This window comes from Phyllobates terribilis, unplaced genomic scaffold, assembly GCF_046119375.1.
Source record: "Phyllobates terribilis strain yellow unplaced genomic scaffold, ASM4611937v1 Scaffold_2__4_contigs__length_985480577, whole genome shotgun sequence".
Classification (NCBI taxonomy): Eukaryota; Metazoa; Chordata; class Amphibia; order Anura; family Dendrobatidae; genus Phyllobates; species Phyllobates terribilis.
Genome location: NW_027362762.1, coordinates 148,185,766 through 148,433,842, shown reverse-complemented (window position 1 = coordinate 148,433,842; position 248,077 = coordinate 148,185,766). Strand labels below are relative to the sequence as shown.

Below are 248,077 nucleotides of genomic sequence, written 5' to 3'. Positions count from 1 at the left end.
AAAATCTCAAATTTTCTTTTCTTTTTTCTTAAATTCAGATTGTGATAGGAAAAAATTAAAAACACCATTACTGCCATTACTGGTGTATGGGGCCCAGTGAGCAGAAGCAAATAGGGGGCCCGGACTGGGTGAGACACACTGCGCAGCCTGCACTGAGGCAGCGCAGCTGAGCTGAGCCCCTGTATAAATAGCCTGACAGATTGCGTGGCACGGGCTAGGGCTAATTACTTTACTTTGCTTTATTAAGCCCCAGGGCTCCAGTCACTCACAGCCGCAGCTATTTACATTGTATGGCCGCAGCAGAGGGGGCCGGCCGCATCTGACATCAGTGACGTCAGACACTGCCGGCTCGCCCTCTGTTCCTAAGTTGCCAGTGCAGACCGGGCCCTTGCAGCACATTATATCCAGGAGTTGAGGGCCCGAAAGTGATGAGGAGCACACACCCATCCACTCGCCTGTCCAACCTCCCATTCCTCCATCCAACCTCCTATTCACCCACCCGCTGGCCCACCCACCCACTACTCTTCTTGTGCCCCCCTCTCTGCTCGTGCAGTGTGAAGTTGGAGGCCGTCTCTGTCTGCTGCCTGCCTGCAAACTACTAAATTCAACCCTACTGCCTGTCTGCCTGCAATAAGGTACAGCTGCCTGTCTTAAATGGGATATTCTAGTAACCTAATACTTATTCCCTATACCCAACATATGGCATAATCATTAGGGCCAGTTCACATGGCATATCTTCAAGTTTTGCGCGGACAGCCACACCGACATTCTGCTGAATATCCACGGCGGCTGCCTCCTTTATGCCTCACATTCATCTCTATGGGAGACAGCGATGAAGATTGTGAAACGGCGGGTTTCAATTAGTTTAAAAAATGTATGTGACACATTCCCTTAAAGAAAAATAAATAAAAATATCCCTAAAAAGAGTATTGCATATTTAAATTTTTTTTAATAGGTTAGAGTAGAGTAGGGCCCTGCCAAAAGAATCTACCTTGTTGTGGTGACGGCTTACAAAATCTTTGGGCCAAAACAAAAGCTGATGGTTATGTATGTGATCTGGTGTTCAATGATTGGTGAGGATGTGGAGTTTTGACAAGAGTGGGTGGTGAGACTGTGGAAGGTTCGGGGGTGGAAAATGTTGCCAGTATGGGGAGATTCCTGGTGGCAGCCCTACATGTATCTCAACTGAGGTACCTCAGTGAGCTGCCAGAGAATTTTCTCCTCAGCTGACCGAGCACAGAGGATTTTTGTTCTCCAGCCTCAGTCTTCCATGCTCAGCCAAGAATTATATTTCATTTATTCTCCTGACACAGCTCTTCTCCGGCGGCAGCGCTGGTGTGTGTGCTTACAGCTCCTCTGTCAGTTGAATTATACATCTAGAACTGTGATTCTTCAGACTACAACCCGTCTTGACACATGACTAAGATGGGCTGCCGCTTATCACATTCTTGGAGAACCCTTTTAACATAAAACCCTGATTTTAAACCGTAGGTCATTTTCTGATGGCACATTCCCTTTAAAGCACAGCGCCAGTTTCTTGTGTTATCCTAAATGGAGGACTATCAGCAATCTCATATTTTACAAAACCTCGTTCCATGGCCCTATGTATATATTTACATCTTATGTTATTGATGTACATGGCGTATGTTAGGTTGGTTATATATTCAGTCAGACTCTTTAGAAATGTAATAACGTGGCTTAGTGATCGTTTTAGTATTTTCGAGACACTTACCCTTTGTAAATTAAATTACTAGCTATGAATTGTGTGTGTTCGGCTGAGAACTTCCTTTAATGACTCACACCGCTAATCAGTGTAATCTCAATAACAATGTTCATTTTTCCCCTATGCGGCTGGAATCTGATTTACCATTCACCCCCTGCAGGTGGTTAAAATACTAATTAAGTTTTCTGTAAACAGATCACACAGATTATAGCGTTACATTGTGATACAAGGGTAGGATCTGAATGTAATATCCATGGGTAAGTTAGGAGCTTTATTACTATTTTGTATCAGCGATCATACTATAAATATCACTAGTATTAGTTCAGGTCACGTTCCTTGAGGTTTCGGCTCATTTCTGATTGACAGACAGAGGACCCACCATCCTTTCTTAATGTTGGGCTCATCTGCCTTCAAATCACTCAGACCATTAACGTAGTTTTCTGCTCCGATCAAATTACAAATAGCTAAAACCTTTGGGGCATTGCAACCTAACCCTTAATTCTAGACTTCTGCTCGCTGAAAATCATCACTTACTAGTGGCTTATCATTCAGCCTTAAAAGGGAATTTGCATTTGTTTTTTTTTCTTCTATAATGCAAAGTTAAATCATTAGTCAATACATTTTCTATATACATTCCTCAATGTTTTCAAGACCTCTGCTTCCTGTTAGTAAAGGGGTTATCTGAAAATTTAGCATTCATGGCCTGTCCTTAGGATAGGTCATCAATGTGTGATTGTGGAGGGGCGACACCCGGCACCCCCACCCATCAGCTGTACCCAACCCGGTGTCGGCGATGGCCAAACTTCTCAATTGCGAAGCTGCACAGTACAGCTCTGTCGATGGAATAGTTGACGCGGCCGGGTACTGCACATCCACCCCCTATTTATTTAAATAGGGAGTGGATGTGCAGTACCCAGCCGCGGCCACTGTACAGTTGATGGAGCTGTGCTGTGCAGTTCTGGATGCCACCGACACCAGGAACAGCTGAATTGCAGGGGTGCCGGGTGTCGCACCCCCACTGAACGGACATTCATGACTTTTGCTATGGATTGGCCATCAATGTTAAAGTCCGGACAACCCCTTTAATAAGAACCATCATTGTTCACCTCCACCAAATAAGGATGTGTCCCAGTCATGTAATGATCACAATTATAGCGTATATGTCCATCTTATAACCAGTCATGTATTCATGCAAATCTCCCCTAGTGTGTCCATCATGTGACCAGCACAGATTTGTATCTACTCTGAGTAAAGAAGAAACGTTTCTACTAAATGACAGCAAGCAGAGAATTTGAAGACTGTGAAAAATTTAATTCATACAGAAAGTTTGTTAGAAAGTTAAAAAACGGCTACTGAGACAAGAAGGAGTAACATTTATTTGCTAAAACTGAAATGCCCCTTTGTTCATGCTTTGTTTTTAAATACATTGCTTCCCTTTAATTTAAAGTTGTCAATGCATCAACATATTTGAGGATACAGTGCAGTGACTGCAGACTTGTACCCTAATGCCAACAACCCCTTTAAAGAATTTAGGCACATCGTACGCGCACAACGCCAATCTTAATGAATTGGTGCCACAATCTTTTTTTTTTTAATGTGTTGGCCAGTTTATCATAAATAGCTCTCACAGGCCATAATCAAAATAGTTACCATACATAGGTTCATAGGCTAAGACTACATGGCAACCTGTGGCCACATGACATAAGATCACTGCTGCCGCAAATCACTTTGTGGCCCTTCATTAAAGGGAATCTGTCACAAGATTTTTTTTCAGCTACTCTGAGAGCAGCATAATGGACTGCTTGCTGTTGGTTTGAGAAAATCAGTGTTTTATCAGCAGGAGATTATCACTAGAGGACTAGTAAATCTGCTGCCTTGTAGTTCTCCATATTCATGAGCTCTGTATAACCCTACCCCCACTACCGATGGCAGCTTTCTGCTTATGCACAGCATACACAGAAAGCTGCCAATCAGTGATGTGGGCAGGGTTTTGCAGAGCTTAGCATTCAGAGAACTGGTAAATCTGCAGCAGAGAAAACAGGGATCTTATCAAAACTGCAGCAAACAGCCCAGTAAGTGACACATCACTAGAATCAAGATCTCTGCCCTTACAACATACTGCTCTCATATGTGGTAGCAAAAGCCTGGTGATTGAAGAGAATCTATCAGGTGTAACCTCACCTACCACTGTAATCAATCATATCACTCTACAGCAAGCAGCCCAGTAAATGATTAATCGCTGGAATAAGGGTCTTTGCATAAACAGAAAGCTGCCAATGTGTGGTGGGGGTGTGCTTGTATTACCTGGCAGCAGGTTTACTAGTCCTCTAGTAATAATCTCCTGCTGATAAAACAATGATCTTTATAAAATCTACGCAGCCCAGTAAGTGATACAGCACTGGAATCGGGGTCTCTGCCCCTACATTATGCTGCTGTCAGCTTAGGCAGCAAAAACCTGGTGACAGATTCCCTTTAAAGGGGTTGTCTCGTTAAAAAAAAAAACTTCTGATACAGAAGGCACAAGCTGCTGAGCTCAGTGATTGTCTGCAGGATTGTCAATATGATGTCAGCGCTGCAGCTAAACAACACAGACCAGGGTAGCTGTGGACACACGGCGCTGGACCCAGGGAGGGTAAGTAAGGTTCATTTTACTTTTTCAAACTAATAGAAGCACATTTAAACAATTCCAGTGGTAGTAATGGAGGCGGCGGTCAATTTAAATAATAGCTCCTATATGTGTAGGTATTCCCAAGCAGGGGGACTTTGTACGCAGCAGTTATAATGCTGCATGTCACCACCTTCTCTATTACCACTGCCTTGATGTTTACACACAAATGATCTGGTTTGTCAAATGAATAAAAAATGTAATAAAATGTCATTAGTTAAGTTCAATAACTGTTCCATGAGTGCGATTTATTACATTTTGCCCATTTACTGAGAATGAATATTGCTCCAGTTCTTTCTTTAGCACGTCCAATAATAAGTTGAAATAATTAATTAACAATTTAGAGAGATACGGTTCATCATGTCAGAATTTAAAGGGATTATCCGGGACTTTGGTTATCTTTCCCTATGGGGCTAAGATCTTACAGGCAGATAGCTGCTAGCTACTTGCCTATTCTGCCTGGTCCCGATTTCTGCCTCCTCAGAACAGTCATGGACCGCTCCTGCTGCTTCATTTGACCTTATGTCATCACAGTAGCTCTTCATAGTCTACTCTGCTGTCTATGTCAACAGAAGCCATAGAATTGTCGGCAGGAGTGGTCCGGACCGCTCTGAGCTGGAGAGATTGGCGCTGGGCTGATCTTAGCTTCATAAATAAAAATGTACAAAAAAGTCCAGGATAAACCCTTTAGTTGAGTGCATAAAAATAAAAACCACAAACTAAGCCACATACACCAGTCTCTATAATGTGCCCCTGACGCGCCCCCTGGGCCGTGGGGTACCCGGTGCCGGGCCGGTGGATGCTGGGGAAATGACACAGTGGCGGTGACCCGGTCCGTGACCCAGGGCTGTCAATAAAAGGGGTTATGTATAGGGGATTTATAGAGTTTTTATAGAGTTTGTGACGCCACCTTTGGAGTGCGGCTAAAGGGAGCCACCGCTGCGGAGCAGTCCTCTGAAGCTGATGTTACTGCAGCAGGCATGGTGTGGCTCTCCACAGGAAGAGCTAGCTCCAGGGCAGTGTGGATATTGCAGGTTGTGCTGGGCGTTGTAGTGCAGGGGTTGATGGCACAGAAAGAAACACAGAGACAAGGAAGTGCAGTCCCAGGGTCTTTACTGGTGCTGTTTAGACAAGCCGGGACTAGGGTACTGGCTAGAAGTGGAAGTCTAGGCAGCCTGGAAGCAAGTAAAGAATCCTCCTTGCCAGGTGAAGTTGGAGGCCTTCCCTTTCCACTAAACTCTTTGGTCCTGCTACTTGTAGCTGTGCGGTGGCCCTCGTCCCTGAGTGCAACGTTTCTGTGCTCACCCGTATGGCAGGCAGCTCGGGCCTTGCTGGTGTGTTGCTCCCTCGTGGCGGTGCTGGACCCTGCGGTGCTGCTGAGCCTCCGGGTGTCTGATGAGGCCGGGAGACCTGCAGTCTCCTGCCCTACGGTTTCTGCGGCTGGGCCTTCAGTGCCCCACAGCCTCGGACTCCGGTGTCCAGTTCTTCTGTGCTGGTTCTTCTGGGGTGAGCTGCCGCACAGCTCCAGTCCCCAGCTCCTCTCTCCTCGACGTCCTCGCTTCAACTCCTCACACTAAGACTAACTAACCCTGCCCCCAGATACCATTTGCCAAGGGGAGGGACTCCCCTTGCTGGTCTGGAGCCAGGAAAGTGTTGCATGTTTAGTATACCTGACTAGGGGACCCCTGCTTGCTTCCAGGCATGGCATTACCTCTTTTGAGGGAGTCAATGCCACTGTGGCAACCGGACCCCTGGGGTGCCACATTCCCCCCCTAGTTAACTTCAGTACTCCCGGACTGAGGATACTTTTCAAAATTAACAAATAACAGTTCACATTAGAAGATTATGAATTTAACATTTCTTGAACGTTACTGGTTATCAAATCATTATAAAACACTGTTAATAACATTCTTCAACAGGTTACAGTACATTCTGTAACCGGGTGTCCTTTCTTCTTTAGTAAGGTGCAATTTTGAGCAACATGAGGGACCCGTCCGAAAACCCTCAACGTAGGCCCTGGGCGTGGCTGCAGGGCATAGATGATCCAGGTGTTGGACCACGTCTTTGGCCACGCCAAACGGGTTTTTGTTCTGAGGTCATTTGTTGTAACCATAAAACCAATAGGGGGCACTCTAATAAGTGCAACTATTTACAATGGAAAGTTCTTTGGTTACTCACCGTCCATAACCTGACAGTTTTTGTACCCTTTCCGGGTAACTGGATAAACACACATCTCAAACTTGCAATGTCTCTATACCCTTCCGGGCAACTATATACAGTCCAAAGTTCCAGCTACTGTGCTTAGTAGTGGTGCTCCCTCCGGGGAAGCTCTTGTCCACTGTAGGCTGGCCCAGCCGGGTCTTCAGCGCTGTAGGGTGAGGAACTGCTCCCTTTCCCCACCCGGTGGACATTCAGGGCATACCAGCCCCTTTCACCTCTGTGTCTGGTGAAAGTGACGTAATCACCCGGGTACAGGCTCCGGTCCGGGTGACCTTCTTTTAGGTGGGACTCCACGTCCCTCCCGTTCACAAAGAGGTTGGTCTCGGACTGCGGGTTCCGGATGAAGCCCCAACCTCCTTCCTGGTTGAACTTTACTATTGTCCCCACGGCACGGGGACCGGATATTGCCCTACTGTTTCTGCGGGCCCGGGCCTTCTCCTCCATGTTGCAGGCTTCCAACTTCTCCCACCGCACCCGCCGGATGTGTCGCTCCCTCTCAAGCTGCTCCAGCTCCCTCCTGCAGTGCTCCTTTCTGCAGGCCGCCTCTGCCTTGGTTTCTTGGGGAAACCCCAAGGTTGTCCCACTCATACTGATCTTCCTCTGTGTGTTTCAACTGTTCAGGACTTATCTTCAAGTGATCTCTTGAGACTGCCGCTGAAGTTTCCCCTCCATCTTTGCTGATGAGGCACACTTTGGTGTTGTCGTAATTCGAGGGTAGGACGGTGTATGGCTCAACCTCCCACTTATCATCCAATTTATGGAGTCGTCTCTTTCTCTTAAGTACCTGCTCTCCAGGTGACAAGGGAACGGCATTTGCGTGCTGATTGTAAGTCTTCTCTTGCTTCTGTCTTGCCTGGGACAAACTTCTTTCAACACACTCTTGCACTTTGCGGTATTGTTGCTGCCGCTCAGTATCCCAATCCGCATCTGGTGAAGTCGTCTCTGGTGTTAGGACTCCCATGTCCAAGTCGATGGGTAGTTTACCAGGTCTTGCTCTCATCAGGTAAGCGGGTGTACAGTTGGTGGAGTTCACCGGGATGTGATTATATAGGTCCACCAAATCTGGTAACTTCTCTGGCCACAGGCTACGCTCTTCAAGGGGCAACGTCTTCAACAGGTCTATTACTACCTGGTTCATCTTTTCACACAACCCGTTGGTCTGGGGATGATACGGCGTCGTCCTGATTTTCTTGCAGCCATACAAGTTACAGAATTCCTGTAACAACTCTGATTCAAAGGCTGGACCTTGGTCGGTAAGCACCCGTTCAGGGTAACCGCGCGGGCGACAAAAGTGCTGTTGGAACGCTTTGGCTGCTGTCTGAGCCGTCTGGTCTTTTACTGGCACTACTACCAGGAACCGGGAGTAGAGGTCTACTATGGTTAGAGCGTAGACATAGCCTGACCTGCTTGGGGCTAGCTTCCCGTGGTCCAAGGCTACCAGTTCTAGTGGCTGTTTGGTGATGATAGGCTACAGGGGAGCCCTCTGGCTGTCACGGTCTTTCCGTCTCAGGTTGCATGGACCACTTTCTCGACACCACCGCTTGATTGCCTTCCTCATGCCAACCTAGTAGAACCGCTCACGTAGCTTTACTTCTAACTTCTTCCACCTGAAGTGTCTTGCTCCATCGTGGTACGCTTCTAAGACCATTGACGCATCCCGCCTCGGGACTACCACCTGCCAGACCAGTTCATGTGTCCGGGAGTTGATGCTTCTTCGACACAGCTTTCCTTCGTAGATAAACAGTTTGCCCTTCTCCTTCCACAACTGTTGGGTCTCCTGTGGAGCATCTGGATCAGGGTACGAGTCAGCTTACATCAGCAACTCCTTGACTAGGCGGACAGCCGGGTCACTATCCTGCATTTTTCTGCCCATCCATGGTAGGGCAATGGGTTGAACGTGGCCTCTCTGTTGGCGGAGCGCTTGTCCCTCACACAGTGGGAGCACTGGGTCATCCCATGACGATGGAAAGCGGGTATCTCTATCTCTTCCAGCTCTTCTCCCCCATCTGGCAAGTTGGGCATTCTGGACAGCGCATCAGCATTTGCATTTTTATGCCCCGCCCGATACTTGATGGTGAACTCGTAGTTAGACAGTCGGGCCATCCATCGTTGCTCTAGGGCACCAAGCTTCGCAGTCTCCAGGTGGTCTTCATATGTCTTCGAGTAGACAATTACGTCGTCCAGGTACAGCGGGACAGTTTCGAAGTTCTTATGTCCTAGGCAGCACTCCATTGACCGCTGGAAGGTTCCTGGGGCGTTGCAGAGCCCAAAGGGCATGCAGTTGAACTCGCTGAGGCCCATTGGTGTTGTAAACGCGGTCTTTTCTTTGTCCGCCTCTGCCACAGGAACCTGCCAATACCCACTGGTGAGATCCAAAGTGGAGAAATAATTAGCAGATCTTAATGCAGCTAGTGACTCCTCAATCCTGGGTAATGGGTAGGCATCCTTATGTGTAATGCGGTTAATCTGCCTGTAGTCAACACACATCCTCATTGTACCATCCTTCTTTCTCACGAGAACTAATGGAGCTGCCCAGGGGCTACAGCTATCTCTGATCACCCCAGCCTCCTTCATCTCCCGTAACATTCCTTTGGCACATTGATAGTGAGCTGGAGGTACAGGCCGATATCTCTCTTTAATGGGTGGATGATCTCCCGTGGGGATATGATGTTGGACCCCTTTTACCTGCCCAAAGTCTAATGGGTGTTTACTGAAGACCCGCTCCTACTCTTGGACCATCCGGTATACTCCATGCTTTTGGTGCAAATGGGTGGAGTCAGTGCCCACTTGTAGCTTCTGACACCAATCCTCCATCTGTCCCTTGGAACCATTATCCTCCGCCGGTTTGGATGGAGGCAAGGGTTCTACTGTCTTTATTGAGTTGTTACTGACAGTGAATAGCTTAGCAAGGGTAGCATACCGGGGTAAATGGACCTCTTTCTCCCGACAATTCAGGATGCGGACCGGCACTCTCCCCTTGCGGACATCGACTACCCCCTGGCTGTCAAGATAGTGGGCCTACTGTCAGAGTATACGGGTTCTACTAGGGCCTGATAATCTTGACCCTTGAGACCAATTGCTGCTCGACACCATATCAACATTTCACTCCTAGGGGGCATTGCAATGGGGAAAGGATCACTTATCCTGACACTGCCGACTTCTCCACCAGACAGCTCTACCTGTCGTCTTTTCATCAGGGCTCTGATCTCCTTCTGCAGAACTCGCTGCTGACTGAAACTGGCAGTCTCTGCGACCTGTTGCAACAAAACAATAATTTCTCCAAGACAATTTTCTATCACATTAGTGCCTAAGGTTATCATAGGATGACTTTCTCGGCGATCAATATCAACAATAATCATTCCTTGTGATGGCAATTCTACTTTGCCAACTTTTATGGTCACCTCTTTATACCCCACCTGAGGCAAGGGCTGACCATTGCTGGCATAGATACTAAGATGTTCATCTGGACGGCGGATAATGTCTGAATCAGTCCAGTATTGCTTATAAAGGACATATGGCATCGTGGTCACCTGGGACCCAGTGCCCATCAAGCACGACAGGTAGGACTGGTCGTCCTCCCACGTACTTGTATCGCCAACTTTTTGGGCCTTTTCGTCTTACTCCTGGGGATTGGCCCTCTGCCCCAGGGGTTGCTCGATTAAATTGCAGAATCTTGCGTAGTGTCCCGCCTTTTTACAGCGGCGGCAGATGGGTTGTCCGTCCTGGTCGTAGCGATCGCTGTTCCTCCCTCTGATCGGTGGAATTCTTCTCTGTCGTCACCACGGGACGTCATCTGGACTGGAAGCCAGCTGGATCTTTTCCTTGGGGGACACTTGAATGGCCTGCACGGTTTTGGTTAACGCAGCCACACTTTTGGTCAGCTCCTGGACCTGAAGGCGCAGGTCTGCAGATGGGTCATTGTCCAGAGTCTGCGCGTCAGCCTCCACAGGTTCTGGGGAAAAAGATGCCACCTCCTGGTGGTAGGTGATACCTAGGCGCCGGTGGGATGCAGCGCCTCCTGGTGTTGATTCCCGCAGCACCCGGATGGCTCTGTCTTTAAATTGCGCAAAGTCCAGATCAGGGTTTTGCAGAGCCATAATGCGCAGCTGTGTCCTGTGAGCGCTGGACAGGAGCCCCTCAATAAACTGCTCAGTTAGCAATCTGTCCTCATCATGCACACTGTCGGGGTCTACCTGTTTGATGGCCCGCAGCGCCTCCTGCAGGTTTAGAGCATAGTCCCTACACTGTCCTGCACCCTTTGTTTGCACCCGTAAAACTTCATTTTAATTTCTGCTGCAGTGCGGGTATCAAAGGTATCCTTCAACTGGGCCAGTATTTCTTTTACAGTGCCTTTGTCTCTGCCTGGCCAGGACTTCACTTCTCTCTGGGCTGCACCGATTAGCTGTCCTATGAGGATCCTGACTTTTTGCTCCTCAGACAGGGGTATACTTTAAACAAACTGCGCAATCTTTCCTCAAAGTCGTTCAGGGTGTGCGACTCCCCTGAGTACTGGGGCAACCACGCCGCCCCCGGTATATATGGCATTGATAACGGCATCACAGTGGCAGCTGTCGCGCCTGCGGCTGAACCCTCCATGTTGGGCATCTTCCTCCCCCCTAGTGAACCTCAGCCAGGTCCTGGGCGTCTCCTCACGCACCAGTATGCTGCTCTGCAGGCGGAAGGATCTCTTACCCGGCGGTTCCGGATCGGGGCTTCTTTCTTCCCCTCGGCGGGCGGCAAACCACGTGATCACACCGTTCAATAAAGTCAATGGCACACAGGACCCGGTTATACTGGGCTTCGTGAATCCTGTTCAGGGACGCCAAGTATGACGCGCCCCCTGGGCCGTGGGGTACCCGGTGCCGGGCCGGTGGATGCTGGGGGAATGTCACAGTGGCAGTGACCCGGTCCGTGACCCAGGGCGGTCAATAAAAGGGGGTATATATATAGGGGATTTATAGAGTCTTTTATAGAGTTCGTGACGCCACCTGTGGAATGCGGCTAAAGGGAGCCGCCGCTGCGGAGCAGTCCCTCTTTTGAGGGAGGCAATGCCACTGTGGCAACCGGACCCCTGGGGTGCCACACCCCCTTAACACACTCCCACCCCAAGCTGTACCCTCCTTGCTGTGCCCTCACACTGTCCCCCCTTGCTACCTCCCTCACTATACCACCCCCCTACACTACCCAGTCTCTGTTCTGTGCCCCTCACACTTTTGTCCATCCATTCTGTCTCCTCACACTTTTGTCCATCCATTCTGTCTCCTCACACCATTCTCCTCGGTAGTCTCCTCACATATGCAACCACCACTCTTCATACTGTCTCCTCATACATCCCACCTTCCCATTCTGTTCCCACACCGATTCCCCTGCTTGCCTCTCTCACCATACTGTTCCTTCACACGTTCTCCCCCTACTGTCTCCTCAAATTTCTCCTCAATTCTAATCTTTGTACAAGCTGTGACGCAGTGAGGGGGATCATATGCAAGGGTCGGTATGTATCTCCTAGGATGCACATAGAGAACTATTGAACCCGCTGGAGTGCATTGCAATCACAGACACACCTGTGGTTTCAGTGCAAAATAAAAGTAAGCTTTGACTTGGTCAAGCTATTTTGACCAAGTCGGATTTAAGAAAACCCGGCGTGGGCTTTTATTTTTGCAGTGAACTACAGGAAGACAGTGGAGCAGTTCACTCTCTCCAGCACTTGTCTTGCATGTGGCTCATGTCCACAGTTTTCATTTAAAAACCTGCAGCAAAGGTTTGGGTGGGTCAGTTTTGTGTTTGCAAGCTGCAGAGCAGCTGTCTCTGCAATACAGGCCTGTGCGACCTGAACACAGTGCCTTAAAAGGCAAAGCTTCTGACGCACCTCAGAGAGATATGGCGGCATAGTCGCCCACAAGAACGGGTTTGGAACCGGACTGTTCTTCGACGACCCGGCTGGAGGATACCGTTTGCCTTTACATTGTGAGTTTTGGAAAAATAAAGACGTTTAAGTTGAACTTTACTTGGGTCACTGCCTCATTACCGCACAGTGTGAACACCTCCGCACTACAATATGGTGGAAAATGCAGGCAGTGTGAAGTGAGGCATACCCCAACGCCAGCTGCATGTTTGTCATTAGGCCTGCCACACTGCAGCCCAGGCCCGCTGACAAGATGGAGGAACTCCTGAGACAGTTGGTCCTCACACAAAAACTGCAACAACAGACGAATAACCTGTTGCTGCAGCAGATTGCGGCCCTGCGTGGGGTACCCTCATCACCGCTCCCGGAACGTCTTGAGGCCCGGGACAAGGTCCGTTCCGCTTTGAGGAAGCTGAGTCCGGAAGATGAAGTCGAAGCCTTCCTCACCGTCTACGAGCTCACTGCGGAGGGGGAGAACCTGCAAGCCGACCAGTGGACTGAAGTGGTGGCTCCTTTTTTGATGGGCGACGCTCAGAAGGCCTACTTTGACCTCATTCGGGAGTTCTCACCCTTTGAGCTACTGTACAGCAGGCATCCTAGGGGTCTGCTGAACGTAGCCAAAGAGACGTGGGAACAAGAGCCTACCCCACATAGGACTGTAATAGAACATGTGGCAAGTATGCAGGGCCAGATCATGGCGGTCATACCCATAGTAAAGAAACACCTCCTGGATGCTCAGGCAGCCGAGCATATAATAGAAAGGCCACAGTTAGGTCCTTTAAAGAGCTATTGGTATTAGTGCCCACTTCAGAGAGTAAGCTCTTGGCCAAGTGGCAAGGGCCATACGAAGTCCGGGAAAAGGTTGGGGAGATGAATTACAAAGTGTACCAACCTGGGAAGGAGAAACCCCAACAGTTATATCACGTAAATCTGCTTGAAGCCTGGAAAGACCGGGGATGTATGATTACAGATACAACTCTGGTTGTTTCGTCTGTGGACCCTCCAATGCTGGCCTGGGAGGAGGCCGCAGGAGATGTAAAGATAAGTGATGCTCTCACTAAGCGGCAGCGGCGGGAGGCTCGGATTAGTGCAACAGAATACGGATGTATTCTCTGAACTACCTGGCCGCACCTCTGTCATCCAACATGATAATGTTACCGAGCCTCGGGTGAGGGTGCGGATGAAACCGTACCGTGTGCCAGAGGCCCGGAGGCAAGCTGAGGTAAAACAAATGCTCCAGTTAGGAGTCATCGAGGAATCCAGGAGTGAGTGGGCTAGCCACATTGTGCTGATTCTGAAGCCAGACTGGTCATTACAATTTTGTAATGACTTCCGTAAATTGAATGAGGTGTCAAAATTTAACCTTTATCCAATGCCTTGGGTAGAGGAGCTGATTGAGAGACTGGGACAGGCTCAATACTTCACGATGCTCGATCTGACCAAGGTTTACTGGCAGGTGCCACTGACAGAATCGGCGAAAGAAAAGACCGCCTTTGTAACAGCAGAGGACCTCTATCACTATGTCGCCTTTTGAATTACATGAGGCTCCGGCCACCTTCCAGAGATTGATGGACATAGTGTTAGAGTCTCATCAGAAGTACACGTTGGCATATTTAGATGACATCATCATCTTTAGTACTAACTGGCATACCCACCTGTCCCAGGTACAAGTGGTGCTGGATTCGCTCAGAGTTGCGGGATAAACAGCGAACCCAAAAAAATGTGCGGTAGGTCTCAAGGAAGCCAGATACTTAGGGTACGTGATTGGCCGTGGGGTTATCAAACCCCAAATAAACAAGATCGAAGCCATTAAAAACTGGCCCCATCTCTTACTACTAAACGGGTAAGAGCGTTCCTCGGCATCGATGGGTACTACCGACGATTTATACCTAGTTTTGCTGGGAGAACTGCGCCCCTGTCCAATATGTTAAAGGGTAAGAAGTCGGTTATGGTTCAGTGGAACCCTCAAGCGGAGGAAGCGTTCCAGTTCATGAAGTCGGCGTTGTGTGGACAGTTGGTCCTCGTCAGCCCCCATTTCAAGAAAAACTTCATCGTGCAAACGAATGCCTCAGAGGTTGACCTAGGAGCGGTACTGTCAAAGGAGGTAAACAGAGAAGAACATCTGGTCACCTACTTGAGTAGGAAACTTACCCCGGCCAAGAAAAATTATATTGTGTAGTGGAGAAGGAGTGCTTGGCTATTAAATGAGCCTTGAAGTCACTATGCTATTTGCTCGGGTGACACTTTCGCTTGGTGATGGACAATTCACCCTTGGTATGGATAAGAAATGCCAAGGAGAGGAATGCTCGAGTCACCAGATGGTTCCTGTCACTGCAAAATTTCAGTTTCTCAATGGAACATCGAGCTGGGAAATCACAGGGAAATGCGGATGCCCTGTCACAGGCACCCTGTATGGTGACAGGTGTTCAACCCCACAAGTTTGAACAGAGGAAGGGGGGGATATGTGAGGCAGTGAGGGGGATTGTCAGGGACGTCAGTGTTGACACCGGGGAGATCACACAATATCCCACAGCTGCCACCAATTTGTCAGGGATGTCAGAGAGACGACACCGGGGAGATCACACAATATCTCGCCGCTGCCGTCACTTTGTCAGGATTGAGCAAGGATTCCTGCGCACATGATCCCGATTACTCACTACATAGCTATCGGCAAGTGAGCAGACAGCGTATGGCATACACACCTCCGGATTCCAACGCATGGAATATGTGTATACACCCCGTACGGTTACTGCCAGCTTCACAATAGCCCAATTAATATTATTCGCTGCCATCACCGACCAAATTTGAAATATAATACAGGCCTGTTCGAATGCTTGCGTTCTGGTAGCGTATATGGTTTCGGGGGAGGGAACAATTACAGAACAAAAGAAACAGGACTATTACATTTTATATTTAATCCAAAAGGAAGGACGTGTTTAGGAAAAATATACAAAAGCTTTTACAAAAGGAAACAATATAATACATATGCTGTTACACAAAATAATAAGGATTAAAGAAGATTTACTATAAGATCTCAGAGACGATTGAGTATAGGTGGAGGGGGGCGCACCACTTTGATTTGACCGTTATCGAACGTGATCCTTTGCTTATAGAATTTATACCCCCTGGCAATGAATACTGACCCCTCCCAACTTCCGCTGTGTTTTTTATGCTGAAGGGTGAGACCTGCCCACACACTCCCTGGGATGACATCACGTGGGCTGGGCTCCAGCCTTCATATTTTTATTAGAATCTCTAACTTCTGGGATAACTTATCGCTGGTTGATCGCAGAAGCTTGCAAGTGATGCCATATTTTCCGTTATAAATTTACCTTTCTTTAGAGACCACACATGGCGTAGCTGCGATCCGTTATTCTGGTAATTTTTGCACCACAGCTCCCCGGAGGGGCTTACAGCTACGGGAAAATAAGCATATTGTTCCTTAACTGACCCTGCCACTAAAAATATGGGTCCCATTATTATCGGACATATGGAACTTCAGATATTCCATATTTTGCAACGGCACCTGCCCGGCTAAAGATTTCTGTTGAATTCCTTTTGAAGCTCTGGGAATACAACCTTCTCACCTACAGTGCTGGCCAAAAGTATTGACACCCCTGCAATTCTGTCAGATAATACTCAGTTTCTTCCTGAAAATGATTGCAATCACAAATTCTTTGGTATTATTCTCTTCATTTAATTTGTCTTCAATGAAAAAAACACAAAAAGAATTGTCCTAAAGCCAAATTGGATATAATTCCACACCAAACCTAAAAAAGGGGTGGACAAAAGTATTGGCACCCTTTAAAAAATCATGTGATGCTTCTCTAATTCGTGTAATTAACAGCACCTGTAACTTACCTGTGCCACCTAAGAGGTGTTGGCAATAACTAAATCACACTTGCAGCCAGTTAACATGGATTAAAGTTGACTCAACCTCTGTCCTGTGTCCTTGTGTGTACCACATTGAGCATGGAGAAAAGAAAGAAGACCAAAGAACTGTCTGAGGACTTGAGAAACCAAATTGTGAGGAAGCATGAGCAATCTCAAGGCTACAAGTCCATCTCCAAAGACCTGAATGTTCCTGTGTCTTCCGTGCGCAGTGTCATCAAGAAGTTTAAAGCCCATGGCACTGTGGCTAACCTCCCTAGATGTGGACGGAAAAGAAAAATTGGCGAGAGATTTCAATGCAAGATTGTGCGGATGGTGGATAAAGAACCTCGACTAACATCCAAACAAGTTCAAGCTGCCCTGCAGTCCGAGGGTACAACAGTGTCAACCCGTACTATCCGTCGACGTCTGAATGAAAAGGGACTGTATGGTAGGATACCCAGGAAGACCCCACTTCTTACCCCAAGACATAAAAAAGCCAGGCTGGAGTTTGCCAAAACTTACCTGAGAAAGCCTAAAACGTTTTGGAAGAATGTTCTCTGGTCAGATGAGACAAAAGTAGAGCTTTTTGGGAAAAAGCATCAACATAGAGTATACAGGAAAAAAAAGAGGCATTCAAAGAAAAGAACACGGTCCCTACAGTCAAACATGGCGGAGGTTCCCTGATGTTTTGGGGTTGCTTTGCTGCCTCTGGCACTGGACTGCTTGACCGTGTGCATGGCATTATGAAGTCTGAAGACTACCAACAAATTTTGCAGCATAATGTAGGGCCCAGTGTGAGAAAGCTGGGTCTCCCTCAGAGGTCATAGGTCTTCCAGCAGGACAATGACCCAAAACACACTTCCAAAAGCACTATAAAATGGTTTTAGAGAAAGCTCTGGAGACTTCTAAGGTGGCCAGCAATGAGTCCAGACCTAAATCCCATAGAACACCTGTGGAGAGATCTCAAAATGGCAGTTTGGAGAAGGCACCCTTCAAATATCAGAGACCTGGAGCAGTTTGCCAAAGAAGAATGGTCTACAATTCCAGCAGAGCATTGTAAGAAACTCATTGATGGTTACCGGAAGCGGTTGTTCGCAGTTATTTTGGCTAAAGGTTGTGCAACCAAGTATTAGGCTGAGGGTGCCAATACTTTTGTCCGGCCCTTTTTTGGAGTTTTGTGTGAAATGATCAATGATTAGATTTTTGCTTCATTCTCTTTTGTGTTTTTTCCTTGCAAGCAAATTAAATGAAGATAATAATACCAAAGAATTTGTGATTGCAATCATTTTCAGGAAGAAACTGAGTATTATCTGACAGAATTGCAGGGGTGCCAATACTTGTGGCCAGCACTGTAGATGTAGATTTATCGCAAGCCTGTGTTAATTGGGTTTGGTAGCACCTTTTGTGCTAGCATTTGTCTACAAGCTATTTCTCCTGTGTTAATTTGCATAGACGCCACTGGCCAAGTGTCAGCTCTTCTCTTTTGACATATATATCATAGGGGAGGATGGAAGAGGGGTTTGGGAGAAATTGTTAATATTTTCTTAATATTTTTCTGACAGGGATCATATGCGAGCGTCGGTATGTATCCCCTAGGATGTGCATAGAGAACTATTGAACCCGCAGGAGTGCATTGCAAAATAAAAGTAAGCTTTGACTTGGTCAAGCTTTCAGTGAAGATTTCCCTTCAATGAAACTAAGGGGTCGAGGCCGTCCCCTGAAAAACACCCCCATAGTATTATTGCTCTTCCACCAAACGTTACACTTGGCACAAAGCAGTCAGGGAGAGAAGGTCCATGATGACTGGGCTCCAGCACCAATGAGAAAATGTGAAAACATAAACGTGAGAAAAAAACAAAAAGATAAAAAAGACTTGATTCATAAGCTTACTCCTTTTAGGTTAACAACCCTTACTCATAGCTGTGAGTAAGGGTTGTTAACCCAAAACACTTAACCTTATGGATGCTTAATATATTTTATCTTGTGTTTTTTTTTTCCTCACTAGGTTTCTAACTGCGCAGTACAAGTTATTTAACATTTTTTCATTGGTGCTGGAGCCCAGTCCTCATGGACCTTTTCTCCCTGACTGCTTTGTGCCACGTGTAATGTTTGGTGGAAGAGGGATAATACTATGGGGGTGTTTTTCAGGAGACAGCCTTGACCCCTTAGTTTCAGTGAAGGGAAATCTTAATGCTTCAGCATACAAGACATTTTGGACAATTGTAGCTTCCAACTTTGTGGGAACAGTTTGAGGATGGCCTTTCTATGTTGCCCATGACTGTGCCCCAGTTCACAAAGCAAGATCTATAAAGGCATGGTTGGGAGAGTTTGGTGAGTAAGAACTTTACTGACTGCACAGATCCCAGATCTGAACCCAATCTAACACTTTTAGAATTAGTTTGGAATTTAAAAAATCCCACAGACACAGTCCAAAATCTTGTAGTCACCGTCTCAGAAGAATGGGAGCTGTTTTAGCTTCAAAATAAGCACCAAGTCCATATTAATGCCTATAGATTTAGAACGGGGTGCCATTTATAGATGCAATGTGTAGGTGTCCCAATACTTTTGTCCATATAGTGAACGTGAACTTCATTTAGGAGAGAAATCCTATAGACTTTGCCAAGCGTAGAGCACGCGGAGCTGCTAGCTATTCGCACTCATCATCCCCTTTCTGTAGTGCTGCTGTCCGTGGTGCTGAGCTCAGGGCGGGACTGACCTCCATGGGGATGCGATGTAAACTAGGAGGATCCTCATCAGTGACCCTCCTCTCTCTCCATCAACGCAAGATTCAGCCTCCTACACTCACCCACCCCCAAAGCATCAGAGCAGTGCACCATTGGGCTCTGTCAGTCTTTTCAAGGGGGAGAATTAAAGGGTCTCTGGGCTCATCATCCCCATCCCCCTTTTACTTTACTCAAGTCCCCTATCTCCCAGAGACTATTAGCCAGATGGGGACTATGCAGAAGCTGTGATAGAAGGCCCTGGGGACAGTAGACTCCTGCACTATTGTGTAAGGCGAGGAGAAGACCAGGAAGACATCGCTGTAGATTGCTGTGATTAAGGTAACACTTAATGATCTAACGATGCATCTTGCAAAATGCAATAGTGTTGCTTGTGCAGGTATAATGTGCATCCATGTATCCAGTGTGTCTGCCTGCTCCTGCCATCATGCCCTCAATTATAGGCAATATGTACCATTTAAAGGCTGCTTGGATGCAGATTTGGCTGTTTTTCATCTCATGTCATATATATATTATGTCTTTACATGCAGAATCCAAGTGCATTGTGCGTTTTCTCTGAGGTTCTGCAAATAGGCCTTTTCCCCAATGATGACTGTGTATGTCTGCTGTAGGAACAGACGGATTGTGCAGCCTCATATTCACTGACATTGGCACACAATGCCAGGATAATCGTGCACTCACATCTGATATTAGTATTGGCAGCGCTTAAGATACATGGGTGGAAAAAAAGAGAAGGCGCTTTATGATCCATTAAACATATGCAGGAATATCCATAGAATAAAGAGCTACATCTATGTGACTAATGTGATTTATGTTCGTGATCTAGATAGTCATCAGAGCCAGGTACATAGAGAGATACAACAAAATGGACTCAAGCTTTGGAGAGATGCACCAAAATGGAAGGACAGCCGCCTTAAAGAGAACAGATGGGCAGGAGGGTTGATGGCAGAAGGATGCATGACAATTTCACAGATATTATACGTAGAAATCTTCCAAAATGAGATTTTCGTGCATGCATCAATGTAAATGAAGACGGAAAGAAAGATGATGGGGAAGTGGTTACAAACAAGGCTCAGATGTTACTGGTTTTAGTCTGTTATAGCAACAGAATACACACAAGAGACGTTAAAGAGTTAAAAAGTAAAACTCATTTAATTATTAACTATTTAATATATGCACAAAATTTCTAGCTGTACATCTTGCCTATATTTTTAGTTCAGGCTGTAATTTTGCATTGAGGCAGGATGGGGCAGTAGAGGCTCAGTCTAGAATAGGGGGGTGTGGTATCCCAGGAGTTATTCCCTCGGCTTATCTATTATTATACTCCTATTTCTATACCTCCCTCTTCTATACTATATTTCTATACCTCCCTGAATTTGTAAAATGGACATACTTCCCACATGCCCTCTTGAAGACGAGCGTATTGCTGTATTGGTTAATATGTACTGTGGCATTATTCGTGATAGATGGTATTTTACCTGACAGTAAGGACTGTTAAGGTTAACGGTTGGCACTAGCTCAGAATGGGAGGGGCTAAGGTGAAGGGACAGAGACCGTTTCCTGTCAGGGAGACAGATAGTGCCCAACCTGCAATAGAAGCAGACCCAAGGTCTGACTGGTCAGCAAGGCCACGTGATGTGGGTGTTCCTGAGGTGAGTGGAGACCGAGGCAGTGAATAGCGAGATCTGGAGTAGAGAAAGGAAAAGAGACAGAAGGACTGAGTGATGCACCGGAGACTGGTCCTGGGACAGGACACATAGCAGTACGGCACTGAGTTCACCAGACAAAGAGTTAACAGGCCAGAACGGAACAGGGAATGTGAGACGAAGAGAGTGACCCGGGCAGTAGTTCCAAGGCGTCAGCAAACGAAGAAGTTTAGTACCGTCCATAGTGGCAAATTAGTTCCCCTACGGGAAAGGAGGATGCGGAACCTTGGGTTGAGGACAGGACTTTCACTTACTGGACTGTAGTACTGTGCTGGGTTGTGGTGAACACAGAGCAAGTAAGCCTGGAAGAGGTAGAGAGATCGTTTGTGAAGATGCTCCATGTTGTAAAATAAACGTTTGTGATGTTATGCACCTGCTACCAATTGTACATTGTTCCTGCCGAGTTACTGTTCAGTAAAAAACTTTATTGTTGACTGGTGGTCTCCCTCATTGAACTTTACACCATCTGATCCTGGCCAGCCGAAGTCACCGGCATCATGCGGCCTGCAAGGGCATAGCGCCCCCGTAGACAAAGTTCACACACCTAGCCACCCATCTTCATGTAGAGTGTCAGGACGAGGAAGATGAGTACCTCGCCCAAAGCTACTGCCCCACGCCACATTACACTTGGCGTAGTCGGCAAGTTCGAGTCTCGCATCAGGAAGAACGAAGGGATGCGGGGAAGAATTGAGTAGCATGGAGGATGGAGACCGTTACACAGTCTAAGATGGCACCGAGTACGAACTTTAAAATGGCTGTTAGTGGCACAGTACAACAAAAAGGTAAAGTCCGGGTGGCCTGGTGGAGGTCACCGGGGCCCCTACAAGAAGGCCAGAAATAGGGCTGGAGCCGATATCGGACTCCTTACCTTGGCTTGGTTCGCGGCTCTTGGAATGGCCAAGCAGCTGGAAGCCTTACAGGCCCAGATGGCAGTGGGTTCCCCACCGACACTCAAAATGTCCCCATCCCCATGAAGGTAGCCAATACCACCAAGGCCCGCTGGATTGCGGTGGTGATTAAAGGAAAGAAAAGGAGCGAAGAATGAGTGAGGGCCCAGCTGGACAGCCCGAAGGGTGAAGACCTGGCCAAATTTTTGACGTGGGAAATGGTGATGTTCTTCGACTGGGAGTGGGGGTATGGCTTTCTGGAGGAGGAACACACCAGGCTTAAGGTTTATGTGAACTCTCGCTCTGTTCCGCGAAGTTCTGTTGCAGAGCTTACGGCCTGGGGAGTGGGTGCAGTTTCTGAAGGAGGATGGCCCACGGAGATAGTATTCCATTGCCATCTCCCGAGTGAAGATGGGGTGTGGTCTAGGATTGAAGCGCAGGAGGCGCCCACCACGAGAGCCTCATCTCCCTTTTGCTCAGGTCTGCACTGAGGACGTAGTTAGGGAGATGACTTCAAGCCTCCACAGTTTAAGAGTGGAAGCAGGAGCCATGGATGGGGTGCCCACAGGACTGTTGATTGCAGTGGCCACCCCAGCTGCTGTGTATGTCACCCACGGCATCCACTTGGCGGTGTAGGTGCGGAATGCTCGGTCAACAAAACCTGGGTTTGACTGAGTGAGGTCAGAGGAAGACCGTTGAAAAAAACTGGGCGGCGAGTCTGAAGCTGGAAGAGCTCGAGTTGTACTAGTTGGACCCCATGTTCAGAACAGTTTAAGGCTTCTGAGAGCCACGATCCAGCCAATCTATGATCCACGTATCTGGAACTCCTCCACACTGCTAGCCACAGATGGCTGAACTTGTTGTTTCTCCTCTGCTTAGTTTTGTTGCTCTCGTTGTACTTCTTGTTGAGTTGAGAGGCATTGTAGTGACTGGAAGGTCCTATACCCTCAGTTAAGGACTGAGCCCAATCCAGAATGTACGTTGCCCCTATTGGACTGTGTTCCTGTCTTGTGGGCAGGTGTGAGTTAATGGACTGTGTGTCCTTGTTGTTTGGGCTACCCTCAAAGGGATGGACTTTGTGGTTTGTTTGTTCCAGGGCCCTTACCAAGAAGTGCCAGATCAACTTGAAGGACTTATATGCAGTAAAAAGGACTTGGATGGTAACGGTTCTGGGGTCCTAACCAAGTAGGACTGGGTCGGTGTTACACTATAAGGAAAAGGGGACTCCATATTGTTTACTATGTTGTGTGTGGTGAGATGCTTGGTGTCTCACAATTTTTGGTTGGTCAAAGACAGCCATCGATATAGAAGGCTGAAATGTAAGGAGATGGACATACTGTCCACTTTCCCCCTTGAAGACACTTGTATATCTGTTTTGTGTAATGTGTATTTTCACATGCATTATTAGTATTTTGCCTGACAGTAGGGACAGTTAGGATTAATGGTTGGGACTAGCCCATGGTGGAAGGGGCTAAGGTGAAGGGACAGAGACAGCTTCCTGTCAGGAAGCCAGATAGGGCCCAGCGTGTAACAGAAGCATACCCAAGGTCCGACTAGTCAGCAGAGCCGTGTGATGTGCGTGTTCATGCATGAGTGGAGACCGAGGCAGTGGATAGCAAGATCCGGAGTAGAGAAAGGAAAAGTGACAGAAGGACAGAATGATGCACTGGAGACTGGTCCTGGGACAGAACACATAGTGGTATGGCCTCGAGCTAGCCAGACAAAAAGGTAACGGGCCAGAAAGGAACAGGAAACGTGAGACGAAGAGAGTGACCTGTGTCAGCAAACAAAGAAGTTTAGTACCAGCCATAGTGGCAAATTAGTTCCCCTAAGGCAGGGTAGTCAAACTCAAATACACAGAGGGCCAAAATTAAAAACTTGGACAAAGTCGCGGGCCGACCTTAATATTTATTTAAAAAAAAAAAAGAAGAATATTCAGTGGGGTCACAGATGAGCATATCTCACAACTATGCAGCCCTTTCAGAGTAATTTTCCTCCTATTGAAACCCTTAGCTTGCCCTTTCATTGCCCTCATAAAGTATGATGCCAACAAAAGTGCCCCCCAAGCACAGTATGATACCCCCACAGTGAATTCATTCACACATATGGTATGATGACCCTACTGTACCCCCCTCAACTCCCCTGGCAAAGTATGGTGACCCCAAAACAGTATGATGCCCCAACTGCGATCCACATACAGCCCTCCACATAGTATAATGGGCCCACATAGCCCTTAATTCAGAATAATGGCCCCACATAGTGCTCCATACAGAATAACGGCCCCACAAAGTCCTCCATATGGCATCGCGGGCCAAATATAAAAACCCTGAGGGCCAGATTTGACCCACAGGCCAGAGTTTGACATATGTGCCCTAAGGGAATGGAGGGCACAGAACCTCGGGTTGAGGACAGGACTTTCATACTTACTGGACTATAGTAATGTGCTGTGTTGTGGTGAACACAGAGCAACTTGGGGGCTGAAGCAAGTAAGCCTGGAAGAGATAGAGAGACCGTGTGTGAAGATGCTCCATGTTGTAAAAGAAATGTTCATGAAGTTATGCACCAGCTATCTATTGTACATAGTTCCTGTTCAGTTTTACTGTTCAGAAAAAAACTTTATTGTTGGCTGGTGGTCTCTTTCATTGAACGTTACACCATCTGGTCCTGGCCAGCCAAAGTCACCGGCATCATACGGCCTACAAGGGCATAGCACCCACGTAGACAAAGTCCTCACACCCAGCCAGGACCCCCATCTTCATTTAGCGTGCTGGGGCATGGAAGACAAGTACCTCAACCATGGCTACCTCCCCGCGCCATGTAACATATTCATAGTTACAACTGAGACTGTCTATGCAAATCTGATGTTTTGTAGCCACAGGCGTAAAATGGTGCATATGTGATAGTCTTATCAGAGAAAGCAAGAATGATAGGACTCCAGCTCGGTGGCCCCATTGTGCCGTGTGGTGGCCAATCTGTAGAAACCATGGTATAGAGTAGAAGTCGAGCAGAACGATATATAGGTTTGTGGATAAAGATTCAGTATAACTTGTATTTTATTCATTGAAATCCCTAGTGTTTGTACATGTAGGAGTCCAGTGGGGGGTCCTGATTAGTGAATGGCAGCTATCTCTGCATGCACAGTCATACAAGGGAGACTGTCAGTCACCAGTAGGACCGCCCACTGGACTTATATGCATACAAATACCAGAGATTTCTATCAATAAAATGCAAGTTGCACTGAAACCTATCCCACAAAATGAATCTGATCAGCTCCTTCTCTATAACATCCTGCCTGCAGATCAGATACCATTTTCAACATGACAGGTTCCCTTTAAGGGTGCGTCCAACTACCTCTCTTGTTACTACAGATGAGTTTGCTACTAGGCTTGTGAGCACCATGAACCTTAAAGGGTTGCACCGGGCAGGTTAATAACGCTATTCTGGTGACAGGTTCCCTTTAATATTATTGTATGGCATTATGTACGCACTGTATGGCAGTATTTATAGTGTGTGGCACCACTATTTCTGTAGTGCATGGTGGCAGCAGCACTGTATAGCATTATCTAACCACTGTACATATATTCAGCCGACATATGGCAATGGTTTTTAGGTACCATTTTGTATGACGCTTCTAATTAGTCATGGTTTCATGAGGCTATTTATACACCGATACTTTGGAAGGGAACGGTATCAGATCCTGGCAATAGTGTCCATGACTTACTATATGTAGCATTAAAGGTTTCTATGGAACGCAACTTAATACGCCAGTGCCGGATCACAGAAAAGTTCTCATAGTCAGTGATGCATGGCAGATACATTGTGCAGCACACTTCATTCATAGCCATAAATTCACATAACCACAGCAGCTTCCATACACTATATTGAGGCAGACAAACCAGTTACACATGTGAAATCATAACTTTCTAGGCATTAATAAACTTAGCATTGGGTAAAAAATGAAACTAGAATTTTTAATCCTTATGCTAATTAAGTCGTAAGCAGGGGTATAACTTGAAGCTCAAGGGCGCCAATACAAAAGCTCCAACGAGGCCCCCAATTATTGCAAGTCTTAAATAGCTTTGGACTTTTTATATAGGGTAAATGGACTTTTTGGGCCTCCTAGGCTCTGGGGCTCAGGTGCGATTTAAACCCCTGCACCTGTTGTAGTGACGCCCGTGGTCGTAAGTGCCCAGTGGCCCAGTGGGCAGTCCCAAGCCAGGCAAAATTTTTTTGTCTGCCATTACTAAACCCTTCCCCAATGATCCCTCAGCGTTGATTTGGATTTCAGGACACGCTGCCTTTGCACTGTACTAATGCTGTCAATCAGCACCAAGTGGGAGGAGTTTACAGCACTTAGCTGGCTTGGGACCACCCACTAGGCACTTACAACTTAATATGAATTAAAAATGTTTTTTTTCCCGCAATGCTAAGTTGTTGTATGTGTTCACAGATCTTTAGGTGTCTACCTGGCAATGTTAGAGGCAGGTTTTCTCCCCTATAAGCAGTGCTTCACTTTGCACCATGTTAGCGCCTATAGGGCCGTAATATGGCATATAGGTACTCTTCTTGCTACCATACCATGTCACGTGCATGGATCCTAAGGTTGATAAGTAAATATACTATGTTATTTTATCATGATTTATTGCATCAGCATGCTGGGCAGATGTACATGTATGTGTTTGCGCACAATGCTGACGGTGTGCCTTTCTTGTTATTTCAACGTGAACTGATGACGGTATGTCTAGCTTTGTATTAATGATTGTAGTAGGATTGGGATATGCGCATCTTTTGCGTTTAGGTCTCTGTGGAGATAATAATTTATGTGTATTTATATGTCCAAAGGCAGAAATGCTGAGCACTCACAGGAGTGGATCAATGTTAATTGATTATTAGTAAGAAAACATTAAGTGACAGATAATATGAAAGCCTAGAAGTGCTTAAAACAGTCAGGAGGGGTAGATTCTCCCTGAGAGATGAGGTTACACCAGTTAGGTTCTCATGTAAGCTCTGTTTCACGGGGGGCACTTAATAAATCGATTACTCTCAGCATGGCTGTGTTCTTTCTCTTTGCAATGCATAGGCTGATCTACACATAGTCACATTGCTGAAACTAAAGCATTCTACATAGATTTAGCAGGGTTAAGTTATCATTAAAGGGGTTTTCCCATGAACAAAAGTTGATTTTAATCAATAGATCTTGGAATAATAATAACTTTCACAATTGAATGTGTTTAAATAAAATGTTCCTGTGCTGAGATAATCTTGTAAATGTGTCCCTGCTGTGTACTGTGTAATGGCTGTGTCTGACCGTACAGGAAAAGCAAAAGAGCATGCAGACATTATAGCAGGGGATCACAGCTGATTCTTTCTGTGAGGTAAAATCATAGGCGGATTATAATGAGGGCAATCCGGGCTACCGCCCGGGGCCCCGAGCCTGCAGGGGGCCCGCGCCTCCGGGCGGGGTGTCTAATGCCGGATTGCCCTCATTATACGTGCGGGCCGCTGCGGCACATACCGGTAGCAGTGGCGGGAGGGGGGGCCCCGGACCGCTCCCCCAGCAGCGGCGCACGGCCGCTACTTCTTCATCGGCCGGGCCAGCACTGCAGCAGTTAACTTCCCTGTGCTGGCCCGGCCGCGTCACTGCTAGGAGACACGGCCCTGTGCGTGGCCTTGTCTCCTAGCTGTGACGTCACGCAGTGCGCGCCCGGCCTGCACTGCTGTAACGGAGAAGTCAGAGCAGGCAGGAGGAATGGAGCCGGGGGATGGTGAGTATGTGTGTGTGTGTGTGTGTGTGTGCAGGCAGATATCATTGTGTGATGTCTGTTTATATGTATTTTTGTGTTTCAAATGTGTTTATGCGTGTATGTATATGTTTGTGTGTGCGTGACTGCGTGCGGCCTCCTGCTGAGTATAGTTGGCGCCATGCAGCCTCCTGATGTCTCTGGGTGGGGGCGCTGTGCGGCCTCCCACTATGTATAGATGGCGCCATGCGGCCTTCCGCTGTGTATAGATGGCGCCGTGCGGCCCCCTGCTGTGTATAGATGGCGCCGTGCGGCCCCCTGCTGTGTATAGATGGCGCCGTGCGGCCCCCTGCTGTGTATAGATAGCGTCGTGAGGCCTCCTGCTGTGTATAGATGGTGCCGTGCGGCCTCCTGCTGTGTATAGATGGCGCCGTGCGGCCTCCTGCTGTGTATAGATGGCTACGTGCGGCCTCCTGCTGAGTATAGATGGCACTGTGTGGCTCCTGCTGTCTCTGGGGGGGGCGCCGTGCAGCCTCCTGCTGTGTATAGATGGTGCCGTGCGGCCTCCTGCTGTGTATAGATGGCTACGTGCGGCCTCCCGTTGTGTATAGATGGCTATGTGCGGCCTCCCGCTGTGTATAGATGGCTACGTGCGGCCTCCCGCTGTGTATAGATGGCACCGTGCAGCCTCCCGCTGTGTATAGATGGCTACGTGTGCTCAATATTGAGTCATACAATTAATGTAAGGCTATGTGCCCACGATACAGAAATGTTCCGGATTTTTTTTTAGCGTTTCTGCATCTCCCTGGCAGAAAAAAACGCATGCGGATTTTACATGCTTATTGTACATGCGTTTTCCTGCCAGGGACATGCGGATATGAAGCGTTCTTCACATGCATTTCCGCATGCGGGTTGACAAGCGCTTTCCAAGCGATTTTAGCATCACTTGGAAAGTGCTTGACAACTTGGTTACACTATATAAATCCATGCAACCAGCATGGATTTATATAGTGTGACCGTAAAAGAATGGTAAAAAATAAAAAATATATACTTACCTTCTGATGGCCTGCCGACGTCAGCGGTCGCGTGACCCGTCACATGACTAAATGACGTCACGGCAGGTCCTTCTCCTCCTCCATCGCGAGCTGCCGGCAAGCCAGGACGCATCGGATAAAGACACTGGGGGCCATCAGAAGGTAAGTATAATATTTATTTTTTATTTTATTCTTTTTTTACAGGTTCTATGGTACCCGGGTCCGGAGGAGAGTCTCCTGTCCTCCACACCCGGGTACCATCCGCACATTGAAACGCATGGATTCCGCATCCATGCGTTCTAATGCAAGTCAATGGCGGCGAAAACGCCGCACTTCCGCAAAATAATTGGTAATGCTGCGGATTTTTCCGCAATGATAATCCGCAGCGAAAATTTCCGCAGCATGTGCACAGCACATGCGGATTATCATTGGGGAACATGGCAGACCTTCTACCATGCGTTTTTTAAGCGTTTCTGCAGCGGAATTGCCGCTGCGGAAACGCTTAAAAAACGCATAGTGGGCACACAGCCTTAAAAAAAATATTATAATTAATATTGTGCCAAATTAATTTCACATGAACTATCACATGATCTATCACAGGGGATCATGTGACATGTCACGTGATAAATCAGGTGTGTGTGTGTGTGTGTGTGTGTGTGTGTGTGTGTGTGTGTGTGTGTGTGTGTGGGGAGGGGGGGGGGGGCGCGCCTTCTAAACTGCCCGGGGCCCTTGCTACTCTTAATCCACCCCTGGGTAAAATATTACTCAGTTTTACTTCAAAGAAAGAATCAGCTGTGATCCCTTGCTGTAATGTCTGTATACTCTTTTGCTTCCCCCCTGCCCAGGAAATGTAGTATGATCAGACCATGTTCCTGTATGGTAAGACACATCCATTACACAGTACACAGCAGGGGCACCTTTATAATATTATCTCAGCACAGGAACATTTTATTTAAATACATCCAATTGTGGAACTTATTATTATTCCAAGATCTATTGATTAAAATCAACTTTTGCTCATGGGAAAACCCCTTTAAAATAATTGTTAGGGCTCCCACAGATGTCCATGAGACTCTGCCCAAGCAAGGACTGCAATGCACAGACTGCCGCGAGTCTCCCAACATAAACTCGACAACCTCGTATATGCCTATAAGGAGGTTGCGTTTGGGTCAGGAGACCCGTGGACAGTCCGTGCATTGTGGTCCACGCTCGAACCGAGTTTCAAGGATGTCTGCAGGAGTCCTTTAAGTGAATTGTGCAGCACTGCCAAAATAAAGTCCATAAACTTACAGTCCAGTGTAATACTTTGTGACATTACACCAATTCTGTGACATGTAACAAACTCCTGAATTCTGGGATCTGTAGTTTGCCAAGGGGCCACAGCCAAGACTTCAATCCTGCATTAAAGGGAACCTGTCATTTGATTCATATCGCCTGATCCATGAGCAGCATGAATCAGACACTGGGTGCGTTATTGCAGCGATGTATGGTTCCCTTTGAAACGCAGCAGTGTTTGAGAGAAAACATACTTTGACAAGCCGGTTAAGGACTATACATCTTGGATGACTAGTCTGAGGCAGGTCCCCAACAGCTTCTCCTTACCCTGATCCCCTTGACTGATAGGTCTCTATGCACACAGGGACCTTTCAGCCAAGGAAATCGGGACGGAGAGAAGTCGTAAGGTACCTGCCTCGGACTTGTCATGCATAATCCCTGGTTAGCTTTTCATAGTATGATATAAAAAAAAAGCCAGTGGCCATTTCATGCTGCCTGTGGTTTGGGTGGCATGAATCAGATGATGGATTCTCTTTGATAAATGGAATTTTTTTCTTGGATTATGTGTTTGAAAAGTTCTGTTTTATTAAATAATTAAATTGCCCATGAAATAAGAATTCTGAAGCATCTTTTCTTAAAATTCTGTGTTGTGCTCTTCCTCTGTTAGTTCTCATAGAAATGTATGTACACATTGACAACTGAGTGTTACTAGTTGAGGGGTGTCCCTCTCACAGTCTGAAATTCTCCAATCAGGGCAGACTGTTTAGTGACACACCCATTAAACAAAGGGAATAGCCTGTCAATTTCCAGGAGGAATAACAGAGGAATGACACAACAAAAAGCCACAAGAAAAGATCCTCCAGGCTGCTATTTTATGGGGAATACAAGCATTTACTAAAAAAGATATGTTAGTAGACCCAACAGGTCCTCTTTAATTTAAAGAAAACCAGTCACCAGAAAAAACGTGTTATTAACCTGCCCGGCGCCTGCACTTTCCCGAACGCTGCGGGAAGAAAATTAACTTTATTCCCCCCAGAATTAAGGATGAAAGATTCCATGTGATGTTTAAGCAGTGTATGACTAGGGTGTTAAGTGCCCACCAGTTACATTGATTCTGGTTGCCCACTCTTTAGCTCTTAAACTGCAATGTCCAGAAGAACCATGGGTCTCTTGCTGAAAATTCTAGCCAGTAGCCTTTGTTTTTACTTCGGTTCAGGAAATCTGCTGTGGGTCTGACAATTGTGGTGTGAACACAGACCTTGAAATATGGTTGTGTGAAGCTTGCCTTAGTCTGAAGCTTTGGACTAGGCCTTGTACTTACCTTGGACTAGTGGCCCTCTTGGCTCTTTGAGCTGCGGATATATGTTCACATAGCATCAGGGCACAGGTAGAAGCAGCAAAATGATTAGTGTTGAAGAGTCATCTCATCCTAAGCTTCTATGTAATAAAATGGTTTGTTTGTTAATAAACTGATGAGAAGCTTCCTTTGTTCGTATATAGTGATGAGCGCGCACGCTCTTTACTCAAAATTTACGAGCATGCTCGGGTGTTTTTCGAGTATCTTCAGCGTGCTCGGGTGTTATGTTTGAGTCACTCTGTGTGCATGATTTGCAATTGTTTGACAGCTTTAATACATGTGAGGAATGCTTGTTTCTTAGGCATTCCTCACATGTATTAAAGCTATCAAACAGTCGCAAATCATGCACACGGAGTGACTCAAACATAACACCCGAGCACGCTGAAGATACTCGGCGAGCACCCGAGCATGCTCGCTGAAAGGGTTAACAGAACATACTTGCTCATCACTATTCGTATATAGTGCATCTAGTGTACTGTGCCAAGCATTGCTCATCTAGGTTTGTGGGGGGCCCACCAGGAGATTCACCTGTTGCCTTGTGGGCCAGTCCGAGCAGTGTATATACATATGTAAATTAGTGTTTATGTATTCTCTTTGTCAATCAGAACTGCCAAGAAACTCAAGTTGTTGGCTATTTTACTTATAGCATTGACATGCACTAGTATAACTGAGAAACTGAGTGCAATCTTTGTTTGTTACTACTCTGTTAGTGTTATACAAACGTGGACAAAAGTGTTGGTACTCCTATGTAAAAGTAAGAAAAACCCACAATGGTCACTGAAATAACTTGAAACTGGTAAAAGTAATTTTCAATTTAAGTTTACTGATTATCAACTAATGAAAATCAGACATTGCTTTTAAATTGTGGTTGAGCAGAAAATTTTAAATAAAAAAAAACAAATCAAAACGGCCTGGACATAAATGGTACTCTTAGAAAAGATTGAAAATAATTTGAGCATAGGGACATGTGAAACTAAGGTGTGTCCTGTAATCAGCTTCACATATGTCTACAAACTTGTAATCAGTAAGTCTGCCTATTTAAGAGTGAAAAGTAGTCACTGAGCTATTTGGTATCATGGTGTGTACGTCACTAAACGTGGATCAAAGAGAGCAAAGGGGAGACTTGTTACAGGAGATTAGAAAGAAAATTTTAGACAGTCATGCTAAAGGTAAAGCTTGATATCTCTGTTACTACAGATACTCAGAGCCCAGAATTTCCAAATAGATTAGAGGTGAAATACAAGGTTAAGGTACATCAGTGTCAGTTCGCACCATCCATCGCTGTCTTGGCCAAAACAGACTTAATTGAAGACGACCGAGCAGGAAACCACTGTTGAAAGCAAATCATAAAAAAGCAAGACTGGAATTTGCCAAAAAGCATATTGATAAGCCACAAAGCTATTGGGAGAATGTCCTTTGGACAGATTAGACCAAACTCGAGCTTTTTGGCAAATCACATCAGCTCTATGTTCACAAACACAAAAATGAAGCATACAAAGAAAATAACATTGTACCTACAGTGAAACATGGGGGAGACTTGGTTATGTTTTGGTGCTGATTTGCTTAATCTGGCATAGGTTGTCTTGAATTTGTGCAGGGTACAATGAAATCTCAAGATCATCAATGCATTCTGGAGCGAAATGTGCTGCCCAGTTTCAGAAAGATTAGTCTTAGTCGCAGATCATGGGTCTTCCAACAGGATAATACCCCAAAAGAGAGCTAAAAACATCCAAGACTGGCAAAGAGCAAAGCATTGGACTATTGTGAAGTGTCTTCTATGAGCCCTGATCTAAATACTATGGAACATCAGTGGAAGGAGCTGAAACCTGCAGTCTGGAGAAGGCACCTTCACACCTCAGACAGAGGGAGCAGTTTGCTTACGAGGAGTGTGCCAAAATACCTGTAGACAGGTGCAGAAGTCTCATTGAGAGTTACAGAAGTCATTTGTAGTGATTGTCTCAAAAGGTTGTGCAACAGAACATTAAGTAACAGCACAATCATTTTTGTCCAAGCCATTTTCATTAGTTTTTTTTTTTTTTTACATTTTTCTGTTGAACAAAAATTCAAAAACAATGTCTGATTACATTGGAGACGAGGCAGGAACAGTCAGTGAACAGTGTAATTCTGTTCAAACACAGTGGTAATTTACAGTAGTTATAAGAAAATTGGTGCTATTAAACAATACAAATCAACAATGAACCATATAACGATACAATTGTAATAACAATGAAAGTTCTTCACTATATAATATTAATGTCCTCTCTCTAAGGACGGTGCTCCCGTTCACGGGAGTAACCACTTAAGTTCTTCCTGCAATTCTGGACCTAGCGACGGTCACTGGGTTTTCCTGCTAGGCCTCAAATCTTTCTGACAAACTCTATTAAACCGCGTTGAGCCTTCCATGTGACGCGCCCCTGGGCCTGTGTCGCGCTGCGTTGCGCACGCGGGAGCTTACCCGGAGCCGGATCTCTTGAGGGTTGTAGTCTCGTGGCGGTGACCCGGTCCGTGCCCAGGGAGTCAAACTGAGCGGCGATGTAACAGCGGTAGATGTAGGACGACTACGCCACCCGTTGAATGCAGCTATGGAGCTGCCGCTGCAGGACAGTCCGCTGAGGCCGGTGGATGGATGGTGCAGCATAGATGGTATAACCCCCAACGGGAGGGGTATGGCCTCAGGGCAGCAGATGTGGATGATGGGGGTAGCAGGAACCACTCAGAGACGGTGCGGTGTAATTCAGGGTCTTTACTGGTAACAACGATAGACCCTCCCGGAGTACTTGCTAGTGAACGGGGCCTGGTCAGTCCTTGAGCAGATGGGATCTCCCCTGGCCAGGCGGAGTTGTAGGCCTCCCAAACTGACTGTACTCTTCTGGCTACCTTGCTAGAAGCGGATATAAGTAGCCCACGTCCCTGAGTGTACCGTGTGGTGCTCACCCGTATGGCCGGTGACTCGGGGCCTTCTAATGGCTTCCGCTCCACGATGGCAGTGCTGGTCCCACGCGTGTGACCGTGCCTTCGGGTTTCTGGGCCTGAGGACCTGAAATCCCCTGCCGGTCGGCTTCTGCTGCTGGGTAAGAGTCAGTCCCCACAGCCTCGGACGCCGGGTCCGGCAAGAAAGCCTCTCAGTCAGGGCGAGCTCTGCAGCTGCCAGCCCCTGACTCGTAGTAGTATTGCTTCTGCTGTTTCTTGTCTCTACTCTCCTTGACTGACTAACCCTGCCTCAGCCCAGGGTTTATACAGGGGAAGTCCTTCCCCTCCCAAGACTGGGCAGGAGGTGTGGCATGCACAGGATCCCTGACCAAAGGACCTCCCACCTGCTCTCAGACATAACATTACATTACTGTGGAAAACCAGACCCCTGGGGTGCCACATTCCCCCCTAGTGAAATTTAGTACTCCGGGACTAAACATATTTTAGAAAAAAAACATAACAAGATATAACAACAATAATAGTACAATAAGAAGAAACACATAAAGGTGGTCACGGCATGTCCGTAACCGGGTGTAGTCTTTGAAGAAAGCAAGGTGTCCATTTCACCAAAACAGGGAGACGTAACCAGGTAGGGGTCTGTCCTACCCCGAGTCCTTTACAGTCTCTAGTCCATCCTGGGTTACGCTCCAACTATGTACAAGGATTCCCGGTAAATCCACCAAGGATTCCTAAAAATAACTGGAAACACAAAATTATACACAAGCAACAATACACAGATAAACATAAATAAAACAATTTATACACTTCAAATCCTCCAGCGTGCGGGTAACTGGCCTCTAGTGGCCCTAGTGGACCTACGGAGCTGACTGTCTGGCCCTGAACTACAGGGTGTAGGAGCTGTCAAGGGTAAACTGGGCAGCTGTCTACCGGCTCTTTGTCTCACTAGGGGTACGGCAGGCTCACTATAAGCAGAGGGTTGATCCTCCTGTTCTGCTTGTGTGGAGTCTTCTGCCTCCTGGACCGGCTGTTCTTCCAGCTCTACCTGTTGCTCCGTAGGTGCTTGGGATGCTGGTTGGAGGAAGGTGAGTACGGGTACCACAACTGCACCATTGACTTGAGTCCAAGACCGAGGGAAGTCCCCGAGCACAGTACTAACCATATCTTCCCTTTCCTCTACGGGTCGATGGTCTTCTTGTTCCTCTTCAGGGTTCCTCAGTTGTTCGGGACACTTCTTCAGGTGGTCCCGGGATACAATGGCTGTGGTTTCCCCTCCGTCTTTACTGATGGTACAAACCTTCGGGTTCTCGTGGCTTGAGGGCAGTACGGTGTACGGGTCCTTCTCCCACTGGTTGTCCAACTTGTGGAGCCGTCTCTTCCTCTTCAAGACCTGCTCTCCGGGTACCAGGGGAACAGCGGGAGCATACTGGTTGTAAGTTTTCTCTTGTCTTTCCCTAGCCTGACAGAGACTTCGCTCCACGCTCTCCTGTACTCTCCGGTACTGCTGCTGCCTCTCTGTGTCCCAGTCTGTTTCTGGTGAAGTGTCCTCGGGTGTCAGGACTCCCATTTCCAGGTCAACAGGTAACTTACCAGGTCTTGCCCTCATTAGGTAAGCCGGGGTACAGTTGGTGGAACCTACCGGGATGTGGTTGTATAGGTCCACCAGATCGGGCAACTTCTCAGGCCACAGACTGCGTTCTTCCAGGGGCAACGTTTTTAGAAGATCCATTACCACCTGGTTCATTTTCTCACAAAGTCCATTAGTTTGCGGATGGTAGGGTGTCGTCCTTATCTTCCGGCAGCCATACAGATTGCAGAATTCCTGGAAGACCTCCGCTTCAAAGGCAGGTCCCTGGTCCGTCAGCACTTGGTCCGGGTACCCGTGTGGACGGCAAAAGTGCTGCTGGAAGGCTCTAGCTGCTGTTTGAGCCGTTAAGTCCTTGACGGGGACGACAACCAGAAACCGGGAGTAATGATCCACGTTGGTTAACGCGTAGACGTAGCCACTTCTGCTTGGGGTCAGTTTTACATGATCCAAGGCTACCAGTTCCAACGGTTGCCGGGTGACGATGGACTGCAGGGGAGTCTTCTGGCTGGCACGGTCCTTCCTTCTCAGGTTGCACGGGCCACAGTCTCTGCACCACTTCTCGATGGTTCCCCTCATGCCTACCCAGTGGAACCGCTCGCGCAGCAGGAACTCCAGCTTCTTCCACCCGAAGTGTCCAGCTCCGTCGTGGTATGCCTCCATCACCATGGCTGCGTCTCTTCGTGGCACCACTACTTGCCAGAGTAATTCATGCGTCCGGGAGTTAACCATTCTGCGGCACAACTTCCCTTTGTAAAGGAACAGTCGACTCTTCTCTGCCCATAGTTGTTTGGCTTCCTCCGGAGCGTCTGGTTCAAGGCGAGCCTCCGGCCGAGTCAGCATCTCCTTCACCAGTCGGACGGCAGGGTCGCTGTCTTGCGTTTCCGCCCAGTTGTAGTGGGGTAAGGGGTTCAACGTAGCAGCCTGCTTACTCCTTACCCGGTGGGAATACTGGATAGTCCCATGACGGTGGAATGCAGGGAGTTCAACTTCTTCCAGTCCCTCCGGATCTTCTCCTCCGTCCGGCAGGTTGGGCATCCTGGACAGGGCGTCCGCGTTGGTATTGGAGCGTCCTGCCCGGTATTTGATTGTGAACTCGTAGTTGGACAGACGGGCCATCCACCTCTGCTCCAAGGCACCGAGTCTTGCCGTGTCCAGGTGTGTCAACGGGTTGTTATCCGTGTACACGGTGAACCGGGAAGAAGCGAGGTAATGCTTAAAGCGCTCGGTGACTGCCCATACTACGGCCAGGAACTCTAACTTAAATGAGCTGTAATTCTCGGGGTTCCTTTCGGTGGGTCGCAGTTTTCGGCTGGCGTAGGCAATTACTCGTTCCTTCCCCTGCTGGATCTGGGACAGTACGGCTCCTAGCCCGATGTTACTGGCGTCGGTGTAGAGGATAAAGGGCTGGCTATAATCCGGGTACGCCAGGATTTCGTCCCCCGTGAGGGCCATCTTCAGCTGGCGGAAGGACTCTTCTTCCAGCTCCTCCCATTTGAAGGGCGGCTTCTGGTTCTTGGCCTTCCGGGACTGGCCTATCAGGAGGTCCTGCATAGGTGCTGCCTTTTTGGTGAAACCGGGAATAAACCTTCGGTAGTAGCCTACCAACCCGAGGAACTGCCGCACTTCTTTTACGCTGGAGGGGCTTGGCCATTCCTTAATTGCGGTGATCTTATCAGGGTCGGGAGCCACTCCGTCAGCGCTCACCACGTGTCCCAGGTACTGCACCTTTGGTTTCAGGAGGTGACACTTGGAGGGTTTCACCTTTAGGCCGTAACTTGCCAGAGCTTCGAACACTTCCGCCAGGTGTTTCAGGTGGTCCTCATACGTCTTGGAATATACGATGACATCGTCCAGGTACAACAGGACCGTCTCGAAGTTTCTGTGGCCCAGACAACACTCCATTAGTCGTTGGAAGGTTCCCGGTGCGTTGCAGAGTCCGAACGGCATGCAGGTGAACTCGCTAAGTCCCATCGGGGTGGTGAATGCGGTCTTCTCCCGGTCCGCCTCTGCTACAGGAACCTGCCAGTACCCGCTAGTGAGATCCAAGGTAGAGAAGAAGTTAGCAGATCTTAAAGCAGCCAATGACTCCTCTATAATTGGTAAGGGGTACGCATCCTTGTGTGTGATACGATTGATTTTCCGGTAATCTACACACATCCTCATGGTGTTGTCTTTCTTTCGGACTAAGACTAGTGGAGCTGCCCAGGGGCTACAGCTATCCCTGATCACCCCAGCCTCCTTCATGTCTCTAAGCATCCCCTTGGCGTGTTGGTAGTGGGCAGGGGGTACGGGTCGATACCTCTCTTTTATAGGAGGATGGTCTCCCGTGGGGATGTGGTGTTCTACCCCCTTGACTCGCCCGAAGTCTAACGGGTGTTTACTGAACACTCTCTCGTACACCTGAACCACCCGATAGACTCCTTGTTTCTGGTGTGCGGGAGTGGAGTCAGTACCCAGATGTAGTTGCTGACACCAGTCCTCCATGTTTTTCTTAGAGCCGTTACCTTCCTCCGGGTGAGATGGAGGCAAGGGTTCCACAGATTGTATAGAATTTTGGTTAATGGTATATAATTTGGCTAGCGTGGCATACCGGGGCAGGTACACTTCCCTCTCCCCGATATTTATTATGCGAACGGGCACCCTCCCATGGCGTACATCAACCACCCCCCGTGCTGTCAAAATGGTGGGCCTACTGTCCGAGTAAACTGGTTCTACCATTGCCTGGTAATCTCTACCTCTCAGACCAATAGCTGCCCGGCACCAAATCATCATTTCACTTTTTGGGGGCATGGCAATAGGAAAAGGGTCACACATTCTTATGCTACCAATCTCACAGCCGGAGAGTTCCACCTGTTGCCGTCGCATCAGTGCCCGGATCTCTTTCTGGAGCACCCGCTGCTCGCCGGAGCTGGCGTTCTTGGCAACCTGCTGTAAAAGGAAAATCACCTCTGCAAGACAATTTTCAATTACATTAGTTCCTAGAGTTATTTTTGGGTGACTCTCATGTTTGTCAATATCTACAATGATCAGTCCCTGTGCTGCCAGTTCGACTCTACCGATTTTGATGGTCACCTCTTTAAATCCGATCTGTGGCACGGGCTGGCCATTGCTGGCGATGATACTCAAGTCGTCGTCAGGGTAGCGGGTAATATCCGAGTCATTCCAGTACTGCTTAAAGAGCACGTACGGGATGGTGGTGACCTGTGACCCGGTGTCCAGTAGGGCACTCATGGGAATGCCATCTAGTACCACAGGCAAGACTGGACGTCCTCCCACATATCTGTCGCGCCAGTTCGATGGGCCTGGTGATCTTTTTCCTGGGGGTTGGCCCTCTACCCCAGGTTGTGCCCGTTTAAAGAACATTACCTTGCCATATGTCCAGGTTGATTGCAGCGGCGGCAGATGGGTCGTCCGTCCTCGCTGTATCGGTCACTGGGTCTTCCTCTGGCCGGTGGGGTCCTCCTTGGTCGACGCCACGGGATGTCCTCCGGTCCGGATGCCAGCTGGATCTTCCCTGGGGTGGAAGCCTGTAAAGACTGCACAGTTCGGGTTAGCGCAGCAACGCTCTTAGCTAGCTCTTGGACCTGATGGTGTAGGTCTGGAGCCGGGTCATTGTCCAAAGCCTGCGCATCAGCTCCCACAGGCCCTGCCGACAAGGGCGCCGCCTCCTGGTGGTAAGTGATAGCAGGGCGCTTGTGGGTCACAACGCCACCCGGTGCCGGTTCTCGGAGCACCCGGATGGCTCTGTCCTTGAACTGTGCAAAGCCCAGATGGGGATCCTGTAAGGCCATTGCCCGCAACTGGGTTCGGTGGGTATTACAATACAGTCCCTCTATAAACTGTTCGGTCAACAGCCTATCCTCGTTTCCCACTCCATCAGGGTCGGTCTGCTTAATGGCCCTCAGGGCCTCTTGTAGGTTTAGTGCATAGTCCCTTATACTCTCATGCGCTTGCTGCTTGCACCCGTAGAATCTAAGCTTAATCTCGGCTGAGGTGCGGGTATCAAAGGTGTCCTTCAGCCGGGTTAGTATCCCTGCGACAGTCTTCCTCCCAGGTGGCCAGGATTTTACTTCCCTTTTGGCTGCCCCGGTTAGTTGGGCCACCAGGATGCTCACTTTTTGCTCTTCTGTGAGGGGGTACACCTGGAAGAGGCTATCCAGCTTTTCTCTAAAGTCATGCAGGGTATGTGGCTCCCCTGAGTACTGGGGTAGCCAAGCTGCTCCCGGGATATAGGGCATGGTGAAGGGCATAACTGCAGCAGCGGTAGCGCTGGCGGGGGTTGAGGCAGTGAAGCTCTCCTCCGTATCCGACATCTTCCTCCCCCCTAGTGGACCGTGGCCTACCTTGCGATGATCCTCTTCCGTAGGCCGCGGCTCCGCAGTGGATCGTCAGGGTTGAGGACCTTCCGTCGCGCTCCTGTGACGTCGGCGTCTGATGGGCTCCTTCCAGGACCTTACGCAACGTCCGGACGTGAGGCGGGGCTTCAGTTCTCGCGCGCTTTCGGAGTCCACGCCCCTCTTCTTCCCGCGCGGCGTCCTCAAGATGGCGTCCAATGGCGGGAAAACTTCGTGGATGGCGGGAAGAAGGTAGAAGATGGCGCCGGATGGCGGGAAACCTCCACGGATAGCGGGAATCTTCACCACTGGTAAGTTTGAACAGTCTTTGCTTTTCAGGCACGCAGTACCCGGTGGTTGCGGGCACGAAATCCTGCCGACTACGCCAAAGTTGACGCGCCCCTGGGCCTGTGTCGCGCTGCGTTGCGCACGCGGGAGCTTACCCGGAGCCGGATCTCTTGAGGGTTGTAGTCTCGTGGCGGTGACCCGGTCCGTGCCCAGGGAGTCAAACTGAGCGGCGATGTAACAGCGGTAGATGTAGGACGACTACGCCACCCGTTGAATGCAGCTATGGAGCTGCCGCTGCAGGACAGTCCGCTGAGGCCGGTGGATGGATGGTGCAGCATAGATGGTATAACCCCCAACGGGAGGGGTATGGCCTCAGGGCAGCAGATGTGGATGATGGGGGTAGCAGGAACCACTCAGAGACGGTGCGGTGTAATTCAGGGTCTTTACTGGTAACAACGATAGACCCTCCCGGAGTACTTGCTAGTGAACGGGGCCTGGTCAGTCCTTGAGCAGATGGGATCTCCCCTGGCCAGGCGGAGTTGTAGGCCTCCCAAACTGACTGTACTCTTCTGGCTACCTTGCTAGAAGCGGATATAAGTAGCCCACGTCCCTGAGTGTACCGTGTGGTGCTCACCCGTATGGCCGGTGACTCGGGGCCTTCTAATGGCTTCCGCTCCACGATGGCGGTGCTGGTCCCACGCGTGTGACCGTGCCTTCGGGTTTCTGGGCCTGAGGACCTGAAATCCCCTGCCGGTCGGCTTCTGCTGCTGGGTAAGAGTCAGTCCCCACAGCCTCGGACGCCGGGTCCGGCAAGAAAGCCTCTCAGTCAGGGCGAGCTCTGCAGCTGCCAGCCCCTGACTCGTAGTAGTATTGCTTCTGCTGTTTCTTGTCTCTACTCTCCTTGACTGACTAACCCTGCCTCAGCCCAGGGTTTATACAGGGGAAGTCCTTCCCCTCCCAAGACTGGGCAGGAGGTGTGGCATGCACAGGATCCCTGACCAAAGGACCTCCCACCTGCTCTCAGACATAACATTACATTACTGTGGAAAACCAGACCCCTGGGGTGCCACACATGCACCAACCGTCTCTCTCTCCATCTGTTGTCCTAACCCAGGCCAGCCCCGGTACCGTATGTTATAGCTGGAAGTGATGGCCCTGCTCCCTCCCTAACCGCAGACGTGCTCCTCTGATTGTCGTCTCCACATGGATCTTCGGTGCTTGACTGTTGGCGAATGTCGGCTGGGCTGGAAAGAACTGGGTCCTGACTCTCAACGGGTGTCGTCTGGCCTCTGGGACTTAGCCGGCATAGGACGTGGGTTCTGGTCTTGACTGGCGCAGTCTGAATTCTGGGTCTTGACCGATGCAGTTCGGGACCCTGGGTTTTGACCGTCGTCGTCAGGTCTATGGGTCCAGACCTTGCCTGGCAATGACCAGCATTTTGGTGGTGTACGCTTTCTTCTGCAGCTTCTCACGCTGGCCTCAGTGCCATCTCAGGTCCTCTTTACTCCGCTTTCTATGTTGGCACCAAATCCTCCTGCGGTTTGGCACTCCAGGCTTTTATATCAAGGAATTCTGTCATGCAAGTCACCCGATCAGGTCCAGCATAATAACTCGCTCTCCCTGCAATTCTTCTGTTACCAATTGATTCCACCTGGTTTCTCCCGGTCAGCAGATGGCAGTCTTTCCTCACTAAATAGAGGGCGCGTCACAACACGCAGGGGCTCTTCAGGGGTATTACAGCTTCCTCTTACAGGACGGCTTTCATTTAGTGCCGATATAATTGGAGACAACATATCACAAGCCAAGAACTGTCATTTCTTCAATTAAAAAGTTTCCTGTCAATGACACCTATATGCGGAAGAAGAAAGTGACAGAGAACTTTAAATTTCCCCCGCCTGGAGGGTCATTATAGTATTGCGGTGCCCTGAATAAGAGCAGATTAAAACTCTGATTCTCTCAGGATGTTTTTTCAATGACAGATAATTTAAATTCAGTTTCTAAGGAGATAATTAAAAAATAACAGCTGAAGTTGCTGTAACTTTTGCAAAAATGGCTACTGCAAAAGACCAGATATGTTATTATCTATGATAGTAACACAGAGATTATTACCAAATTTTGGCTGCAGCTTTGAATGTGAAATATTTTGAGCCTGATAAATTATTCCTTAGTGCATATGTGTTTAAAATTGTATGAAAATGGAAAAAAACAAAGTGTCTGGCAGCAGTAGGGACTAGATTTCAAATATTTAAAGGGTTATTCCACTTTCTGGAAAATGGATCCCAAAAGCTGTAAAATACCTAAAATAACAAACACAGCAGGAGCTCACACTCTTTGGGTGATGTGCACTGATGTTGCTGCAGCCAAAACACTGAGACAGGAGCAATGCTGGACCCTGGGAGGGTGAGTACTTGCTGTGTTTGTTATTTTAGGCATTTTGCAACATTTGGGGTCCATTTTCTTAAAAGTGGATAACCCCTTTAATATTGCTTCTATGTACTATCACATTCAGTATTTGCCAACTCATTGCATTGTGTTGTTTCCATTGTACAGAGGTCATCCCAATGACTATTACCGCCGGTAACTGAAAAGGATTTTCCCTTTACTAAAAGGTGATGACAAAGCTTTAGGATATGCAATCACCAAATGATTGGTGGTGTGGTTCAGCCTTCCGGACCCTCACCGGTCCTGAGGATGGAAGGAGCAGACGGGTCCCTGACGGTGCTATAAACTGCAGCATTCCCCTATTTTAGTGGCTCTATTCCATATCCCAGCTATATGCCATTATTTAATGAGATGGGAAGCCCCTCAAGCAGTGGCGTAACTAGCATCCGATGGGCCCCAGTGTGAAATTTGTATCTACCTGCCCCTTCCCAACCCCCATATGCTGGGCCGATGTATGGGCCCTTGTAGTGTTCTAAATCATATACGAACATTCGAGTTTCACACCCTCCCCCATTATGTAGTAATGTCCCCCATCTTGGGCTCCTTCCTGGTATATGTGTCCCCCATCCTGAGCCCATCCTAGTATAAAAGTCCCCTATCCTGTTATATATGTCCCTCATTTAACACCAAAGTATAATTAAGTCAGTAGGGCCTAATTAAAGATAAACAACTAGAGAAAGATATTAGAACCCTAAAATTTAACTTTTATTAGATACTCTAAAAGCATAAAAGGACTAAACAATTCATAGCACCAATAACAAACAAGATTTCTATAGGTTTGTTAAAACACAATTAGGTAGGGAACACTTGTGCCAGAGAAGGTACGAACCTGTCCAAACCCTAACCGTTCCTTATGTCTCACCCTTCCTGGCTGCGGAGGTTGGCACCCTAATTTGTGCTACGTGGCGCCCCCGCTCAACGTCTGTGTCCCTTATATCCCTATTATCACCCTATCCTAGTAACAAACACAAAATTATCAAGATAGTGACAAAGATAGAAAATAGTGTAAACGCCTAGATCTAGATGCCAGCTAATATAGTGAGCATTAATATCATTCTGTAGGTCAAGGTATATCTGTTCAGCCAAAAAATGCCCAAGATGGTCTCAAGTTTAGTTTATAAAAACTGCAGATGGCAGTGTACCCAGACTGGCCAATTAGTTGTAGTCAACCATCAACGTGTAATAAATCAATGCTAGTCCCAGTTCACTTATTCAAAAAGAATAGCGAAAAAGCATAAATATTACAAAAAGACATCAATGCAGACAGATATCCAAAAAATGACCCAGTAAAATCAGTGTAGTAAAATAGTTATGAACTATATCAGAGTAGTAAATTAGTTATGAACCATATCAGAGTAGTAAATTAGTTATGAGTGATATCCAAGTTCATTTAATCAAAATGCAGGGGCAAAGAACCCTTTCCTGAACACTGCACTATATCTCATCAAAAGTCAGAGAAATGCCTCTAGTCGGCATCCATAAAAAACACATCTCTGAATTATTATTCAGAAAAATAACGAGCTGTAAACAAATAGTGAAAGTTCAGCCCCGTTCACACCAGAGAAATAGTATCAAACAATTTAGGGAAGAAAATTGTTGTCCCTCATGTGGTGTCCCGATGTGTTTCTCCCTGGTGGCACCAGGGTTCATCAGGGGACCTGGAGGAGAACTCGATCCCTCTCCCCAGAAAGCCAGCCAATGCTATGTGCAGAGTTATGGTGTCGGCCAGAGTTGACGTCACCGGAAGTCCAATGGTATTGGACTTTCTCTACTTGGTCCTGTAATTGTCTCAATGCAAAATACCGTCACCCAACCCCCTGCTTCTCTTAATGGTGCAATCTGATACTTAAAGAGGACATGTCACTTGTCATAAATATGTGTTTTTTAACTTGTGCTAAATGCCAATGTTCTCCTTTATTTTTCTTTTGATCCTTTGCCTTTCTGTTTTTGAGATATGACCCTCTATTCCCTGAATATACATTTAGTATTATTAGCCAAATGGGCATGGTCATCAAAATGTATCCATGGAGTCTTCTTGATGACCAAACCCACAAGACTAGATTCATATACAAGGAATATAGGGACATATCTCAAGAACAGAGAGGCGCAGAAACAAAAAAACAAACGATGGCAGATTCAGGACAACAGCAGCATTTATGTCAAGTAAAAAATATATATACGAGGGTCAGTCAATAAGTAATGCCTCCTATTTTTTTTCTCCTTTTAATTGGCAAGAAATTCAAATGCAATTACATAGGTTGAAAACTACAACATTAACGATTAATTTGTCACTTTTCAATATAATCTCCATCCATTTCCACAGTCTTGGTCCACCGTTTAACAAGGGCATGTATTCCAGCATGGTAAAAAGCATTCTTGGGACCCACCGTGCACAAACTTTTCTGTATCCCAGTTGTCCAATAATTTTCATCACACTGCCTTTACTGAGGCAGATAATGCCACACAATTCATCTGCAGTCACCCGGCGGTCACCACGAATGATGTCATCGACTCGCTGAATGTTGCTTGGAGTCACTGCGGTTACTGGCCTGCCACTCCGCATTTTGTCAGCCAACGGTGATGGCCCTTCATCTGTGTTACAGCGACGAACCCATCGTCTAACAGTACTGACATCCACTGTTGCATCACCGGACACATTTTTCAGTCTCTCATGAATTCGAATGGGAGTTTCACCTTCTGCATGCAAGAATTCAATCACAGAACGTTGTCTAATACGAACATCGATGTCAGCCATTTTGCAAACGGATACAGTCCTGCCACCTGTTGGTGCAGGAAGTTGCAATTGCTGTGGATTGGAGAAGAAGGTTTGAGGAATTGTGCCAAATTCGAATATTTAATATAACTACCTTATTTAAGGAGAAAAAAAATAGGAGGCATTACTTATTGACTGACCCTCGTATTTATGGAAAGTGACAGGTTCTGTTTAAAATCCTTCTGACAATCAAATATTTCCAACAAGAACTTGGTTAACTCCCATCTTCTGTGTACATATGAAGTCCATATAAATAACCTCTGGTAATATCAATGCCATCACTGTACCTGTATGTTACAAAATTAAAAACAATGACAAAATATTCTTTTAGTTCCCATCAGACAGATATGGCAGATTGCTTTGTTTTTGATGGTGGCATGTAGCACTTCCCCGTTTGCTTTCGATAAAAGAAAATAATTAATGACATCCCCAGTCTCTTTAAAGTGTTTTGTGCCTTTGCTTCAGACTAAGGTATTGTAAATTTTTTAGGAGCCGGGCTGCTTGTGGTCCCTGGTGAGTTAAATCAAAATGAAGGTTCCATGGTAGCTGTCATCGTGTAAATGACACATGCCGGCAGTAAAACTGCTCATAATGAAATGGCCAATTAAAGTTATCACATGAATTAATGCGGTGTTTTAAGCCTCACATCTGTAGAATCAATGAAAAATCTACCGTTTTGTATATTTGACTCCTAGTTTACTTATGTGCCTATGGAGACCATGGAGGCGTAGGCAAGACATGGGACTGCACAGAAACTGTAGCCATGAGATAGTAGGATATTTCCAGTGAAAAATGTTTGCAAAAAATGCTTCATTTAAATACATTATATGTATAAATAATTGGAGACAAAAGTGGATACAGCTTTAGAGGGGTATACCCATCTCTGTAAGTGGTATATGCCATCACTTAATGATCACTGGTGTGACAAAGTCACTGGCAAAGTACTGGAGGGGAGATATGTATCACTGAGGTTGTTAGCTTCAGTGATATGAACCTAAAAAAAATGCTCCAGGACACTAAGTGTTGAGAGGCGTTAATCGGCCATGTTTAGGGCTAGGTTGATTGAACATCTGTAGAATGGGTGGGAGGCTGTTCACTAGATCTCCACCAGTCCAGAGGATAAAAACACAGCCTTCTGGCTCATTCATGTGTTGGGTGTTTCTGGAGATGCGACCTCCAAAGCTGGATGTTTGTGTTAAGGAAAGCTGAACTTTTATATGTTCGTTCCTGAGCGGGTGGACCCCTGCAGCAACACGGACTATGCCATACGTTATGTTTTTGTTTTCTCATTAGGCCAGAAAAGCTGTGTTTATTTTTCTAACCCTGCACTGGTTTATGCCGTATCTTTAATAAACCAGTGGAAGTTTTAAAAAGACAGCGTTCCCGTGTCGACCTCTATGTGCAGCTGAGTGAGCCGATCTACCACATTAGGTACAGACTCGGACTGGCCCACAGGAAAACAAGAGAATCCTCCGGTAGGCCCCTGTGAAGGACTGCTAATAAGAAGTGCTATTACACTTGATTCGCAATTCTCAGAAAAAGTTATCATCTATTCATTCATTAAAGAAGCTGGGCAAATTAATATTATATAGAAGCAAAAATAAATTTGTGTACTAGGGTCAGGTTATTTTTGCATGTAGCTGAACAGTGGGCCCCCAAAATCAATGTTACTGGTAGTCCTTTTCCAAACCTGTCCGACACTGGGTATATGACCACCCTCCGTTGATGAGAATTAAGGGGCTGCAGAGCTGCTTCAGTACTGCATTTCCCTCCACAATTTTCCCTTTGCACAAAGGTGCACAGCCCGCTACAGCGCAACTCCATTCAAATAAATGGGCAAGCTTCAGGAAAGTAGAGCACTACCCAAAAGTTCTCAAGATTGGAGGGGGTCGGACAATATACTATCACTTGCTAAAATGGGAATATCCCTTAATGTCTCAAATTCCTATACTATTGGATTTTGGCTTCTTCTTCCCTCTTCCACAAGCAGTTTTTTTTCCTAATGGTGCAAAAATGTGATGACTTTTTCTGCTTTTACACCAGGTCCACAATTTGGGGGGAAAATGGGCGAAGTTTAGCTGAGAGAGGAATGGCTAAGTGCAGATGACTAATTTATCATAATTTAGCCAAAATAGTGGGGTAGACTACATCAGAAATGTACCCCAGCCCCTGACTGGACTACATTGCTTATGGTGGCGAACGGCATTTTAATTTTGCGTATCTTACACACTGTACAATGGCCCCCAATCATGGCCATAACATTTTATAGTATAATGGCCTTATTATGTTATTCTTACAAATGGTGATAAATAACGGTAATATTTGGAATGTATGTGATTTTAGATATTCACCAGCAGCACTGTATCCCATCAAAAAGTAGAGTAAAGCCATTGTATGTATGTAATGTAGCTACAGATGTATACATATACACTGTACACGTTCCGAATTATATATTCTGACTTCATTCCACAGGAAAATGTTCTTTCTAGTTGCTCCTACTTTCTATTCCTGAATTATGCAGGGAGAAATTCAGTCCCAGTAAATGGGAAATTTGGATCTCCCCGGCTATTGCCGCTCATGCAAAAATAATCCGTCATGTAATAGAACCACAACTGTCGCATATTTAATCACTTGCTGCCATGTAAAGTGACTTCTAATTTTTATTTTAAAATCATAAACTGTATTTCATGTTTGTTTGATAGAAGAATCTGGAGAAAACTTCTCATCCCCAAAAAAGAAAAATGTAAGAAACACTGATAGTAAAAACTAATACACTGACCAAATACTGATGAAAATCAGTACATTTTCTGCGTACGACAAAAATCACTGACGTGTGAATGAGGCCTAAGTCACCCAAAATGCATGTGACTATGAGAGTCAGGAATAATTGCAGTCTGCTTACAGCTGTCTTTAGACCAGGAGTTTCCAAACTTTTTAACAAATTCTATTTGAACAAGCTCTTGTGTGCCTCTTGAATGTTATAATTCCCCGTGAAGGCCCTTTGTTATGTAATAATGCTACAAATGCCCCATGATAAAGTAATAATGACTTGAGAGTCCTTTAATTAATATTGATCCAAGCCCCCATTAAAAAGTACTTGTGCACTGAGTGCCCCTTTATAAAGTAATAAAATAATAATGGCTTGAGTGCCCTTTTATAAAGTAATAATCGCAGGTTCCTCTCAGCTTCAGCTTCCATCTTACAGGCAGACAGGGCTGCAATACAGCAGAGCTGTGAGAGCTGCAGCTGTTAATGTGTTTGTAAGGAGACAAAGTTCAGCTCTGCTGTTCTGTGTTAGTTACATGTCTCACGCTGGTAATGCCTCCTGTCATTTATAATAATCTCAGGAGGCAGATTCTCATGCAGATCAGTGTCCGACCCATAGCCTGGGACTGCTCATTTGCATATAAGAAAAACGTGGATTTCTCTGGAATAAGTCATCAGATTACAGATATCAAAGTATCACTTTATTCAGCTTCCTATTGCCTACATGCCCATATAAACCGCTTAGAGGGGCTGGTCCTACTGACAGATTTCCTTTAAAAGGTAAAAATGCCAGAGTACTCCCTTAAGTAATAATGCCCACGGTATATGCCAGTACAGTTGACAGTGGCACTCATATGAGCAGACAGTCATGGGCCACATGGGGCTCACAGACCCATCAGCCACTGTTTGGGGACCCCTGCATTATATAATGTGCATATATACAACTAGGAACTGGAAAGTGTAGAAATTCAGAAGTTATTGTCAGAGAATTGGGGATATCAGAGCATAAGGACATCACTGAAAAAGTGGTTCTTCTTTGGGATCACTTTCTTTATGCCAAAGCAGAGAGCCGCTCTAGGTGAGTGGTGGACCCAGCACCACCTCCATGCTTTACACAAGGTCATTCAAATGATACATACTGTATCCTCAGCAGAGGATACTGTAGAGAAAATGAGTGGGTGGCTGTAACGTCCCTCAATGAAAATAGTTTATCATAAGTAACATAATCTGGTTTTGGGGCGATCTTTTTTCTAAAGGAGGTTGCTTTCAAGAGTGAAACAATATTACAGGATAATAGGCTGACCTAAATAAAAGTATATCTTTTTACTTTTACTTGCTATGTTTATACAGTATGTGACTGTCTAGTGGGGTCTGATCCATACGAAGAGGCACACTGCTTGTGTACGTCCATATTATGCCCCGTTATATTACTACAATACCCCTCTTTGTGGTCTGCCATGAAACTCAAAACTCATGATCTTTACCTCTAACCCAGACACTTTGGCCACTTCCACCACTTTTTCAGTCCATTTTCTCCTCTTCACGTACCTACCATATGCCACCCTTCACTCTATATAGGGAATCTGTCATCAGGTTTTTGCCACCTAATCTGAGAGCAATCTGATCCCAATGATGTGTCACTTACTAGGCTGTTAGCTGTAGATTTGATGAAACCAGAGTTTTATCAGCAAGAGATTATCACTAGAGGGCTAGTAAACCTGCTGCCATGTAGTCCTTCATATTAATGAGCTCTGTATAACGCCACCCTTCGCCCCCACCAATGATTGGCAGATTTCTGTCTACAGTATGGAAAGGCAGAAAGTGGTATTCCACCAATCAGTGGTGTGAGCGGGGTTATACAGAGCTCAGCATTCAGAGAACTGCTAGATCTGCAGCAGATAAAACAGTGATTTTATCAAAACTGCAGCGAGCAGCCCAGTAAGTGATACATCACTGGAATCCGGGTCTTTGCCCCTACGTCATGCTGATCTCAGATGAGGTAGCAAATACCTGGTGACAGATTCCCTTTAAGGTCATACATCTCATCTCTCTGATCAAAGCCGAAAACTGCATTACCTCCTCTACTGCAGACTGAGTTCTGAATAGATTATTTACTTAAGCTTTTATTATGTATCGATAAAAGGGGTTCATCAGTATGTTGGTTCATGATTTTATGGCACTTACTAATATATAGGCATTATAGGTTCTCCTCCTGCACATGTTAGTACAGCTTTCACACTTATGTCCATAAGATAACTGCTGGTGGAGGAGGATATGACCTATTATTGTCCAACAATTAAAAAACACCTCTATTTTTCAATTGAAGGCTGATGGACTGGTTGGACATATGTTCATCCACTAGCAGTTATTTTATGGACAGATGTGTGAAAGCTGTACTAACGAGTGCAGGAGGAGAACCTGTAATACCTATATGTTAGTATGTGCCGCATAATCATGTTCCCCACACATTTGTTACAATAAAGATACTTAAAATAAAATGGCCAACCGTTTTAAACCTTATTTATACAAGTCAAAAAGACTCATTTAAAGCTGGTCTGTCACCAAATTTTAAAATACAAAGCAGAGCAATAGATCTCAAAGACCTGATGAGGCCAGAGCACTTACTTTGAAAATCCATATCAGTCTAGTTGTAAAATCCTATGTGACAGTTTTCCCATCTAATAATAAAACACTGAATTTAATATGAGGACTCTACAGCCTTTCTGATATCAATTTTCAAAGTAAGTGCAATAGCCTCACCAGGTCTAAGAGACCTATTTCCCATTTTATGCAGTTAATTTATCTAGTGATAAATTATCTTTAAGGGCTCGCTCACACGAGTGTATACATCGGACGAGTGCTATCCAATGTTTTATCGGATAGCACTCGGACCAATGTTATTTAATGGGTCAGTGCTGATGACAGATTTTTCTCACTGACTGAATCTGTCTGTGAAAAAAATGGCAGCAAGTCTATGGGTATGTGGAAAACATTGGACTACAATCAGATGTCACCTGAGTGCAGTTCAATTTCTGCAGACTCACACGATGGAGAAGATGGAAAAATTATGTTTTCACCTTTGCTACGGTTCTCTCATCCGAGAGAATTGGATCACACTAAACTGACACTTTGATCAAACTCGGATCAGAGTTGATTGGAGTGTCATTAACATAATCGGCCCGATTCTCTTGGAGGAGAGAATATATGCTTGTGTGACCCCAGCCTAAATTGGGATTCAAGCAGTACCCTGGACAGGAGAGTCTGCTCTTCTCAATGGGCTTGCACTACAGGCGCTCTATAGCATATGCTTAATTTGCAAAAATCTATGAATTGCAAACTGAATATACAGTATGCAGAGAATGAGTAAGGCTATGTGCCCACGATGCAGAAATGCTCCGGATTTTTTCCTGAGCGTTTCTGCATCTCCCTGGCAGAAAAAAACGCATGCGGATTGTACATGCGGATTTTACATGCGTTTTTCCTGCCAGGGACATGCGGATGTGAAGCATTTTGCACATGCAATTTCGCATGCGGGTTGTCAAGCGCTTTCCAAGCGATTTTAGCATCACTTGGAAAGTGCTTGACAACATGGTCACACTATATAAATCCATGCAACCGGCATGGATTTTATGTAGTGTGGCCAAGTTAGTTAAAAAAAAGAATGAAAATGGTAAAAAATAAAAAAAAACATTATACTCACCTTCCGATGGCCCCCGGTCTCCCCGGTGGCCCGCGGTGGTGTAAAAGGACCTTCCATGATGTCATTCAGTGATGTGACCGGTCACGCGACCGCCTACGTCACATGACTGAATGACGTCATGGAAGGTCCTTTTAGACCATTGCGAGCCACCGGGGAGACCAGACGTACGGGATAGAAGACCGCGGGCCATCAGAAGGTGGGTATAATGTTATTTTTTATTTTTTACCATTTTTATTCTTTTTTTGCATGGATTTATATAGTGTGACCAAGTTGTCAAGTTGCTATGGTACCCGGGTCTGGAGGAGAGGAGACATTGAATCGCTTAATATCCGCATGTGCATATGTAGTCATGCGGATATTAAGCGATTCAATGCAAGTCAATGGCGGCAAAAACGCCGCGATTACGCAAAATAATTAGTAGTGCTGCGGATTTTTCCGCATTGATAATCCACAGCGGAAATTTCCGCAGCATGTGGACAGCACATGCGGGTTATCATTGGGGAACATTGCAGACCTTCTACCAAGCGTTTTTTAAGCGTTTCTGCAGCAGAATTGCCACTGCGGAAACGCTTAAAAAACGCATAGTGGGCACACAGCCTAAGAGTAATGACTATGTAAGATAGTGAGTTTATGCACCCACGAACCAAGATGTTTTTCACAAAGCATGACAAATGACTGCCCAAAGAATTAACCTGCTGACATCACAAAATTCCTTCCCTTCTGCATATTCCAGCCTGTGTACTGGACCACTATCGCCCTGTAGACATGAATGCAGAGTCATCATTGTTATATTTCTCATGTCCAGCTGACTATACACCGCACCCAAAATATTTCTGCTCTTTAAATCACAGGGGATCATAAAGTTACAGTTCTTTTTTCTAGCCCTGGAACATGAATAGCAATGTGCTACTTAAAACACTAAGCTGTCAATCCAAGACTGCAGCGCCGCAGCAGGTGAGCCCATGTGCTGCCAAGAATAATGTATCGGTTAGAGAAGCGGAGGCTGCGCTGGGATATCTGTTAGTAAAATGCGTCGGTCTACAGGGAGGATGTGATAGAAAGTGCTGCAACAAAATAGTCACTAGAAGGCTATGTTTCCTCCAGAGCTGCATGCTGTCCTCAATGTGTTACCATGTTTCCATAATGAACGCATTGCATGCTGTCAGTTTAACCCATAAGTGGATGTGAGCTCCTTCCACACGATCTGTTTTCGAGCTCTTCTTCATCTTCTGCATTGATCATCCTGATCTACATCAAATCTACCATATAAAGTGAATATGTCAAATCCAGTATGTAAATCACCCTGATTAACTGGGAATGTTGCAAGCTGATTAGATTTATTTGCACTAGAACAAAATAATCCTCCCCCTGAAAAATTAGTGGTCCTCCAATAAATCCAATGGTCACTTCTACATGCCGTTAAAGCCCATATTTCCCATCGTCGTTTTCAGACATAAGATGCAATAAAACAATAAACATTGCAATATATAAAGAACATGCACATATGAGATAGACTTACACATTGTTTTGCATAAGTGTGAACGCGAGCAGAGGCATTTAATGCATAAATAAAGCACGTGAAAGCTTGCTAAGCGCAGAGCATCCTCATGCTGGGAGCCATCCGGAGACCTCAGGCTGCACTGTATATACAATGATGCATTGAGTATATGAGTGCACACAGTATAGATATTCCAAAAATCAGATTACACTCTTAGATTCCCAGCATGGTGTCACATCGGATGTCTCTCCTGCGGAGATGCAGACACAGCGTGCTGCTATTCTTGTCCACGTGTTCCCATACACTCTCGCCTCCCTCTCTAATTTATTACCTCGGACCATTGAATACGTATTTTCTCCCCACCCATCTCCTTCCAGACAGCACCCTGACCAGCCTTCCAGTTATGCTCCACACGTCCTATGATAGGTGAGTGGTACTGCCTGACTGCAAGCCAGGATTGGGCCAGACAAGAGCCATATGGATTGGCCACATAAGACGCCCCTATGTGCTTTCATTGGAGACTGTCCGCACCTCGTGTTATGGAGGGATGTTGAGAGGCAGGGAGTGTCTCTGTCCAGAGTGTTGTCAGAGAGAGGTCAGCCCATGGGGAGGCAGGCGGCAGGCATCTTTTATTTATAATGTTTGGGTGCTCTCTGCTACTCCAAAGAGAAACTCTGCAAAATTCCTCCCTCGATGCGTAGCTCCAATCGTCTGCTACTTTCAGATCTGTCTCACCAATGAAATATCATTTGTATAGTAAACAGCCAATACCTACACTATACGATTGGTGGGTATAAGGGTATTGCTTGCTGATTGGTAGCAAAAAAGATGGGCACAGGTGTTGCTGGGAGATGTTGGGAGGCAGAGCAATGTCTCTCCAGTCAGACGAGAAACCCAACTTTGCAAAGGCGCCAAACTTCACATCCTATTCCCTGATGTACGTCCGTACATACTGCAGAAGTACCATCATCCTGGCCGTGCCACATCCTTTACTTCTCCTTGTCCTCAATGCATACCAAATGTTATGTCACCAACTTCTTCCTGTGTCTGCAGGTTTCCCTCCCCAATTTTTCTGCTTAGACTTCTTACATATTTCTTCCATCAGTATTGGCTTGTAGGAAATTACTAATAATTAGCACTATTTATATTACAATTTTATGCCAACATATTTTATAGTGTTATACATGGTAGACAATTCCAATGGCGCCTACCTCCAGTGGGGTCACAATCTGATCTCAGGTTGGAAGCCAATTAACCCAAGTATGTATGCCTTCTTTTTTATGACTTTTACTTTGAGAAATTGCATAGATATAAATATTCTTCTCGGCAATACGTTCTCCCTAAGTCATGAATCATACATTATAGGTCTGACCTGCTACTTTTGATCTAACAAGAAGGGTCAGAGCATTTCATTTGCTTTCATCTTACGTTCGGGTCTTCAGGTGATGCGATCTGGTTGCCTTTGATACTGAGGCAGGAAGGTGCCGAGAGAAAGCCTTACCATCCATGGGTTCCTTCCTAATCACTATAGCCGTTAATTTCGTAGTATTTATCACTTGTGTTTTAGTTGAAGAGGAATTGTTACTTGCCATAAGTTTGTAATTTTTTACCTGGCCTAAATGCTGCTGTTCTCCTGAATCTGTTTTTTTTTTGTTCCTGTGCCATTCTGGGCCAGAGATATGTTCCACTCCTCCTTTTTTTGCACCCTGCATGAAAATCTTCTCTTGTGAGCAAAGTTGGGTATGATCCTCAGGAAGATGCCCACAGAGAATCGGTGAGGATCATGCCCATTGCCTAGCAAGATTAGTTTTATGTACAAGGAAGACGGGCAATATCTCAAGAACGGTGAGGTGCAGGATGGAAGAAAAAAAAAAGTAAATCCACGCATTTTAACCAAGCAAAAACATTACATATTTATAGCAATAGTACTGGTCCTTTAATTGAAAACCTGTAGAAAAGCTGGCTGCCCTTGTCCCCCAAATCTTCTTTTGATACACATACAGGTGCATCTCACTAAATTAGAATATCACCAAAAAGTTAATTTATTTCAGTTCTTCAATATAAAAAGTGAAACTCATATATTATATAGAGTCATTACAAACAGAGTGATCTATTTCAAGTGTTTATTTCTGTTAATGTTGATAATTATGGCTTACAGCCAATGAAAACATGAAAGTCATTATCTCAGTAAATTAGAGTAATTAACAAAAAATACCTGCAAAGGCTTCCTAAGCATTTAAAAAGGTCCCTTCGTCTGTTTCAGTAGGCTCCACAATCATGGGGAAGACTGCTGACTTGACAGATGTCCAGAAGGCAGTCATTCACACACTCCACAAGGTCCCAGAGTTCCAATTTTCATTTGGAAATCAAGGTCCCAGAGTCTGGAGGAAGAGTGGAGAGGCCACAATCCAAGCTGCTTGAGGTCTAGTGTGAAGTTTCCACAATCAGTGATGGTTTGGTGGGCCATGTCACCTGCTGGTGTAGGTCCACTGTGTTTTATCAAGACCAAAGTCAGCCTAGCCGTCTACCAGGAAATTTTAGAGCACTTCATGCTTCCCTCTGCCGACAAGCTCTTTGAAGATGGAAATTTCATTCTCCAGCAGGACTTGGCACCTGTCCACACTGCCAAAAGTACCAATACCTGGTTTAAAAACAACAGTATCACTGTGCTTGATTGGCCAGAAACTCGCCTGACCTTAACCCCATAGAGAATCTATGGGGTATTGTCAAGAGGCAGATGAGAGACACCAGACCCAACAATGCAGACGAGCTGAAGGCTGCTATTAAAGCAACCTGGGCTTCCATAACACCTCAGCAGTGCCACAGGCTGATCGCCTCCATGCCACGCCGCATTGATGCAGTAATTGATGCAAAAGGAGCCCCGACCTAGTATTGAGTGCATTTACTGAACATACATTTCAGTAGGCCAACATTTTGGATTTGAAAATCATTTTTCAAGCTGGTGTTATAAAGTATTCTAATTTACTGAGATAATGACTTATGTCTTTTCATTGGTTGTAAGCCATAATCATCAATATTAACAGAAATAAACACTTGAAATAGATCACTCTGTTTGTAACGACTCTATATAATATAGGAGTTTCACTTTTTGTATTGAAGAACTGAAATAAATTAACTTTTTGATGATATTCTAATTTAGTGAGATTCACCTGTATAAGTCCAATATTTTTAAGAACTTTTCTAATTTTCATGCTTTGTAACTTGCCTTCCACTTATTTTGACTGGGTGGTTTCACTTCATCAGCATTCTGACAGCATTATAGGTGCTGGAATTTCTTGTCCCTTACAGGAATGCAATGCACCTGCCATTGTCTAAAGGCTCACTAGCCCCGAACTGAAAAAATCTGCCTTAGTATTATGTCTTTATGCAGCTTGGCAAACAAGAGAATAGGGGCAGAGAGACAAAGACCTGCCTCCACTTCCTGACCAATCTTGATGTTTCTGATGCTTAAGACAATTAGTAGTGAAGTAGCTAGAATTAGAAGCAAATTTCTAATTTTGCAGCAAAAAAGTGTAATATGTTATAAGCTTGACAGATTGACATATGTGAGGCAAAGTAAACTCTAATGCAAAAGCCAAAATTGACCTCATTCCTGGAAATCGAGGCTCATTGCTTGTTTACCTGTCATCCCGACCTTTATCTGGTCTCTGTGTTAATGTTTTATTAATCATAGTGGTGCCTGTAGAGAGAAAAACACCCCTACAAACAGACTTGGACTGTCCCACCGGAAAACAAGAGAATCCTCTGGTGGGCCACCCACAATCTTATATGATCAGTACTTAGCACTATATACTTGAATCACTATGTCCAGACCAAGGCAGCATCTTATTCAATTAACAATCCCCCCAGTTCATTGCTATATAAATTTGTGATTGAGGATAATGTCACATTTGCATGTAGTTGAAAAGTGGGGCCCTGGGGTTGGTTACTGGTGGGCCCTTGGCACCCCAGTCCGACACGGCCTATAAATGCCGTAGAAAGAGACATAGACCACAGATCAAAAAATCATATATTGATCTAATTTCGCTAGGCAAAAATGTCCAAAACAGTAGGAAAAAAACCTTGCAATCTACAGTAAGTGTCTATAGTCTACAGGACTCAATAGTATGAAGGTTGTCATATCGGTTTTCTGGTCCCAAATAATAATGTGAAAAACACAGAAAATCCTAAATCCATAATGGATAAGGCAGACGTCAGATATATTGAAATCATTTCAACATTTCTGTAGCCTGCACTTATGTTCCCTGTGTGGTAGATGTCAATGCACTGACATGTTGTAAAATCACTCACAAATTCAGTGACCAGCAAGTTCTACTTCTCATAAGTATGTCTCCATCAATGTGTTACGTGTAGATCCGAGCTCTGGTCTGCAGTAAAGGTGTCAGCAGAGTAATGCTCTGCAGATGTTTGGGTGATGATTTGCTGCTCTGTTTTTTTGCAGTCCCAGCAGCTGCACTAATAACAAAATTAGAGGAACACCGATCTTTATATCCTCCTCTTCCTGGAGAAGTTGAGTGCCTCAGTCAGCACTATGGCTTAGGTGCAGACGAGTACCATACTAAGAATTATTGCTCACACCCCAGTCAGGACCGCACTCCAATATTATTGGATAAGAGAGGGTGTTGTAGGGCAGAATTCAGCACTGCAGTAACATGGGGTGAGACGGGCAGGAATATACCGATCGGTCGTGGGACAGACTGTGAAATACTGGTAAAAGGAGAAGCAGCATACAGCAGCTGCCAGCATGACAGGAGAAGATGTGTCGCAGCAGCTGAGAGCATGCCAGGAGAAGATGTGTCTAGGGCATCAAATCTGTGCTGTCTAAAAAGAACAGGCAGTGTGTGTGTATAGGGGCAATAGAACGCTGCCCGTATATTATCATACCCACCCCACCGCAATGGTCAGATATGTGCAAAATACTTGGTTAATCCTAATCGTGACATCATAGCGGAATTGTGACATCACTTATTCCAGACATGTATAGTTTGTATGTATAATATAAAGTATGGGTGCGTATATATATACACACACCTGTATATGCGAAACTGCAATTCTTAATATGGGTAATACTGTATGGATAGATAGATGTATAGTTATATTTTTTTGTATGTGTATATATATATATATATATATATATATATATATATACACACACACACATAGTTTTGAGATCTATATGGTGTGTATGTGTGTGTGTGTATATATATATATATATATATATATATATATATATATATATATATATATATATATATATATATATATATATATATATATGGCACCCCAGGGGTCTGGTTTTCCACAGTAACAGCAATGTTATGTCTGAGAGCAGGTGGGAGGTCTCTTGGTCAGGGATCCTATGCATGCCACACCTCCTGCCCAGTCCTGGGAGGGGAAGAACTTCCCCTATATAAACCTAGGGCTGAGGCAGGGTGAGTGAGTAGAGAAGAAGCAGAGAAAAGAAGCAAATATAGGAAGAAACAACAGGAGCTCTGTGGGAGCAGTGTTACAAGGAGTCAGGGGCTGGCAGCTGCAGAGCTCGCCCTGACTGAGAAGTTATCACCGGACCCGGAGTCCGAGGCTGTGGGGACTAACTCCTATCCAGCAGCAGAAACCGACCGGCAGGGGATTGCAGGTCCTCTGGCCCAGAAACCCGAAGGCCCCGAGTCACCGGCCATACGGGTGAGCACCACACGGTACACTCAGGGACGTGGGCTACTTATACCCGCCTCTAGCAAGGTAGCCAGAAGAGTATCGTTAGTTTGGGAGGCCTACAACTCCGCCTGGCCAGGGGAGATCCCATCTGCTCAAGGACTGACCAGGCCCCAATCGCTAGCCAGTACTCCGGGAGGGTCTATCTTTGTCACCAGTAAAGACCCTGAACTACACAGTACCGTCTCCGAGTGGTTCCTGCTACCCCCATCATCCACGTCGGCTGCCCTGAGGCCATACCCCTCCCGTTGGGGGTTATACTATCACGCTGCACAATCCTACCACCGGCCTCAGCGGTCTGCCCTGCAGCAGCAGCTCCCTGGCTGCACTCAACGGGTGGCGTAGTCGTCCAACATCTACCGCTAAAACAGCGCCACTTAGTCTGACTCCCTGGGCACGGACCGGATCACCGCCACGAGACTACAACCCTCAACAGATCCGGCTCCGGGTAAGCTCCCGCGTGCGCAACGCAGCGCGACACAGGCCCAGGGGCGCGTCAACTTTTGGCGTAGTCGGCAGGATCTCGTGCCCGCAACCACCGGGTACTGCGTGCCTGAAAAAGACTGTTCAAACTTACCAGTGGTGAAGATTCCCGCCATCCGGCGCCATCTTCTGTCTTCTTCCCGCCATCCGCGAAGTTTTCCCGCCATCCGGCGCCATCTTCTGCCTTCTTCCCGCCATCCGTGGAGTTTTCCCGCCGTTGGACGCCATCTTGAAGACGCCGCGCGGGAAGAAGAGGGGCGTGGACTCCGAAAGCGCGCGAGAACTGAAGCCCCGCCTCACGTCCAGACGTTGCGTAAGGTCCTGGAAGGAGCCCAGCAGACGCCGACGTCACAGGAGCGCGACGGAAGGTCCTCAACCCTGACGATCCACTGCGGAGCCGCGGCCTACGGAAGAGGATTATCGCAAGGTAGGCCACGGTCCACTAGGGGGGAGGAAGATGTCGGATACGGAGGAGAGCTTCACTGCCTCAACCCCCGCCAGCGCCACCGCTGTTGCGGTCATGCCTTTCACCATGCCCTATATCCCGGGGGCAGCCTGGCTACCCCAGTACTCAGGGGAGTCACATACCCTGCAGGACTTTAGAGAAAAACTGGATAGCCTCTTCCAGGTGTACCCCCTCACAGAAGAGCAAAAAGTAAGCATCCTGGTGGCCCAATTAACCGGGGCAGCCCAAAGGGAGGTAAAGTCCTGGCCACCTGGGGGGAGGACTGTCGCAGGGATACTAACCCGGCTGAGGGACACCTTTGATACCCGCACCTCAGCCGAGATCAAGCTTAGATTCTACGGGTGCAAACAGCGGGCACATGAGAGTATAAGGGACTATGCCCTGAACCTACAAGAGGCCCTGAGAGCCATTAAGCAGACCGACCCTGACGGCGTGGGAGACGAGGACAGGCTGTTAACAGAACAATTTATAGAGGGTTTATATTGCAATGCCCACCGAACCCAGTTGCGGGCAATGGCCTTACAGGACCCTCATCTGGGATTTGCACAGTTCAAGGACAGAGCCATCCGGGTGCTCCGAGAACCGGCACCAGGTGGCGTTGTGACCCACAGACGCCCCACTACCACCTACCACCAGGAGGCGGCGCCCTTGTCGGCAGGGCCTGTGGGAGCTGATGCGCAGGCTTTGAACAATGACTCGGCTCCAGACCTGCACCATCAGGTCCAAGAGCTAGCTAAAAGCGTTGCTGCGCTAACCCGAACTGTGCAGTCTTTACAGGTTTCCACTCCAGGGAAGATCCAGCTGGCATCCGGACCGGAGGACATCCCGTGGCGTCGACCAAGGAGGACCCCACCGGCCAGAGGAAGACCCAGCGACCGATACAACGAGGACGGACGACCCATCTGCCGCCGCTGTAATCAACCCGGACATATGGCAAGGTACTGTCCTTTAAACTGGCACAACCTAGGGTAGAGGGCCAACCCCTAGGAAAAAGATCATCAGGCCCATCAAACTGGCGCGACAAATATGTGGGAGGACGTCCAGTCTTGCCTGTGGTACTGGATGGCATTCCTATGAGTGCCCTACTGGACACCGGGTCACAGGTCACCACCATCCCGTACGTGCTCTTCAAGCAGTACTGGAATGACTCGGATATTACCCGCTACCCTGACGACGACTTGAGTATCATCGCCAGCAATGGTCAGCCCGTGCCACAGATCGGATTTAAAGAGGTGACCATTAAAATTGGTAGAGTTGAACTGGCAGCACAGGGACTGATCATTGTAGACATTGACAAACACGAGAGTCACCCAAAGATAACTCTAGGAACTAATGTAATTGAAAATTGTCTTGCAGAGGTGATTTTCCTTTTACAGCAGGTTGCCAAGAACGCCAGCTCCGGCGAGCAGTGAGTGCTCCAAAAAGAGATCCGGGCACTGATGCGACGGCAACAGGTGGAACTCTCCGGCGGTGAGATTGGTAGCGTGAGAATGTGTGACCCTTTCCCTATTGCCATGCCCCCAAAAAGTGAAATGATGATTTGGTGCCGGGCAGCTATTGGTCTGAGAGGTAGAGATTACCAGGCAATGGTAGAACCAGTTTACTCAGACAGTAGGCCCACCATCTTGACAGCACGGGGGGTGGTTAATGTACGCCATGGGAGGGTGCCCGTTCGCATAATCAATATCGGGAAGAGGGAAGTGTACCTGCCCCGGTATGCCACGCTAGCCAAATTATATACCATTAACCAAAATGCTATACAATCTGTGGAACCCTTGCCTCCATCGTCACCCGGCAGCCGTTGGAACTGGTAGCCTTGGATCATGTAAAACTGACCCCAAGCAGAAGTGGCTACGTCTACGCACTAACCATCGTGGATCACTACTCCCGGTTCTTGGTTGTCGTCCCCGTCAAGGACTTAACAGCTCGAACAGCAGCGAGAGCCTTCCAGCAGCATTTCTGCCGTCCACACGGGTACCCGGACCAAGTGTTGACAGACCAGGGACCTGCCTTTGAAGCGGAGGTCTTCCAAGAATTCTGCACTCTGTATGGCTGCCGGAAGATAAGGACAACACCCTATCATCCGCAAACTAATGGACTTTGTGAGAAAATGAACCAGGTGGTAATGGATCTTCTGAAAACGTTGCCCCTGGAAGAACGCAGTCTGTGGCCTGAGAAGCTGCCCGATCTGGTGGACCTATACAACCACATCCCGGTAGGTTCCACCAACTGTACCCCGGCTTACCTAATGAGGGCGAGACCTGGTAAGTTACCTGTTGACCTGGAAATGGGAGTCCTGACACCTGAGGACACTTCACCAGAAGCAGACTGGGACACAGAGAGGCAGCAGCAGTACCGGAGAGTACAGGAGAGCGTGGAGCGAAGTCTCTGTCAGGCTAGGGAAAGACAAGAGAAAACTTACAACCAGTATGCTCCCGCTGTTCCCCTGGTACCCGGAGAGCAGGTCTTGAAGAGAAAAAGACGGCTCCACAAGTTGGACGACCAGTGGGAGAAGGACCCGTACACCGTACTGCCCTCAAGCCACGACAACCCAAAGGTCTGTACCATCAGTAAAGACGGAGGGGAAACCACAACCATTGTATCCCGGGACCACCTGAAGAAGTGTCCCGAACAGCTACGGAACCCTGAAGAGGAACAAGAAGACCCTCGACCCGTAGAGGAAAGGGAAGACATGGTTAATACTGTGCTCGGAGACTTCCCTCGGTCTTGGACTCAAGTCAATGGTGCAGTTGTGGTACCCGTACTCACCTTCCTCCAACCAGCATCCCAAGCACCTACGGAGCAACAGGTAGAGCTGGAAGAACAGCCGGTCCAGGAGGCAGAAGACCCCACACCAGCAGACCAGGAGGATCAACCCTCTGCTTGCAGTGAGCCTGCCATATCCCTAGTGAGCCAAAGGGCCCGTAGACCGCTGCCCAGTTTACCCTTAACAGCTCCTACACCCTGTAGTTCAGGGCCAGACAGTCAGCTCCGTAGGTCCACTAGGGCCACTAGGGGCCAGTTCCCCGCACGTTGGAGGATTTGAAGTGTATAAATTGTTTTATTTGTGGTTACCTGTTTATTGTTGCTTGTGTATAATTATGTGTTTCTAGTTATTTTTAGGAGTCCTTGGTGGATTTACCGGGAATCCTTTGTACATAGTTGGAGCGTAACCCAGGACGGACTAAAGACTGTTAAGGACTCGGGGCAGGACAGACCCCTACCTGGTTACGTCTCCCTGTTTTGGTGAAATGGACACCTTGCTTTCTTCAAAGACTGCACCCGGTTACGGACATGCCGTGACCACCTTTATGTGTTTCTTTATTGTTATTGTTATATCTTGTTATGTTTTTCTAAAATATGTTTAGTCCCGGAGTACTAAATTTCACTAGGGGGGAATGTGGCACCCCAGGGGTCTGGTTTTCCACAGTAACAGCAATGTTATGTCTGAGAGCAGGTGGGAGGTCTCTTGGTCAGGGATCCTATGCATGCCACACCTCCTGCCCAGTCCTGGGAGGGGAAGAACTTCCCCTATATAAACCTAGGGCTGAGGCAGGGTGAGTGAGTAGAGAAGAAGCAGAGAAAAGAAGCAAATATAGGAAGAAACAACAGGAGCTCTGTGGGAGCAGTGTTACAAGGAGTCAGGGGCTGGCAGCTGCAGAGCTCGCCCTGACTGAGAAGTTATCACCGGACCCGGAGTCCGAGGCTGTGGGGACTAACTCCTATCCAGCAGCAGAAACCGACCGGCAGGGGATTGCAGGTCCTCTGGCCCAGAAACCCGAAGGCCCCGAGTCACCGGCCATACGGGTGAGCACCACACGGTACACTCAGGGACGTGGGCTACTTATACCCGCCTCTAGCAAGGTAGCCAGAAGAGTATCGTTAGTTTGGGAGGCCTACAACTCCGCCTGGCCAGGGGAGATCCCATCTGCTCAAGGACTGACCAGGCCCCAATCGCTAGCCAGTACTCCGGGAGGGTCTATCTTTGTCACCAGTAAAGACCCTGAACTACACAGTACCGTCTCCGAGTGGTTCCTGCTACCCCCATCATCCATGTCGGCTGCCCTGAGGCCATACCCCTCCCGTTGGGGGTTATACTATCACGCTGCACAATCCTACCACCGGCCTCAGCGGTCTGCCCTGCAGCAGCAGCTCCCTGGCTGCACTCAACGGGTGGCGTAGTCGTCCAACATCTACCGCTAAAACAGCGCCACTTAGTCTGACTCCCTGGGCACGGACCGGATCACCGCCACGAGACTACAACCCTCAACAGATCCGGCTCCGGGTAAGCTCCCGCGTGCGCAACGCAGCGCGACACAGGCCCAGGGGCGCGTCAACTTTTGGCGTAGTCGGCAGGATCTCGTGCCCGCAACCACCGGGTACTGCGTGCCTGAAAAAGACTGTTCAAACTTACCAGTGGTGAAGATTCCCGCCATCCGGCGCCATCTTCTGTCTTCTTCCCGCCATCCGCGAAGTTTTCCCGCCATCCGGCGCCATCTTCTGCCTTCTTCCCGCCATCCGTGGAGTTTTCCCGCCGTTGGACGCCATCTTGAAGACGCCGCGCGGGAAGAAGAGGGGCGTGGACTCCGAAAGCGCGCGAGAACTGAAGCCCCGCCTCACGTCCGGACGTTGCGTAAGGTCCTGGAAGGAGCCCAGCAGACGCCGACGTCACAGGAGCGCGACGGAAGGTCCTCAACCCTGACGATCCACTGCGGAGCCGCGGCCTACGGAAGAGGATCATCGCAAGGTAGGCCACGGTCCACTAGGGGGGAGGAAGATGTCGGATACGGAGGAGAGCTTCACTGCCTCAACCCCCGCCAGCGCCACCGCTGTTGCGGTCATGCCTTTCACCATGCCCTATATCCCGGGGGCAGCCTGGCTACCCCAGTACTCAGGGGAGTCACATACCCTGCAGGACTTTAGAGAAAAACTGGATAGCCTCTTCCAGGTGTACCCCCTCACAGAAGAGCAAAAAGTAAGCATCCTGGTGGCCCAATTAACCGGGGCAGCCCAAAGGGAGGTAAAGTCCTGGCCACCTGGGGGGAGGACTGTCGCAGGGATACTAACCCGGCTGAGGGACACCTTTGATACCCGCACCTCAGCCGAGATCAAGCTTAGATTCTACGGGTGCAAACAGCGGGCACATGAGAGTATAAGGGACTATGCCCTGAACCTACAAGAGGCCCTGAGAGCCATTAAGCAGACCGACCCTGACGGCGTGGGAGACGAGGACAGGCTGTTAACTGAACAATTTATAGAGGGTTTATATTGCAATGCCCACCGAACCCAGTTGCGGGCAATGGCCTTACAGGACCCTCATCTGGGATTTGCACAGTTCAAGGACAGAGCCATCCGGGTGCTCCGAGAACCGGCACCAGGTGGCGTTGTGACCCACAGACGCCCCACTACCACCTACCACCAGGAGGCGGCGCCCTTGTCGGCAGGGCCTGTGGGAGCTGATGCGCAGGCTTTGAACAATGACTCGGCTCCAGACCTGCACCATCAGGTCCAAGAGCTAGCTAAAAGCGTTGCTGCGCTAACCCGAACTGTGCAGTCTTTACAGGTTTCCACTCCAGGGAAGATCCAGCTGGCATCCGGACCGGAGGACATCCCGTGGCGTCGACCAAGGAGGACCCCACCGGCCAGAGGAAGACCCAGCGACCGATACAACGAGGACGGACGACCCATCTGCCGCCGCTGTAATCAACCCGGACATATGGCAAGGTACTGTCCTTTAAACTGGCACAACCTAGGGTAGAGGGCCAACCCCTAGGAAAAAGATCATCAGGCCCATCAAACTGGCGCGACAAATATGTGGGAGGACGTCCAGTCTTGCCTGTGGTACTGGATGGCATTCCTATGAGTGCCCTACTGGACACCGGGTCACAGGTCACCACCATCCCGTACGTGCTCTTCAAGCAGTACTGGAATGACTCGGATATTACCCGCTACCCTGACGACGACTTGAGTATCATCGCCAGCAATGGTCAGCCCGTGCCACAGATCGGATTTAAAGAGGTGACCATTAAAATTGGTAGAGTTGAACTGGCAGCACAGGGACTGATCATTGTAGACATTGACAAACACGAGAGTCACCCAAAGATAACTCTAGGAACTAATGTAATTGAAAATTGTCTTGCAGAGGTGATTTTCCTTTTACAGCAGGTTGCCAAGAACGCCAGCTCCGGCGAGCAGCGAGTGCTCCAAAAAGAGATCCGGGCACTGATGCGACGGCAACAGGTGGAACTCTCCGGCGGTGAGATTGGTAGCGTGAGAATGTGTGACCCTTTCCCTATTGCCATGCCCCCAAAAAGTGAAATGATGATTTGGTGCCGGGCAGCTATTGGTCTGAGAGGTAGAGATTACCAGGCAATGGTAGAACCAGTTTACTCAGACAGTAGGCCCACCATCTTGACAGCACGGGGGGTGGTTAATGTACGCCATGGGAGGGTGCCCGTTCGCATAATCAATATCGGGAAGAGGGAAGTGTACCTGCCCCGGTATGCCACGCTAGCCAAATTATATACCATTAACCAAAATGCTATACAATCTGTGGGACCCTTGCCTCCATCGTCACCCGGCAGCCGTTGGAACTGGTAGCCTTGGATCATGTAAAACTGACCCCAAGCAGAAGTGGCTACGTCTACGCACTAACCATCGTGGATCACTACTCCCGGTTCTTGGTTGTCGTCCCCGTCAAGGACTTAACAGCTCGAACAGCAGCGAGAGCCTTCCAGCAGCATTTCTGCCGTCCACACGGGTACCCGGACCAAGTGTTGACAGACCAGGGACCTGCCTTTGAAGCGGAGGTCTTCCAAGAATTCTGCACTCTGTATGGCTGCCGGAAGATAAGGACGACACCCTATCATCCGCAAACTAATGGACTTTGTGAGAAAATGAACCAGGTGGTAATGGATCTTCTGAAAACGTTGCCCCTGGAAGAACGCAGTCTGTGGCCTGAGAAGCTGCCCGATCTGGTGGACCTATACAACCACATCCCGGTAGGTTCCACCAACTGTAACCCGGCTTACCTAATGAGGGCGAGACCTGGTAAGTTACCTGTTGACCTGGAAATGGGAGTCCTGACACCTGAGGACACTTCACCAGAAGCAGACTGGGACACAGAGAGGCAGCAGCAGTACCGGAGAGTACAGGAGAGCGTGGAGCGAAGTCTCTGTCAGGCTAGGGAAAGACAAGAGAAAACTTACAACCAGTATGCTCCCGCTGTTCCCCTGGTACCCGGAGAGCAGGTCTTGAAGAGAAAAAGACGGCTCCACAAGTTGGACGACCAGTGGGAGAAGAACCCGTACACCGTACTGCCCTCAAGCCACGACAACCCAAAGGTCTGTACCATCAGTAAAGACGGAGGGGAAACCACAACCATTGTATCCCGGGATCACCTGAAGAAGTGTCCCGAACAGCTACGGAACCCTGAAGAGGAACAAGAAGACCCTCGACCCGTAGAGGAAAGGGAAGACATGGTTAATACTGTGCTCGGAGACTTCCCTCGGTCTTGGACTCAAGTCAATGGTGCAGTTGTGGTACCCGTACTCACCTTCCTCCAACCAGCATCCCAAGCACCTACGGAGCAACAGGTAGAGCTGGAAGAACAGCCGGTCCAGGAAGCAGAAGACCCCACACCAGCAGACCAGGAGGATCAACCCTCTGCTTGCAGTGAGCCTGCCATATCCCTAGTGAGCCAAAGGGCCCGTAGACCGCTGCCCAGTTTACCCTTAACAGCTCCTACACCCTGTAGTTCAGGGCCAGACAGTCAGCTCCGTAGGTCCACTAGGGCCACTAGGGGCCAGTTCCCCGCACGTTGGAGGATTTGAAGTGTATAAATTGTTTTATTTGTGGTTACCTATTTATTGTTGCTTGTGTATAATTATGTGTTTCTAGTTATTTTTAGGAGTCCTTGGTGGATTTACCGGGAATCCTTTGTACATAGTTGGAGCGTAACCCAGGATGGACTAAAGACTGTTAAGGACTCGGGGCAGGACAGACCCCTACCTGGTTACGTCTCCCTGTTTTGGTGAAATGGACACCTTGCTTTCTTCAAAGACTGCACCCGGTTACGGACATGCCGTGACCACCTTTATGTGTTTCTTTATTGTTATTGTTATATCTTGTTATGTTTTTCTAAAATATGTTTAGTCCCGGAGTACTAAATTTCACTAGGGGGGAATGTGGCACCCCAGGGGTCTGGTTTTCCACAGTAACAGCAATGTTATGTCTGAGAGCAGGTGGGAGGTCTCTTGGTCAGGGATCCTATGCATGCCACACCTCCTGCCCAGTCCTGGGAGGGGAAGAACTTCCCCTATATAAACCTAGGGCTGAGGCAGGGTGAGTGAGTAGAGAAGAAGCAGAGAAAAGAAGCAAATATAGGAAGAAACAACAGGAGCTCTGTGGGAGCAGTGTTACAAGGAGTCAGGGGCTGGCAGCTGCAGAGCTCGCCCTGACTGAGAAGTTATCACCGGACCCGGAGTCCGAGGCTGTGGGGACTAACTCCTATCCAGCAGCAGAAACCGACCGGCAGGGGATTGCAGGTCCTCTGGCCCAGAAACCCGAAGGCCCCGAGTCACCGGCCATACGGGTGAGCACCACACGGTACACTCAGGGACGTGGGCTACTTATACCCGCCTCTAGCAAGGTAGCCAGAAGAGTATCGTTAGTTTGGGAGGCCTACAACTCCGCCTGGCCAGGGGAGATCCCATCTGCTCAAGGACTGACCAGGCCCCAATCGCTAGCCAGTACTCCGGGAGGGTCTATCTTTGTCACCAGTAAAGACCCTGAACTACACAGTACCGTCTCCGAGTGGTTCCTGCTACCCCCATCATCCACGTCGGCTGCCCTGAGGCCATACCCCTCCCGTTGGGGGTTATACTATCACGCTGCACAATCCTACCACCGGCCTCAGCGGTCTGCCCTGCAGCAGCAGCTCCCTGGCTGCACTCAACGGGTGGCGTAGTCGTCCAACATCTACCGCTAAAACAGCGCCACTTAGTCTGACTCCCTGGGCACGGACCGGATCACCGCCACGAGACTACAACCCTCAACAGATCCGGCTCCGGGTAAGCTCCCGCGTGCGCAACGCAGCGCGACACAGGCCCAGGGGCGCGTCATATACATGCAAAACTTCTATTCTTAATATGGGTAATACTGTATAGATAGATGTATATTTATATTTTTTATATATATATAGTTTTGAGATCTGTACGGTATGTGTGTATATATGTATATGTACATGCAAGACTTTTATTCTTAATATGGGTAATACTGTATAGATAGATGTATATTTATATTTTTATATATACAGTATGTGTATATATATATGTACATGCAAGACTTTTATTCTTAATATGGGTAATACTGTATAGATAGATGTATATTTATATTTTTTATATATATATAGTTTTGAGATCTGTACGGTATGTGTGTATTTATGTATATGTACATGCAAGACTTTTATTCTTAATAGGGGTAATACTGTATAGATGTATATTTATATTTTTATATATACAGTATGTGTATATATATATATATATATATATGTACATGCAAGACTTTTATTCTTAATAGGGGTAATACTGTATAGATGTATATTTATATTTTTATATATACAGTATGTGTATATATATATATATATATATATATATATATATATATATATATGTACATGCAAGACTTTTATTCTTAATAGGGGTAATACTGTATAGATAGATGTATATTTATATTTTTATATATACAGTATGTGTATATATATATATATGTACATGCAAGACTTTTATTCTTAATAGGGGTAATACTGTATAGATGTGTGTATGTACATATATATATATATGTGTGTGTGTGTAAATATGTACATTATATGTTTATATATATATATATCTGTACGTATACATATATAAACGCACATATATATATATATATATATATACATATTTTATGTACACATCTACAGTAGTACCCACATGAAGAATAGAAGTGTAGTGTGATTGCTGGGCTGCTAGGGCCTACCTGTGGGGTGGCATTAGGTGGTGGTATGAGCAGGATGGGCACACTATAGCAGGAGGGTCGCACTGCAGTATTCATGTTGCAGGAAGGATTTATGTGCCGTACATGAGAATAAGGGCTGGGGGCGTCAAACAATGAAGAAGTTTGTTGCTTCTCCTTTTTTTTTTCTAACTTGCTTTTCATGTCTGACTAGAAACATCGCTCTGCCTCCCAACATCTCCCAGCAACACCTGTGCCAGGCTTGTCCTTGGCCAATCAGCACTGAGATCCACCATGTGCCTACCAATGGCGTTATGGCAGAATTAGCTGTTTTCATGTGTAAAGCCCTCTGATTGGTGGAGGTGGGCTGGAACCGGCAGCTGACTGGCTGCTGTTTGTGCATGGGGGGAAATTTGCAGGGTTTCTGGAAGCCTTAAGAGCTCAGGAGCATTGAACATCTCATATTAACCCTTTCAACCAAGACTGTACAGAAAAGACTGTACTGCTGTTTTGTTTTTTTTCCTGGTCTGACAAAAACGATACAAGGCCAGAGAATTGTGCAGATGGAGCGGAGTACTTCTTATGCAAGGATCTGTCTCCACGTTCTAATCTGACAGATCATGACAGGTCATAGCAATAAATCTGTCCCATCGGTATGAAAATGTATCGGATCCACTTATTATTAGCATTATTGCTAGGTTTGCAATGTGTACAGTGTGGTGTCGGAGGAGAGAACAGATGGCATTCCATTTGTTGATGTTGGCATACACTTTGCAATTTTTGGAAGATTCCATACAATATAGTAAACCATCCCAACGTGCAACAAGTACCGTATGATGGTTATCTCACCTACAAGCATATTTGTAAGAGAATATCCCAATACATTACATGCAGCATCTGATGGAACATAATCCAGAATTGGTGGCATAGGGTGGTACAGTAAGGCGCCCCTTTATGTCTCTTTACACTTTGGAACTGTAATATTTCCACAAAGTCAAATTATAGAATACTAGTCAACAGAGATGAGTGAATCAGTTCACAGGACCCTGATCCATTGACCTTATTGGTAGACTGTGGCCACCAAAAGGGACCCCTGCAAACCATCTTCTACCTGTCGGCATCCCCGGTGCCTCTGCTGAGTTGTAGTTCTGGTGCGGCATCATCATTGGAACATGACGCACTCATGATGTTGTGCCGGGCGACTATGGGGTTGCCAACCGACAGGTAGGAGGCATCTCGCAGAGCCAAGGACTAATGACATGGCCACTGGACCAGAGTCCTGTGAATCAATTCGTTTCTCTCTACTAGTTGATCTAAGTTACAATCTTCATGAAATTGCACTGTTAGTGGCCTGCCTTACATGAATTATCTCTTTAAAGATGTTCTTAGATCACAAAATATTTTCTAGGTAAAAACATTAGTCTAATCTCAGTGACCTACTGTATATGGACTCAGCCCTGTTGTGGATAGTTGTTATCCTTCAGACCTCTGTTCTCAATATATTTTTGCTTTCCCGGATTGGTAACCCAGTTCAATCAAACTTTTTATATTGTAGGGAAGCATTTATCTGCTTGTTACACTCACCACAATGCTAGGCAATTACTCTCCTCTTAGAGGCTGTTGGAAGATGGAGACTATGAAAAATACTATCACTCTAGACAGAGATGTAAGCATCCTTCTAGGACCCTATATTTTGGGACCCTTACTATTCTCTTTTACTGCTTGATATAGAGTCTAGAGTGCAGAGGATGTAAAAAATGTACAGATGACAATATAACGAATATCGTCCATTTTTTTCTGGATGAAAATCTGAGAATCTTTCATACACTTCTCATGCGTCTGTTGCATCGGGTTTAGTTTTTTGAGCCTGATTATAGTTCAACAGATCAGAATTGAAGGTAAAACTGATGCCCTTTAGGGCACAGTCAGACAGCTTTATAAATCGGACTAAGATTGGAAAGCAGTACACAGACTGGCTGGCGGCTCCGTTTTTATAAGCACCTTGCAATTTTACCCATTTAAAAAGTGGAGACAACACCTTTATGGTTGAAAAAAGACCGTCCATCGGGTTCAACCCATAAACCTAATGTATTTCAGAGAAAGACAAAATCCCATGAAGCAGATGCTAATTGCCCCATATTAGGGCGCACTCAGATGAAAGTATAAATTGTAACGAGATCGCAACGCAGTGCACGGACTGGCCGGCGGCTCTCCCGACTCGAGCATGACAGCTGCATAGAAATACATAAGCTGTCACACTCGGGTAGGGAGAGCCGCCGGCCAGTCCGTGCACTGCGTTTCGATCTTGGTCCAATTTATACAGCCGTCTGACTGTGCTAGACTTATTCATCATTCAGTCCCAGGTCCAGGGTGGAATCACAATATTAAGGTTATGTTCACACGTTGCGCTTTTGCTGCTTTTTTTTTAATGCAAATTAAAAGCTGCTTTTTACAGTACCAGCAAAAGCTATGAAATTTCAGAAATCTCATGCACATGCTTGTTTTTTTTTCTGACTGAATTGAAAACTGCTGTTTTTTTTAGAAAACTACAGCATGTCAATTGTTTCAGCATTTTTGCAGCGTTTGTTCACCCATAGAAAGCAATGTGTAAATGCAAAAAAATACAGCAAAAAAAGTTGCCATCAGTTTTTGCAGTATTTTTAGTGAAAAAAAGCAGGTACAGCAGGATGTGAACCCATCTATTTTTATGATTTTCCCAAAGTTTAAACCAAAACATCTTGGTATCGTCACATGAGAATGGCTGTTAGTATTAGTACAGTTTGATTAAAATAGTGATATGTGTAAAAGTAAGCATTGCCTGACAAATGTGTGAAATTGAAGAATACCCAACCAACTCAATGGCAGACCAATGTGTGAAAGTAAACAATGTCGCACAAACTGATAGCACTGCATTGCATTTCCACTAAATTTGATCAAATTGCCCTTTTTCCAAAATGTTTTTATTGTGTCACATATGTCTTGCATTGGTGGTCTAACACCTTGCATTATTCATGGTTGTATCGTGGAAGCAAAGCTGAACTTTGAGGTTCTGAAAAACGCAGCAAGAATAGCAGGAAAAAAAGCCATCAAAACCTGCTTTTTGTCTGCAGATTTTTTTTACTGCCAAGAGATAAGGTTTTGGCTGCAGGAAAAAGCAGTGAAAAAGCAACTTGTGAACATAGCCTAAAAGAAATGTTGTAATCCATCTGAGCCTGGTCGGCACAAGAAATTATTTGCCGGACAGGTGGGAATAATCCAGTTGCAAACAATGGGATCAGTTCCTCCTTCAGTGTTCATCCAACGTTTCAGTTAAACACTGGATGGAAACGACAAGGCAGCATTGGGGTCCAAGTAATATCAGCGGGTGCAGAGTGAGTAGTTTGCACATTTCTAAACTCAACTTTCCTTTGTTACTCCTTTACTAGTAAAGACCTTAAATGTACCTTGACCAAGTGATAATTGTCCAAAATATTAACCTCTGCCACTAGAAATATTTTAAACATATTAATAATTGAAACTAAGGTCATTACAAGGTAACCCATGCCTTATCCATTTCTGCTTTGGCTAGTGTTCCAACAATGGCTAAAAGGGATATTCCAGATTTTATTGAAATCAAGCTTATTCATTTTAGAATGAAAAGTTGGCTATTATTTGTGTTTCAATTCATCATAGTTTTTGTACCTGCCATCATTATTGCAGCCCCATTGAATATTATTATTATTTATTGTTATAGCGACATTTATTCCATGACGCTTTACGTGTGAAAAAGGAGTATACATACAAAAACAATTACAATTACAATAATCTTGAACAAAACGTGACAGCGACTGGTACAGAAGGAGAGAGGACCCTGCCCGCGAGGACTCAGTCTACAAGGGATGGGTGAGGATACAGTAGGTGAGGGTAGAGCTGGTCATGTAGCGGTATGGTGGAGCGAGGGTAACTGCAGGTTGTAGGCTTGTCGGAAGAGGTGGGTCTTCAGGCTCCTTTTGAAGGTTTCCACGATAGGCGATAGTCTAATATGTTGGGGTAGAGAGTTCCAGTGTAGGGGGGAAGCACGGGAGAAATCTTGTATGCGATTGTGGGAAGAGGAGATAAGAGGGGAGTAGAGCAGGAGATCTTGTGAGGATCAGAGGTTGCGTGCAGGTAAGTACCGGGAGACTAGATCACAGCTGTATGGAGGAGACAGGTTGTGGATGGCTTTGTATGCCGTGGTTAGGGTTTTGAACTGGAGTCTCTGGGCAATGGGGAGCCAGTGAAGAGATTGACAGAGGAGAGATGGGGGAATAGTGAGGGGACAGATGGATTAGTCGGGCAGCAGAGTTTAGGATAGATTGGAGGGGTGCGAGAGTGTTGGAAGGGAGGCCACAGAGCAAGAGGTTGCAGTAGTCGAGGCGGGAGATGATGAGGGCGTGCACTAGTGTTTTTGCAGAGTCATTGTTGAGGAATGTGCGGATCCGGGAGATATTTTTGAGTTGGAGTCGGCAGGAAGTGGAAAGGGCTTGGATATGTGGTTAATATCCCATTCATTACCACCAAGTAAAGATCTTGAAATGGTGAAGAATTGAATTTCAATTGCCAGTGACTGAATGTATTTTTGTTGTATAATTTCAATTATATATTTTATTCTCTGAAGATTTTATTTCTAGCCACCTTATATCAACGCACTGATATGCACTGAATAATGTTATAGACATTTTACCAGTTTGGCTTTATGTAAACTATATCATTGTCTGTCATTACATGGGCATTCTTAGTGTTCTGATATCTGCAGGCTTTACTGTTTTATATCTTGCTGTATACTACTATTTTATATATATACAGTACAGACCAAAAGTTTGGACACACCTTCTCATTTTAAGATTTTTCTGTATTTTCATGACTATGAAAATTGTACATTCACACTGAAGGCATCAAAACTATGAATTAACACATGTGGAATTATATACTTAACAAAAAAGTGTGAAACAACTGAAAATATGTCTTATATTCTAGGTTCTTCAAAGTAGCCACCTTTTGCTTTGATGACTGCTTTGCACACTCTTGGCATTCTCTTGATGAGCTTCAAGAGGTAGTCACCGGAAATGGTCTACCAACAATCTTGAAGGAGTTCCCAGAGATGCTTAGCACTTGTTGTCTCTTTTGCCTTCACTCTGCGGTCCAGCTCACCCCAAACCATCTCGATTGGGTTCAGGTCTGGTGACTGTGGAGGCCAGGTCATCTGGCGTAGCACCCCATCACTCTCCTTCTTGGTCAAATAGCCCTTACACAGCCTGGAGGTGTGTTTGGGGTCATTGTCCTGTTGAAAAATAAATGATGGTCCAACTAAACGCAAAACGGATGGAATAGCATGCCGCTGCAAGATGCTGTGGTAGCCATGCTGGCTCAGTATGCCTTCAATTTTGAATAAATCCCCAACAGTGTCACCAGCAAAGCACCCCCACACCATCACACCTCCTCCTCCATGCTTCACGGTGGGAACCAGGCATGTAGAGTCCATTTTTTCACCTTTTCTGCGTCGCACAAAGACACGGTGGTTGGAATCAAAGATCTCAAATTTGGACTCATCAGACCAAAGCACAGATTTCCACTGGTCTAATGTCCATTCCTTGTGTTCTTGAGCCCAAACAAGTCTCTTCTGCTTGTTGCATTTCCTTAGCAGTGTTTTCCTAGCAGCTATTTTACCATGAAGGCCTGCTGCACAAAGTCTCCTCTTAACAGTTGTTGTAGAGATGTGTCTGCTGCTAGAACTCTGTGTGGCATTGACCTGGTCTCTAATCTGAGCTGCTGTTAACCTGTAATTTCTGAGGCTGGTGACTCGGATAAACTTATCCTCAGAAGCAGAGGTGACTCTTGGTCTTCCTTTCCTGGGGCGCTCCTCATGTGAGCCAGTTTCTTTGTAGCGCTTGATGGATTTTGCAACTGCACTTGGGGACACTTTCAAAGTTTGCCCAATTTTTCGGACTGACTGACCTTCATTTCTTAAAGTAATGATGGCCACTCATTTTTCTTTACTTAGCTGCTTTTTTCTTGCCATAATACAAATTCTAACAGTCTATTCAGTAGGACTATCAGCTGTGTATCCACCAGACTTCTGCACAACACAACTGATGGTCCCAACCCCATTTATAAGGCAAGAAATCCCACTTATTAAACCTGACAGGACACACCTGTGAAGTGAAACCATTTCCGGTGACTACCTCTTGAAGCTCATGAAGAGAATGCCAAGAGTGTGCAAAGCAGTCATCAAAGCAAAAGGTGGCTACTTTGAAGAACCTAGAATATAAGACATATTTTCAGTTGTTTCACACTTTTTTGTTAAGTATATAATTCCACATGTGTTAATTCATAGTTTTGATGCTTTCAGTGTGAATGTACAATTTTCAAAGTCATGAAAATACAGAAAAATCTTTAAATTAGGTGTGTCCAAACTTTTGGTCTGTACTGTATATATACAGTGTATATATATATATATATCGTACGACTGTCTATGTTTTTGTAGTACCAGTGACTCTATAATACAATTCATATGGACTGCTTTCCTTAGAAGTTTCACATTTCTAATGAATTATAGCATGTTCTATGCTATCTAAACTCAAATTTACATTGGGAGCCTTGTAAAGTAATTATACTGCATTATACTTCTAAAGAAGCTTTTAGAAGTCAGTTTTGAATTCTGTTCATGTTGCATTTTCTCCTATGGTCAGAGACTCAGTCAGGGTTTACGTCTAACACCCCCTTAAAACGGGATTTGGGTATATGCGCGGATGTGTCCATTGACTATAATGATGCAGACAGAATCACAGTGTGCGCTGTCTTGCATCATTTTATGCCGTATACTCCTATTGGAAGGTGGCAGCAAGACCTAGCCTATTATGTCTTGGTGCTTGCCTCAACTAGGAGCATATTGCCAAAAATTGTGCAAGACAGAGCACTCTGTGACTCTGTCTGCTTTATTATGGTCAATGGCCCCGTTGGCGCATACGCCTGAATCCCGTTTTGAAGGAGGTTCGGACATAAGCGCCAATGGAGCCACTGAACCTCGGAGAAAACACCTTGTGAACTCAGCCTTATAGAAATCTTGAATATGGGAAACATATAATATCCACAAGGTGGGTAATTGTAAAGTTAAGTTACTTGCTAAAGTGCCCCACACGTATTGTATGTCTACATCGACGGCTGGAAGCTTGTAGGCATCAGCTATCAGCTTGTTGGTCTGTATTTTATTAATATACAGATCACATATTTTCTTTGCATGGTTTTAAGTGTTTTAATGCTTTTGTAGTATTATGTGTCATGATTATAGTTTTGTAATTTTTTTTAATACAGTATTTCATTGGATTTTGGATGTATGCCTATTTTTTCCTAATTTTTGTGTATAGCTTCTTTCTTTTTTTCTCAATTTGTTTTTTACTCATAGGCAGCACCCTGTTTTATTATAATGGTGATGACCACTTTTTTATAGCTTCTTTGGCAAACTAATAGCAACATGTCCAACTTATTGTATGACATCTATATTATGCCGTCTCATAGATGATAACTAGGATGTTATAGGATTGATGAAATAATATCTTCTTGCTCATCTCTATTAAATCCATTCATTAATGAGGGCTTTGAATCTTGATGGAAGGCAAAATTGTTAAAGCTTAGAAGATAAAAAAAAATGTCCCACAGCTGAGGCACTTCACAGACACTACTAGAATGAAAGATTTTAAGATCCTTTATGACCACATTCCTTCATCTCTCTGGATGTTTAATCAGATTTCACACTATTTTATATTATGTATATACTTTGCAGTCTGCTGGAAATATTCGGAGGCTGTCATTGCCTTTTGAACTGCTTTGAAATGATCTCTATTTGGAATGTCTCAAAGACTTATGGGATTTCTTATAATAAAATTTATGTTAGCAGACAGATGAGGATGGAAGATGTGTTTAGTAAGACAAATGTTGGGTATTGATGGTGACATAAATGGCACTGACATTGCATCATTTATAAATACAGCTGTGGAGGGTTTATGCGATTTAACGGGAACCTTCCATAACCTGCAGATATGGGGTTAATCTCGAGGTTAATAGTGTTCTGACACCATGCTGCACCTGCACTGAGAGCCCCACTGCCAGGAGGAAATTAACTTTATTCCCCAGGCAGCGTTCAGCTTACAGTCATAGGGGTGGAGCCAACTTGGTTTCAGTCACCGTTCAGTGTATAGAGAGCGGCAGCTCTAAGTTTTTCTTTTAGACAGTTTTATAAATGTCCCCCTATATTTTTTAAAGTCCCTTATGCACATTACACTATTGTCAGACAACCTTGTCTATATTGACACCCTGAAGTGTTTTGGAGGCTCTTGACTCTAACAATGGCTGAGTTGACCATTCATGTGTATGGGGAAGTCGGAAGAGATAACTGCTGGCCAAGTAATCATTCAGACGACTGATATCTTATATGTATGGGAGTCTTACTCCCCAGGCCATAGCCGAAATGCGCATCGGGGTGGACGCCATTCAGCAAGGGGTCCTCAGCTACTTCTTACAGTGCAGTAAATAAAGCCCCCACTATCTTCCATTGATTCTGCACTGACACTTTACCTTGGGCACTTTTGCATGTTGTTACTAGTGATATATGTGATATACAGTACAGACCAAACGTTTGGACACACCTTCTCATTTAAAGATTTTTCTGTATTTTCATGACTATGAAAATTGTACATTCACACTGAAGGCATCAAAACTATGAATTAACACATGTGGAATTATATACTTAACAAAAAAGTGTGAAACAACTGAAAATATGTCTTATATTCCAGGTTCTTCAAAGTAGCCACCTTTTGCTTTGATGACTGCTTTGCACACTCTTGGCATTCTCTTGATGAGCTTCAAGAGGTAGTCACCGGAAATGGTTTTCACTTCACAAGTGTGCCCTGTCAGGTTTAATAAGTGGGATTTCTTGCCTTATAAATGGGGTTGGGACCATCAGTTGTGTTGTGCAGAAGTCTGGTGGATACACAGCTGATAGTCCTACTGAATAGACTGTTAGAATTTGTATTATGGCAAGAAAAAAGCAGCTAAGTAAAGAAAAACGAGTGGCCATCATTACTTTAAGAAATGAAGGTCAATCAGTCCGAAAAATTGGGCAAACTTTGAAAGTGTCCCCAAGTGCAGTTGCAAAAACCATCAAGCGCTACAAAGAAACTGGCTCACATGAGGAGCGCCCCAGGAAAGGAAGACCAAGAGTCTCCTCTGCTTCTGAGGATAAGTTTATCCGAGTCACCAGCCTCAGAAATCGCAGGTTAACAGCAGCTCAGATTAGAGACCAGGTCAATGCCACACAGAGTTCTAGCAGCAGACACATCTCTACAACAACTGTTAAGAGGAGACTTTGTGCAGCAGGCCTTCATGGTAAAATAGCTGCTAGGAAACCACTGCTAAGGACAGGCAACAAGCAGAAGAGACTTGTTTGGGCTAAAGAACACAAGGAATGGACATTAGACCAGTGGAAATCTGTGCTTTGGTCTGATGAGTCCAAATTTGAGATCTTTGGTTCCAACCACCGTGTCTTTGTGCGACGCAGAAAAGGTGAACGGATGGACTCTACATGCCTGGTTCCCGCCGTGAAGCATGGAGGAGGAGGTGTGATGGTGTGGGGGTGCTTTGCTGGTGACATTGTTGGGGATTTATTCAAAATTGAAGGCATACTGAACCAGCATGGCTACCACAGCATCTTGTAGCGGCATGCTATTCCATCCGGTTTGCGTTTAGTTGGACCATCATTTATTTTTCAACAGGACAATGACCCCAAACAAACCTCCAGGCTGTGTAAGGGCTATTTGACCAAGAAGGAGAGTGATGGGGTGCTACGCCAGATGACCTGGCCTCCACAGTCACCAGACCTGAACCCAATCGAGATGGTTTGGGGTGAGCTGGACCGCAGAGTGAAGGCAAAAGGGCCAACAAGTGCTAAGCATCTCTGGGAACTCCTTCAAGATTGTTGGAAGACCATTTCCGGTGACTACCTCTTGAAGCTCATCAAGAGAATGCCAAGAGTGTGCAAAGCAGTCATCAAAGCAAAAGGTGGCTACTTTGAAGAACCTAGAATATAAGACATATTTTCAGTTGTTTCACACTTTTTTGTTAAGTATATAATTCCACATGTGTTAATTCATAGTTTTGATGCCTTCAGTGTGAATGTACAATTTTCATAGTCATGAAAATACAGAAAAATCTTTAAATGACAAGGTGTGTCCAAACTTTTGGTCTGTACTGTATGCTGCATTGATAATTATATGTCACATTATGTATGGATTTGTACAATTACTGGCATTATACCATATTATGTATAATTGACTCCCTGTTCTACAAATTCTGGGTGCGCGCCCATGTATTTATGCATTTTTTTGTCATTTTTATTGTTGCCTTCCTGATCCTTAATAAAGGTTATTTATATTTTAATACATTTTTGTTTACACCGGGCTTCTATGGTCGGTGCATTTTTGTCCTCCTTCCAATTGTCATTATTCCTACTGTCTGTTTTTTACCATCACTGTCTTGGGCATCACTTGTTGTGGAATTATTTACATACATATTTATTTACCACTTTATTTGTACCACACCTACATGCTAATTCTCTTACACCTCCATAAATACCAAAAATGTATAGTTGTTTTTTTTTATTTAAGTGGTGAAAAAAAATTCAGAAATTTGTAAGAAAATGTCGCCATTTTCTAAGACCTGTAACGTTTTCATTTTTCGAGATATGGGGCTTTGAGAGGGGTTATTTTTTTGCCCTGAGTTGACGTTTTTATTGATACCATTTAGGGGTAGATACAATGTTTTTATCTCCTCTTATTGCATTTTATTGCAATGTTGCAACGGCCAATAAATGTAATTCTGGCATTTTAATTTTTTTTTTTTCGTTTACCAGTGAGATTAATTTATTTTATGTAACGGGTCTGGGAGGTGGAACCTCTGAGCAACTATACAAGGGGGCGGTCCTTGTAAGGAAGCGGGTGGCTCCCAGGGAAGACGGGCAGGTAGTCACGGCAAGTGACAGGGACAGTCTCTGGGTAGAAGGGCAGGCAGTCACGGCAAGTGACAGGGACAGTCTCTGGGTAGAAGGGCAGGTAGTCACGGCAAGTGACAGGGACAGTCTCTGGGTAGAGGGACAGCAGGCAGGTGGCTGGTGAGCGCTCCCAGGTGAGCGGGCGAGAGTCTCTGGACAGGCAGGTGGTCACGGCAAGTGACGGCAGAACCTCCAGGTAGACTAGCAGACAGGTAGCAGGTGGACGCTCCCAGGTGAGCGAGCAAGAGTCTCTGGACAGGCAGGTGGTCACGGCAAGTGACGGCAGAGCCTCCAGGTAGGCTAGCAGGCAGGTAGCAGGTGAGCGCTTCCAGGTGAGCGGGCAAGAGTCTCTGGACAAGCAGGTGGTCACGGCAAGTGACGGCAGAGCCTCCAGGTAGGCTAGCAGTCAGGTAGCAGGTGAGCGCTCCCAGGTGAGCGGGCAAGACTCTCTGGACAGGCAGGTGGTCACGGCAAGTGACGGCAGAGCCTCCAGGTAGGCTAGCAGGCAGGTAGCAGGTGAGCGAGCAGGCTGGTCCATAGACAGACTGACAGGTGTCGGAAGACAGACCGTCGGACCGCAGGCTTGCAAGCAGGTAAGCGGATATCAGGCAGGTAACAGGCAGGAATCTGGCAGGTAACAAGCAGGATTCTGGCAGGTGACTGGCAGGTAACTGGTAACGGGACCTGAGGGCTGAAGCAGAGTGAAGGCTTTGAAACAACATTGCTCGGGCACCTCCATTTTGGAGGAGGTGCCTTATATATGGAGAGGTCCTCCGGCCATTGGCCGGGGACTCCTTAGGACGGCGCGTGCGGCCCCTTTAAGAGAGGGGGAGCGTGCGCGCGCACGCCCTAAGCACAGAGGCCGGGAAGCAGCGCGCGCTGCCAGCAGAGCGGGAGGAAGCCGCCGGGCACGGAGCGGAGAGGTGAGGGGAACGGCGTCCCTGCCTAGCAGGGGGCAGGGACGCCGACGCTACATTTTATATTTTGAAAGATCAGACATTTCTGAACACAGCGATTCCAAATATGTGTAATTTTTTTTTTTAAATTGTTTTATTTTCAATGGGGAAAAGGGGGGTGATTTGAACTTTTGTGTTTTTTTTTTTTAAATTTTCTTCATATTTTTAAAAACTTTTTTTTACTTTTTACTATATTTAATAGTCCCCTTAGAGGACTTGAAGTTGTGCTCGTCTGATCGCTTGTGCTATAAATAGCAGGGCATCAGCACTGTTATGTATAGTAGAAATAGTGATCTCCTATGAACAGGAGGATCATAATGACAGGATGGGCGTCATCAACCTACTGTCACGGGTGTGTCAGAAGTGACACAGTCGCCCTGCAGTTGGTTGCAGGAGATCTCTACTTTTGGCATTACAGATACCTTCTTAGAGGTTGTCTCTCTAGGACCCAGTGGCTCCCTTCCTCTGGCTAACTAACACCTTGGCCTGGGTGTATAAATACCTGCTGTCTGGTAGAGGAAGGTGCCGGTGATACTCACATTACCCTTTGTGAAGGCTCGGAGCAGGTGCTTTATTTCATCCTCTCTGGAGCTAAGAGAATGGGTGTTAATCTCTCTGAAGTCGACTAAAGCTAAGCTATCTTCCCTTGTTTGTTCCCCCTTGTTATCTTTAGTGGTCAGTGGGGATGGACTAGCGCTCATCCCCCTCCCTTCCCTAGACAGGGCCCAACGCCAGGGAAAGACAGGGTGAGGTTCGCGTGCGGCGATTGGTGAAGATCTAATACAGGGATGTTAGTGGTGACAGAGTGACGTTAGATCAGCCTTGGAGGTCTCCACTCCACCCTTTCCATAGAATCTGGGTTCCCTTTCCCTCTTCCCTTTGTGCTGCACTAAGTCTTTCCCACACCTTGCGTGACACATACTCCCGGCTGTCATGATAGCCTGTCGATGCCCCGCTATCATGTCACAATGTGCCGATGGGTGTGTGAAATGGCGCACTCCCTGCCGGCGCGTGTTAAATGTCACTCCTGCTCCACTTTCGGCTGTTAAAGACACATGATGACTGATTAAATCAGCTGTCATGTGCCAGAGAAGATGCGGGCTCGGTGTGCAAGCCCGCATCAAAGGCAGGGACACGACACATGACGTAAATGTGCGTCTTATGTCGTGAAGGGATTCATATTTAGGCTCCCATATAGGACAAGGGAGCTGATATCTGACAGCTCCTGTATTCTCTCTACTGTGGCAAAGTCAGGAAAGTACTAGAGTCAGGATTCTGTCCACTGTCTCTGGCGCAGGACATGAATATGGCAGGTGTCAGCTGTCCACATTGTAAGAACTCTACTATTGGAAGGACAGACAGACAACTGTGGGAGCAGGGACACACTGGAGCTGCCTCTTATCGGAGAATGCACATGTTAGATACATATTATGTAACACCGAAGCAGAGAATTATAAAAATTGAGTTTTCAGTCAGAAAAATGCCAAAACCACCATCAATATGTGCCCTGATAACAACATACAGTCAGTTTCCGTGCCAACCATGGATGTGAGAAACATGAGGTAATTGAGAAATTAGTTAAATTAAAGGAGACGATGTTTCAAATAATATTTCTCAAATGTATACATCAGTGTTATGTAGTGCCCACCTTAAAGGGGCTCACTTCCGACCCCTTTTAGATAAGAGCTGCTTCGTAGAGCAGCCGGAAACTGTTCCCCTTTAGCAACGAAAGCGAAACTTTACATGGCAGCTCTGTATATGAATGATGATCCCTAGACTTTTTAGGAGGGGAACACATGGCATTACTATGCACCATGTTGTTCTCTCTCCTGAAAGGGTTAATTGGCGGGAAAATATTTTTCCGGGGAATTTTTTCGGTCTCCATGACCTGTGCTGACTGTATCAGACATCAGGTTACGTTTTTTCTCATGCCCTTGGGGTTAGTCGTCCAGGTAATGGATTGACGGAGGTTATGATGGTGAACGGGCTTAAGCGCATGGGGCTAACCTGCGTGTAAAAGATTTATGATTATATTTATGATTAGATATGTACGGATTATTTAACGAAGAGTAATTTGATATTATTGTTAACGTTACATTTGACATTTTAATAAAGGCCGTAGCCAATATTTATCACCAAGCAATGTGTCGGTTCGTTATTTATATTGAGTTATAGAAGTTTAAGGGGTATTGTATTATATAATGCCATGACCATCCATGAAATACATAGATATCTCCAGTTCGCTAAGGAAGGGGGGTGCCAAGTGGGGAATCCCCCTGTGATATGCCTTAATAGGATAGGGGCTGCCTTAATAACACCGCCCCGTTAAAACCCATAAAGCACAGCTCCACTGTAAACAGTCATACTATGTGCACCACTATGTGGTGTCTCTGCAGTGCATTATCATCGAGTAATGGATCCAAAAAACATTCCACAACACTAAAGTACATGGTCAAGTGCAGATGGATTGGGAGATGCAGCCGGTGGTTCACATCCGTCATTAGCATCGTCAGTATTAGACATTAGGTTATTAGAGTTCATTTAGGAATTATTTGATATTATGAACACATAAGGCGGCATGCCAAACTATTTTAATGAGGTCTCTGAAACACAGAGGGATTTCACTTACTCAGTTATGTCTCAGGAGATACTATTTTCATAGTGTAACGGGTCCGGGAGGCGGAACCTCTGAGCTACTATACAAGGGGGCGGCCCTTGTAAGGGAGCGGGTGGCAGTCTCTGGGTGATCGGACAGGGAGTTACGGCAAGTGATCAGGGCAGTCTCTGGGTAAGGGGTAGGTACGACCTGTGATGGCGGAGCCTCCGGGTAAGCTAGCAGGCAGATGGTAGATGTGTGCTCCCAGGTGAGCAAGCGAGAGTCTCTGGAATAGCAGGTGGTCACGGCACGTGACGGCGGAACCTCCGGGCTGGGAGGCAGGTAGGTAACGGAGAAGCGCTCCCAGGTGAGCGGGCAAGAGTCTCTGGAATAGCTGGTGGTCACCGCACGTGACAACGGGACCTCCGGGCTGGCAAGCAGACAGGTAACGGAGATGCGCTCCCAGGTGAGCGGGCAAGAGTCTCAGAGATAGCTGGTGGTCACAGCACGTGACAACGGAGCCTCCGGACTGGCAAGCAGGCAGGTAGCGGAGAAGCGCTCCCAGGTGAGCGGGCAAGCTGGTCCATAGACAGACTGACCGGAGTTGTAAGGCAGACCGTCGGACCTCAGGCAAGCAGGCAGGTAGCTGATGTGCGCTCCCAGGTGAGCGGAAAAGTTGGTCCTTAGACAGACTGACCGGAGTTGTAAGGCAGACCGTCGGACCTCAGGCAGGCAGGCAGGTAACAAGTATTCAGGCAGGAATCAGGCAGGTAACTAGCAGGAAACTGGCAGGAAACTGGCAGGAAACTGGCAGGTAACTGGCAACGGGACCTGAGGGCTGAAGCACAGGTGAGACACAGGTGCAAACAACATTGCTCGGGCACCTCCATTTTGGAGGAGGTGCCTTATATATGATGAAGTCCTCCGGCCATTGGCCGGGGACTCCTTAGGACGGCGCGCGCGGCCCCTTTAAGAGGAGGGGAGCGCGCGCGCGCGCGCCCTAAGCACAGGGGCCGGGAAGGAGCGCGCGCTGAGAGCAGAGCGGGAGGAGGACGCCGGGAAGGAGCGCGCGCTGACAGCAGAGCGGGGAGAGGACGCCGGGCACGGAGCAGAGCGGTGAGGGGAGCAGCGTCCCTGCCTAGCAGAGGGCAGGGACGCCAGCGCTACAGTACCCCCCCCTTTAGGCCCCCCCTTTTTTAGGCCAGACAGAAATTTAGCTAGGATGAGAGAGGCATGGATGTTCTCCCGGGGCTCCCACGTTCTCTCCTCAGGACCAAACCCCTTCCAATCTACCAGAAAAAAGGTCTTTCCTCTTACCCTTTTGGTGGCAAGAATGTTCTCTACCTCAAACTCGTCCTCAGCAGAAACCGGAGCAGGAGGCGTACCTGTAGACTTGGAAAAAGAGTTAAGCACCACAGGTTTGAGGAGAGACACATGGAAGGAGTTAGGGATCCGTAAGTTGGCCGGGAGTTTCAATTTATAGGCCACCGGGTTGATCTGACTGATGACCTCCAGTGGGCCGATGAACCGAGGCCCTAACTTATAGGAAGGGATCTTGAGCCGGACATATTTGGACGAGAGCCAGACTTTATCCCCAGGGCGGAATTGAGGAGGGTCCAGACGTTTTTTGTCAGCGTGTCTTTTCATACGCTCGGATGACAGAAGGAGTGCGGACCGGGTACTCTCCCATATGGAGGAAAATTTGTTAACAAGAGATTCCGCAGCCGGATTGTCCGCCGAGGTGGAGACGGGAAACGGGATCCGAGGATGCTGACCGTAGACTACAAAAAACGGGGATTTGGAGGAAGACTCGCTCTCGTGATTGTTGTACGAGAATTCGGCCCATGGCAGGAGATCCACCCAGTCAGAATGGTGGGCATTAACGAAGTGCCGAAGGTAACTGGTCAGGTTCTGATTGATCCGCTCCACTTGACCATTAGACTGTGGGTGGTAAGCGGAGGAGAAGTCCAGGGTGACGTCCAGCAATTTACAAGTGGCTCTCCAGAAACGGGAAGTGAACTGTACCCCACGATCCGACACGATGTGACGGGGCAGGCCATGAAGACGGAAGATGTGGCGGATAAAGTCTTTAGCCAGCTCGGGTGCAGACGGAAGACCTGGCAGTGGAATGAAGTGAGCCATCTTGGAGAAGCGGTCAGCGACCACCCAAATGACCGTACAACCGGCAGAGACGGGTAGATCAGTAATGAAGTCCATCGCTATATGCTGCCAGGGGGCAGCAGGTACTGGCAGAGGTAGGAGGCGGCCGGCCGGCAGGTGTCTCGGAACTTTGTTGCGGGCGCAGGACACGCAGGCAGAAACAAAGTCTATTACATCCTTGTGCAGGTTAGGCCACCAGTAGTGCCGGGTAATAAGCTGGAGGGTCTTTTTCTGACCGGCGTGGCCAGCTAGTTTAGACGAATGACTCCAGTGTAGGATCTTCTCCCGATCAGGTACTGGTACGAACGTCTTACCAGGAGGAAGACGATTTAGACTCACGGGAGCCACCTGCATTACTCTGGCGGGATCGATGATATGTTTCGGATCCTCCTCGAGATCAGACACCAGAAAGGACCGAGACAAGGCGTCCGCCTTGACGTTTTTGTCAGCCGGGCGAAAATGAAGGACAAAATCAAAACGAGCAAAAAACAAGGACCACCGGGCTTGGCGCGGGTTAAGTCTCTGGGCATGCTGGAGGTAAGCCAAGTTCTTGTGGTCAGTGTAAATTATTACTGGGTGAAGAGCCCCCTCGAGCAGGTAACGCCACTCCTCCAATGCCAGTTTGATAGCCAATAACTCTCGGTCTCCTATGGAATAGTTGCGCTCAGAGGAGGAGAAGAGTTTAGAGAAGAAGCCACAAGTTACCATCCTCCCAGAAGATGATTTTTGAGTAAGTACCGCTCCGGCTCCAGAGGAGGAGGCGTCAACTTCCAGGAAGAACTGTTTGTTGCCATCAGGGCGATGCAGCACCGGGGCGGAAGAGAAGGCCTGTTTAAGGGAAAGAAAGGCCTCCTCTGCTTCGGGTGGCCACTCTTTGGGATTAGTACCTTTACGGGTGAGCGCAGAAATTGGGGCCGTCCGGGAAGAGAAGTGTGGTATGAAGAGGCGGTAGTAGTTGGCGAAGCCCAGAAATCGCTGAATGGCCTTCAACCCCTCCGGTCGGGGCCATTTCTCGATGGCAGACAGTTTCTCAGGATCCATTTGTAGGCCGGTCTGAGAGATAATGTAGCCCAGAAACGGAAGCGAGGTCTGCTCAAAGAGGCACTTCTCAAATTTAGCGTAGAGATGGTTCTGCCTTAGCCTGAGCAGGACCTGACGAACGTCCCTCCGGTGAGTCTGGAGATCCGGAGAGAAGACCAAGATGTCGTCCAGGTACACCACTACGCAGGAGTAGAGAAGGTCCCGGAAGATGTCATTGACCAACTCTTGAAAGACGGCAGGAGCGTTACAGAGACCAAAGGGCATTACCAGGTATTCATAGTGGCCGTCCCGGGTGTTGAATGCCGTCTTCCATTCATCCCCCTGACGAATACGAACCAGGTTGTACGCCCCACGAAGGTCCAGTTTAGTGAAGATCCTAGCCCCCCTCAGGCGATCAAATAATTCTGGAATGAGCGGAAGGGGGTACTTATTCTTCACCGTGATCAGGTTTAGGCCTCTATAGTCTATACAGGGACGGAGAGAGCCGTCCTTCTTTTTGACGAAAAAGAAGCCTGCTCCCGCCGGGGAGGTAGATTTCCGGATGAATCCTCTGGCCAGATTCTCCTCAATATATTCGGACATTGACCGGGTCTCAGCAGCGGATAAAGGATAGATACGCCCACGGGGAGGAGTAGTACCGGGTAGCAGATCGATGGGACAGTCGTATGGTCTATGTGGTGGTAATGTCTCTGCCTCCTTTTTATTAAAGACATCTGCATAAGACCAATAAGGAATCGGAAGTCCAGGTAGATTAGCTGGGGTAGGAGAGGGACAGACGGGATGGACGGGAACCAGGCAGGTTTTATGACAGTCTTGTCCCCAGCGAAGGACCTCTCCGGTTTGCCAGTCTAGCACGGGTGCATGTCTCTGGAGCCAGGGCAGACCTAGCAAGAGGGCGTGAGAGAGTCCAGGCAGAACATGAAAGGAGATACTTTCAGAATGCAGCATTCCCACCTGCAGGGTAACGGATTCGGTGATGAGTTGAATGGGGCGAGGTAAGAGGCCCCCATCCACGGCAGCGACAGACAAGGGTACAGCCAGAGGTTTGGTGGGGATGCGGTATTTCTCAACCAGGGACTGTGAAATAAGGTTCCCGGCTGCTCCAGAGTCAAGTTGGGCTAGTTCGAAATAACGGTTCTCCCCGGAGATGATCGAAACTGACAGCAGCAGGGATGGAGAGGATTTATTCTTGTCTAGGTGGACCTCTCTGAGCGAACCTAGACACAGGCGTTTCCCGACCTCTCCGGGCAGGCACGGATCCGGTGCTCACTGCCACAGTAGAAGCAGCTCCCCTCGGCACGGCGTGAGTCCTGACGGGTTTTGACCATCTTGGTCTGGTCGACCTGCATAGGCTCAGGAGAGTGTACCTGGGGAGAGATGGAGGGAATGACGGGTTTCTGGAAAGTAGGAGCTAAACGTGGAATCCTTCTCTCACGGGTGACCTCTTTGGCACGCTCCTGGAACCGTAGGTCAATCCGGGTGGCAAGGGTTATTAGATCATCGAGAGAGGTAGGAATGTCCCGACCAGCAAGTTCATCTTTAATACGACCGGACAGACCCTCCCAGAAGACGGATACCAGAGCGTCGTTATCCCAGGCCAGCTCCGAGGCAAGGGTGCGGAACCGTATGGCATATTGGCCCACGGAGAGACCCTCCTGACGGAGGCGTAGCAGAGAGGATGCGGATGAGGTCTTCCGTCCGGGTTCGTCGAAGACTTTCCGGAAAGCCGAGAGAAAAGCAGGCAAGTTGGACACCAGGGGGTCTCCTCTCTCCCATAGAGGATTTAGCCAGGCCAGGGCCTCCCCGGTGAGATGGGACATGATAAAGGCAATTTTGGCCCGGTCGGAATTAAACTGATGGGACAAAAGTTCAAAGTGCAGGGTGCACTGATTTATGAAGCCCCGAGCCTGGACGGGGTCGCCTCCGAAGCGAGGAGGTGCAGAGAGCCGGGGTCCGGGGTAGGATACCATAGTATTAGTGGGCAGCGGAGCTGCCGGATTGCAAGATATGGCACTGGCGGAGGTTGTTGGTGGATCAGACAGAGTGTTCAGGCGAGTATTAACATTCCGCAGGTGACCCAGGATGGCCTCCTGTTGGGACCTCTGACGGGACAGTTCAAGACAGAGGTCCGAGAGCGAGGGAGCTTGGGTGCCACCGGGTTCCATGGCCCGAGCAAACTGTAACGGGTCCGGGAGGCGGAACCTCTGAGCTACTATACAAGGGGGCGGCCCTTGTAAGGGAGCGGGTGGCAGTCTCTGGGTGATCGGACAGGGAGTTACGGCAAGTGATCAGGGCAGTCTCTGGGTAAGGGGTAGGTACGACCTGTGATGGCGGAGCCTCCGGGTAGGCTAGCAGGCAGATGGTAGATGTGTGCTCCCAGGTGAGCAAGCGAGAGTCTCTGGAATAGCAGGTGGTCACGGCACGTGACGGCGGAACCTCCGGGCTGGCAGGCAGGTAGGTAACGGAGAAGCGCTCCCAGGTGAGCGGGCAAGAGTCTCTGGAATAGCTGGTGGTCACCGCACGTGACAACGGGACCTCCGGGCTGGCAAGCAGACAGGTAACGGAGATGCGCTCCCAGGTGAGCGGGCAAGAGTCTCAGAGATAGCTGGTGGTCACAGCACGTGACAACGGAGCCTCCGGACTGGCAAGCAGGCAGGTAGCGGAGAAGCGCTCCCAGGTGAGCGGGCAAGCTGGTCCATAGACAGACTGACCGGAGTTGTAAGGCAGACCGTCGGACCTCAGGCAAGCAGGCAGGTAGCTGATGTGCGCTCCCAGGTGAGCGGAAAAGTTGGTCCTTAGACAGACTGACCGGAGTTGTAAGGCAGACCGTCGGACCTCAGGCAGGCAGGCAGGTAACAAGTATTCAGGCAGGAATCAGGCAGGTAACTAGCAGGAAACTGGCAGGAAACTGGCAGGTAACTGGCAACGGGACCTGAGGGCTGAAGCACAGGTGAGACACAGGTGCAAACAACATTGCTCGGGCACCTCCATTTTGGAGGAGGTGCCTTATATATGATGAAGTCCTCCGGCCATTGGCCGGGGACTCCTTAGGACGGCGCGCGCGGCCCCTTTAAGAGGAGGGGAGCGCGCGCGCGCGCGCCCTAAGCACAGGAGCCGGGAAGGAGCGCGCGCTGAGAGCAGAGCGGGAGGAGGACGCCGGGAAGGAGCGCGCGCTGACAGCAGAGCGGGGAGAGGACGCCGGGCACGGAGCAGAGCGGTGAGGGGAGCAGCGTCCCTGCCTAGCAGAGGGCAGGGACGCCAGCGCTACACATAGTAGATGTAGCACAAAGACATTAAGCCTGTGGTTACTCAGCATTGGAGCAACAGACAACAGTGATGAAATTTGTAGCCACTGTGGTCGTACAGTAGTGTTCAAAATAATACCAGTACAATATGCCTCACCAGATTAATCACTGTTTTTGGTATAAATTATCACATGTCAAACAATTTACCAGTTGGTGCAGTAGATTCTAAGAAAACCAACAGACTCTGCATTCATAATCTACATGTTTTTGAGTCTGTATATTTGAATAATTAATTGAAAGGGGATGTGTTCAAAATAATAGCAGTGTGAAGTTCAATTAGTGAGGTCAATCATTCTCTGAAGAAACAGGTGTGAATCAGGTGGCCCTTATTTAAGGGTGAAGCCAGCACATGTTGTACATGCATTTCTCCTTGAAAGCCTGAGAAATATGGGTCTTTGAGACATTCTTCAGAAGAACAGTGTACGTTGATTAAAAAGTTGATTGGAGACGGTAAAACTTATGAAGAAGTGCAGACAATGATAGGCTGTTCTGCTAAAATGATCTCCAATGCTTTAAAATGGAAAGCAAAACCAGAGAGACGTGGAAGAAAACTGATGACTACCATTCGAATGGATCGAAGAATAGCCAAAATGGCAAAGGCTCAGCCATTGATCAGCTCCAGGATGATCAAAGACAGTCTCATGTTACTTGTGAGTCCTGTGACAGTTAAAAGACGCCTGTGTGAAACTAATCTCTTAGCAAGAAGTCCTCACAAAGTCCTAATGTTAAAAAAAAGACATGTACTGAAGCGGATAAAATTTACAAAGAACACATCAATTGGCCTAAAGAGAAATGAAGAAACATTTTGAAGTTATGCAGTGGCCAGCCCAATCCCCGGACCTTAATCCGAGAGAACACTTGTGGGTGACATCAAAAATGCCATTTTTGAGGCAAAGCCAACAAATGCAAAAAAATTGTGGAATGTAGTCAAAGCCTCCTGGGCTGGAATAACAGTTGACAGGTGCCAGAAGTTGGTTGACTCTATGCAACATAGATGTGAAGCAGTTCTAAAAAACTGTGGGTAATCAACTAAATATTTGGTTAGTGATTCACAGGAATGGTAAATCCTCAATAAAAGAGAGAACATATTGTGAGGTAGTAAAGATAAATGCAGACACTGCTATTTTTTAGAACACTCCAATGTTCATTTTTTGTTATTTTCTGTAAAGTACTTATATACATTTCTCTTTATGTTTTGAATTAGAAAACAGTGTGCAATGTTCCCAATGCATGGAAATAAAAACGAATATAAAGATTTTGTGCTTAACTCAAGTTTCTTAACACACTGCTGTTATTTTGAACACTACTGTACATGTGTAACGTCATGGATGCTTGAAATTGCACATAGGATGACCCAAAATAATGGTCCTGTTATTGTACTCCAGAAGTGCGGTTTAATCATATATCAATCTATGCATCTTCATGGTATATAAAATGACAAACCTTGCTCCTCTACACTGACTCACATATATACATTATTCACATCATGAATGGACAGAGTAGGGTTTTTAAGCATCATGCAGAATGTCATGGGACGTGAAATCGGTATGATTGTACACCCCGTCTCCCATAATCTGTGCTGTACTTTATTTTTGATGATACAAATGTATATGTCATAGATATGATATCTGTTAATTTCTTAACCTCAGGCCTAAGGAATCCCATGTGGACACTAATGAAAGGCTCCCATATACATTTGAGAAAAGGGTGTAAGAGCCCTTAGGCTCTTCTCAGGCACATGGTGTTGAGAGAGAAAATATTGGGCATGTTACTATTCAGTACCCAATCATTTTGGTGTGGTATCTAGCAGTGGCTTTTTCCATTAATGTCAAGAGATAAGTGTTCAGCTGACAGTTGTCCAAGGTTTAAGGGTACCTTAATTCTGAAGGCAATATTTCTGAGAGCCACCCTGTATCTGTACGACCTCATTCAGACATCCTTTTTTCACGTACCTGTGGTTTCATCGATAGAACACTTACCCATTATAGTCTATGGAGCTGTCCATATGTTCGTGTTTGTTTGCGGATCATGTGTCAATCCAAGTCTATGGGTTCTTGAAAATCATGGACAACACATGGATCCCATCAGTGTGCAGAACATGATTAACATTGCAAAGGATCGGAAAAGCTTTGTGATTTATTTATGTATCCATAAGTGAAAATCACTGATGGTAAAACTGACACACTGACCAAACACTGATGAAAATCAGATCCAAAACATTGACACTTGTACTATGTTTGCACACGTGAAACAATACAGAGGTCTGAATGAGGCCGACATGTGTATCATAAACTTTGTTTTCATTGATATCATCATTAAGATCTAATGAATAATAAAGAACATTGCAGCACTTACAAAACAGAGTTTTACTGGGTTTTCTGGGAGTGCTGCAATGTTCTTTATTATTGGCAAGAAGAGTCCTTTAATAAAGGTCTGTCTGCTGGCACCCACACTACAAAATTATTGAAGTGCTGCTGCTTTTTCTTGAATATAGATTAAAGGGAATCTGCCAGCAGGTTTTGCTATGCAATCTGAGGACAACATGAGGTAGGGGCTGAGGCACAGATATCAGGGATGTGTCACTTATTAGGCTTTGTGCTGTTGGTTCCATACAATGAATGTTTTATCACCAGGAGATTATCACTGCCCAGACTACCTACTTTGTGCCAAGTGGTCCAACAACGCCCCTTCCTCTGATAAGCAGCTTACTGTCAATAGACAATGTATATAGAAAGCTTTCTGAGCTCTGCTACATCTATAAACTTGATTGTGTCAGAACTGCTGCACCCAGTAATCTAAGTGATACATCATTGGATTCAGGGTCTCTTTTCTTACATCATGCTGCTCTGATATGAGGTAGCAAAAACCTGTTGACAAATTCCCTTTAAAGTCTAATAGATATTTGTTCAACATAATAAATAATCTTTATTTATATAGCAAATATAAAAACATTACCTGTACATGGCAACCAGGTTAAAGAACTCCAAAAGCTCCTCACCATCCCAGGAATAATTGAGAAGTACCACTGAATCCATAAAAACATTTTCACCTGACCTGGGTTTTACTTAAACGGCTTCAAAACTGGTGAATCAGGCAAAATCTGGGTTGGGTTGTTTAGAACACAATCACCACATGGAGTAGTATTACAAATATGCTGTTTTTACATTCTCATTTGTGAGTAGAATGAATGACCTGCTAAAGAGAATTTGTCATCAGGTTTTTGATATGTAATCTGAGAATGGTATGATGCAGGGGCTGAGAGTATGAGTCCAGTGATGGGTCACTTACTAGGCTTTGTTTTGCTGTTTCAATGAAATCAGTGTTTTATCAGCAGCAGATTATCACTAGAGGACTAGGTGTCTAGTGTCTCCTGGTCCAATCATATCCCCAGATAATCAGCTTTCTTTCAATAGACAGTGGTGAAAGTTGCCAATCAGTGGTGTGGATGGGGTTGTACACAGCTCCGCATTCCAAGCTCCGCTAGATCTGCAGCAGAGGAAGCTGTGATTCTATCACAACTGCTGCATACAATAAATTAAGTGATATATAGCTGTAATATATACAGGTGCATCTCTCTAAATTAGAATATCATCAAAAAGTTAATTTATTTCAGTTCAATACAAAAAGTGAAACTCATATAATATATAGAGTCATTACAAACAGAGTGATCTATTTCAAGTGTTTATTTCTGTTAATGTTGATGATTATGGCTTACAGCCAATGAAAACACAAAAGTCATTGTCTCAGTAAATTAGAATACTTTATAACAACAGCTTGAAAAATGTTTTTAAAATCCAAAATGTTGTTCTACTGAAATGTATGTTCAGTAAATGCACTCAGTACTTGTGTAACACAGGTACTTTAGATGCAGTGACACAGAAACACAAAGCAGCCAGTACAGGGTTAATAAACAAGAGGGATTTACTGTAACAGGGTCAATCTCCACGCAAGGAGTAACAGGGGAAATATGGGGACAACAAGGAAGTAGCAGGTAATATGCTATAACTGACAATACACAGTTGGGCTAGATGTAGCAGGGTCGACACGGTTGTATTCGGCAGTTTTACACTTAGCTGACTCTTGCTGCTCACAAGGCAGTTGCTGGCTGGTGCCGGTGTTGCTTTCTTCCGGCTTCCCCGCCTAAACAATGCTCCGTCTTCTGGCAGCAGCGGGCGGGCTCCGGTTTGACCCGCTGAGCCCCTAGTCCATAACAGTGCACCTCACTTGCTCGGCTCCAGGGATCCTGCGTCTCTTCTCCCTCCAGTCGGGCTTGACTCCCACTGTCCACTGCCGCTTTTCCAGCGTAAAAACTCCTTTTCCACCCTCTTCTTAGACACGAGCTCAGCTCCCCGGTCACCTTCCTCCTCAGCTCCCTCCCTGGACACACCCCCAGCTTCCCGGTCACCTGACTCCTGTCTCGCAGTCTGTCTTCCCCCTACAACAAGAGGCACGGCCCCGGCAGTTCCGGATCCCTTGTTCTGAAAGTACTTATACCCCAGTCTTCCCCCTTACACTTGGTCGAGGCTCCTTTGATAGCAGCCTTCAGCACGTCTGCATTGTTGGGTCTGGTGTCTCTCATCTTCCTCTTGACAATACCCCATAGATTCTCTATGGGGTTAAGGTCAGGTGAATTTGCTGGCCAATCAAGCACAGTGATACTGTTGTTTTTAAACCAGGTATTGGTACTTTTGGCAGTGTGGACAGGTGCCAAGTCCTGCTGGAGAATGAAATTACCATCTCCAAAAAGCTTGTCGGCAGAGGGAAGCATGAAGTGCTCTAAAATTTCCTAGTAGACGGCTGCGCTGACTTTGGTCTTGATAAAACACAGTGGACCTACACCAGCAGATGACATGGCCCCCAAACCATCACTGATTGTGGAAACTTCACACTAGACCTCAAGCAGCTTGGATTGTGGCCTCTCCACTCTTCCTCCAGACTCTGGGACCTTGTGGAGTGTGTCAATGACTGCCTTCTGGACATCTGTCAAGTCAGCAGTCTTCCCCATGATTGTGGGGCCTACTGAAACAGACTAAGAGACCTTTTTAAATGCTTAGGAAGCCTTGGCAGCTGTTTTTTGTTAATCATTTAAATTTACTGAGATAATGACTTCTGTGTTTTCATTGGCTGTAAGCCATAATCATCAACATTAACAGAAATAAACACTTGAAATAGATCACTCTGTTTGTAATGACTCTATATAATATATGAGTTTCACTTTTTGGATTGAGGAACTGAAATAAATTAACTTTTTGGTGATATTCTAATTTTGTGAGATGCACCTGTATATGCCTCTGTCCCTACATCATGCTGATGTTAGATTACAAAGCAAAAACTTGCTGACAAATTTATTTTAACTTATTATTGGTAAAATATGTTTTTGTACTATGTAATTGGTTGTTTTGTTTCCTGCACCACTAACCAGGAGGCAAGAGTATAGAAGAGCAGTGAAAGGTAAAAATGTTCTTCTTTATCGAGTAGTATTTCTCAGTTATTTCTGGGTTGGAGTTCTTTAATTTGCTCCCTGTTGAACCAGATTGTCTATTTTGTGCATTGTTGAAAGAAAAAAGACTAATCTCCTACACTAAATTAAGCTTTATTTAATTTATTTATATAGCGCCCACATAATCTGCAGCAGTTTACAATTCAGAGGGCACAGGGGTAAGCAACTGATCCTAATGACAAATGATTGACTCCATAATCATAAACTATGTGAGGACATTATTCTGTATGGAGGACTATGTGGGGCCCATTATTCTGTATGGAGGACTATGTGGGGCCATTATTCTGTATGGAGGACTATGTGGGTTCTATTATTCTGTATGGAGGACTATGTGGGTTCTATTATTCTGTATGGAGGACTATGTGGGTTCTATTATTCTGTATGGAGGACTATTTGGGACCCCTTTTAATGTTATACTGGTTGGCCCGCCACTTTTTCCAAGTTTTTAATTTTGGCCCTCTGTGTGTCTGAGTTTGACATCCCTGTTCTAGAGACAAATTCAATCTTGAATTCAACAGATTCTTTGCTTTGATGTAGATGATGGTATGAGGTGCCAGTGATTACTATTCTACAGCATGGTGTCTCAGGAGTGAATGTATCCAACATCTGCACAGAGTTTGTATGATTGTCCCATTGTAGACCATTCGTGGCGAGTACCTAAACACCCAGAAATGATACCTCTGAGTGTGTTAATACGACCTGGGGGTTTGCTGTCGACCCCTATTCAGGCCACAACTTTTTTGATGGTATGGGGATCTTGAACATACGTGACAAATCAGAGAAACCAGAGTCCGATGTAAAAAAGATAAAAACATCTTTACTGGAATTCCTTAAATAGAACTGTAACAATTGATAGCAGGCAATACACTTTCAGTACAATTCTTTTGTATCATGCAGAGGCCTTCTTCGTATACATAACTAGAGCATTTCAATGGTACTGATATATTACAAGAGTGTAAGAGTACTGCTCAAGCTTTTCTGTTCTGTTCTTCACCTCTCTTATCCACCAATGTTACAGGTGTACCTCTTCATCCCCTTCTGGCCAGAATAGAAACTACTATCTTCCAGGACCTCCTAGCATGGTGCCCTTTTAGCCCACTCCTTCTAGTTGCATTGTGGAATTCTGCCACCCACAGCTCTGTTATGCTATGGCCGAACTCACTGCAGATTGGTAAATGCTTTCTTCTTATTCATTATAACTCCACACTCCGTTTTATAATTAATAGGCAGTTGTTAGTAGAACTTGTTCTCAAACTTGCTATCTTTAATTTGTCTAAACACACTCTCCACTTGTGGCCTTCTAAATAGCAATACTTCTTTCTCATGGAGAAGATGCTCTCCAGCTTTCTACTCTGAACTACCAGGATTACAAGTTCTTATGTGCCCATTTAACTCCTACAACCATGAGCTGGCTTCTAATAGTTAACCCTGTCCATAGGCTAACTAACTGTATAGAATATACAAAGCCACATATAAAACAGGTCAATGCATCACATTCATTTAAATGTTTTTTTCAGAAGGGGTGCCGACAGCTTTTCCACTCCTTTACACCATTTTTGCTTGGGGTTTCTCCAGGTTCTCTAATTTCCACTCCTAATTCAAAACCATGCTGGTAGATTGGCGTTTTATGAAATTGGCAAATGTGAGTGTCCGAAGGGAATTTAGACTGTGAATCTAAATGAGTAGAGGGACTGATGAACGATGACAATCTGTACAGCGCAGCAGAATATGGTGCTATATAACCATCAGAAATACATGAATACTACTGTGTGTAAGCAGATGTTGCACTGTTGTATACAGCCTCAATAGCTGGATTATAATGTTTTCACTAGTAATGCAATGTATAATGTTAGAAAGAATTATCTACTGGAAGGAGTTGTAGAATCTTGGGATTATCCTTTAGCTGATGGAAAGGATATGGCTGGGTAAATACAAGTCTGTCCTAAGGCAAAGATCGTAATAAATAAGAAATTTACTATATACATTTCTAGAATGTAATTTTCATGCAATGTTCCTAGGTCCCATGTATTTGGGATATTTTGCAATATTGCACACATTATCATCTGAGATGCTGACCCTAGAAGGATGCTGACACCAATAGTAACGCACCAGTATACACACATAGTATAAATCTCTGTCTCTGTGCTGTCAGATCTATCTTTAGCTCTGACTTCATGCGCTGCTGCTAGGATGCGTCTCCCTGGCAACGCCGCAGCGTGCTCTATCCCATAATATTGCCGTGCATTTGCTTTTAGGCAATCATGTGACCTACAGGAAAGAAGCCAGGAGACAAGATGTCCCACAGGAGATAGAGCTCTACACACCGCTCAAACAAATCACAACCATCTAATTCAAGCCATTTACAAAGATAGATGCTGCTCAGAGAATGGTTTAATATAGCTTTCAGGTGTTTCCATCCACAAATAAATGGAGTTTATGAGAACATTGTGCTATCGCAGGTTCTGAGATCATCGATGCAGAGCATACCTGCATAAGTGAAGCATAAGGTGCAATTAAAGGAAATCTGTCAGCAGGTTTTTGCCATGGAATATGAGAACAGCATGATGTAGGGGCTGACAGCCTGATTCCAGCAATGTGTCACATACAGGACTGATTGGTGCAGTTTTGATAGAATCCCTGTTTTCTCTGCTGTAGATGTAGCAGCGCTCACAATACTGAGCTATGCATAACCCCGCCCACACCCCTGATTGGCAGCTTCCTGTGTGAACTGCCAATAAGGGGTGAGGGCGGGGTTACACAGATTAGCTAGTTCTCTAGCGATAATCTCATTCTGATAAAACACTGATTGTATTGAAACTATAGCAAGCTGCTAAACAAGTGACACATCCCTGGAATCAGGGATCAGGCTCTTTGTCCCTACATCATACTCTTCTTAGATTAAAATAGCAAAAACCTGCTCACAGATTCCCTTTAAATATTTTTTCTTGATTTGATTTCTGCAATTTTACCTATTCTTTAAATAGTGCCAGTACATTTCATAGCACTGTCTTCAGAGGAACTCGAAATTTGACTATTCAAGACACACTCACATCCTACACACTATTCTGTGTAGCAGAAGTCACCTAGCCTTAATGTGCCGTTGGAGTGTAAAGGAAACCTAGATAAACTTGGGGAGATGTGCAATGTACTGTACATACAGATGCTTTTCTGGCAAGATTAATTTTACAGTTCAAGGATGGACTATCCAAGCTGAGGATAGCAAGCTTATGTATCTGGTGATATTGGCAAAATACTGAGCAAAAGCCAGGGTTTGGAAGCCACTTACATGCAATTTTTTTTACAGGAATGAAGGCAAATCTCCTAATTATGTGATGCATAAGAGTTCATAACTTTTCATGCTAAATTCTTAAAAAAAAAAGTTTAGTTACTCTTTAAGGTACATTTACATTGCACAATTATTGTGAATGTGAATACTAGAAGAAGCCAGATTAGCTGGCGAAACGCGCATTGGGACTTAGTCCCAACCAAGTTTAGGGACAGGTAGAATTTTTCTGCACACTTGCAATGTGCGGATAGCACAGTAACAGTCAGGCATGCACTCCCAATCTATCGGCCTCAGTACATATCAGCGGTGCCTGAGTTACCATCGGCAGCACGCATGCCGCTTCACAATGGCAGTGAGAGTGCTGATGACAGTTCACATCACTTGCCAGCTGCGGTGCGCCTGAACAACCAGTAGCTACACCTTTTGGTACAGGACAACATATAAATCTAATCAGGTTTATTACCATCTAGGCACCATATCAGTGCATATTTAAGCACTAGAAACAAAGTATTATTCTATTACAGCATAAAATTACAATGTTGCCAGCAGCAGTCATCAGTTCCTAAGGTGCAAGGAGGACATCACTGCTTTACAGAAATCAACACTGAAATCCTATCTGTTATATAAATATTGTTCTCAAACCATCACTAATAGATGCATAATAAGAGATACAGTGGGATTGATTGCAATACAATTATTTAGCCTGAATATTATTGCTCCATATAATTCCAGAATAAATGTAAATTAGATAGCAGCCAAGCTATTATTACACTGTCGCTCCTTTTCATAAGGGCTAATTGTACCCTATAAACCAGGTTTTAATTTGGGGACTCCGGATTATCCTCTCTCATTCCATAATGGAAAATCTCGTTTGGGGATAGGGACAATTTTAATTAAATTTGATAATAGTTACATTTTAATTTTCTTTATATTCACACCTTTATTCCTACTTTCCCCTTCCCTCTATAATCTATGATTGTCGTGAATGAGCAAGCCTAGAAATGCTCTTTTTCTGATAATCACGCAGTGTAAACAGGCTGACAGTCGGCTGAAATGATCTTTTGGCTGGCTTAAAAGATCATCATTCTCGGCAGCACAATACTGCCAAGACCAATGACAGCCTATAGAACAATCTTTTACTGATCACTCTGTACAATTTATGTGGCCGTCCATTCTAAACAAAACGACCGCCGATCAGAAAATATGTATCAATTTGCTGTCCTTTAATGCCACAGATCGCATAATGTAAACGGGCCTTTAGTAATTGGCGATTTCTCAATCCGCCAATGACTTGCAAGGTATAAGGTCAGTCTTTCCCATAACAATTGTAACAGTCAGAGTCACCCAGGGTTTAATCAAATCATTTGCTATTTGTGTGGGCAAAATCTTGAATTCATTTCCAACAATTCACAACTTACAGCTAAACTGAGTAACACTTGGAATCCAATTATAACTAATTCGATGTACCTGCCACACATTCATCTCACAGGCTTAATCTACAATGGATGTAAAATAAGATATAATCCAGTATGTCCTTAAGCAGACGGGGCATACTTGTGTCTGACTCACATGAAACTGACGGGCACAGACCATATTTGCCTCGGAAAAAAAAGGATCAAAGCTGCGTTATTACCATTACATACAGTTGTTCCATACAGCTGTACGGTACTGTGCTATAGTGGCAGTCAGAGGCTACTGTGTCACTTATGGATAAATTGCATTATTATCTAATCCCTGTTCTATTTACTCAATTCGGAAATTGATTCCAATGACAATTAATTACAAAACAGAATTACAGAACTTCATTTTGCGCTATGACTATTTTTAGATCTTGAGATTGATTAGACTAATAGTTTACTTATGTAGTTCAGCTTCCCATAATGAGCTGCAACTGAAAGGTGATCTATCACAATGTCAAACCTCCTTAAAATGAGGACATCTACGTTGTAGATGATGCAGCCTCACTATTGTCTGCAGCAGGACCCACTTAACAGATGCTCAAAATTGGTTGAGGATAAGAATGTTTTATACTTATAGTAGACCAAGAAGATAGACAAAACCCTATCATACACGATAGCTGTCAACCGAACATTGGTTCACCTGATAGTTCAACCGGCAGCTATTTTTCTCGACTCCTCCATACACTCCTCCGGCTTAGCTGATCGTTGCTGTGTTCTCTATGATGTAGTCACTGCCAGACTCCTCTGGTGGTGGATTATATCTCTGAAAACAAAAGGATCGGCAGTCCAAAATCATCTCTCCCAATGTGTGCTTATAGGGATAAAACTGTCAGTCTAGGGGAGTGGGACGTGGAGAAGCCGCCCAGGACCTGCTTCAGAGTAATCATCCGAGACACAAAGTCCCTGGCCAACTTTTCAATCTGTTTTCTCCAAAATGCCACAACGTTTCATACATGACTGCAATAACTTAGCCGGTCTATGATTCCTGTTGCCCGCCCATGGTTCGGGCATCATGAATCATGAAAGTCTGTAAGGTTCCCTTTGTGTTAGTTTTTGACATCCCTGGCTTAGTTTCCTTATAGAGGGTAGTGCCAGGCATGGCATTACTGCCACATACTGTAATTGGCTAATTACATATTTGCATTAAATAGTACAGGTTTTACAATTCTTATATAGAATAATATGAAGAAAAAAGATTAAAGCCTCAGTTGGGATCTGTCACCCCTTCTTGAACATAATTCCATTTTTATGATTCCAAGAACGTATATGTGTCCTTGATTCATTGCTAACATATTACTCATCTCTCACATCTATTCACATACAACCACACAATGCATCAGCAAGAAGTTCTGCCTTCATAGTTCATGTGTTGCTTATATACATGTTGCACTTTGCTTGTTATACAGAAGTTCTTATATAGGAGAGAGAGAGATCATAACTCCAGTGCAGCACAAAAAGCTTAAATGTCTTAAACTACAAGTGCAAATAAGGGTGCAGGGCTATACTCGATCCTAATGTGTGAGCATGGCCAAAAATTACTTACACATACAGTGGTGTGATAAAAAGTGTTGCCTCCTTCTTGATTTCTTATACTTTTGCATGTCTGTCAAACTTAAATGTTTCAGATCACTAAACAAATTTAAATTTTAGACAAAGATAATACAAGAAAACACAAAATGCTGTTTTTAAATTAAGGTCTTTATTAATAAAGGAAAAATAAATCTAAACCTACAACACCCTGTGTGAAAATGTGATTGCCCCCCCCCCCCCCAAAAAAAAAACCCCATAAAGTAACTGTGCTTTATCACATCTTCAGAAAGCTGAGTTCAATTTCCCTAGCCACACACAGGTCTGATTACTGCCAAACCTGTTCTCAATCAAGAAATCACTTGAACAGGACCTGCCAGACAAAGTGAAGTAGAACAAGTGATTCTGAAAAGCTAGATATCATGCTGCGATCCAAAGAAATTCAGGAACAAATGAGAAACAAAGTCATTGAGATCTATCAGTCTTGAAAAGGTTATAAATCTGATTCTAAAGCTTTAGGATTCCAGTGAACCACACTAAGAGCCATTACCCACAAACTACGAAAACATGGAACAGTGGTGAACTTTCCCAGGAGTGGCCAGATGACCAAAATTACCCCAAGAGCTTACAAAAAAAAACCCGACAACAACATGCAAAGAACTGCAGGACTCATTTGCCTCAGTTAAGGTCAGTGTTCATGACTCCACCATAAGAAAGAGACTGGACAAAAATGGCATGCATGGCTGAGTTCCAAGAAGAAAAGCAAAAGAAGAGCAAAAAGAACATAAAGGCTCGTCTCAGTTTTGCCAGAAAACATCTTGATGATCACCCAGACTTTTGGGAGAATACTCTGTGGACTGATGAGACAAAAGTTTAACTTTTTGGAAGGTGTATGTCCCATTACATCTGGCATAGAAATAACACAGCATTTCAGAAAAATAACATCAATGCAACAGTAAAATAAGGTTGTGGTAGTGTGATGGTCTGGGGCTATTTTGCTGCTTCAGGACCTGGAAGACTTGCTGTGGTAAATAGAACCAAAAAAACTAAAAAATCCTGAAGGAGAATATCCGGCCATTTGTTCGCGACCTCAAGCTGAAGCGCACTTATGCAGCAGGAAAATGATCCAAAACACATCAGCAAGTCCACCTCTGAATGGCTTAAGAAAAACAAACTTAAGACTTTGGAGTGGCCTAGTCAAAGTCCTGACCTTAATCCGATTGAGATGCTGTGGTATGACCTTAAAAAGGGTGGTTCATGCTCGGAAACCCTCCAATGTGGCTGAATTACAACAATTTTACAAAGATTAGTGGTCCAAAATTCCTTCAGAGCGTTGTAAAATAACTCATTGCCAGTTATCCCAAACGCTTAATAGAAGTTGTTGCTGCTAAGGGTGGCCCAACCAATTATTAGGTTTATGGGGCAGTCACTTTTTCACACAGGTCCCTGTAGGTTTGGATTTCTTTTTACCTTAATAATAAAGACTTCATTTAAAAATTGCATTTTGTGTTTACTTGTGTTATATTTGTCTTATATTTAAATTTGATTTGTGATCTGAAACATTTAAGTGTGACAAACATGCAAAAGAATAAGAAGTCAGAAAGGGGGGCAAACACTTTTTCACACCACTGTATTAGAGAGCAGGAGTACTGAAAGGACAGCGATGTGTTGTTTTTTTGAAAGCTGGACTAGAGAATAACTATAGATATAGCTACATTAATTTACAAATAAGAATGCATCTCTTCTATAGTTCTAAGAAAAAGATAAAGACGTGTCTCTAACTCCACGCTCTTCCGTATGACGAATTCCAATAGTGGATTAGTAAAATATAACTTATTTATTCAAACATAGTAGGGCTAAAAACAATGCGTTTCATGGACGTCCTGTCCACTTCATCAGGTACATAGCCATTGCTATTCTATTTGTAGCGTCGGCGTCCCTGCCTCCTGCTAGGCTGGGACGCTGTTCCCCTCACCTCTCTGCTCCGTGCCCGGTGGCTTCCTCCCGCTCTGCTTGCAGCGCCCGCTCTCCCCCGGTCACTGTGCTTAGGGCGCGCGCGCTCCCTCTCTCTTAAAGGGGCCGCGCGCGTCGCCCTAAGGAGTCCCCGGCCAATGGCCGGAGGATCCCTCCATATATAAGGCACCTCCTCCAAAATGGAGGTGCCCGAGCAATGTTGTTGCACTGTTCACTACTCTGCTTCAGCCCTCAGGTCCCGTTGCCTGTTACCTGCCTGTTACCTGCCAGTTGCCTGCCAGTTTGCTGCCTGATTCCTGCCTGTCATCCGCTTTCCTGCTTGCTAGCCTGAGGTCCGACGGTCTGCCTTCCGACACCTGTCAGTCTGTCTATGGACCAGCTTGCCCGCTCACCTGGGAGCGCTCACCTGCTACCTGTCTGCTAGCCTACCTGGAGGCTCCGCCGTCACGTGCTGTGACCACCTGCCAGTCCAGAGACTCTTGCCTGCTCACCTGGGAGCGCTCATCTGCTACCTGCCTGTTAGCCTACCTGGAGGCTCCGCCGTCACGTGCTGTGACCACCTGCCAGTCCAGAGACTCTTGCCCGCTCACCTGGGAGCGCTCATCTGCTACCTGCCTGTTAGCCTACCTGGAGGCTCCGCCGTCACGTGCCGTGACCACCTGCCAGTCCAGAGACTCTTGCCCGCTCACCTGGGAGCGCTCATCTGCTACCTGCCTGTTAGCCTACCTGGAGGCTCCGCCGTCACGTGCCGTGACCACCTGCCAGTCCAGAGACTCTTGCCCGCTCACCTGGGAGCGCTCATCTGCTACCTGCCTGTTAGCCTACCTGGAGGCTCCGCCGTCACATGCTGTGACCACCTGCTTATCCTCAGACTCTCGACTGCTCACCTGGGAGCACTCATCTGCCATCTGCCTGCTAGCCTACCTGGAGGCTCAGCCGTCACAGGTCGTACCTGCCCGTTTACCCAGAGACTGTCCCGGTCACTTGCTGTGACCTCCTGCCCGTTTACCCAGAGACTGTCCCGGTCACTTGCTGTGACCTCCTGCCCGTTTACCCAGAGACTGCCCCGGTCACTTGCCGTGACCTCCTGCCCGTTTACCCAGAGACTGTCCCGGTCACTTGCTGTGACCTCCTGCCCGTTTACCCAGAGACTGTCCCGGTCACTTGCCGTGATCTCCTGCCCGTTTACCCAGAGACTGTCCCGGTCACCTGCTGTGACTGCCTGCCTGTCTTCCCTGGTCGCCACCCGCTTCCTTACAAGGACCACCCCCTTGTATAAGTTGCTCAGAGGTTCCGCCTCCCAGACCCGTTACAGTTTGCTCGGGCCATGGAACCCGGTGGCACCCAAGCTCCCTCGCTCTCGGACCTTTGTCATGAACTGTCCCGACAGAGGTCCCAACAGGAGTCCATCCTGGGTCACCTGCGGAATGTCAATACTCGCCTGGACACTTTGACTGCCCCACCAGCAACCACCGCTAGTGTCATGACTCGCAGCCCGACTGCTCCGCTGCCCACCAATACCATAGTATCCTGCTCTGGAATCCGGCTTTCTGCACCTCCTCGCTTCGGAGGCGACTCCGCTCAAGCTCGGGGCTTCATTAACCAGTGCACCCTGCACTTTGAACACCAGTCCCACCAGTTTAATTCCGACCGGGCCAAAGTAGCCTTCATCATGTCCCATCTCACGGGAGAGGCACTGGCTTGGCTAAATCCTCTATGGGAGAGAGGAGACCCTCTGGTGTCCGACCTGCCAGCCTTTCTCATGGCTTTCCGGAAGGTCTTCGACGAACCCGGGCGGAAGACCTCATCCGCCTCATCTCTGCTACGCCTCCGTCAAGGGAGTCTCACCGTGGGCCAATATGCCATACGGTTCCGTACCCTTGCTTCGGAGCTGGCCTGGGATAACGACGCCCTGGTGTCCGTCTTCTGGGAGGGTCTGTCCGGCCGTATTAAAGATGAACTCGCCGGTTGGGACATTCCTACCACTCTCGACGACTTGATTACACTTGCCACCCGGATTGACATCCGGTTCCAGGAGCGCGCTAGGGAGGTCACCCGTGAGAGGAGGATTCCACGTCTAGTCCCTACCTTCCAGAGACCCGTCACTCCCTCTGTTACTCCCCAGGCACACTCACCTGAGCCTATGCAGGTCGACCAGACCAAGATGGTCAAGACCCGTCAAGACTTACGTCGTGCCGAGGGGAGCTGTTTCTACTGTGGCAGTAAGGAGCACCGGATCCGTTCCTGCCCTGAGAGGTCGGGAAACGCCTGTGTCTAGGATCGCTCAGAGAGGTTGCCCTAGACAAAAGTAAACCCTCTCCATCCCTGATGCTGTCTGTTTCTATCTTCTGCGGAGAGAACCGCTATTTTGAACTGGCTCAACTTGACTCTGGAGCTGCTGGAAATCTCATCTCTCAATCCCTGGTAGAAAAATACCACATTCCCACCAAACCTCTGGCCGTACCTTTATCTGTCGCCGCCGTGGATGGGGGTCTCTTACCACATCCCATCCAACTCATCACCGAATCTCTGACTCTACAGGTGGGAATGCTGCATTCTGAGAGCATCTCCTTTCATGTTCTGCCTGGACTCTCTCACGCACTATTGCTTGGCCTGCCTTGGCTCCAGAAACATGCACCCGTGCTTGACTGGCAGACCGGAGAGGTCCTTCGCTGGGGACAGGACTGCCGTAAGACTTGTCTAGTTCCCGTTCGTCCTGCCCGTCCTTCTCCTACCCCAGCCAATCTGCCCGGTCTTCCGGTTCCCTATTGGTCTTATGCGGATGTCTTCAATAAAAAAGAGGCAGAGACTTTACCTCCTCATAGACCATACGACTGCCCAATCGACCTGATGCCCGGCTCTACTCCTCCCCGTGGGCGAATCTACCCTTTGTCCGCTGCTGAAACCCGGTCCATGTCTGAATATATTGAGGAGAACCTGGCCCGGGGATTTATCCGGAAATCTACCTCCCCGGCGGGAGCAGGCTTCTTCTTTGTCAAAAAGAAGGACGGCTCACTCCGTCCATGTATAGACTATAGAGGCCTAAACCAGATTACTGTGAAGAATAAATACCCCCTTCCGCTTATTCCTGAATTATTTGACCGTCTGAGGGGGGCTAGAATCTTCACCAAACTGGATCTCCGTGGGGCGTATAACCTGGTCCGTATCCGTCAGGGGGATGAGTGGAAGACGGAATTCAATACCCGGGACGGCCACTATGAGTACCTTGTGATGCCCTTCGGTCTCTGTAACGCTCCTGCCGTCTTTCAAGAGTTGGTTAATGACATCTTCCGTGATCTTCTCTACTCCTGCGTGGTGGTGTACCTGGACGATATCTTGGTCTTCTCTCCGGATCTTCCTACTCACCGGAGGGACGTTCGTCAGGTCCTGCTCAGGCTCAGGCAGAACCACCTCTACGCTAAATATGAGAAGTGCATCTTTGAGCAGACCTCTCTTCCATTTCTGGGCTACATAATCTCTCAGACAGGTCTACAAATGGATCCTGAGAAACTGTCTGCCATCCAGAAGTGGCCCCGACCAGAGGGGTTGAAGGCTATTCAGCGGTTCCTGGGCTTCGCCAACTATTACCGCCTGTTCATACCGCACTTCTCTTCCCGGACCGCCCCTATCTCTGCTCTCACCCGTAAAGGTACGAACCCCAGAGAATGGCCGCCCGAAGCAGAGGAGGCATTTCTTTCCTTAAAACAGGCCTTCCTCTCCGCCTCGGTGCTGCATCGTCCGGACGGCAACAAACAATTCTTCCTAGAAGTTGACGCCTCCTCCTCCGGAGCTGGGGCGGTACTTACCCAAAAATCTTCTTCCGGAAGAAAGGTAACCTGCGGCTTTTTCTCCAAACTTTTCTCCTCTTCTGAGCGCAATTATTCTATAGGAGACCGAGAATTGTTGGCCATTAAGATGGCACTGGAGGAGTGGCGTTACCTGCTCGAGGGGGCTCTCCACCCAGTAATAATTTACACTGACCACAAGAACTTGGCATATCTCCAGAGCGCCCAGAGACTTAACCCGCGCCAAGCCCGGTGGTCTTTGTTTTTTGCCCGCTTTGATTTCATTCTTCATTTTCGTCCGGCTGACAAAAACATCAAAGCTGACGCCCTGTCCCGATCCTTTCTGGTGTCTGATCTTGAGGAGGAGCCTAAACACATCATCGATCCCGCCAGAGTAATGCAGGTAGCCCCCGTGGGCCTAAATCGTCTCCCTCCCGGTAAGACGTTCGTAACGGAGTCCGATCGGGAGGAGACTCTACACTGGGGTCACTCGTCTAAGCTAGCTGGGCACGCCGGTCAGAAAAAGACCCTCCAGCTTATTACCCGGCACTAGGATGTAATTGACTTTGTTTCTGCCTGTGTGTCCTGCGCCCGCAACAAAGTTCCGAGACACCTGCCTGCCGGCCGCCTTCTTCCTCTGCCTGTGCCTGCTGCCCCGTGGCAACATATAGCTATGGACTTCATAACAGATCTCCCCGTCTCTGCCGGTTGTACGGTCATTTGGGTGGTCGCTGACCGCTTTTCCAAAATGGCTCATTTTATTCCCCTGCCAGGCCTCCCGTCTGCTCCCGAGCTAGCTAAAGACTTTATCCGCCACATCTTCCGTCTCCATGGTCTGCCTCTCCACATCGTGTCGGATCGTGGGGTTCAGTTCACCTCACGCTTCTGGAGAGCCACATGTAAACTGCTCGACGTCACCCTGGACTTCTCCTCCGCTTCCCACCCACAGTCCAATGTTCAAGTGGAGCGGATCAATCAGAATTTGACCAGTGACCTCCGGCACTTCGTTAATGCCCACCATTCAGACTGGGTGGATCTCCTACCATGGGCCGAGTTCTCTTACAACAATCACGAGAGCGAATCTTCTTCTAAATCCCCGTTTTTTGTAGTCTTCGGTCAGCATCCTCGGATCCCTTTTCCTGTCTCCACCTCTGTGGACAACCCGGCCGCGGAATCTCTCGTTAGCAAATTTTCCTCCATTTGGGAGAGTACCCGATCCGCACTCCTTCAGTCGTCCGAGCGGATGAAGAGACACGCCGACAAAAAACGCCTGGATTCCCCACAATTTCGTCCCGGAGATAAAGTCTGGCTCTCATCCAAATATGTCCGGCTCAAGATTCCTTCCTATAAGTTAGGGCCTCGGTTCATCGGCCCACTGGAGGTTATCAAACAGATCAACCCGGTGGCCTATAAATTGAAACTCCCGGCCAACTTACGGATCCCTAACTCCTTCCATGTATCTCTTCTCAAACCCTTAACTCCTTTTCCAAGTCTACAGGTACGCCTCCTGCTCCGGTTTCTGCTGAAGACGAGTTTGAGGTAGAGAACATTCTGGCCACCAAAAGGGTAAGAGGAAAGACCTTTTTTCTAGTGGATTGGAGGGGGTTTGGTCCTGAGGAGAGAACATGGGAGCCCCGGGAGAACATCCATGCCCCTCTCATCCTTGCTAAATTTCTGTCTGGCCTAAAAAAGGGGGGGCCTAAAGGGGGGGGTACTGTAGCGTCGGCGTCCCTGCCTCCTGCTAGGCAGGGACGCTGTTCCCCTCACCTCTCTGCTCCGTGCCCGGCGGCTTCCTCCCGCTCTGCTTGCAGCGCCCGCTCTCCCCCGGTCACTGTGCTTAGGGCGCGCGCGCTCCCCCTCTCTTAAAGGGGCCGCGCGCATCGCCCTAAGGAGTCCCCGGCCAATGGCCGGAGGATCCCTCCATATATAAGGCACCTCCTCCAAAATGGAGTTGCCCGAGCAATGTTGTTGCACTGTTCACTACTCTGCTTCAGCCCTCAGGTCCCGTTGCCTGTTACCTGCCTGTTACCTGCCTGTTACCTGCCAGTTGCCTGCCAGTTTGCTGCCTGATTCCTGCCTGTCATCCGCTTTCCTGCTTGCTAGCCTGAGGTCCGACGGTCTGCCTTCCGATACCTGTCAGTCTGTCTATGGACCAGCTTGCCCGCTCACCTGGGAGCGCTCACCTGCTACCTGTCTGCTAGCCTACCTGGAGGCTCCGCCGTCACGTGCTGTGACCACCTGCCAGTCCAGAGACTCTTGCCTGCTCACCTGGGAGCGCTCATCTGCTACCTGCCTGTTAGCCTACCTGGAGGCTCCGCCGTCACGTGCTGTGACCACCTGCCAGTCCAGAGACTCTTGCCCGCTCACCTGGGAGCGCTCATCTGCTACCTGCCTGTTAGCCTACCTGGAGGCTCCGCCGTCACGTGCCGTGACCACCTGCCAGTCCAGAGACTCTTGCCCGCTCACCTGGGAGCGCTCATCTGCTACCTGCCTGTTAGCCTACCTGGAGGCTCCGCCGTCACATGCTGTGACCACCTGCTTATCCTGAGACTCTCGCCTGCTCACCTGGGAGCACTCATCTGCCTTCTGCCTGCTAGCCTACCTGGAGGCTCAGCCGTCACAGGTCGTACCTGCCCGTTTACCCAGAGACTGTCCCGGTCACTTGCTGTGACCTCCTGCCCGTTTACCCAGAGACTGCCCCGGTCACTTGCCGTGACCTCCTGCCCGTTTACCCAGAGACTGTCCCGGTCACTTGCCGTGACCTCCTGCCCGTTTACCCAGAGACTGTCCCGGTCACCTGCTGTGACTGCCTGCCTGTCTTCCCTGGTCGCCACCCACTTCCTTACAAGGACCACCCCCTTGTATAAGTTGCTCAGAGGTTCCGCCTCCCAGACCCGTTACACTATTTATCAGGTACATAGCCATGCTACTTCTCTTCCATAGTGTGAGGTTTATGCTATCATGATAAATGATTAACATTACAAAGTGTTTGTAAAAACAAGCAGCTTTGCAACTTAATTGTTATTCACATTTTTTTTACATTCAAAATTGTGAGTCCTCAAGGGTTGATAGCTTTTAATGGCTACCAAGGAACACCTTTATATTCTTCATTTGTCACAATATTGTGTGAAAAATCTTTCTAATTCTGCATGAATTGGAGTGTGCAGTGAATTCTCTCTACTGGCCTCTGGGGTAGGTAGGGTGGCAAGATGAAAGTTTTTTCTTATAAAAAAAAAACATCCAAACCGAGCTATGTTTTGACAAAACCTACATCAAGTCTGACAAAAGCATTTGGTAAAATGTGTTATGGTCTGAAAGAAGGCAAACCCACAGAGAAGCATAGTAGAGGCAGCATTATGCTTCCGGGCTGTTGTTCGGTAGCTGGAACTGGAGTTTTAGTCAGTGTGGAAGGAATTATGTAAAGTTCCAATTATCAGTCAATTTTGCAACAAAACCTTTAGGCCTCTGCTAAAAAGCTGATGAAATGAATTTCACCCTTCAGCAACGTATACCTGCAAATCAACAAGAGAATGGCTTCGCCAGAAGAAGATCAATGTTTTGGAATGACCCAGCAAGAGCCCCGACCTGAATCCAATTAAAAATCTTTGAGTGACATGAAGAGGGCGCTGTACACAGGAAATGCCATCACTGACAGATTTGGGGCACTACTGCACGGAAGAGTGTGCAAAGTGTATTTATATATTTATAGTGTGTGTGTGTATGTGTGTGTATGTATGTATGTATATATATATATATATATATGTATATATATATATATATCTGCTAGCTATTGGGCCCGTTCTACGCCCGGGTGGCGAGCATTTTTATTGGTATATGGTCTCCCATGCTGGTATGTGCTGCCCCCATCCTGGTATTTGTGCTGCCGCCATCCTGGTATTTGTGCTGCCCCCAACCTGGTATTTGTGCTGCCCCCATCCTGGTATTTGTGCTCCCCAATCCTGTTCCCCCATCCTGTTATGTGCTGCCCTCATCCCTATCCTGGTATGCATGTCACGCAAAATCCCTATCCTAATATGCATGGCACCCCTCACCCCCAATCCTGGTACGCATGGCACCCCTCACCCTTAATCCTGGTACACATGGCACCCCTCATCCTCAATCCTGGTACGCATGGCACTCCTCACCCTCAATCCTGGTACGCATGGCACCCCTCACCCCCAATCCTGGTATGCATGGCACCTCTCACCACTAATCCTGGAATGCATGGCACCCCTCACTATCCTGGTATGCATGGCACGCCAAATCCCTATCCTGGTATGCATGGCACCTATCCAGATGAAAGCAGGTTCACACTGAGCACATGTGACAGACGTGACACAGTCTGGAGACGCCGTGGAGAGCGATCTGCTGCCTGCAACATCCTTCAGCATGACCGGTTTGGTAGTGGGTCAGTAATGGTGTGGGGTGGCATTTCTTTGGAGGGCTGCACAGCCCTCCATGTGCTCGCCAGAGGTAGCCTGACTGCCATTAGGTACCAAGATGAGATCCTCAGACCCCTTGTGAGACCATATGCTGGTGCGGTTGGCCATGGGTTCCTCCTAATGCAGGACAATGCCAGACCTCATGTGGCTGGAGTGTGTCAGCAGTTCCTGTAAGATGAAGGCATTGAAGCTATGGACTGGCCCACCCGTTCCCCAGACCTGAACCCGATTGAGCACATCTGGTACATCATGTCTTGCACCATCCACCGTCATGTTGCACCACAGACTGTCCAGTAGTTGGCGGATAATTTAGTCCAGGTCTGGGAGGAGATCCCACAGGAGACCATCCGCAGCCTCATTAGGAGCATGTCCAGGCGTTGGTTGTAGGGAAGGTCATACAGGCACGTGGAGGGCACACACAATACTGAGCCTCATTTTGACTTGTTTTAAGGACATTAAATCTAAGTTGGATCAGCCTGTAGTGTGTTTTTCCACTTTAATTTTGGGGGTGACTCCAAATCCAGGCCTCCATTGGTTAATAAATTTGATTTCCATTGATGATTTTTGTGTGATTTTGTTGTCAGCACATTCAACTTTGTACAGAACAAAGTATTCAATGAGAATATTTCATTCATTCAGATCTAGGATGTGTTATTTGAGTGTTCCCTTTATTTTTTTGAGCAGTGTACTAGAATTATTGGCTGCTTAATATCCAACATATACCTCCCTCCACCTAATGGTATATGATATTTTACAAAATGCATCCTAGCTATTATTCATCACTGTGTAGACTCTATAATCACAGTCTGCTCCATAACGTTCAATTGTATTTATCATACAGGAGAATTTATACCCCATAAAATATTGATGTAGTCTGCAGTCTTATAGAGCGCGAGTCTAAGGTCTCGTATACACAGCCATATGATGGATCTGTACTGAGTGACTCGATAACTTGGTCCTGATAGGCTGCCTATACTTTACCTCCTTGTACCTCTGACTCTATATGGACACAAAAGGAGGTTTTTCTCACAGATTCTTATAGAAACCATGAGAAGAAAAATCTTAGGAACTATTCTTCCCTAATAACTTTGCCTTAAACCTGTTCACAGTGTATTTATGGGTTTATGGGTCTACACATTCCAGAAAGCCAATTCAGAAAGAGACTTTCAGTCATGCAGCACTTCGCTCCAGTCACTGATGTAATGGGTTCATAGATTACCAGAAGCAAGGTTGCACTTGTGAGATTTATAAGCAGATAAGGGTTAAGTATTTTTAGGGAACCAATTTTATAGAAAAAAAGGAACTTTAATAACTGCATCTCCCGCACCAGGTTTAGGTGCTGATTATTCACCATCTAAGTAGCTTGTACTGCTCCGGCCAATCTTCAAGAAAGGAGCTACATTGGAAAGTAGTGCTGTCTGATTGGTAAAAATTATATTAAAGCTTACATTTTACAGCATAAGGACTCGTGCACATGGCCTTACATCTTGTCTACAAGCAATCCGACAAAACATTGGATCGCACTCAGACCAATGTTATGCTATGGGGCTATACACAGTTTTTTCCTCCGACCGAACCGATCTGAGTAAAAAATTGTTACATGCCTGAGTCTAATCCAAAATTCGGATCGCACTCGGCCATGGACGTCAATGAGTCTGTGGAAACCATCGGTCTGCTCTTAAATTAAATCTGAATGCAGTCCGATTTCCATGAACAGACAGAATAGAGAATATGGAGAAATTATTCTCCATCTTCTCCTCATCCGAGAGAATTGGATCACACAATGCTCATACTCTGATCAAACTCTTGCATAATCGGCTCGATTTTCTTAGATGAGAGAATACACGATTGTCTGTACCTAGCCTTAGGCCACGGCCTCACTATCAGTATTTGGTCAGTAGTCGGTCAGTATTTTTTCTCAGGAGTGGGAGCCAAAACCAGGAGTGGGTGATAAATACAGAATTGGTGACTTGTTTCTATTACACTTTTTCTCTGATTGTTCCTCACCTGGTTTTGGCTCCCACTCCTGAGAAAAAATACTGACCGAATACTGACCAAATACTGATAGTGGGGCCGTGGCCTAAGTTTGTGATCAGCAACTTGTGGCTCTACAAGGCTGTGTGCTCATGTTGAGTATTTGGTGAATTTTTTTTACCTCAGTATTTGTAAGCCAAAACCAGGAGTGGGTGATAAATACAGAGGTGGTGACGTGTTTCTATTATACTTTCCCCTCTGATTGTTCCACTCCTAGTTTTGGCTTACAAATACTAAGGTAAAAAACTCACCAAATACTCAACGTGTGCACGTGGCATAACTATTGCAAAACTACAATTCCCAGCATGCACTGTTAGCCTGTAGCTGTCAAATCATGTTGGGAGTTGTGGTTAGGCAACAACCGGAGAGCCCCAGGCCGGAGCCCACTGTAATAAGTATATTTCGTTAGGTTGCTTCATTTGCATTCATGACGGATAGTGAGAAATTACCGCCACAGATGAGTCTCCTAACCAGATCTGTTCAGTATATTTATTCATGACCTTAAGCATGCAGGGATCGTACATGATTGGTACGCCAGTCACACCTTTATCACTGGGCTTTCTATTTCCGTCCGTTGCGTCGGTGTTTGTGTACACATGTGCGTTATCACATGCATTGTCTTTTAAAATTACGGAATGTTACATAGTTTATAAGGCCGAAAAAAGACAAGCGTCCATCCAGTTCAGCCTATTTCTTGTGCACTGCAGCTATTCCGCAGCGTTGATCCAGGGGAAGGCAAAAAAAAACAAAAAAACATGCGGTATAGGCCAATTTACATCATTGAGGAAAAATTCACTTCCCGACACCAATCTGGCAGTCAGATTAAATCCCTGGATTAATTAACTAAGCATAAGATGTCATTTTATTGTTCTCAAGAAAGGCGTCCAGGCCTCTCTTGAACTCATTAAGTGAGTTGGACATCACCACTTCCTCTCCCAGAGAGTTCCAGAGTCTCACGGCTCTGACCGTAAAGAATCCCCTTCTATGCTGGTGCAGGAACCTCCTTTCCTCCAGACGCATAGTGTGCCCCCTCGTCTTTGTCACCATCCTTGGTATAAACAGGTCATGGGAGAGATCTCTGTACTGCCCCCTGATGTATTTATACATGTTTATGAGGTCTCCCCTAAGCCTTCTCTTTTCCAACGTAAATAGGCCTAATTTTGACAACCTCTCTGGGTATTCTAGTCCCTCCATTCCCTTTATTACCTTAGTCGACCCTCCTTTGTACCCTCTCTAGCTCCAATATGTCTTTCCTGAGCACCGGAGCCCAGAACTGTGCACAATATTCTAAGTGTGGCCTTACCAGCGCTTTATACAGAGGAAGAACAATGTTCTCATCATATGCCCCTATTCCTCTTCTGATGCATGCCATGACTCTATTTGCCTTCGCAGCTGCTGCCTGACACTGGGCACTCCAATTTAATTTGCTATTAACCAAGACGCCCAGGTCCTTCTCCATGTCAGATTTCCCCAACGGTTTCCCATTTAATATGTATGGGTGACTGCTGTTTTTCTTTCCCATGTGCATGACCTTACATTTATCGGCATTGAACCCCATTTGCCATTTTTTGGCCCAACTCCCCAATTTATCTAAATCCTCCTGTAGCTGTGCCCTATCCTCATCTGTATTAACTACTTTACAAAGTTTAGTATCATCTGCAAATATTGCTATTTTACTATGCAACCCTTCCACTAGATCATTAATAAATATATTAAATAATATAGGGCCCAAGACAGACTCTTGAGGCACCCCACTAGTAACCCTGACACACCCTGAGCTTACTCCATTGATAACCACCCTCTGCTTTCTATCACTCAGCCAGCTATTTACCCACTTGCACACATTATCCCCCAGACCAAGCATTCTCATTTTATATACCAACCTTTTGTGTGGCACGGTATCAAACGCTTTGGAGAAGTCAAGGTATACAACATCCACTGACTCTCCCCGGTCCAGCTGTGAGTTCACCTCCTCGTAGAAGGCGATCAAGTTTGTTTGGCAGGAGCGATCCCTCATGAATCCATGTTGATATGGAGTTAGACAGTTATTATCATTAAGATATTCTACAATAGCATCTCTAAGAAATCCTTCAAACAATTTACCCACAACAGACGTTAAGCTGACTGGTCTATAGTTCCCAGGGTCACTTTTAGACCCCTTTTTGAATATTGGTACCACATTTGCTTGGCGCCAGTCTAGTGGGACAGTCCCTGTCCATAAAGAGTGCTTGAATATAAGATACAGCGGTCTGTCTATCACATTACTTAATTCTTTTAGTACCCGGGGGTGTATGCCATCTGGGCCTGGTGACTTGTCTATTTTGATATTATTTAGGCGTTTCTGAACTTCCTCCTGGGTTAGGTGGGTGATATTTAGCGGACGGTTTACTTTATCACTCTGCATTTCCTCCGATAAATTGTTTTCTTTTGTGAAAACAGTGGAGAAGAAGCTATTGAGTAGGTTTGCTTTACCCTCATCGCCCTCTATGATTTTACCCAGGTTATTTTTCAATGGGCCAACTCCATCAGTTTTAATCCTTTTACTGTTTATATAGTTAAAGAACAGTTTGGGATTCGTTTTACTTTCCTTGGCAATTAGTTTCTCTGTCTCCTCTTTTGCTATTCTTATTTGTTTCTTACAGATTTTGTTTTTTTCCCTATAAGATATTAGCGCTTCCTCGCTGCCTTCTTGTTTAAGTTTACCGAAAGCCCTTTTTTTGTTTTTCATTGCCCTCTTGACTTCCTTATTTAGCCACATTGGCTTCCTCCTATTCCTAGCCCTTTTATTCCCATAAGGTATGTACCTTCTACAGTGACTATGTAGGACTGTTTTGAAAATTTCCCATTTTCTATCCGTGCTCCTATTACTAAAGATACTATCCCAGTCTTTAAGGTGAAGGGCATCTCTTAGCTGATCAAACTAAGCCCTCCTAAAGTTCAGTGTTTTTGTGACTCCCTTGCTGGGCACCCTACTGAAGCACATGTGGAATTGTATAATGTTGTGGTCACTATTTCCCAGGTGCCCCCCGACCTGCACCTCAGTTATTCTGTCTGGCCTGTTAGTTAATATTAAATCTAAAAGGGCCGTCCCTCTAGTTGGTTCCTGCACAAGTTGTGACAAATAATTGTCTTTGATAATTGACAGAAACCTGTTTCCTTTCTGAGATCTACAGCTTTCGGTTTCCCAGTCTATATCGGGGTAGTTGAAGTCCCCCATAATAATCACCTCGTTATTTTTTGCTACTTCGTCTATTTGTCTCATTAATAGACTTTCCGTGGCTTCTGCTATATTTGGTGGTTTATAACAGACTCCTATGATAATTTTATTATTGTTTTTTACCCCATGTATCTCCACCCATAAGGACTCGACCTCCTCATTTCCCTCCCATACATCCTCCCGTATTGTAGGCTTTAGACACGTCTTTACATATAGACAGACTCCACCCCCTTTCCGACTTCTTCGATCCCTTCTAAACAGACTGTAACCCTGTAAGTTAACTGCCCAGTAATAGCTTTCATCTAACCATGTCTCGGTTATTCCCACTATGTCATAGTTACCTGTAGATATTTCTGCTTCCAGTTCATCCATCTTGTTTGTCAGGCTCCTGGCATTTGCTAGCACGCAGTTTACACAATTTTGTTTTGTTCCAATCTTCTCCCTGTGGATTGTATTAGAAATTTTCTTACCTCCTTTCCAAGTATCTTGTCTTGGAACTTCTTTGTCGCACTTCGTATCTTTCATTAGTATGTCCTCTGGTTGCATGTTCGTGTCCGGCGTTTTTCTTCCCATCCCCTCTTCTTCTAGTTTAACGCCCTCCTGATGAGTGTTGCGAGTCTCCTGGCGAATGTGTGTTTCCCGGGTTTGTTGAGGTGTAGTCCGTCTCTGGCAAGGAGTCCGTCATAGAGGTAATTCACACCGTGGTCCAGGAATCCAAATCCTTGTTGTCTGCACCATCGTCTCAGCCAGTTGTTCACATCAAGGATCCTGTTCCATCTCCTGACGCCATGCCCGTCTACTGGAAGGATAGAAGAAAAAACTACCTGCGCATCCGGTTCTTTTACTTTCTTCCCCAATGCTTCAAAGTCCTTGCAGATTGTCGGTAGGTCCTTCTTTGCCGTGTCATTGGTGCCAACATGTATCAGAAGAAATGGGTGGACATCCTTGGAACTGATGAGCTTCGGTATCCTATCGGTAACATCCTTGATCTTCGCCCCTGGGAGGCATCAACATGTGGCCATGTTGTTTGGTTACCTGTGAAATGGCGATGAGTGATTCCTTTCTAATCTGTGGAGGTGACAGAAAATAGCATCATATCTATCATCCATATCACTGACGACAATGGGCAACATTGGGCCACGTCCATACATTATTTTAATAATATGGGGGACCCATAGCAAAAGATAAAACTAACCCCCACAATGGTGACAAGTTGATTACTCTAAGAATATCAGTCCTGCAATATGTTCTGGCCAAGAAGAAGTAAAGAGTGTGGGATTGACCAGTGCTGGAAAACTCTCTCAGAAGCTATGTTAAGGCCGGGGTCACACGGTCGTTGATTCTCTCATGTGAGAGAATTGGGCCGATTATGCTAATATTCTCGGATCAAATGCTGTCAGAGTCTGATCCGAGTGTCAGTTCACTGTGCTCCGATCCTCTCGCATGAAAGAGGTTGTCAACCACTGGACAACCCCAGCTTAATTAATTCATGTCCCTATATAAAATAAAAACAGTCCATACTCACCTGCAGCGGCGCACTGCTAGCGATGTCTGCAACGCTGTTCCCGGAGGCTGATGTGATATGTGTCACTTGTCGGCTGCAGGCAATATGTGGCCGCTCATCAGCAGCAGCTCATCATTGTTCTATCAGAGTGGACATCTACTCTGATGAAATAGTAAAGGCTGCTGCTGATGAGCGGCCACTCATTGGCTACAGCCTGCAAGTGACAGAATAATGTCATGTCACCGCCGGGAATAGTGGCACCGACATCGCCGTAAAGACACCTCTGCAAGAGATGAATGTAGATTGTTTTTATGTCATATTGGGTCTTCAATTGATTAATGAAAATCTTCCTAAAAACCACTGTAAAGAAAAACGCTTGGAAAACTTTTCTTAATCATTTGGAAAATCTTTGCTGTTCATGTGAAAAGTTTTTTGAGCATTTTGTTCTGAAGAGGATTTAAAAAAATTACTGGTGGAAATAGGAAAATGTATGTCAATTCTTTTAAGCGGATTCGCTCCAAACTAGGAAATGTCCAATCTCGAGGCTACAAAAAGTGCTTTGGCAAAAAAAGACTCTTCTCAACCTCTAAAAAAAATTCTTCATGAAATGTTTCGGGGAAATTTTTTATTTCAATAACTCCCCCCCAAAAATGAAGCTTTTCCTGAATTGGTTTCCACTTGAAAAACATGCTATTTTTGAACTTTTCCAAACACTTCATGTGAACATAGCCTAAAAGCCCTATAGCAGCTGCACAGTCTACCTGTATGGCAGTGGCCGTCCCAATTACACTACCAGGCTGTTAGGACACAATGTGTTTTGTACTTTTTCAACACGGTTTCAAGACCCCTATTCTATGGTATGTGTGCAATTGTTTTGGATCAATAGATGGGATACATATTTCTTAATATATTGACCGCTTAACCATACTTTAATACATTTGTCCTTGTGTTTCACGTCTGTAGTTGTAGAGTTGTATCATTAAATAATCCCACCATGGACAACATCTGCAAGAAGTTTGTATGTTCTCCCTGTGTTTGCGTGGGTTTCCTCGGGGTTCTCCGGTTTCCTCCCACACTCTAAAGACATACTGATAGGGAATGTAGATTGTGAGCCCCAATGGGGACAGTGCTGATAATGTCTGTAAAGCGCTGTGGAATTAATGGCACAATATAAGTGAGTAAAATAAATAAATAGGAGGCTCCATCTGAACATTAATATAGGTCCCACTAAGGGCTGATACAGACGTCTGTGCAAATTGGTCCGAGATTGGACCACAATGCATGGACTGGCCGTGGCTCTCGCGATCCGAGCAAGCCTCATAAAATACATGAAGCTGTCACGCTCAGGTCTGGGAGAGCCGCAGCCAGTGTGTGCATTGCAGTCCGATCTAGGACAAATTTGCATTGATGTCTGCATCAGCTATTAGATATGGGAACGATACACTACGAGGAACTGAAAAATAGGAATTTAGGCAGTAAAGTTCTCTTTGTATAACATCTGATGTCACATGTGCACTTAGGCTCAGCCACGCTGGATGCCTTGTGCCATGCTCCACGTCTTCTTGCTATTTGCAGTATATACTATATATTTGTATAATATACACGTACAGTGCTGTGAAAAAAAGTTTTAGGTAGGTGTGGAAAAAAGTGCTTGAAAGAATAGAAGTGTTGATAGTTTATTTTTATCAATTAACAAAATGCAAAGTGAATGAACAAAAGAGAAATCTAAATTAAATCAATATTTAGTGTGACCACCAGCTTCAAAACAGCATAAGTTCTTGAAGGTACACTTGCATAAAGTCAGGGTTTTTTAGAATTATAATCAGGTGTGTGAGTAACCAATTACGGCAAAACAAGCGATAATGATCATCATTTTCATATGTAGGTTGAAACACAGCCATTAAAGAAAACCTGTCAGTACGATTTTGCAAGTTAAAGTTAAGGCATGGCCATAATGGGGCTGATATACAGATTACATTGATACCTTTGGTGAAGAAATGAGCTTCTGTGGCTCTTCTTTAATCAGCATTTGAAGTTTTCTGGTAAGGAAATTTTGGTGCACAGGGGTGGAGCTGTGCATTGGGCCTTCTCCTCCTTGCATGGCCCCTTCGCCTGCCTCTGGTGTTTGAAAAGTCACTGCTTTTTCTGTTACCTACCTCTTGTTTGAAATTGTGCGCCAACGCTGTCATTTGCCATGGGCGGCGCGTGTACAGATTGATTTCCCATCCGGTACTCAATAAAATGATGCTGGGGCAGCGCATGCGTAGATTGAGATCTAGGAAATCAATGTGCACACCGCCGCCTGCAGCTATAATATCACTGGGGCGAAATTTCAAACAGGAGGCAGGTAAGTGAAATAGCAGGGACCTGTCATACAAACACCGGGGGCAGGCAGGGGGCCACGGAAGTAAAATCATGCTAACAGGTTCGGTTTAACTGAATCAGAAACAATTGTGTAGGAAGCTTAAAACTGGTTTAGGAACAGCTAATTTCTGCTAAAAAGGTGAGGTTGTGGAAGACAGTTTCCTGTCACAGACCATACACCATGGCAAAAAAATAAAAAAATAAAAAGAAAAAATAGAGCCCTCACACCTTCAGTATTAAATTAATGTACAGGTGCACAAACACGCTATGTGGCCAATATACAAACATATACATACACTATGCTTGTATGTATATGAATAAATAAACTCTGCTATAGCTGTAAATGTTAAAAAGTAAGGTACTTAGCTTATTTTGAACAAAGAGTACAAAAACCATCCAACCACTTCAGGGTGTACCTAAATATGGATGGTGCCTATCACTAATGTCCTACCGCTCAATAGATTTCTTTTATTCACCTGAATAAGGTGGGGGAAACAGGCATAGCTCACAATTGAAACCTTGTGTGGGTAAGTTGGGTGGAAAAGGGTGCTGACACCATAGCAAGACAGAGCACGGCACAAGGTACTTTTACTGCATCAATAAGGTATCTCCCAGGCAAGGATTTAAAATCAGACTTGGCTTTCAAGATGGGCTGTTCAAGCTCTTTTAACGATGTGTCAAGAAATGGCCAACGTTGAGGGCCACAGACACAGTGGACGCAATGGTCATCTAAGGAAAGTTAGTACAGCAGATGAAAGACACATCATCCTTGCTTCTCTTTGAAATTGGAAGATGTCCAGCAGTGCCATCAGCTCAGAACTGACAGTGACCAGAGGGACACTGCTACACCCATCTACTGTTCGGAGACGTATGCCCAAAGGTGGTCTTTATAGAAGAATTGTGATCAAAAAGCCATATCTTGATCAAAGTGACTCAACTATTCACAAGAACATATTAACTGGGTTGCAGAAAAATGGCAGCAGGTGCTCTGGACTTATGAGACAAAATGTGAAATATTTGGCTGTCACAGATGGCAGTTTGTTCACTGAAAGGTTGGAGAGCGGTACAATGATGAGTGTCTGCAAGCAGCAGAGAAGCATGGTGGAGATTCAATTCAAGTTTCAGGCTGCATTTCAGAAAATGGAGTTGGGATATTTCGTCAGGATAAATGGTGTTCACGATACTGAGAAATACAGGCAGTTACTTATCATTGTTATCATTCAGTATCATTAGGGAGGTGTCTGATTGCCTGCAAATTTATTCTGCAGCAGGACAATGACCCCAAACATACAGCCAAGTTCATTAACAACTTCAGCGTAAAGAACAAGGAGTCCTGGAAGTAATGATATGGCCTCACAGAGCCCTGATCTCAACATCATCAATTTAGTCTGGGATTACATGAAGAGACAGAAGGATTTGCACAAGCCTACATCCATAGCAGATATGTGGCTAGTTATTCAAGGTGTTTGGAACAACCTTGCTGCAGAGGTCCTTCAAAACCTTTGTGTAAGTGTACCTAGAAGAATTAATGTTGATTTGAAGGCAAAGGATGATCACACCAAATATTGATTGGATTTAAATTTCTGTTTTGTTCATTCACTTTGAATTTTGTTAATTGATAAGAATATACTATTACCGCTTCTATTTTTGAACGCATTCTTACTTTGCAGCATTTTTTCCACACCTGCATTAAAAATTTTGCACAGTGCTGTATATTGTGTTTGGCATCAAATTATTTAAATTAAGGCTTGTAATACTCGGGACAGTCACTTTCCCAAATTCCAGAGGTGATGGCCTCCAAGTGCAGCTCTGTGTGCCCTTCTGCATTGTGGACGAGTACAAGAGGTGCCTGCTACTAACATGTACTAGTCTGCTCTGTAAATCGGATTAGACTAGCTCATGCTGCAATTTTTTTCCCCATGGACATAATGTCTGTGTGAATGATAGCTCGTGTTAATTAGCACATGGCCTAACATTGGGTCCATGTACTGTCTGTTTTCCCCATGGATAACACACTGACCAAAAATAAGATATTCTAAATTTACACTAATATAACAGACCACATAAAGATTGATTTGTGGGGTTCACAAAAAAATCCCTAATATTTTAGGTGTCTTTGAATTTTTTAGTTTTGAAAACTTTGAGGAACCAAAGTGGTTACATTTGGTTGGACGTATCTGCCTAATATGACTAACTATTTTGCTTTTTTGTTAAAAATCTCTATTAAATCAAATAAAATGTTAAGGGGTTATCTAACATGAGAAAAAAGTCTAATTTTTACTCCAGAGACAGTGCCACACTTGTACCCCGGCCATTCCTAGTATTGCATTTGAGCTAATTTGATTGAAAGTTGCTGAGCTGAAATACTAGATATAGCACATGGACAAGAGTAGTATTTTTTAAGCAAAGTAGACCATTTTTTTCAATTTGTGACAATATTTTTTCTTGTAACTTGTAAGGTTATAGTTAGTGTTGAGCGAGTATGTTCTGTCCGAGTATGCTCGGGCCGAGCTCTGAGTATTTACAGCTGCTCGGTGATATGGTTGAATCGCTGCCATGTGCATGATTTGCAACTGTTTGACAGCTTTATTACATGTGAGGAATGTGTAAGAAATAGACATTCCTCCCATGTAATAAAACTGTCAAACAGTTGCAAATCGTGCACACGGGAGCGATTCAACCATATCACCGGGCAGCTATAAATTCTCGGAGCTCGGCCCGAGCGTACTCGGTGAAAGGGTTAACAGAACATACTCGCTCAACACTAGTTATAGTAGGTTCACATCATACTGGGAGTGTTTGCCTGGCATTTTCCTTTGGCACATATTTAGCTTGTGCCAGGATACATTTTTTTAAACTATATATTTTTCTTGAAAGATGTATTAATTCAGGTTATGAGTACTACTACCGTAATGGGACGCTGATCCAAGTAACTAGTTTGATTACTATATTTTTTCCCGCTAAGGTCACACTCAGACGGCCATATAAATCGGAGCGAGATTGGAACACAGGGCACGGACTGGCCGGCAACTCTCCCTACCCAAGCGTGACGGCTTCACGTATTCCTATGCAGCTGTCATGCTCGAGCCGGGAGAGCTGTCGACCAGTCCCTCCGATTTATACTTTCATCTGAGTGTGCCCTAATATTGGGCAATTGGTATCCGCTTCATGGGGTTTTGCCTTTCTCTGAAATACGTTAGGTTTATAGGTTGAACCTGATGGACTGTTGTCTTTTTTTTCAACCTTAAAGGTGTTGTCTCCACAATTGGCACAATTGCAAGGTGCTTGTAACAGCAACCCAATTCACCTCTTATTTAAAATCCTCTGTCATTCTCAAGAGTGTAGAGATTTTTAATATTATGGATTACTGTTAGTTGCCTTGGTTACCAGCCACCTCTATAGTCTACCAGTAGTGGATGGTCTCCTATGCAAAAAGCACAGCGCCTATAAGAGCTTTGCTATCGAGCTTGCAAGCGATTCTGTAACGCTGCTTCTGCTTGCAGCATTGGCGAGCACACAGTTTGGGCCAGCAGCACAAGCACCTGAAGAATAAGTATGAGAACGACCTTTTAACTTACGGGCAGCATGGTGGCTCAGTGGTTAGCACTGTTGCTTTGCTCCTGGGTTCAATTCTCACCAAGGACAACATCTGCAAGAAGTTTGTATGTTCTCCCCGTGTTTGTGTGGGTTTCCTCCAGGTTCTCCGGTTTCCTCCCACACTTCATACATACTGATAGGGAATGTAGATTGTGAGTCCCAATGGGGACAGCGATGATAATAATTACTGCAGAATATGATGGCACTATATAAGAAAAGTATAATAAAGCTGTTTTGGAAAGTATAGTCAATTCTCTACAAACATCGAGAAGTATATGTTGCTTGGCTATAGAAAAGGAATGCAATTGTATATCATTCAGTTACATATATCCACGGCAAATGTGGTGTAGACAACAGCGCCTACCTTTTTTAATTATCTTTTATTAATATTATGGAAATTGGCTACTAAAAAAATCAAAGTGTATCCTGATTGTCCTGCTGTCTCCTACAATCTACAGTGACTTGGCTTCCCTTGTCTTAGGCTACAATGGAATATACACCACGAACCAGTCACCATTTTCACAAAGGAAAAGAGGAAGGTTAGCGCAGTATTAGCCACACGGTTAATGCATTTTGAAACTACAGCATGTGCATCTTTCCATAGTTCAGGGGAGGTCATTCATATATACTTGCTCCTTCAAGATGATGGATTAGCTTTTTCTCTCGTCTAGGGAAGTAGAGGTCGATGGTTTTATGTCATTAGCTGCTAGTTTTCAGAATATTTTCTGTTGAATTCTCTGGCCGCTCTAGTTTAAGTTGTTCTTTATAGTTTGACTTCTTTTTCACTTTGTGAAATGATGGTTGTTTATAAATGCACATCCATACAGCAGCCTCCAATGAGGAAAGTGAAGGCACTCACTGAAGATAAAAAATGTTCCTTATTTGTAATAATAGCACATACGTCCAGGACAGAACAAGCAAAGGGCGATACCTGGAACAATGGCGTTTCACATCAAACAGTGGTATTGCTCTTTGCTTGTTCTCCCCTGGCCGTATGTGCTTCCATTTTTAATACAAATACAGAAGACTTTATATATTTGGTGAGTGCCTTCACTGTCCTCTCTTTTTTTTTTTAATACTGTTTGTACTAGTTGCTGAAAGAGCACCACCTTATGTTTTGTGCAGTGCCGTCCTACTCCACCTGATTCCACCTGCCGGTTTACAATTAATGGTTTACCATAGTGCCAAGTCTTTTCTCGCTTTCTTCAGATACGAAACCCTAATGATACTCTACATACAGTATATTGAATACTATTTACACATCTTATCCATAGAGGTAACTCTATGTGCATGTACAAAAGGATCCTCCATATAAACATGGCCCCCACAAGTCTGTGATGTCAAGCACTCATCATAGTGTTTTCCTGCATCTACAATGGAGTCAAAGCAGGCAGCGCATGCAGCTGCTATTGGGCCCTTAAAGAGAGAGTGCCTATCCGTGGTAGGTTTTCTTCTGCATTTTAATGGATGTGGTCCCCATTACTGCTGCAATTTTAACATGCAAGTAAAAGTGCGCTGGAGTTATAAAATTGTGGACCTGCATAGTTTGATTTGAAGCAGCACCTAAAATAGGGTCCAATTGTTATATTCTTTGTGTGACACGGAATAGAATAAGCCAATATGCAGAACACAGATTAGGCCTCACATTATATCAAAATTCAAGACCTATTTTCCCTTTAAAGGGGTTTTCAAATGGTTAAAAATGCAAAGTGTTTGTAAAATCAAGTAACTTTGCAACTTAATTGTTATTAAAAATGCTCTCCATTCACAAGAACTGAGTGAATGTTATTGTTAACTGCTCATTGACTAGGTTACCAGTCACCTCTGCAGTCTATCAGCGGTGGCTGGGCTCATAGGAAAGGAGTGGAGGGCTTACAAGCTATTTCCAATACAACTTGTGTGTGCTGCTCTGAAGTTGGCCAGATTACTGGATCCGGCTAGTTTCAGAGTCCCTGTGCTCCTCCAATGGTGCAGCATCAGAGAGAGCACAATTCGCACCAGCAGCTGGTACTGGTCGTAACTGTCCATCAATCAAAAGAGCATCCCAGCAAACAAGCAAGCAAACAGGACTCATCATGACTGTCAAGTTAATTGTAATCGAAAGTATATTATGGGTAGATTATAATGAATTAATAAGATTTGTATATACTAGGGCTCCACAGCAACATCAGTTTGTATGTGAGTCACAGAAACCTTGTGGTCAGGGCGCAATATAAATTATTCCCTATGGTGGAAAAAAATTGCAAGCATTATTGTTACAGAAATTCTACTTTTGATGGAAATAATTAATGATGCCCTACACACTCCTCTATCAAAATAGGACGTAGTCTGCTGAGCTTACATTTTCTGAAAAATAAAGCTAAAAACGGATAAGGCCTCAATGAATCAATGGGATCTGTTCAGCCGGGTTTAGACTGCACGTCTACTGTGGAAGAGTGTTCCAAGGAATGCTCGTTACCAAATAATCGGGCAGTGTAAACAGGCTGCCAATTATCCGAGGAATGAGCAAAATACTTGTTCGTTGGGTGAAATAACTTTTTAGAGGGAAGTGTAAAGTTGATTCATGTTGCCCAAACCACGATTCCAGCCAGGTATATTTTTCTCTGCAACGTTCAACGTTGTAGAACCGACCGGGGATTACAGGAATAGATGAGACTAGTCCGGCTCCACCCCTGGCCGCTTTCTCCCAGTCCTGCTCTAGGTGACAGGTCTTTCCCAATGTACAACCTGTCAATCACTTAGAGCGGTTGAAGGAGAAGTTGGACGGGGCCGTGGCGGACTAGTCGCATCTATTCCATTGGTCCCTGGTCAACTACTTACACTGTGTTTTATCTGAAATTCCTGAGTGTTGCAAAGAAAAACATACCTGGTTGCAGTCGTTCAACCAAGCTCTGAATCATGCTACCTGTGGTTTGGGCATCATGAATAGACTGAAAGGCTTCCTATAAAAAAATATTTTTTAGAGAAACTAAACTATATTTTCTCTGAAACGCTAAAGCATTGCAGAGGAAAACATACCTGGTTGTCGTTGTGCAGCCAGGCTCTGCTTCATAGTCAAGGAAGGATGAATCTAGCCCAACGGGCAAGCCGTCATCTTTTATTCAAGTGAATATTGTACACCAAGGGACATGATTAATCATGATTAAGAGTGCAACAGGCGTCTGAAACACATAGATGTTTTCACTACTCTAACATGATGTTTTACCATATGTCCTTTGGTTTGTACTCACTTGAATAAAAGACGACTGCTTGTCTGTTGGGCTAGATTCATCCTTCCTTGTTCACACTATTGCAATGTGGCAGAATCGATGTCTGTGCTCCGGATTGCAGAGGAAAAATTAACGGTGAGCTTTCCTATTCTGCTTCATGGTGTCCTTGGTTTGTGCAGAATGAATCAACTGACAGATTTCATTTAAGCTGATTTTAAGAATCCACGAGAACAATGGAAGCCTATATGTACAAAATGATCTGATCGTTCTGTGCACATAGAAAATGTTGTCTAAATGACTGCTCATCAGTAAACAAGTAGCTGTTTAACTGCGCAAGTCTGGTGGTGTAATCCTGCACTTATACCCTGGATCCGTGAAGCCATAATGCTAGTGTGAACAAAGCCTGATAAGATAATTAGCTTCCTAGGGAAGTCGGCCTATTATATGTGTGTCTGACATAAGGAAATTAAATTGTAAGCCTCATTGCAGATATAAACTGATGTAATTGATGACAATTTCTGAAAAGTGTGAGATTGGCAATGGTTGTTTCTGCAACAATGTGCATGGATTTCTGCAAAGCCTATTAAAATGTAAAGGACGAACACAGATTTCTACCCTAATTCTGCTGTTCGTAGATATACCCTTAGACACTTACAGTTCCTGACATACATCCGTCTGCCTCCCAAGCTCCTGACACGTCCCTTTACTTATCCCACCTTCTAAATCATGTCATGTACGTGCAAATAAGTTTGTATATCCTATTTTGACGGTCCTATTGATGTGTAAATGAATGACTGCAGAAGAACATGTCGATCTTCTGAACAGTGATAGAAGAACATGTAGATCTTCTGAACAGTGATAGAAGAACATGTCGATCTTCTGCACAGTGATAGAAGAACACCTAGATCTTCTGAACAGTGATAGAACAACATGTAGATCTTTTGAACAGTGGTAGAAGAACATGTAGATCTTCTAAACAGTGATAGAAGAACATGTAGATCTTCTGAACAGTGATAGAAGAACATGTAGATCTTCTGAACAGTGATAGAAGAACAAATAGATCTTCTGAACAGTGATAGAACATGTAGATCTTCTGAACAGTGATAGAAGAACATGTAGATCTTCTGAACAGTGATAGAAGAATATGTAGATCTTCTGAACAGCGATAGAAGAACAAGTAGATCTTCTGAACAGCGATAGAACATATAGATCTTCTGAATAGTGATAGAAGAACATATAGATCTTCTGAACAGTGATAGAGGAACATATAGATCTTCTGAACAGTGATATAAGAACATATAGATCTTCTGAACAGTGATAGAAGAACATGTAGCTCTTCTGAACAGTGATAGAACATGTAGATCTTCTGAACAGTGATAGAACATGTAGATCTTCTGAACAGTGATAGAACATGTAGATCTTCTGAACAGTGATAGACGAACATGTAGATCTTCTGAACAGTGATAGACGAACAAGTAGATCTTCTGAACAGTGATAGAAGAACAAGTAGATCTTCTGAACAGTGATAGAAGAACATGTAGATCTTCTGAACAGTGATAGAACATATAGATCTTATGAACAGTGATAGAAGAACATGTAGATCTTATGAACAGTGATAGAAGAACATGTAGATCTTCTGAACAGTGATAAAAGAACATGCAGATCTTCTGAACAGTGATAGAACATGTAGATCTTATGAACAGTGATAGAAGAACATGTAGATATTCTGAACAGTGACAGAAGAACATGTAGATCATCTTCTGAACAGTGATAGAACATGTAGATCTTCTAAACAGTGATAGAAGAACATGTAGATCTTCTGAACAGTGATAGAACATGTAGATCTTCTGAACAGCGATAGAAGAACATGTAGATCTTCTGAACAGCGATAGAAGAACATGTAGATCTTCTGAACAGTGATAGAACATATAGATCTTCTGAATAGTGATAGAAGAACATATAGATCTTCTGAACAGTGATAGAGGAACATATAGATCTTCTGAACAGTGATAGAAGAATATGTAGATCTTCTGAACAGCGATAGAAGAACATGTAGATCTTCTGAACAGCGATAGAAGAACATGTAGATCTTCTGAACAGTGATAGAACATATAGATCTTCTGAATAGTGATAGAAGAACATATAGATCTTCTGAACAGTGATAGAGGAACATATAGATCTTCTGAACAGTGATAGAAGAACATATAGATCTTCTGAACAGTGATAGAAGAACATGTAGCTCTTCTGAACAGTGATAGAACATGTAGATCTTCTGAACAGTGATAGAACATGTAGATCTTCTGAACAGTGATAGACGAACATCTAGATCTTCTGAACAGTGATAGAAGAACAAGTAGATCTTCTGAACAGTGATAGAAGAACATGTAGATCTTCTGAACAGTGATAGAACATATAGATCTTATGAACAGTGATAGAAGAACATGTAGATCTTCTGAACAGTGATAGAAGAACATGTAGATCTTCTGAACAGTGATAGAAGAACATGTAGATCTTCTGCACAGTGATAGAAGAACACCTAGATCTTCTGAACAGTGATAAAACAACATGTAGATCTTTTGAACAGTGGTAGAAGAACATGTAGATCTTCTAAACAGTGATAGAAGAACATGTAGATCTTCTGAACAGTGATATAAGAACATGTAGATCTTCTGAACAGTGATAGAAGAACAAATAGATCTTCTGAACAGTGATAGAACATGTAGATCTTCTGAACAGTGATAGAAGAACATGTAGATCTTGTGAACAGTGATAGAAGAACATGTAGATCTTCTGAACAGTGATAGAAGAATACGTAGATCTTCTGAACAGCAATAGAAGAACATGTAGATCTTCTGAACAGCGATAGAAGAACATGTAGATCTTCTGAACAGTGATAGAACATATAGATCTTCTGAATAGTGATAGAAGAACATATAGATCTTCTGAACAGTGATAGAGGAACATATAGATCTTCTGAACAGTGATAGAAGAACATGTAGCTCTTCTGAACAGTGATAGAACATGTAGATCTTCTGAACAGTGATAGAACATGTAGATCTTCTGAACAGTGATAGAACATATAGATCTTCTGAATAGTGATAGAAGAATATGTAGATCTTCTGAACAGTGATAGAAGAACATATAGATCTTCTGAACAGTGATAGAAGAACATGTAGCTCTTCTGAACAGTGATAGAACATGTAGATCTTCTGAACAGTGATAGAACATGTAGATCTTCTGAACAGTGATAGACGAACATGTAGATCTTCTGAACAGTGATAGAAGAAGAAGTAGATCTTCTGAACAGTGATAGAAGAACATGTAGATCTTCTGAACAGTGATAGAAGAACATGTAGATCTTATGAACAGTGATAGAAGAACATGTAGATCTTCTGAACAGTGATAAAAGAACATGCAGATCTTCTGAACAGTGATAGAACATGTAGATCTTATGAACAGTGATAGAAGAACATGTAGATATTCTGAACAGTGACAGAAGAACATGTAGATCATCTTCTGAACAGTGATAGAACATGTAGATCTTCTAAACAGTGATAGAAGAACATGTAGATCTTCTGAACAGCGATAGAAGAACATGTAGATCTTCTGAACAGTGATAGAACATGTAGATCTTCTGAACAGTGATAGAGGAACATATAGATCTTCTGAACAGTGATAGAAGAACATGTAGCTCTTCTGAACAGTGATAGAACATGTAGATCTTCTGAACAGTGATAGAACATGTAGATCTTCTGAACAGTGAGAACATATAGATCTTCTGAATAGTGATAGAAGAATATGTAGATCTTCTGAACAGTGATAGAAGAACATATAGATCTTCTGAACAGCGATAGAAGAACATGTAGATCTTCTGAACAGTGAGAACATATAGATCTTCTGAATAGTGATAGAAGAATATGTAGATCTTCTGAACAGTGATAGAAGAACATATAGATCTTCTGAACAGTGATAGAAGAACATGTAGCTCTTCTGAACAGTGATAGAACATGTAGATCTTCGGAACAGTGATAGAACATGTAGATCTTCTGAACAGTGATAGACGAACATGTAGATCTTCTGAACAGTGATAGAAGAACAAGTAGATCTTCTGAACAGTGATAGAAGAACATGTAGATCTTCTGAACAGTGATAGAACATATAGATCTTATGAACAGTGATAGAAGAACATGTAGATCTTCTGAACAGTGATAGAAGAACATGTAGATCTTCTGAACAGTGATAAAAGAACATGCAGATCTTCTGAACAGTGATAGAACATGTAGATCTTATGAACAATGATAGAAGAACATGCAGATATTCTGAACAGTGACAGAAGAACATGTAGATCATCTTCTGAACAGTGATAGAACATGTAGATCTTCTAAACAGTGATAGAAGAACATGTAGATCTTCTGAATAGTGATAGAACATGTAGATCTTCTGAACAGTGATAGAACATGTAGATCTTCTGAACAGTGATAGAACAACATGTAGATCTTTTGAACAGTGGTAGAAGAACATGTAGATCTTCTGAACAGTGATAGAAGAACATGTAGATCTTCTGAACAGTGATAGAACATATAGATCTTATGAACAGTGATAGAAGAACATGTAGATCTTATGAACAGTGATAGAAGAACATGTAGATCTTCTGAACAGTGATAGAAGAACATGTAGATCTTCTGCACAGTGATAGAAGAACACCTAGATCTTCTGAACAGTGATAGAACAACATGTAGATCTTTTGAACAGTGGTAGAAGAACATGTAGATCTTCTAAACAGTGATAGAAGAACATGTAGATCTTCTGAACAGTGATATAAGAACATGTAGATCTTCTGAACAGTGATAGAAGAACAAATAGATCTTCTGAACAGTGATAGAACATGTAGATCTTCTGAACAGTGATAGAAGAACATGTAGATCTTGTGAACAGTGATAGAAGAACATGTAGATCTTCTGAACAGTGATAGAAGAATATGTAGATCTTCTGAACAGCGATAGAAGAACATGTAGATCTTCTGAACAGCGATAGAAGAACATGTAGATCTTCTGAACAGTGATAGAACATATAGATCTTCTGAATAGTGATAGAAGAACATATAGATCTTCTGAACAGTGATAGAGGAACATATAGATCTTCTGAACAGTGATAGAAGAACATGTAGCTCTTCTGAACAGTGATAGAACATGTAGATCTTCTGAACAGTGATAGAACATGTAGATCTTCTGAACAGTGATAGGACATATAGATCTTCTGAATAGTGATAGAAGAATATGTAGATCTTCTGAACAGTGATAGAAGAACATATAGATCTTCTGAACAGTGATAGAAGAACATGTAGCTCTTCTGAACAGTGATAGAACATGTAGATCTTCTGAACAGTGATAGAACATGTAGATCTTCTGAACAGTGATAGACGAACATGTAGATCTTCTGAACAATGATAGAAGAACATGTAGATCTTCTGAACAGTGATAGAACATATAGATCTTATGAACAGTGATAGAAGAACATGTAGATCTTATGAACAGTGATAGAAGAACATGTAGATCTTCTGAACAGTGATAAAAGAACATGCAGATCTTCTGAACAGTGATAGAACATGTAGATCTTATGAACAGTGATAGAAGAACATGTAGATATTCTGAACAGTGACAGAAGAACATGTAGATCATCTTCTGAACAGTGATAGAACATGTAGATCTTCTAAACAGTGATAGAAGAACATGTAGATCTTCTGAACAGCGATAGAAGAACATGTAGATCTTCTGAACAGTGATAGAACATGTAGATCTTCTGAACAGTGATAGAAGAACATATAGATCTTCTGAACAGTGATAGAGGAACATATAGATCTTCTGAACAGTGATAGAAGAACATGTAGCTCTTCTGAACAGTGATAGAACATGTAGATCTTCTGAACAGTGATAGAACATGTAGATCTTCTGAACAGTGAGAACATATAGATCTTCTGAATAGTGATAGAAGAATATGTAGATCTTCTGAACAGTGATAGAAGAACATATAGATCTTCTGAACAGTGATAGAAGAACATGTAGCTCTTCTGAACAGTGATAGAACATGTAGATCTTCGGAACAGTGATAGAACATGTAGATCTTCTGAACAGTGATAGACGAACATGTAGATCTTCTGAACAGTGATAGAAGAACAAGTAGATCTTCTGAACAGTGATAGAAGAACATGTAGATCTTCTGAACAGTGATAGAACATATAGATCTTATGAACAGTGATAGAAGAACATGTAGATCTTATGAACAGTGATAGAAGAACATGTAGATCTTATGAACAGTGATAAAAGAACATGCAGATCTTCTGAACAGTGATAGAACATGTAGATCTTATGAACAATGATAGAAGAACATGCAGATATTCTGAACAGTGACAGAAGAACATGTAGATCATCTTCTGAACAGTGATAGAACATGTAGATCTTCTAAACAGTGATAGAAGAACATGTAGATCTTCTGAATAGTGATAGAACATGTAGATCTTCTGAACAGTGATAGAACATGTAGATCTTCTGAACAGTGATAGACGAACATATAGATCTTATGAACAGTGATAGAAGAACATGTAGATCTTATGAACAGTGATAGAAGAACATGTAGATCTTCTGAACAGTGATAAAAAAACATGCAGATCTTCTGAACAGTGATAGAACATGTAGATCTTATGAACAGTGATAGAAGAACATGTAGATATTCTGAACAGTGACAGAAGAACATGTAGATCATCTTCTGAACAGTGATAGAAGAACATGTAGATCTTCTAAACAGTGATAGAAGAACATGTAGATCTTCTGAACAGTGATAGAACATGTAGATCTTCTGAACAGTGATAGAACATGTAGATCTTCTGAACAGTGATAGACGAACATGTAGATCTTATGAACAGTGATAGAAGAACAAGTAGATCTTCTGAACAGTGATAGAACATATAGATCTTATGAACAGTGATAGAAGAACATGTAGATCTTATGAACAGTGATAGAAGAACATGTAGATCTTCTGAACAGTGATAAAAGAACATGCAGATCTTCTGAACAGTGATAGAACATGTAGATCTTATGAACAGTGATAGAAGAACATGTAGATATTGTGAACAGTGACAGAAGAACATGTAGATCATCTTCTGAACAGTGGTAGAACATGTAGATCTTCTAAACAGTGATAGAAGAACATGTAGATCTTCTGAACAGCGATAGAAGAACATGTAGATCTTCTGAACAGTGATAGAACATGTAGATCTTCTGAACAGTGATAGAAGAACATATAGATCTTCTGAACAGTGATAGAGGAACATATAGATCTTCTGAACAGTGATAGAAGAACATGTAGCTCTTCTGAACAGTGATAGAACATGTAGATCTTCTGAACAGTGATAGAACATGTAGATCTTCTGAACAGTGAGAACATATAGATCTTCTGAATAGTGATAGAAGAATATGTAGATCTTCTGAACAGTGATAGAAGAACATATAGATCTTCTGAACAGTGATAGAAGAACATGTAGCTCTTCTGAACAGTGATAGAACATGTAGATCTTCGGAACAGTGATAGAACATGTAGATCTTCTGAACAGTGATAGACGAACATGTAGATCTTCTGAACAGTGATAGAAGAACAAGTAGATCATCTGAACAGTGATAGAAGAACATGTAGATCTTCTGAACAGTGATAGAACATATAGATCTTATGAACAGTGATAGAAGAACATGTAGATCTTATGAACAGTGATAGAAGAACATGTAGATCTTCTGAACAGTGATAAAAGAACATGCAGATCTTCTGAACAGTGATAGAAGAACATGTAGATCTTCTGAACAGTGATAGAAGAACATATAGATCTTCTGAACAGTGATAGAACATATAGATCTTCTGAACAGTGATAAAAGAACATGCGGATCTTCTGAACAGTGATAGAACATGTAGATCTTATGAACAGTGATAGAAGAACATGTAGATCTTCTGAACAGTGATAGAAGAACATGTAGATCTTCTGAACAGTGATAAAAGAACATGCGGATCTTCTGAACAGTGATAGAACATGTAGATCTTATGAACAGTGATAGAAGAACATGTAGATCTTATGAACAGTGATAGAAGAACGTGTAGATCTTCTGAACAGTGATAAAAGAACATGCGGATCTTCTGAACAGTGATAGAACATGTAGATCTTATGAACAGTGATAGAAGAACATGTAGATCTTATGAACAGTGATAGAACATGTAGATCTTCTGAACAGTGATAGAACATGTAGATCTTCTGAACAGTGATAGAAGAACATGTAGATCTTCTGAACAGTGATAAAAGAACATGCGGATCTTCTGAACAGTGATAGAACATGTAGATCTTATGAACAGTGATAGAAGAACATGTAGATCTTCTGAACAGTGATAAAAGAACATGCGGATCTTCTGAACAGTGATAGAACATGTAGATCTTATGAACAGTGATAGAAGAACATGTAGATCTTCTGAACAGTGACAGAAGAACATGTAGATCATCTTCTGAACAGTGATAGAAGAACGTGTAGATTTTCTGTACTTTTACCCACAAACCATATATAATCTTGGGAGGCATTAGATACTCCTACACTCAATAATATGATTCTTGTCCAAAAATCCCCCCTCCCCCTCAATAATAAGTAATCAGACCTGTGTGTAGTTTAGGCTGAGCACAGCCCTCTCCCTCCCAGCTCTTCTGTGTGTGGCTCCATCTCCCTTTCTCCTCCTCCTCTCTCCACTTCCAATACTCCTTCCACCTTCTCTCCCTCCCAGCTCCCTCCTCTTCCACAGCGGTCCTGGAAGATGGTGATGTCAGGGGTGCAGACACAGCTGCTGCTCTTCCTTCACCTTCAGCAGAGATGTGCCATCCTGATACCAGCCAGGGACCAGGCAGCCTCCCTGCCCAATGCAACTTCCTTCCCCACTGAGCTACTGATTGGCTGCTAAGGATCACAGAGGGGGCACAATTGATAGAATAATAAGGGGGAGGTAGTGAGGGAAAACAAGGAGGAGGAGGGGAGAGAAGAACATATAGGAGGAATACACCACAGAGAACGAACAGGTACTGGGCACATTCAGTTCAGAGGCTGAATCCATCACATGCTGGGCACATGGCACAGACCAGACCAATGCAAGGGGTAAGAATGTAGGGCGTCTAAGGACATGGAGATAATGCCCTGGGCATGCTGCTTACACTGCTCTATTAGGCACCCAGTACATTGCAGACTAAGTATATGGAATAAACCTGAGTGATACATTGGAGACTATAAATATTTACATCAAGAGGACAATATGTAGCAATATACCATGTAACAGCACAAGAAATAGGCTTCATCTGCAGTGCTGCATACACACATATGTCATCTGGACTGGGAGGATGTATAGGGCAGGTGGTCCTAGTGCTGGGATCTCTATGAGAAACCACAGTACAGTAATGCTCAACTAGAAATAATATAGAAAGTCCACAGCAGAAGGTACAGACCAGCCTGCAGGACAGGGGCATAGTGCTAGTGCCCAGCTACACAGCAGTATACACAGCAGTACAGCTGTATACTCAGCGCACCTGCACTATGTATACCATAGCTCTATTATCAGGAACATCACAGAGCTTTAAAGGGAGATTGTAACATAAAGAGCAAAGGTAGAGAAAAGCAGGACACATCCTATGTGGACTATATAGGAGAGAAGTATATACCATAAGTGCTGGCATCAATACATCACAGGGGATTTGATTCTTTGGCACCAGTGGCGACTGGTAAATGGATTACATCTACAGTTTGGGGTGGGCACTGTGTGTGTCCATGAAGGGGGATAAAGCAGTCTCTGCACTAGGGACATGAGTCTGTGACTGGGAAGGATCCTGTGACCACACAGCTGGATTATCAGGTACTGTTGTCTGAGCCAATATTATGTCAGTGGTAATGGTAATGCAGTAGGTGATGGAGCCAGAGTATAGTATAGCGTGTGACTGTATGGTGGTGTCATTGCATCATACATATATAGGCTGTCGGAGCTGACAACGTGCGTGCAACTAGCATGGGGAATTGTCTGTGTGTAATGAGGTTTATGTTTATCAACATTGACCTAGAATGGATGCTGCATACATGTGTGTTACTATATACACCCGCAGTGTGTACTCCTGTAATTTCTGTTTATACAGACAGTTCACTTACATAGGGTCATATATGATGTACACAGTGCATGTACATAGGGTCACATATAGTGTACATAGTGCATGTACATAGGATTATATATAGTGTACACTGTGCACATACATAGGGTCACGGTCACATATAGTGTACATGGTGCACGTACATAGGATTATATATAGTGTACACTATGCACATACATAGGGTCACATATAGTGTACACTGTGCACATACATAGGGTCACATATAGTGTACATGGTGCACTTACATAGGGTCACATATAGTGTACACACCACGTACATAGGGTCACATATAGTGTACATGGTGCACATACATAGGGTCACATATAGTGTACATGGTGCACGTACATAGGGTCACATATAGTGTACACAGTGCACGTACATAGGGTCACATATAGTGTACACAGATCAAGCATATCGGTTCACATATAGTGTACACAGATCGCATACATAGGGTCACATATAGTGTACACTGTGCACATACATAGGGTCACATATAGTGTACACGGTACACATACATAGGTTAACATATAGTGTACACAGTTCCCATATATAGGGTCTCATAAAGTGTACATAGAGCAGATAAATAGGGTCACATGTAGCGTACACAGTGCACATACATAGGGTTACATAATATCATAGTGTACACAATGCTCATTAATAGGATCTCATATAGTGTACAAAGTGCACATAAATAGGTTGACATACAGTGTGCACAGGGCACAAATATATTCACATTATGTACACCATGCACATACATAGGTTTAGTGTATACATGGCACACATACATGCAGTTCATTGGTTGCTAGATCTGTATACACTGTAAGTTGTAATGCTGAATGCAATATTTGTATATTTATGTGGAACATGTGTATATAATGTACCTACCAAATTATATGTGTGCAAACAGTAAATACCTTACACTGTAGATGTGTACATTGTGCAGGACATATATTTATGCTGAGTGAATGCTTTATGTTGAATGTGTTTACAATGTGTAGAGCTCATATGTATGCAAACAATAGATGCTTTACACTGGATGTGTGTATATTGTGTAGGGCATTTATTTTTGCTAAGACTGAATGTTTTATATTGGATGTCTGTATATTGTCTACGGTATACATATATATATATATATATATATATATACATACATACATATATATATTAAAACTGAATGCATTGCAGCAAATGTGTTTACATTGCGTAGGGCTCATATGTATGTAAACAATGGATGCATTACATTGAATGTATTCATTGTGTATGGTATATATGTATGTGCTAAGTAAGACTGTATACTTTACATTGGATGTATTTACATTGTGTAGGAGATACATGTATGCCAACAATGAATGCTTTACACTGGATGTATGTATATTGTGTAGGGCATATGTGCATGAGCTAAGAATTAATGCTTTACACTGGATGTGTTTACATTGTGTATGAAATGCATTTATGCCAACAATGGCTGCTTTACGTTGGATGTGTGTACATTGGTACATTGTGTAGGACATATAGGTCTGCAAACAGTGGCTACTTTACATCGGATGTGTTTACTATGTAGCATTACACTTTACACACATGCTACACTATATACCATTAATGCATGTTTTATAATGCTAAAGGCATGAAGGCTGACATAAACCACTATGTGGTTTCATACTGTATGCATTTCATGCTTAGAGTATACAGACTTCACATGTACAAACATTAATAGAGCTCATCAGTAATATTACAGTGATTGTCAGTGAAATCAATATTAATATATTAAATTCATATTCTCTCTATCTGTATTCATAAAGACAACATCATCAGACCTAGGAACTAGTGCCACAGTAAATCTCAGAGTATATTTAATGTGTGACTATTTACTCCTGTGCTGATGATGTAATTAGCTTTTTATAAACCTCAGGCTATCTCCTGTTTGTAGTGCCATTGTTCTTATTTGCTTGACTTGCGTTAAGGAGACAAACAGCACAAGTGTACCCAGTGCCCCCAGCCTGCCCAGCGCCCCCAGCCTGCTGAGCACCCCCAACCCGTCGAGCGTTCCCAGCCTGCCCAGCGACCCCAGCCTGCCAAGCGTCCCCAGCCTGCCCAGCGTCCCCAGCCTGCCCAGCGACCACAGCCTGCCCAGCGACCCCAGCCTGCCCATTGACCCCAGCCTGCCAAGCGACCCCAGCTTGCCCAGTGTCCCCAGCCTGCCCAGCGTCCCCACCCTGCCCAGCGTTCCCAGCCTGCCCAGCGTCCCCAGCCTGCCCAGCGTCCCCAGTCTGCCGAGCGTCCCCAGCCTGCCCAGCGACCCCAGCCTGCCCAGGGTCCCCAGCCTGCCGAGCGACCCCAGCCTGCCCAGCGTCCCCAGCCTGCCGAGCGACCCCAGCCTGCCCAGTGTCCCCAGCCTGCCCAGCGACCCCAGCCTGCCCAGCGACCCCAGCCTGCCCAGCGACCCCAACCTGCCCAGCGTCCCCAGCCTGCGTTACCCACACTCTGCCCTCTCTGTGCAGCTGCCTGGGGTTGTGCAGATGGCAGGCATATTTCTGCATGTGAATGGATCACAGTGAGTGGGATGGAGCAGGTGCTTGGCTTACTGTGAACATTATTCTACTCAAGTGAGTGTGTGCATGTTTTCCTAGAGAGGGAATTACTGTATTTGCACAGAGTCACTTACACATTGATTGCTATAGGGTTATTTCAGCCCTGAGTTGTGCATTTAAGATGTACTTGGATACTATTGTAATAAATCCTGTTTTAAAATGTTCCCTTTAATTCACTGGCGAAAACAGCCGAAAAGGGGCCCCTGTGCAACAACAGTATATGGGCCCTTTACAGTCCAATAGCTCACCATAATGGAACATTCCAGCTGCTTTGGAGGTGGAAATTGGCCCCCTTACCTCTTGGGCCCCTGCCCAGCTGCACAGGTTGCACCAATGATGTGTCCGCCCTTGCTTTAATGACTCCATATAGTGACAATTGCAGCACTATTTAGAGTAGCACAGCTTTGGGTCCTGTAGATCTAATGTAGCTGCAAGTCTACTGTTGCAAATATTTAGATGTATGTATAAATTTCCCATTACCATCTCATCCACCTCTATCATTAGGTCTCATCTGTGAACTACAGCTGTGTAACATATCCGAATGCAGTAAGTGTTGTGCATCCAGGAACCTCTGGCTCTAGTGTTATGCATTATTAGTGCTATCCAATAAAACTGTGTATTGTTCCCTAGCATGTGTTCAGGGTCTCTGAATGAGGTAATTGGGATTTGAGCAGCACTCAGTCTTGTATTTCCACTAGCTGCATTCACACACTGCAATGATTCTCCATAACCAGCACCTATTGTATATAGCAAAGCTCCAGGGCATGCTCATATCCTTCTGTCTTTAGGTTTCATTTAGCACAGAACACATAGCTGAATGCACACAGACTTGGTGTGTATGTAAGAATCCCTGATGGTTTTACTGTGTGTAGTCTGAACTATTGCAGGTTTTAAGCAGATTATATAGTAAAGCATTAGTCTAGACTCCAGCCTCTGATTAAAGCAGTGATGGTTTCAGCACCGGGGACAGCGCATTTGGCCTTCTATAACCAGATTCCCAGATTTCTATATGAGATGATGATCTAGTGCCAAGTTCTACTTATTAGAATGCTACATACATGACATTACATCTATTTTATATTTATGTTCTACCAAACGCTGTTGTAGACTTTTTTAGGATATGGGGCTTTAATAGAAATTATATAGATTTTTTTTTAGCTCCATGTACTGAGTATCTCTAGATTCAGTAAATCTGTAGATTCACCGTCTGGAATCAGTAAAGCTCGATCTAAAGTAACACTAAATGTATACATGACAGATATCTCAATGTATATTTAAACTAAGGGTTTAGGACAAGGGGTGGATGAAAGGGTGTAGGACAAGGGATGGATGAAATAGGCAGTCTTTTAGGGCATCATAGAGGGTTGTAGTAATTTATTAATTAAAAAGCCAATCAGTAGCTGCACCTCATTGGCTGATAATGCTGTAAATTTTGGGAATCCATTGATTAATTGCCCAGGACTAAAGGAATGTGGTGAGAGGAGCGGCACCTTTCACACAAAAATTGAGCTTTGCTTTGTCACAGTTGCCCATATTCACAGTTTGCAATGATTCTAATAGTACTTTTTGTCTATTATACCAAAAGTTCCCAGAATACAGAATGACAAATGTAGGTTGGGTGTGGGTAAGTTGCATTCTGAAACCCTTGCACAAGCCACCAATCGTGCATACACTTATTCAGTTCCTCTTATATTTATATGACACATGGTTAAATGCACCAGGAAATGCAGTGTAGCTGGGATGTGCCTCATTGTGTTGCTTCAAATAATTGCACCCATAGAAAATGGAGGTGGCTTAGATCACAAACGTGAATTTACAATTCTGCACTGTGTTCATTAAGCAAGTGTGCAATGTAAATCAGAGATAACCTGATGAGGCTGCATGTGCCGTGACAGTCGGTTACAGACAGTAGATCCCAGAGGACACCAAATTGTAGCAACTGTCGCCCATTAGTCTATCACCACCTACACTGAATATAGTGAAAACATATTTGGAATACTGTTCACCCACAACCACATTTCAGCTATCTTTCAGTCTGTTTAAATCTTAAAAGGATTGTTCACTTTTTTACTTACATGCATGTATTTAGGGCTACAAATTATTTTTGCAATTGGGTTCCATTAAAAATGTTGCCCCGTTTGCCTTCTTTAGCCTCTGTGTTATTCTGTTTATTACTGGCTGAAGAATGAGTTATCTGAGAATCTACCAGTGAGCTCTTTCAGATGGGAGAGTTTGTAACTCTTTGGGGTTGTTTTTGGTCTGAGTGCTGTCCTGGAAAAAACAACACTCTGACCAATGTTATTCAATGGGGCAGTGCAGATGAGCAATTTTTTTCGCTGACCAAATCTGCATGTGAAAAAACTCACAGTATGCAAAAGTTACTTCTGTAAATTGGATGAAATGTGGAGCCACAGTATAGCATCTGATTGCAATTCTGTCACATAGGAAACTTTAAATGGTCTTGTAAGTTATTAATTAATGCTGCTGTAGAAAAATAGATAGTATACGGATGACAAGTGAGAAAAAAATTGTACCACTCTTCTGGATAAAACGCTAAAAAAAATTTCGACGCTCATGTGAACCCACCCTTTTCTTTTTCTTAGCTCGCCTCAGCTGATGTATGATCATGGACCACATCAAAGTTGAATGTGCTGGGAGACAGCTTGTAAAGGCCAAACGGCACAATTTGTAATGAAACCCAATTATAAAAAATATATTTAATCCCATCTATATGTAGCTAAATAAAAAAAAGGCTAAATAAAGATCCACATTTGTAGAAATACATTAACATGATGCTTCATTGTCATTGATTTCAATTGGTTTTCCAGTGAAAGAAAAACATGGCTGCTGTCTTCTAAAAACAGCACTCAACCTTTTAATAACCTGAGGGTAAGATCATCCGGCACATAGAATAATGAGCACAAAAAGCAGTGTACTAAATTCTACCTATTTTAAAACTTAAAAGCATGCATTAAGGCTAATTTAGGCCTGATCAGACTCAAACGCATCTATAGACTGCTATGCAGTGTTGGACTGGGGTGCCAAGGACCACCAGTAACCAACTCCAGGGCCCCACTTTTCAGCTACATGCAAATGTGACATTATCCACAATCACAATTTTATGAACTGGGTAGATTATTAAATGAAAAAGATGCTTGCCTTTGTTTCTACATAGTGAGTCAAATATATAGTGGCAAGTACTGCTCATGTAAGAGGGTGGTGGCCCACCGGAGGATTCTCCTGCTCTCCTCAGGGCCAGTCCGAGTCTGCTGCTATGGAAACAGCCATAGGGCTTAAACTCTTTGTCGCCTATTTTTAATGAGGCCATATTATGGAGGTAGAGATGAAAAAAATGAAGACAGCACTCCTTCTTTAGAAAAGTCGATGGTGATTTATTAGCCCATAGGGGCTCCAGGCAATGCTTCGGCTCAAGGTGTGTGTATTATGGAAGTATCTAGAAGTTTTTCAGAGACCCCAGCAGCATTGCCTACTATAATAAGGAAATATAGAGCCTCCACGCCAGTGTACAAGATCTGTGCACACCACTTTGTCATGTACTTAGACCCTAAGTGTACAGTGTGTCTTACATGATGTACCCTCATCTGAATTCAGTCCTATAGACAGCAAGTTCCACCACATTACCAGGACTGTGTCCTCACTGACCCCGTCATTTACAGTATTTTTTTCTTATGCAGCTTTAACTTGAGCCTAATTGCACAAGGAGCGCATTACTGTTCTAAGAATTACGGGCATTGGTTTTATGAGGTAAATAATACTGTAGTGCTTGTCTCTGCAGTCTGATGCTCATGCCAGTGTGCGGTATTAGCTATTGTTGTGAGTCCCTGAAGATCACATTATACGCTTAGATTACTGATAAGAATTAAGAGTTTTACATTGGTAAGATGTGCATAGCATTGTATTACATTGCATAGCTGCAGTGTGCAAACTATCACATTATATTATTCGATGTATATCATATATATATATATATATATATATATATATATATATATATATATATATATATATAAATATATATATATATACATACTCTTCTCAACACCAAGAAGGAAAAGTTTGGACTTCTGGAAATCATAGGATGGGTAGACATGTTACTGATGGTTAAAGGATGGAAGCTAAATTTTCAAAACATTTTGATTTATTCAGTACCGAGTATGAGCAGCACTCGCCACAATATATGCACTTGAACCCCTTGGCTGCTATCAATGAGGTTAGTCATGGTTGTCTGAAGAATGTTCTGCTACATTGAATGCACTCAGTCACCCAAATCATTAAGATCCGATGCTGGTAGCTCTCTTTGCTATTGCAATGACGTCCTAGATGGGGAAGATGAGATGCAATGACAGCCTAGATGGGGAAGATGAGATGCAATGACAGCCTAGATGGGGTAGATGAGATGCAATGACAGCCTAGATGGGGAAGATGAGATGCAATGACAGCCTAGATGGGGTAGATGAGATGCAATGACGTCCTAGATGGGGTAGATGAGATGCAATGACGTCCTAGATGGGGAAGATGAGATGCAATGACAGCCTAGATGGGGTAGATGAGATGCAATGACGTTCTAGATGGGGAAGATGAGATGCAATGACAGCCTAGATGGGGAAGATGAGATGCAATGACAGCCTAGATGGGGAAGATGAGATGCAATGACAGCCTAGATGGGGTAGATGAGATGCAATGACGTCCTAGATGGGGTAGATGAGATGCAATGACGTCCTAGATGGGGAAGATGAGATGCAATGACAGCCTAGATGGGGTAGATGAGATGCAATGACGTTCTAGATGGGGAAGATGAGATGCAATAACAGCCTAGATGGGGAAGATGAGATGCAATGACGTTCTAGATGGGGTAGATGAGATGCAATGACAGCCTAGATGAGGTAGATGAGATGCAATGACGTCATAGATGGGGTAGATGAGATGCAATGACGTCCTAGATGGGGTTGATGAGATAAAATGGCATCCTAGATGGGGAAGATGAGATACAATGACGTCCTACATGGGGTTGATGAGATACAATGACATCCTAGATAGGGTTGATGAGATACAATGACTTCCTAGATGATGTAGATGAGATGCAATGACGTCCTAGATTGGGTAGATGAGATAAAATGACGTCCTAGATGGGGTAGATGAGAGATAAGTCTAGAGGCGTGGTAGATACCATGGCCTTAAGCATCTCCCGACTTGTCCCAGATTTACACAATAGGAGACATCATTGGTCAGCAATTGCAAAGGGAGCTATATCCCAAAGTGGTTTGAAAAGTCACATGGAAGAGTTGAAAAATAAATAATATATATATATATATATATATATATATATATATATATATATATATATATACTAGATGGTGGCCCGATTCTAACGCATCGGGTATTCTAGAATATGTATGCGGCCAACCGGTCGCGACTAATAAGCGAAGCAGTGTTTAAATGGGTTGTGCACTACTTTAAATTAACCCCCCAATGTATCCCCCCGGGGCCCCTAATGAATTTTGTATTTACGTCATGTTGTCAATACTGCTTGTGACAACATCGCTGACCACGCGGCAAGTGTGAAGGGAGGACCGGGGAGCGAGGCCGCCGGTCGGGGTACTTCTGCTGCGAGCAGCCGGTAGATGACCGGCTAGCACCGGTCATCTCCCGACTGCATCGCTGCTGACCTCCATGCGGCTACCGTCGGGAGATGAGCGGCTAGGGCCACTGATCTCCCGACGGCAAGTGTGAAGGGAGGACCGGGGAGCGGCGCCTCCTAGGCTGCCGGTCGGGATACTTCTGCTGCGAGCTAGCACCGGTCATCTCCCGGCTGCATCGCCGCTGACCTCCGTGCGGCAGATGAGCCGCTAACGGCCGCCATCTTGTTCTGAAATCCCGCGTCGCTGATTGGCCGCGGCCGGACCAATCAGCGACGCGGGATTTCCTGGACGGACAGACAGACGGGATAAGCCGATTATATATATATATATATATATATATATATATATATATATATATATATATATATATATATATATATACACAGTAACATCATGTTTACTTTTACATATAAGTTGAATGGGAGGTTTCCTTTGAGGAGATTTAGGAACAATAGAGTGAGCTATAGTTTCCAAGACATGGTGAAGACATTGGTCCTGATTCATCAAGAGTTGGAGTCATGACCGGCATATTGGAGTCAGCTGCTCCTGATTCATTAAGAGGCACACACATCTTAATGAATCTGGCACACCTAATAAGTGGCCTGCGCTTCACCACAAATCCTGCTTCAGTCAGGGACTGGAGTTAGAATTCTATCATAGGGAATGCAACAGCTTGTCATGAATTAAATGAGTTGTAGCGTCACAACCCCGTTCCAGCTCTTCCCAATTTGGCAGAGAAACGTCGAAAGGCACAACATTTTTTTCGCAACTGCTCAGGAATTTTGAGATTTTTCAAAGTGATTTATGCCTCTTTCTTCTATTATGCCAGAATACTAGCGCAATTGCTTTGATGAATCAGGGCCATTGTGTTCATAATTGGACATTTACTTTAATACAGCTATAGATATTGCCCAGCTTATTGTGATGAGATAAACACTGCCTGCCCCCAATGATCGTAAACTATATCTAAATCGCTGTCATTGTGCTTTTTTGACCCCAGAATACTTATGAATCCTTTTTCTTTACAGGTTTAAAATTACGAATTGGACAGAATTTCCTTACCTAAGTTCCATATTTTTCCTATGAACTATTATGGCATGTCTACATGATACCCGTACTCCCTCACCCTCCTTTGCCAGCCTTCTCTCAGATGGACCAATAAGACATTTGGACATTGATACACCACCTGGCTGCACCCCAGAACAAGAACTGACCCCCACACAATGTGTATTGCGTGATATGGTACGAACAGAAGTCACACTTCCAAATGATGATCCTTCATCTCCCCTTACGCACAGCGTACCCCAAGATCCCCAGGAACCTGAGGACAGAGGTGGTGGGGGTGCAGCAGGCGGTCCAGGAGATGACAGACCATGTCGTGCCCTTGGAGACAGCCGCATGCAATGTCAGGCTGGAGTTGGGTTTTTGGGTGGACTTTTTGGCTGTCTGAGGCCAGTGTGGGCTATGATTGGTAAAACATATTCAACTGAACACAAACAACAAGAAGGTAGGAGACAATTTACAGTGTCAGTATGTGATGGCAGTTGTAAAAATCTAATGTACAAGATGTGTCAGTTGCTAGACTTATGTCTGGACTCTACTGTTTGACTATTTCTATACTCTAAACCACAATTTATGTAAATGAGCCAAAAAGCATAATTATAAATAACTCCAATAAAGAAAAAACTTTTACTCAGGCCACGTAAAATCTGCAATAATTTTATTTATACAATTAAAGTAGATAAGCTAATATCATAAAAACATAATGAGATAGCAGAGATGAAACTAAAAATGGGTATACGGGGAAAAGGAGTGTGAATTTCTTACACAAATTATAATAGGTATGATATACTAAATCCTGCAGATCAATGATAGATATGGCAATCCACAGGCATATGTACGACCAAAATCATCCTCCTAGGATTACCTAAGGATCAAGTTTTGAATTCCGTGATACATATAATATACAATGATCAAAAGTGTATATGCAGGAGAGTATAACCTTAAGGATATACGTCCCACTAGGGACCTACTTCACCCGACGCACGTTTCGCACTGAAATGCTTCATCCAAGGGTTTTTCTTTTGCTTTTCTTTATTGGAGTTATTTCTAGTCTCATGCAAAACATGACCTCTTCCCCCATGCTTTTATGGCTTTTCATAGGTTAATGGTAAACTATATCCATTGCAATGTCCCTTTTATAATATTGACAGTTTGCATTAGTATGTATCTTAAAGTGAAAGCTCCTAAATGTATGTATGAAATTCATTATATAATTATTAGGACTAAATAACTTGGCTGACTTAATAGTTTACAACACTGTTCTAAGCAGTCGTACAAAATTAGAAAAACTTGGCTGCTTTATTTTAGAACCAGTGTCACAACTGTCCACTGGTTGTGTCTGGTATTGCAGGTCAACTATATTGAATACAAAGGCGTTGAGCTGCCATACAACGCACAACCTGGGTAAAGGCTTGAAGCTGTTTTTAGAAAGGAGTAGTCAAGTTTTTCAAAACTTGGACTATGACTTAAAGTTTTAGTTAATTATTCAGCTAAGTTATACTGGACTGGTACAATAGATAATTAAATACTAAGAAAAAGGTCAAAACTATACCTTGTTTTTTTTACTACATTTACAAACTTGTCTTTTGTCAAGAAAACTCTTGGGAAGTTCCTTTTGAAGAGATTCAGGATCTGCAGTGGGTGGGCAGTGGTGCCCAAGGAGCTGTCTTCCTCGGAAAATTTCATGGTGAAGAAGTTGCTGTAAAAAAAGTTAGAGACATAAAAGAGACAGACATTAAACACCTGCGGAAACTGAAGCACCCCAATATCATCACCTTCAAGTGAGTAACGTATTAATGTACCAAATGTAACATTGCACAAATGCACTTAGAGAAGATATTGCCTTGTAAATTGTACAGTATTCCAGGGATTAAGCACATAAAACAAAAGACAAGTACAATAAAGATTAACTAAATAAATGACTGACCATTTACTGGAGTAAATCTTTGTGAAAGAATTTATTGCAATCCGACCCGTGAAAAACAGAAATTGCCAACATTTTGGCCGTATAGGGCCTTTATCAAGGTATCTGTGTGCAGAGTGGTTGGGAGACTGGAGCGGAACTAGTTGCACCGTGGCCACAACATTCTTCTGAGCACCAATTTATAATAGCAATGAGAGCGAGCTTATTCATTCTTGACTATACACTGGAGCGAGAACTCTACCCCTGAGAACTTACAATCTACAAGGCTGCAATTATATGCAATGTTTGACTGCAGGAACTCTAAGTAACATATTCACTTAATGTTATTCTCCCAGGAAGCTGAGATATTGGCTCTTGTTTTACTGGATTCTCACACTGGGTGGTCAGTGTTTACCTGTAAGGACTCATACTTATCTGCGAGAAAAACGGACGAGTGCAATCCGATAAAAAATCGAATTGCACTCTGACTAATGTTATTCTATGATTGCCTGCTCACCTGCGATTTTTTTCTCAGCTCATATCAGACTGAGAAAATTCACAGCATGCTGCGAGTGGCCACGTATATCAGACAAAACTCGCCAATGCAAGTCAATAGGTGGGAGAAAAAAATTTGCACGGCACTCGGACCATGCGTGTGCTGTCTGATTTTTACTCATCCATCTCATAGAAAACCCGACATTTCATCAGCCGCGTACAGTAAAATCACAGCGTGACAAGTCATAATAGAATAGATATATATATACATAGAATAGATAGATATAAAGATGTCAGTGACATATATAATAAGTACAGTGCGTGTGTAGCTTACTGTACTTGTACTTAATTAATAAGTGAATACATTTCTGAAAAAAATGGCATGAAATCCCTTGAAATTTTATTAACCAGCAGAGGGAAAGCGGACAGCTGGGGCTAATGTTTATAGCCTGCGGAGGGGGTAATACCCATGGAGCTTCTCAGGCTATTAATATCAGCTCACAGCTGTATACTTAGCCTTTACTGGTTATGAAAATGACGGCCGCCCAAATAAATGACGTGGGGCCCCCTACAATTAATAACCAGCAATGGCTAGGCAGACAGCTGCGAGCTGATATTAATAGGCTAGGAAGCGGCCATAGATATTGACCCCCTCCTAGACTAAAAACATCAGCCCTCAGCCGCCCCTGAAATGGCGCATCCATAAGATGCACCAAATCTGGCGCTTAGCCTCCACTCTTCCCACTTTCCCTGGTGCAGTGGAAAGTGGCTTAATAGGGTTGTGGTTGATGTCAGCTTTGTTTTGGCTACTGAAATCAAGACCAGGGGTTAGTAATGGAAAGGCATTCATAAATGCCACCATTACTAGCCCCATAGTCAAATGCCCCCATCACTAGCCCCATAGACAAATTGTTTAAAAAAAAACCCAGAATAAAGTCCTTAAAGTCCAGTTCCATTTGAAATAATGACACAGACTCCTCTATTGAATTAAAAATAAAAAAAAAGTTATAATCACCTTTAATGGCCAATCCATTGAAGCCCATGTCCCCTATAAAAAAAAAAAATAATAATAAAGCAAGATAATCCTCACCTGTCCCTGACGTGAAGATAATAATCCATTTGTTCATAGACTACTCTAGCTCTGCTATATCTAGATGGCAGGCTGAACGCAGGCATGATGTGAGCGTTCAGCCTGTCAGGCTGCGGATACACTGAGCTGCGCGTGCTTGCCCAGCTCAGTGCCTCACTGTGACGTGATATATTTGAGCGGAGTTCATACCCATAATAATCAGTTCACCTCACTGACGTACTGCGAGCATGAGAAAGTTCTCACGCTCACAGTGCTGTCAGATAGGTCAGCGGAGTTCAGAGCTAATGAACCCCGTTCACCTCAGTAACGTCAGTGAGAACATTCCCATGGCGCTCGCACTGACATCGTGGGTATGAACTCCGCTCAACTTTATCATGTCACCGCAAAGCACTGAGCTGCGCAAGCACGCACAGCTCAGTGTCTCTGCTGTCTGACAGGCTGAATGTTCATATCATGCCAGCTTTCAGCGTGCCAAATAGATGCAGCAGAGCTAGAGTCGTCTATGGACAAATTGATTATTATCTTCACGTTGGGGACATTTGAGGATTATCTTTCTTTATTATTTTATTTTTTTACATGGGACATGGGCAGGTTTCGTGGACCCCGGGCGAAAGAGTCTCAGAAGGCCCCTTTAACACATACCACAATTCATGATGCACAGTTACGGCAGAGAAATATATAAATAGTACAAGGCCAAATATTTCACTTACTTCTTACATTACATGAGTAATATCTATTGTAAATTCTAAAACATCTCAGAAACTGGCGAATCCTCACAGCTCACAGTGCAGACCGGACAGTATAGTCCTCCATACAGTATTATGCGCCCCATATAATGCTCCATAGAGAATACTGGCCCCCATATAATGCTCTATATGGATACTGACCCCCATATAATACTCCATACAGGATACTGGCCCCCATATAATGCTCCATAAAGGATACTCTCCCCAATATAATGCTCCATACAGGATGCTGGCCCCCGTATAATGCTCCATTCAGGATACTGGCTACCATATAATGCTCCATACCCGATACTGGCCTAAATACAATGCTCCATGCAGGATTCTGGCCCCCATATAATGCTCCATGCAGAATACTGGCCCCCATATAATGCTCCATGCAGAATACTGGCCCCCATATAATGCTCCATGCAGATTACTAGCCCCCATATAATGCTCTATGCAGAATACTGGTCCCCATATAATGCTCCATGCAGAATACTGGCCCCCATATAATGCTCCATGCAGACAACTGGCCCCCTATAATGCTCCATGCAGAATACTGGCCCCCATATAATTCTCCATGCAGATTACTGGCCTCCATATAATGCTGCATGCAGAATACTGGCCCCCATATAATGCTGCATGCTGTATGGGCCCCATATAGTGCTGCATGCTGTATGGGCCCCATATAATGCTGCTGGCTGTATGGGCCCCCATATAATGCTGCATGCTGAATGGCCCCCATATGCTGTATGGCCCCCATATAATGCTGCAGGCTGTATGGGCTCCATATGCTGCTGTATGGCCCCCATATAATGCTGCAGGCTGTATTGGCCCCCATATAATGCTGCAGGCAGTATGCCCCCCATATGCTGTATGGCCCCTATATAATGCTGCTGGCTGTATGGGCCCCCATATGCTGTATGGCCCCCATATGCTGTATGGCCCCCATATAATGCTCCATGCTTCCATGCATAAAAAAATCAAATACTCACCTCACATCTCCTGCTGCCGCTGCTCTGCTCCGGACTCCTCAGCGTCGCCGTCTTCTCGTTCTCTGTGTTGTGACTGCTCAGCAGAGGATGCGCTGGAAAGACGTCATCGCGCCCTCTGGCCTGAGACGTCACAGTCAATAGACGTGGAAGAGCCCAGAGCTACGGGGAACGGGGAGTGGTAAATATTGTGCCGGCTGGGGCCCTGAGCAAGTGGAGGAGGCCCACTTGCGGGCGCTGGCTTCTCTGCTCACAGGCCCCATAGCGCACCGGGGTGCTCGACGGCGAGTGGGCCTCCCCGACTTCTCAGGGCCCCGGCACTTGCCCGGGTGCTGACGTCGGGCCTGGAAATGGGCTTCAATGGATTGGGCGTTATGGTAAGTATAAGGCTTTTTGGTAAATGTAGATTTAATAAAGGAGTCTGTGTTTTTATGTCAAATAAAGGACTTTATTCTGAGTATTTTTTCTTTTAAACAATTTGACTATGGGGTTAATAATGGGGGTGTCTTATAGACGCCTCTCCATTATTAACCCCTGGGTTTGATGTCAGCTGTCAATACAAAGCTGACATCAACCCCCACCCTATTACCCCACTTGCCACCGCACCAAGGCAAGTGGGAAGAACGGAGGCTAAGCGCCAGATTTGGCGCATCTTATGGATGCACCATTTCTGGGGCAGCTGAGAGCTGATGTTTTTAGCCTAGGAGGGGGCCAATATTCATGGTCCCTTCCTAGCCTATTAATATCAGCCCTCAACTATCTGTCTAGCCTTTGCTGGTTATTAATTATAGGGGGCCCATGTAATTTTTGGGGGGGTCCCCCATTTTAATAATCAGTAAAGGCTAAGTATACAGCTGTGAGCTGATATTAATAGCCTGGGAAGCTCCAAGGGTATTAACCCCTTCCCAGGCTATAAACATCAGCTCCAGCTGTAAGCTTTCCTCTGCTGGCTAATAAAATTTCAGGGGATACCACGCCATTTTATATATAAATATAAAATATATATAAACATATATAAATATTTCTTTGGAAAACTATGTGTAAATGACAGAGAATTTCTCTATGTAAAAGTTCATGTTAAAATCGCATTGCAATCGGATCGCACTCACATGTCAGTCGGATGTTATTCGGATGCTATATGAGAAAAATCGCATTGTACTCCCATGAAAATCGCATCACACTTGCATGACACTCGTCCGACTTTTCAGAAATGATATCTGACTGTATTTTTTTACGACGATGGGTATGAGCCCTAACATTTATTCTCTGTCCAATAAAATAGTAACTCTGCAGGATAAGCCTCTTCAATATAAGCGAGCAGGTATTTTATCATCCAAAAAAAGTTAGCAGGGGGGGCGTGTAGCTGCTGAAGGAGAAGGACATCAAGCTGGGAGCTCCCTGAGTCTAACTCTCAATTTCAGCAATTAAAACAAGTTTCTCGGGTCCATCCACCGTTCTCAGGTGACAACCCAGGATCGGAAGGCATCCCGTGGAGAGCCTCCAAGAGCAGCGGTACCGATTTCTGAGGTCGGGCCTACCTGGATCCCTGAAGCCGCGGTCTTTCCTGCTGGGCAGTCCTGGAGCCCGCCCAGGAGGGTGCCGGCGGTCCTGACTGGGGTGGTCACGCGTAGGATCTGAGGATGGCTTGGAGCTCGGCTCCCTCCTGCCGCAAAGGACAAGAGACGGTGACCGGAGAGAAGCGCTGCGACTGCTGAGTCGCTGTCCGGTAAGATCCGGAGCGGAGGTAGGGGAAGACCCTGAGCCGCATCTGCCGCCTGAGGGGGTTTCTCGCCACAGAAGCGCCCGTCATCTTGGGGAGAGTGAGACCCGAGGAGAAGCTGGTTATTAACAGCACAGACTCTGCCAGAGGCCACAATAAATCCACGCTGGGCAATCCAATAGAACCGAGTCCTATATGTGGCATCACCCTTCCACTATAAAACCTCTATAGACACATAGATACTGCTCTATAGGTGTAAAAAAAAAAAAAAAAGCCTGTTCACATGAAAATCCTGCAGTGGGCTCCTTTCCTCCATTTCCTAATATACTGAAGCTCTCTAATATCACCATCACAGAATTTCTGGCGGCATCTTGTGGATATATGCAAAATAACACCATAACCAGTCTTAACCCGGTACTGCATCCAAGATTTATTACTGCTACCTTCTAATACCCAGCCACGGTGTGGCATAAAATCAATAAAATCTATAAATGGACAATAGGCCGTCAGTTTGCTCTGATGACCATGAAATAAGAACAACCTGCAAAATATGAATCTGTAAGTCTTCCGGTTCAGGCGCCGACCATGTGAATTCTAATTAACCGCTTATGTTCTCCCCTATGGTTTCCCAATTAACCATCTGATCCCCACATTCAGAACCTTCAAGGTCTTTGTTATCGTCACCTAACTGAAGGCTATCTTTAAATACCAACTTTTGTGTTTATGGACCTCTACCTCCTTCGTAGTGGGCAAAAGCAGCCCACCTCTTCTAGCCATATTGACATTCTAATCATACCAAGATGGCCTCAATTCTTGATCAAGAGAAATAACTCTCCTAAATAGATGGTGATGAGGAGGCATGCCACTCCCTTAGACCACCCCGCACCTCTTCGGTATGGAAAGGGGACACACAAATGGACCCATTGGAACTGGCAGCTGAGGTCATAGCTAAATTGCTACCGGAAATTAAATCTATCATTCAATCTACACTTAATTCTGCCCTGATGGACTTACTGATTAGGCAAGATGAACAAGCTGAACAGCTGACTGATTTAGAATCGCGGGTATCGACCATTGAGGATGACTCAAAGGAGGACCAAGCAAAAGTGACAGCTATTGCTCGTGAAAACATGATCCTGAGAGACCGTATTGATGACCTGGAGATTCGCTCCCGGCGGAGCAATTTGCGTCTGGTGGGACTACCGGAATCATATCCCCAAAGTGTTCTGAAACCACTGTGTGAAAACGATATCCCAAAGGCTCTAAAATTACATGAGGGCAGAAAGGTGGAAAGAGTACACAGGATTGGCTCCCCACCCTCAACATCCACGAACCGGGACACATCCAGACCTAGACAGGTCATCATGAAATTTCTGGATTTTAACGACAAAGCAGACATTATACGAGCTTATAAACAACTCAATCACCCTTTGTTCATTCAGGGTCATAAAATTTTACTCTTTGAGGATTATTCCATTGAGGTGACCAGAAAACGCTAAGCATTTAGCTCCATCTGCACTAGACTCCATAAAGAAAAGGTCATCTTTCAACTCTGCTACCCAGCTACTCTACGATTGAAAGACTCAAATGGCTCTTTTTGTGAATTCATATCTCTGGACAAAGCCAAAACTTTTGTCAATATAACCTGCTGTGCCCAGGGGTCAGCCCGGATCGGACCCCTCAAGATCAAGATGATAACAAGGCTTCATGTCTAAGAACTTCAGAGAGATTCGGAAGTCAGACAGGTAAAGGAGAACGGAGACCTAACAAAAACATGACAAAAAAAAGTTAATTATTCAGGAAATTATCCTCTCTACACATGGGACGCCTCGATCTGAGTGGCCAATTGGAAATTGCTGCTCCTGCCCTTCCCTCTCTCTATTTGGACTCCTAATACAGTAAATGACAAGTTTTACTAATTGGGGGAGGAGGAATAGTACTGGGAGCAAATGAGGGGAAAAAGCAAAAAAAATGAAAATAACAAAACGGGAGATTTTATTTGAAAATCTTATACACATGGTCAGGCAGAAGTGAAGCCCAGGGGAAAGATTCTCCCAGCGAGCTGGGACGAAATGCCTCAGCTCATGCTAGGACTAATATGTTCTACTGTTTTGAATGTTTGTTGTTCAATTTTGGTATATAATGTTGAGAATGATTTCCTTTTCTTTATTCCAGTTGAATGCCATCACTGCCATCATTATTTTACAAATACCCTACCAATTCGATTTAACCATACTACTTCTATTTATGTATATTGTGTCATGGAACGTTAAGGGTTTGAGATCTCCCCAAAAACGTATGAAAATCCTCAGACATCTAAAATGCCTAAAACCCGACATAGCCCTACTTCAGGAGACACATCTTCCAGAAACAGATTTACCTCGGATGAAGAAGTTATGGGTGGGCGCCGTTTATGGTTCCTCTTCAGTGAATAGAAAGGCTGGGGTCCTAATGCTTATCAACAAACACTTCTCACACCAGATTATCAGCCAACAAATAGATAGTGAGGGTAGATTGATTCACTTAACAATATCTACTACCTGCGGGGTTTTATCCATTTATAATGTACAGTACAGACCAAAATTTTGGACACACCTTCTCATTTAAAGATTTTTCTGTATTTTCATGACTATGAAAATTGTACATTCACACTGAAGGCATCAAAACTATGAACTAACACATGTGGAATTATATACTTAACAAAAAAGTGTGAAACAACTGAAAATATGTCTTATATTCTAGGTTCTTCAAAGTAGCCACCTTTTGCTTTGATGACTGCTTTGCACACTCTTGGCATTCTCTTGATGAGCTTCAAGAGGTAATCACCGGAAATGGTCTTCCAACAATCTTAAAGGAGTTCCCAGAGATGTTTAGCACTTTTGGCCCTTTTGCCTTCACTCTGCGGTCCAGCTCACCCCAAGCCATCTCGATTGGGTTCAGGTCTGGTGACTGTGGAGGCCAGGTCATCTGGCGTAGCACCCCATCACTCTCCATCTTGGTCAAATAGCCCTTACACAGCCTGGAGGTGTGTTTGGGGTCATTGTCCTGTTGAAAAATAAGTGATGGTCCAACTAAACGCAAACCGGATGGAATAGCATGCCGCTGCAAGATGCTGTGGTAGCCATGCTGGTTCAGTATGCCTTCAATTTTGAATAAATCCCCAACAATGTCACCAGAAAAGCACCCCCACACCATCACACCTCCTCCTCCATGCTTCACGGTGGGAACCAGGCATGTAGAGTCCATCCGTTCACCTTTTCTGCGTCGCACAAAGACACGGTGGTTGGAAGCTAAGATCTCAAATTTGGGCTCATCAGACCAAAGCACAGATTTCCACTGGTCTAATGTCCATTCCTTGTGTTCTTTAGCCCAAACAAGTCTCTTCTGCTTGTTGCCTGTCCTTAGCAGTGGTTTCCTAGCAGCTATTTTACCATGAAGGCCTGCTGCACAAAGTCTCCTCTTAACAGTTGTTGTAGAGATGAGTCTGCTGCTAGAACTCTGTGTGGCATTGACCTGGTCTCTAATCTGAGCTGCTGTTAACCTGCGATTTCTGAGGCTGGTGACTCGGATAAACTTATCCTCAGAAGCAGATGTGACTCTTGGTCTTAATTTCCTGGGGCGGTCCTCATGTGAGTCAGTTTCTTTGTAGCCCTTGATGGTTTTTGCAACTGCACTTGGGGACACTTTCAAAGTTTGCCCAATTTTTCGCACTGACTGACCTTCATTTCTTAAAGTAATGATGGCCACTCGTTTTTCTTTACTTAGCTGCTTTTTTCTTGCCATAATACAAATTCTAACAGTCTGTTCAGTAGGACTATCAGCTGTGTATCCACCTGACTTCTGCACAACACAATGGATGGTTCCAACCCCATTTATAAGGCAAGAAATCCCACTTATTAAACCTGACAGGGCACACCTGTGAAGTGAAAACCATTTCCGGTGACTACCTCCTGAAGCTCATCAAGAGAATGCCAAGAGTGTGCAAAGCAGTCATCAAAGCAAAAGGTGGCTACTTTGAAGAACCTAGAATATAAGACATATTTTCAGTTGTTTCACACTTTTTTTGTTAACTATATAATTCCACATGTGTTAATTCATAGTTTTGATGCCTTCAGTGTGAATGTACAATTTTCAAAGTCATGAAAATACAGAAAAATCTTTAAATGAGAAAGTGTGTCCAAACTTTTGGTCTGTACTGTATATGCACCTAATGTAGGAAATAAATCCTTTTTCAAACAGTTGGAAACTAGACTTTTGCTAGACCCCAACTCCAATAAAATAGTAGTGGGTGACTTCAATTCAGTATTTTCGGAAGAGGAAGACAGGAAAAATACTACCGGCATCATACAGTCAACAACTACACATGACAAGATGCTATCACCTCTCATATCCACATGTCACTTAGTCAACTCGTGGAGGTTCCTTAATCCTAGCAAAAGAGAATTTACGCATTTCTCACACGCCAATGATTCATGGTCTCGAATCGATTATATGTTTGTCTCCCCTTCCCTGTTGGCCAAATTGATCTCTGTACACATAGACAATATCGCTATTTCGGACCATGCTCCAGTAATTCTGGAGCTATCACAGTCTTTTCCCAGAGGCACAGATTTTCTATGGAGATTTCCCAATTACTTCTGTAAAGATGACTCTTTTACCTTCTCCCTCAAATTATGGTGGCAAGAATTTATTTCAGACAACGCGGAACACCAAAACGACCCAATGTTACTGTGGGAGTTGGCCAAGGCGGTGCTCAGGGGGAAAATTTTGGCGTATACATTTTCCCACAAAAAAAAGAGTTCTAAAGAGATATGGGGAACTCTCTACTGACTTAAAACAAGCCTACACCAAATTCTTGCTTGACCCATCCATCATAAATAAAAACCACTGGTCGCAAAAACAAGTGGAATTCAATCAATACGCAGACTTGAGGGGAAAATTTCACTTATCCAAATCTGAAGCTTATTTTTATAGATTCGGAAATAAATCGGGGCGGATGTTGGCTAATTTCGCTAAGGGGATGAGAAAACCACAGGGAATGTTTCAATTAAAAAGTACTAACGGGGAAATCCACACCAACCCTTAAACAATAAACGAGATATTTTTAAACAAACCTATCTCTTTGGAAGAGGTCACGAATACAATTAAGAACCTAAAACCAAACAAAGCACCAGATGGTTACACAAATGAATTTTTCAAATCTCTGAGAGAAGAAATTTCCCCATTATTAGAATAAATTTTTAATAAACTATCTCAAGGCGACCCCATTTTTCCTTCTGCAAACACAGCATATATTAAATTACTACTAAAACCAGATAAAGACCCACTATCCCCTAGCTCATACAGACCAATCTCTCTCATTAATACTGATATTAAGATCATATCTAAAATAATGGCTGACAGACTGGCCTCCATCTTACCCCATCTCATTTCTCCTGCCCAGGCGGGCTTTGTAGAATGTCGCTCGGCCACTCTAAATATCAGAAAAGTACTACTAGTACTAGATAAAATTCACTCCTTACCAGATTTAAAGGGCTCCCCAGCGATTGTTTCCTTGGATGCGGAAAAAGATTTTGATAACATAAACTGGGAATGGTTATATATGGTCTTAACAAAAATGTCACTAGCAGGCCCCTTCTTTAACTACATTTATAATCTATATTCATCTCCAAGGGCTCAGGTTTACACTCCGGGTTTCTTGTCCACTCCATTCCCCCTTGAGAAAGGAACGAGGCAGGGTTGTCCGTTGTCCCCTCTCCTCTTCAACTTAGCTCTGGTGCCCTTAGTCCGCATCTTGTCTGATCCAAGCACTTTCACAGGCATTCAGTTTACTAGGAAATCAATTCAGGTGGCTTTTTTTGCTGATGATGTCATTTTATTTATGTCTGACACCACCCAACATCTACCTATAGTATTAGACTTACTTAAAAATTTTGGCTCTTACTCAAGGTTTAAAATCAATGTTAAAAAATGTGAAATACTCTCATTAACCGAGAAGGGAACAAAACTCTGCCCAGATGGGTCTTTAAATGGTATATCCCTAGCACCCTCACATATCACCTACCTAGGAATTAAAATAGGCCATTTGCCTTCATCTATATACACCTTAAACTACCCTCCTCATAAAAAAAATCATCAATTAAGTCATGGCATGATTTGCCTCTATCTTTTATGGGTAGGGCACATTTGGTAAAAATGATCAGTACAGCTAGGATTATGTATCAACTACAAACCTTACCATTACTCCTGAAACACAAGGACGTAACTATACTCAATAGAGCCTTCAGTCACTTTATTTGGAAAGGAAAACGTCCCAGGATTAGTCTGAGCAAACTTATGGCTTCCAAAGACAATGGAGGCATTAATTTCCCAAGCATCAGAAATTACAATCTTGCTTGCCTTTTCCGTTATATAATAGACTGGTTCCATAAGAGATGCACATATTCTGACTACACGTTGGAAGCCGATTATGCATACCCCCTTGACCTGGTGGCCCTAATTCATTCTCGATTCACCTCCCTTCCCTTGGCAGTTAAAAAGTCAACAATCCTTAGGGACACAATTTCCGCATGGAAGGCAGTCAGGAAAAAATACGGTCTTTCTTTCAGGATTTCAAAGCACCTCCCGATATGGCAAAACCCAGAATTCCCCCAGGGTAATGAAAATAAACTATTTCTAAAATGTCGACAAGCAGGTGTAGACAACGCATCCCATCTTCTCCAGTGAGCAAAGTGAGCAAAGATGGATGACATGTACCGAGTGTTTAGAGAGATACAATCTACCTCCCCAACATTATTTCCAATATGAACAAATCAAACTATCCATTATGGCCAATTTAAAAGATGTGACCTTTGAGGTCTCCCAAAATGTCTTGGATGTCATTCTGTTGTCTCCAATGGGTACCCCTTCAATTTCTGTCCTTTATTTTGTAATTAGATCCAATCTACTAGGAGTTCACCCAGATACTTTCTTCAAATATTAGAGACAACAGTTGGAGGATGGGGAAATCTCTGATAAGATCAGGTCAGACTGGAATTTAATAAGAAAACACATTATAAATGAAGCATGGAGAGAAACGCAATTTAAATCATGCATGGCGCCATCTATGCATTTAACATACCTAAAAAAGACCCGCTTTCAAACAGGCTAACAGCTTGCCCTAAATGCCACCTTCCACTATCCGACCTCATGCACGGCCTATGGTCATGCTCGGCTTCAGTTTCATATTGGGGACAAGTATCAGCTATGATCGACACCATATGGGGTCTGTGTTATACTCTTTCCCCTTATCTAGCCTTGTTACATTTTTGGAACAACACAGAAAACCCTGAGAGGAAGAGGGGAATCCCTCTGAAATTGCTCCACACCCTACTTATCCTGGCAAAAAAACAACTCCTTAAATATTGGCTAGAACCCAACACACCCCCACATTGAAGAGTTAACAGCTCAAATGAAACATTTTATGGGAATAAAGCAACAAGACGCCCTTAGCAATAAGGAAACGCAAGCTGGCAAATTTCTTCTGAAATGGAAACAGTTTATTGTAAATTGCTGCTCATTAAATGAAAAAGAGAAAATGGTGGAACCCTTCACTTCCACAGCGTGGTACAGTCTGGAAGATCTTGGGGATAGCCTAGGTCCATTACGCCTGGGATAGCCTAGGTCCATTATGCCTGGATTGAGGGGGAGGAGGGGGAGAGAGTGGAATGGAGGGATCATTTGGTGAAGGTCTATAATATTAATACTAATATAATATAGGTGGTCTAATCTAACAAGATGGCTTCAATAAATCAGAGTATCAACTGGATTGCATGTTAATTAAACTGATGTAAGTTACATTGTTATTAAGTTATTATATTATATTGTTTTGCTTTACCAATCAAATATGTAAGAAGTATCTCTTTATACCCTGTCTGCGAACAGGTATCTGATTATCACCTTAATCTGGTATGTTTTGTTTCTTTTTGAAAAAGTTAATAAAAATTCTATATTAAAAAAAAAAAAAAAAGTTAGCAGTGGCCACAGATTACCATTAGCTTTGTGATGACCTTGTTAGAAATACTCTTATCTCAGCTTACTGGACCTTAGTGTGTATGACATGAAGAGACTATGGTACTGGGTCTGGGCTCAATGATATGAAATGGAAGGTCCTTTACAAATTATTCTCTATAGTTAACAATTGCAGTCAAATATCACTTCATACCTGAATCTTAAAGAGTAACTACTATTTAATTTTTTTCATAAATCCACAGTAAAAGTGAAGATAGCAAGCTTGATAAGATGCCGAAAAATGCCTCTCTCTCCGCTTATCACTGCTTTTCTCTGAATTCACAGCTCATATTTATCGTTAGTGACGACAGATTTTCAGCTAACTAAACAATCAGATTTCAGCTGGTGCCTTTAGAAATCTATGGAGGGGGATAAGGGGTCAAGGACTTATAGACAGATAGACAGACAGACAGAGAGAATGCTCGAACATGCAGGATACAAGTCATATAATGGTCAGAAAGAGAGTACACCTCATGACACATGACAGCTTATTCTGAACAGTTCCTGAAATGACAGGTAAGCTTTAACTGCCACGTGGACAAGCTTAATTTTAGTCCATTCTATTAAAGCCATCTCTTCTTCGTGGCAGCTGAGGACAAACCTGCCGCAGCTCTGACTGTCCCCTGCTCCCTTCTATATGTTTATAGCTGCTTGCAGAGATGGCCACAGCCACAGAATATTGCCAAGGTTCGGCATCTTTGTAGATAACACATGAAGGTTTGCTAATATTGTATATGATAATACAGAATGGAGATCCAGCGATCTGTCAGATTACCAGTAACCATCAGGAATGAATCTGCCACTCTATGGCAAGTTGGTCTGTGCCATTCCATGGTAATACTTTATCCCTTTTTCCCTTTTTTCGATTAATTCTTAATCTATGGTTGTGGTTTTTAACACAAGTCATCGCCAGTGTCTTAAGTTTAAAATGTCAAATCATAAATTGATCATAAATTGATCAATTCTGTGATCTGTGGCTGATCTGGGATGGGATGCAGATCTGTTGTTTGGCGTGAAGAACTTTTCAATTACAGCACCCAGCAGCGACAGAAAAAATCCAACATGGAAGATCAACTTTTCCACAGATTTCTGTCTTCTGTCAGCATATCTTAAGTTTAAGTTCAAGAGGTTGACAGAAAATGATCTAAATCAGACTGTTTTCAGCCATACAAAATCTCTATATATGGTCAGTTTTACGTCCCTGGGTGTGTTTTGCAGCTTGCAAAACAGTCCTATGTATGAGCAAGCATGATAGGCTGTCAATAACGCCCAGGGTGATAATTAGAAGATCTGTGGCAGGACTAGTTTGGAGCAGTCCTGCCTCATTAACATATGCGATCCTGCAGGATTCAAGTTCAATCTTCAAACTCTGCAGTGTTAGTAAGACACCTAAAACACATTAAAGGGAATCTGTCAGCAGGCTTTGCTATGTAATCTGAGAGCACCATAACATAGGGGTAGAGACCCTGATTACCGTGATGCGTCACTTACTGGACTGTGTTTTGCTGTTTCAATACAAACCAGTCTTTTATCATCAGAAGATTAGCATTCCAGGACAACTGGCCTTGTACCTCCTGGTCCAACCAAACCCTGCTAATTAGCTGGGTTATACACAGCTCAACAACTGATCTCTGTTAGATCTGCAGCAGAGAGAACTGTGATTCTATCACAAATTCTGCACTCAATAAACTAAGTGACACATCACTGGAGTAAAGGTCTCTGTTTCTACATTATGCTGCTGTCAGATTACATAGCAAAAACTTGCTGACATATTCTCTTTAATAGAATATAAAAATTTCCCTTATGCTTACTCCTGGTCTGTAGACTGGATAAATTGGAGAAATTGGATAAATTGGAGACTGGATATACTACTGATTGTTAACCCGTGATATACTATCAGATATTGCCCTCCCACATATTAGACTAAAGTTAGACGAACCTGCCGAAATCAGCGGGATCGACGGACAGTGTAATTTATATAGGGGCCTTATGACTCTTTCCCAGCAGATGATGGGGACTCGGGAGAGATAGCTATCTATTTTGTATAAGGGAAAATACAGTACTGCTCATCATTATTGGCACCCATGAAGTTTAAGTACATAATGTGGAATATCTCCTGAAAAAAATGAATCAAGTGAAACAGTTTTTTTGTATAGAGCACTCGTGTTAAATACAAAAAAGCAAATGACAAACAATAATTTAAAACCAAGAACAATGGGCGAGAAAAACTGAAAAACCTAAAGCTTGCTGTGTCACTGGTATTGGCAGTGGCACCCTTTACATTAATTTAGTATGGAAACACATTTTGACTCGCCTGTGGTAAATAACAAAAAAGATTCTCCTGTGATTAATTGTCAGTGCCCATGTGAATTAGCCAATGAATTATGACTTCAGTGTTTTAAAAAGCCACATGGTAGGTCCTGTTCCTTTGTCAGAATGGTGAATACAAAGGAGCTGTCTGAGGGCATCAGAACTGCTATTATTTGCAACCACAAGACTTCCAAACGGTATAAGGCCATCTCCAAAGACCTTGGTATTCCACTTTCAGCAGTGTGCAATGTTATTAAGAAGTTTGCCAAGCATGGAACCGTCAAGAACCTCCCTGGACGTGGGAGAAAGAGGAAAATTGACAAGAGATGTCTTCGAAGGTTGGTGCGAATGGTGGAAAAAACACCACGTCAAACATCCAAAGATCTGAAGGCCAAACTGGAATAGTCTGGGATCATGGTTTCAACAAGTACCATACACTGCACACAAAACCAAGCAGAGATTTATGGGCAAAGGCCACGGAAGAAACCATAGCTGAAGAAAAGACATAAAAAGGAACGACTGGTCTTTGACAAACCACAATCCTTCTGGGAAAATGTTCTATGGACAGATGAAACAATAATAGAGCTTTTTGGCAATGCAAAGCAACAGTTTGTTTTCAGACGGCACAATGAAGCTTATAAGGAAAAGAACACCATACAAACAGTTAAGCATGGTGGAGGATCCATAATGTTGTGGGGTTGCTTTGCTGCATCTGGTACTGGAGACCTCGGCCATATCACGGAAATCATGAAATCAGAGAATTATCAAGAGATTTTAGCGCAAAATGTCCAACCCAGTATACGAATCATAGGTCCTCAGCTAGACAATGACCCAAAGCACACATCCAAAAGTACACAGGAATGGTTGAAAAAGAAAAAATGGACTGTTTTAAAATAGCCAGCAATGAGTCCTGACCTCAATCCCATTGAAATTCTTTGGGGTGAGCTGAAATCTGCCATTGGGAAAAAGAAACCTGCAAACATTCAAGAGCTTGAACAAACTGTAAAGGAAGAGTGGGAGAAAATTCCAGCTGAGAAAAGCAAGAATCTTATAGATAGCTACAAGAAACATTTGGAGGCTTTCATCAATGCGAAAGGGTGTGCAACCAAGTATTAATGTCACGGGTGTATCAGATGTAACAGACGGTCACTCTGGATCTGGCTGCAGAAGGTCACTGCGTTTGGCATTGCAAACACCTTCTTAATCCTTCTGATTTTTGGACCCACTGGCAACCTCCCTCCTGCTTTGATTGACACACCCACGTCTGGGTGTTTATAAACTCTCAGTCTGCTTCAGGTAGTTGCCGATGATATTGTCATTTTCCCTTGTGAAGGCTTGGAGCAATAGCAGTCGGCTAGTTTCCTCTCTTGTGCCCTTGGAGGGCGTTTGGAGGTATCTCCCTGGTGTCTACTCAAGCTTAGTTTTCCCCCCTTTGTTTGTCTCCCTTGTTGTCTCTAGTTTATAGTGGGGACTGACCAGTGCTCACCCCCCCCCTCTCTATCTAAGGCCCAACTCTAGGGATATACAGGGATTAGGTTTCCTGTTTGGCGATAGGTGCAGAACCTATATAGGGACGGTAGGACAGGTAGGGTGATATTGGATCTGCCTAGGGTCCTCCACTCCCCCTTTCCCTAGCATTTGGGCTATCCTCCCCTAAATCCCTTCGTGTTGCACTTAGTCTTTCCCACACTGTGTGTGACAATTATTTAGGGGTGCCTTTATTGCTGCACATGCTGTTTATTCTGTTTCTTCTTTGAAATTGCAACTTCAAAGTAGAAAAACAATGTTTTATTGTTGTTTTACTTTGGACCACAAATTAAAAAATCCTGAGGATATAACTTTGGTACATTTCCATTTATTTCTGAATAATGATGCCAATAATGATGAGAAGCACGCTAGTTACGTTTATTTACATTAGTACTTGACTACACCTTTACTGCCATTATGTCTCAGTTTTGAAGTGTTGAGGATAGCTAGATTTTACTAGCAGATGATAAGCAATATTTAGGGATGGTACAAAAAAAAAAGTCTCCTTATTCATTTTATGTGTTTAAATTCTTTACCCAACAAGGCATGATTGAAGCAAATATCCTACCAGTTGATATAATGGACTGCACACGACCAAATATGTTTTACTGTTAAATGAGGCTGGTCTGATAGTTTATGGAAGTTTGAAAAAATCAAATTGGGATTGAAGCATTGTGAACAATAAATGCAACAGCACTTGCCAAGTAATGCTTTCATGGCCCATTTAATAAGAATACATATAGAAAGGAGTACAATTTGTGAGAATCCTGTAATTAGTGGGTCAGATCAGAGATGATGATCAATGGTTCATAGTAGAGATTACTGAATCATAGCCATAAAGTGCAAATATAGTAATTACACACTATTCATATTCATTATCACTTTACGTTCAACTCAAGAACTACCATAACAGAGAACGTCCTATTGTAAATTCGCTATGAAGATATTTATTGCATTATTGTTTTATAATGCACTACTGCTAGCTGTTCCATGAGGACTTAATGACATTTTTCTCACATGCCTCTCTTGTAGGGGTGTCTGTACACAGGCTCCATGTTATTGTATCCTGATGGAGTTCTGCGCCCAAGGGCAGTTGTATGAAGTTCTGCGTGCCGGAAGGAAAGTCACTCCTTCTTTGTTAGTGGACTGGTCCATGGGTATCGCTGGAGGGATGAACTATCTGCATCTCCACAAAATTATCCATCGAGATCTTAAATCTCCAAAGTAAGTATCTTCCATAATGTATGTCATTATTTATAAAATATATTGGAAGAATATTTCCAAGCTGGAGCAAAAAACAGGTGGAGGAGTCACCTATGGCAAACAATCAGATCTCTCCTTTAATATTTCAATGGACTGAAGCAAATGACAAGTGAAGGAGTCACCTATGGCAAACAATCAGATCACTGCTTTAATATTTCAATGGACTGGAGCAAAGGACAATTGAAGGAGTCACTCATGGCAAAGAACCAGTCTTCTGCTTCAATTTTTCAACTGGCTAATGAAATATGATTGGTAATATCTAACAAAAAAAAAAAGGCAATTTCCCTACCTCTTTTTTTGCACTAGTAAAGTATTTAAGATATAACATATTTTGCCAAATTAAAAGACATAGTAGAATATTACAATTTAAAGATAGTAAAATCATCACTAACGTATTTTAATACGAACATACAGTATATCTGGACAATAGTTTCCAGTCGTCAGTACAAACTACATTTACAGGATGAAAAGTGGTTTTTCAAGCCAGCAAAGCGAATTAAAAGCAAAAATACTTTATTGTGATGTCATTAAAATAGTAGCATGGGCATAAAAAATAGTATCTGATGCGTTTCGAGTCTACTATTTATACTATTAAGAATCAACTAGACTCGAAACGCGTCAGGATATATATTTTTCCTCCCATGCTACTATTTTAATGAAGGCGTCAACTTTGAACAAAGCTTGATACCTCACAAGCTTTATCCGTGTATAGTGGAGTGGATTGCCCAGGAAACCAGTCTGAACAATACACATATATTGGATGGGGTGAGCTGTATCTACAAACTATCTTATATTACATATAAAGGGGTTGATTGAGATTAGGAGAACATGGCTTCTGGACAGACATGTGTCTGAGATGGTTTAGTGAGTCCTGCATTGAGCAGGGGGTTGGACACGATGACCCGGGAGGTCCCTTCCAACTCTACATTATATGATTCTATGATTCTTTCTTCTAAAACAAAGCACCAATATTGTTCATGTATTATGTATGGTATTGTGGCCTTATACAAGGTTGATCTTTAATGCCAGTCACAGTCCATGGTACAAGATTGGCATTTTTTCTGGAACAAAAGCAGCAATATTTTCTTCTCATGCAAAGCCATCAAAGTATTTTATGACGCTATTTGCTATAAGAAAGAGCATTAGAGGCCATGGACATACTGTATATTGTTATGTAATAGTATTTCGTATGCATTGGTGAATTGGTAATATGTGTAGTCAATCTTATATTCTCTTTATCTGTGTGTATGGAGGGTGAATATGATATTCTACCCTTGATACAGATATTACATTAGCTTTTACAGCTCACATGTTTTCTTCCATTATACGCAGCATGCTGATCACATATGACGACTTGGTGAAAATATCAGACTTTGGTACATCCAAAGAGTTGAGTGACAAAAGCACTAAAATGTCCTTTGCGGGCACAGTAGCCTGGATGGCGCCAGAGGTCATACGAAATGAGCCTGTGTCTGAAAAGGTGGACATCTGGTAAGTGAAGAACGTATTATGATTAATGTCCTGTTGTCATTGTGTTATTACTACCGATTGCAGATTGTCTTGAATATTCTATTACCTCGGCCGGCTGAAATATACCCAATACAGCAGTATACTCTTATATTATACCCTGCCCTAAGCCATATCTGGATGGTAGGACAACAAGGAACCCCAGTATGATAGACATAACTGTAGGTCACAACTGAGCGCTACATAGCAAATAATATAATCCTGTTTTTACGATTTACACGATCTGCATCGTCTGCACTATTGATTGCCCCTCGGTCATTGGGCTACTGGAGCAGATGCTGTGACTCATTCCTTGTTTTGTCTGTTGATCTCATATTATGTGGCCAGATGTTTGGGATTACCAGTAATCTCTAGTCCTGCTTAATTCCTTTACTAGCCAGGGAAAGCCGGTTCATTTTAGGATTGTAGCACTTTGTGCCCAGCTTGTCTTAACGTTCTAATTTTGACCATTAGGTCATCCTTTGCCTTTTCTTCAATCCTCTGGCATAGTTTGCCTTGCCTCATCTGTTTCATTACATGGTCTGGTTTTCTCTGTGTAGTTTAAGGCTGAGTATGTAGGGGCATAGGTGGGGGGGTTGATAGAGTAACAGTCCCAACAGGGCCCTGGTATAAAAAGGAATCCAAAGGCACCTTGGAGACAAGAAGACACCACTTTATGTCAAAGATGGATACACAGTTGGTGCTCAAGAGCTTTAAGTTACAAGTGTAGCACAGCTCCTTATTACAAAAATATAACAGGGAGTATGCATTTCTCGTACAGTACAGACCAAAAGTTTGGACACACCTTCTCATTTAAAGATTTTTCTGTATTTTCATGACTTTGAAAATTGTACATTCACACTGAAGGCATGAAAACTATGAATTAACACATTAACAAAAAAGTGTGAAACAACTGAAAATATGTCTTATATTCTAGGTTCTTCAAAGTAGCCATCTTTTGCTTTGATGACTGCTTTGCACACTCTTGGCATTCTCTTGATGAGCTTCAAGAGGTAGTCACCGGAAATGGTCTTCCAACAATCTTGAAGAAGTTCCCAGAGATGCTTAGCACTTGTCGGCCCTTTTGCCTTCACTCTGCGGTCCAGCTCATCCCAAACCATCTCGATTGGGTTCAGGTCTGGTGACTGTGGAGGCCAGGTCATCTGGCGTAGCCCCCCATCACTCTCCTTCTTGGTCAAATAGCCCTTACACAGCCTGGAGGTGTGTTTGGGGTCATTGTCCTGTTGAAAAATAAATGATGGTCCAACGAAACACAAACCGGATGGAATAGCATGCCGCTGCAAGATGCTGTGGTAGACATGCTGGTTCAGTATGCCTTCAATTTTGAATAAATCCCCAACAGTGTCACCAGCAAAGCACCCCCACACCATCACCCCTGCTCCTTCATGCTTCACGGTGGGAACCAGGCATGTAGAGTCCATCCGTTCACCTTTTCTGCGTCGCACAAAGACACGGTGATTGAAACCAAAAATCTCAAATTTGGACTCATCAGACCAAAGCACAGATTTCCACTGGTCTAATGTCCATTCCTTGTGTTCTTTAGCCCAAACAAGTCTCTTCTGCTTGTTGCCTGTCCTTAGCAGTGGTTTCCTAGCAGCTATTTTACCATGAAGGCCTGCTGCACAAAGTCTCCTCTTAACAGTTATTGAAGAGATGTGTCTGCTGCTAGAACTCTGTGTGGCATTGACCTGGTCTCTAATCTGAGCTGCTGTTAACCTGCGATTTCTGAGGCTGGTGACTCAGATAAACTTATCCTCAGAAGCAGAGGTGACTCTTGGTCTTCTTTTCCTGGGGCGGTCCTCATGTGAGCCAGTTTCTTTGTAGCGCTTGATGGTTTTTTCAACTGCACTTGGGGACACTTTCAAAGTTTTCCCAATTTTTCGCACTGACTGACCTTCATTTCTTAAAGTAATGATGGCCACTCGTTTTTCTTTACTTAGCTGCTTTTTTCTTGCCATAATACAAATTCTAACAGTCTATTCAGTAGGACTATCAGCTGTGTATCCACCAGACTTCTGCACAACACAACTGATGGTCCCAACCCCATTTATAAGGCAAGAAATCCCACTTATTAAACCTGACAGGGCACACCTGTGTAGGGAAAACCATTTTCGGTGACTACCTCTTGAAGCTCATCAAGAGAATGCCAAGAGTGTGCAAAACAGTCATCAAAGCAAAAGGTGGCTACTTTGAAGAACCTAGAATATAAGACATATTTTCAGTTTTTTCACACTTTTTTGTTAAGTATATAATTCCACATGTGTTAATTCATAGTTTTGATGCCTTCAGAGTGTGAATGTACAATTTTCATAGTCATGAAAATACAGAAAAATCTTTAAATGAGAAGGTGTATCCAAACTTTTGGTCTGTACTGTACTTGTCATATGACCGCCTCTCCTGGCGCCGGCAGTGCGCGGGATGTGAGGGTTTACAAGTCTGCAGTCACACAGAGTAGCTTAAAACCGGACAACCCGTTTAATAAAATTTGTTAAATTCACGAAAAACATTGCAAAAAAGCAGTTCCATTTCTGCTCTTTCTCATTACTTTCTCTGGGTGAAAAAAACGATGCAAAAATGCTGAAAGAATTGACATGCTGCAGATTTAAAAAGACGCTGCAGTTTGCCAATTCAGTCAGTAAAAAAACAACAAGATTTCTGAAATTTCATAGCTTGTGCTAGCATTTTAAAAAGCAGCTTTTAATTTGCATAAAAAAACGCTGCCAAAAAATGCAGCAAAAACGCAACGTATGAACATAGCCTTAGGGTATATGCACACGTTAAATATTTTCTGCTTTTTTATCTTGTTTTTTCCTCGCAGTTTTGATACAAAAACTGAAATATTTCCTAGCACCACCAAAGTGAATGAGATTCCTGAAATCTCATGCACACATTGCTTATTTTTTCCTTGCAGATTTGAAGCAGTCAATTCTTTCAGCATTTTTGCAGCGTTTTTCATCTATTCCGATGCAAGTAAAAAAATCATAGTAAAAAAACAGCGTAAAAAACGTGCATATTTTATGCTGCCAGGAGATATGATTTTGGTGCAGAAATGTCTGCAACAAATACTTAACATGTGCACAAACCCTTACATGGAAATTCTCTAGTTCTAGAATCAATGGAAACTACCCATAGGTGTATGCAAATTAGATACAGTAATGTATGCAACAACATGTCAGGTACGTAGTGAGACAGTAATGAAAAATGATGCAAATACTTATCAATCATGCAACATGTATCATGATATGTAACTCGTATAACACACCTGAAGTTTCCATTCTTTTTCTTTGTACACAAACATTTGGCAAGGATTCAGTCTATCATCTAATTTACTGGGTATTGTTAAGTATGGTTGTGGTTTTAAAAAGATTAAAATAAGTTAAAAAGTAATTTAAAAAGTGAAAAAAAAAAATTACCAAAGATCTTTTCTGACCAAAAAGGAAAATATAAAAAAAATTCTAACAAATTTTAATAAAAATAAACAACCAACAATCATAAAAAAAATTCCTTCCCTCTGACATTAACTAGAGGATGTCATATATCATAATAATTGCAGCAGGAAAAAATACTATTTTAGGCTGTTTTCCCACAATGAGCTTTTGGTGAGTCAAAAACGCAGCGTCTTACAGTTCTAGCAAAGTGGATGGGATTTATAGAAATCTCCTGCCCCTTCTTTTTAACGCTGTGTAAACTGACCTGTGGTGCGTTTTTCAAATTCACAGCATGTCATTATCTCTTGTGGGTACGCTGAGTCTTCTATGCGGATTTTCCTCCTAGACTTACATTAGATGCGGAAAATCCGCAGCAAAAAAAGGCCCATGCGTTTTTAATTCGTTTTCGTGGCAGAAGCGCATGTAATCCGTAACTAGGTATAGCAATGAAGTTTTGTCAAAGCGAAAAGCCAGGAAGTATAAAAAAAAGCAGCTTTATGTAAAGCATGACACACCAAACAGAGACAAAAGCTGCCGTGTCAAAAACGCGATAAAAGCTCGTGTTAAAAAAACGCCCACAAAAACATAATGAAAAAATGCACGTAACCTAATTTAAATAATAGGTGCAGAAATTCTGCAACATCAAAAATTCACCAAAAGCTCATCGTTGGAACGTAGCCTTAATATTATTTTTTTTATTCTACCAAATAAAAAAAAACGACTAAAAGTGAAAGAAACGTCATTTCTCCAATTTTTATACAATAAAAGTTCAATATTTCTTAAAAACAAAACCAATATATTTGTAAAAAATATGCAAAAATTGCCTTCAAAAACCTAAAAAATTACAAAGTTAAATAGTTATTGCTGGTACAATGGTAGATGCAAAAAAAATACTGAAAAATTCTAAGGCCCGTAATGCTTTCAGGAGGAATGGGTTTAAGGAAAAGCTGTAATTCCTCACATACCACAGCACAACACATGTTCTTCAAAGAGAGTTCTTGAAACCAATAAAGGTGACATACAAATTGATTCCTTATGACCCAGCATCTTGCATCATTCAGCAATATGTACTGTATGTAATAGCTTCCATAGTATGACTGAACTCATAAGTATTCCATATATCTTCTTGGTTCAACCTATTCTTTACTTTTATGTTGTGGGATTTGGGTTGCTGAGGAGTCCAAGTTAAGTCACTTTTTAGTGTCTTAAAAAATGTCACCATATATTTAAAACTATTAGTGTGTCACATCTGGGTGTCGCCGTGTAGGGATTACTCGTGTGTGTAGACTAGATGACATAGTGTGGGATTCAATAAACAATTACTGTATGTTTCGACAGGGGTGCGATTGTGTAACCCTCTTAGTATAATGACATTTCATGCAGTGTTTCCTGATCACTGAAAGCCTTACTGCACCATACGCCAGCAGTTTCTTTACAGGCAGCAGTCTTGGAAATCCTCTCCTTGGGGAAAAATAACATTTCAGACATCTGGCTGGTTGCCCAGGCAGAGGGTCTGGAGAGCCCAAGACTAGGTGTTTCCACTTAATTATATTAGTCATTTTTTTTCCGATAAATGTGGTGGAACAAGAGCGAGGATACAGAAGTGCATGCAATAAGGGCAATTTGTTATTTTTTAAAAACATTTTTCTGTATTTTTTTCCATTTTGGACTGACCTAAATGGCTTATTAATTAATGAAGAATGGATTCATTGTCGAGTGCAGGCATAGCCAACTGCTCACCAAGCACCTTAACCGTAATACTGTCCTACTGCCATATTATCCTATCCACTATAGTGCTCACACTTAAGCCTCGCCCCATGGAATATGTTAGAGTTTAGGTATATGGCAAAATCACGTGCAAATAACTGGGAATCACAGTGGTCCTACGCTACCTTTAGGCATTGTATGTTGAGCAAAAAGATTTGACCTGCCTTGGTCCGGTGTCCAGGCTTACCCTCTGTGGCAACCTGACAAGGTAGTCTTCAGTTTTGCGCCTGGTGTCGTCTGCTTGGTATCCTGGGCACCTCTTGTGTTTACTAGGCCCTGCTACGTCATGATGTCATTAGGTCTCACGCGACATCAGGTAATGTGTTGCATCATGATGTTGCAAGGCCTAGTAAACGCATGAGGACCACAGGGGGCCAAAAAGGGGATGCTGGCCACAGAAGTGAAAACTGCCCTGGTCAGGCCATGGAGGACCGGCCTGGACGTAGTACCAGGGCAGTACAAATCTTTCAGCTCAACTCTAATGAGAATACTTCTGTAATATGAGGTAGAACATGCTACGCTGATGGGCTCATAGCAATCTAATGGCACCAGATAAAAACGCAACCAAGGCATGAGTGCCTCTGCAACTGTTCTGGTAGCTACCAGAATTATGGATGCTCCTCTAGCCTGTAACCAGTGCTAGAACCAGTAAAGCAATGTTATAATGGTTGTCTGTATGCTATTATATACTGTAATATAAGATAAAGTAATGCATCAAGTATATTGTTTTATGTTATCTGCGCTTCTACTTAGATTTTTTTTGAAGGGTGATAAACGCACCAGCCTGCACCCATGTGTTCTGCCAGATGAATTTTTGTTCTCAAAGCTGTCACCTATGATATGTACAAATTCCACTTTCCATTTTTCACATCTCTCAGACCTTGTAAGTGCTTTGTATTTTCTCTGTGAAGGTTGCCAGGATATTGGCATGGCAATAGTAGGGAATTTTACATGAAAACAAAAGAGCCGTGTGCATGGAGTCTATACAGAGGCACATAGTCACTGCAGCTGTGGACTAGGTGAAACGCTGTGGTATGAAACCTCCATATTCTCCCCTAGAAGCAATGAATATAGGCATTTCTCACAAAATTAGAATATCATCAAAATGTTAATTTATTTCAGTTCTTCAATACAAAAAGTGAAACTCATATATAATATAGAGTCATTACAAGCACAGTGTTTATTTCTGTTAATGTTGATGATTATGGCTTACCGCCAATAAAAACACAAAAGTCATTATCTCAGTAAATTAGAATAATTAACAAAAAACACCTGCAAAGGCTTCCTATGCATTTAAAAAGGTCCCTTAGTCTGTTTCAGTAGGCTCCACAATCATGGGGAAGACTGCTGACTTGACAGATGTCCAGAAGGCAGTCATTGACACAATCCACAAGAGGGTAAGCCACAAAAGGTCATTGCTAAAGAAGCTGGTTGTTCACAGAGTGCTGTATCCAAGCATATTAATGGATAGTTGAGTTGGAAGGAAAAACTGGTAGAAAAAGGTGCACAAGCAACCGGGATAACCGCAGCCTTGAAAGGATTGTTAAGAAAAGGCGATTCAAAAATTTGGGGTAGATTCACAAGGAGTGGACTGCTGCTGTAGTTATTTCTTCAAGAGCCACCACACAGACATATCCAGGACATGGGCTACAAGTGTCGCATTCCTTGTGTCAAGCCACTCATGACCAATAGACAACGCCAGAAGCGTCTTACCTGGGCCAAGGAGTAAAAAGACTGTTTCTCAGTGGTCCAAGGTGTTGTTTTCAGATGAAAGTAAATTTTGCATTTCATTTGGAAATCAAGGTCCCAGAGTCTGGAGGAAGAGTGGAGAGGCCACAATCCAAGCTGCTTGAGGTCTAGTGTGAAGTTTCCACAATCAGTGATGGTTTGGGGAGCCATGTCATCTGCTGGTGTAGGTCCACTGTGTTTTATCAAGACCAAAGTCAGCGCAGCCGTCTACCAGGAAATTTTAGAGCACTTCATGCTTCCCTCTGCCGACAAGCTTTTTGGAGATGGAGATTTCATTCTCCAGCAGGATTTGGCACCTGTCCACACTGCCAAAAGTACCAATACCTGGTTTTCAAACAACAGTATCACTGTGCTTGATTGGCCAGCAAATTCGCCTGACCTTGTATTGTCAAGAGGAAGATGAGAGACACCAGACCCAACAATGCAGACGAGCTGAAGGCTACTATCAAAGCAACCTGGGCTTCCATAACACCTCAGCAGTGCCACAGGCTGATCGCCTCCATGCCACGCCGCATTGATGCAGTAATTGATGCAAAAGGAGCCCTGACCAAGTACTGAGTGCATTTACTGAACAAACATTTCAGTAGGCCAAAGTTTCAGATTTTAAAATCATTTTTCAAGTTGGTGTTATAAAGTATTCTAATTTACTGAGATAATGACTTTTGTGTTTTCATTGGCTGTAAGTCATAATCATCAACATTAACAGAAATAAACACTTGAAATGGATCACTCTGTCTGTAATGACTCTATATAATATATGAGCTTCACATTTTGTATTGAAGAACTGAAATAAATTACGTAACTTTTTGATGATATTCTAATTTTGTGAGAAGCGTCTCTATATCTGTCATCTAAGAAAACATGCTATGATGTCTTTTTTGTCAGACCCATACAGAGTTGAACTGAAGAAGGAAGCCCTGTATGCCTCCATATGAAAATAAAGGTATACAAACATACAAAAGGGTGGCATAGACATATGTAGATGTATGATGACTTCATACTATATAGAGTTGTGTACATGAGCCTCAGACTCTGTTCAGACAACGTTTCCTTGAAGCAGTTACATCCACTGCTGGGTGAGACCGAAGTCACAACTCAATGTAAGTCTATGAGAGCCAGAACGAGGATCCCATAGACTTACATAGAGAGCTGTGATTGTTACCTCTGACTTCCGGTCAGTCAGGAGCTGTGGTCACAAGATGGCGGTGCGGGACCGGAGCGACGCCAGGAAGAGTTGAAGACTCTGAAGTTGAATGTATAATACTAGAGTCAGGGAATTTACATTAGTGGCATTTTTCTCTATAGGCTTCAATAATAAACCTAAAAAGCGCACATAAAAAATTGAGCTGAATTAAAGCACCACTCCAGCATATTTTTAATCTCAGTGCTGGAGTGGTGCTTTAATTCAGCTCAATTTTTTATGTGCGCTTTTTAGGTTTATTATTGAAGCCTATAGAGAAAAATGCACCAAAAATACCCAGTTGATCAGCGTCTTTAAGCGCACAGTGGGCGTGAGTTTTCATGAAATTACATCTACTTTCTTAAACTGTTAAGCGCAGCACGAATAAAAGCGCGTAAAAAAGGCAGCGATTACGCTACGTGGAAACGTGACCTTAGCAATGGAATTAATATTTGTTTTTTTGTGATTGTACAAAACAACATTTCGATACCATCTATCTATTAATTTTTACCATAAGAATTGTATATGTATGGTATTGTGCTGGACACCATGCACCCCCTCTCCAGTACAGGCCACTTCATTTCCCCTAACTTTTGATCCCACATTTTCTTGTCAGACATCCCTTCCATGTCTTTGTTTCATCTCTCCAGTACCAGTTAATCTGTGTATGGTGGAGAAGTTTGGGGGGAGGGGGTATTATCATTGGCACAGAGGGGCTGGCGGTGTTACTATGGAGATGAGCCATAAGATGGGTGTGGGATTAGTGTCCATCTGTCATTATGCCTGACCCCTCCTAACAGGCCAGCATCACATTAGAGCCCACGTTGCTGGCACACAGGCGCACATACTTGCACGCACACATTTCGCTCTCATCTGCACTAAATAATCTTCCCGAGGACATGTTGCAGATGGGACCTCATCTCCTGCCGGCTCCGTCTAATCAAGACCGAGATGAGTCATTTTATTAAGAGCTGTAAATAAACCTACAGAAAATTAATCACTAATGGCTTTGATTTGGGATTATTCCTGTGCACAAAGAATAGATTTCTTTCATCGGGTTTACAAAATGAGTCATAGTGAGGGACGGGACTGGAAACTATGGAGACAATGGGCACGTCATCTGACATTCACAGTAATGGCAGGAATCACACATGAAAGTTTTTTGATTTTTAACACAAAGCAAAAACATCAATCCAGCAGGAAGAAGAAGTATCAACCTTTCCTTTATGTTTTCTATTCCTTTTAAATGCATTTCTGGCTTTTGGGCCAAAAATCTGTATCAAGAAAATGCCTGTGTAATCCCAGCCTTAGAGAACTCTTTCAGCATTTTTTTTTGCTTTCTGTGCCATGTTTATTTTATTGTACAGATAGCTCACTGACCCTATTATAATTAATGTGCCTTTTAACACTTCTTTTATTATTTTTGGTTGTCTGAAAAATTCCCCTAAATAATGTCCTACTTTGATTTATGTTGCCGAACAAAGTCACCTATTGAAGTGAATGGGTCCATGAAAACAACTCGTGCTGTTCGAGTATAGTGATGAGCGAGCATGTTCGCTACTGCTCAGTGCTCGCCCGAGCATCTCACTGCTCGAGATGCTCGGCGCTCGCCAAGTATTTCCGGGGTTGCTCGGCGGGTGCTCGGGTCCTCTCCGTGCATGTTTGGCGCTCTTTAGAGCATCAATCAACATGCAGGGATTGCCTGCCACTCACTGTAATGCCGTAGCCATGTTGGTTGTGGCATTACAGTGATTGGCTGGCCGCATAGCGTCATCAGGTCTATATCAGACCTGGCACCGCCATGCTCGTCACAGTCACTCCAGATCAGACAGTGTAGGGAGAGGTGCTGCTGAGCTAGAGAGTGATTTGCTTGTGTATTAGGTAGTGTAGTGAGAAAAACCGTACATTAGGCTATGTGCCCACGATGCAGAAATGCTCAGGATTTTTTCCTGAGCGTTTCTGCATCTCCCTGGCAGAAAAAACGCATGTGGATTGCACATGTGTTTTTCCTGCCAGGGACATGCGGATGTGAAGCGTTCTTCACATGCATTTCCGCATGCGGGTTGACAAGCGCTTTCCAAGCGATTTTAGCATCACTTGGAAAGTGTTGTCAACTTGGTCACACTATATAAATCCATGCAACCGGCATGGATTTATATAGTGTGACCTTAAAGAATGTTTAAAAATTAAAAAATAAATCTATACTTACCTTCCGATGGCCCCCGCAGTCTTGCTTCGCTCCGTCCTCCCTTGCCGGCAGCTCGCGGTACACTGCACTGAAGGACCTGCCGTCACATGACTATGACATCAGCGCAGGTCTTTCAGTCCACCGCGATCTGACGGCAAGGGAGGACAAGCGCAGTGGGGGCCATCAGAAGGTAAATATGATGTTTATTTTTTATTTATTTATTTTTTTTACAGGTTCTATGCTACCCGGGTCCGGAGGAGAGTCTCCTTTCCTCCACACCCGGGTACCATCCGCACATTGAAATGCTTGGATTCTGCATGTACATATGCAGTGATGCGGAATCCAAGCGTTCCAATGAAAGTCAATAGCGGCGAAAACGCAGCGCTTCCACAAAATAATTGGTAGTGCTGCGTTTTTTTCCGCAATGATAACCCGCAGCGGAAATTTCCGCAGCATGTGCACAGCTAATGCGGATTGTCATTGCGGAACATGGCAGGCCTTCTACCATGTGTTTTTTAAGCGTTTCTGCAGCATTTTTGCCGCTCCGGAAACGCTTAAAAAACGCATCGTGGGCACACAGCCTTACACATATCCATCTTAACAAACAGTCCTTTTGAGGACTAACTAATCCATCTGCAGAGATATCAGGCAGGCAGTGTATATAGGCAGGCAGGCAGGGTATATAGGCAGGCGGTGTATATAGCAGACTGCAGTGCATATAGCACAAGAGGCTCCATTCCAATTCTGCCTTCTGCTGCTGTTAGATATTTCTATACAAAGGCCCAGGTCTCAGGGGCCAGGAATACTTTTCTTTGGATCTTAATCCTCATTATTTGCTTAAAGAGCAATCCAGAGAACACCGTTTTTCTGCGCCATTTGCTTGTTGGCACTGCAGAATACAGCCAGGTCCTTTCGATATTACAGCGCTAAAAATCCAGCTATTTAAAACTCTGTTTTCTCCATCAAACAGATCACATATACGTTGCCAGAAAATATTGCCATTTCTGGCCTCCATTAAAAATGTCCTTTAGTGTGTCAGTGAAGCAATTCACATCAGTTTGCTGTTCAAACTACTTACCTACGGGCCAGGTATTTAAAACTCTGTTTTCTCCATCACACGGATCACATATAAGTTCGCTCTAAACTCAGTCATTTGTAGTGAGCGTGGAAGATACTGTCCTCCATTTAAAATGAGCAAGGCACATGGCAAGGGACGGGGAACTGGACGTGATGGTAATGGTGCATGCAGAGGCCGAGGACAAGGCCGTGGGCAAGCTGAAATTGTGCCACAACAAACACCCACATCTTCTCGCCTGACCTTCCTGTCCCAATTTCTAGGGGACCGCAGCACACCACTATTGAACCCAGAGCAGTATCAAAAGGTTGTTGGTTGGATAGTGGATAATGCTTCCAGTCACTTAGCCACCACCACCACCCTGTCTTCCACACGGTCAAGTCTCAGTAGCCTTGAGTCTGGACCGCATATTCCTCACCCTTATCCTCCTTCCTCCCACCATGCCGAGTGCCCAGCGACAACTGATCCCACACTTGGACACTCTGAAGAGCTGTTCACTTTTCCATTTATAGATTCGGGCGTCTCACCCGGTCCACTTGAAGCGGGGCAAGAGGAGATCGCGTGTAGTGATGCCCAAATATTTGAGCAGCCACGGTCACACGAAGGCGACGGTGGGAAAGTGTCACAAGAGGTGGACGATGATGAGACACAATTGCCAGAAAGTCAGAAGGAGTACCAGGGTGTGGAAGTGGAAGACGAGGTGGTGGATGATATTGTAACTGACCAACCTGGCAGGAGGACATGCAGAGCGAGGACAGCAGCACACAGGGGGAGGGAGGCAGAGCACCCCAACAAGCAGGAAGAAACAGGGTGGTGGCCGCAGACAAAGGGCAGGCAACCATTCCCCGTAACACCAACACGAATGAAGTTGCCAGTACAACTGTTAGGTCTTCCCGAGTCTGGTTGTTTTTTAAAGACTCTGCCGATAACCCCAAAAAGGCCATTTGCACCACCTACCAGGCCAGCATCAGCAGGGGTGGCAAAACGACCAGCCTGACCACCACCAGCATGATCAAGCACATGGCAGCAAAGCACCTGACTTTGTGGGCCGAACCCCAGGGTCCAGGAACAGTGTCTGCAGGTGGCACCATTGCTTCTTCCGCTGTTGTGCATGCAAGCCAATCCCCTGTCCATGGTGCATGCGAAGATGCCTCCTGCCCTGCACCTATCGTTGCGCACTCTCAAGTAGCAGCATCAGGAAGCATGTCCTTGTCCCAGCGCAGTCCTTGGAACGCAACGCAAATATGCAGCCAACGTCCCACAGGCCAAACTACTAAATTCTCACATTTCACGACTGCTTGCGCTCGAAATGTTGCTTTTTAGGCTCGTGGAGACGGAAGCATTCCGCAACCTGATGGCGGCGGCCGTCCCTCGGTACTCGGTCCCCAGCCGCCACTATATCTCTCGGTGTGCCGTCCCCACATTACACAAGCACGTGTCCCAAAACATTAGCCGTGCACTCAACAACGCAGTTACCGGGAAAGTCCACCTAACCACAGACACGTGGAAAAGTGCTTGTGGGCAGGGACGGTACATCTCACTGACGGCACACTGGGTTAACATAGTGGAAGCCGGGACCCAGTCGGACCTTGGGATGGAACACGTCCTCCCGACGCCAAGGATTGCGGGCCCTAGGTCAATCAGGGTTGCTCCCAAGGTCTACAGCTCCTGCACCTCATCCTCCTCAGCCTCCTTCTCCTCTTCAGCCTCCATCTCCAAAATGAGCACATCAATCACAAGCTGGAAGCACTGCAGCCTTGCCTCGGCCAAGCGGCAACAGGCTGTGCTGAAGCTAATATGCTTAGGTGACAAACTGCACAATGCTGAAGAGTTGTGGACAGCTCTGAAAGAGCAGGCAGATCTGTGGCTCACACCGCTGAACCTACAGCCAGGCATGGTCGTGTGTGACAATGGCCGGAACCTGGTGGCGGCTCTGAGGCGAGGCGAGCTCACACACGTACTATGCCTGGCCCATGTGCTTAACCTCGTGGTTCAGCAGTTTCTCAAATCCTACCCGTAATTGCCGGATCTGCCGCCTGTGTGCCCATTTTAGAAAGTCAGCTACAGCTTCTGCTGCCCTTGCCGTGTTTCAGCAGCGTTTGCAGCTTCCGGCTCACAGACTGGTGTGTGATGTCCCCACACGTTGGAACTCTATACTGCAGATGTTGGGAAGGATTTGTGAGCAGAAGAGGGCAGTTGTTGAGTACCAGCATCAACAAGGCCGTCGGTATTCAGTTCAGACTCCACACATAAGACCTCAGGAGTGGACATGGATGTCAGACATATGTACCATCTTCCAAAACTTTGAGGACTCCACGAAGATGGTGAGCGGTGATGATGCCATAATTAGCGTCACCATCCCGCTTCTCTGTCTTCTGAAACGCTCTCTGCTCACAATCAAAGAGGATGCATTGCAGGAGAAGCGCGATCAGATGGAGCAAGGAACCATACAGGGTGATTACACACAGCCAAGCCTCATCTCATCCCAACGTGGATTGGGTGACAATGAGGAAGAGGAGGAGGAAGGACAAGAACTAGTTTCATGCACTATAGACGGTACTACCTGCACAGCTGTCATACTGTCTGTTCAACATGGATGGCCAGAGGACAGAGAGGAGGAGGAGGAGGAGAGCATGGTCAGTCATCCTCTTGGTGAGGACACAGACGTCTTGCCTGTTAGTAGTCTGGCATGCATGGCTGAGTTTTTGTTACCCTGCCTTTCCCATGACCCTCGCATTCTCAAAATTTTGGATGACAGTCATTACTGGTTGGTGACACTTCTAGACCCACGCTACAAGGAGAACTTTATATCTTTTATTCCTGAGGCTGACAGGTCTACAAAAATGGGGCTGTACCAGAAGGCCCTTGTTGCGTAACTATTAAAAAAATTCCCATCTGAAAACGCTGGCAGCAGAGGGCACACTTCGTTGGACAACCAAGGAGTACAGGCGAGAGAGACACAACTCCAATCCAGCAGAGGCAGGGGAACACTGTCAAAGTTCTGGGAGAGTTTTCTCAGACCCTCCCATCGCAAAGGCCCTTAGGCGCGGGGTACTCTCACAAGGAGTGCAAAGTTTTGGAAGATGCTGAGGGAGTACCTTGCTGACCGTACCAATGTCCTCCGTGATTCCTCTGTGCCTTATAATTATTGGGTATCCAAGCTGGATAGGTGGAATGAACTGGCTCTCTATGCCTTGGAGGTCCTGGGCTGCCCTACCGCCAGCGTTTTATCAGAGCGGGTTTTTAGTGCCGCTGGTGGAATTATAACTGATAAATGCATCCGCCTGTCAACTGAAAATGCTGACAGGCTGACTCTTATAAAAATGAACAAGGGCTGGATTGGGCCAGACTTCTCAACACCACCGAATGATAGCAGCGTAACATAAACTCAAATCCAGTGTCTTTTCTTGGGAGGTGTATTCCCATGCACCTTTTCACACCCAGACATGGGTATACGCTTCCTGATTTTGGCTATTTGCTCTTGTCCTCCTCCTTCTCCTCATCCTCCACCACCATATCACCAGGGTGACCGTGGTCTGTGATGCAACACCCACATAATTTTTTTAAAGGGTGTTTATGATGCCCATAAAAAAAAAAATTAATACAGTATGTTCATGTATACCGCTCAGGGGTAAATGTTTGTCAGCCCATATACTTAGTGCATGGGCATTATAAATATTGGAGGCCCGCTCCTTTCTAATGGGAACATTTTTTTATGAGGCTCTCCTCCACGTCTCTTCCAAGGGGCATTGAAGTGCCTCCAAATTTTTGGCAGCCCTTGCATTCACTGCATAGGCCAACACTATGGGAGACCCTCTCCTTTCTAATGGGAATTTGTCGTTACTGTGGCCCTGCTCTATGTGTCTTTATATTCTTAGTGGGGTTTTTCCTAAAATTGGTCAGCCGTTGGACTCACTGCATACCTTATAACTGTATAGCAGACTCTCTCCTTTCTAATGGGAATTTGTCGTTACTGTGGCCCTGCTCTATGTGTCTTTAAATTCTTAGTGGGGCTTTTCCTAAAATTGTTCAGCCGTTGGACTCACTGCATACCCTATAACTGTATAGCAGACCCTCTCCTTTCTAATGAGAACATGTCGTACTTGTTACTGTGGCCCTGCTCTGTGTGTCTTTAAATTCTTAGTGGGGTTTTTCCTAAAATTGGTCAGCCGTTGGACTCACTGCATACCCTGTAACTGTAAAGCAGACTCTCTCCTTTCTAATGGGAATATGTCGTTACTGTGGCCCTGCTCTTTGTGTCTTTAAATTCTTAGTGGGGTTTTTCCTAAATTTGGTCAGCCTTTGGACTCACTGCATACCTTATAACTGTATAGCAGACTCTCTCCTTTCTAATGGGAATTTGTTGTTACTGTGGCCCTGCTCTATGTGTCTTTAAATTCTTAGTGGGGTTTTTCCTAAAATTGGTCAGCCGTTGTACTCACTGCATACCCTATAACTGTATGGCAGACTCTCTCCTTTCTAATGGGAATTTGTCGTTACTGTGGCCCTGCTCTATATGTCTTTAAATTCTTAGTGGGGTTTTTCCCAAATTTTGGCAGCCCTTGCAGTCACAGCATGGGCATTACCACTATAGGAGACCCGCTCCTTTATAATGGGAACATTTTTTTACTGAGACCCTCCTCTATGTCTCTTCAAAGGGGTATTGGGTTGCGTCCAAATTTTTGGCAGCCATTGCAGTCACTGGATACGCAATAACAGTATAAGAAACCCACTTGTTAATAATGGGAGCAACAAAGCATAGCCGGCTGATGGCTCTCTAACAATAGCGAGGGCCGACTGCTGGCCTTTTAAGAATAGTAAGGGCCGTCTGATGGCCCTATAAAAATAGGCTTTATGACTTTCAGAGTCCCTCCATCATAAATAAAACAGGATGTGTCTGATGAAGTGTCACACACCACATTGCCAGATAAGGTTGTAAAATGTTAAAATTACATTTTCCGGTGAATGCATTTATATTAAAAAATAACGTAAAAAAATCAAAACAATAGGATCTTTCTTTAGTATAAAAAACAGCGTCACCAATTTAACCTCAATGTAATCACATTGTTCAGCTCCTGCACCTCCTCCTCCATCTCTGAAATGACCACATCAGTCACAAGCTGACAGCACTGCAGCACTGCCTTGGCCAAGTGGCAGCAGGCTGTGCTAAAGATAACATGCTTAATGCTTAATTGACAAACGGCCCAGCGCTGCAGAGTTGTTGAAAGCTGTAACACAGCAGCCTGATCTGTGGCTCTCACCGCTGAACATACAGCCAGGCATGGTCGTGTGTGACAATGGGCGGAACCTGGTGACGGAGAAATGTCACCCAGAGAAGATACGGTTTCCCTCTATGCCAGTCCTTTCACCGAGCTAACTCTCCTCAAAAAAAAGCTGTGGACTGGCTCCATACCGTCCCTGACCACATTCACCTGTCCACGTGTTTGTGGGTAGGCGGTCCTTCCCAGTAAGTGCACTGGAGAGGGCATGGGTAATGTTGTGGGACCCGTGCTTGTGGAAGGCGAAGACAATACCGGGAAAAATAATGGCGACTGGGGACCGAGTATGGATACCCGGCTGCCGCCGGCATGAGGTTATGAAAAGCTTCTGCCTCTATGAGCCTAAAAGGCCATATTTCAAGTGAAAGCAGCTTTAGAGGACTTCCTGGGAGAAATGACAGCTGGGTAGATATGGTTTCCCAAGTCCTTTCACCAAGCTAAAGAATATGGCTGTGGTGAAATACAACTCGGCAAAAAAAGCTGTGGACTGGCTCCGTACCGTCCCTGGCCACATTCACCTGTCTACGTGTTTGTGGTTAGGCGGTCCTTCCCAGTAAGTACACTGGGGAGGGCACTGGTTATCTTGTGGGACCCGTGCTTGTGGAAGGCGGAGACGACACCGGGAGAAACAGTGGCAGCTGGACCGAGTATGGACACCCGGCCGCTGCCGGCATGAGGTTATGAAAAGCTTCCGCCTCCACGAGCCTAAAAGGCCACATTTCAAGTGCAAGCAGCTGTCAAAAAATTGGCAGTAAAGTATTACAGCCTGTGGGTGGGTGGGTGGCTGGCTGCATACTTGCGCTTGCATTCCATGGAATGGGGTAGGGACAACTGAACGCTGCACTGGGACAAGGACGTAGACGGTGATTGTTGTTAGTCTGCAACGACAGGTGCATGGTGGGAGGCATCTTCGCATGCGCCAAGGATCACTTATGATGCGCACACTTTTAGGCAGTGACCTGGGAGTCAGAGATGCTGCCAGAGGTCTTCCCCATGCTGTTCCCATGTCTTTTCAGCACTGTATGCATGTGTCTGATGATGTGTCACACACCACATGACCAGATAAGGTTGTAAAATTTTAAAATGACATTTCCCAGTGAATGCATTTGTCACGGTTGAAAGCAATGCAAAAGTGAAAAAACGCATCAAAAACGCTACGTGTGAACATAGCCCAAGGTGTGGAGGAGTATTTTTGGTTTTGGTTATTTATTTTGCCTTATGTACAAGTCATTACCCTGGAAAGAATGTTTCTTAATATATTTCCCAGGCAAATTGCCTCTTCAGAGAAAAAGAGGACTTGTACTCTATAGCGCCACCTATTGGAAGTAGCAATCCTACAAGTCACAATCATCCCTTTAATGAGTCGTGCAATATGACTTAGGATAAAAGCCAAATCAGAATCTCAATTTGCAGACATGGTGTTTCGGGTTGTTGGCCCTCGTCAGTGCAAAGTATCAGAACTGATTTGGCTAGGTGAGAGGCTCTGGACTGAGGTCTAAGGGGTAGCGTTTCTCCTTATGGAGAGTGACACACCAGCTCTGGCACGTCAAGGTAAGGAGGCTTATTCGCCGTGCAATGCTCCTCTGGGAAATTTAATATGCAAATTGCCTCTTCAGAGAAAAAGAGGACTTGTACTCTATAGCGCCACCTATTGGAAGTAGCAATCCTACAAGTCACAATATACCCTTTAACGAGTCGTGCAATATGACTTAGGATAAAAGCCAAATCAGAATCTCAACTTGCAGACATGGTGTTTCGGGCTGTTGGCCCTCGTCAGTCCAAAGTATGAGAACTGATTTGGCTAAGTGAGAGGCTCTGGACTGAGGTTTAAGGTTAGCGTTTCTCCTTATGGAGAGTGACACACCAGCTCTGGCAAGTCAGGGTAAGGAGGCTTATTCGCCATGCAATGCTTCCTTTTCCCAGGAAAATCCATTTTGGTTTTGTTTTTGTATGTTTTATTGTGAGTCCGTAAAAGTGGAGTAATACTCTGACAACGTTGTTGACTGCAGTGATCTGGGAGTCAGAAATCTTCCAGGGGTCTTCCCCATGCTGTCCCCATGTCATTTGAGCACTGTTCCCATCGATTTGGGCAATTTTTAGGCCCTCTGCAGACCGCTGGGGGGAGTCGTCTGAAAAATGCTCGAGTTTCCCATAGACTTACATTGGGCTCGTTGCTCGGGTCGAGCACCCGAGTATTCCAATTTGCTCGACCTGAGCAACGAGTACCCGAGCAATTTAGTGCTCGCTCATCACTATTCGAGTATTGTGTAGTTCTTTTTTTTTGCACACAATAAAAACAGATGACACTCTCCTTGTAAGTGACACATGGACCAAAAATGGAACTAGAACATTGAAAACAAAAAAGGGAATATTTTTCACATATGTGAAAAAAAATTGGCACATAAAATCAGCATCAGGGTGTATTGATTTCAAGTAAAAATAGTGACAAAAACTATATAAATCTTAAAACAATATTAGTTATTACAAATACTGAAAAGATTAGTGCATTTTGGTGCACTTTTTGGGGTCCCGAGTTTCATTTTCCCAGAATCAACATGCTCTAACAGTTGTTTTTTTTTCATGCATTTTCCTATAAGTTTAGAAAGGAATCTGCATTTAACAATGCATGTACAGTATGTATAAAAAAAAGCCGCAAAAAATACTTGTAAAAAACATGAATATCATAAAAATAAAAAAAAGAAACCTGTGCTTGAAAGTAGCCTAAAGGTATGTTAACACTGTGCCTTTCTCCAGCGATCACAAACATCCATTTTTCAAGCAGAAGACGCTTTTCTAGCATTTTTTTTTGTTTCCTAATCGCTATTTTAATATTTCTTTCAGAGTTTTTTGGAGCTTTTTTTTCAGCGGTTTTGGGTGTCTTTTTACTGGCTTTTTCTGGATGTTTTTATAAATCTTATTTACTAATGAAGATGAATAAAGCTGACAAAACGCTCAAAAAGATGCACTGGGTTCTTCTGGGTGTATTCTTAACCTTCCCATTAACTAGTAGTGTAATTATTGAGCATCTTGGTGGAAAATGGTAGAAGAATGTACTTGTCACTTCTTTTAAATGCTTAATGTCTTTGAAAGCCTGAAGCTTTTAAAAGAAGCTCAAAGGCATAAACATGCGAACAGCAAGTCGTTTTGACATAAAAATGAATAGGTTAATTTTCTTGACTGTTTTTTTTTTTCAGCTCTTTTTCTAGCAAATTCCACTCAAAAAATGGAGGAAGAAAACACAACGAGTGATTCATTAAGATTAGTGCAGCGCTTCTTGGAGTACACTGACCTGATTCATTAAACGGCGTGCATTGCATGGATCTAATCAGGTGCATCAGACACTCAGCGTGCGTCGGAGGGTCGGTGTACATTTCTGTAGTGGTGTAACTTAGAATTTGATGGGCGGACATGACCACACCCCGTCCTGCCCATGCATATTGGCGTAGTTGGCAGGAACTGGTGAATAAACACCAAAAGCCGCAATATTTTTGCGCAATAAGTCCAAAAATATTGCGAGTTCTTAAGGTGTGTTCGCCAGATTTCTGCTGTAAGCAGCTTAATGAATCGGCCCCACAGTGTGAACATGATATTGTTAGGCTGAACTCACATGTCTGTATTATGCTCAGACTGCAGTACCCGGTCCGACCGTAGGCCTCCTGACTTGATCAATTACATGCTCAATTTAAAGGGAGTTTCTAGGTTTTATTATAAATTGTCTAATCACCTAAAATCCAAAGATATTAAGTCAAGCACACACCTGTCTATGGGTTGTGTCTGATATTTCAGGTCATCTTCATTAATGTGAACACAGTCCAAAAATCTCACACAACCTTTGAATAGGTAATATGTTGTTTTTGGCCAATAGTAGACCCTTGTCTAATCCTGTAAAACCCATTTAACAACAGAATCTTCTTATTTTGTATGCTGCTTAAAGGGAACCTGTCACGTCCTAGCTGCCCTTTAGACTGCCCCATAGCGATGTTAGTGATGCAATGTACATCACTAACAAGCTGTTTTCATGAAAATTGGTGCAGCTATAATGATTTTATAACGTTTAATATACTTAGATCCTACCTGCTCGTTCAGTCATAGGGGCGTGCTTGCCATATTCAGTCATGGGCAGGCGCAGCATTCACTCACTGCTGGCGCCGCCCATGTATTTGAATCCTGCTCCCGGCAAGCGCTGGTATTGTGGGGCGCAGGCGCACTTGTATATGTTCAACCGCCTGCGCATTGAGGCAGTGTGATTACCAGCTTCACTGCGCAGGTGCGGGGAACATAGCATGTCATAGCGCATGCGCAGTGCAGCTGTGAACTACACAGCTTCAATGCGCATGCGCTATGACGCGCTATGTTCCTGGCAAGAAGAACCCTTTGCAATCGTAATCCTAAAGCAGCATAATGTAAGGGCCGAGATCCTGATTCCAGCGATGTGTCACTTACTGGGCCGCTTTCTGTAGTTTCAATAAAATCTCTTGTTATATCAACAGGAGATTATCACTAGAGGACTAGTTAACCTGCTGCCATGTAGTCCTACTTATTTGTGTGCTTTGTATAACCCCACCCCCACATCTGATTGGCAGCTTTCTGCCTATGCACAGTGTACGCAGAAAGCTGTCAATCAGTTGTGTGGTGTTATACAGAGCTCTGCATTCAGAGAACTGATAGATCTGGGGCAGATAAAACAGGGATTTTATCAAAACTGCATCTAGCAGCCCATTAAGTGACACATCAGTGCAATCGGGATCTCGTCTCTACCTTATGCTGCTGTAACATGGGTGGTAGCCGTGGGCGAGGTACTCGTCTTCCATGCCCGGCACGCTACATGAAAATGGGGATCCTGACTGGGAGTGTGGACTTTGGCTATCTCGGCGATTCACCTCTGCAGACCGCATGGTGCCATTGTACTTAGCTGGCCAGTACCAGGTGTTACGGAGTTAATTGAGGGAGACCACAGTTCAAAAATAAACTTCTTTTTACTGATGAATAACTTAGCAGGAACTATGTACAGCAGATACTAGGTATATGTCACGCAAGGTGTGGGAGAGACTTAGTGCAACACAAAGGGAAGAGGGGAAGGGAGCCCAGACTCTAGGGAAAGGGGAAAAGTGGAGACCTCCTAAGTTGATCTAGCGTCACCCTGTCTCCCCTAACGTCCCTGTATTGGCTCTTCACCAATCGCTGCACGCGTGCCTCGCCCTGTCTTTCCCTGGCGTATGGCTAAAGCTAGGGAAGGGAAGAGATAAGCACTAGTTGATCTCCACTAAACACTAAAGACAACAAGGGGGGACAAACAGGGAAATTAGCTTTGCTTTAGACGAATCCCGACAAATGCGCACATATTCTCAAGTTCCAGAGAGGACGAAGTACTGCTCTGCTAAAGCCATCACAAGTAGTAATGAATATCGCCGGCAACTCCCTCTGAAACACAGCAGGTATTTATACAGACAGGAAGGGTGTTAATTAGTAAACACATCCAATCACACAGCATATTTGAATCTACATACAGGAATAACCACAAATGCCTGGAATCCACATGGATAGTTCAAAAGTTCAATACACATATATAACAAGATCATATGAAAAAATGCGTGTATGTACGAACCCTCTCTAATAATGTGAAAATATCGCCACAAAAACTGCAGTAAATTAATGCACTTCATCTTTATTGAAAAAGTTACTTAAGAACAACACACAGTTAAAAAATAAGAGAAACCACCAAATGGCACCATGACCCATATAACCATAAATACCCCATATTATCCCAGCAGTAACTCACAATATAATGAAAGCCCATTGAACTTAGGCCCTAATGCTATACATATGGGAGTATAACTTTGCCAAAATTACCATAAGTAACCCATATTGTCCCCACAGTGGCTCACAACCTTGTTAGGCCCCTTTAAAATGGGCCACAATACTATACATGTGAGAGCACAAAAACAGCACCTAATAAAGGGGACAACATACACAGATCAATAGTGCACACTATACCTGCTGTGGGCCAGGGGATGTCAGATACCCTACGTACGTTTCGGCTTCCGCTGCCTTCTTCTGGGGTACTCACCAATCGCCGCATGCGTGCCTCACCCTGTCTTTCCCTGATGTATGGCTAGGGAAGGGAGGAGATGAGCACTAGTTGATCTCCACTAAACACTAAAGACAACAAGGGTGGACAAACAGGGGAATTAGCTTAGCTTTAGATGAATCCCAACAAATGCGCACACGTCCTCAAGCTCCAGAGAGGACGAAGTACTGCTCTGCTAAAGCCTTCACAAGTAGTAATGAATATCGCCGGCAACTCCCTCTGAAACACAGCAGGTATTTATACACCCAGGAAGGGTGTTAATTAGCCAGAGGGAGGTAGCCGCTGGGTCCTAGAGACAGTCAGCCTCTAAGAAGATGTCTGTAATGCCAAACGTAGAGATCTCCTGCAACCAACTGCAGGGAGACTGTCTGTCACCTCTGACACACCTGTGACAGTATACATCTTCATGGATGTTTCTTAAGTAACATGGGATATCACCACATACATTTTCTTCAATTCTGGAGTCACTCTGTTTTTCTTCGTTACTTCTTCCTTCTCCCTCTCTATCTCTGTTCTGACACTGGATTGCTGCTCCCTTTCTCTTTCAGTTGTCTATTCTCTGCAGAGTCTTACTATCTGCCTCACTCGTTTTCCACTTGCCACAGGGACACCCGCTACATGCAGTCCTGCTAACTAGCCAGACCTGAGGTCTGCTGCAAGCTGGGCCCAATCTCCTCTTCTACCCGGAAGTCTTCCCCTGTCTTTTCACATAGCCCCTCCCATACTGGGCTAGTTCCAACTATTAACTCTGTCGGTACCTACTCACTAACGTTTGCTGGGCAGAACACCGCTTCATCACATTACAATGCAGAACAGTAAATGTGCAAAACAATGCATTATATCAACACAGATTCTTCAAGGGGTGTGGACAGTATGTCCACCTCCTTACACTGCTCTCAGATGGAGTACCAAAAACTTGATGGTAGATTCCCTTTAAGCACCATACCAAGACTGCCAGAAACTGGACAGACTTTGCATAAACATCCACCCTTTTGAGGTTCAATCCACAGGAGTGCAGAATCAGGACTGTACTCTCTCGCATGCAAATATTTCGAAGTGTATCCTCCCCTCCGCCTACCATGTGCCAGTTATATCTCCTTATGCATCAGAGAGGTATTTTGGTCCCCCAGACACAAAGGTCTCCCATTTCCAATTCATCTGTTACATCTGAACCCGTTATCTCAGCCACACCCTTGCGCACATTAAATTAGTTGAATATGCAATTTTGAGCTTGCCTTGTTTAAAGGCTACCCCATCTGAGAGCACTATCATTTTGTTTACTGGGTGCAGCAGTTGAGGCACCAGGCTCTCCATGTACATTGTCTATTGACAGTGAGATGCTTATCAGAAGAGTGGCATGGTTAGACCAGTGCTTACTGGTGCTGTAGTCCAGCAGTGATAATCTCCTGGTGATAAAACATTAATTGTAAGTAAACAACAGCACACAGCCTGAAAAGTGACACATCCCTGAATTCAGTGTTTTAACCCGTACATCATGCTGTCTTCAGATTACATATCAAAAACCTGCTGACAGATTCCCTTTAAAGGGATCCTGTCAAGTAAATTTACCCCTATAATGTATTATCAGCGTTTTACCAGGCTTATAATATTTTTAAGGATGCTTTTATTACAACTAATTGTAAGTGCAGTGTGTGTGAAAAATACTGTTCAATCTTGGCTCCCTTCAACCCAAACTAGTCCGGGAGCGCTGTCACACTTCCCTGCAGGTCACTAGTATCACGCCCACGGCAGCGTGATTGACATATCAGCGTGTGCAAAAAAGTTGGATGACAATTAGAGGATTTTACATATGCTTGCATGAACCCAATCTTACAGACACCACCCTATGACTACGTTTACATGAGCGTATACAACAGTTGTCTGATTTTTATCTAGAAAAAAACAAACGATTTTAGTTATTTGTATTGTCATCCATATGTCATTTGTTTTTATACAACAGTTTTCTATGTTAAAGAACTGCAATGTGTCCATAAAAATCAGATCATGATCTGTATGGAATTCTATTTTTCATGCGTACCCATAGACATGAATTAGTTCAGTTTCACAGAATGCAGAAGGGAATAGTGCATGTTGTGATTTTTTTCACTTACTCAGTCTGAATGAAAAAAAGGTTATCTGGACAGCCCTAGTGAATAACATTGGTCCTACTGCTGTCAAGCTTTTCAAGGGCTGCACTGGTACTGAAAATATTGTTGTGTGAACTTAGGCTAAGGGTTGGGTCACACGACTGCTTTCTACACATCTGAGAAAAACGATCCGATTATTCTGATCAGACTAATCAGAGTAGCATCGTTTTTTCTCGGACGTGAAGAGAAAAAAAAAAGGTTTCTCCATTCTGTCAGTCCATGAAAATCGGAAGTCATCTGAGTGCGGTCCAGTTTTTTTCACAGACCCATAGACTTGCATTGACAAATTTGATCTGACACTCGGATCACAATTGGATACAGTGGTGTGAAAAAGTGTTTGACCTCTTCCTGATTTCTTATTCTTTTGCATGTTTGTAACACTTAAATGTTTCAGATCATAAAACAAATTTAAATATAAGACAAAGATAACACAAGTAACCACAAAATGCAGTTTTTAAATGAAGGTATTTATTATTAAGGGAAAAGAAATCCAAACCTACAGGGCCCTGTGTGAAAAAGTGATTGCCCCCTAAACCTAATAACTGGTTGGGCCACCCTTAGCTGGAACAACTGCAATCAAGTATTTATAACTGGCAATGAGTCTTTTACAATGCTCTGGAGGAATTTTGGCCAATCATCTTTGCAAAACTGTTGTCATTCAGCCACATTCTAGGGTTTCCGAGTATGAACTGCCTTTTTAAGGTCATTCCACAGCATCTCAATCTAATTAAGGTCAAGACTTTGACTTTTCTTAAGCCAGTCAGAGGTGGACTTGCAGGTGTGTTTTGGATCATTTTCCTGCTGCATAACCCCAGTGCACTTCAGTTTGAGGTCACTAACAGATGGCCAGTCATTCTCCTTCAGGATTTTTTGGTAGACAGAATTCATGGTTCCATTTACCACAGCAAGTCTTTCAGGACCTGAAGAAGCAAAACAGCCGCAAACCATCACACTACCACCACCATATTTTACTGTTGGTATGATGTTCCTTTTCTGAAACGCTGTGTTACTTCTAAACCAGATGTTATGGAACATACACCTTCCAAAAAGTTAAACTTTTGTCTCGTCAGTCCACATAGTGTTCTCCCAAAAGATGTTTTCTGGAAAAACTGAGACAAGCCTTTGTTCTATTTGCTCAGCAGTGTTTTTTGTCTTGGATCTCTGCATGCATGCCATTTTTGTTGCACAGTCTCTTTCTTATGGTGGAGTCATGAACCTTAATTGAGGCTAGTGAGGCCTGCAGTTTTTTGGATGTTGTTGTGAAGTCTTTTGTGACCTCTTGGATGAGTCGTCGCTGCACTCTTGCAGTGATTTTAATCGGCTGGCCACTCCTGGGAAGGTTCACCACTGTTCCATTTATTCGCGATTTGTGGATAATGGTTCTCACTGTGGTTTGATTGAGTCCCCATGCTTTGGAAATGGCTTTAGAACCTTTTCCAGACTTATAGATCTTAATTACTTTGTTTCTCATTTGTTCCTGAATTTCTTTGGATCGCAGCATGATGTCTAGCTTTTGAGGATCTTTTGGTCTACTTCACTTTGTCAAGCAGGTCCTATTTAAGTGATTTCTTGATTGAAAACAGGTGTGGCAGTAATCAGGCCTGTGCATGTCAGATTCCCAAAGATGTGATAAACCTCAGTTAATTTATGTTTTAAGGGGGGATGGGGGCAATCACTTTCTCACACAGAGCCCTGTAGGTTTGGATTTCTTCTTCCCTTAATAATAAAGACATTCATTTAAAAACTGCATTTTGTGTTTACTTGTGCTATTTTTTTTCTAATGTTTTTTAATTTGTTTTGTGATCTGAAACATTTAAGTGTGACAAACATGCAAAAGAATAAGAAATCAGGAAGGGGGCAGACACTTCTTCACACCACTGTATGTCTCCGATTATTTCTGTGGACCAAGTAGAAGAACAAAAATCGGACATGTGCACAACCCCAGAGAATATGTTAGTGCGATCCGTCAAAACCACGGATAGCACTTGTATGAGAAAATCAGTTGTGTGCAAGAGCACAGCTGTAATAAAGTCATCATTAAAAATGGATATTAGGTGTCGGATAAATTGCTCCTAATGACTATGTAATGTTCTAGTGCTGCCATTTTGGGCTATATTCTTCCCTATTATAGTAAGATAAGATAAGATAAGATATACTTTATTTATCCCGTAGGAAATAGTGTGTATAGGCAGAAGGTGTATTTTTTCACATGTGGTTTTTGAAATAATTTTGCCTGTTCTGAAATTCTCCAGTGTAATGTCTATTATATGTGCTTATTATTAGTTTCCTGTATGTGAGTCCATCTGGATTCTCAAAATATGATCATGGCCTGTACTGAAGCTGCTGTTATCTCTAAAGTACATGGCTCCATCTACAGGCTTTTAGGTAGTACTGCATCTTAATAATTACATTTTTTACAAATCTATCCATACCCATTTTAAGTTTTAATTTACTACTGTTAACAGCGAAGAATTAATGAATGTATTCTAATCTATAGAGCTATACTAGGCACTATTATGTTTTTTCACTAAAATGCGTATAGATCTGTGCTTGTACTCATATTTAGTATAAAGTATCGAATCTATTGTTTCTGCAATACATAATAATGGAATTATTAATTTGGTTAACTCGACTACCATGAGGAATTTATACATTTTAGGAGGACTCCAACTATGACGTGGTGATGTCTCTAGATGAACACGTAAAATCATGGCTCCTACTACACTGGTGCCATCACCAATTTTGCAGGAAACTTTCATTCATGACATAGACATTTGTCCATCAGTGTCTCACATGGGGTCATTGTTATACACATAAGGAAAGGTTTCCAGACATTGAATCGTTGCTTCCTAACATCTCTGCTTGCGTTTAGGTTAGAGGTTATGGGTAACACTAAAAGCAAGTAATAAATCCATAAAGCAGCTGCATCTTCCCCGTCCCTGGGAGACCTGTCCTACTGACCCCGCACACAGAGAGAAGAAGCATTGAGCGCATATCCTTTGTTACTCTAATGGGCTGTATGTCACACAAAGTCACTCAAAGCCTCAGTCAGGATTTTCCCTGTAGCTTCTCTTCTGGTGAGATCATAAATGATAATCCATTTCACAACCTTGACTTATTGAACCACTATCTCCTACAAGGTATAACAAGCGATAACAGATGTAGAGAGAATAAACCACTGTCTCTCCAAAGGATAAACAAATGAATTTACTGTGGCTGTCTATCATACATCTAAGGGGATACAGTAGGTCTGTATAGAAAAATATAAAGAATTTTTTTAAATAAAAATATGTTGTTGTAGGCCAAGCAGCACAGAAAATATTATACTGTTAGGCCACAATGAAGAATGAGCAAGATTTGATCACATTTGTAAAATTCTTGCTTCTATCTCCCATTTGTCCTTACCATTCTATGATTACATTATTAAAGGGAATCTGTCACCAGGTTTTTGCTGCCTAATCTGAGAGCAGCATAATATAGAGATTCTGATGATTCCAGTGATGTGTCATTTACTAGGCTTCTTGTTGTAGTTTTGATAAAATAAACCTGCTGCCGTGTAGTCCTCCATATTCATGATGTCTGTATAACCCTGCCCCCCACCACTGATTGGAAGCTTTCTGCCTATGCACAGTATACACAGAAAGCTGCCAATCAGTTTGTGTGGGTGGGGTTATACGGAGCTCAGCATTCAGAGAACTGGTAGATCTGCAACAGATAAAACAGTGATTTCATCAAAACTTAAGCAAGCAGCCCAGTAAGTGTCATTTTGCTAGAATCAGGGTCTCTGCCCCTACATTATGCTGCTCTCAGATGGGGTAGCAAAAACCTGATGACAGATTCCATTTAAGGAATGTTGTCTCTTGCCATAAATATATCATTGTTTTACCTAGTGTAAGTGCTGATGTTCTCCTAAATCTGTCATTGCTTTTTTTTTGTTCCTGTGCCACTCCATTCCTGAGATAATGCCATTTCTTCACTGTATATAAATCTAGTCTTTAGTCAACTGGGCATGGTCTTCAAAAAGATTCCCATAGAGAGGAGCTGATGACCACACCCATTTGACTAAAAACACTGGATTTACATACAGGGGCGAGAGCGCAATTTCAGAAAAATGTCTGCCCCAATGATCACATCTTTATTTCTTATTATTTTTAGAATGCTCAAACACATGTACAATATATTCCACATATATTTGTACTTTATATGTAAAGGAGAGATCAAGTGAAAATTATCTGTGCTAATTAGATGAGAAAATTCTGCCTTGGTCACTTCTGCCATCTTAGAACACAAATGATTTCTAGAATGGTATTTTAGTCTTTTTGGCAACACTCGGAGATGTTTTACACTGGAAGTTTAATACATCAAAGGGCATCAGCTCAGTCACGATAATATTTATGACTTTTTATACACATGTGGCCAAAGGTTACCCTACAATTTTTATTTAGTTTAAATGAAAATCAGGTGAGAGTTTTGAAAAAAACATGAGAGGAATACAGACCACAAGTAATGGAGAAAGCCTATGCACTTATACGTAATGCTAGATAGGTAAGACCCCACAGTGACCCCAACAGACGACGCAACAGAACAGCTCTTCTGCTCTTTGTAGTTAAGGCTCGTACAGGCCGCTGTAGATTGTCTCTTCTGAGAGAATCGGGCCGATCAGGCCACGTTCACACGTTCAGTATTTGGTCAGTATTTTACATCAGTATTTGTAAGCCAAAACCAGGAGTTAAACAATCAGAGGAAAAGTAGAATAGAAACACGTCACCACTTCTGTGTTTATCACCCACTCCTGGTTTTGGCTTACAAATGTACGTGTGAACGTGGCCTTATGCAAATGACACTCTAATCAATCTCTGATCACAGTTTCATCAGATTGTCAGCACAATCAGAACACACTGTGAGAAGATGGAGAACAAAATTTCTCCATCTTCTCCATTGTGTCAGTGTGCGGAAATTGGATTTCACTCAGATGTCACCTGAGTGCAGTCCAGTGATTTCAACGCACTCCCTAACTTGAATGGCGAGTGCGATCCGAATACCGGATCAAACTGGCACACGCAGTGATTTTTCCCTTGGGCAGTCTCTGTCCGAGTCAAAAGTCTGACATGTACACGGCCCCATAGACTAACATTGGTCCGAGTGCGATCTGATGTTTTGTCGGATCTCACTCGGGCTGATAATACTGTCGTCTGCACAAGCCCTTGAGCTGAGAAATTAGAGGAGTGAAACCATAAAGCCTTGCCTAAATATGTAATTATTTTACTTTAAAAAATATATAGCCCTGTCTTCCCAGTGTCAAAATCTAGTCTTCTTAGGCAACTGGGCGTTGTCCTCAAGAGGACTCCCTCATACAATAGTTCATGGCCACACCAACTTGCTTGAAAAGACTTGATTTATATACAGGGGGCTATATCTCAGTAATGGAGAGGTGCAAGAGCAAAAGGAAAACACCAGATTGGGGTGAACAGCGGCATTTACTAAAGGTAAAAAAATGTCAATTTTACGGAAAGTTCCAGGTCCTCGTAAAGTCTGCTAATGCTGGGTGAGCCATCTACGTCATATGCATATGTCTTCTTCTGGGGGGCTGAGTCTGGCTGATGTGGGGAACGTTAGAAGGGAGTATGTTTGCTTTTTTGCCTATAATGTTGCAGTGGCTGTTTGACATCTATAACTTCACCAATATAATTTTCTTACATTAATTGTTGCCATTAGAGAATTATTTTCACTCTATTTTCCCTTTGAAGTTTTAGTATTATAAGACAGAGGTTTCCCAATTCTATCAGATCAGAGGGGGCCAATTCTCGGCAGCCATGCCGATCAGCTGTGTGAAGGGGCAGCGGTGCTTCCATTGCTGCATATACCGGAGCACCATGCATTCAGTAATGGCTGGGGTGGGCTCTGCAGCCTTCTCCCATTCATGTGATTGGTGGTAGTGTAGGTCAGACCCCGACCGACCAATATGATATTGAGATGGCCAATGCCATACATTTCATAAAACTGAATAGCATGCCTTCCTTAATAATTGATACGTATGGTATAAATGATAAACCATGTTTCTGTGCTTTATCTTTAGGTCTTTTGGTGTGGTGCTTTGGGAACTCCTGACTGGTGAGATACCCTACAAAGATGTGGATTCGTCAGCTATTATTTGGGGTGTCGGCAGCAATAGTCTGCATCTTCCTGTACCTTCAAGTTGTCCTGATGGATTTAAGCTTCTGCTACGCCAGTGCTGGTTAGTGCTTGATATAAATAAATCCTAGTATTTAATTATTAATACAGAATATGATGTTTCTGAGATTATAACTAACATATGAATATTGCTCCCTCTATATATTGTGAAGGAACCTATCATCTTCTTATGTAGGGAAGCAATTCCATGTGATAACACATTCTTCCATACTCGAGGACATTCATTGTTACTCAGGGGTATTAATTAAGCTTTCTGCATTCATAACAATTACTACCAAAAAGACAAGATAGCGCCATCATGTGGCCTCCTTGTGTCCTGATGCAATGATCTAACAATTAAGGTTCCAAACAGAATCAATGTATTTCAAAAGAACAGCAAGAAGTTCTGCAGCATCTTCAAAAAGGGATGAATTTTATTGAAGTTCAAACATGTGCAATACACCACGTATCGACTCACTCATCTTCCTCAGGAGCACATATGAGTCCCTGATAATATTCATCACTTTTGGAAGATGCTGCTGAACTTTGCGCTGTTGTTACTGTTATGTTCTGCTACCAGAGCTAAGGAAAGAGAGGAAATCTGTCCCTACGATAGAACTCAGCTGAATCCCTACGATGTAACAGGGAACCTGATCCTGCGATCAGACCTGCTAAAGTCCTCAGCTAGTCTGTACGGAGACCTATAGATGTGGGGAAGGAATCCCTACAAGTACTAAGGATTGGGAGGAAAATGGGACACCTCCTAACAGAAATAGTAGCAGACAGACAAACAAACAAAATATATAGAACACTGAGGTCCGTAGACCAAGCAAACTAACAGAGTTAGATACAGAGCACAGGCTAGCTAGAAAGTAGTTATACAATGAAGTCCAGCAAAGCCAGAAGGGCGGAGCAGGATTAAATAGGCCAACAAGGTCATGTGACCAGCAAAGGAAAAAACCTAAGAGCAAGGTTCTAACAGTACCCCCCCTTCTAAGAGGATCCTCCGGATCCCCTAGGACCAGGCTTATCAGGAAATCTCCTGTGAAACGCTCTGATAAGTCTGGACGCGGAAACATCATCTGACCTCACCCAAGAGTTATCCTCGGGTCCGAAACCTTTCCAGGCCACCAGATACTGCAAACTACCTCTATACCGTCTAGAGTTAAGGATGCGAGAAATTTCATATTCCCCGTCCTCCACCACCGGAGGAACAGAGGCAGAGGCGTCACCATCCGACACAACAGCTTTTTTTAACAGAGAGACATGAAATACCAGATTAATTCTCCAGGAGGTAGGAACCTCCAACCTAACAGCAGATTGGTTGACAACCTGAAGCACCTTAAAGGGCCCTACAAACTAGGGACCCAATTTCTTAGAAGGAATCCTCAACCGCAGATTCCTAGAGGACAACCAAACCATGTCACCAACAGCGAACAAAACCTCTTGTCGTTTCCTATCAAAGTAGTCTTTAGATTTTCTGTTGGCCTCCTGAAGATTACCACGCACATCCGTCCAAACTCTCTCCAAATCACCGGAAAAATTCTCCTCCTCAGGCACGGCAGATCCCAACTTGGAGAACAACGCAAACGACGGATGTCTCCCAGAACAACAAAAAAAAGGCGAACAACCAGCAGAAGAAGATGTATGATTGTTCAGAGCAAATTCAGCAAGTGGCAGAAACTCAGACCACCCCTCTTGATTGTCTGCCACAAAACAACGCAAGAACTGCTCAACATCCTGGTTTTTCCTTTCTGTCTGGCCATTAGATTCAGGATGATATCCGGACGAGAACGACAAATGAACTCCCAACCTGTCACAAAAGGCACGCCAAAAACGAGCCACGAACTGAGGACCCCTATCAGAAACAATGTCAGTAGGAACGCCATGAAGTCTGACAATTTCCTTGACAAAGGCCTTAGCGAGAGTTTTAGCGCAGGGCAGTTTGACGAAGGGAACCAAGTGACACATCTTGCTAAAACGGTCCACGACCACCCAGATGACAGTAAAACCCTCAGAGGGGGGAAGGTCAGTTATAAAGTCCATAGCCAAATGTGTCCAAGGAGCACTGGGAACCTCCAAAGGACAAAGCAACCCCGCAGCAGGAGTATGTGAGGACTTAGATCTAGCACATATAGTACATTGACGCACCCACTTAATGACTTCCTTCTGCCATCCAGGCCACCAAAAACTGCGACCCACCAGTCTCTTGGTCTCAGAGATTCCGGGATGACCTGCCAACCGAGATTCGTGACACTCAACAAACAAATCTCTCCTAAAGGTCCCAGGCACAAACAACCTCCCATGAGGAGTGTTAGATGGGGCATTCTCCTGTGCTTTAAGAATCTCATCTTCCAAAACGGAGTCCAAAGCAGCTATCACAACACCTTCTTGTAAAATGTTCTCCTCTTTCTCAGCACCGACTATGGAAGAAAAACTGCGAGACAAGGCATCCGCCTTAACATTCTTAGTACCAGGGATGTAAGTAACGGAGAAATTAAACCGCGAGAAAAACAGTGCCCACCTAGCCTGACGGGCATTCAGGCGCTTGGCAGCATCAAGATATATCAGATTTTTATGATCCGTAAGAACCTGAACGGGAAATTCCGCACCTTCCAAGAAGTGGCGCCAGTGTTCAAATGCGAGTTTAATAGCCAATAATTCCCGATTACCAATATCGTAATTCAGTTCAGTCTCCGAAAATTTTTTTGAAAAAAAGGCACAGGGATGTAATCCATCCCCGTTATCCTGAGACAATACTGCGCCAACCCCCACCGAAGAAGCATCAACCTCAACCAAAAACGGCTTAGTCACATCAGGCTGCATAAGGATGGGAGCAGAGGTGAACCTCTCCTTGAGATACACAAAAGCTTCAATGGCCTCAGAAGACCACTGAACCGCATCAGCACCTTTCCTGGTGAGATCGGTCAGAGGTTTGACAATACTAGAAATTTTTTTTATGAATTTTCTGTAATAATTGGCGAAACCTAAAAACCTCTGTATTGATTTCAAACCAATAGGCCTAGGCCATTCCTGTACAGCTTGAACTTTAACCGGGTCCATCTCAAAACCTTCGCTGGAGATAATGTAACCCAAAAAACTAATTCTCTGTACAGCGAACTCACATTTCTCCAGCTTAGCAAAAAGCGAATTGTCCATTAACAATTGTAATACCTCACGTACGCTCCGCCAATGAGACTCCAGATCCGGCGAATAAATCAAAATGTCATCCAAATACACAACCACATTTTTGCCGATCAAAGGTCTAAGGATGTCATTAATAAGATTCTGAAAAAATGCAGGAGCATTAGTAAGACCAAAAGGCATAACCAGATTCTCAAAATGTCCCACAGGAGTGTTAAAAGCAGTCTTCCATTCGTCACCCTCCTTCATGCGCAACAGATTGTATGCCCCCTTAAGGTCAATTTTAGAGAACCACTTGGCCCCCATTAACTGGTTAAACAGATCAGGAATCAATGGCAGTGGGTAAGGATTGCGTACAGTAATTTTGTTAATCTCACGAAAATCCAGACAAGGACGTAAACCGCCGTCCTTTTTTTTTACAAAAAAAAATCCAACCGCCACAGGAGACTTAGAGGGCCTAATGTGACCGGCGGCCAAACTTGTCTGTATGTATTCCTCCAAAGCCTTCCTCTCAGGAATAGTAAGGTTAAATAAACGACTTTTAGGAAGAGTCGCTCCAGGGACAAATTCAATAGAACAATCATAGTCTCTATGGGGAGGCAAAACCTGCGATTCCTTCTCAGAAAAAACTCTCCAAAAATCCTGAATAGGAACAGGCAATTCTCCCCTATCCAAAGCTGCAATACGCCCGTTACAACACTTGTCATAACATTTATGGCTCCAGGATTTAATTTCATTGGTAGACCAATCCAGTACAGGATTGTGAAATTTTAACCAGGGCAATCCCAATATTACTGGAGAAGGCAAGTTATTCAAAACTACCAAATCCAATTTCTCATGGTGAACACCATTAATAGTGAGAGGAAATTCACAGACCTTGAGAGTAATATTCTTCAAAGGGGAACCATCCACAGAAACCACAGCAATGGGGGATGATAAAGGTTCGGGTTTTAAATTGAGTCTTTCCAAGAATCCCCCATCAATTACATTCAGAGTAGACCCACAATCAACAAACACCCGAAATGCCATTAATTTTTCCTGAGCAATCGTGGAAGCAGCTAAAAATACACCCTTGGAATTTAAACAGGCAATACGGGCATGACTGACCATTTTTTTTTTTTTCTTCATACGAAGCTCACAGCCTTTAATCAAATGACCAGATTTTCCGCAATAGAAACACAAGCCTTCAGAAAATCGACGGTCTTTTTCTTGAGAGCGAGGTGCCACCGATCCAATCTCCATCGATTCACCACTGTTAGTACACACATTCTCATAACCAGAAACTGACATAGCAGAGGATTTGCTCTCATTAACCCTTGCACGCAGTCTCCTATCCACCCGTATAGCTAATTGCATAGCCTGTTGCAAATCTTCAGGTGTAGGATAAGCAATTAGCAGGTCTTTAACCCTTTCATTGAGCCCAGCAAGAAATAGACTTTTCAGAGCAGAATCGTTCCACCCTGTTTGAGTAGACCAACGACGGAAATGAGTACAATATTTTTCCACATTACCTGATCCCTGTCTCAAACGTCTTAACTCAGTCTCAGCTGATGCGACACGGTCAGGATCATCATATAATAGTCCCAAAGCAGAAAAAAAACTATCCACTGATCTGAAGCATGTATCACTAGGTTGCAAAGAAAAGGCCCACTCCTGAGGCTCTTTGCGCAAAAGTGACATTATGAACCCTATGCGCTGGGATTCATCCCCAGAGGACTTGGGTCTCAAACGAAAATACAATAAGCAAGCATTTTTAAATGAAAAAAATTCTCGGTGTTCACCAAAAAATAAATCCGGCAAACATACCTTAGGCTCCAAGAAATGTGCTCCAGGACAGTTACTCACGTGCTGACGGAGCTCGGTCACCTCCAGAGAGAGTCCCTGCAGGCGATGAGCCAAATCCTGAACCGACACCATGATGGAACAGAAAAATCTTTCCTTAGAGAATTTGCAGGCTGGACTTACTGTTATGTTCTGCTACCAGAGCTAAGGAAAGAGAAGAAATCTGTCCCTACGATAGAACTCAGCTGAATCCCTACGATGTAACAGGGAACCTGATCCTGCGATCAGACCTGCTAAAGTCCTAAGCTAGTCTGTACGGAGACCTATAGATGTGGGGAAGGAATCCCTACAAGTACTAAGGACTGGGAGGAAAATGGGACACCTCCTAACAGAAATAGTAGCAGACAGACAAACAAACAAAATATATAGAACACTGAGGTCCGTAGACCAAGCAAACTAACAGAGTTAGATACAGAGCACAGGCTAGCTAGAAAGTAGTTATACAATGAAGTCCAGCAAAGCCAGAAGGGCGGAGCAGGATTAAATAGGCCAACAAGGTCATGTGACCAGCAAAGGAAAAAACCTAAGAGCAAGGTTCTAACAGTTACATAACCAGGCCCATAAGTGGAATCAGAATTCTCTGGGTTGAGCCCCGTGTATGTAAGATCTATGCATTTGGCTAGAGCTCAGTGTATCCTGGTGTGACCTGGCTCGTCAGATTTGTTGCTTGTTTATAATCATGATATGTATGAACAACTTTAGTTCTCCATCAAACATAAAAGTGTGAATTGTGTGAATATTTTTCTGGAATTTATTGCTCACGTGTTTTATCTATTCTCTTAGGAACAGTAAACCAAGGAATCGGCCTTCATTTAGGCAAATTTTGCTGCACCTGGATATTGCCTCTGCTGATGTGTTATCCACCGCACAAGAAACTTACTTCCAATCTCAGGTGAGTAGATAGTCAGTCTACAGTGGACAATTGGCATTATAGAGGTGCTGATACTCCTTCAATAGCTGCCGGCCAAACGCTCATCCAGCCAGCTACTCTTCCTCCTGACCCTCTCTTCGTACTCATATATCTGTTTTCAATAAGAAGGGAAAATGCATTGTCAGATATATCTGGCAACAGCTTATCTTCCCTGAGAACGAAAGGATTGGATGTTGGAATTCAATATGCCCGTCTTTAGAGGCAAGCGTCTGCAGATAGTCTCGGTTACATAACTGACCACCAAAAGGCTCCTGTCTCTCATGACCTCTGATAAACATTATATATTTTTTTTCTTTCAAATCTAGAGGTCTAATTTTTATAACATGCACCTGAGGATCTGAAGACCAACCATTAATAGTAATGGAGCCTGGATAAGAAAGCCCTTAAAATATCCCAACCTTCTGTTGTCTTGTTAGATCCAGAGACTCATTTTTACAAAAGTGACTTCCTTCTTATACCAGAATAATTAAAGAAGGTAATGCTAGTGGTCTTCACAAATACTAACCCGGACTATAACATAGTTTCAGGCTCAGCTGCTAACAAAGTTTTATTAATTCTGCACTTTCCAAATCTTCATTTTTTCTGTATCTAGTTGTAGACTCAACAGTAATATAATCCTAATCTAATTCAGCCCTTAATCCTCTCTATTTTAACACAATTCTTACAGGTATATTTGAATAATAAAGTAGAATAGAAAAATTACTGGGATGTTCTTTGAGAAACTCTAAAGAGGTTATCCAGGATTTTTTTTACAATATGCCTAAAATCTAACAGGATGGTAGTAGCTAACTACTTGCCTGTTGTACCCGGCATCGGCTCACTGACCGCTCCTGCCAGCCATTCAGCCTCCCCATGTCAACAGAACAGCTCTTCTTCCAGGCTGCTCTGTCGACAGGTTGTGACGGCCGGTGTCATGTTGATTGATAGTTGGCTTCCCGCAGTTAGGCAGTGGGGAGCCGGCTGTCAGTCAGCATAATGCCAGCAGTCAAGCCCCGTCAACAGAGCAGAAGCCACTGAATTACTGGCAGGAGCGGTCTAGTGACAGAGATCAGCACCAGACACAACAGGCAGTTAGTTGGCATCCACCTGCCTGTTAATTCTTAGGCACATTGTATAATATAAAAAAAAAATCTGAATAATCCCTTTAATATATTGTATATTCCTAATAGAACAGACAATTCTCATGTTTTTTAAATCCATAGTAAAGGTGTAAATTGAAACTCCGGGTGTCCAATACAAAATCTGTGAAACAACCCCCCCACACACACACCACCATATTTAAATGGCTGCCTGTCCTGCCATGCCCATAAAGACATTTGGATGTCATCGAGGTTCTCCCTTCTTCAAGTTAGGCCAAATTCAGACATCCATGTATCACGGTCCGAGTATGAACTGCGATGCATAAACTGGCTGTGGTCTTCCTGACCTGAACTTGACAGTCTCATAGGCTTGTATATTCGAGGCTGTCAAGTTTGGGTCAGGAGACCCCGGGACAGTCTGTGCATTGCGGTCCATGCTTAGCTCATGATACAAGAACATCTGAATTCTGCCTCAGTATAAATGGCGAGTGGCTATAAACTGTGGCTCTTGTTCTATAGGACACAGCTCAATAATGTAATACATGGTTATCCCTTGATTTCAATGACCACGTTGTAACGCTACATTTCTCACTGATCTTGTAGTAGACTGTGCTAATATCGGATCAAATGGAAGTCGTAGTCCAAGTCACCATGTAGCACAACCCTATCAGGGTTAATAATCAAAATAAATTATCAGCAGCTTATGTGTTTATTAGATGTGAAAATCCAGCTTTCAGAAGTAAAACACAACATAATTAAAGTGTAACCGTCATTTTAATTTTTATTTTATAAATCAATAGCATATGTCAAAATAAGAAACTTTGCAATATACCTTATCAGAGAAATCTGCTTCTTTCTCCTCCAGGACTGATCATTCATTCTCAAAATTCTCAGTTCACGGGAAAGATCTGTATTTACTGAAGACAGAATGTTGCATATAATCTTATCAGTAGAAATGGAGAATGGAATTGAGAATTTTGAGAATGAATGATCAATTCTGGCAGAGAAAGAAGCAGATTTCTCTAATAAGATATATTACAAAGTTGCTTATTTTCACGCGTACTATTGATTTCTGAAATAAAAATGAAAACGATGGATACACTTTAAGAATTCTATAATGAAACCTAGAACTACATTTTAGATTGGCCTACTTTGTGTCAGTAGCATGCCAATATTTGCCTTTCCGTTGTCTCAGGTGGAGTGGCGGGATGAAGTGCGGCTTCATTTTGAGAAAATAAAATCAGAAGGGACCTGCTTACAGCGCCTAGAAGAGGAGTTGATATCACGACGCCGTGATGAGCTCAGGTAATATCCGAAATGATTGCTGACAGCACTAAGTGAATAACTGGGCACACAAGCTCAGACCTCTGATGTGCATAGGCGCTGACAAAATAAAGCCCGCTAATAAAACAGGACCCAAAAGGTTCAGAAGAACAAAGGTAGACGATTTTAGAGCCAGTCATTAGTCATTAGATGTAATTGATGATATGTCCTGGGTGTGCAATGATAACATACATTATGCTTACCTGTTGTCATTTTTCAGGTATTTCGTGATAGTTGAGTGTCTAGTGTGACAGGGTCACTGGCGATGTATGTGAGGGGGAATATGTGTCACGGAGGTTGCGGTCTTCCGTGATGTGAAACCCAGAAGCTTGTCTCCAGCATGTTAGGTGCTGAAGAGGATAATCAGCCATCTTGGGTTGGGTTTTTTGTGAGCAGGTGTGAGAAGGGTGGAATGCCTGCTCACTATATCTCCACCTCAAGCGTGTGGCTGGAGAGGTTAAATCTTCAGCATTGAGGTTTTTTTGGGTTGTCTGTTTGTAGACAAGGGAAGTCTCCTGTGTGGAACTTTAGTAGGAGCTGAAGTGGATGACAACCTGAGTGGGCAAATCCCGCATACTATGGACTTTGCTATCATTTATCTTTTGTTTTACCGTTTTGCCGGAAAGGCCATATTTATGTTGTTTTCTGGTTTATGAAGGTAATAAACTAGCCACAGACTTTGACCCCCAAGTTTCCTGTGTCTACCTCTGAGATCAGCCAAGTGAGTCAGCCTACCACACCAGTTATTCTAGAAAACTGCAGGACATATGAAAAAGACATATTCAAGAAATGGGTTGACTTGCTATTTGGCTGGACCCTGGCAATTATTTTTGTTTATCTCTCTTCACAGACATGCTCTGGACATTCGAGAGCACTATGAACGCAAGTTACAGAGAGCAAACACGTTGTATGTGGAGTTGAACTCACTCATGTTGCAACTGGAGTTGAAGGAGAGGGAGTTATTAAGGTGAGTAACAATCATCAGTCTAAGAGCTAACTTACAGGGGCACAGACACTACATGTCCTAATGGCAGAGATCCAAGCCTTGTGAGCCCTATGTAATTATAGAATTAGGTTACAATGGTGCTGGAACGTGCAGGTGTATTTCCACCTATTTTAGAAAACATATAAAGATACAGGAGTAATAGCCAAGGATCATTTAAAAGTTTTTCTTTATTAAACAATTATCAAGACAAAAATGTAAAAAATGTATAAAAAGGAGAATGTCAGACATAAGCATAAACCACACACAGGATTTCCAAATACAGAGCTGAATGGTGCACACAAAAATATATCCTAATGCATGATTAATACAAATAATGTGGTTAGTAATTCATATCCAAAAACATGGATCAATATGATAAATATAGATATATTGTGGAATAAAAATCATAAACTATCAACCTCATGATTGTTATGAATACATATATGGACACGTATCACTCAATCAAAGGAAATAAAAAAATAATAAAAAAAAAAATGTGCAGCATTAATAGGGGTGTAAACATTGCTGTAATGCAATAAAAAAGTATTCAGGACATATAGTAGCTGGCCTATGCCTAATAGACTGAATCGAACTACTACCTCAAGGAATAATATAGTGGAACCAAAAGTTGGTAGTAATGAAGAGGCAAAATAGCTGCAGCCTTGCACACAGGTAAAGTGATATACAAAACAGCAAGTTAAGCACATATGTCCATAAAGACAATTACGCTAATGTTCATGTTTAATGTGTGCTGTGGGGGGCTTGGGCTGCTGGATCACTGGAGCTTGTTGGTTCTGGTTCATCCTGTGTTATGTGGGTTAGGGATCTTCTCTGTCCTCAGCATCAATATGGTGACTCTGAGCCGGCTGCTTGGAGACACTAAGGTGATGGAGGAGGGGTGTCCTTGGTCAAAAAACAAATCGGGCAAATCATGAAGTATAAGCGCACTTGAGAAAAAGAAATTTATGAACCAAAATGGTAGATACATAGGAGGCAAGATAAACCTGTGTGGTAGCCAAGGAACACCCCTGACGCGCATTTCGTATACAGCTTTCTCCGAGGAATTTACTTTAATTGAGTGACATGTGTCCATATAAGTATTTATAGCAATCATGAGGTTGATAATTTACATGTAGGATTTTTATTCTACAATATATCTATATTTATCATATTGATCCATATTTTTGGAAATGAATTACTGACCACATTATTTGTATTAATCATGCATTAGGATATATTTTTTGTGTGCACCATTAACCTCAGTATTTGGAGGTCCTGTGTGTGGTTTATGCTTATGTCTGACATTCTCCTTTTTATACATTTTTTTAAATTTTTTTCTTGATAATTGTTTAATAAAGAAAAACTTCCTATCCATGGCCAATTATACAGCCACTAGAGAATCCAAAGAATGGTTTTAATCATCATCCCTCAGTTAAAGCAGCACTTCAGCGTTTTTTTTATTGCAGATCTGGAGTGGCACTAATAATAATAATAATAATATTTATTTATATAGCGCCAACATATTCCGCAGCACTTTACAATTAAGCAGGGACATGTACAGACAATGAATTCAATACAATTTAAGACAGTTTAAACAGTTAAATTAGGAGTGAGGTCCCTGCTCGCAAGCTTACAATCTACAAAGAAATATGCTACTAATCTAAGTTTTCTGCTCTTACCAGCCACTGTCTTCATCTGTTATTGGCGTCGCTCCGGTCAGTCTCCAGCAGTTTGTGACCTGTCAGATTGCTGCAATGTTTGCTGGGCGATCCAGAAGTCACAACTCAATGAAGTCTATGAGAGCTGGAATGAGGCCAGAACGAGGATCTCATAGACTTACATGGAGAGCTTGTGACCGTTACCTCTGACTTCCGGTCAGTTAGGAGCTGTGGTCACAAGATGGCAGAACCGGAACGGAGTGGTGCTAGGGACAACATAAGACAACAGCTGGTAAGTTTAATACTAGGGTTCGGGAATTTAGACTATTAGCACCACTCCAACACTGAAAAAAGAAAAAAAAAAGATTGAGTGGTGCTTTAAAGGGAGGATGGACCTATGGATTCAGAGTATTATAATTCTACTGTTCATCTAATTTGGATGTAAATATCCTAAGGTTAAAGCTGACATTTTGCACTTTGAGCTCATAGTACTTTTTTAATTTCAACTCCAATGTAATCTGTCAGACAGCGACCGTAACGATAACTTAGTCAGTGTTCACCCATTTATGGACCCGACTGTATAATTATCCAATGTGTGATGCAGTGGAAGCTTCAATAGCAATAATTACACAGGTCTAAAAAAAAATTTCAGGTGCCAAGTTTTTTTGAATGAATTCAGGGTATTTTGAGGGCGCTGAATTTAAAAATCCCATTACTTTTGCAGAATTGGTTCTAGTTTTTGAGATAATTCATCCATGAAAATAATGCATTCCCCCAATGCGACTTGTGTGTGATAACAAATGTAATAGCATTTAGTCTTTTGGTCTTTAGACTCTTTAACAGTGTCTGAAATGAAATATCCCATATAATTATTTTGTATTTCAGTTTGTAGGCTTACAATGCTATAAAAGCGACTTTATGAAGCCAGAATTCTGCTGTAATTAGTTAATTAACTATTGAATATCTCAGAAACTAGAGCCAATCTGGCAAAACCGAAGTCATATTCTTAATCAGCACCATAAACTTAATATAAAACCGTTCAGACATCGTTGGCACCAAAATCACTGTATACCAGTTATTACTGACATTGATGACCTGCACACACTGATATTGGAATGATATAGGAGCATTTTCTGATTGGAAAGATATCCTTTTCAAAGGGAAAAAAGAATGTGGATTCTCCAGCGTGGTCCGTAAGATAAAAACTTCAAGTTTATTTGTAAATATGTAAAAACTAATTACATGGCATACCACCAAGTGTACAGAATACAAACCAACGCGTTTTAACAGATAAGTCTTAATAATGGTCTTTTAATGGGAAACTGCCATCCCTGACAATGTGGGGTCAATCTGGGGATTAATAGCGTTACAATGCTGTCTGACCGCCTACCTTGAAGTGCGTCTACCCGGAGAGTATTGCGTCGTGTCTGCACAACAGCCCCTCTTCTCCTCCCGCAGCACCAGGTTACCTCTCTAAAATTGCCGTTGTCCTCTCAGCAGCGCGCGTCAGGAGGAACGTTTTCAGGAGATGCCTAATAAATTCGGCTTCACCTGCAGCAAATCTCTACAGTCCATTAAAGTCTCCTCACTCTCAGGTGATCTCCCACCGACGGTGAGTCCAATTAGTGCAGGATTTCTAGATATTTTTATCTGGATACTAGGAGCTCTGCTCTGCTGCAACAATCTCAGCTCAAAGGCATAACCAAGCCCCCCTTCTTGAATGTTTTTAGGGAATTGACCATAACATGTTGTGGCAGTGAGTTACATAGTCTCGCAGCTCGTATGAATAAAATAAAAAAACAACAAGAATGCGTTATACAATTGTCCATTTGCAGGAGAGAACAAATCCTTGAGAAGAAATTTCCTGCCATTCTGCGTCAACAGCCTAGGCCATCAAGCACTGTGGAAAAACTTATTAAGAAAAGAAATGTGCCACAGAAACTTTCCCCACATGGAAAGAGGTAACACACCAACTAGAAATGTCAAATGAATTTGCTCCTGACTAATAGTAGGAATTTTTAATATATACCTGTTTGAAATATTGTGAGTATATCATGAAAATGGTTCCTTTATTACAGACCAGACATCTTGAAATCTGAAGTCCTTCTACCTAAAGGAGACTCCGGCTTGTCCCCATCAACTCCAACTGGCTGCCAGAAATTACCTCCATCTCCAGGAAGAGGTCGGCGTGGAAAGCCACGTTACCGGAAAGCTAAAGAAATGGTCAACTTGAGGGCAGCTGTGACTCCTGAGCCAACTCCTCAGAGCCAACCACCTCCACGTGACCCTCATCCTTTATCTTCTTCCAGTCCAGACCTGTTATGTACTCCTCTGGAGGCTGAGGCTCGTAGAGAGAGCCAAAGTGCAGAATGTTCTCCAGTTCGTTCATTACCTGGACCACCAAGCCCAGAATCCCCATCAGGGAGGGCAACTGGGAGCAGATCATCTAGAGGAGGACAACACTTGACCCCAGCAGCAATGCTGTATAGAGCTGCTGTCACCAGAAGCCAGGTAAAAGACTCAAGCTAAAGTAAAACTGGAATGCCTTTCAAAGTGACCCCCCACTCTGGGACTGAAAAGTGACTATCCTTTTCTCACATACTCATATAAAGTCACCATACATAGCGCTCTCAATTTGCTTCTGCCATCTACTCCATTGATGGAGACCGGAGTGGCATGGAGAGTGCAGTGGTAAGTTTACATGCTATCCCACAACACTGGAAAAGCAAGAAAAGTGTGGTTTAGGCCACGGCCCCACTATCAGTACTTGGTCAGTATTCGGTCAGTATTTTTTCTCAGGAGGGAGCCAAAACCAGGTGAGGAACTATCAGAGAAAAGGTATAATAGAAACAAGTCACCAATTCTGCATTCATCACCCACTCCTGGTTTTGGCTCCCACTCCTGAGAAAAAATACTGACCGAATACTGATAGTGTGGCCGTGGCCTTAGACTTACAACTGCACTCTCCAAGACACTGCAGTAGCCATTCCAAGAGGTTTTGAATACCGATCTGAGAGGAGGAGGCAGTGGGAGGCAAATAGAGGGCACCAGGCAGGATGACTATTAGGAATCCATTCCTACGCTTGTGAAATAGTGGCAGAGCGAACATTTCTAAAGAAGTCAGATATATAAAGTATATACAGTACTATGCAAAAGTTTTAAGCAGGTGTGGAAAAAATGCTCCAAAATAAAAATGCTTAAAAAAAATAGAAGTGATTAATAATTTATTTTTATCAATGAAAAATGCAAAGTGAATGAACTAAGAGAAATCTAATTCAAATCAACATTTGTTATGACCGCCCTCTGTCTTCAAAACAACGTCAATACGTCTAGGTACACTTGCACAGTTTGGAAAGGAACTCAGCAGGGAGGTTGTTCCAAACATCTTGGAGAACTAACCACAAATCTTCTGTGGATTTAAACTTTCTCAAATCCTTCTGTCTCTCTTCATGTAATCCCAGACAGATTGATGATGTTGAGATCAGGGCTCTCTGGAAGCCATATCACCACCTCCTGGGCTGCGCTGTAAACTGTGTACAAGTGTACTTAGAAGAATTGAAGAATTGATGCTGTTTTGAAGACAAACAACGATCACATCAAATATTGATTTGATTTAGATTTCTCTTTTACTCATTAACTATGCAACTTGCGAATTGTTAAAAATAAATAATTAACACTTCTATTTTTTAAAGCATTTTTACTTTGCAGCAGTTTTTCCCACATCTGCCCACATTTTTTGAACAGTACTGTGTATGTGTATAAATTATATATATATATATATATATATATATATATACAGTACAGACCAAAAGTTTGGACACACCTTCTCATTTAAAGATTTTTCTGTATTTTCATGACTATGAAAATTGTACATTCACACTGAAGGCATCAAAACTATGAATTAACACATGTGGAATTATATACTTAACAAAAAAGTGTGAAACAACTGAAAATATGTCTTATATTCTAGATTCTTCAAAGTAGCCCCCTTTTGCTTTGATGACTGCTTTGCACACTCTTGGCATTCTCTTGATGAGCATCAAGAGGTAGTCACCGGAAATGGTCTTCCAACAATCTTGAAGGAGTTCCTGGAGATGCTTAGCACTTTTTGGCCCTTTTGCCTTCACTATGGGGTCCAGCTCACCCCAAACCATCTCGATTGGGTTCAGGTCTGGTGACTGTGGAGGCCAGGTCATCTGGCGTAGCACCCCATCACTCTCCTTCTTGGTCAAATAGCCCTTACACAGCCTGGAGGTGTGTTTGGGGTCATTGTCCTGTTGAAAAATAAATGATGGTCCAACTAAATGCAAACCGGATGGAATAGCATGCCGCTGCAAGATGCTGTGGTAGCCATGCTGGTTCAGTATGCCTTCAATTTTGAATAAATGCCCAACAGTGTCACCAGCAAAGCACCCCCACACCATCACACCTCCTCCTCCATGCTTCACGGTGGGAACCAGGCATGTAGAGTCCATCCGTTCACCTTTTCTGCGTCGCACAAAGACACTGTGGTTGGAACCAAAGATCTCAAATTTGGACTTATCAGACCAAAGCCCAGATTTCCACTGGTCTAATGTCCATTCCTTGTGTTCTTTAGCCCAAACAAGTCTCTTCTGCTTGTTGCCTGTCCTTAGCAGTGGTTTTTTAGCAGCTATTTTACCATGAAGGCCTGCTGCACAAAGTCTCCTCTTAACAGTTGTTGTAGAGATGTGTCTGATGCTAGAACTCTGTGTGGCATTGACCTGGTCTCTAATCTGAGCTGCTGTCAACCTGCGATTTCTGAGGCTGGTGACTCAGATAAACTTATCCTCAGAAGCAGAGGTGACTCTTGGTCTTCCTTTCCTGGGGTGGTCCTCATGTGAGCCAGTTTCTTTGTAGCGCTTGATGGTTTTTGCAACTGCACTTGGGGACACATTCAAAGTTTGCCCAATTTTTCGGACTGACTGACCTTCATTTCTTAAAGTAATGATGGCCACTCGTTTTTCTTTACTTAGCTGCTTTTTTCTTGCCATAATAATAATTCTAACAGTCTATTCAGTAGGACTATTAGCTGTGTATCCACCAGACTTCTGCACAACACAACTGATGGTCCCAACCCCATTTATAAGACAATAAATCCCACTTATTAAACCTGACAGGGCACACCTGTGAAGTGAAAACCATTTCCGGTGACTACCTCTTGAAGCTCAGCAAGAAAATGCCAAGAGTGTGCAAAGCAGTCATCAAAGCAAAAGGTGGCTACTTTGAAGAACCTAGAATATAAGACATATTTTCAGTTGTTTCACACTTTTTTGTTAAGTATATAATTCCACATGTGTTAATTCATAGTTTTGATGCCTTCAGTGTGAATGTACAATTTTCATAGTCAAGAAAATACAGAAAAATCTTTAAATGAGGTGTGTCCAAACTTTTGGTCTGTACTGTATATATATACATATATATATATATATATATATATATATATATATATACAGGGTGGTCCAAAAGTAGGTGGACAGAAAGTGTACTAAGGTTATGAAGGGGGAGATTTATCAAACATGGTGTAAAGTGAAACTGGCTCAGTTGCCCTTAGCAACCGATGAGATTGCACTTTTCATTCCTCACAGACTCTTTGGAAAATGAAAGGTGGAATCTGATTGGTTGCTAAGGGCAACTGAGGCAGTTTCACAGATCTAGTTTTCACAGATAGATCTCCCCCAAATCTGTTTTCTTTTCAGATAATTCAGATAACACATAATGGCAAATAATTTAAATACAGATCAAAGAAAATGGATTTTAACAGAGTATTGGAAATCTCAAAATGCTGAAACCGTTAGAGCAAATTGGGTTGAAACATTTGGTACTCAAGCCCCAAAGAGACAAACCATTTACCGCATTCGTGACAAATTCAATGCCACTGGCTCCATCCTTAATGCTCCAAAAACTAGTCGACCCAAAACAGTCTGTACAGAAGATAATAAACAACTTGTTGCTGAAACATTTGTTCAGAGTCCAAAAAAGTCCATCAGAAGAGCCTCTTTGGAATTGGGAATTTCACGAGCTTCTATCATGCAAATCCTGAAATCTACTGGGTGGAAAGCTTATCGTCCACGTCTAATTCATGGTTTATTGGAGGATGATCCAGACAGGCGGCTGCAATTTAGTGAGATTATGCTTAACGAAATTGAAGAAAATCCAGTAATTTTAGATAACATTATGTGGAGTGATGAAGCTTCTTTCACATTATCCGGCCATATTAACCCCTTAAGCCCCGCGGGTGGTTTGCACGTTAATGACCGGGCCAATTTTTACAATTCTGACCACTGTCACTTTATGAGGTAATTACTCTGGAACGCTTCAACGGATCCCCCTGATTCTGAGATTGTTTTTTCGTGACATATTGTACTTCATGATTGTGGAAAAATTTCTTCGATATCATTTGCGTTTATTTGTGAAAAAAATGGAAATTTGGCGAAAATTTTGAAAATTTTGCAATTTTTAAAATTTGAATTTTTAAGCCCTGAAATCAGAGCGATATGTCACACAAAAGAGTTAATAAATAACATTTCCCACATGTCTACTTTATATCAGCACAATTTTGGAACCAAAATTTTTTTTTGTTAGGGAGCTATAAGGGTTAAAAGTTGACCAGCGATTTCTCATTTTTCCAACAAAATTTACAAAACCATTTTTTTAGGGACCACATCACATTTGAAGTCACTTTGAGAGGTCTTTATGACAGAAAATACCCAAAAGTGACACCATTCTAAAAACTGCACCCCTCAAGGTGCTCAAAACCACATTCAAGAACTTTATTAACCCTTCAGGTGCTTCATAGGAATTTTTTGAATGTGGAAGAAAAAAATGAACATTTAACTTTTTTCACAAAAATGTTACTTTAGACCCAATTTTTTTTATTTTCACAGGGGTAACAAGAAAAAATGGACCGCAAAATTTGTTGTGCAATTTCCCCTGGGCACGCAGATACCCAATATTTGGGGAAAAAACACTGTTTGGGCGCACTGTAGGGCTCGGAAGGGAAGGAGCACCATTTGACTTTTTGATTGTAAAATTTTCTTGAATAATTAGCGGACACCATGTTGCGTTTAGAGAGCCCCTGTGTGCCCAAACATTGGAGCTCCCCCAAAAGTGACCCCATTTTGGAAACTAGACCCCCCAAGGCACCTATCTAGATGCATAGTGAGCAGTTGCAACCCCCAGGTGCTTCACAAATTGATTCGTAAAAATGAAAAAGTGAAGAAAAAAACACTTTTTCATTGTTACGAATCAATTTGTGAAGCACCTGGGGGTTCCAACTGCTCACTATGCATCTAGATAGGTGCCTTGGGGGGTTTAGTTTCCAAAATAGGGTCACTTGTGGGGGAGCTCCAATGTTTGGGCACACAGGGACTCTCTAAATGCAACATGGTATCCGCTAACAAATTGAATGGAAAATCGGCTCAAATTGTTAGCGGACACCACATTGCGTTTGGAGAGCCCCTCTGTGCCCAAACTTTGGAGCTCCCCCACAAGTGACCCCATTTTGGAAACTAGACCCCCCAAGGCACCTTTCTAGATGCATAGTGAGCACTTGGAACCCGCAGGTGCTTCACAAATTGATTCGTAATAATGAAAAAGTGAAGAAAAAAAAACACTTTTTCATTTTTACGAATCAATTTGTGAAGCACCTAGGGGTTCCAAGTGCTCACTATGCATCTAGATAGGTGCCTTGGGGGGTCTAGTTTCCAAAATGGGGTCACTTGTGGGGGAGCTCCAATGTTTGGGTACACAGGGACTCTCTAAATGCAACATGGTATCCGCTAACAAATTGAATGGAAAATTGGCTCAAATTGTTAGTGGACACCACATTGCGTTTGGAGAGCCCCTCTGTGCCCAAACTTTGGAGCTCCCCCACAAGTGACCCCATTTTGGAAACTAGACCCCCCAAGGCACCTTTCTAGATGCATAGTGAGCACTTGGAACCCCCAGGTGCTTCACAAATTGATTCGTAATAATGAAAAAGTGAAAAAAAAAACACTTTTTCATTTTTATGAATCAATTTGTGAAGCACCTGGGGTTCCAAGTGCTCACTATTCATCTAGATAGGTGCCTTGGGGGGTCTAGTTTCCAAAATGGGGTCACTTGTGGGGGAGCTCCAATGTTTGGGTACACAGGGACTCTCTAAATGCAACATGGTATCCGCTAACAAATTGAATGGAAAATTGGCTCAAATTGTTAGTGGACACCACATTGCGTTTGGAGAGCCCCTCTGTGCCCAAACTTTGGAGCTCCCCCACAAGTGACCCCATTTTGGAAACTAGACCCCCCAAGGCACCTTTCTAGATGCATAGTGAGCACTTGGAACCCCCAGGTGCTTCACAAATTGATTCGTAATAATGAAAAAGTGAAAAAAAAAACAATTTTTCATTTTTATGAATCAATTTGTGAAGCACCTGGGGTTCCAAGTGCTCACTATTCATCTAGATAGGTGCCTTGGGGGGTCTAGTTTCCAAAATGGGGTCACTTGTGGGGGAGCTCCAATGTTTGGGCACACAGGGACTCTCCAAATGCAACATGATATCCGCTAACAATTTGAGCCGACAATTTGTTAGCGGATATCATGTTGCATTTGGAGAGTCCCTGTGTGCCCAAACATTGGAGCTCCCCCACAAGTGACCCCATTTTGGAAACTAGACCCCCCAAGGCACCTATCTAGATTCATAGTGAGCACTTGGAACCCCAGGTGCTTCACAAATTGATTCATAAAAATGAAAAAGTGTTTTTTTTTTCACTTTTTCATTATTACGAATCAATTTGTGAAGCACCTGGGGGTTCCAAGTGCTCACTATGCATCTAGAAAGGTGCCTTGGGGGGTCTAGTTTCCAAAATGGGGTCACTTGTGGGGGAGCTCCAAAGTTTGGGCACAGAGGGGCTCTCCAAACGCAATGTGGTGTCCGCTAACAATTTGAGCCGATTTTCCATTCAATTTGTTAGCGGATACCATGTTGCATTTAGAGACTCCCTGCGTGCCCAAACATTGGAGCTCCCCCACAAGTGACCCCATTTTGGAAACTAGACCCCCCAAGGCACCTATCTAGATTCATAGTGAGCACTTGGAACCCCAGGTGCTTCACAAATTGATTCATAAAAATGAAAAAGTGTTTTTTTTTTCCACTTTTTCATTTTTACGAATCAATTTGTGAAGCACCTGGGGATTCCAAGTGCTCACTATGCATCTAGATAGGTGCCTTGGGGGGTCTAGTTTCCAAAATGGGGTCACTTGTGGGGGAGCTCCAATGTTTGGGCACACAGGGACTCTCCAAATGCAACATGATATCCGCTAACAATTTGAGCCGACAATTTGTTAGCGGATATCATGTTGCATTTGGAGAGTCCCTGTGTGCCCAAACATTGGAGCTCCCCCACAAGTGACCCCATTTTGGAAACTAGACCCCCCAAGGCACCTTTCTAGATGCATAGTGAGCACTTGGAACCCCAGGTGCTTCACAAATTGATTCATAAAAATGAAAAAGTGTTTTTTTTTTCACTTTTTCATTATTACGAATCAATTTGTGAAGCACCTGGGGGTCCAAGTGCTTACTATGCATCTAGATAGGTGCCGTGGGGGGTCTAGTTTCCAAAATGGGGTCACTTGTGGGGGAGCTCCAATGTTTGGGCACACAGGGGCTCTCCAAACACAACATGGCGTCCGCTAACAATTTGAGCCGATTTTCCATTCAATTTGTTAGCGGACACCATGTCGCGTTTGGAGAGCCCGTGATGTGCCTAAACAGTGGAGCTCCCCCACAAGTGTCCCCATTTTGGAAACTATACCCCTCAAGGATTTTATTAAGGTGTATAGTGAACATTTTGAACCCAGAGGTACGGCACAGAATTTGTTTACATTAGGTCATCATATTGAATAAGTTGTCATTATTCTTGAGCGCAAGTGCTCGCTACTTGAGTTTGCATCGGGTACTCAGGTATGCACCATGTACAGCGTGTGCTTGAGTGACATGCTCGAGTCCCTGCTCCGCATGTTTCACGGTTATTAGGCACCCAAAAAAAAACATGCGGGGATCGCTCGTGCATGGCAGGCAATCCCCGTAAAGTTTTTTGGCCGCGAAGCATATGGGGCAGAGACTCGAGCATGTCACTCAAATACCCACGATACTCAATGCATACCAGAGCACCCGATGCAAACTCAAGTAGCGAGCACTTGCTCTCAACACTAGTCACCATATCGTCATCTTTTTTTCTTACTTTTGAAAAAAATCCCAACCCCAGCCCTAGCCCTAGCACAACCCTAGCCCTAGCACAACCCTAGCCCCAGCACAACCCTAGCCCCAGCACAACCCTAGCCCCAGCACAACCCTAGCCCCAGCACAACCCTAGCCCCAGCACAACCCTAGCCCCAAACCCAGCCCTAACCCTAGCCCAATCCTAACCCAAGAGTTTATTTTTGACGCCGTTCCTTGTGCGGTATATGTGATTAGACGACTTTATTCTTCGGGTCGGTGTGATTACAGCAATGCCAGAATCATATGGGGTTTTTATGACTGACAGCTGTCACACACTAAAAGACGCATTTTTTGTAAAATCTAGTTTTTGCATCGCCATATTTTGAGAGCTATAATTTTTCCAGATTTTGGCAGACAGTCATGTGACGGCTCGTTTTTTGCGGGATGACTTGACGTTGTTATTGGTGCCATTTTCAGGCACGTGACATTTTTTGATCGCTTTCTATTCCGATTTTTGGGAGGCAGAATAAACAAAAACCAACAATTCAGGAATTGTTTTTTTTTTTTTTTTTTTATTCTGTTCCGCGTGTGGTAAAATTGATGAGGTAGCTTTATTCTTCGGGTCAGTACGTTTACAGCGGTACCACATTTGTATAATTTTTCTATGTTTTGGCGCTTATACACAATAAAAGCTATTTTATAGAAAAAAATATTTTTTAGCATCGCTATATTCTGAGAGCTGAAACTTTTTTATTTTTCGGCTGATGGAGCTGTATGGCGGCTTGTTTTTTGTGGGACGAGATGACGTTTTCAGCGGTATCATTTTTATTTATATGCGTCTTTTTGATCGCGTGTTATTCCACTTTTTGTTTGGTGGTATGGTGATAAAGCATTGTTTTTTGCTGCGTTTTTTTTTTTTTTTTTTTACCGTGTTCACTGAAGGGGTTAACTAGTGGGACAGTTTTATAGGTCAGGCTGTTCCGGACGCGGCGATACCAAATATGTGTACTTTTATTGTTTTTTTTTTATTTTTTTTATAATAATATTTATTGATGGGTACATTATATTTTTATTTTTGGTGTATTATTTTTTTTATTTTTTTATAATATTTTTGCACATTTTTTTTTTTTTTCCACTTTCAGACAGTTTGTACACCTTATTACTTTGTCCCACTCTGGGACTTTCACTTTTTTTTTTCTGATCGCCTGCATGGCATAGGAATGGAGCACCATCCCTATGCCATGCAGGCTGTCAGAAGTGCACAGTGTTAAGATTGCTTGGAGATGCACTGCGCATGTCCAAGCAATCTTCCTGCTCTCTGGTGACCCGGATGTTGTCATGACGACATCGGGTCGTCATGGCAACACCCGGGAAGCCGCTGCAGTCTGCGCTGGAAGAGGAGGTGAGTATCGCCGATCACCTCCCCTTGCCCCCGCAATGCCGCGATCGATTTCGATCGCAGCATAGCGGGGGTTAATGTGCTGGGAGCGGTGCAGGACCGCTCCCTGCACATAGTACCGGGTGTCAGCTGTGACAATCAGCTGACACCCGGCGGCGATCGCGCCCGCACAGCCTGTGTGCGCGCGCGATCGCCATGACGTACTAATACGGGTCTGGCTCTTAAGTCCCAGGGCACAGACGCGTATTAGTACGTCAAATGTTATTAAGGGGTTAACAGACATAATTGTATTTACTGGTATAATGAGAACATGCATTTAACATTAGAACAACAACTAAATGAGCCTGGTGTCAATGTTTGGAGTGGTATTTCAAGTTTTAATGTTTTAGGACCTATATTTTTTGATGGAACAGTCACAGGAGATAAGTATCTTGAAATTCTAATGAATCAAGTTGTTCCCCAGTTACAGTGTAAGGGACTCAGGGTAGTAGTTGTGGCCAACGGCTGATGTGTTCCCATACCCTGGTCCCCTGACAAAGATAAAAGTACACATTTTCCCATGTTGTGTGTGTGGTGCAGAACACTCACATCTGGATCATAGATCTCTGCCGTCTTCAGTCTTCTCATCTCAGGAACGGCCGCACACACATTTAAGGAGTTCTGTTCCATTTTATAAAAAAGAACTTTACTAGAACATTGGTAAATATCTTCACACAGCACATTACATTGTATACCGACTCCCCCAGGGTCACCGTTCGACACACCGCACGTAGAGATGTTCAGCGTCCATTTGTCCCGAGTTGTCCCTTTCATAGTGAACACTCCTGGTCTATAAGACCCTTGCAGTAGTAAGAATCCCTGTACGGACTGTTTCCCGTCCGGCTTCCCCTTCTCTGAAGGCTTGTGGAGACACAATTCACTGTGAATCCTATGGACCGTAGGTCCCGAACGTACGGAAATGTCTATTCAGATTATCTGAGTACAGGTTCTTCTCTGCTGGACAACTTGTACCAAAGGTGCCCCCTGGACCACCAACTGTACTTGTCTTACATCTTTCTCTTTCTCCCAGGAACTGACTGCAACCAGGAAATTGCTCTCTGATCCACTGTATCAGCTCCTCCCACACTCAGCAGCTCACAAACTCCTTAACCCTTTCCTACACTACCCTCTACTAACAAGTAGGGCAATTAATCATAAAACCTTTTCATATTGCAAACAGGATATGGCATCATATGTACACATACAGACAAGGTGCATGACCAGATCCTGGTCACCCTCTTACATTTCCTCCCTCCTTAAACATGGTCGTCCCGACCATGAGAGCACCTGTAAAAACACAATGCACATTTAAAACATTCGACACATATATTTATATTAAAACACACAATATATTAATTCACTTTTTCTTGTCTTCTTAGTGGTCAATCTTGACCTCGGTCCCACTCGGTTGGGACCCTGGAACACAGCGTTCAAGTTCTTTTGGATATGAGTCCATCGGACTCCGGTCCCCTTGCTCCTGGGACCAAAAACAAATAAACACAAAAAAATTTGTCCACCACAGGCCCGCTGGCCAACAAATCCTGCTCCGACAGTCCTGGAGCAGTGACCCGGCTCAATCCTCAGGTCGTCCTGACAGTTTCTCCCCCTCCCTCCTTTTACTGGGTACGGTCCCGTTGAAGACCATGAACCACTCGACAGTTCTTTACTAGGACACAGTCCATGAAGCAGTTGCGCACAGTCCTTTGTTAACCCTGTTAGGGTTCAGTCCCGTAATCCAGCAGGGGAATGCGCAAACGTGCGCAACAGAACTTGGAGGGGGAAAAACACATACATAAAAAAAATTATCTTCTGGCCGTCCGGCCAGCACCATTGCTCCATGGTGCTATAAGGGCTGGTTGCCCTTTAAGAGACGCGGAACAGTCTCTCTTTAATGACCGCATCCTGGGCCACCTCCAGTCATCACCAGGCTGAACAGGGGCTCCTGCACCTAGGAACGCAGAACAGTTCCTTATCTTCCTCCGTGCAACGAGCACAACCAGATGCTTTCCTTCTTTTCTTTTTAAAGCAGCAACTCACTCGGGGATTCCCCTGTGTCCACCGTAATGGGCCACTCCTTGACCTTGAATATAAATAACGGTGGTCCCAGAGGACGAATCAATGGAGGCCGATCCACTGCTGTTACTCCGGCTCCTCGTCTGCGACACAGATAAACTGGGAGACTCCGACTGTATACTCCCCTGGGAGCCGGCCGTCGCCCTCAGTGACTCCGGAGGCGGGGATGCTGCTCTGGTGCTCACGCTCTCACTCGCGCCCACAGCCAGCTGCACCGCAGCCATCACTGTCGGCCGCACAGGCCGATTTATCATCCGCTCCTCCTTGTCGGACAACACGGTAACGGCCACCGCATACGGGCATCATGGCCCATGTTCCTTAATAAATTTAACTCGGCTACCCACAAGCAAGGGACCGGGGGCATCGATAGACCCCTTGTTGACGTACACCCTCTCGCCAGTCCCCATTTCCTGTACGAATCCGTAGCCGCGAGCCAGGTCAAAGTGTCGTACTAGGCCGCAAGTCATCCGGTCGGTCATTGCTCCTCCCCCCGGCCTCCGCAGCTCCTCGCGGATGCGGCGCTCCCGCCTCTTCTTTTCCGCGATTACCCCGGCGATCCACCGGGTCTCCTCTTCCCCAGGGGCTCTTACTACTTCCTGGTAAGAAGGGGGTTGGGGGCTGGGGGCAGGGCCCGCATCGGGACTCACCGCTACCACGGTCACCGGGGCCGACTCGCCGTCACTTGATGGCACCTCCACGGTCGTTACTTCTCCGGCCGCTTCCTGTTTCTCTCTGGGGCTTGCGACCACGAGCCCCTTCAAGGCCTTTGCAAGGGAGACGGCATCCTCACGCGGATCGTGGAAGGGGTACCAGCCTGGTACGAATGGTAAGCCGCTCTCTACGGGATAGTCATGGAGGTCAAAGACCACCCAGCGACCTCCTGGGCGTCCCTCCTTCTCTTCGCGCTCCCTGCGCCGGCTCCACTCCATTCTTCCACAGCCACCTCGATGAGACATGTTGTTCTGCTGCTCCAGCTTCACTGTCTTTCCCAGCAATGGCGCTGCACTGCTCACCACACGAGGTCTTCCTTCTAGACTCTGCCCCTCCATGGGCGGGGCTGCCTTCGGCAGATCTTCCCACTCTGTCTCTGGGATTTTCAGTGGTAGGCAGAACTTCTTCCTTCGCTGCGCCCACCGTGGGCGGATACTGCTCACAGGGGGCTGTAATCTCCATCTGGGCCGGAGTCCGTACCATACTGCTTTCCGCGCCGTTTTGTGCTCAGGATGCCCACGATGGGCGGAACCTTCGCCAATCTCCGCCATCTTTAGACTCACGTTACCGGCCACCATCTTGGCATCGCCATGTTCATCCGCAATCTCATTTCGTACATTCTTCAATTCTCTCCGCTGCATTTGTTTATCTTCAGGCGCCTCATCTGCGCCGCGGGTCTTCTCCATCCCGCTCTCTTCATGCGAGGTACTCGCATCCTGCCGACTACGCCAATTTTTTAAGGGACTCAGGGTAGTAGTTGTGGCCAACGGCTGATGTGTTCCCATACCCTGGTCCCCTGACAAAGATAAAAGTACACATTTTCCCATGTTGTGTGTGTGGTGCAGAACACTCACATCTGGATCATAGATCTCTGCCGTCTTCAGTCTTCTCATCTCAGGAACGGCCGCACACACATTTAAGGAGTTCTGTTCCATTTTATAAAAAAGAACTTTACTAGAACATTGGTAAATATCTTCACACAGCACATTACATTGTATACCGACTCCCCCAGGGTCACCGTTCGACACACCGCACGTAGAGATGTTCAGCGTCCATTTGTCCCGAGTTGTCCCTTTCATAGTGAACACTCCTGGTCTATGAGACCCTTGCAGTAGTAAGAATCCCTGTACGGACTGTTTCCCGTCCGGCTTCCCCTTCTCTGAAGGCTTGTGGAGACACAACTCACTGTGAATCCTATGGACCGTAGGTCCTGAACGTACGGAAATGTCTATTCAGATTATCTGAGTACAGGTTCTTCTCTGCTGGACAACTTGTACCAAAGGTGCCCCCTGGACCACCAACTGTACTTGTCTTACATCTTTCTCTTTCTCCCAGGAACTGACTGCAACCAGGAAACTGCTCTCTGATCCACTGTATCAGCTCCTCCCACACTCAGCAGCTCCCAAACTCCTTAACCCTTTCCTACACTACCCTCTACTAACAAGTAGGGCAATTAATCATAAAACCTTTTCATATTGCAAACAGGATATGGCATCATATGTACACATACAGACAAGGTGCATGACCAGATCCTGGTCACCCTCTTACAACAGCAACAGCCTAATTCAAATGACGTTTATTTCCAACAAGATGGGGCCCCTCCACATTATTCAAGAGTAGTCCGCGAGTATCTTGATGAAACATTTCCTAATAAATGGATTGACCGAAGAGGCCCACTTGATTGGCCGGCACGTTCACCAGACTTGACCCCAATGGATTTTTTCTTTTGGGGAGTACTCAAGGACAAAGTTTATAGTCGAAAACCAAAAAGTGTCAGTGATTTGAAAAATTACATAAGAGATTCATTTCAAGAAATTAATACCCAAAGAGACTTGTGCAAAAAAGTTTGGCGAAGAGTAAGCGGCAGACTTCAAAGCTGTGCAAATTGTAATGGAAAACAGTTTGAGCACCTGCGTTGATAAAATTTAAGGGCTTTTGTATTATTGTTCAGAATAAAATGTAATTGTCAATGTTCTGCTTGTGTTAGTAAATATAATTTTATATATAAATCAAAATAAATGTTATTATTGTCTGTCCATCTACTTTTGGACCACCATGTGTGTATATGTATATATATATATATATATATATATATATATATATATATATATATATATATATATATATATTGCTCAGTATAAATGAGTACACCCCCTTGAAAAGAATAAAAGTAACACTTGATAATCAAGAAGCATGGTGCATCCCAGCCAGAGGTGTGCATTAAACAAGCACTGCTTGACTCAAGCTTGCCTCCCGAGTCCTGTACTGAGTGACATCACAGCGATGGAAAAGTGCACAGACCAAAATTGATCCATGTACACTAATAATACCAATTTGTATTATCCATGTGTAATAATGGTATCTTCCAGTGTGATAGAGATGCCTCTCAGGAGCCTGGTCTGTATCTGCACCCCCTGTAGCTGCGCCACTGCTATTAACACTATGACACGTTTACAATATAGTAATGACAAACTATAGCGATGTGAGAGTGAGATCAGTGCTATGAAGAAATTGCTGAGATCCAGAGAAAATGTAAAATCTTGAAATCTTCATGTATTTTTCGTCCTATATATTTAGTCACATTTAGAAGTAGTGTGAAATATGAGAGAATTATTTGTCTACTTCTCCCTCAGAAACGAGGTGTCTCATCAGAGGAGGAAGAGGGGGAGGTAGATAGTGAACTGGAGCTGGAGAGGAGACAAAGGTGAGGTTTTCTCCTTTTGATTTTCAATCATCAGATGGTTTAGTTGCTGATATGTATAACAGGACCAGGGTCCCCCGTTCTAGTGATCCGTGAGGGTCCCAGGATTTAAACCTCCAATGATCTAACATTTATCACCAATGCAGTGGATGAGTAGATTTTGAGGCTGGAATACCCTATTATGGTTCATTCCTGCTAAAAAGGAGGCAATTTTGATAATACTATATTGGAAAACTTCTGGTAACCCAGTTCTCTCTTATAAATAATATAGTTAAAAGATAATAAACCTCTATTTGTGTTATACCATTAAAAATACACCCTGTAAGCATTAAAGGCAGAGGGCAACGATACTATCCACCCAACATGCAAAATAAGAGGGAGTAAGGGGCTAGACACCTCTAATGTCCCAAAAGGGCCCTAAATCTTATAGAAGACCCTACCTAAGCCGCAGAGGTTGGCACCCTAAGTTTGCATAATTGTTGCCCCCGCTCAATGTCAGTCACCTAGTAATCCCTCAACAATCCCTAACCTTTGATAATGCTACTAAATATACTCATAATTAACATGTGTGAGGCAGTGACCGGGATCGTATACGAGGGACGTTATATCTCCCCCAGAATGTGTACACAGACCTATTAAATCCATTGGAGTGCATTGCAGTCACAGACACACCTGCTGCTGCAATGCAGGAATGAAGGTGAGCATTGACCTAGTCAGGCTATCTGGCTAAGGCAGATTAGTAAAAACCTGGCAGGGCCTTCATTTCTGGGAGGAGGTCACAGGAGGCAGTGGGGCGGCCTCCTCCCTCCAACCCGGATTTTCCAGTGGCTCTTGCCACAGGTCCTTGAAAACTCCTGCACTAAGGATTAGTGTTGTTCTATGTTGGAAACTGCTAGGAGCACAGCAGGGAAGCTCAGCAGGATTGAGGGTGGCTGAACCCACGCCTGGAAACCCTCTGCACCTGTCAGGCTCGGAGCGGCGGGCACGGCCTTTGCCCTCGGCAACCATTGTGTATGGACTTTCTGTTAACCCGTGAGTTGCTGACATAAAAGCTGTTTATGTTGGAATTGCTTGGGTCACTGCCTCAGTTACTGCACGGTGTGAACACCGCTGCCTTACACATGACATAATATCATAGGGATAAAAAAGAAAGAGTAACCGAAATATAGCTAATAGTTACTGATACCTATTACCTCCTCATTGAAAGACATACATGTCTGCTTAGAGTCCATGTTACCACCTCAACGCGTTTCCCCAATGTAATAAAAGGTTCATCAGGAGGCTCGGTAGTGAATGTCAGTAGGACAATGTAGAGGGACGCCAGGTCAAAGCTTTAGCCCCTTATTCCCTCTTTTCTGCATTGGGAGGATAGTATTATTGTCCCCTGCCTTTAATGTTTGGTATTTTGTTATCCCTGTTAGGATATATTTTTAATGGTATTACTAAATAAAGGCTTATTGTCTTTGGTGGCAGTATAGTAGCAGTGTTTAGGGTATAAAACCCCTTCATCAGGCATAAGGTTGTTGCAAGAGGAGAGAATAGGTTGAGTTGTATGTCTACGGTCTGGGGTTTTATGCCCCTGAAGAGAACCGGTAGAGCACTGTGCTAGTGTAATAAAAACCTCAGATCATGGAATTACAACTCAACTTATCCTCTACTTCTGCTACAACCTTATACCTGGCTAAGTGTTTTTAATAGCCCAAACATTGCTACTGCACTCTCACATTTGACTGAATAATCACAAGTGGAGTAAACTTTTGGATTTCATGAATAAGGAGTATTTTGACGTATATTCAGTGGTGCGCTGTTCCTACAACTTGTTTTAGTATTGATCCCTGGATGAGCATGAGTGGTCTTCTCAGAAGGATTGAGCATCCAGCACCAACATTGCATCTCATGAGAGTGTGCTGCCTACAGATTTCTCCTTCTGTAGGTCTCTAATATAATCTTCGAATATTGGATCTGAAAATAAAACTAATGAATATTTTCAATATTGTCTGAAACTATTAGTTAAAGAGGTTGTCAACAACTTAGACAAGTCCATTCTCAATCCCTATGTTTCCCTCCAGAAAAATAACAACACTTATGCTCAACTCCGGTGCGGGTGCTCTTCCAGCGGTGTTGGCACCGGTTCTTTCCAATCCCCGTTGCCAATCAGCGATGGCATCACTCTCTTCTATGGACGTAATTAACATCTGGAAGAAGTGAGAGAGCAGCCAAAACTTTCACTTTCTCTGGATGTCTGTGATTTGTCTGAAGGAGAGGAGAGTAAAGCCAGTGCTGATTGGCCGCAGGGATCGCGTGGCATAATGTCACACAAGCCCCGGGAGAGCGAGTGTGACACTGCTGGAACAACACCTGTACCGGAGGTGAGTATAAGTGTTATTATTTTACTGGGGGGAAACATAGGGATTGAGAAAGGGTTGTCAGAGTACTGGACAACCCCTTTAATGGCCTCTCTGTCTGATGCAGGAGTTCCTTATTGTTTATATTTGCACATTGGCCATCATTTGGGAATGGTTGTACCTGGTACTGCAGCTCAGACCAAAGGATGCCGGAACTACCAGTCAGGCTTACACCTGGGGCCCCCACAAATCATACCATGATGACCCAATCAATAGAGAAGTCATGGACATCCACTTTATTTCACCTCCATTAAACTGTCACTGATGGCATTTTGTCTTCTGTGCAGGTGGCAGGCAGAGATGTCTCAACATCAATCTCCCAGCTCAGAAAACTTGTCAGATGGTGAAGAAGGGAACACAACAGATCTCTCCCACAGCGTCACTCCAGATGTGCTCAGCACCAATACAGATGAACGCCCTGATGAGCGCTCCGAGGATCTTGTTTCTCAAAGCTCAGAACCTCCACTGGATCTTCTGACCCAGTCTGATGGGCTCTCTGAGAAAGAAGCTGTTGTCCAGAAGGTGAAAACTCAGCTCAGCAACGAACAAACAGCAGGAGAGGTGAGATATGAATTTGTTAATTTGTGCACATATCCATAAAGACAGTAACAAACAACTTTCACCTTCTCCTATTGAGGGTTTGGCCATGGAAGAGGAGGCAAAATCTGTAAAAAAAATGTTTTTATGGTGAACATAGTTATAGTGACTGTTAAACAGGGCTAGAGTTTAACCCATCTGATGTTCTTGAGTTAAACTGGTTTTCCCACGAACAAAAGTTCATTTTAATCAATAGATCTTGGAATGATAATAAGTTCCACAATTGGAAGTTAAAAAATGTTCCTGTGCTGAAATAATCTTATAAATGAGCCCCTGCTGTCTACTGTGTAATGGCTGTGTCAGACCGTGCAGGAACATGGTCTCATCATACCACAGCTCCTGGGTAGAGGAGAAAGCAAAAGAGTATACAGACATTACAGCACGGGATCACAGCTGATTCTTTAAAGGGAATCTGTCAGCAGGTTTTTGCTATGTAATCTGAAGACAGCAGGAGATAGAGGCTGAAACACAGAATTCAGGGAAGTGTCACTTGTCAAGCAATTAACATTGTGAACTACACTAGTCCGGCAATGCCCCCTACTGTGATAAGCAGCTCACTGTCTATGGACTCTGTACATGGAGAACCTGGTGTGGGCGGGGTTAGCTTTCTCAGCTCTGCTTCATGTGAAATCTAAAAGCTCTGATTTTGTCAGAACGGCTGCACCCAATAATCTAAGTGATACATCGATGGATTCAGCTTCTTTTTACCTACATGACACTGCTCTCAGATTCCCTTTAAGTGAGTTAATACATTTCCCTGTCTGTTTAAAAACATGTTTTAACTCACAGAAAGAATAATTTGTAATACTATTCTGTCCTGTCTGTATACTCTTTTTTGTGTCCTTCACTGCCCAGGAGCTGTGGTATGATCAGACCATGTTCCTGCACGGTCAGACACAGCCATTACACAGGACACAGCAGGGGCACATTTATAAGATTATCTCAGCACAGGAACATTTTTTAACACATCCAATTGTGGAAATAATTATTATTCTAAGGTCTATTGATTAAATATAATACTACATTTACATACAAAAAAGAGAGGAGGCCATATGTCAGGAACGGAAAGGTGCAGAAACAAAAACGAACAGCAGCATTAGAACAGGTAAAACCAAAATGCATATTTATTTCAAATGCATATTTATTGGATGGTCAGCCGGTCTCGCTGAAATGAATGGATTCAGCCTACATTAGTTTAATGGGGATGGCCACCTTTTGAATGTTTTTCTAACATAATAGAGAACTACATGAGAGGTACTATGGTTCATTAGGGAAGTCAAGTTTGTATTATATTTACTTTTTACTATGCATCAATAACTAAACAGTTGAGGGTGACTGCTATGTATGTGACCCTTTAACAAAACATATCACATACAAATGAATAAAAGCTTGTGTGACTTCAATGGGAAATATACCATAAAATAGTAACTCATTTTTCTTTTTACAGAATGTTGGCCTGTACGATGACTCCGACTGTGACAGCACCGAACTTGACCACTCGCTGGCTGCAACGAATTCGTGATGCCAGAGTAAAGATACCTCCTGACTGTATATAGAGGAAATATTTATATAAATATAATCTATAAATATAAATACATAATATGTGAATAGACTGAGCCACACCCCAGTCCTACACTTCCCGGCCTCTCACACCCAATGACGACACACACAATCTCCGCTCACTTAGCAGGGGATCAAGGTTTGGATGCACTGGAAATATAATAAGCCTGCACACCAAAGCAGAGAGAGACTATTCTGACTGTTTTGTAAAGGCAGTGGAGAAGATAAAGGGCACAGAATGAAATAATTGCCTCCTTTCTGCAAACACCTGCAGCGGGTGGTGTGATATAATCTCACTAATTACCTCCAGTCCTCATTGAACCACATAGCTGGTCTTTAGATTGTGCGAGCTGAGATGGTTCAATCACTGTGTATCTTGGTTTAAAGCACCACTACCCCTAAAATACAGGGTGATCCAAAATGAGATGTCATCTTGTAACATTCACAAATGTTTCCAATTCTGCTTTTGAGATCCACAACCATGTTTCTTAATTTTCTGTTGAACCTGTAAGGATGGATGTCTCCTGTGGCCCTCAGAGAATAGGAACTAAGCTTGGTAATGGATACCACTTGGGTGTAGTGCGCACTGGGTCCAAGGATAACGTGGTCGCTTTGAGGTGGGTTCCACTTTGGTCCACCTAAGGAAAGAAAAGGGCAAAAGTGTCCAAGTCACCTTCTATAAGATAAATTACTGTTTTAATGTAAAGCACAAACAGTAATATTTTGGTATCCAGACCTTTCTCAAGGTGTCAAAGCTTAATACCTAGTTTCAGTAGAGTATCACAAAAGTCACACACTACAAGTACCATGATTAAACATTCCAATGTGATTTAAGCTATAATCACAAGCCTACGGAAAGTACCAGAGGTTCCTTCAATACACATAGTCTCACACAAAATTATGGGCCACCACAGCCCAGCAGAAGAAAATCAGGGTGTAGTTCTTATGGGTTTGTTCACAAGTAACACATTAGCTGTTACTGATGGTAAGTCTGGGCTTGTGCCTAAGACTGATATGCTCGAGTAGGCCCCAGACAGGCACTCCACATATGCCATGGTTTTTTTTTCTTCATTTTTGAGTTCTTAGCCATCTACATGTGAATTTGTGAATGTTATTGGATAATTTGACATAGGTGACCTGTATTTTAGGATTAGCGATCCTTTAAATTTCCAACCAATAAATTGATTACTGTATATTAAGTGCAGAGATTTATCACTGCATGGTAAAGTCTTCAGAAGTTCAGGGTCTCTAGAGATGGACAATATGCTAGAATTATGTTCTCGACAGTAGAAATGCACTGTAATGTAATGGAGTTTAGCTTTGACCTGTAATATTGGAGCTTAGTCACTAATGGCAAGCGCAGGACAGCAAGCAAGGACAAGCAAGTGCTGATAAATGTCTTAATATATCCTCATAGAAGTTGGAGCTATTTTTGTGATACAGAGCTCCGATTCTCCCACATAAATGATAAAGATCGGGGGGTCTTGCAGTTTTTTCAAGGGGTAGCAATAGGTCAGGACCTTCATGTCCGTTTACATTACATTATCTGCTGCCCTTAGTGACTGCCGATCAGCTACTTGTTTGGTGATCGGTGGTCAATTAATAGCCTGTTTACACAGGCTGACCCCGCTTCAGATGTGCACTGAATGATCAGTAATAGATTGCTCAGTGCACATAGGCTGCACTTGTTCTTGGCAGCACTGTTTACACAGAACAATGCACTAATAACAATGATGATCTTTTGGGCAAACCAGAAGATCGTTTCACCCTACAAACAAGCATTTTACTCATTCATCGGGTGATCGGCAGATTGTTTAGACTGCAAAATAATCGAGAAATAAGTGTTCCTAGAAAAATAATCTTGCAGTGTAAATGCACTTTTACTGCTTACTGTTTTATTAAGAACTGTTCATATTTCTGTTTGCAGTCTTTGGTTTATTTTGTTCTGTCATCAAAGCAGAAAACTGAAAAATGTCAGAGGCTTATTGAGTACAAAGTATTAACAGTTTGAAATAAGCTCTTTGTAGTGGCAGCAGCAAGAAGTCAGAAGAGTATCATTTTGCTTTTTATGTATACAGAGGATCAATTTGGAACTCTTTATCAGAAAAAAAATGATGTCTGAGTGTTAGGATATATTAAGAAATTAATCAGCACTGGATTCTGGGCCTATTTAGATGCTAAAAAAAATATTGGAAAAAAAATAGAGTGACTTTATAGATGCAAATTTGCCTAAATCTTTTAGACTGTGCTACACATGCCACCCCTATCTGCTGGAAATCATAATGACGCAAAACACTTTTTGAACCGATTATTGTTTTGTAGTAAATTCATCTGCATTTAAGAGGTATTCTCAAGTTCTTAAATTTCTTTAATTAGTTAGACGGCATGAAAATAAGCAGGTTTGCAATTGACTTGCTTTTTCTTTCTGCTCGAATTCTCCTGTTTGCAATGACAGAATTATCTTTTATAGAGTACAGCTGGTTTCCATGGAGCTTGGTCTCCGGACTTTGGCTAAGAGCAGTAGTTACATTCCAGTATAGAGGTTAACTCTTAACATCCCAGTCACCTCTCTCCAGTTCATTGATTTCTATACAGCGGTTAGCTGCACACTTCCCTCCCCCTTCCTCTCATCTTCTGAAGAGATGCAGTTATAAATCACCAGTCCGCAGCTTTCAGAGCAGGCTCTCTGCTCTCCTCTCGCTGTCCAGAGCTGTGTGCTTTTTCAAATAATGCCCAGTTATCTCTATGTGTTAATATAGTGATAGCAGTGTAGACTCCAGAACAACCACTGATAGAAAAATGTGTTATAGCAGAACTTTTGTTGGGCATTATACTTCTAGTAATGCAACAGTTCTACTATTCACCAGAGCTGTCACTCAAGGAGAGCCCGCCCTGCTGGAAACCAGGAAATAAGGAGACTGTAAGGAGATTGCAGAGCTTTGAACTGTTCAAGAGACAGCTTGAGAATACCCCTTTAATGTGAGTTGGGAGGATAATCCAAAAGCCAGTTGTGCACTGTGCACAGTTTACATTTAGTGACTAAGCTCCTATGTTGTGAGTCGTTTCACAGTAGGCTTCGATGCATCAGTATAACTTGTACTTTACAAATTACCCCTGCTTCTAAGGGGAGTTATACCAATAGGATTCAATAAGAGACTGACATTAAGGAATTAATCTAAAAGGCTTTGAATGTAACTGCATGTGGATACACCATGAAAAGGTGTCTTGTAACATTCACATGGGATTATCTAATCTCACCTACTGAATAAGGATAGATAACATTATGTAAATTAAAACTGTATTTCTATTTATTTTGGGGGGTGATACAACCTGGGTATGTCATGTAGTAAGTGTAAAAATGTCCCTTTACTCGAGTGGATGTTAAACTTAACTTAAAGGTTTCTTAAAGTGTACATATCTCCTGCATAGAGTGGGGGCATGCTTATTGTGTGCTTTTGCCATATCCTAACCTGGTGATACTCTGAGATTCAGTCTTCCTATTGAATTGGTTAGCTTTCATATGATCAGTTGCACCAAAGGGCTTTCTACCAGTTTATGCAGGTTCCATTGCTTCTTTGTCTTGTTGCATGACCTGCCCAGTTTGGCTTTCGTGTGGCTCTGTAAAATGCTATCATATACACAAGCCTATATTTGTCATCTGCAGAACACCTATACCAAAGCAAGAGGTGATTGTCATTTGTGGTAGGATCATGCTATAACATCAATGTTCAATTTTGGAAATAACACAATTCACAAATTCTATTGCCATATTACCTACCGTACTTTACTCTGTCATGCAGGAGGGTCACTTGTGGGTGCCAGGGGTGTCACCAATAAGCCATTCCAACAAGTATGTAAAGACGTAGGACTAGGACAGCAAACTGTATCTTTGTCCAAGGTACAGAGAATCCTAGCTCCGCCACTGCATTATGGTATGGTAATATGAGGGTGGTTAGAGATCCAAACCACAAAAAACAACGCAAAGAAACATACTCTAATTTTTCTACTACATTTGCGGTTTATGTTGGTAAATATACTTATGAAAAGGGCTTTTTCAGATATATACTCAGAGTAAAATCCAACTCATGCCAGATGGTCACTTATGCACTGGCATTGGATCATCATCGGCAATATGTCTCTACCGGTCAGGCCATTTAGTGGCTTCTAACTTGTTCTGGGATACTCACTATGGTTTGCTTGAACAGTATTTTAGTTAGAGCTCAAAGAACCAAAGTTTTGCTCCCTAATCACTAAAGAGGATCTCCAATGCTCAGGTTTTGGTAATTGGGGGAGAAAGGTTGAACTTGATGGACCTAGGTTTTTATTCAACCTACGTTACTATGTTACTATATAGAGGGATGTCTTACACTAGAAGAGGTCCCACTGTCTAGGAACTCCCTAGATTGGATAGAATTGACCTATTACCAAATGTTTGGACCATAAAAACAAGATGAGCCTAGATAGCCCCAATTCTGTATTTATGCATGAATACCGGAACTGCTCTTTAACCCCCAAGTGGCTCCCTACTATATCCTACTATAGATTTATAGGCAGAGAGCTTTCTACACAGATCACTGCCTCAGATTAATTTTGTGCTGATATAGGTAAATTTGTGATTGTTACAAGCATGTCTTTTATATAAACTGAAATGGACCTTATGTCTTATCAGTCCTATAAAGTGTCTTACAAGTCACTGTGTACAATAGACATCTTTTGACAAACTCCCATTGGTGCTATGCTCTGTAAACCAGCCTTGCATTAAACCACTCGTCGAGATCCATTTTTTCCTTAGATAACTTTAATCTCATGGACATGAACTATTCAGTCCTGACTAAAGGGACTTTTCGTTGACTGGATAAAAATTGTTTTTGATGGCGTATACTGTAGTTACAGATCATAAATGCATTTTAGTGAATATTGTGCACAGTAAGAAATTAAGGAAAATTACAGTGGCCAGCTGCTTATTAAACCATGTTACATTTCCAAGTAAATGTTCAATCATCTGAGATTATTGAGACAAAAAGAGACATATATGTCTCTCCATTCCTAGATTCCTTCTTGGCTTTGGCTCAAAAAATAACCAAATTATTATATTCAAACTCTAAACTCCAAAAAGTTCTACTTAAAAAACTACAGCAGTTTTGCACATTGTAATTTACCTCTCATGTTTGTACTTCTGGGAGTTATTTCCAATAGATGATGTTTGGGTTTAGGGATTGTCCGTGAGGCTTTTATGCAGGAACTTGGTTACAGAGCAGTTCTCTGCAAAGGGTGCTAGAGGAGGCAGATATTCGAGGTGCTTTCCGTCACTTGTATACATGCCCATATATGAGTTCTAATTTTTATATACAGGGGAAGTAAGCACTAGGATGCATTTAGGGTATATTCACACAAAGTGGTTGGGCTTTTTATTAGGTTTGCAGCAAGAACCACTATATCTAAATATACTCAAAGATCACAATGAGAGATTGCATCAAACATGATCATCAAGTCATGAATAAAGCATTTTATTGAGTAAGTGGAAAATTGGATATACAACACCACACCTTGTGTCATTTGCTTATTTGTTATTAAATGGGTTCTTTGGGAGTAGAAACCTAAAATAAAGAGAAAGGAAATGCCATTAAAAACAAATTCCTAAATAAGTTTAATTAGCAAATTACATTCGTTTTGTCAAAGGAGGTAATTACCATTGTTATTAGGACATGTGTCTGTGAGCACGTGCAGTAAGAAGCTTCACCCCCCTTAATGTGTAGGAAGATGTCCTACCAGTGGGTATTTTGATCTAATACTGGAAAAGTTGCTTACACTGCAGTCAATCCTGTTCTTCTGATTTAATACTGGAGATACCAGGGGTGGTAAGGTAAGAAGAGGCTGCTCACACTACTGTCCATCCTGTGTTTCTGATCTAATACTGGAAACACCAGGAGTGCTGAAGTAAGAAGAGGCTGCTCATACTGCTGTCCATCCTGTGTTTCTGATCTAATACTGGAGATATTAGGAGTTCTGAGGTAAGAAGAGGCCACTCACATGCTATCCACCCTGCCTTTCTGATTTAAAACTGAAAATACCAAGGGTGCTAAAGTAAAAAAAAGAGCACTCACATTGCTATCCACCCTGCCTATCTGATTGAATACTAGAGATAACAAGAGGCTGCCCCACCCCCTGTCTTTTTTAGCTATTACTGGAGATATCAGGGGTTCTGTGGTAAAAAAAAGGCTGCTCACACTGCTGTCCACTCTGTATTTCTGAATTCTAGACATAATGATGTAAAGAACCCATATCAAATACAGTCAAACTATCTCCAGGTTAACGCATCCACTGATCATTCAGATAGCCAGGGTGAACAGCAGCTTTTTCTGACCTAAGCACACCTGGTATCTCCAGTATTTGATCAGATACACAAGAAGGACACCAGTGTGAGCAGTCTCTACTTACCATGGCACCCCTGGTATCTCCAGTATTAGATCAGATAGACAGGGTGGACAGCAGTTTTTCCTGACCTAAGCACCCCTGGTATCTCCAATATTAGATCAGTGCGAGCAGATTCTACCTACCTTAGCATTCCTGGTATCTCCAGGCATAAAACAGGTGTCTGTGAGCATGCGCTTCCTATTGCACATATTCATAGACACCAGTCCTATTAAAATTCTAGTTCAGGTTTCTGTCAGTGTAAAAAGACAGCAGCATTTTGATGTACTATAGTGATTACTTTTCTATACAAATGTGATTTGCTAATTAATAGGCATAAAGGATTTACTTTTTTTCTATTACAGAAGAGAGCCCTTTTAGTAGTAAAAATTAGTAAAAATAAATTTAAACCTAATTCAATTGAAATAGAAACTCCATTACTTTCTATGCAGTTGTTGGATTTCGAGGTACCAGTCCTTGACGATGGAACCTTGCTTGGTGATTATGTCCCAGGCGAGGTATGAATTAAACTCAGTGATGCTGTAGTTTATTGTAATGCACTCTGTCAAATGGACCAAATGCATAATGATGAGACCCCTATTAGAATTCACATAATATTCAATGAGAAGGCATCTTGGTAACATCTATGGGAGAAGGCAGAACATGTATTCTGCGGTCATAAAACACACGAGATTAATGGGAAAATATTAGGTTATTATAGTTATTTAAACATACATTACATCTAATAATCATAAAAGAGATGTCCTGGACAAAAAAAAGTTAGGCTTTGAGTTAGGCTTTGTTCACAACTTTGTGGTGGTATTCCATCATATCAGAAGCCACGACACTCTGTTGGGTTCAACAGAAGTTTTGGACCTTTACATATTCTTGCTATCAAAACTGACAGAATTGCCTTACCAGAAGCCTCATGAGTAGAGATGCTGAAAATCAATTCGCAGGACCAGATAGAGCAGCCACATTATTAATCTGTGGCCAATGGATGGAAGCCTTGAGAACTTCCTTGTAACTGACGGCATCCCAGACTCCTCTTTTGATTGGTGTGACGTCGTTGCTGCGTGACGAGCACGTAACATTGCGCCATGCCAGTTAATCAAAAGAAGAGCCTCGGTTGATGGCAGGTAGAAGGCGGTTCTCAGGACTCCCATCTGAAGGCCACTGAATACTGATCTGACTTTTGGACAGGGCCCTGCAAATCGATTCCCACCTTCTCTACTAATGAGTACAAAGTTATGTTAGTCAGCGCTTCCGTAGTCCCTTCTGTTCGATGTTTAGTTCCCTGTGGTGAGGACATCAAGCTTAACCACTTGGTTTCAGCAGTCAGTCACTGCCCAAAACGGTTTTGTGCCATATACTCAAATATCATCGCTAAAGCTATTTCTTGGCTACAATTATCACATGCATATATGGAATGTCAGGGAAGTAAAAACTGGCGGGGGACCACCAGATCGTTGACGCTGGGTGGGGGTAATTAACAAAGTGCATATTGATTATTTTGGTTTGTGTTTACTTTTACACAAATTATTTGCTTAGTCCAATTTTTTAAAATCCCTTTAATGCATTAGGTATTTCGGAGTGTTTGATTAGTCTATTCATTTCTGGTAGCCGAGAGTTAATGAAACATAATAAAAGTTTAGCATTGTACCAACAAAGGTTGCATTCAGACTAAGGTTTGGGAGATCTGTTCTATTATCTTTTTTAACCAAAAATGAGGATGGATCCCTGAGCAAAGGGAAGAAGCAAAACATTCTCAAAGGAAAAATTCTGAATATAATGTCCTTAAAACTGGTAAAGATATATATTTGGGATTTTTGGATTCACAGCCATACTTACGGGGATTGTTTGTCACCTTGTACAAGATATGAATCTGTGACAGTAAAAATCTTAAAATCTCAATAGGACAATTATTGGTAGAAGTGGCCAAGGTTATTTGGACAGCTTATAAAATTATAGCAGACAAACCAATTGTAAGTTTATGGTTTTAGTTTAGATCTATTCAATCTTTACTTCTGTAGATCTTTGGATGGATTTAAAACAAGTCTAAAGTTTAAGTTTAATAGAAGAATTAACTTTTTTAAGGAACGGTGTAGAATATCCGAAAAAAAATGTTTTCTTGACTCCATTTATAATGATTGCTTATCAGACAGAGAAAATTGCATTTTATTAATGGATCTCAAGGCATCTCTAGTATAGCTAGGGATATCAAGATATGTAGAACGCAATGGGAAACCTGAGATATCACTACAGTTCTGAACAGGTTACAGATTGTTAGGGAAATAATCCTAAATTTGCATTCCAGGATAAACTATTATTTAAGATTGTTAAATATTAAAAATCTATATAATTAACTTTATTTTAAATTATTTAAATAGATCTTTTTATTTAATTTAATATATTTAATTTACCAATGTTTGCTGCATTTTAACCTTAAACGGGTTGTCTTCCTTTGATTATCCTTTTTTTTGTTAAAAGGATCTACAGAAGTAAGCCGATCACAGAGTTTCTTGCTGCTAGGGTGCATAGTGATCTGCAATAAGTTTTTATCCGTTCTCCTGACATTACTGTTTTAGAACTAATTAGAATTTCTTCTAGGACTTCTGGGGAATCTTTTCTTTTAATTCTTCTTTGTGCCATTCCTCTCTGTTACTCATCCTAGAAATTTATGAATAAATTTCCAACTGGGTGTTACCAATTGAGGGTGTGGCCTAATTGCAGACTGACAATATCCAATCAGTGCTGACATTTCCAGACTGTAAATGGACACGCCCATTTGACAAGAGAAATGTTAACAATATTCAAATATATTAAGGGGGATAACAGAGGAGTAGCACAAAGCAGAGTGATAGGATAAAAGCTCCACATTGGTTATTTCTTAGGGAATTCAAGTATTGACTAAAACAAATATGTCAGGGGTGGTGACATTTCCTGCAGTGCCCCTGCAGGAGAAATGAAGCATTACACAATTTCTGATTAAATCTATACACTTAGGTGTATATGTTGAATCCACCAGACTTTGCTCATTGCAGCTGCTCTCTTTCACAAAAAAAATTGATAAAGGAATTTAATAAGGGACTTGACTGTAGAAGCTTGAGAATGCCGTAATAAGGTACTTTAATATAGATTTTCTAAACCAGACAACACTTTTTATTTGAGCCACAATTTATTATGACAAGTGCTAATAGTTTGTAATAAAATGCAGTAACATAATATCTAGGTAGTACAATATGCAGATCGTAGGCTACAATGTAAATAAGAGCTAACTATACAGAAAGCCATACGTAGCCCTTAAAGTGACATATTGAAATTCCAACATGGCACCCGTGAGAAATGCTGTTTGCATGGTACGTTATGGTTGAACAAAAATGTATTTAGAAGAAAATAGAAGAGACCTTTCACCTGTGGTTTTCACTAGAACCTAATGTGTTAAAGAATGTATTTATTCTGCAGACCAAAGAGGAAATATATAATAAGAGAAGACAAAGCGCAGACTGGACTAAGAAGTACAGCATGTAATAATGTTTAGGGGTATTACGTGCAATGTGTATGGATAGAGCGTAAATTGTCAGGGCATGAATCCTGGTCTGCAGGTGCATGAAGTCACTTAAATATCTATATTATTAAATGAAGGTTTACATTATAGAGCGATGTTATACGGAAGTATTCTGCTATTAGATCACATAAAATGTTTATCCTTTCACTATCCAAGGTGCTTGTGTAAGATTGCAGTATGTAATTAACCATTCTCTAAGCTGTTGCAAAACTTCAGCTCCCACCACGTCATGTTGGGGACCACTGCACTGAACTGTGACTGAAGACTAAATGCAACAGAAGCAGTCATTTTATGGGCTGAACCAACCTTATGTCTGAGTAAATTACTTTGAATATCAAGAGGCCTCAATGTATTTCCAAATTTACCTGTCAATATAGGGAGGCAAGGATTGGTCATCCATGGTACAGAAGAACGACAGGGATTCAGGTGCTACAGCTAGGATATGAAAAACTGGTAAAACACTCTAGTGTTAGGCTGGAGAGAGATATTACATGGTGGATTTGTGGTACACAGTTCACAGATGCTGGTTGTTACAGATCCTCCATGTTACATATCTGGGCTACCTATAGCTTCTCACTTTGGCCTACAGGTCCTCGTACCAGTAGTGTAACTTGAATCTCATCGGTTGCCATGCAGGTCATCCAATTATTACAGGTCTTCAATAGCATTTGTCATCTTATATGGACCAAAGGGACCTTTTTTGCCCCTCTAGACTCCAGGGCCAAAGTGTGACAGCAACCTCTGCACCGACTATAGCTACGCAACCTACCTCTTACACATTAAAGTCGGTTGAACCCACCAATTTCGGTAGATCAGCCAACCAACTTGTGTGTATTGGAATCTGCTAATTTTCAAACTCCCGACACTTATGTTCTCCCGCTAGATCAGATGCCAGGCTAAGCCGAGGATTCATGTGTATGGGGGAATCGGCGTAGTTGTATGGGAACCTTGAAGATTCTATTTCCTAATATATTCATAGGCTGCAAATGCATAAATATTGGTGAAGCCCACAATATGACTGTTTGAGAGGGACAGGGACAATTCTGTAACATGGTGCATAGCTTACAATTATTCTGCAACCTATAGCATCCAACCAGATGGGTTTATTATCTGTTTGGTAACCACAGTTCCCTGGCCTAGAAATGCAAAACCACAGTTTGCTGAGGAGAATGTATTTATACAAGATCGGCAACTACAGGACAGGTGAAAGATAATCACATCTTCCTACACTTGCACCCTTTCCGCTGACTGCACCGTCTTGTTCTATTCTGACATGTTTTGCTTCTACAAGTTAAAAGACGACATATTAACATTAAGAGATTTTGACACACGCCCCATGAGGTTGATACCTTTGACATGTTACACCCACAGTGCTACTCCATACCAGATCGGTACATCTTAGTGTGTATGTATTATGATAATGGCGGACTCTGATGCTGCCAGCAATTGTCCCTGCACATTACCTATTAAATATCAAGCATTTTGTATTTAAAGGATCCTGTGTTTTCATTTCTGTTTGTGCGGATAGCTTTACTCTATGTAAATGTTAATGTCTCTGTATATACCGTATATTCCGGCGTATAAGACGACCTGGTGTATAAGACGACCCCCTACTTTCCTGTTAAAATATAGAGTTTAGGATATATTCACCGTATAAGACTACCCCTTTTCCAACGCATACCAAACACCGGTAAAAATTAAAAAAAAACAGATTTGAATTTAACATGGTCCTTTTTTAATTTAAATTCTTATGACATGCAGGTATATAGCAGGAAAACTGTCACTCATAAACATATTAAAATAGGGGGGACCCCACGTCATTTTTTGGGGGGGTCCCCCATTCTAATAGCTAGTAAAGGCTAGGTATTCAGCTGGGGGCTGATATTAGTAGCCTGGGAAGCTCCGTGGGTATTACCCTCTTCCCAGACTTCAAACATCTGCCCCAGCCGTCTGCTTAACCTCCGCTAGAGACTATAATGATGGTGGATCCCACGCCAATTTTCTTTTTAAAAAATCCTTTATTTTAACACTAAATGACAATTGAGGGGTTAATAAAGATGCAGTCCCTAAATTATTAATTTTGTAATTAATTTTTCCCAAAAATGTTGACGTGGGGCTTCGCCATATTTTTGTGTCCAGCCAGGTACAGCAGGCAGGAACGGGCTGCCCCCAACCACCAGCTGCCTATTTGTACCTGGCCGGACACAACAATATAGGGAAGCCCTTTTTTTTTAATTATTTCATGAAATAATTAAAAAAAAAAATACGTGGGGCTTCGCCCTATTTTTGTGTCCAGCCAGGTACAACTAGGCAGCTGGGGACTGGAATCTGCAGCGCAGGGAGGCCCAAGCTTTCTGGGCCCCACCCGCTGCAAATTGCAGTCCGCAGCCACCCCGGAAAATGGCGCGTTCATAGAAGCGCCATCTTCTGGCGCTGTACCCAACTCATCCAGGGCCCTGGTGCGGTGGCTCACTGGGTAATAAAGGGGTTAAGGCCAGCTTGGCATTATCAGCTGGCCCTAAGCCCGAAATTCATGGGGTCACGCCAATATTAGACATGAACACCATGAATTTCTAGTAAAGTAATTAAAAAAAACACAACACCCAGAATAAAGTCCTTTAATTGAAATAAAGACACAATTTTTTAATGTTCTAAATTAAACCATACTTACCATCACGCCCATTCCAGCTGAAGCCAACGATCTCCTGCAATAAAAGTAAAATAATAAAGCAACCTCATCCTTACCTCTCCATGGTTCCCAGGACCGGTCCAGCTCTGCTACATTCACATGACAGGCTGCACCGCAGCAGAACGCTGCCGTTCAGCTTGCCATGCGGCAGACACTGAGAAGCGCAGGCATGCTTGTGCTCCTCAGTGTCTGACTGTGACGGCATCCAGATGAGCTGAGATCATGTCCAATGAACTCGGCTCACCTCATGCACGTCACTGACAGCGTGGGAAAATTCTCCTGCTCCCCGCATGCGCAGTAGAAGTTTCCCACGCTGTCAGTGACGGACGTCCAGGAGGTGAGCTGAGTTCATTGTCGGCTCATCTGGATGCCGTCACAGCCAGACACTGAGGAGCGCAAGCATGCCTGCGCTTCTCAGTGTCTGCGGGATGACAGGCTGGATGGCAGCGTTCTGCTGCGGTCCAGCCTGTCATCTCGATGTAGCAGAGCTGAAGCTGTCGTGGGAACCATGGAGAGGTAAGGATGAGGTTGCTTTATTATTTTTCTTTTATTGCAGGAGATCGTTGACTTCAGCTGGAATGGGCGTGACTGTAAGTATGGTTTAATTTAGAACAATAAAGGATTGTGTCTTTATTTCAATTAAAGGAGTTTATTCTGGGTGTTTGTGTTTTTTTTAACTTTGACTATGGGGTTAGTAATGGGGGTGTCTTATAGACGCCTCTCCATTACTAACCTGGGCTTGATGTCAGCTGGCATTATAAGCTGACATCAACCCCAGCCCTATTACCCCACTGCCACCGCTACAGGGCAGTGGGAAGAGCGAGGCTAAGTGCCAGATTTGGCGCATCCTATGGATGCGCCATTCCTGGGGCGGCTGACGGCTGGTGTTTCTAGCCTGGGAGGGGGCCAATATTCATGGCACCCTTCCTGGGCTATTAATATCAGCCTCCAGCTGTCTGCCTAGCCTTTGCTAGCTATTAAAATAGGGGGGACCCCACGTCATTTTTTTGGGATCCCCCATTTTAATAGCTAGTAAAGGCTAGGTATTCAGCTGGGGGCTGATATTAGTAGCCTGGGAAGCTCTGTGGGTATTACCCCCTTCCCAGGCTTCAAACATTTGCCCCAGCTGTCTGCTTAACCTCCGCTAGAGACTAAAATTAAGGGGAACCCCACGCCAATTTTTTTTTTTAATAAATCCGTTATTTTAACACTAGATGACAAGTACAGTAACCAGCACTGTCACTGTACTTCATATATATGTGACTGACATGTTTCTATCTATCTAATCTATGTGTGAAGCTCTATTCTGTCTGTTATAAATTGTCGGGTACAGATGCTGAATTGCCGGCCGGCTTTTTTAAAGAGACGGTGCATGAAAACACTATTATTTGTTTTAATAAATCCTTTACACTAAATGACAAGT

General features: G+C 43.9%; 1 protein-coding gene across 5 annotated transcripts; it reads left to right on the top strand.

Annotated features, from left to right (window-relative positions):
* The first annotated feature begins 19,147 nt into the window (after positions 1–19,147).
* Positions 19,148–245,452, top strand: MAP3K12 (mitogen-activated protein kinase kinase kinase 12). Of its 5 annotated transcripts, XR_012270379.1 has the most exons (15): positions 19,148–19,445; positions 148,613–149,091; positions 150,241–150,427; positions 168,490–168,681; positions 170,053–170,211; positions 201,225–201,383; positions 207,089–207,197; positions 209,511–209,620; positions 210,489–210,605; positions 214,117–214,242; positions 214,360–214,792; positions 229,357–229,427; positions 232,117–232,390; positions 233,874–240,294; positions 240,448–245,452. XR_012270379.1 is itself a non-coding variant. In XM_073662959.1 (14 exons), exons 2-14 carry the CDS (start codon positions 148,677–148,679, stop codon positions 233,946–233,948), a joined length of 2,427 nt encoding a protein of 808 aa, XP_073519060.1. In that variant the 5' UTR covers positions 19,148–19,445; positions 148,613–148,676; the 3' UTR covers positions 233,949–245,452. The 5 variants fall into 5 exon arrangements, 4 of the variants coding, with proteins under 4 accessions (XP_073519060.1, XP_073519063.1, XP_073519062.1 ...); XM_073662959.1 differs by having other exon boundaries at positions 233,874–245,452; XM_073662962.1 differs by lacking the exon at positions 19,148–19,445 and adding an exon at positions 137,931–138,226 and having other exon boundaries at positions 233,874–245,452.
* Positions 245,453–248,077: the final 2,625 nt, after the last annotated feature.

Coding starts and splice junctions, on each gene's coding strand:
- MAP3K12 (XM_073662959.1), top strand. CDS start 148,677: ATGGCATGTCTACATGATACCCGTACTCCCTCACCCTCCTTTGCCAGC. Junction 214,793..229,356: donor CTGCTGTCACCAGAAGCCAG/GTAAAAGACTCA, acceptor CTTCTCCCTCAG/AAACGAGGTGTCTCATCAGA. Junction 229,428..232,116: donor GAGCTGGAGAGGAGACAAAG/GTGAGGTTTTCT, acceptor TCTTCTGTGCAG/GTGGCAGGCAGAGATGTCTC.